Raw genomic sequence first — 258,437 nt, 5'->3', positions numbered from 1 at the left:
GGTAGCAAATAAATACATCAAAAGATACTCAACAATACTGGTTATTAGGGAAATGTAAGTTAAGATCTCAAAGAGTTAGCACCACACATTTGCTAAATGATCAGTGGCCAGAGCATCAGAGTAGAACTGTGACCATTGAGCACAATTTCAAATAGCTGGGTTTTTTTTGGAGACAGATAACCAGGCCTTTGTTCTGAGGTGCCTCCGTAGGGACTCAAACGTTCAAACTTTGGGTTGGCTGCCAAGTCTGTTAACCATTTTTATCACCCAAGGACCCCAAGCATTTGTTCTAAAACTCATATTCACTGCCATCAAGTCAACTCTGATTCATGTGTGTTTCTGAGTCTATACATATTTAGAGGAATGGAAAGCCTCATCTTTCTCCCAAAGAGTGGTTGATGGTTTTGAATAGCTGAACTTGCCGTTAGCAGCCACATGCATAACAAATGCAGAACTTCCATGCATTTGTTCGGACAGCAAAAACAAAACAAAAAAATAGTGACTGCCTCAGTACTGGTAAGGATGCAGAGAAATTGGATTGCTCATCCGTTGCTGGTGGGAACCAGCACAGCAGTTTCTTAAACAGCCAAGTGCACTTACCTTATGACAGAGCCGTGGCACACCTGGCATTTATCCCAGGGAAACGAAAACATACGTCTGCACAAAAGCCTATACATGATTGTTGGTCACACTTTCATATGTAGTAGTTTAAAACGGTGTGGCAGTTACATCATTTCAGGTCAACTTGATAAATAAGTCTAGGGATGGAGTCAATCAGCTTGTCAGTCAGGTCACAGTCTGATGATGCCCTTGTGGGTGTGGCCTTCTCAGGAGCATCCTAGGAACTTCCTCTTCTTCACGTCCCTGTTGACAAGCCACGTGGAGCCTTGCTGATGGCAGCCAGAGCCCTGAAGATGGTCCATCACCACTGGATCCACAGGACTTTCCACCCACAGGCCTGTGATCTTCCTACATTGGGCATCATTGCATGTGCTGTGTGAGTCCAAAGAGGAATTTATGGACTGATATTGGAGTTAGGGTTAATATTGGATTTACGCACTTGATCTGGACCAGGCTGGGATGTTTTCTCAATGTACAATTGCTCTTTGATATAAAGCTTTTTCACATATATCTGGATTTGTTTCTCTAGTCAACCTGGTTAATGCAAACCAGAAGTAATCAAGGTGTCCCACAATAAGTGAGTGATTAAACAGACTGTGGGGCATCCCCACCATGGAGAGCAAAAGCACAATGCTGAGTGAAAAAAAATCCGATATGAAAAGGCCACAGGCTATATAATTCAATTTACAGGACGTTCTCCGAATGACACAGGCAGCGATAGGACAGATTTCAGTTGCCGGGGCCAGGACGGTGGGGGTAACTGCACAGAGGGAGCAGGAAGAGCTGTGTGGGGAGGCAGTGGGTCTGTATCTTCACTGCACCGGTGTGGTGCTTCCACACATTTGCACAGATGATTGCATGGCCCAAATTCCCTGCACAAATCTTACCAAGGTCAAGTTGCTGGCTTGGATGGTGTACTATAGTTATGTCATTGTTAACGATGGAGGAAAAGTGGGCGAATGGTACATAAGACCTCTTCTTGTTATCTTGGAAGCTTTCTTTGAATCTAGAGTTCTTTCGAAAGTTAAATCTAAAAGGAGAAAGAACCCAGGTTCTTCCATGAAACCCAAAGCAGAGTGAACCCCGCCTCCTAGGAAACGAGAATCAGGAAAGCAAGCAGGAGACAGATCGAGTCCATGGATATAGGTAGCTACTGAGCACAGAGAGACCAAGCTGCCCCCTTCTTTTCCCTGGAAAGCACCTTCCTCTGCTGCCCTAAGCACCTGCACAGACCACATGGCGAAGAGAAAGATGCCAAGCTCCCCGCCGTCCAGTGGATTTGGCTCATAGATGCCCTTGGTTTTGCAAAGCTTTAAGTCTTTCCCCTGGAGACTGAGCAGCTGGTGGATTTGAACTACTGACCTACATAACCCACTGCTCCACCACAGCTCGGCCACCTTGTCTCCAGTGTGCTGGAAGCCTTCGCAGTTGGACCACAGAGAGAACTTCCTTTTCTCTTAGATTCAGTTCAAAATGCCCAGGAAAGGAGGAAAAGAAAAGCTCTACCTGAGCTGGGAATTCCTGACTTGACCAGGACAGTGGAAGTGGAGTGACACAGAATCTTCCAGAAAGAAAGAGGCACCGCCCACCTACTCCCACTGCACTCAGAGGGGACCCACGGCTCCCGGACTCAGAAGTTGTGATCTCAGGCAATGCTCACTTCTTCCCCGGGTCATCCTGAAGCTGGTCCAGTCTATGGAGAAAATGGTTTAAAGAGGAAAAAGTAACACATCTTCCTTGATGTAGAATATTAAGCAACGGTCCTACAGATCCCACTTACAAAAGTGAAGCAGGGTTGAACACCACAGCGAACAGCCCCACGGATTACACACGTGTAGGATGCTGAAATGAAGAGCGCTTGCTCCACACACCGTTACCGCAGTGAAAGGTTCCTTTACTATAACCGCACTGGTTTTTCAAAAGCACCGAGGAAGGAAGAGGCCTTGTTGGTCCCTTGCTGTGATACACACTGCCCCCGCTGGACAAGGTGACCAAGTAAGAGGCCATTCGACCTTTGACTCCTCCAGGACACCTGAAGCCATGCCTGAGTTTACCAGGAGTCACCCCACGTTCCCTGGGGTCGGGACCCATGCCCAGGGTGCTCCGGGCGTCCCAGAGAAGAGGTTGGGGAGGAGGTGGCTGGGCGGAGTGGGGGGAGTGGCATGTGCTGCCTGGCATTGTGCATGCCAGTGGCACCCGCCGCATCCCTGGAGGCGATGTCCACCCTGTGGGCTGCCTGAGGGGGTAAGACGCCCCACAGTGTTGATTTGGGTCCATCTAAAGACCCGTTTGTCTGGGCTTGAGGCTGCTCCGGCAGTACAGCACACCCTAATTGGCAGCCTGTCCGTTTGGTTTAGGAAGGATTCATTGCCGAAAGTCTTTCCCAGGCAGCTCGCTTTGGAGCAGCCGGACGAGGCCGTGGCCATGGGGCTCCAGTTTCTTGGAAGGAGCCCTGAGGGCCATGTTCATGTCCTCCGCTTAATGGGTTTCACCTTTGGGTGTAGAGGGCAAGGAGAAAGTCTGCCTGTGGCTGTTAGTGGCAGGGAGCCTTCCCGACCTCGTCCCACAGTGGGAGACTGCAATACCCTTGACCAGCAAGCGAGCACAGCCGGAGCGTCCGAGGATCGGGGTGCGCAGGCTCCCCGGACTCTCCCCAGACGTCCTTGCTCCAGTTGCCAGCACCTCACTGTTTCATAATCAGTGCACCCAATTTAGTTCTAGATGTAGGTTGTGTAAGGACAGCTTTACACAAAGTCATATGATTAATTTCCAGAACGGACTCTCAGTGGTCTCAGATTCTATACCAGGAGCACAGAGGACTTTGGGAGCAGAGTTATATAACTGACCAGTTTATTTGGTTTTGTGTTTCCCTAGCCACGTTAAGCAAGGCAGCCCCACACTGTTTTGTCTCTCTCTCACCCCAGGCCCAGGGAGTGAACAGCACCGTCTGCCGTCCTTCCCTGCGCCCTTGCAATATACCCTGTGGGGCCAGTCTGCTGCTTAGTTTGTGGTTGTTGTTGTTTTTTAAAGGTCACCTGCTTTATCCGCAAGTCACCAAGTGTTCTAGCAGCACTAAGTAACTAAGGCAGAAGTTGGTGGCAGAAAATTGAAAATTGGTGCTGCTCCACCAGATACCTCTGTTGTGGGAGCAATTTTGGTATTGGCTCATAATAGGTATAAGCTAGAAGAGTTCTCTGTGAGTAACGGGGAAAAAGTTGATGAATTTGAGCTGTGGAGCTGGAGAAGGATACTGCAAGTTCTGTGGACTCCTAAACGATACACTGGCCGTCTGTCCTGGGAGCGGGACAGCCAGCGTGCTCCTCAGAGGCAAGGATGGTACGACTTGGTCTTACATACTTTGGACATGTTGTTGGGAGAGACTGGTCTCTAGAGAAGGAGGTCATGCTTGTTAAAGTGGAAGGGCAATGAAAGACTACGGTCCTCCAAGAGATGGATTGACACCGTGGCTGCAGCAATTGCGAGAAGGGGGCAGCGCTTTGTTCTGTTGTGCACAGGGTCGCTGCGAGTCAGAACTCACTTGATGGCACCTAACAACAACAAAAATAGTCAAAAGAACAAACAAACCTGCCTTGAAGGAAGTACAGCCAGGATGCACCGTAGAGGGCAGGATGGCGAGACTTTAGAGAGACTGCCAGGAGAGAGCAGTCTTGGAGGAAGACATTGTGCTTGGTAAAGTAGCAGGGCCAGGACAAGAGGAAGGCCTTTAACAAGACAGATTGCCGCAGTGGCTGCGTTCATGAGCTCAAACATAAGAGCAATTGTGACGGTGGCTCAGGACCAGGCGATGTTTCTGTTGTCCGCAGGGTCGCTGTGAGTTGGAATGGCCTCTACGGCCCCTCACGACAGACAGTACAAGAGGAGCCCTGGTGGGGCATTGGGCTATGTATTGGGTTGCCAGCCACAAGGTCAGTGCTTAAAAGCCACCAACCAATCAGTGGAGAGAGATGAGATGTTTCTACTTCTAGAAAGATTCACAATGTCAGAAAGCCACAGGGACCGTTCTAGGTTGGAATCCATTCTATGGCAGAAGAATAGTAAAAGCTGAAATTGCCTTGAGGAGACTATCAGTGGGATTGTGGAGGTCAGAGGCCATTCTGGCAAGAACTTGGGAGAAGAAGAAAAGGGGTGTTTTTTCTGTCTTATGAATGCCACTGATTTTGTTTCTCTCGACAACCCAGCCTAACACACATATATGCATGCAACTTTTTGCTGAAGATCATTCAAAAAGCATTGCAGCAGCACATTGGCAGGAAATTGCCAGAAATACAAGCCACATTCAAAAGAGGACATGGCACTGGTGGCAGATGGATCTTGACTGAAAGCAGAGAATACCAGAGAAACGTTTACTTGTGTTGTATTGCCTATATAAAGTCATTTGACTTTGTAAATCATACCTATGTATCACAATGCAAAGAATGAGAAATCCAAGAACCCTTTGTTGTACTCATGTGGAACCTGTACACAGACTAACACATGGTTGTTTGAACGGAACGTTCCTTAAAAATCAAGAATGGTGTGCCTCAGGGTTGTATCTTTCCCTGTACTTATTCAATCTGTGTGCTGTGCAAATAATCAGAGAAGCAGCACTGTATGCAGAATGCTGCATCAGGATTGGCGGGTCATAAACAAATGTGATATGCAGATATGGCTCAGCTTGCTTGCTGAAAGGCGAAAGGATATGAGGTACTTACTAAAGAAGATCAAAGACTTCGCCTTTAACATGGATTACAGTTCAATGTAAAGAAAACCAAAATCCTCACAAATGAACCAAGACAATATCATTGTAAACAGAGAAGAGATTGGCATTGTCGAGGATTTCATTTTACTTGGATGGGTTGCAGAGACAACTATGGATGGGATGGGCTAGCATTTTCAGAGATGGGGGAATAATGGCGAACAGACAGCCCACATGATTACTACATCGTGGTGGTTCATGATTAGTAGTAAAACAGCAATCGTGCTCACAGTCAGAAAATAAACCAACAAGTAATTGAATGAATTGAATGAACAAGCCTTGGATGAAAGGCAATTGCCAAGAGCGACATATCTGAATGCAGCGGCGAAACCAGAAAAATGCTAGCTGCTACTAAGAGAGCGGCCTCCCTCATCCTCCATGAAGCACCAGGTGCTGAGGCTTCCAGCCTGGTCAGCTGCATTCTTTCCCATCGGCACAAGATGCTGGACCAGCAATTGAAATCACAAGTCGGCATGATTCCTTCTTTATCCCACTCAGGAAACCAGAAAGGTAAGGAAGGACCTGCCCCACCTACCACTTACCCACAGCACTTGGAGTTAAGAAAAAGGAGGGCTTGCAGGGGCTCCTGGGTGATACAAATGGTTAATATACTCAGTCGCTAACCAGAAAGTTCGGGGTTCAAAACCACCTAGAGACTCCCTTGGGTCTTCTAGTTGGATACTCGGAAGGCGATGAAGGCAGATTAGAAGAGGCAAGGTAGGATTCAAAGAATCCCTGCGATCCCTGTCATGATGGTTACCCAAAAGCTACAGACTTTCTTTCCCCTTCCTTTGTATTTTAAGATTTGCTTGACTCTACTTGATGTTTTCAAAACTAATTCAGATCAATGACTAGGTTAAATTCAAGCAAAGTAAACTTGAAAACCATCGCTCATGTGTCAGGGCGCCACGTTGTGGTGGCTCCTGTGTTGCTGCGATATAAACTGGAAGCTCCATCATGGTTTTTCAAATAGCAGCAGGGTCATCCGAGGTGGACCATTTCGGTGGAGCTTGGAGACCAAGAACAGCAAAGAAGGGATAGATTGTCCAGTTCTGAGGGACTAGGCACTAGATACCTCATAAATAGCGGTGGGTCATTTTCCAGAGATAGTGTTGGAAGATAAGCACCTCGCATTGAAAGGCACTCAAAACACGACTGAGGCCTAGCTGCCTTCTCCAATTAGAGTCTGTCATAATGAGGGGGATGGAGCAAAGCTTTCGGAATCTAAATTTGCTTCTGGGGCATGACTCGAGATGAGAAGACATGGCTTCAAACATTCTTCGATAACTGGAATGTAGGGTGTCCAAAGTACATATCCAGAAAACTAGAATAAAACAGATATCAAAAATAAAACATACTGCATAGAGTTTTACATCCTAAGCACTGGCAAGCTGAAATGGACTAGTATTGGTCATTTTGAATCAGGCAAGCATATGGTTTACTTTGCCAAGAATGACAAATTCAAGAGGAATGATGTTGGATTCATCATCAAATTTATCTTGAAGTGCAATGCTGTCTGTGATAGGATAATATCTATAAAGTATACAAAGAAATCTAGTCAGTACAGCTATGATTCAAATTGATGCACCAACCACTTAAGCTAGTGATGAAGAAATTAGAGAATTCTACCAACCTCTTCAGTCTGAAACAAATCTATCAAGCAATTGAGTTGCATTGATAATTATTGAAAATGGGAATGTGAAATTTGGAAACAAAATATCAGTTGGGAAATTTGGCCTTGTTGACAAAAATGAAGATAGAGATTGCATGATAAAATTTTGTGAGACCAATGACATCTTCATTACAGATGAACATAAATGGTGACTATACGCATGGACCTCTCTATATGAAATACCCAGGAATTAAATTGACTACATCTGGGAAGAAACTATGGAGAAGCTCAATATTAGTAGCCAAAACAAGGCCAGATCAAACAGACCATCAATTTCTCATATGTAGTTCAGCCTGGAGTTAAATAAAATAAAAACAAATCCATGGGAACCAAACTACAACTTCAAGTTTATACCAACTGAGTTTTGAGGCCAGCTCAAGAATAGATTTGAATCATTGATCACTGATGACAGAAGACCTGGAAAGCTGTGGAATGACATCAGGAACATCGTATATGAAAAAAAAAACGAAAAGGTCATTAAAAAGACAGGAAAGAAAAAAGAAATATTAAGGCGGATGTCAGAAAAGACTCTAAGATTGCTCGGGAACACTGAGTAGCTAAAACAAATGGAAGACGTGATAAAGTCAAAGAACTGAGCAGAAAATTCCAAAGGGTAGCTCAAGCAGATAAAGCAATGTCAAAAACTGTGAAAAGACCTGGAGTTAGGAAGGAAGAACACACTCAGCATATCTCAAGCTGAACAAAACGAAGGGAAATGCAAGCCTGGAGGTGCAGTATGAGAGCAATCCACAGACAAAACACTGAAAGATGCAGAAAGCATCAAAAGAAGATGACAGGATGCACAGAGCCACTAAAGTACCAAGTACTCGGCAGAGTCGGCTGGTAGACAACCATCTCAAGCACAGTGTGCCTTATGAAAGTGTACACCTGGAGTCAGCTCCTTCTCTATCTCTCTGCCTTGGCTTCTACACCACTTGCCCCATCTGCACATCCCACCCTTCCGTGGTCTCAAGCCTGATGATGACAGTAAACTTCCACGGCACATTTTACTTATATCTCCCTCCCACTAGATTCTTAAGGGAAGGAGTTCTGTTTCATTTGCCTGGAATAATCTGCATGTATCAGATTCTGCTTTATTTGCCTGTTATAATCTGTACATAGCAGAGTCTCAAAGACTATGATCAAGAAAGACATTTGTTTTAAAAGTGGTCATAGGTGTCTTGGCTCTCTAGTGCTGAGTTGCTACTATTCTACTGGTGTCTCAGAAGGGGATGCAGAGAAATACATGGTCAGTCTACCTTTTTGAACTACTGTATATAATCAAATATAAGCCAACCCAAGTATAAGCCGAGGTACCTAATTATTACATGGGAAGCCAGAAAAACTGATTGACTCGAGTATAAGCCTGGGTGGAAAAGGCAGAAGTTACTGGTGAGTTTCAATAATCAAAACAAATGAAAATAAAATTACTAAAAATTGAGACATCGGTGGGGTACTGTATTTAAATATTTATTTTAAATAAAAGAACATAAATAAAAGGACAACAAGTCACATAACATTAGTAAACCAGCACAGTAAGTGGAAAATAGCTTCAACAAAAACAATAAGGTGTCAACAATGATACCTTAAGAATACAATTCCCTGAGCTCAATCAGCAACCAAGCTAAAATGTAGAGTTAAAATCCTTCAAAACTGGATTCCTCATCATCATCCATATCCCAACGCAGAGCTTCAGCTGGTGTGAGGTCATCATAGACGCTGTCCTCACTGGGGTACCACTGACCCGTGTATAAGCCAAACCCCAGTTTTTCAGCACATTTTTTGTTTTGTGTTGAAAAACTTGGCTTATACATGAATATATATGGTACTTGTTTCCTATGGGTGGATTCTGACTCATGGCAGCCCTGTAGGACAGAAAGGAACTGCCCCTCGGGTCTACAAGGCTATAGTCCTCAGGGAAGCGGAAGGCCACCTCTTTCTTCCAGGGAACAGCTGGTGGGTTAAAACCACACGGAGAGTTCCGTTAACAGCTGAGCTGCTTAACCACTATGCCGTTTCATTGCCCGGATAGAGCCGAATTAGGTGCAGAAGTGAATGCAAACCATTGGCAACTTCGTGTTTAATGTTCAGGGGGGAAAATAACAAAAACACAAACTATCTCTGGGCATTGTAACCAGCTTCACATCTCAGTTAGCCATGCGTGGTTTTCTCAGCCCATAAGCATGCTCTTTTCCTGGGCCAACCAAGGCACATTGCCATTAAGTCTAATTCGACCAAATAACCATGTAAGACAACGTAGAACTGTCCCATAGAGTTTCCAAGACTGTACTCTTTACAGAAACTGATTGCCACCTCTTTCTGCCACAGAACGGGTAGGTTCAAACAGCCAACCTTTTGGTTAGCAGCTGAGCCCTTTGCCGCTATTTGACCAACGTGCCTCTTTGCCTGGAAAAAAAAAAAAAAAGCTTACTAATACCCATCACAGTGAGTGTTGTTCCGGGAGAAGGAAGACTTAGGTCACTTGGAGTGTGAGATCATCCTGCTCCACGGAGGCTCTGAGACTTCCATGGTGCCCTCAGCTCCCCAAGGGCTCTGCTTGGAAGGTACTCAAGGGCCCACAGGTAGTTGCTGTTCTGAAGTTAATGAGTTTCATGACCGGGAAAGTCAGGTCATCACCATCCTCACCTCATTATGATGCACAGCAGTTCTGTATCCGAGTGTCCTTGTGTGGGTCCACTCGAGATCTCCTCGCTGACATCACCTGTGAATTTCGTTCCTTCCTCGGACACACTACCAGAGTGGTGGCAGCTCTCACAAGCAGAAGGACACAGCCTGTCAGACTGGCCCACAAAGCCCGTCGCAACCTCGAATAAGCTCAGGGGTCACCAAGCCCCCTTCACCTCTGATCTTCTGGCCTCAAATGTGGAGGTTCCTATCCCCACCCTTAGCTTTGACCATCTGCTGGGAGGACGCGGCTAACTCAGAAAGTGGCATGATTAGGATTATAGCTCGCCCGTGTCTCTTTCGTGTTCTTCAGATTGCTGGCAGTCTTCAGGTGGTGTACATCTTCCATCCATCTGCGCTTGCTTGCTTCTCGCAGAAAACCTACTCACAGAAGGCACTGCAGCCGTAGGCTAGGATGTGTCAGATATAGTTGGGAGGACCAAATTCAACTCATGATAGTAGATATAATCTGGAGCCTCTCCGTGGATCATAAAGACTTCAATCACTGAGGAAATTCAAAGCACTTAGAAACCAGGCACCAGGAACAAAGACAAAATTCTCAAAGTCAGGTTAATTGCATTTCCCACACTCATACAGAGAGTGAGCTCACAGGGCCAGGCAAAGAAGCAGAGGGTGTGGGGGTCTGCTTCTGATCAAACCTTCTGATCAGACCCTCCTTTAAGTCCTTTGACAATTCTCTAGCACCTGCAGGCCCTCCATGGTCACCGCTCACCCCACCTGCCCTCTACCCCTGCCCCACACACACATCTACACTCACCCTACACTCAGGACTCCTGGTTCAAGCTGCAAGGGAATACTGTTTGTGCCTCAAATGTGCCCTGCTCCTGCCAGCTTGCCTTTGACTAGACTGTGCTTGCTCACACCGGGGCGGGCACGCACCTTCTAAGTTCCCCCTGCAGAGAGCATCTCCTCTGGGAAGGCTGCCCCTGACTCGCCCTTGTGGTTCCCAAAGCGCAAGATGAATAACAGCTACCATGAGAGCTGAGTGTGTCTCTCGCATTTTAAAAGTGGAACCCACTCAAATTGTAAGAAGTCTAACGTTAAATGCCCCGATGCTGAAGAATGGAAGTGGAGCGGAAATTGCAAGGAAGGATGGGGATTTAACAGGAGCCGGCACTTCACACCAGTGAATGGTTACGCAGCTGCTTCAAATGTTTTCATTAGAATGCTTAGTCTTGCTTTCTAAATTGAAACAGAATACATGTCCACTATTGTCATTCATGACCATAGGAATTTTTTAAATTACAAGATTAAAGTTGTTCTTAGAGTCAGATTTCACATACATTTACCGAAACAGAGAGCAGGGCATCAACATAGAGAACGTTGGCATGAACACCAGGCCCAGGGCAAGCCCTGCCATGGGTTTCTGGTGTGGACAGCCATGCAGAACACAGAGAAGCAGCAGAACTCTGAGACCAAACTCCCAGCTGTGGTGAACTATAACCTTAGCTGTCTTCTCAGTCTGGCCACCTTACTCTCCAAGCTCTCAGAATCAGGAAATTTCACCTGTATACATACAATTGGGAGTTTTTCTGAGGGAGTGCCCCCCCAAAACCCAGAATTTTATTTCAAAGCTATGCAGTTATTTTTTTTAAAACAAAACAACGTTATCACCGTCAAAAAGTATTCTCCGTTACACTGTCAAATCTGCAATTCCATTCTTGGAAACATTTTTCAAACTCACCTATTTGGATGGCTGACAGCACCTCCCTCATATTTTCCCTCACCTCTTCTACATCATCAAATCGCTGTCCTTTCATGTCCCTCTCCATTCGCAGAAACAAAAAGAAGTTGCAGGGAGTTAGGTCAGGTGAGTCACCTGCATGGGAGAAGAGAGGCATGCTGTTTTTTGTCAAAAAGTGCCACACAGAGATACCTGCATGAGCAGGTGCATTGTTGTGGCAAAAACCCTTCTGTCAAATCAAGCCTTTCTGGTTACACAATGTTACAAACCTCTAAATAGAAAGCATGATTAACAGTCTGACCAGGTGGAATGAACTACAAATGCACTATGAGTCAGCATTTTTGTGCACTGGGGAAGTTGAGGGATGTCCAGAATGAGGTTTACCATCAATTGATATTTCACCTTTTTTGAAACAAGAAAACCGTACTTTAAACTTGAGTTGTTCCCATAGCGCTGCTCCTGTTCTTGTAAGCTGTGTTTAACATCATAACAGTTTCTGTGGCATGTGACCTAGCAGGAAGCAAAATTTCAGAGCCACACGCTGTTCGCTGAAATCAGCCATCACAAAAAAATGGGGTTTGAGCAGAAACTGCTTTTATGAAAAAAATTCACTGTGATCAGAGAGAACCTTCCCAGGGGATGCCACTGGGTACACTAAGAGCAAGTTGCTGGATGCTCGCCTAGTGGGAAAGAAGAGTATTAAGAAAGTTCTGCCAACTGAAGCTTTTCCATCATTTTTGGGGAACCCCCTCATATGTATATTAAATGGGAGTTGTTTTTTTTCATTTGGGGCTTGGGATTAGGTAGAGCACTCTACCAGAACCCATCTTCTCTTCTTCAGACTGTCTGAATTTATGCCCTCTGTCAGATAAGAGTTATAAATGTCTCCTCCTAGTCTGTGCCTGGTATCATTACTTTCTTTATGGCTTCTTTTGATAAAGTTTTAAATCTTGATGTAGTCCAGTTTATCAGATTTCTCATTATTATAAGTGTTTTGTGCCTAGTTCATATCCCTAAAATAAGGTTGTAAATATATTTGTATATTCACATAAGTAAATATATTTACTTATGTCATCTCCTATCACCTTTATTACCTTATCTTGCCTATTTGGTTCTACATCCCACCTAGTACATTGGTAAATCAGGTGGGTTTTTAACTGGCTTGTGTTGCATCTAAGACCAATTACGAGAAAACTAACATCAAAGCATTATAGTTCATGAATGTAATTCACAGATCTCTCATTTTTTATTTTTTTGTCTATTTTTTAAGTTTTATAATTTTCCCTGAAGAATCCTTACATATATTTATTATACTTTATTTTCCATATTATGTTTTGAACTCTTCCATTGAATATGTTTTGTTAGATTTCATATTCTTTTTTACTGCTAGTATATTTTGATAAAATTGAGGGGCCAACCACATTACCAACTAAGTGTACAGCACCACCCTCCCCCCAAGAAGAATTCCCTTCAGAGGACAGCACTGACGCTCCAGCTCAAGAAGAGGGGAAGGGAGCTGGTCTGGTCAGAGCACACAGGAGCCAGCGAGGAGGGATAGGGGAAAAAAGAAAAGAGTGATGCACATCCTGGCTCACCAAGCCCTGAGGACAATGTTCCTGCTCAGAACAGCAATGCACAGAGATGACCACAGGGCCGGCCCAACCATGGGACACAGCGTTCCTCATTGACCTATAGAACCATTGGGACAACACTAGAGACACACAGTGGGAATTGTACCTGCCATGAGCTCACCACACCAAAGCCAGCCCCTGGGGGCATGCAACAGAGCGGCAGGGGAAGCAGAGCAATGAAGTCCCCAGGGATAGAGGAGGTACCAGAGCATGGCACCCCATCAGACTTGACTGGAAAGCACCTGTGAAGAAAAACAGACCCTGAACTATTCATACGTTTATGTGTGTATGTGTGTGTGTGTTGTTATAGCTATTGTTTTGCTTTCTGTTGGTGCTTCATGGTACTTGATCTTGTGTTGGTACATAGCATGTCTACCTGAAAGGGCTAGGTCGAGTAAGCAGGCCAGAAGAGAGAACAGCAGGATAACAGTTCCAAGGGGGACATAAGGATATGGGTGGTGGGGGAAAAGAAGAGGATGTTAACAGGCCCAGGGACAAGGGGATAACAAGAGATCCAAAATCAGTCTCAAGGAGGGTATGGGAGGTCTGGCAGGGCTGGATCAAGGGCAATGTAACCGACAGGAATTCCTAAAACCCTAATGAAGACAGAATATGGTAGTGGGACAAAAGGAAAGTACAAAGAAACAGAGGAAAGAACTAGGAGGCAAAGGGTAGTCATAGAGATTTAAATACAGACATACAAACATGTAAATGTATTTATATTCAACGACAGAATAGATCTATGTCATATATTTATAGGTTAAGTATTAAGGAAACAGATGGACAGTGGGCCCCTACTCAAGTATTCCCTCAACACAAGAACACTTTGTTCTAACAATTCAGCAGTCTGAGATGCTCGCCTGCCTGGCAAGATTGCTGATGACAATGGGTGCACAGGCAAATGTGGTGAAGAAAGCTGATGGTGCCCAGCTACCAAAAGATATTGCACTTGAAGTCGCTGAAGTGTCCCGTCCCGCAGGACATTCAACGTGGATCCTGGAGGAGAGAGTGGGAACTGGGGGGACAAGAGGCACGGAGAATGAAGACAAGGCAGTATCCTGATCAAGTCTTGTTTTAAAGAACAAAGAGTTACAGCTTATATCGGCCAGCAAGGGGGGAAGCATCTGCCACACATGCAAAGTAGGCTACTTTGGCAACAGGCCAATCATGGAATTCAGGGGAGAGCGCCCTGCCCATGAATCAGTAAGGGCTTACAGTCTTCAATTAGGTACGCTGCGGAGTGGCATGTTTATGCAAATCAAGCACAGGCGAGGACAATCTTTTACCCAATCACGGGGATGCAGGACACAGGTGCTTATCTAAAGAGCATCACACCTTGTTTGCTCAAGCTTTACAGCTGCAGTGCTGTAGGCTGGGGTGGAAGAATACCCAGAGCTCAGGCTAATGAATTCCAAGTAATGGCCCCGCCTCATGGCTCCGGACACTGATGACATTGGATGCACAAGCAAATGTGGTGAAGAAAGCTGATAGTGCCCAGCTACCAAAAGACATAGCACCTGAAGTCTTAAAGACCTGAAGATAAACAAGCAGCCATCTAGCTGAGAGACAACAAAACCCACATGAAAGAAACACACCGGCCTGTCCCGACTAGATCACAGGACAGTGTGGATACATAAGCAAAGGTTGCGAACAAAGATGATGGTGCCCGGCTATCAAATGATATAGCATCCGGGGTCTTAAAGGCTTGAAGACAATCAGGCAGCCGTCTAGCTAAGAAACAACAAAGCCCACAAAGAAGAAGCACACCAGCCTACCCCGACGCAAATGCTGAAGACAAAGCAGATGCATGGGAAAGTGCGGTGAAGAAAGCTGATGGTACCCAGTTGTCAAAATATATAGAATTTGGGGTCCCATAGGCTGGAAGATAAACAAGGGGCCATCTAACTGAGAAACAACAAAGCCCACATGGAAAATGCACACCAGCCTGTGACGTGACAAGGCATTGAAGGGATCAGGTATCATGCATCAAAGACAAAAAATAAAAATCATAACATTGTGAATGAGAGGGGGGTTGCAGAGTGGGGACCCAGGGCCCATCTAGGGGAAATTGGACATCCTCTTTCAGAAGGGCTGTGGGGAGGTGATGGACCAGTCAGAGTGCAGTGTAGCAATGATGAAACATACAATTTTCCTCTAGTTCTTGAATGATTCTTCTCCGTGCCCCCCCCCCCACTATAACGATCCCAATTCCACCTCACATAACCCTCTGGACTGGGAAATATACCCTGGCACAGAGAGGAACTGGAAATATGGTGAATGCAGGACAGATGAGCCCCTTGGGAACAGTGGGTGAGAGTGGCGACATCAGGAAGGTGGAGGGAGGGTGAGGGAGAAACGGGAAACAGATGACAAGGTCTACATGTAACCTCCTCCCTGGAGGATGGACAGCGGAGAACTGGGTGAGGAAGACGTCCAATGGTGTAAGATACGATAAAATACTTATTTATAAATTATCAAGGCTTCGGGGGAGGGAGGAGGGAGGAGAAAATGAGGAGCTGATGCCAGGGGCTCAGGTGGAGAGTGGGTGTTTTGAGAATGATGATGGCAGCATATGTTCAAATGTGCTGGACACAATGATGTATGTACGGATTGTAAAAAGAGTTGTATGAGCCCTTAATAAAGTGATTTTTAAATTGAATTTGTATACTGAACTTGTAACAGCCTGTTAAGATTCATTTATTAATAGTAATTTATCTTTATATTGTTTCCATTTATCTACATAAACATATCATTTGAAAATAATGATGATTTTGTGTTTTCAATCTTATACCCCCTCATTTATTCATCTTGTCCTTTTCACTAGTGAGAACCTTTAAAAAAGTGATCAATCTTACATTCTTGTCTTCTTCTAAAGTTCAAAGGAAAGCTTTCAAAATTTCAATATTTTCTGTAACTTTTGTAAGTACCTTGCCAATTGAGAAAATTTTCTTCTCTTCCTAGTTTTCAAAGAAATTTAATGAATAGCTAATGAAATATCGCAGATGATTTTTCTTCAGATTAAATTGATCAAATACTTTTTATTTTAGTACTGTGGTGAAAAAATTGAATTTTGAATTTTAAACACAAATTTCTGAAATAAGCTCAACTTAGTTGTGCTATCTTATTATTTTTAAATTTTTCATGATTTGGTTCATTATTTGATTAGGATTTCTGCATTTTTGCTTATGTATATGATTGCACTATAATGATTTGTTCTTAAGTCTGGCTCTCAAGTTTGAGTTGTAACCTTAATTTCATAAAATGAATTGGGGAGTGTTAAGTTATGTTTCCCAGTAAGGATAAGATAGAAACTGCTAGAACCACAAAGAGTACACTTTTAAATTGCCAGAGAGAAAAATGCAAAGAAAATACACTCTATAGAGGAAAAGCCAGAAAGAAAGAAAAAGTAACTCAGGGTTATAAAGAGTTAATTAACTCCTCATTTTAACTTCTCAGCCTGGGAGGAGCAACTGAATTCAGATTGGATGACGGTGACATCATGCCCAGTATAAGGAGCCAATAGTAGCATCTTTGCTTTTTAAGTTTCCTAAGACCCGGATGCCTTGCTGGGCAGTTTGAAGAACTATAGACGTTTCCAGTCTAGAAGTGACAAGCTGGGCGTGTTGGACACGCCCTGATCCCTCTGAGCCCAGCCTGCAAACTGGGTTCATCTAGGCTGAGCCAGGGGTGCACTGCAGACAGACACTCACGCTTCCCATTGGTGGCGTGCTCCCTGCTTGGAGGGTGTCTGTCCAAATCCAGTAATTGGGGCGCCTGTTAGCTTGTTAGCTTCCTCTCCAGGTCCCTCTCTTCCAGCCCGTCAGCACCTTCTTTCAGGACACCTCTGAAGTGTGTTTCCATCCCGCATCCTGCTGAAAGGAAATACATAATCAGGTTTTAGAGAGTCCATCTGTACTGAGCCAGGCAATTGTTTACCCTGGTGGCGTTGTTTTCCTGGGTCCTCCTCTTGATCCCGCCCAGCAGTTATGCCCCAGGTCACTGGTCGCTGGGGGTTTGCCTCACAGCTTCTCAGTTCTGGTAAGGTAGCAGCAACCACAACCCCCCAAACCGGATGGACTCTGGTTTTCCTAATCGTACTCTTTCCCAGTGCAAATGAGAGGCTGGCTCAGAATAGAAAACACAGAAAGGTGAGAGGGAATGGGACGAATGCTACAGGTGAACACAGCCAAATATACCTGCGGTAGACTGATGAGGCTTTCTACGCCTGTAAAGAGTTGAAAAACCCAACCAAACTTAGTACCATCGAGTCAGTGCAGGCTCATAGTGACCCTATAGGACAGGATCAAAACTGCCCTTTGTCTTTCTCAAGTAAAGAGTGTCAGTCTCCCACGCCCACAGGACCAGTTCTACAATGTCCTGCAGGGTCAAGCCAACATCGACTGACATCCATGACAGGGCATATGACAAAGTAATAGTCATTTATAAATTATCAAGGGTTCACGAGAGATGGGAGAGGGGAGTGGGGAGGGAGGGGGGAAATGAGGAGCTGATACCAAGGGCTCAAGTAGAAAGAAAGTGTTTTGAGAATGATGAGGGCAACAAATGCATAAATGTGAATGGATGTATGGATTGTGATAAGAGTTGTATGAGCCCCCAATAAAAATGATTTTTTAAAAAGAAAAAAAAAACACTGACATAGTTGCTGTGTAGTTGATTTTGTCAAGTATTTCAAATCTTTAAATATTCTTACACTATTTTAGTGTACTCACAATATTGCAACATATGAGATAAATTATTTAACCATTTTCATAGTTCTTGGCTATTTAGATGATCTCCAACTAATTCTTATTTTTAGGCGCCCTGGTGGCACAGTCAGTTAGATACTGGCCTGCTAACTGAAAGGTCAGCAGTTCAAGTCCCAGGAACTCCAAGGATAAAGATGAGACTGACTTCTCCTGAAGCCCTCTTGCAAACCCTTCATACGCCCAACGAATTGGGGTGCCTTGTTGGCAGTGGGGTTTGGGTTTGGAGGGAACAGTGGTTAAGGGCTTCGATGCTAACCCAAAGGTTAGCAATTCAAACCCACCAGCCTCTCAGTCTACTTCCAACCCTGGAGTGAGTCCAACCCTGGAGACCCTTTGGGTGTTTCTGCTCGCTCCCTCGGGTTACCGTGAGGCAGCATTAACAGGACAGCAGGCGATTTGAGCTCCTTAAGGGATATGTGTGTGTGTGTGTGTGTGTGTGTACATATAGATCCTAATATCTGAATACTTCCATGAGATACAGTCTTTGTGGCAACATTTAAAATATTTTTTCCAAAAATACACTGATTAACCTCCCTTTCTTATTATTCCAAATAAGATTTAGAATCTTTTTGTCTAATTTCTAAGTCAAACTTTTAAGTGTTTTGATCTATAACTTCCTTTTAAGCTCAATAAAACATCATAATTTTCTTTTAAATTTTAATTGAACATATTTTTGTTTCAGTTGCCAGCATGAATGGAATATTTGTTCCATTATATTTTCAAACTAGATATTTAAACTAGGTATAAACTAGGTATAAAAAGTTAGAGTTTTGAGATTAATGTTATATCGATTTACCAATTTTCATAATAATTTTTCAGTTCATCCTCTTGGGTTCCTATGAAATTTTGATATTTTCATATAAAACATCCTTTTATATCCCGCCTTGTGGTTTTCCTCTTTGTGACTTCCTTCCTGTCTGGACTTTCCATAGCCTGTGCGGGGTGCTTTCTCTGTCGGTTTACCTTGTTAGGAACATGACTCTTTATGACCACTGTGGTTCATTGTGCCCATTTGGTTAGGATGTGTTTTGTGTAAGCAGCTGAGTGTAGTTTCTAAAGCTGACTTGAAAATCTTAGTTTTCATAGGAACAATTTGACTTGACTTAGCACCAAGTTCATATTATTGTACATTCTTTTTTGTTTTCTAATTTGCTATGCAGAACACCTTTTTCTTTCCTGAATATGTTTTCATGCCTTGGTAGGTATAGGCGGTGATTTAGAAGTCTAGTTTCTACTACATAGGACCTATTTAAATTTTTAAAGAGCAAACATGTCACGTTGAAGACTCGGGTGTGCCTGACCCACGTCACGCTATCTCCATTCACTTCACATGCACGGGAAAGCCGCACGGTGAATAAGGAAGGCGGGAACGTTGGTTCACTGGAACCACGGTGCTGGAACACTGGATTGAAAGCACGATGGCCTTCCAGAGAACAAACAAACTGTGGTAGAAGAAGTACATCCAGAATGCTCCCGCGGAGCTAGGATGGTGAGACTCTGTCTCACGTACTTTGGACGTGCTGCCAGGAAAGACCAGGCGCTGGAGAAGGACATCGTGCTTGGCCGGGTAGAGGGTCAGTGATTGACAGCGGCTGCAGCAATGAGCTCAAGCATATGAGCAACTCTGAGGTGACTTGAGACTGGTGTTTCTTTCTGTTGTATGGGGTGGGGGGGTGGCTGAGTCAGAACTGACTTCACAACACCTAACAGCAGTGCTGAAGTGTTCTCTTGAAACAAACTTTGAATATGTACTTGTCTAAGGTACGGAATGAAACATATATGCGGGGGACCCTTAAAAAGTTCATGGAAATTTTTCATTATGTTTTAATTCCACTTTTCCTTGAATTTTTTAAAGTCCTCTCGTATGTTCTTAATTCTGTCCCTTTTCCTCTCTCCAGGGCAGTGGTTCTCAACCTTCCTCATGCCGTGACCCTTTCATACAGTTCCTCATGTGGTGGTGACCCCCCCAACCATAAAATTACTTTCGTTGCTACTTCATCACTGTCATTTTGCTACTGTGATGAATCGGGTGACCCCTGTGAAAGGGTTGTTCGATCCCCAAAGGGGTCGTGACCCACAGGTTGAGAATCGATGGTCTCGGGGCTTTAATATACTTTACTACCCTTGCTTCCATAGTCTCTGAATTTAGTTAATATGACCTGAAATTACATAATTAGATTACTATTAAATTATTTTTATTTTCTAACAGCTGCCATGAGTTCCAAATATATATAAATCATTTTTCAGTTTGGCTTGTCATAAAGCTTTTATTTAAAAGAGTTCATGGGTGGTGTGTCAAATGCTTGTCTTTTTTAAATTCTTTTTCCTTTTTTTAAAGGAGTACCCTCCTCCAAAAAAAAAAAAAAAAAAGCCAGATAAAAGCTCCCCTGGGCAGAGCTTTCATAGTAAGCATTTTTCCTGCTAGCTGAGCTTCTTTTTGAAATTCTTAACAATTTGTTTAGACATAAAATTTTCAGATAACACACAATCTTGGCTCAAGTTATTGTTGTGAAGCGTAGTTGTCGATTGCAAATCATAACAACTCTGTACAACGGAGTGAGACACTGCCCGGTCCTCTCCATCCTCACACTTGTTGTTGTTTGAACCATTGTTGCAGCCACGGAGTCCGTCTATTTCCAGGGACTTCCTCTTCCGCACTGACCCTGTGTTTTACCCAGCACGATGTCCTTCTCTAGGAATTGATGCCTCCCACTGGCATGTCCTAATATAGGAGGTCAAGTCTCCCCCTCCTCACTGTAAGGAGCATTTTAGCCATACTTCTTCCAAGATGGATTTGTTTCTTCTTCTGGCCGTTCCTGGTATTTTCAATATTCTTTGCTAACCCATGATGTAAAGGCGTTAATTCTCTTCAAACATATGAGGCAACTGAAGATCCCATACGATGGGTCAGCGAGCTTTAGTGGTCCCCGATGTGACACCTTTACCTTGGGACACCTGAAAGAGGCCTTTTGCAACAGATTTGTCCGGTTGTCATACACTGTTGGATTTCTTGATGGTTGTGTTCGTGGGCATTGTTTGCTGATCCAAGTGAAATAAAGTCCCTGGTAACTGTAATATTGTCCCTGTTTATCATGATGTTACTTATTGGTCCAGTTGTGATGGTTTCTGCTTTCCGTTTGTGGAAGCTAATCCAAACTGAAGGTTGTAGTCTTTGATCTTCATTATCAGTAAGTGCTTCAAGTCCTTCTCGTGTGCATATTCGAGGTTGCTAAGGAACTTTCTTCCAGTGTTGACTCTATGTTCTCCTTCAAACAGTCCAGCTTCGTGGAGTATTTGCTCAGCATGCAAATTCAATATGTAAGGTTTAAGAAAACAGGCCTGATACACACCTTTCCTGATTTTAAACCATGTAGTATGTCCTTGTTCCATTCGTATGATTACCTGTTAGCTTGGGTACAGGTTCTGCATGAGCACAATGAAGTGTTCTGGAATTCCCTTTCTTCCCAATATCCATAATTTGCTCTGATCAAAGTGAATGCCTTTTAAAAAACAAAGAAACACAAACAAACAAAAAACTCACTGCCATTGAGATTCCAGGACAAAACTGCCCCTGTGAGTTTCTGAGTCTGTAAATATTAATGGGAGTAGAAATCCCTGTCTTTTCACCTCGAAGTGTCTGGTGGTTTTGAACAGCTCCCAGCCCAATGCATCACCATCACACCCCCAGGGCTCCTCTAAGGCTTTGCAGAGCCAATCAAGCACAAGTAAACCACTTCCCTGTTACTCCGCTTTCAGCCGGAACCCATCGGACCTCTGCAAGGGTATCTCGATTCCATGCCTCTTCTGAATGCAGCTTGAATGTTTGGTCAAAGTACTGATACACTCGCTGTTAAATTCTCTTTAGCAAAATTGCGTGTGATATCAATGCCGTTGTTACTCTCCACATTCTGTTGGAATAAACACAGATACCATCTCTTCAGGTCAGTTGGCCTAGTAGACGCCTTCTTGATAGCTTGACCTGGACACTTGAGCGCTTCCAGTGTTGCATCTTTTTGTTGAACCATCTCAGTTGGTTTTCTGTCGATTGGAGGTGCGTCATTTTTCACTGGTGTCGCCAGGCCTACTTGTTCTTGACCATGTGCCACCTGGTGGAATAATTGAACGTTGACCAATAGTCACGTCGGCACAGTGACACTGCGTGTTCTTCCCGTCTTCTCTTGACGCTTCTGATATTGTTTGATATTTTGCCCATTAATCCCTCAATACAATATTGCAACTCCCAGCATGAATTTTTCTTCAGTTCTAGCTTGAGAAATGCCACGTGCATTTTCTCTCTGTACATCTTTGCACATTTCATTGCAGCACTGTGGCTTCTCAAGCTGTGCTTTCCAATCTTCTGTTCGGTGCTTTTACTTCGTTTGAGTGGCTCTATAAGACCAAGCTTCAGAGTCTCTTCTGACATCCCTTTGGCCTTTTCTTTCTTCCTTGTCTGGTAAATGACCTTCGGCTTTCTTTAGGTATCATGACCTTGGCATCAATTGGTCTTCCTGGTCCGCCGGTCATTAGTTTTCAATGTGTTAAACATATCTTTGACGTGATCTCAGCTTCATCTTGAACTTGTAAATGAGCAATTGATTATCTGTTCAGCAATTGGCGCCTGGCCTTGTTCTGACAGATACTGTCTTCATCATTTCTTTCCACAAATGCAGTCAATTTGATTCCTGTGTGTCCAATCTGATGAGGGCAATATGCATGCTTGCCGTTTATATTGTTGGAAAATGGTATTCCTAATGAGGAAGTCATCTGTCTTGCAAAATTCTATCATTGGTCTCTGGCATCATTTCTATCAGCAAGGATATATTTTCAACTACTGAACTTCATGGTTTCCAACTTTCAGATTCTAAGTGATGGTAATTATTGTCGCCACTTGATAACTTTTCCTAAGATCATCCATATATGAGTACACTTCAAAAGATTTATGGAAGTTTTCCAATATCTTTTAATTCCATTTTTCTATAAACTTTTTGGAACCCCCTAATAATGTATTTCCTCATTATCTACCTGTTGGAAACATGAATGATTTTTATTCCTTTGTTTATAACTAAGTTTTTGTTTTGCTACATTACTTTGTAGTCCTGCATGTAAGCAGAACTTACTTTATATCCTATAATTCATGGTACTTGCCATGAAACTATAAAAATGTTTTTCGTACTTTCAATTTTCCATATACTCATTTTCCATTTTCATTTACTTTGGGTATTCTCTCACTCAGACAACCAGAAGCTTGGGGAGTTTAAGAGCAGAGCTAGAGCACTAGGTAATCACAGTTGTGCTTCTGAGCTGTTTCTGCGTTTTGTGTGGCCGCCTGTATCAGGTACAACTCCTGACAGTTTGCTCCACGTGGCTGCTCATGGTAGATGCACTGCTCTCTGCGTTGGTGAAAGTAGCTGGCAGCTGGAGTTATGAACCGTTTTAATCTTTCAACTTTTTAGAATTACTACAATGAACATCCACCACTCGTCTGTCAGTTTGTCATACTGTGGTGGCTTGTGTGTTGCTGTGATGCTGGGAGCTACTCATCGGGGCCAGCAGAGTCCACGCATCAAAATGAACAGGTTTCAACCGAGCTTCCAGGCGCAGGACAGACAACAGAGGGCCGGGCTGTTCACTTCAGAGGAATGAGCTACTGAAGAGCCTGAGGATAGCATGAAAACATTGCCGGATCCTACCAACCTCGCGAATAGCAGCAGACATTGTCAGAGGAAATGCCTGAAGATGAGCCCTCGGCTCAGAGGGCCCTCGAAATACAACTGGGGAGGCTGCCTTCAAAGTAGAGTTGACTTAATTACATGGACGAAGCAAAGTCTGTGAGCGTAAAACCCTCAGGACCTTCATTTGCTGATGGGGCACAATTCAAAATGAGAAGAAAGAGATTCAACATTAATAATCAGAACTTAGAATGTATGAAGTGTGAATCTTGAAAGAATGCAAGGTGTGAAAAATGAAATGGAATACATAAAGGGACATTCTAGGCATTAGTGATCTGAATGGGACTGGTATTGGCCATTTTGAGTCAGCAGTCACATGGCTTACTATAGCAGGAATGACCGTTCAAGAGGAATGGCACTGTATTGATCATCAAAAAGAATATTTCAAGATCCATCTAGAAGTACAATGCTGTCGGTGGTAGGATAAGATCTATTCGCATACAAGGAAATCCAGACAATGAAACTCTTATCCAAATGTATGCGCCAGCCATGAAAGCTAGACTTCTGCCAACATCTTTAGTCTGAAATTGATCAAACATGCCATCAAAAGGCATGGATAAGTATTGGTGATTGGAATGCAAACATTGCCAAGAAGGCACAATAATTGGAAAAGACGATCTTAGCGATAGAAGCAAAGCTGGAGGCTGCATGATAGAATTTTGCAAGGCCAATGACTTGTTCATAGCAAAGACCACTTTTTCAACAACTATACACATGGACTCCTCAAGATGGAATGCACAGAAATCAAATTGACTAATCTGTGGGAAGAGATGATGGAGAAGCTCAATATCAGCAGCTTAAACCAGGCCAGGGATGACTGTGGAACAGACCATGAATTGTTCATATGGAAATTCAGGTAAGAGCTGACGAAAAACTTGTAAAAGCCCACAAAAGCCAAAATAGGACCTTGAGTTTGTCCCACCCTAATATCGAGGACATCTCAAGAACAGATGTGACACATGGAACATGAAGGGCTGATGACTTGATGAGCTGTGGGAGGGCACCCGGCCATCATGCATGAAGAAACAAGATGGTCATTAGAAAGAAAAGGTCTCAGTGTATGTCCGAAGAGCCTCTGAAACTTAATTATAGAATAGTTAAGGTAAATGAAAGAAGTGAAGTCAAAGAACTAAGCAGAACTAAAATGTCTAATTTCGAAGACTTGAGTAAAATATTCTAATGAAACATGCACAAACCTTGAGTTAGAAAACCTAAAAGGCATATCTTCAGCTAAAAGAACTAAAAAGAAAAAATCCTGGCTTTGAGTTGCAATAGTGAAAAATTCTATGAGCAGAATACCGCACGATGCGGGAAGTATCCGAAGAAGATGGAAAGTAAAGTGATGGTCAGCCCCTGAAGGAATCCACAGGGGCGTGTCACAAAGGGCCCTGTGAGCGGGTGTGGGAACCGGCAGTGTACTGTCTTGTACGGAGGGTCGCCGTGAAATGCACTGACTCCACAGCACCGACACCAACACAATGAACGTGTGTTTCTTATAAAAAGACAAAAACCAAATTTAAAACAAAATTCTAAGCATTATAAGAAATATTGAAAAAACCGGATGACTTTAGAATGGGGAAGGCACAGTCAAGCTCTCACTCGTACTCAAATGTCTACCCCCAGATCCTTGGCCCACCTCTCACATGAGTGGGTGCTCCCCTGGATTTGTCCCTGCCCTTTCCCTCGATCCAGGACACGCTTCTTCATTAATAAAGACAGTGGCCTCTTCGAACCATTTGTCCATGATTCCTGAATCCCTATTTCCATCAGATCCTGGTGTGAGCTACAGGGCTCTGTGTCTCATGGCCTTTCCTATGCTTCCACATGATGTCACATTTACACAACACTGAGCTTACTTTCTTTCCTTACCTTCCTACCTCTTCTCCATCCCATGTCTCAGTGTCGGCTGTAAACACCCACTCAGTCATCGGAAACTGGGAGTAATCAGACCCTTAGCTCTTCTCCTCTGGTACATTCTGTCGACAATTCCCTAGCAATCCTCTCCATTCGTCTTTCTAACCATGGTTTCTTCCTTTTATGGCCTTTACAACTGGACTGTGTCCATGTCTCAATTCTTACCACACTGACAGCTGAAATGTTTTGAGATTCAGGAACAGCTACTTCAGGAGACTCAAGGTGGGGTCCACCTCTGCTCTGGAGTAGCCGGGCAACCTTGGACTGTCCTCTAACCCAGGGGCCCTCAAACTACGGCCCGTGGGCCACAGCCCACCGAGGACATTTATCCAGCCCGCCCGGTGTTTTTGCCCCATTTGATTTTTTACTTCAAAATAAAATATGTGCAGTGTGCATAGGAATCTGTTCATAGTTTTTTTTACATCATTTTATTAGGGCTCATACAACTCTTATCGCAATCCATACACACATCAATTGTGTAAAGCACATTTGTACATTCATTGCCCTCATCATTCTCAAAACATTTGCTTTCCCCTTTTTTCCCCTCCCTCCCTACTCCCCACTCCCTCATGAACCCTTGATAATTTATAAATTATTATTTTGTCATATATACAGATATGACATAGTTTTGTTTAAAAACTGTAGTCTGGCCCTCTGACAGTCTGAGAGACAGTTGAACTGGCCCCCTGTTTAAAAAGTTTGAGGACCCCTGCTCTAACCTCTTGACCCTATCTCCAACACGGGTCAAGTGATCGTTACTGTTTGGAGCCGTCCAGTTGATGCTGACTCTGAACGACCCCATGTGCCATGAAATGAGAGGTCACCAGGTCCTGCACCAGCTTCACAATTGTTGTGGTGTTTGAGCCCATTGTTTCGGTCATGGTGTCCACCCACCTGATTGCTGATCTTCCTCTTTCCTCACCACCCTCTACTTCACTAACCATGATGCCCTTCTCCAGTGACCGGCCTCTCCTAATGATGTGTGTTGTCCTGGCTCCTAAGAAGCATCTGGCTGTTCATATGGCATGACAGATTTGTCTGCTCTTCTAGCAATCATACTGTTTGACATTCTTCACCAACACCATATCTCGAAGGCATGCACACATCCCTAGTCACTGTCCATCTTTCGCATGCATACGAGGCCATTGAAAACACCGAGTCTGGGTGGGATGCAGCAATGATGAAAAATACAATTTTCCTCTATTTCCTAAATGCTTCCCCGTCCCCACTATCATGATCCCAACTCTATCTCGCAAGTCTGACTATACCAGAGGATGTACACTGATACTGATAGGAACTGGAAACAGGGAATCCAGGGTGGATGATCCCTTCAGGACCAGTGGTGAGGGTGGTGATAATGGGAGGGTGGAAGGAGGGTTTGCTAGAAAGGGGGAACCGATTACAAGGATCTACATGTGACCTCCTCCCTGGGGGACGGACAACAGAAAAGTGGGTGAAGGGAGACATGGGACAGGGCAAGATATGACAAAATAATAATTTATAAATTATCAAGGGCTAATGCGGGAGGGGAGCGGGGAGGGAGGGGAAAAACGAGGAGCTAATGCCAGGGACTTAGGTGGAGAGCAAATGTTTTGAGAATGATGAGGGCAAGGAATGTACAAATGTGCTTTACATAATTGATGTATGTATGGATTGCGATGAGTTATAAAGAATAATAAAAAAAGAAAAGACACCTCCATCCACAAGGTGACAGCTTTGCTTTTTAATACTTTAAAGAGGGCTTGTTCAGATTTGCCCAATACATTGTGTCCTTTGATTTCCCGACTAATGCTTCCATGAAGATTGGTTGTGGATCCAACTTCACTGCTCTCTACATTTATCGTGACGTTGCTTATTGGTCTGCATGAGGAGGTTTGCTTGCTTTATGCTCAGGGGGAATCGACCCCAAGGCTGTATGTAGCCTTCGGGCTCCATCAGTTAAGTGCTTCACTCGAAGTTGTGTTGTCTGCATATTGCAGGTTGTTAGTGATTCAGACCAGGATCAAAATGAGTGGACAGACAGGACACGGAAGTGCTTTACTCATAAATCAGGGAGGTTTCACATGTTCGATATTGTTATGGTTGGAGCACTTTAGCCAATACTGCGATGGGGGAGGGGAACTATGGGAGGCACTCTGCATGCACCACCTCCCTGCCTCCTCCAGCTTCCATCTTGCTGCTTATCCAGATAGTGGGAGCAGATCCCACGCTCTCTCTTTAGAGGAAGGTGGAAATGGAGCCTGGTTACCCGGACCCTGCCGCTTGTTTTATGCGATTTTATGTTCCTCCCTGGTCCACATTGTTCCCAGACTGTCTGTTCTCTTAAATACATTATGCAAATCCCAGCTAGTCCAGTATCCATAGAAACCAAAACCTCCCATCTTCCTCAGCCTGTTCCCTAGCAGAAAAAAACCCACCCAAGTGACACCCATCGACCGGGACCAACAGCTTCCAGAGCAGGAAAGCTTCCCTCTGTTCCGGAGCATCAACCTTTAACGGTTATTGAAGCCATCTTGCTGGTCCTCTGGTCACAGCTGGGCAAGGCCTGCGTGGGGTGGGCCAGTGTACAAGGGCATATCCTTGGCGGTTGCCGTAAGGGAGCTGATAGAATCTCCCAGTGCAGCATCTCCCACCACTAGCAGCTTTATTTCGCCTAATCCAAATAGCTTCACTGCTGTTGAAGTCCTCATTATGGGGACATGACTCAATGGCTGACATCATCTTTAATCTCACACATAGAAAGGCACGCGTCATCTCTGGAGCATCAAGCATCACTTTATTGCCCTTGATTGATTACTAACTTTATGGCCAATGTTTCAAGACCTACTCATCTCTAGATTAACCTTGTCTATGCCCAAGACACAGCTGTTTGGTCCACATAAAGCATGAGGAAATGACCTTGAACGACCTATGAAAGCATCCAAGTTCCTCCTGTTGACAGGAGGAAAGAGGAATGCCTTTATTTAAAGTTTGCCAACTGTTTAGAAGCAACCAGGTCAAATAATAGTATACTCTGAACTGCGAAGCATGGGCCAGAGGCTAGTCCGTGTGTTCTACACATTTGCTCATTTAACTTCACAACCACCCTTCAAGGCAGGATCTCTTATTGTCTTCAGTTTTCACATGAAACTAAGGCCCAGAGAGGCTAAGCATCTCTCCCAGTATCACAAAGTGGTTGAGTCAGAGTTTGAAACTAGGTGGCTTAATCCCCTAGCTCCATCTGTGAGCCACTAGACATCTAATGTGGTCACTAGACATACTTGTGAAGAGTGAACATTCTTAATTGTTGTGGCTCCAGGGTTACAACTTATCCTCTAGTGTTGGTAGCAATAAAATTTCAGTTTTTGTTTTATCCTTTAAAATTCTATGACAAGAATGTTTATGTGAGAACAAGAGAAATCTAACACTTGAACCGGCCACGGGAAGATAGATAACCGGGACGAAGCTTTTGCCCTGAGGAAAAATTTTGGTAACATGTTTTGTTTGTTTTTACTTTGTCTTGTGGTTGGGTGGCTTAGGGATAGAGAGGCGGAGGATGTGCTTTTCCAGTATATTTTGGGAACCAGGCTATATTCCTAAGCAGAGTATGGGTTGTGCATAAAATTTTCCTGGAAGGATTAAAAACACACAAACTTTGGCAATATGGATTATCTACCAGCTGAGGAAGAGGGCTTGGGCAGCTTTCATATTGTTGGGCTCAACTGTGTGCCTGGGTTACGTAATCAAACAGCACCCATCATAACAAATAAAACAGAAGGAGATCCTGCGTGTTTTTATGTATCACATGGCTGTGTGTCCGTCCGCCTTGGAATTCTTTCTCTCTTGTTAAGTATTCCCCCATGTTATTGAAATTCTCCATCGATATGTTTACATGTCATTGTTAAAACTCCAGGGAATCTGAGCTCTTTCAGGCGAGATAACTTGGATTTCTCACTTTTCTTTGGGATTCATTGTTTTGATCCTTATTTCAATATTCAGAAACCCCTGCTTGGGGAAGAAATGAGCAACCCATGCTTTCTCAATTCAGGGTATTGACCAAAGATGACTTCCTTGCATTGCTGTAAACTGTGTTCAGGTGGGTCGCTCCTGCATCTCTCAGGTCCACCAGGGAGCAGAGGCGCACAGATGGGAGGGCAGCTCACCCATGCTACAATTGGTGTTGGAAGCCAAGCTTGGTTTCAGGTGTCATGCAACTTTTCTCTGCACACTCAGGGTGTTGCCAACTGTTTAGGGTCAGTTTTCAGGCAGGAGTGACAGCTTTCTCCATAGCACACACCAATGGTGTGTCTTTCTGAAATCATTAAACACGAGCAACACACCCAGAGGCAGGAATGCAGGAATAAAGCCATGAAAGGATGTGGCTCCGACATTCAAATTCTCTCTGCAGAGAAGCCGGCAGAGACAGCTTTTCCTGCAGGACAAAGCACAGTGGCAGAGGGGCCAGGAAGCTTTCGAAGACACCACCTATCTGAGAAGGGCAGCTAAGACCAGGAGGTGACCCGCACTCCAAGCAGGAGACCCAGCAGGAGCCACCTCCCAGAGGTCTGTAAATGGTGGAGGAATTGGGGAAGGCTGTGCAGACCCCATGGTAGTGAATCTGGCCTAAGTGAGTGGGGACCAGCCTGTGAAAGCTCTCAAATGGGATGCAAGGAGCTGGTGAAATTCCAGGATGGCACAGCTTCTCTGTCCCAAGGTTCCTTTTAGTCACTTCCCATCGCTAACCACCCCAAACCCAAACCCATTGCTATGGAGTCCATTCAAAGCATCCTGACAGGCCATAGGCTTCTGAGACTGTACCTCTCCGTGGGCAGAGCCAGCCTCATCTTTCACCCAGGGAGTGGCTGGCTGGATTGAATGGTGCCGACTTGGTGGTTAGTAGCCCCTGCTTACCCAACAGTACCACCCAGGCCTCCCCACACTCACTGCAGGGGGCATGAGTGCTTCTGTTCTGATATTTAACCAAGGGCCAAATCCTGCTGACAGAATTGTCATCCTCCACCACAGAAGTGGGGAAACAGGCCAGTGACCATTCGGCACTTGATCCCAACCATTAATGAATTGTTGGCCAGCGTACAAGTGACAGGAAGCCCAAGAGACCGATGAAGTCTTACATATTCTCCCCTTCAGTGCTCACAAGGGCACCGTGTCTGGCTCCATGGATGACGCATCCACCATGGGACAGGCGTTGTGTTAATAAGCATATTACATAATGCCTGCAGGATGTGGCGATGGTCCATTTGGACAGCGAGGAGTAAGCTCAGGAAGGTTATGTCCCAGGAGACACATGTGAGTGACAGAGCTAATACAACCAGAGAAAGACATCGGGACATTCCGGCTCAAGGAAGCAGCAGTCTGTGGGTAGCCACGTAGTGCTGTGTGAGGGGTCATGAGGACTCTGGTCAGGTAGGAGCTTTTGTGAGGGAAGACAGGAAATTCTAGCTACAAAGACAGAGCTGGGTAATATTGAGGCTTGGCATTTGCACGAGAGATTAACCTGAGTACAGGCAGTGGGGTCACTTTGGGTGTGATTAAGAGGGATTTGAGGATGGAGTCTCTGGCACCAGCCCATTCGACAGATTGAAAGGTGGGAGAAACTAGTGCAAGTAACTGGCTGTTTACTGAGCTGCTGCCTGAAGCCTGTGAACAGGATGAGGAGGGGATTAAAGTGGAACTAGAGTGTAAGGCAAGGTAGAAGAGGGTTTCATGGAAGAATTTGTTCGTGGAATCTTGGACTAGGGCTTCCTTTTGGCAAAACAACTGCATTCTTAAACCCAAATCCAGTTATATGGACGAAAGGCGAGTACAGCCATCAGTATGGTTTACAGCTCAATGTAAAGGTGGCCAAATCCTCACCACTGGACCGGTAGGTTTTAACACTATGATGAAAGAAGCAAAGATTGAAGTTGTCAAGTGCTTTGCCTTGCTTGGATCCACAATCAATGCTCATAGAAGCAGCAATCGAGATCGGAGGATGGTCCAGCAGTTCGGATCCCTTGCCTTGGCTAGAGGGGATCTGCCAGAGGTTTAGACAGAGATTGCTGTAAACTTGATTACGGTGGGTCGAACCATGGTCTAATACTTGGTCAATTGATGCCCCTCTCGACCCAACCGGAATTCGTTCTAGGCTCTAGTATTTCTTGCTTGTTCCATGACAGAAACTTCTTCTTTGAAATTTTACACATTGAGGGTGGACATTTCTTTCTTACTCTTTATTTTTATCTTTATATTATCATTTTCTTCTTTTGTGAAGCACAAGAGTGGATGCTTAGAGACAATAACATGCAGTGGTTTATTGGGATGTAGGGGCATGGTGAATGGCACAGAGGGTTAGGGGATTGGGGAGCAAACAACGAATGTAGGAGGGGGAGGGAGCATTAGAACTCATTGTGATGATGTATATACAACTCTTTATAAAAGCAATTTCACAATTCATGGAAGTATATGCCATGTGAATTTGGAAAAGGGTATCGTTAATGATTGTACAACATGGAGTATACTCAGTGGCACTGACTTCTGCATGTAGATGTTGTGGAACTGGAGAATGTTTTGCTGTGTATATTTTTGTGCAATTAAAAATTAACTACATGAATAACACTGAGAACAAGGAACATGTTCTAGAGTTGATAGTGGTGATAATTGTACAACTCTTCCTGATATGATTGAATTATTGAATTGTATGACATGTGGATGAAGTGTCAATAAAACTGTAAAAAAAAAACCCAAGAGTGATCAGAGGATTCCCTGCATTCAGTCGCTCTGCTGCACAAGACCTCTAGAGAGTGCCGAAAAGCAAACAGGTGACTTTAACGACTAAGGCACACCGGATCCAAGCCATGCTATTTTCAATCATCTCACGCATGTTAAAGTGGAACACTAAAGGAGGACCGAAGAATAACCAATGCATCTGCGTTGTGGTGCTAGAAAACATTGGGAGTACCGTGGACCGCCAAAGAACAAACAATTCTGTCTTGGAGGAAGTACGGCCTGAATGCTCCTTACAGGCAAGGATGGTGAGACTTTGTCTCATCTATTTGGGACATACTGTCAAGAGAGACCAGTCCCTGGAGAAGGACATCATGCTTGGTCGAGGGGCAGTGACCATGAGGAAGGCCCTCAACAAGATGGACGGAGACCGTGGCTGCAATGACGGGCTCAAACATGGGACTAATTTTGAAGATGGCGCCGGGTGAGGACGTGCTTTGTTCTGTTGTCTGGGGTCGCTATGGGGCAGAATCGACTCAATGGCACCTAACAACAAAGACAATGGCGAAAGTGAGCGCAAGATTAGTAGGATAAAGAAACAATAAAACTAGACTTCATCAAATCAAAAACGTTTGCTCTTCCAAGGACACCATCTAGGAAGTAAGCGATCCACAGAATGGGGGAAGTGTTTGGACAACCATGTATCTGACTAGGGATTTGCAGCTAGAACATACACTCACTGCCATCAAGGCGATTCCAATGCCCAGCAGCCCTTTGGAACAGCGTAGAACTGCCCGAGGGTTTTCTGAGGCTGCGACCTTTCACGGTGCTTTCTCACAGCGGACCTTGTGCTTAGCAGTCCAAAGCATTACCACTTCGCCACCGCGGACTGAAGACCCCTTCTAATTCAGGAATGCAAAGACAACCCCTTCAAAAATGAATAAAGGACCTGAATGGACATTTTTCCAAAGTTAAACTAATGGCCAATAAATACATGACAAGTTCATCAATATCATTAGCTACCAGGGCAATGCAAAAGGTGGGCAGGGGTATGAGAATGAGGACAGCCCCACACTGAGATGGCTACAATGGAAAATAAAGTGGGGGGGGGTGGAGGCGGGGTTAGGCACAAGTGTTGGTGAGTTTGTAAAGAAATGGAAACTCTCACACAGTTGGTGGGAATGGAAAATGTGTACACAGTTGGGAAAGCATCTGGCTATGGTTCTGTTACCTTTTTTACAATGTTAGTGTTCAGGTGATTCTAGCGCCTGGGGGCCTGTGGCAGAGCAGAACCAGGCTCATATGACTGTCCTCTCTCAGAAAGAGATGGCCAGGACTGTCTTCTGAGGCGTCTCTAAGTGGACTTAAACTGCCAACTTTTGGGGGGTAGCTGCGCACTTTACCATCTGTGCCACCCATGGACTTCAAGGAGTCGCATGACCCTGTCTTCACCTGGAGAACGAAAGCACACCTCCTCCAGAAGTTAGCACACAACGCTCATGGCAGACAAACAGTACAAATAACTCCAAGGTCTATTACCGAGGAATGAAATATGGTATCCTCAGTCAAGGAAGATGGGGCCTTCCACTCCTGTCAGTTACAGCCTGAGGGACCCACAGGAGCGGGAGCACCATGAGGTGAACTTGACTTGCTGGGAGTGACTTTCGTCTTACCTTCCCTGTGGACCATTACTTAGCAATAGGAGAAATGCAGTGCTGAGACGCGCGACAACACGGGTTTGTCTTGAAAACACCAAGCCTGGTAAGAGGACTGCCTCTCCTATGAGCCCATTTATCTCTGACGATGTAAATCGGTGGTTCCCTAGAACCAGGTGACCAAGGATGTGAGGCTCCTTGTCCGGGGTGATGAAAATGTTCTATCTACAGTAGATTGAGGTAACGGTGGCCCAACGCTGTGGATACACAGGCGCTGAATTGAGCACGTCTAATAGCCGATTGGTATGTGAGCGTTCTCCCACTGAAGCTGCTACCAAGGGCCCATGCTGACCAGTGCCTCAAGAAGGCCACGCGGGGCTGAAAGCATCGTATCCTGGGAGGTGTGTGATGCACACAGCAGCCCCTTCACCGAAAAACAAGTGCTTGGAAATCATCTTTTAACCTTGAACTTAAAAAGTAACTCTTTAAAAAGCCTTCTTTAAACCGAGCGCACAGTGGCTGTCAGCTCTGACCCAGTGACCCTAGGACAGAAGGGCCCTGTGAGATTTCCAGAGCTGTCAGTTTCAAAGGTAGACTGTCACCCTGCCTCCCCTGGAGTGGCTAGTGGGTTCCAATCACCACACATAAGGTTAGCAGTCTAGTGCTTAGCCACGGTGCCACGGTAAGCCAAAATGATTCCAACTCATAGCAAATGTGAAGGCTGGCTTTTAGGTCCACTTGGTGGCGCCTCTGTAGGGCAGAGCCCAAGCATCCATCAGACAGCACAGCCTGCCGGTGTCTTCCTTGGGGATGAGAAACAGAGCTTCTCCTGCTGCCCTTCGCCCTCCGGTGTCAACTTGTGTCCCTGGGAGCTGTGGCGCCCTGCCACGCTGCTGCTGACCTAGGAGCCACGGGCTTCTGGGATCCCTGCTTCTCCCGTCACCTGCGTGACTCTGGGGAGGGCTCTGGCTAGCATCCGGCCAATGAACTTCCTTGACCCCAAGTCCTTGTACACTCCATGAGTACACCGGTTTGTCTGTCTAGAAACAGTCGAATGTAGTGACCCGAAATGCAGCTTACATCTTTAGGGGAGCAGACAGGCTTCTCTCTCTCCGGCAACCCCAGGCCTAACCCACAGCACCACTAGGGCGCCGCTATAAACTAAATTGTTGAGCTTGAATACTAAAGAATAAGTTTGGTTCACACATCCTGCTCCTTGGTCGAACTATTGACAAGATGACGGAACTGGTATTGAACTATTATCAAATTGACAAGAGCCATGTGGAAAGTTAGGTAAGAGGCTTAGGGGCCAAGATTTGTTTCCATCGGTGGGGGAAGGTGACGATGGCTGCCCCGTTGGAAGAATATAATCAAGGCGCATGTAGCAACTGCGGAACTGGTTCTGCTGTGTTTCACCACCACCACCACCAAGAGAGTCCCACGATGGGTGCTGACCGTGACCTTGCTGCCCGGCCAGTGACCTACATGGAAAACCAAAAACTTGTCTTCTTGGTCATGCAGAGGAGAGAGAGATGAACAGGAGCAAGTGAACAAGCAAATACAAACCCAACAGCCTTTTCCCAGGACTTTACCCACACGGCTCCTGGTGCGGCTGCACGTCTCTCAGGTGTTGTCAGTCATTGAAAAATGGTATTTTAAAAATGCAACTTCAAGTGCAACTCGGGAGGGGGGCTCTGAGATGATCTTCAGCAGCCGGCCTCACCTGAACACGGGATGGGAAATGCCCAAAGGAAAACAGGGAGTTAGCTCAAGTTTCATTTTTATTATTTTTTTAGAGGCATAGACTATCCAGATTTCAAAATCTTTTAACATCAAAAATAAAAGCAACATTTTTTTGTAAGTAGCTAACAAAATAAGTTCAGGTCAAGTTTATTATACAGAAATAGTTCATGGGCTAGATGAATACTTTATACACCGACCTCAGATGGGTCAGGTGTTTTGTTGGAGGGCGTGCAGATGGAACACGCCCCTGTCGGCACCGCCCACTACCTCCCTGTTCGCACCTGGTCTTCCTTCCACTGCAGTCTCTGCGAACTGTGCCCCCTACGTGTTCAGTGTGACAGGCATACAGCACATAGATGACCAGTGTGCCAGCCTTGCATTCACCTACTTCTATTTGCCTTACCATTGGGTGTGAACTGTGGGCCACAGGCAGACAAATAAACTTGACATAGGCCCGTGTGGCAAAAGCCAGCAGAAGTACAAGTGTGTAGGTCCGGGAAGGGAAACTTGATGCAGACAGCAAATGGCCAAGCAAGAGACTCGGGGTGAGGTAGGCCAGAGGGAACCGAGGCGAGGGCCAGCAAGGGAGTCTCGTGGGGTGCCCTCGCTTACCTGCACCACCTCAGGCCCTGCCGTCTTCTTGCTTCCTAACTAGGCAGCCCTCCTTGACGTCTGCAGAAATTACCAGAAGAGTTTCCTCCACAGCTGCGGCAGGCTGACACCGGCTGCTAGACCAAAGCCTTCTGCATAGGTGAGAACACAGGCCAGGTAGGGTAGGGGCTGAAACCAGGGTCTTTAACGTTTTGTTTTGTGTTTTTAAGTGCCTGGGAAGTCACACAAGAAGTGTGAACTAGAGAGATCGGTGCTGATCTCACGGATAGCCCAGGGAGGCTCCTAAGAGCGCTGATAAAGAGCAATAGGAAAGTCAAGCCTTGGGGCTGCCCAAAGCCATGGCAGGGTCCCAGTGAGAAGCAAAACTGCCCCCAGGCTGCAGGAATGAAGCCCCCATCACTGGACATGCGGCTGACTGTGGCAGGCTGGCTCCTGATGACAGGAGCCCCCATGTGCTGGACGAGAAGGGCTTCAGAAGCCTTCTTGGCCTGTACTCTTTAGGAGGGCTGCAGATCACCAGGCCTCTTGTGGGGCACTGCTGGGCGGCCCGACCTGCAGCTTCCAGTACATAGCCGGCCCAAGCCATCCAGGGACTCAAAGACGTGTGGGTAGAGGAGGAATACAAAGTGAGGTCAGCTTGGAGTCTGGAGTTAGAAAGGGCCTAAGATACACAGTGGGAGATCCCGGGCTAGCAGGTCTGGGGAGAGCAGCTCGGGGACGAATTAAGGCATGAGGAGAAAAAAGGCCAACAGGTCACCCAGGGTGCACCTGGACCCGCCTCCGCCTCAGCTGTCCAGCTCCTCCCTGATGGTGACGCGCAGCGGACAGATGCGCAGGGGCTCTGGCGGCCCGTCCACCTGCATGCCCCCGAGGTAAAAGTAGGGCCGCACCTCCCCGAAGCGGGCGTGGAAGGTGTAGAGGTGGCAGCGGCGCTCGGCGTCATAGAAGGACAGCTCGCCCTCCTCGCACTCCAGCTCCACGCGCAGGCGGCGTGGGGCACCGAGGACCAGGGGAGGCGTGGACGGGTCTGACGTCATGCAGTGGTCCCCATCCGCGCCCTGCGTGCGGCACATGTACCAGAAGCCGGAGCGCGTGTCATGGTAACAGCTGTGTGCATGTCCTTCTGTGCTGGTGTCCTGGCGGACCCGTACGACGCCCACCCGCCAGCTCGGCAGCCCCCCCAGGTCCACCTCCCAGGCGTGGGACCCCTGGGAAAAGGCACAGGAGCCCAGCAGGCAGGGCGCTGAGGAGAAGCGCTCTGGGTTCTCCACCTGCACCCGGTAGCCGTGGTTGGTGACGCTGTTGAGGTCATCGGAGACCGAGAGCCAGCCAGCCGCAGTGTTGGGATCGAAGCTGAAGGGCACTGAGAATACAAGGGAAAGGGTGGGGGTGGGGATGAGGGTCAGCAAATCTCACATCGCTCCCTTCTCAGGCCAGTGATGTCTCCACCCTCCACACCCCAAGACTGACCAACGATGACCTGGGGGGCCCAGTCCAGAGAGGGTGCAGTTCTGGAGAGGAGGGGTACCCTTGATTGCTACACCACCCTGTGATGTCTTGGAGCACCCGGTGCTCCTCTGGGTCCTAACACTTCTGCCTGTGAAGCCAGGGCCCTGAGGCACATGTGGCAGGGGTTCATGTCCAGAGAAGTGGGTGATCCCAGACACGGGGGCTGCAGAGGAGTGAGGAGGTCTCCCGTTGTGTAACAAGGGGAATCTGGATGGAGAGGGAGTCGGTCTCTCAGTGCAGAGAAAGAGGCACAGTAGCTCTGCCAGGAGGGGTGGGCAGTGAGCGTGAGGGCAAGGCTGGGGTAACAGCAGCAGCAGAAGCAGTGGGGCCCTGGGCTGCTGAGAAGATGGACTGAGAGGAGGTGTGATTGGGGAGGGGTAGGGTGGGAGACCTCTTGGCCCTGCAGGCAGTGCTACTGCCCCTGGTTGTCCCTCTCCCTACACTCCACTCACCAGATTCAACAGACAAGACCATCTTCTTCCACACGCGGTACTGCAGCGAGTCCAGGTACTTGCAGATGTCAATGAGCAAGCCGGGCTGGACGGGCTCCGGCTCCATGCTGCAGAAGAGTCTGGGGCGCGAGAGATGGGCATGGTGGGCCAGGCTCACCTGGATCCTGGGCCTAACTGGGGTCCAGTGGAAACAGGGATCATTCCTAAAATTCCCTTTCCCAAGACAAACCTGGATTGGGCTCTGCTGGGAGATGAACCAGGAGGAAAACAGACTGTTACACCCACTAGGGATTCAGGTTGAGAACTTGCCCTGTCTCAGGTGGGGTAAAGGTTAGAGTGAAGTTCTCAGATAGAACCTTAAAGGGTGTCTGGTCCCATGGTCCCAGTTGTTGCCTGAACCCTAGCGGGCTATCACCAAGGCTTTGCATGAACACCCCCAAGTACTCATCCTGTCCAGAGGATGCCTGTCTATGGCTGGGCAGTTCTGACGGGTCATTCATCCCTGCGACCCCAGCAACGGTCCACACAGGCCAGTGTGTGTGCGCCAAGGCCCTCAACAGGGAGGCTGGCACACAATGAGTCTAAACAGGAAGCCTGAGTCCATCGGTGCAGAGCACTCTCTTACCTGTGGTGGAAGGAGACCCTCCACCCTCAGGAGAACCACTGACTCCTCCCGCCACAATAGGAATGCCTTGAAAGAAGAGCTCTCGCTAATCGCCTGTCCCCACCATTCCTCAGCTCACTTCAGAGCTGCCTGACCCTCGGAGCCACTAGAGACCGATCCCTGACAATTCTGCCTGCTCTTCACAAGTCCCTCCAGCAGCCTTGGTGACTTACCGTCGTTTCCGGCTCTTGTGCTTCTGAAAGAGAGAAAAAACAGCAGAGGTACAGACAGACAACACACAGAAAAAGACAATTACACTTCTGAATAGAAAAGAAGTCTCAGTTCAGGGACTGCAAGGTTTAATATGGTTTCTTTTTTATTATTTAATATGGTTCGATGGTAATACTCTCCAAGTTCATCTGTAGATGCCTTGCAACCCCTGTAACAATCCTCGCGGGGTTCCTCCCAGAAATGGACACAACTCTCGAATTTACCCAGATAGCTAAGGCTCCAAAAGAGCCCAGACACTCTTGGCAAAGAACACACTTAGAGGACTCACACTTTTCATTTTCAAAACTTACCAAAGCAACAGTTACCAAGTTAGTGTGCTGCTGACTTACGTTCAGAAACATAGTTTAGTGGTACAGGATAGAAGGGCTAGAAATAAACCTTCAGTTTTACTGTCAACTGGCTTTTCACAAGGTACCCACATGCCAAGACACTGGGTACCCACATGCAAAAGTTTGCAGTTGGATCCTTTTGCCCCGGGTGAAAATAAGCAAGGGATTCGAAGAGTTCTCCAAAGAAAAGCACGTGGCCAAAAGGTCCCGACGGGGAAGATGACTGGCATCAACAGCCAGCAAGGAAATGCAAATGAGCAGCTCAACGAGAGGTCACTAACCCCACTACTCAGGAGCAGCCAGCTTCATTTTGTCCTGAGGAGCAAGGGGCGGATTCAAACCGCTGACATTCTGGTTAGCAGCCTAGCGCACAGCCCACTCTGCAACCAGGGCCCCTCGAGAGGTCGTTAACGCCACTGTTATCAAGTGCCTTCTGCAGCTGTAAATCTCTTAAGGGAGCAAGCAGGTAGCTCCCAGGCAGAAGCTGTGGTTTGGAATCGCTGGCTTGTGCTCAGCAACCCAGTGCTTACCCAACAGCTCCTGCGATGCTACCGCTGATTATTCTTTAAGGACAGAGCACAGCAAGTGTTGATGCGAATGTAGAGAAACCAGAACCCCATCCATGACTGGTGGGAATAAAAACAAGAACAGCCACTTGGGAAAGTAGGCTTTTCCTCAAAAGGTTGACCATGCGGTTGTCATATGACCCGTTGCGAGGTATCTGCCTAAGAGAAATTCAAACGTGTGCTTACATATTCATAGAGGCTTTATCCACAGTAGCCAAGCAATGGAAACAACCGTCAACCCACTATCCATCAACTGATAAATGGATGAATAGAAGAGAGTATCCATTCAGTGGAATATTACCGAGCATAAAACCAAGTCCTGGTGGTGATGCACGCTACAGACGGCATGGGTCTGGGAAAGCGTCCGCCACACAAGTGCTGCACTGCACGCTTCGTTTCTAAGAAGGATCCAAAACAGGCAGATATCATAAAGGCAGGACAGACATTGGTGGCTGCCGAGGGAGGGGCGGGGGTGGGAATGAATGGTGCAGGGCTTCTCTTTGGGGTGATGACATGTCCTGAACTTGTATGTGGTGGCGGCTGTCCAGCTCTGTGAATGTAAGAAAGCCACTCATCCTTCCAATGTGATACATGGAGAGTCCCCAGTAAAAGGTCAAATGTCACGTCTTACCATTTGATCTCTCACTTCACCCATTTTACAATGGCTTCAGTTCAGAGAGGAAGAAACCACAATGGGAAGGGAAAACACACAGGGCGTAAGCCTTCGGTGAGCTCCTGACCATAGACCAGGGGAGAAGAGTTGCAACCACGCAGAGTACATTGGAAAGGTCAACTGAAATGTAACCCCTTTTCATTGGATCGCCCCTTTGACTTATTTTAAATTTGTTGTGGTTTTCAATATTTTCTATTGAGATTTTTGTTTCATTTTGTTATTATTGGATTTTTTTCTCGGCTTTTGTTTTTGTTTGGTATGATTTTCTATATATGAAAGCCAGGATAAGTAAATCTATATAGAGAGTAATTGGTTTAATGGTTTCTTGGAGCTATGGCAGGAGAGGCTCAGTGGAAATGGGGAGCCACAAGAAGGAAGAGATGTCCTGAAATGGATTGTGGTGATGGTTGTACAACTCTCCTTGATGTGACCAAACTAATGAATTGTACGGTATGTGACTTATAAGCCAACAAAACTGTTAAAAAATATCACCCTTAAGTCATACTTAAAATTAACGGAGTGGTTTTACAACTCCAATAAGGAGTGACAAGAGAAGACAAAAAGGAAGAAAGAGCAGGCGGTGAGGGGTGAACAGAGAGATGAAGAGACCCCCCAAGGAACATGGCCTGATTGCAATCTCATTGCCTCATTATAAAGCACAGCTCCTCACGTGCGAGCCAACCAGCGTCCAGTGAGAGACCAGAAGACTGGACTGGTTGGCTCTGGCATACCAGCCCAGAGCCCTGGCGCCAGGACGACGACTCCTTACCATGAGGAAAGAAACATCATCTTCGTTTATCTCCATCTGCAGCCGCTCCAGCTCACTCGCCAGGGCCTCGGTCTCTTCGGAGAGCTGCTTTATCTTTTCCTCTGCCAGCAGCTGCTTCTGCCTCGCCTCCTCGGCCATGGCGTCCAGGATGGCTTGCTCTTCCACCCTCAGGAACTCGCGAAGCTTATCGAACTCCTGTCGGATTCGACCTTCCAGCCAGACCGCCTCCACCTATGGCAGAGAGCCGGAGAGATGGGAGGGACCTCGAATCACAGGCCAGATCCGAGGCTCGGCAATCACCTGGCATAGATTCTTGGCACAGGAACTCTGTGTTCAAAGGAAATCAAGGTGGATCTCCCGTCGTGCGGTTGTGGTTGTTGCTAGATGCTGTCTAGCCCCTTCTGACTCACAGCAACCCCGACACGGTCCAGTCCTGCACTATCCGTCATCATTGTTTGACTCTGTAGCCCAGTAGCCGTAGATGACAGATAGGGTACTACTGTGTGAGCACAGACGCGTATGTCCAAATTAAAGTGGGGAATTCCAACGGGATGATGAAATTTTGATAAATTAAGAAGATAAAAACCACTGCCCACAGATAACAACTGCAGTTCTGTAACTGCTCAAAGTACAGTGTTCTGCATGCAAAACAGTCCAAAGGAAAATGATGAATGAAAGAAATGGTTACAAATAGTAATGCTTTTTTCCAAAGTATTTGTCTTCCAATCTCAGGTATTCGAATGTGTCAGATCTAGAGGCTTATGCTAAGAGTAGGAAGTATTTATTTTTTTAAAAAAATCAATCGTAGTATCCATACTCCTAATCCCAAGAACAGAAAGGAGAGATCCAGCTCAACAATGCCATGAATGTACTCAGAGAAAGCAGATGGATATTTATCTCGCGGTCAGAAAGACTTTTCTTAGTAGAATATGAAGCTGGCGGAGAAGCGCCAAAGAAAGAATGAGAAACATGAACCGTCCACAGCGTTAGATATGGATACAGATTGGAAAGTTCTGTATGACAGGTTTTTCATTCTCTTTCACAAAATCTGAAACACAGATGAAATCATGACCTCTATTGGAAAAACCACCCGAGACACACATGTCCTAGCAATGGCGTCTCCGTGATCACAGCCCAGGACTGAGAATCCTGTATCTGGGTTTGTGACTCTCACAGTATGATGACAGACAATCCCTTGAACACATGAGAAGGGCTCCGCTACCCCTAAGAAAGGTAAACTGAAAAAAATAATTGACAAACTGGGGAAAATACGTAGAACACATAACAAACTGTTTTGTGAATACACAAAGCACACAACTCCACCGTGTGAGCTGTGAGCAAAACTGGGGAGCACACAGCCATGGTTATTTGCACCAGCCACGTTCACGGGTAGCCGGTGTGCTTGCAGTGGGTTCTACAGTCATCATTTATGCTGTCATTGTTTCCCAAGGACTCAAACGAGAATGTGGGATCTTACTTACTGTGACCCCGCCAGCTTTCTTGGCCGTTGGAATAGCAAACTCTAAGATTCTGTTTATGCACTCATTGGGCGCTATGGCTTTTGTGGCTTGTCACGTATGTAGTTCCATAACAATTGTAATCTGCGATTGACATTGTTAGCGAAATTAGTGAAATGCTACATTGATTGAGCACCTGCTAAACAGCTTGGTTCGCTGGATGCTCCCTTAGCTAGCTTCCTAGAACAGACAGCTTATTCACCTGGACTGGTTCTTAATTAGGCTGGATTGCTAATATTTGAGAGATCATCAAGAGGAAAGAAAAAAAAAAAACCAATCCAAGAGAAAAGGAGAACAAGGCTTGCTGTGCCTGTAAAGACTTACAGCCTCAGAACCCCACAAGGGTAGTTCTCGCCTGTCCCCGAGGGTCACGATGAGGCAGAGTCAACTGAATGGCAGTGAGGTGTTTTAAAAGAGCTTGCTCTCTGAATTTAGACATCTGGCCTCCTAAACTGTGAGAAAATAAATTTGTTTGTTAAAGTCATAGATTAAAAAACAAACAAACCCAAAACACCTCAAATTCACTGCCATCAAGTGGATTCCGACTCGTGGCAGCCCAACAGCACAGGGTAGGGCTGCCCACGTGGGTTACCGAGGCTGTAACCACTCACCTTGAGGACCCAGCCCAACTCGTAACCACCAGGCCACTGGGGCTGCAGTGGATCTACCGGACTAAGTAATTAAGACAGGTTATACGGCATCAGAAATGAGCTGGCCAACATTTGAGGAATATACCTCCGTTGTGCACGGCATACACATGACCTCATTTGAATGCTTAGAAGACCCTGCTGCTGTCCCAGGGTCTGTCCACGGAGGCGCCAAGTGACCCCACAAAGAGGGGACTGCCCTCTCTTAGGGATGAGATTAGCCTGGAAGAGGGGGCCTAAGGGATTTGCCAGGTGAACCAGGTTTGGGCTTGAAAACCAGTGAGCTTTGAAGCTTCAGCCTGGTCTCCCGACATTTTGCAATCCCTCTCTTGCTCTGTCCCACCAGCTCTGGGGCCACTGATTCCCTAACCAGCTGTTAATGAGGCTCTTTCTTAAGCCTCATCCTCTTCCGTGGACACATGGGGACTGCGGGGCCCTGTGGGCCCTCCCAGCAACCCCAGCCAGATGTGCCGATCTATGGGTGCGACAGCCAGTTGAGCAACAGTCCCTGGAAGCCGCAGCCTCAGGGAGGAATAGATCAGAGCCAGACAAACAGCCAGAAACCCGGGAGCCAACCCAAGCAGGGCCCAGATGAAGAGGGTGCCAAGGTACAACAATGGGAGAGGGGACAGAGGGGACTCAACTCAGTCACTCAAGTACCAGACATCTAGCGATCCACCTATCCGGTGCCAAGAGCTCTTTGAGAGTGTGGGAATCATGAGCACTGTACTGAGTACATCCTTATACAGAGATATAGTTTTACTAAATAAATGCAGAAACTGCAACGAGGAGGGATGATAATGAGTGAAAGGGATGGGTAACTTGGGCTGGGGGACCGAGGAAACCTCAGGGAGACACGAGAGCTGAGACTTTATGGACCCCAACTGTTTGAAGATCTGGGGAGAAGTCTTGAAGGGGCTGTTTAAGCAGACAGTCAAAGGGGCAGGCAGAGAAAGTTGGAGAGGAAGGCAGGGCCCCGGGGGACGGCCCTGTGCCACAGAGTCTGGAAGCCACGGGCAGTTTTCAGCAGAGGCATAATCAATCCGCAGGGAGAGGACTGCAGAACACCAGGGGACGCCGGGAGTCAGGGTAGGGGGCTACGCAGGCCTAAAGGTGGGAGGCCACTGCGACCTGGACAGGTACGACTGCCGTCAAGATGGGCAGCGACAGACAGACAGGAGTTTAAAGACAGAGGGGCAGGTGGCAGACAGCCTGAAGGTAGGGAATCAGAGAAAATGAGGACTCGCAGGCCTTGAGTGTAGCTTGAACAAATAGGCAGGTGGGGAAGTATGACTGGTACTTGCTGAAAGCTACTCTTCACCCATGATGCAGAGGGTTCTGGGGCTTTGTATGCTGTTCCTCTGGCTACGGGGACGGGCATGTCCAGGTCTCCCAGAGGGACCAAGGCCTGGCAGGCACAGGCAGCTTCCAGGGCAGACTCTGCATCAGTGGTCACCTGTGAGGAGGCGGGGTGTGACTCAGCCACACCTCACCTCTCCCCACTTCCCCTGCACCCCACTCACCTGATTGTGCTTGGTGATGGCCTCGTAGGAGCGCCGCATGGCCCAGAACGCCTTGGCTTTCTCCCGCAGCATGTGCTCCATGTTCCTGCACTTGGCCTACAGGAAGGAACCGGACAGAAGCAGGACAGGGAGTTAGGGCAGGAGACCAGGCCCAGGAGGACAGACACTGGAATGCCATTGCCTCCTCAGTATAAACCAGCCACACGGACTGAGCCTGGAACTGCAGGGCACAGCTGTAGAGCAAGTGCACCATCTCACTTAAAATCCAAAGCTTAGAGCAAAGGTCCTGTCAGCCAGCCCACCCCTGGTTTCCCACCTGTCCTGGTGGGGGGACAGGCCCGCGGAGGTAAAGGGAGCTGTTCTCCTTCAAGGTGGTCACAGAGAGCACAGAAGGGTATCCTGCGAGGGCACAGGATGGACTGTGGACCCCAGAGCGTAGTGGGACTACAGAGCCAATGTGGCCACACACTCCTGGCTCTACTTTCTGCAGGACACTAGTCTGCAGTCACTAAGGGCCGGGTCTGATGGAAGGTGTTTCAGTTATTTCTCACCAAACCCACTGCTGTCTAGTCACTGCTGACTCATGGCAGTGCTACTGGACAGAGGACAACGGCCTCATCCCGTTTCCCAGGTGCCACATTCCTCTTCCCCACAGAGTGGCGAGTGCTGAGATTGAACTGCTGACCTTTTGTTAGCAGCCGAGTGCTTTAACCACTGCTGCACCGGGACTCCTTCTCTGGGCACAGCAGCCAGGAACACAAACAAAGCATGATCCTGAGCAAACCTTCTGCAACAGGCCTCATTAAAGCATCCCAGAGCAAAGAGACTACAGTCTGTCTGACCCATGCCATGGTCTTTCAGTCATCTCAAAAGCATGCCAAACCCGGGCAAAGCCACCAGTGGCAGACAGGAGACGCGATGCCCTCAAACCGTGGTGTCGGTCCCAAATACTGACGATCCTGCAGACTGCCAGCAGGACTATGGCCCAGAGCGAGGATGGTAAGGCTTGGGACATGCGAGAAAAACCTCATCACTAGGAAAGCTCACTCATGTTTGATAAAGCAGAGAGCCATCAGAGAGGGGAAATGCCAACATGCTAGCCTCAACAGTGCACTTACACATACCAATGATTGTAAGTGGGCACAGGCCCGGCAATGCTTCATTCCATTGTACACAAGGGGGCCAGGAGTCAGTGCCAACTTGATGGTGACTGACACCATGGTCCCCCACGAATCCTCCCTAAACCGCATGCCTGCACGTACCTCTGCCTTGTCCCACTATTCCAACACCACTGAGATGGCGTGAAAAGGGTTCATCAGCAAATGAAAAAAACAAAATTTTTTTAGTAAAATTGGCTTGCTTCATTTTAATTATTGATCTCCTTGCTCAACTTGAAAAGCACATGCTATTTGGGGGTTTTATTTTTTGTGTCTAAGATCTGTCATTCTCTTTCCATCTTTATCCTTTCCTCTCTACTTTCTCAGAGAAGGCTTCAAACTTTTCTTTGGAGACACGGTGCAACTCATTCTAATAATATTAATGATGTGGTACAAATAGTTAGGAGGTCAGTTTCCAGGAGAAAGGTTGGCAGTTAAAACCCGCCCAGCGCTGCCTCAGAACCTAGGCCTCCACCACCACTTGGTTCTGATTCATAGCCACGCTGGAAGGCAGGGGAGACCTCCCCCGTTAACTCTTTACAGGAGACAAAAAGCCTCATCGTGCCCAGAGATCTGCTTTCAAAAGGTCACAGCCTTGAACCCTGTGGAGAAGTTCAACTCTGCAATGCACGGGGCACCAGCAGGCCCAACTGACAACAGCGTCATGGCACCCTGTGCCGGGCCGCGTACATCAGGAGCCTCTGTCGAGAGTGCTGCTTGCTGCGGTGACCTGTCTACCCACGCAGGTGATCAAAGTCTTTGTTGCACCCGTGACTGAGTAGGGCCTGGTCCGTGAGCCAGGGCCTGGGAGCGGGTGAGTGGATAGAGAAATACCTCACTGCCATCGAGTCGATCCCAACGCATAGGGACCCGAGAGAAAGAGCAGACCTTGCCCCTGTGGGTTTCTCAGAACAGCTGGAGGGTGGCTTTGAACTGCTGACCTGTGGTTAGCCATCCATTACACTACCAGGGCTCCTTTGTTAGGAAAAGGGGGAAGGAATCTGTGCTGTGGCTTAAGAACAGCCTGCAACCACCTGGCAAGATTTTGCCAGCCTGATCCTAAGAAAGTCATCCTAGAAGGAGGAGGCACTGGGCCTGGGGGAAGGAAGCCACAGGAGGGCAGAGCGGTGCCACCGGATCATCACTGTGGAATGGGATCAGGAAGGGATCTGGCCATTAGTCAACTGAGAGAAGTAATCAGAACCACACTGACGAGTCGTCTCACTGCAGCATTCGTAGCAGAGTTAACAACCCCAAACCACAGCCTCGGAAATAACAAATGCTGGGGAGGGTGCAGAGAGGCGGGGACCCTCAGCCTCTGCTGGTGGCCCATGCAGGAGTGCGGCCACGCGGGCACCAGTACAGCATTTCTTCAAAGTCGGAACTAGAGCCACTGATGGCCCAGGATTCCTTCTACTGGGGGCAAAAATGGACAGACACGCCCATTCAGCTTCGTCGCATCAAAAAGATGGAAATCCAAATTTCACTTAGTCCCAGAAGAACAGATATACTATGATACATACACATGATGGAGTATATGCAACAGAATAATGGACATGTGGAATACCTCATACCAGCGATGAGCCCAGAGGACTTCATGTAGAGGAAAATTCAGTCCATCACCACAGGACAAATCCTGTACTAGGTGACCACTGTGAAAAGTCAGCAAATAATAGCCACGCTAAAAGTGACCATGCTGGTTACCAGAGGGGAAAGCGGGGCGGGGGGGGGGCAATCACTGGCTAGAGGGGAGTCAAGAGTCCAGAAAGAGGAAATGAGCCAAACTGACGGAGGCAGAGGGAGACACTGGGAGGCGTGCAAGAGTTAAGGCCGCAGACGTCAATGGTTGCACACACAGAGTGAACTACAAGCAGACACGGGGGTGGAGACGTGGCCAAGTGGGCGTGACAGGGTGAGCGGGAGTCTAGCCACGGGAATATGTCGGTTTGACAGAGAACATCTGTATGTATTTGCCTCTGCTGCAGTACAGCCATGAGGTGGGAGAACACACAAGGGGTAGTTATGAAAACTCCCGAGACATAACCAAACACCTGGAGGAATGGGTGACTAGGCCTGGGGGAGACCATTGGCATGCTAGGGTGCAGAAAGACAATGTTCTGCATTGTGCTTTGCTGAGTAGTGACCGGGGCCTGAAATGCTCATGAGAGGCTGGCTAAGTACAGCCAAGTGCAACACCTAAGTGCCACTATTGGCCGCTCACTGGCTGTCCAGACGAAGGAAGAGGAATGAAAATCAAAGACACATGAGACAATGAGTCCAATGGCCATGCAAACATCAGTCTCCAAACCCTGAGATCAGAAGAACTAGGTGGTGCCCAACAACTACTCCCAACTGCTCTGAAAAGGATCACGTTAGAAGGCCTGGAGAGAGTAGAAGAAAAATATAGAGAACTCAAAATCATGAAAGAGACCAGTCTTACTGGTCAGAAAAGACTCTGTTCCCCTGAGATGATGGCCCTAAATACCCAAGTCTAGAAATGAATTCACCCCCGGCCGACTTTTCAGTCAAGCACTGTTGTTGCTGTAGGTGCTGTCGAGCCGGTCTAGACCCAGAGGGACCCCGGGTACAGAACGACACGCTGCTCGGTCCTGCACCCTCCTCACAAGTGTGCCCATGTTTGAGCCCACTGGTGCAGCCACTGTGATTCCATCGTGTCTCCCCTTTTTTGCTGCCCAAGCATGATGTCCTTTTCTAGGGACTGGTCTGTCCTCATAGCACGTCCAAAGTAAGGTGAACAATAACACGAGTGAGGTATGTATGTACACACTCCTTCAACAACCCCATGAGATCAAGAGAGTAGCATTTACCCAGGGACTTGGGAAAGGGGGAGGAGTGGAAACAGGAAGCACAGGGAGGAGGTAGGAAATGGGATGTTTCATTGTGGGATCGCAATCAGTGACATGAAACAAAATGTGTATGAACTGTTGAATGGAAAACTGATCTACTCTGTAAGGCTTCACCCTATTAACAGCAAATCATTAACAAAGGGCGGGAGGGGGGAGTGTGAGAATTGGGGCAAGACAATGGGCAGCTGCATCTGAGCAGGGGCTCAAGGTAGGTCTGATCTCAGCCAGCATCAGAACAGAGAGAGAACACGGGGACCTGGGAGGCAGGAGTCTGGGTTCTAATCCTGGTGTACCGCTCGTCTGCCCTGGGCCTAGAGGGGGTCGTTGTACTTCTCCAAGTCTCAGTTTTCTCATCAGTAAAATGGAATCACCTCCTTAGTCGCTGTAGGTCTGGGGCTGTATATTTGATCATCTACAATAAACCTCCATGGAGTCACCTGAGAAGCAGAGAGTCGACATGCTGCCATTTGCTATAACTTCAGGGCCAGCATCTGTACCTTGTTAACAACGAACTTGATACCTTGATACCAGGCTCTACTCTTTTCATTGGATCGGCCTAATAAGAAAGGAACAGAAATACCCCTAACGGGTAATTGATGTGCTAGAACCAAGTGAGAGCCCATTACATCACATGATCAGTTCACAGTTCTTCAAATGGAGAAATTTTGCCTGGCGAATGAGGCAAGTAATCATTTGACGCAGCGGAAAAAAGAAAATCAGAAGTCCCTTGGCCAGAGAAGCTTCATAGCCGCCCAGGAATGGCAACTTAGCTCCAGCCAAGTGAAGCTTTGCCCTTGACATTTTAACTACAAGTGGATTGATTTTACTTTTGTGTGTACTTAATCTGTACCCGCCTTTGGCTTTTATTGCTCATATCTGGTATAAGCAAGAGGAAGTTATACTAGTGTTGTATTTGTATATAATAAAATAACCCAAGTCACTGGGTTGGAATGCTACTTCCTTCAACAATGTCTTCCCTTAAAAAATGAATGTCTATCCTGATCAAGCTTGAGGAACACTGCATTAGAGGGTCTCCTAGGCGCCTTCAAGAGTGCTGGTTTAAACCCTTAGCCCACATTCTGAGAGCTCATCCGTCCTTCGCCTGCAGCCCCACTGCACTGCAGCTAAAATCTCAGACCCTGAACATGTCCATCAGTGCCCACAGCATCAGGGACCACCTTACTCCACTGGCCACCAGCTCCCTGGGCTGTCACACCGCCTGGTGGTGCGGCCTGCCCATGTCCCCTGCCCCGCCGTGGCTGTGGCTGCTGTTCCCTCCCTTAGCTAACCTCTGAGCCTTCATGTCTCAGTGAAGTCACTTCCTCGGCGGCTTTTGCCGTGCCCACCAGAACAGATCTGGTGATCCTGTGACAATTACCCATCGTATCCGGGACTTTCCTCCACATAAATGTCACAGTCTAAAACTAGTTATTAGTGTGCTTTTGTGATCCATTTCTATCTCATCCCAAGAACACAGGATAATCCCTGCTGGATCCCTGAGCACCTGGCACTGGGTCTGGGACAACGCAGATACTCAATACACACAAGCTGCCAGTAGTCCCACCCCAACACACAGCCCCAGCTGAATTCTAGACGGCTACCTACTTTGAGGCTTCTGGTGAGCTCCATAACCCCTCGGAGACTGAATCTCCGTCTGTAAAATCAGGGTGGCAGTCTGCATAATGTGACATGCTGCCTAATGCAGCTCCTACCCCCAAGGCGTCCACACTGGATACCATGGACTTGGAATATGCCACTTTAAATGGCAAAAGGGACTTTGCAGATGTGATTAAGGCAAGGATCGTGAGATGGGAGATGATGCTGGGTTATCCAATCAGGCTGTGTTGTAAGAGCGAGGGAGCAGAGTTGAGTCACTGATGGAAGTGTGATGAGAGAAAGTAGAAGATGGAGTGATGAAGATAAAGGAAAGAGCCTCTGAAACCAAACCCAGCCCCCACTGATGAGTCCATTTCAACTCATAAGCACCCTCTAGGCCAGAGTTCTGCTGGTGTAGTGGGTTATGCACTGAGCTGCTAACTTCAAGGCCAGAAGATCAGGCTCAATTGCCCTACAGGAGAAAGGTGAGGCTGTCTACTCCTGTAGAGATGTGAAGTCTCAGCACTCTCCTGCAGGTTCACTGATTTGGAATCAACTTGGCGGCACTGAGTTGTTGTTTTTCTGGAGCTCTGAGGAGAACTGTCCCGTAGGGTTTCCAAGGTTATAAATCTTTATGGAAACAAGTTGCCACATCTTTCTCCCTCAGAAAGGCTAGTGTGTTCAACCCTCAGACCTTATGGTGAGAAGCTGGGCGCTTTAACCACAGCATCACCAAGAATCCTTAGGAGCTTCTGGAAGCTAGAGAGAACAAGGCAATGAATGACCCCCTTCCCTTCAACACCTTGATGCTAGGAATTCTGACCCCCCAAACTCTAAGACAGGGGTTCTCAACCTGTGGGTCTCGACCCCTTTGGGGGGTCAAATGACCCTTTCACAGGGGTTGCCTAAGACCATCGGAAAACACAAGTAATTCACAATATATAATTACATAGTTTTGTGATTCATCACTATGCTTTATTATGTTCAATTTGTAACAATGAAAATATATCTTGCATATTAGATATTTACATTACGATTCATAACAGTAGCAAAATTACAGCTATGAAGTAGCAACGAAAAGAATTTTTTGGTTAGGGGACACTACAACATGAGGAACGGTATTACACTTGATCTTAGGCAAAAGGCTGAGAAGCAATGGGGAACTGTATTAAAGGGGTGGAACATTAGGAAGGTTGAGAACCACTGCTCTAAGATAATAAATCTGTATTGCTTTAAACCAGGATGTTTGTGGGGAATTTGCTACAGCAGCCACAGAAACGATTTTTGAGGATTCAGATTTGTTGACACATGCAAACACTTTAAAAGGACCTAGCATTTTTGTACATGTTTTAAAAGCCTTGGCTGGTGTATGTATTTTTCCTGAGTTCCTCATGTTGGCCCAACTGGATCTTCCTAAAGCACATCTCTCCTCACAAAATCCCCCTTTTATTTAGAATCTGTTTGGACATCCCCAAACACACAACAGGAAGCTCCCTCAGCAAGGCAATGCTTTCTGAGTCAGCCCTTCCCATCTCTTGAGCAGTCCCACAGGCTTGCTCCCCAAACCTGCTCGCCATCCTGCAGACTCCAATTTGTAAACCACAGACAGAGACTCGGTCTTATTTTTGAGGCTTTGTCCTCTATTCATCTCTCCTCTGTGCTTTCTTCATGGAAATTACTACTTGAAATTACATTCTGACTTTTCCCTAAAAAATGGGAGCTCCACAAAGCTAGGGGTATGAGTTGTGAGCAAAATTGTAGCCATTCTGATTTGAATAAGCCATTTTAAGTAGAATGAACTTTGTTATACATGTATCACTGTACATTTTGACTGTTCCCAAGAGTAATTTAATATTTGAATCCTGCTTGGAGTCAAATTGACAAAGTGAAGTCACTGGAAAGCGAATGTCAAGATACTGAATTACAGAATTCTTCTTTTATGTGCTATTTCCCCCCCACACCTATTGTGTTTATGGGCTGTCATGTATCTTAAGGGTTATAGCCCACCTGCATGTAGCACGCTATGAAAATTGTTCAACTCTCTGATGAGGACCCACGGCATGGTATGTATCAGAATGTATGTGCAATAAATGAGTGAGTTCCACTCGGCTGGTCTTGGTGGATCTCTTGGACCTACACTTCCTGCCCCTCTGTTAACACTCTTCCACAGCTCCCTCGAGTCTTTGGGATAAGCTGAGCATGCAGGCTCCCTCACCACCCCTACTCTTATTTGGCCAGGCACAGCAGAGGCAATTCAGACAGCATGACGACCCCACGTGTGCCAAAGCAGAACTGGGTTCCACAGGGTCCGGTCAGCTCGGTAAGTGGCGCTCTCGGAGGTTGGGTGCTAACAGCATAGTCAGCAGTTTGAACGCACTAGCTGTGCGCTGTGGTTGAAAGACAGGGCTTTCTACTCTGTAAAGAGTTCCAGTCTGTCCTTTAGGGTCATTATGAGTCGGAAACGACTCCGGCTGGCAGTGAGGTGATTCTTTTGTTTTGTTTTTAAGGTACTAGAATCCTGGCCAGATCTCTGGCTCCGCCTCCACCTCTCAAGGGCGTGTGCCAAAGCTGCAGACTTCCAGGCCATCACCACCAGGGCTGTGCTTCCCAAAGGGACGGGTCACCACTCGCCTGCAGGAAGAGGTGTGAGGCCTAAACCTTTCCGAAGGAGGGCTGTTTTGGAAACATCATGTACAGCCTGGTGACATGCTCTTTCCCGCTAGCCCCCCTGGGCCAGACATTAGGAAGATGAATGCCATGCGGAGGCGCCAAGCTGGCAGCAGCAGAAGGGGTGGGGCTGGGTACCCTCTTCTTGGGCAAACTGCGTGGCGGGCCGTGGCATCAGCACGCTGGGTTCTGGTCCTAGCTCAGCCACCTCGTGTGTGCTCCTCCGATCGCCAGCTCGGTCTGGGCGGAGCCTGGGCGTCCACCGCGGTGGGCCAGACCTCGGCCGAACGCCCAGCCGCGGTCAGCAGCTCTGGACTGTGGGCGGGGATCCACCTCCCGCACACTGCCGCTCTTACCCGAAAGTCGTGGGCAGTGTCCTTGACTGGCTGCACGCGGTGGCCCTGGTGCCGGGGGTCGGCCTGGCATGAGCAGCACAGCAGCTCCTTGTCCTCGAAGCAGAAGAGACTGAACTGGGCGCGGTGCAGGCGACAGAGGCGCGGGGAGCGGAGCCCCGTGCAGCGCGCGTCCTCGGCCTCCTGGTGCAGCAGTTTCTCCACCAGGTTGTTGAGGGTGTGGTTGGTGCGCAGGTCGGCGAGGGAGGTGCGCTCCTTGCACACCGGGCAGCTGGGCGCCACCGCCACCTGCACCTCCCAGCTGCGCGTCACGCACACGCGGCAGAAGTTGTGGCCGCAGCGCAGGGTGACAGCGTCGCGGAAGGGGTCGTAGCAGACTGCGCACAGCAGCTCCTCTTTGAACGAGCGGGAAGGCCCCGGGGACGCCGCGGGGCCCGGCTCCATGGCCGAAGCCCGGGGTTCAAGTGCTCGCGGCTTCCGCGCGCGCCCCGCCCACCTAGCTCGCGGCCCCCGCCGTTCTCGCGATAGGCGGTGCGGGCTCCTGGAAAAGGAGTGACCGCGATAATGGCCAATCACGCGCGCCGCCGTTGGGAGGCTCCGCCCCAGTTCCGGTCGACCCGGGCAGTCCCGGAAGTCTGACTCGCCCATCCCGGCGGGCAGGCCTGCAGGGCGCGGCAGGGAGCGGCAGGGCGGGGCGGGCTCCAAGTGGGGCTAACGGAGTCCCTTAACTGTCTGAGTGTGTGCTTCCGTGCCTTTGGGAGCCTACTTCCGATTCCAAGGAGGAATAAAGCTTAGGGACCCCTTCCTTCCGTAAACTGTCCTCAGGAAGTTTGGACCCGAATTCCTAATTCAGAAGTAGAGGCTTGTTTTTTTATGTTTCTTTCAAAGACCTATCTCGTCTCTTGAAGTATTTGTTTACTTATTTGTGGCCTTTCGTGCCCTGAGTCCATCTACGAAGACCCTGCGCTTGTCTGTGGTTGAATTAGGGAACAAGGCAGAATCTTTCAAAATGTGTTCTCTTTTTGGTAACATGACAGCACTATCTCCAGGAGAGATGCAGGTAAAGGTAAGGAAACATGGAAAGTGCTTGTGACATTCGGCAGGCTCCCCTGAAAATAAAGACCAGGATTTCTGCAAAGAAAGCGGTGGCATCCAGAATCTAAGCAGAATTCTCGCCTGCTATCGGGCCCTCACTCCCTCCAACTCCCAATTCCTAACTTAGTTTGTTGTTGTTGTTGTTTTCTTTTTTTCATTTTACAGTCATCACACGGAGGACTCCCCTCGTGTGCTTTGATTCCTGGTCCCGTATCCAGTAGAGACAATTCTCCGTGGATCTCTTATATACATAAAAAATTTTTTTTAAAAGAGTTTGTAGATGATCCCGGAATGTTTCCGTGGAGTTTGCCCTGTGAACAGTTTGCTCTCGCTGCCTTTCCCAAGGATGTTCCTTTGTGAATATCCTTGGGAGACAGAAATCGTTTCCTTCCAGGCAAAATCCAGACAAGTTTACACCCCCTCTCCCAAAATTATAATGGGTTCCCTGGTGGCATTGTAGGGTGTGCACTGGGTTGCTAACTACAAGGTCAGCATTTCGAATCCACATGGCATTCCATGGGAGAAAGATGTGTCTCTACTCCCGGAAACAGTTCACAGCCTCAGAAAGCCACAGGGGCAGTTCCAGCCTGTCCTTGTCGGTCGCTATGAGTAGGAATTGGCTGGATGGCAGTGAGAATAAAGGGCTCAGGTTCTCTCTCCTCAGGGTTCCTCCCAGGGTGTATGAATTCCCCTGGCCCTCCAGGTATAGACTTGGAAATCAGGACGCTGGAAACTGACTCAAATGGCGGGGTGAGACTGTGATGTGGCTGTTGCCATGACTCATACACTGTCTTCTGCAGCTGCATCGGAAGACGTCTACCAGCATCCTTAAAACTGTGGCAGGCTAATGTGCAAGTAAAGTAAAAATCTCACATGCTTCAGGGGATTTAAGAATTTCTTATAAATTTCTCCTCAAAGTGGCCCTTTTCCCATAATGTAAAGGGGATAAATACCATTAATTCTTAGTGCCTTTTGTAGTGTTTTTTATATGTGGTTCATATCCCTCACAGGGAGCTTTCTGAAAACATAAATTCCTGAGCTCACTGCAGATTCAATGACAACTCTGATGGGTAAAGCCAAGTAGTTCTTGGGCATCCTAAACTTTGGATGCCTTTGTGGTAGATCCAGTCCTGGTCTCCAGTTATTTATGGCTGTGGTTTGATTAACCCTATGCCCTTCAGGTCTGGAACAGAACTCTCCTCTGTGGCTCAATTTTCAGCCCCAAAGTAGTTGGGCCTAGAAGGTGACAATAGTCCTAATGAGGTATGCATACCTTAGAATGGTCAACCATTTGAGACCAAAAGGGTAGCCCACAGACAAAGTTCAGAAGGTTAGAAAAGAAAGAGGAATGGAGGCAGGAACCCCAAAGAGGTAGGATAAGTGATGTGACATCGTGAAGGTTGTAATCAATGGGAGACAAAATGTACATGAATCGCTGAATAGTAAACAAATGATGTATTCTGCTAACTTAAAGCCAATTCACAATAAGAAGTTTTAAACAACAACCAAACTGTTGAGGCAATTTCCACCAAAGGCCAGACGACGAGGCTAATGATCTTACACGACAGGTGTCTCCTGGGAACTTTGTCTTTTCTGGCCTCGTCTTTCACTGCATTCTCTTCACTGTGTGTCCTAGTTTCAGAACTGGTCTGTGTTGCTATCTGGATGCTTCATTCTGTCCTTAAGTGATGTTTCTTATCTGTGTCACACTCCTAAGTGGGGCCACACATCAAATCAAGGGTGAAGGGTGGAATGTTTGCTTTGTTTTGAGTCTAAAGCAGAAAGTATGAAAACTAGAACACAGTTAAAACAGTTCAAAAGGGAGATGAAATGATAAGGTGTCTGGGTTTGACCTAGCTGCATCTGCCATAGTCCACGTTCCGATGTGCTCTGCATGACAGCCAGGCTATTCACATCCCTGGTCAATGGTCAGAGGGGGTTCACCAGAGGCCTAATCCATGGTATTTCACTTTCTTTTTAAACTGAAACAACTTTAAAATGGGTCAAAGGGTAGATCAAAAACTAAGATCTTACATTTTAACCAATTTCAGGTTAAACATAACATAATCAACTTCATGATGCTCTCTGCAAAGCAAGACTATTCACATCTCTCCACTATGATCAGAGGGGGTTCCTCAGAGACTTAATCCATGTGTAGACTCTGTCCATGCATTTTTGGGATTCCACTGTCACCCACAGCCTTCTGCAAACCAACTATTCACAATTTAAGCCATTCCCTCCTTCACATTTGGATTGGATTAGTTGCAGCCGCTGTTTAAAGGCTGCGTGTTTGAAGACAAGCCTTTAAAACCCCAGACACTATTCCTTCTGAAAGCCGGGCACCATCTAGTTTCTTCACCACATGTTTCCATAGCACCCATGTCTTCAGGGATCTCTTCACGAGGGTGAACATCAAGCAGGGCCAGGTCATAAAAACACATTGCTCTCAGACTGGGGCTAGAATTAAGTGCAATACCAAAATCCATTCCTGCATCTGTGGTTTATGTAGATCCCTGGTTTACCTTGGAGACATCATTGTCATTTTGTTTTGTTAGAGAACTTTGCGGCATCACTTCCAGTGCCGCCATCAAGGCCTGTTCATAGCAACCCTATAGGAAACAGTGTAATTGCCCCTACATAAATTAATCTTGAACCAATAGTGTCCTCAAGTAGTTCTGGGATTCAGAAAAGATCTTGGTTCTATTCTCAGCTCCACCATTCACCCAGCGCATGACCCAAACACATTGTTTCATTTTCTGACGTCCATTTCCTTACCTTTAAAACAGAGATTGCACTGATCGTTCAATGTTCTTTCCAGTGCAGACATACTGGAATAATTTTGTCTTCTGCATAATCTCAGTAAAGAAGAAGATTAAGATTTGACCAGACTCAAGAGGAGAGAGATGATCTTGGTGACTATACCCAAACTGTTAGCAACTTTTGTTTCTTCCTTCAGTGAGAGAACTCTGAAGTCAGAGCTGGTGATGTTAAGGCTGGTGTCACCTGGGCTGAGCCATATTCTCAATGCCCTTGCAGTTTTTATGTAGTCAGTCTTCAGGGCAAGATCTGATCTAATGCCATCACCTCATCATCCGATCGCCAGTCCTTTGGAATTAAGCCAGTGGCCTGCTGATCCTGAGAAGAATCATCCACAGGCTGCCATTTCAACTGCTGACTTTAAATTACTTGTCTCTGTAGCCAGCAGTCTGGCATCTGACCTGCCAATCTTGGGTTCATCAGCCCTGTAGCTACTTGACTCAGAAGAAGCTTCCAGCCTCGCATCTGAACTTGCCCACTTATATAACTGCATGCATAGACTATTTCCTTAGCTAAATCTCTCTGTGTACATTAACTTCATTGCTTTTTTTTCTTTAGAGAACCCAGCCTAAGACAGGGCCACTGTATACTAAAATATTATATAGGCTCTCACTGCCTCTAACCTCCTTCCAAAATTCCTGATTTGTTTTTTGATATTTGTTTCTTCAAACTGGGGTTTATCTCTGTTGTATTTTCTTATCATTGGTAGCCTTCTTGACTCTCTGTTATATCTTTTCTGTGTTGTTTCTGTATATAAAACCCAGGATGGGTGAATCTATACAGACAACACGTAGACTGAGGGTTCCTGGGGCGGAGTGGGGTGGGGTATGGCAGAGGAGGTGTGGGGTGGGGTATGGCAGAGGAGGTGTGGGGTGGGGTATGGCAGAGGAGGTGTGGGGTGGGCTATGGCAGAGGAGGTGTGGGGTGGGGTATGGCAGAGGAGGTGTGGGGTGGGGTATGGCAGAGGAGGTGTGGGGTGGGGTATGGCAGAGGAGGTGTGGGGTGGGGTGTGGCAGAGGAGGTGTGGGGTGGGGTATGGCAGAGGAGGTGTGGGGTGGGGTGTGGCAGAGGAGGTGTGGGGTGGTAATAGAGGACTAATATCGAGGAACACAGAAGGAAGCGATGTCTTGAAACTGGTAGTGATTGGATAACACTTCTTGAAATGACTCAACTATTGAATGTTATGATGTCTGCATTCTGCCCCAATAAAGTGATTTGGGGTGGGGGAGACAAAGGGATTTCACCACAAACTTTTGAAGCCCTCTGCTGAAGCCTTAACCATCACAGCCACTGTTACTCGTACTGACGAATGTATGCCATTGTTGAAAAAAAAATCGATGTTTTACGGTGCTGTTGAAAATGAGACATATCAGCTAAGGAGAGAGCAGAGTAGGGAGGAGTTGTATGATTTGATGCATACAGCTAGGAAATACTCAGAGGGAGTGGACTTCCTGGATATAGTGGTTACATAATTTCATGTCAACTTGATATATAGAATGTAGGAGTGGAGTCTAGCCTTTCACTCAGATCACAGCCTGATGGTGACTCCTTGTGGGAGTGGCCTTCTCATAAGGAGGGACCCCTCTCCCTCTGCTTCACCTTCCCGTTGATAAACCACCTCGGGCCACACTGATGACAGCCAGACCCCTGGAAATGTGTCCACTGCCATTGGGTCGACAAGACTTTGCACTCACCACCCTGTGATCTTCCTGCACTCTGCATCATTGCATGTGGCTGCATTGAGTCCGAAGAAGAATTTATAGACTAGTATCAGACTTATGGACTGGACTAGGATGTTTGCCTGATGTCTTTTATTTAATCTCCCCTTAGAGGGCCGTGGCTTTAGGAAGGTTGAGAACCACTGTGTTAGAGGATGACTGTAGTACCTCCAAGCATCGTACCTTTATCTAGAAATAGAATAGGGTCATCTCTCCCTTGTGTATCTCATTTTCAAAGCTCTGAAACCTTTTCATAAACCTTCTCGTAGACTTCCCCTCATACCTCCTTGGCCAGAACTGGGTAACATGTCCATCTCCAAATTAATAACTGCCAAGGAGCATTTGGGGGGGGGGAGACAATGCTCTCTGCTTCCAAAAACAGTTAAGGTCTCAGAAACCCACAGGGACAGTTGTACCCTGTCCTATAGGGTTGCTTGGAGTTAAAATTACTAGGTGACAGTGAGTTTGGTGAGGAGAATTACTGGCGGGGTTGTGGGGGGCAGGGCGTGTGGAGAGGAGGATGGACGCGGCAATAGGACTAGACAGAAAAAGGAGGACTGGGATTTATTATTCCTGGAAGGATCCTTAGGACTCAGAGATCGAATGACTTTGAGGTAATGAGGGACTCAGGGGAGCCAGCCGGGTAGCTTTGAGCCTTTAGGACTGGGGAGAATGCTCTTTCCATGGGGAAGATGGGAAGATGTCTGTCTGTTTTAGGAGCGATATGAGTGAGACATGGTTGTCGACAGGAATTTGGGGTGAGGGGGAAAACCTAGATGTCAAGGAATCAAGACATTTGATCAAAAGTCTTTTTTTCTCCTTATTCTTCTTCTCTTGTCCTGGCCACCCACTTCTGCTCTGCTCTGTCCCCAGCCAGGTGCTTCCACCAGCGCTCCCTCAGCAGGAGACAGACAGGTGTACACAGGAGAGAAACACGCTTCTCTCTCTCGTAGGCACAGCACACTAACCACCCACAATGACCCAAGGAGTGGGGAGAGTTATAAGGGTGCTGACGGCATTTATGACAGGTTGTTTTAAAGGCAGGGAGCAGGTAGAAAGGTGTGGCCCTGTCCCTGGAGTCCCTCCCAGACTGCCCTGCACAGCATCTGAGTAGACAGATGAAGAAGGTCAAGTTAGCCACCCCAGAGAGTTTCACAAGGGCTCTTTCACAAATGAGGCCTCTGATCCTGTGCCTCTCTCCCACAAGGAAACCTGCGCTTATGCAAGTCCATCACTGGAGCTTTCAAAACAATTGCTCACACAACCTGCATGTCCGAGTTTAGATGCATACAATGCCCTGATTATAACCAAGTCCTTTTCCCAAGTCTGCCTTTGGGTTGAAATTGTAAGTACGTTGGAACGTTTAGGTGTGGTTCGTGTCTACCGTTAGTCAAGTGTTTGTCTCAGTACACAGTGGATATGCATCTTTGGATGTACCCAAACTTTGTAGAAATACTTTCAGATGTGCTAAAGCACGAACCGCTAGATGGACCTCAGGACAGTCGGCTGCTGGTGGCTATGGCTGGCTTCTGTCACAGCGAGCCGGACAGTATGTGAGACGTGTGCCAGCAGAATGTGGCTCCTGACCTGCTGCTGTGTGTGCTGTGGGGACTTACGGGGATACACAGCTGTGCAGTCCGAGTACCCCCACACGATGACTTTTCACAGGTGGGGGGCACGAAGGGGCCTCAGACCCCATGGAGTGCCCAGCAAGCAGTGGGGCAAGAACCCATGTGTTCAAATTCCCTTCTGCCTCTGGCTGACTAGTGGCCTCCCTGAGCCCTTGGCTTTGTTCTGCACGGTGTCTGCCAGGCCTGGCCAGGCTCAGGAAGTCAGTTTCACAAGGAATTTCTGCCATGACCCCGTGCCCACCAGGGCCAAACCCACCCAGTCCTTTGCCGTCCTCATAGTTAGGATCACGCTGCAGCACATTGTTGCGGCTCCTTTGTCAGTCCATCGCCTGGATCGTTGTCCCCTCGTTTTTGCTGAGCCTTCACTTTATCTCACACGTTGTCCTTTCCGCCAGACTGGCCTCTCTCCATAATATGGTCAAAGTGCACGAGACAAAGTCCCTGCCACCCTCGCTTCAGGAGAGAATTCTGGCTGCGTTCCTTCCCAGACAGCTCCGTGCCTCCTTCTTGCAGCCCACGATCTACCCAAGGTACTTGCCAGCCCCATAATTCAAACGCATCCATTGAAGCCTGAGGGGAGTGAATTAGAATTCAGAGAAACTGACAGATTGAGATAGCTACTTTGCGTTTAATGGAACTCTGATGCTAGTTAATTTAACGATCCAGGAACTTTTATTGGGCGCCTTATGGGGGCTGGTTTGAAACTCCGGGGTAGGAGGGGGTCGGGGAGGCTGGGTAGATAAATCAGATATTCGTACCACCTGCCACCCTCCATTGCCTGTATCTAAAAATGTACCTTCCCCAGAATTACGGGCTAGCGAGATTGCACTTCGCTTATTTCACCACAGAGGGGCGGCATACACAAACTCCCCCTTAAAAGCAAGGCTGATTTAGCTTTGCCATTTTAATCCCCACCGGCACCATTGGAGTACAGGTCCTCAGCAACCCACGCAGGGAGCTGAATCTCCACGCCACTCGACCTTCATACCTCGTCCCCTGTGCAAGAAGGCCCAGGGGCCTCTCACAGTCTGAAATGGAGGAAACAGTGAAGTGGTCAGGGGTTTCCTTCTGACTCGGATTAGCCATCAACAGTCACAGATGCAGGGGTCAGGAGATAAAACATGGTTTTACACTTGGGCAAGAGGCTGCAAAAACCTGCTTCCAAAGCGTCCTTATAAAAAGCAGAGATGATACTTCGATGCCTAAGTTGCTCCGGGCCTTTGGAATCGCCTCTGTCCAATGTGTGGCGGGCTCAGCTGGGCGATGAAAAGGTGCCGGCCCAAGAAGGACGGATGCAGCCAAACTGCTGCATTGGTGAGGAGCCTTGACTCTTCCACGGACCGCCCGGAGAATGGGACAGACCAGTCTTAGGAGAGGGACACCTCGGACGCTCCTTCGATGCAAGGATGGTGAGAGTCTCTCTGTCTTCCTTACTTTTGACACCTCGCCAGGAGGTGTCAACAAATTGCAAGGGAAACCCTTAATAATACAGAAGGACAAATGCAGCCCAGCAATGGGTCCCTCTGAACTGATGGTCAGGAGAGGGTGCAGGTTCTCTTGTGGGTGAGGTTGCTATGAGTCGGCTTAGGCGGAGTGAGACCACTGCCCGAACTGCTCTGAGGCGCCCCTGCCTCTGCGGTCAGAGTTGGAAGGCACAGCCACCCCTCAAGTGCAGCGTAGACCTGCCCTGTGGCAAAGTCAAGGCTGTGATCTTTCAGAAGTAGATCCCCAGCTCTGTCTACCCATGTGCCTCCAGCACTCACCATGCAGCTCTTGCTCTGGGCACTTAACCATCCGACCACCCAGAGATTTCATAAGACCCCAACCTTTGACTGTTGAGTTGATTCCGACCAGAATGGCCCTACAGGACAGGGTTTCATGGCTACATTATCAGGATATGTGATCAGGAGGGAGTAGGCCCCGGAGAAGGACACCATGCTTGGTGGCAAAGCAGAGGGTCAGCACAAAAGAGCAAGCCCCTTACCAAGGGGCCGCTGCACCTCTGAGCTCAAGTGCAGCAAAGCTTGTGAGGGTGGCCCAGGAACAAGCAGCATTTTGTTCTATTGCACATTCGGTCACTACAAGTAGGAACCACTTGTCGGCACCTAAAAACAATGAACCATCTTTCTGCAAGCAGTCTGCCACCACCCAGCCCACGGGTCAGAACTGCACCACCAAACCATCCCCAAGCACGCCATCTCCCTTTCTCATTCCAGTTTGCCCTACCTGGCCTACCTTGTCCTCTCAGGCCAGTCTCCCTCCAACATGGCCTGCAGAGAGCAGCTGTGCAGCCACCAGCATGTGCTGCAAGTCTCCATGTGCACGCTGATGGGTCCGCGAAGAGGCTGAACACAAGCTCGCGCAGTGACGGCTGTGAATGGCAATCCGATGGGCTGTGAGTTGCCATGTTTTGGAGGCGGAGCCCCAGGTTCAGAGAATCTGGTTTTCAATAGACATGGAGTAGTGTCTTCATGCTTTCGGAAACATTGACTTCAGTTCTGTGGCCTTGGACTTGTTCATGAATCTCACTATGTCTCCGATTTATTTTCAGAGGCTGAGGATAATTCAAGGAAATATGGCAAATTAAGTGCTTCCTTAGCAGGAATATGGGCACTTAGGGGTGTTTGTTAACGACTGGTCCCTGGAGTCCGGGGCGGGAGGGAGTGAGGGCGTGTCTTCAGAACTGCGTGGCAGCAGGGCTGTCACATATGGGCAAAGAGCTCGCACACTGCACAACTCCAGGGGGTGCCATTCTCTGGAATCACGTGGGGTGTGGCATCCTCCAGAATTGTTTGTGTAGCAGCACAGCTCCAGGAAAGCGACCCCAGGTCTTCACAAAACAGCACAGAAAGAAGTCTGTGGCAGGGCCTCTGGGGAGGCCCCCTGGGGATGGCGGGGACAATGAGTGCACTCCACAGCTTTTTTTATCCTAGGCAATCCCCCCCCCTCCTCCTGCTCAGGAGTGAGAACAGGATGTCAGGGTCATGCCCTCTGGAAGCAGATGGCCAGGCCTTTCTTCTGAGGCTTCTCTGGATGGGTTCAAGTCCATTCGGGGATTCCCGGAATCTCGAATGAGAGAGGAAAAAGTGTTCCTTTATGCCCTTGGGAGCCTAAGTGGACTAGTGGATTGCACATTGGGCTGCTAACTGCAAGGTCAGCAGTTCAAACCACCAGCTGCTCTTAACCCTGGCACAGATTTCCAGTCTCAGAAACCTCACAGGGTCGTTCTGCTTTGACCTTTGGGGTCACTCTGAGTCAGAACTGTGGCCATGGCATGAGTTTTGGTTTCTCTGAAGGTCACTCCCTTTGGGGTCTGGGGAAAGGGTGGAGCAGATAGACTGGGAAGCCAAGGGTCTGAGACAAAAAGAGGCAGTCAGGCTTTCCTGGTCAGGGGCCTAGTCCTTGATGGCCAAGGGGCTTGGCGCTGCTCTCCTGCAGCCCGAGATGACTCACCTGACTTCTCTCTCACACCTCCACAAAGGACCGGGACCACTCTGAAACACAGGAGGGGGAAGCGTGTAGTGTGCCTGGCAGGTAACTGTCCCCCCACCCCACCCCATCTGGAACACATCTGCTGCCTAGGGGGGCGGGGGACATGAGGAACAAACGCGGCTGCCTCCCGGGCCGCAAGTCTGGGTCCCTCCTCACAGGGGGCGCATTCCATCAGAAGACCCCAGATTCCGTCCCAGGCCAGCGCGGGCGGCTCACGGAATTGGCGGCGGCGTCTATTTCAGAGTTTATGGTAGGAGGCTGGAGCCGGCACACACGCACCAACACAGACAACACACCCCACCCTTTAAGGAAGTGGGTGAAGAGCGGCAGGGGTGTGGTTAACAACTAGAAGGAGGCCTGGGGGGAAACACTAACCTGTCAGCGCTGTGACTCCGCGCAGACTGGCAGCCGGAGCCCGCCGGCCGCCCGCTCCGCAGCCCCGCAGCCCCGCGCCCCCGCACCTGCGTCGGCCGGCCACTCACCTGCGTCCGCCCCGCCGAGCCCGAGCGAAGGTCCCGTCCGAGTGCGCACTTCCCTCCGAGTGAGTCCGCGCCGCGATCGACCCGGGACTGGGCGTCCAGCCGAGAAGTTGGCGACCAGACCCGGTGGCAGGGGCCGGGGGTGGGTCGGGCTTCTGGCGCCTGGGACCCGTCCGGAGTTCCCGGGACGCGCGATGGGTGCTCACTAGCCGGCCGCGGGGCTGGAGGGGTGCTATTTTGGGAATTCATTTGCGGCTGAAGGGTGTTTTCCCCTCGTTTTCCTCTTTACCTATTCCGACGAGGTGCGCCGGCGGGGGGTAGCTGGGGGGGGGGGGTGGAGAGGGGGTGGAGAGCGCGGCGGTGGGAAGGCACTGGAGGCCAGTCCGCGGGCCTCGAAAGATCAGCTAGCAGAGCAACCCGCCGGGTTTTCTGAATCCAACTTCAGCTCCGCGTAGACTGTCTCCCCCTGGTCCCCGTGTCCCGCGGGCCTTTCTCCCCATGCCCTCCAGCCCCCCCCCACAGGGGCCACAGCCCCACTGCCAGAGCCTCCACCCGCCCCTGAGAGGACTCCTTCGCAATCAACCCCTGTAAGGAAGTCAGGAACGTGTGTGAGCGTGTGTGTGCGTGTGTGCGTGTGTGTGTGTGTGTGCGTGTGTGTGTGTGTGTGTGTGTGTGTGTGTGTGTAGGACTTGCCACACTGGTTCTTTTTGAAAGTGCCACCTCGATGGCACCGCGGAAGGGTTAAGCTCAGCTGCCGCCTGCTCTGCTGGCTGGCTGGCTGGCTGGCTGGCTGTCAGGCTGTGCGTGGGCAAACCCTCGGGTGGGTGAACGTGCAGTACATGTGTGATGTTCTGGGCCCACCATGCCCCACCACCTGCCCTCACCCTCAGCCATATGACACTGGCATCTCCCACCCCCGAATCGAGTCTTGGCGCTAACCCCCACCAGGCTCTTGTAAGGGGGTGCCAGGAAGAGCAAACAGAAGCCCACCCCATGGAGCCTTGTGAGCTGGAGATGGGCTAGCTGTCAGTGGACCTGTAGCTAGACCAAGGCCAGCTGCACAGGGCACCCCGCGTGTGTACTGCAGGCGAGGCCCCTGCACTCCGTAGCTCTTCCCTCCTCCCCTGACCAAGAAATGCCCTGGCTGACCTGACCTCACAGGGTGCCTTTCCCAGCTCCAGTGTGGGAGGGGAGAGGAGGAAAGAGCAATGAAAAGGTGCCTACAGATATTTATGTAGAAAGGAAGCAGGCTCAGCAGCACTGCTCTCCCAAGGGAACCAGGCGCTGGTCCTAGTAGGAGGTAGAACAGGGAGTGGGACAGCGCTCACAGCCGCGGCGCTGGTCCTGGTACAGCGAGTGGCCGGTGCTGCCACGTGAAGGTGCTGGGTGCAAAGGAATCCAGTCCTAGGGGCTTGTGGGTGGAGGCGTCAGGGGTACAGGAAGGCTTCCTGTCTGAAGAGATTCTCAGCTAAGAGTCCAGAGAGCCGTACACATGAACCAGGCAAGAGAAGGCAGGAAAAGAGGTCTCTTGTCTTCATGGAGAACAGCACGTTCAAAGACCAGAGGGTAGAATCAGCAGGACCTGATGCACACAGGAAACTGAAAGCAGCTCCGCCTGCTCAGGGCAGAGCCAGTGCAGGAGCACAAGGAGGCTGCAGAGGTAAGTGGAGACAGCACCAGAAAAGCCTGGGAAGGGTTGTGCAGGCTGCCATGGCAACTCCTGTTGGAGCAACACTTGGGACCTAGAGCCAGGCAGGCAATTTCCCAGCATGCCTCCAGCTCAAGGAGAGGGCTTGCCAGGTTCTCCAAATGAAAACACAGGATACCGGAGTTATGCGTGAGTTTTAGAGATGTGCTGAATAAGTTGTGTTTGGTTTGTTTGGCTTTAGTGTAAGTATGGCTGTTTGGTGTAGCGTTGGGGACACACTTAAGCTCCGAGACTTTTCCTTACTTAACTAATGGAGATTCAACTTTAAGTGGGTATCCCTTGTTTTATCTGGAAACCTTACACCAGGAGAAAACCGAGGTTGCTGTTGGCTGGGGACTGAAGGATGGGAAGCGTCCAGGAGCCAGGAGAACAGTCTCAGGACAGATTTGCTTTGTAACCAATCCTCTTGGATTCCATAAAAAAATAAAAAAATCCTGTCGCTGACTTTTGGATGTCCCTGGTGGCACAGTTAATATGTTGGGTTGCTAACCAAAAGATTAACTGTTTGAATGCACCCAGAGGTGCCTCTGAAGAAAGGCCTGGAAATCTAGCTGCGCCCCCCCCCCCAAACAAAATAAACCATTGAAAATTCTGGGACACAGCTCTACTATGATACACATGGAGTCACCAGGAGTTAGAGTTGACTAACCATGTTAGTTTGAAAAAGAATATGAATTCCTTGGCCAGCTTGTGCATCTGCCCAGATGAGAAAAGCAACACACCAACAAACAAAGCTTGGCCTGGCAGAAAGAAATTGAGCTTTGCATCACAGGGAAACCGAATTTGGATATCTGGATCCTTATTTAAATATAGATCCAGATTCAGTACACCTGGGGTAGAAATGCCAATTCTCTGCAGGAGGTTCAACTACAATGAAGTGAGTTCTGTGGCTTAAAACCCAGTTGCCGTCAGGTTGACTCTAACTTATAGCAACCCTACAACCCAAACCACCAAGCTGATCCTGACTTGTGGTGCCGCTATATGACAGTGTAGAACTGTCCTTGTGGGTTTCTGAGAATGTAAATCTTTATACGAACAGCCTCATCGTTCTCTTAGGAGCAACTGGTGGGTTTGAACTACTTACCTTGAGGTTAGCAGCCCAATGCTTAAAACTACCTCATAGATTTATAAGACTGATCTGTGAAGCGACTGGTGGGTTTGAACCACTGACCTTCTGGTTAGCAGCTGAGGCACCACTGTGCCACCATGACACCTTCAAATGAGAATAACTGAAGGTAAATATGAATGGATTAAGAGAGAAACCATGTAAAACATCTGGCTCAGTGCCTGACACATAAAATACACCTTAAATTTGACTACTTTTACATGTAGTTTTAGAATCTATATGTTATTAGAAAGATAGTGCTTGTGGGTAGTTGAAGGAAGAGTGTCTTGTGGATTTTCTTTTACTTTAATGGGAATATTTCTAGAAACCCCTTAAAAGGGAGCCTGGGGGGAAGTGAGGGTTTATTAAAAGGGGAAATGGAAAGTGTGTTTCTCTTGCTGTGGGAATGGCTGGGTTTAAAAATGACTCCTCTTTCCAGTGGCTAAATCTCTCCATCCCTCGCACTTCAAGAGCTGTATTTCCCAAATGCTGCTCAGAGGCACTCCATACTCTGAGATACTTACAGGGGTTCCATTGATGAACGGTTTTGGTGCATTTGCTCTGGGAACTGTAGAATGCATGATTGCGCGGTCAGGGTATGAGTCAGTCTTGCAGTAAAGACACATGCATCCTGGGTGTAGAGCCCTGGGTGGTGCAAATGGTGAATGGCTACCAGCCTCCAAAGGTTGGGGCTTCAAGTTCACCCAGAATCACTGTGGAAGAAAGACCTGGCAACCTTTTTTCTGAAAACTCAGCCCCGGCAACCCTGCTAGAGCACAGCTCCACTCTTAACACACGGGGGTGGCTCTGAGTCAATGGACTCAAGAACAAGCGGTGGGAATCTCTGAGTGTAACCTAGCTGTCCCACAATTTGATGGTTTAACCCTTGTAGGGGATGGGAGTCCACTGATGAAAGGGCTTCATGAAGTTCATGGAAAAATAACATTATAGCTCCGTTTTATATTATTTTTGCACACTTTTTGAAGCTCACTCATCCTTTCATCTTTAGGGAATAGCACTCCACTTTTAGTACATGGTAATGAAAGACACGGAGTTTGGGGGCGCTGCTCTTCCATTTAGTCCTATGCAGAATGGCCCTAACTTATCCTAGATTCAACAGTGCTCAACTGACTGAAAATCCGTGCAACTCCCCTGCCATGCCGCATCCCTCGCAGACCCAAAGTCTGCCTAAGTCCATCGGTTCCATTGTTCAGAAGAGCCTGGGAGAAGTCTGTGTCTCCTGAGACTTAGCTCTCCACAGCCATGACAGTAATCTCATCTACTCTGAATACTGCTAAGGCAAAAACAGTGGTGAGAATAGAGACCTCGTGCTGAGATGGACTACACCCCGCCCCCCGCCCCACGCCTTCCTCCCACCCAAGAGGCATGTGTCTCCGGACCATGGGGTCTTAACCTCCCAGGTGAATGTGATTCTGAGGCAGTTACTTGGGAGCGTCTGTAATGGAGACAGCCAATGGCTAGTGTGCTTGGGGCTGAGAGAGTGGCAGTAAAGAGACCTTTGGGGTCTGGTTGAGTTATTGAGAGTCTCAGTTCATCTCTGGGTCATTTCTAGGGCCAAAGAGGAGTAGCAAAGTAATAGTCATTTTCTCTGACCAATGGTGGGCTTTCCATCCAAGCAGTAGGATGTTGTTCAGAGCCCAGCCTTGGAGTCAGACTGCCTAGGTCCCAGTAACAGCGCACTGTGTAACCCGCAAAGACCAAACCTGTTGCCATCGAGTCGATTCGGATTCACTGTGACCCCATGGTACAGAGTGGACTTGCCTCGGGGACTTTTCAAGGCTGTAATCTTTACCGGAGCAGAGTGCCACATCTTTCTGCCACAGAGCCGCCACTGAATTCGAACCACAGTTGTCAAGTAGCAACCGAGCACTTGACCACTGTGCCACCAGGGCTCCTTTGGCGTGATCTTGGCAAGTACCTTAGCTTCCATATCTGGAAGACAGAGCTCCTCCCAGGGCCTTTTTGTGAAGAACCATGAAATATTATCACCTACAGGCGTGAGAGTTTAAGCCAGCCAGTCTAAGACAGCCCAATGAATATGCCTGGATGACTAGTTGGAGGATGCCCCCCCACCCCCAAGAATGTGCAATGTAAATCCTAACCTCTATGTCCCTGGTTATGATGCATTTGGGCATGGGCTTCCCTTGTCACATTAATGAGATAGGGTAGTGTAGGGTGTATCTTGTGTCCGTCTCTTTTGAGATATAAAAGCGATTAAACAAGCCAACCCCAGAGGAGAGATGGGCAAGGTAGATGCCAGGATACACTCTGTGTCTCCAAGGGACAAGGTCGCCCCTCGAGAGCCGACAGAGACAGAGAACAATTTCCCCTGGAGCTGGCCTCCTGAACTTGGACTTCTAGCCTTCTAGACTATGAAAAAAATCAAGGTACTTACTAAATTCTTCCTCTTGTGATACTTATAGGTGATTTAGAGAGTGGCATAAACGCTTAGGTGTTTGACTATTAGCTGAAGGGTTGATGATTCAAAATTACCCAGAGGCACCTCTGAGGACAAGCCTAGGAATCTGCTTCCCAAATCACAGCATGAAAACCCGAAAGAATAGTTGTGCTCTGCACATGGGGGTTGCCATGAATCTGAGTCCGTGAGAAGGCAGCCCTCCATGCTGAGGTGTAAGCAGGGGCAGGGGTAGTGCCCTGGTTGAATGCTTGCCTTTCATGCAGTGATCCTGGGATGGATCCCAGCCACTAGACTTTCTGCGCAGCCACCACGCATGTCAGTGGAGGGTACCTACTGGGGCTGCGCAGGGCTCAAGGGGGCTTCCAGAGGGAGGCGCACTAGGAAGAAAGGTCTGGTGATCTGCTGCCCAAAGACAGTCAACGACAACCCAGTGGTCCAATCCCCAACTGATTATGGGGATATTGCAGGGCTATTTCAGTCCCCTGTATCTAGGGTCGCCATGAGTCGGGTTTATTCGAAAGCATGGATCAGACAGAAAGGACACTGGCGCTTACGCCAGGCTTCGCCTCTTCAGTGCTGGACCATAGGGCACCTGATCAGGGGACACGCGGCACAGCTCTGCCCTGGAGGTTCTGGGGGAGTGGGTACTTACCAACTGCTGTGTCACTATTTTAATAGCCCAGGCAGCCTTCCACACCCGCTTAATGTCCGCCTGAACGGTAGGTGGAGCGTGCAGTCTGATCACAGGCATATCGCAGACACTCGCTACCTGCAAACATGGGAGTTCTCATCTTCAGATGCATATGCTTGTGCCAATAGGAGCACTATTTTGTTTGCCTCAAAGAAAATCCCACCTTCTGAGGCCCCCCGGCTTTCCCACCTCAACATACCCACCTGCGTTTTGTGAGCCCTCAGCCCAAGGAGCTAGCGCTTTAGCCCACGAGGGAGCCCTTATGCTGAGGCTCATTCATTTAAAGCACTCCCAGAGCTGGAAGGCAGGAGAAAATGGTGGCGGCACCTTGCTGGGGCAGAGCAGCCGCATGAGGGGGCGGGGGGGGGGGGGGGGCGGGGGCGGGGGGGGGACACCGTTTTTGAGTCACTCTGCTGTTTTGCAAGGTATAATTATTACTCTTGATGGCAATGTGATTAAGCGCACTGACTGAAGCCCGCCTAACCTGCCTGCACTTGGGGCAGACAGACAAAGGTGCAGGGTTTTCTTTCCCAGAGACCCTCTGGGTGGGTTCTGGGTGGGCTGCTGAGCTAACACTGCTCAGGTCTCCGGGGACCGGCGTGCCCACCACTTGCCTTGCGCCAGCTCTGGGGGGGTGTTTAAGGCCAAGGTCGTCCTCGCCTGTCAAGAGCGGGAAAGGATGAGCCTTCCTCTTTAGCATCTTGGCTGCACTTGGCTTACATTTCCCTCCTCTCCAGTTCCCTCTCCTCTGTTTTCTGTTCTGAAATCCGCCCACACAGAATCTGGCAGCATCACTCACTGAGCGAGGGCCTCGCACAGGAATCAGAACCGTGCTCAGTGCTCACAACTTGGTACCGGGTTGAATTCCTTTCACCCACACTCACCAACACCAAACCAAATTCACGGCTGGCAAGTTGACTCCAACTCACAGGGACCCTCTGGGACAGGTAGAACTGCCCCTGTGGGTTTCTGAGATTGTAACACTTTACAGGAGAAGAAAGCCTCATCTTTCTCTCTTGAAGTCGCTGGTGGTTTTGAACTGCTAAACTTGCAGTCAGCAAGCCAAGGCACTAGCCAGTTTATACTGGCCCATTCCTCCCAATGATTCTGAGGACACAAGGAAAGCAGTCTCCCCTCTCCCCTTCCCTTTCTTTCTCTGGAGTTCTTCCTGGATCTCTAAGATTCCCATGGTTCTTTTAATGCCCACAGGGACTCAGAGGCTCCCCATGGGCTGCTGCGAGTTTGTTCTGTGTTTGGACCTCGCTTTTCCTGGGGGTTGCCTTTCCTTCTGTGAGAAAATGACTCTGCTCAGCCTTGACCACTTGGAGTACCACACTGTGTTTCTGGTCTCCAAACCAATGTGGCTGTCCCTCTCTGCCTTCTCCCTACCCATAAGTGCTTCCTTTTGTTTTCCTGGATGTTTTTGCTCATTTCCCAGGCCCAGAGGGAATTAGGTCCCAGCCCCTTCCATCCCAGGTCAGGTTTTGCACTCTGCCCACACCCAGTGTCTGCTATACTGCAGGTCTCTTCAGGGATGCTCTGAGCTGCATTTGGCCACATTCCCTATGCTGGTTACACAAATCCTAAAATATAGCAGTGTTCATCAAGGCAATTGTAAGTGGTTCACTACAAACTTAAATTCCAGACTCCAGGAGCTCAGTGTGATTGGGTAAATGTTTCCACAGGCAGGAGACCCGAGTCTGGTTTAGACGGTTCCACTAGTAACTGTGTGACTGCAGGTATGTCTCTCACCTGTCCCACACCTCATTTTTCACATTTGGAAATGAGGAATCCATACTGCCTCTCTGTGAGGATTCTGGAGAGGAGAGTGTCTCATAATCCATTAAAAGCATCACTGGGCATAGTCTCAGTAAAGATGAAGAAATTGGACCAGAACGGTGTACATGTGAGGCCTGACGTTCTGCCTCCCATTTGTAACACATTCTGGGCTTTGTTTAATCTGCCTCCCAAGTTTACAGCCTGGCTAGAGGGTAGACAGGGGCAGATAAAATAACTGTAAGACAAGACGGGGACTAGTCACAGTCTATAGGAAAACCCCATAAGGTGCTGCAAGGTTGGAGGAGTCTGGGGAAGCTTCCTGGAGGAGGTGGCATGGCAGGCTCAGAAAGGATGGGTAGGGTCCACTGGTGGCAGTGGTAGTGAGAAGAGGGTGCTTAAAGCACTAACCGGCCAACAGAAGGGTTGGAAGCCCGGGAATCACCTCCTGAAAAGCTGGCCCCTGAAACCTGTGGAGGACAGTTGTGTGGTGACCGACGTGTGGTGGTCAGGAGTCAGAGCTCTCTGGGAGGCCATTGGATTTTGATGGTGACATGAAATTCAAACTCACTGCCATTGAGTGGTTCCAATTTAGGGCAACCCTATAAGACAGAGAATCTGCCCCTGTGGGTTTCCGAGACTGCAACTCTTTATGGGAGTAGAGAGCCTCCTCGTTCTCCCTGGGTGGTGACAGAATGTCAATATAATCGGAGAGCTCTGCTTGAATGACTCAATTGGGGTGGAGCAAGGATTGTGAATGGTAAGGGAAGGCATCTGAGGAAAGTCAGATAAGGTTTGCTCATGGGGGGCGGGGCGGCTAGGAGGGGAGTTGGGACCTTGTTTCTAAAGGCTGCAGGGAGCTGCCTTCGTATTGAACAAGGAGGGAGGGAGCTGCTGGAGATGTTGGCCTGCGTGAAGATTCCATGATCAGATTCACCCAGCAGTTCGAAAAAGCGGATCAGAGAGGCGGGAGCTTGACATTGAGAAAAGGGCAGGTAGGCGGCTGTGAGAATTCAGGCCTTAGGAGTCTTGGAATAAATGTGTAATTCAGGATGCTTTGGGATTGTGGGACATGTCTACATGGCACTGGAGGCCTTTTCTTCATTGAAATTGGTTCTTAGATGGATTTAAAAGACATCGGCTATTTACATGGTGTCCATTACAGAAGTAATTTGCTATTATCCCTCTCAACAATCCATCGCCATTGAGAGATTCCAGCCCATAGCCACCTGGGTTTCCAAGGCTCTAGGGCTTTGCAGCCTCACCTTCCTCACAGAAGGGCGGGTGGACTTTAACTGTGATGCTATTGCCATGCTTAACCTGCTGCACCACCAGAGTGCCTTTCTCTTGCCTCTAAGTTTCTCCTTTTGCCATGTTCTGGATTCACAGATAAGCCCTTTCCCGTGGGCCTTAGCCTCACTTGACAGGTACTAGGTGTCCTCCTGTGGATAGCAGTGAAGGGCAGGCAGTGGTAGGATCACCAGCAAGCAACCCAGCTTCCCTCCAGGCCACACACAGCATCTCACCGCAGCCTTCTGCCGTGATGCTAAACCAGTTTCAGTGAAGCTTCAGACTTAGACAATCTAAGACAGCGGTTCTCAACCTATGGGGCACAGCCCCTTTGGGGGTCGAGTGACCCTTTCACAGGGGCCACCTGATTCATAACTGTAACAAAATGACAGTTGTGAAGTGGCAATGAAAATAATTTTATGGTTGGGGGATCACCACCACACGAGGAATTGTATTAAAGGGTTGCAGCATTAGGAAGGTTGAGAACCACTGGTCTAGGCAGAAAGGCCTGGAGATCCATTCCTGAAAACCAGGCACTTAGCACTCTGTGGATGTCAAGGGTCCGTTGTGCAGGAGCCTGTGTGACTTGATGGCAGCCAACAGCAACAACAGCGTGAAATCAGGATATGCACTTTGACCTTTGCCGCCTCCTGACACTCCTTCCATCTACCTTAGCAATTCAGGATCTCTCTCATCAGGTGACCCCCAATACACACACGTACTACACATAATCAGCCCTCCTTCCCTCCCTTGCTTCAGCCCCTAGTACCAACTCTTTAGGGCATTTCTTCGTCTTAAGTAACACATATCTGAAACGGAGCTCATCAAGATTTCGTACCAACTCCTTGCAGCTGTCATTCACCCGTCAAAAATCTTGCGATCATCTTCCACTCTGCTCTCACCTCCTTGGCTCTTCTCCCTTCTTAGCATGTCCATCTCTAACTGTGCATGTAAGAACGCTTCTTTCTCCATGTCTCTCACGCCCTCCTGCACTTACCCAGGACACTTGCTCTACTCCAAATCCTAACACCTCACGGGCAGCCTCTCAGGAGAGCCTTTCCTAATTCCAGTCCCCCAGACTCACCTCTGTGCCTCTGTTCTTGTTGGTCATCTTCAGATCTACTCAACCAACAGCAAACCAATAGGACAGAGGAGAGGTGGTTATGAGTTCAGTTGCGATTCGCATGGTTGGCAGTTCAAAACCACCAGCAGTTTCGAGCGGGGAAAACTAGGCTCTCTACTCCCATAAACCATAAATAGTTACAGTCTCAGAAAGCCATAGACAGGCCACTGTCTGAGACTCAGCCTTGACTCAATGGTTTTGTCTCCCACAGAGTTCCTGCATGGGTCAAGCTGACCATGTTTTCATTAGCACCACCAGGGCTTTACAGAATAAGCTTCCAACCTCCTGGTGAATTTGAACTGCCGACCTTTTGGTTAGTAAGCCAGTGATTAACCTCTAAGCTACCAGGGCTCCTCCCTGCTCTTCCAGGCAAATCCTAGTGCTTTAGTTTCTTTTTCGGTGCATTAACCCTTCAATTCCTCCACACGTTCCCGTTCAAAGCTTTCACCTTAGCCTGGTCCACACCACACCTTTGCTTATGTGTAAGGTCTCGCTTGGAACACCTGCTCTTTGCACCTGCTCCAGATTCCCCCTGTCCTGAGGCAGTTCTTGTCCCATTCGTTGTTGTTGTTGTTGTTGTTTGGTGCTCTTGAGTCTATTCTGGCACATTGTGGCTCCGGGTATAACCGAACACCGTTAACACCGCCTGGTTCTGCGCCATCCACACGATTGTTCATACGTTGGAGGTCATCGTTGCAGCTACTGTGTCAATCCCATCTTGTCCCTTTCATTCACGTCTTGCCTCCTCTAATCCCCCTGAGAATGTGTCAACTCAGCCTGATGCTGAATTCCTCTAAAACAGGGGTTGGCAGACTTTGGGGATGGAAGAGCCAATCCTGTCTTTCACAACAGTTTAAAAAATGATCTGAGAGCCATAAATATACTTTTACAAACAAATGAAGTCACTGTTGTCTGAATAACATCCCTTACATGAAACCACACTAGTTTACTTTCATTTTCAATGTTACTTCAGAGTCACGTGCACGTACCAAAATTGCTACATACGGCTGGAGAGCAGCAGATGGATGAAACGCTGTCAGTAAGAAAACACTGTTCATTTTGATCTTTTGAGAGCTGGCTCTCAAGTTCCAGGAAGAGCAGCTTCCATTTCCCTGGGCAAGGGCAGGAGATCCCCTGCTCTCCACCCTCCTGCTCGGCTCACCCCTCTTCCGCAAACCTTACACTGAGTGACACCACAGTCACGTGAAACCCACGCAAACCACAACAAAAATCACTTGCAAACAAAACCCCCGCAAAACGACTCAGAATCGATTCCAACTCTATAAGACAGAGCAGGCCTACCCCAGCGGGTTTCTGAGGTGGTAAATCATTAATTTCAACAGTTTATGGACATCCAATTCACACATCACACAGTTCAATAGTCTAAACGTATGGAAAAGACTTGTGTGTAATCATCACCCCAACCGATTTTAGAGCATTTTCTCTTTCACACTCGTTATTAGCTATTTCCCAATAACTTCCCTGCTATAACGTTAAGAAAGTGTTAATCCAGTTACTGTCTCTATAGATTTACATATCCTGGATGTCATATACAGAAAAATATACAAAACAAAAGGGACAAAAATCAAACAAAGCAAAAAAAAAAGAACCCAACAGCAATAACAAAATAAGATATTGAAAAACCTCATTTGAAAAGACACAGAAAATAATTTTTAAAAAAAACAGAACAAATTTTAAATGAGTCAAGTGGGAGAACAAATGATAAGACAGTAAATTTTAACATAACTACATCTACTTTAGTCCTCATTCCAATGTGCTTTGTCTGAGGAGATTCACCAGAGACTTATTTCAAGTGAGGGTCCTGCAAATGGGCTTTCACTGTCAGCTGTAGCATTCTGCAAACTGGGTGCTCAGAATTTATGCTCTAATACCCGTCCCTCCTCTAGGCTGGAATTTCATTGTGTTTACAATCCTTGGACCAAACAGGCTGGTGTTCTTCCATGTGGACTTAGCTGTCACTTCACTTAGATAGTTGTTTGTTTGTTTAATCGTTTTATTAGGGGCTCATACAACTCTTATCACAATCCATACATACATCAATTGTGTAAAGCACATTTGTACATTCATTGTCCTCATCATTCTCAAAATATTTGCTCTCCACTTAAGTCCCTGGCATCAGCTCCTCATTTTTCCCCCTCCCTTCCCCTTCCCCCTCCCTCATGAAGCCTTGATAATTTATCAATTATTATTTTGTCATATCTTGTCCTGTCTGACGTCTCCCTTCATCTACTTTTCTGCTGTCCATCCTCCAGGGAGGAGGTCACATGGAGATCCTTGTGGTTGGTTCCCCCTTTCCAACCCACTCTCCCTCTACCCTCCCAGTATTGCCACTCACACCCCTGGTCCTGAAGGGATCATCCGCCCTGGATTCCCTGTGTTTCCAGTTCCTATCTGCACCAGTGTACATCCTCTGCTCTATCGAGACTTGCAAGGGAGAACTTGGAACATGATAGTGGGGGCAGTGCAGGAAGCATTTAGGAACTAGAGAAAAGTTGTATTCTTCATCGGTGCTACATCCCACCCTGACTGCCTCATCTCCTCCCTGAAACCCCTCTGCCAGGGAATCTCTAGTGGCCGACAAATGTGCTTTGGGTCTCCACTCTGTTTTAAGATATACCGAGGCTGTAAATCTTTTTTTTTCTTTTTTACATTTTATTAGGGGCTCATACAACTCTTATCACAATCCATATATATACATACATCAATTGTATAAAGCACATCTGTACATTCTTTGCCCTAATCATTTTCAAAGCATTTGCTCTCCACTTAAGCCCTTTGCATCAGGTCCTCTTTTTTTCCCCCTCCCTCCCCGCTCCCCTCTCCCCCATGAGCCCTTGATAATTTATAGATTGTTATTTTGTCATATCTTTCCCCATCCGGAGTCTCCCTTCCCCCGCTTCTCTGCCGTCCGTCTCCCAGGCAGGAGGTCACATGTGGATCCTTGTAATCAGTTCCCCCTTTCCAACCCACTCACCCTCTACTCTCCCAGTATTGCCCCTCACACCCCTGGTCCTGAAGGTATCATCCACCCTGGATTCCCTGTGCCTCCAGCTCCCATATGCACCAATGTACAACCTCTGCCCTATCCAGTCCTGCAAGGTAGAATTAGGACCATGGTAGTTGGGGGGAGGAAACATCCAGGATCTGGGGGAAAGCTGTGTTCTCCATCGGTGCTACATCACACCCTGACTGACCCATCTCCTCCCCTAAACCCCTCTGCGAGGGGATCTCCAGTGGCCGACAAATGGGCTTTGGGTCTCCACTCTGCACTTACCTCTTCATTCACTATGGTATATATATATATATTTTTTGTTTTTGTTTTTTTATAGACTAGACTGCCTCATCCTTTTCCTGCAGAGGAGCTGGTAGATTTGAACTTCCAACCTTGTGGCTAAGCAGCCCATCATGTAATCCACCATGCCCCTAGGGCTCCTTCCCTCAGGTTAGAAGGCAAAATACTCATCCATCTGGAAAAGAGCTGCCTTCTCAAAGCAGAGAAGGCACGGACATAGGAATGATCGCAAAGGTGGTGCAGGTCTGGCATGGCTTCTTTCTAAGGCATAGAGAGTTGCTATGCCTTGTAACTCAATGACACCTAGTAACAGCAACTTGCTATTGAGTGTCAGTAGGCCAGGAGAAGAAACAGTCTGTGTGGGAGAAAGCTAGGAAGCTTCTGTAAAGGGCAAGCTCCTGTTAGGGCTGTGGGAGAGAGAGGGCCAAGTCAGACAGTGAGAGTTTGTACCCCACTAACCCAGCAGTGAACATACCAGCATGATTGCCGGGCTGGCTGTACTCAGAGCTTCGTGCCCTCCCAAGAGCTGAGCCTACCTGGTCAGCCTTAAAGCCTTGACCTCCAGAACATGGCCCTCAGGTCTCGCCAGTGTGGCTCCTCGGCCCTTTCGGTCTGTACTGGACTCTGTGTAGAGAGAGGTGTTCCCTGCTAACACTTCCTGAGGACTCAACCTCCGACGCCGGTTTACTTCATGGGGTGGTGTGGAGAAGGGGAGCCTGGGCATCCCACCATCCCGCCACGCCATTTTCTCCTTGTTCTGTAAGAAAGAGGAGCCCAAGTTTGAGGTTGTTGATGGGGAAAGCCCCAGCATCACAGATGATCAATTCTTGTGAGTGGTACTTGGTATTTTGGAGTCATAGTTTCCTCAGAGTCTGATGAAAGCTGCAGACTTTCTTCCTATAAATACGTGCACAGCCTCAGATTTGAATATTACACCTTTTAGTTCAGGGGTGCATGTATCTATTTCCCCTATGCACACCTCATAGCCCAAGTTGGATTCCTTATCCCCAGCACGCATTAATATCGAACACTTCAAGAACTGGAGACCCAGAAAGGACTCAAGATGACCCGGGCCCCAGCGCATTCCTGGAGAGACCTAGGGGCTACTTGAACAAGGCAGGTGCCGAGGGCCCAGCAGGAAGCTGCTCTTCCCGTCTCAGTGTCCGGAGCAGCGCCCGTTTCACCTCCTCTGTAGGTTGGTCTGTTGAGGGCAGAACCCCATGTAAACAGACAGACAGTGAGCTGTCCCCAGACATGCCCTAGTGCCTGATGCAAACCCGCCCGCAGTCCGTATACTGTGTGTCTGGGTGTAAGGCATCCACTTTTATTTTTTTCCAACCCATTTGATTAGGAGCGAATCCAGACATCATAGGATTCCATGGATCAATCTTATCAACCAGTGTAGTTCAGCCACAAACAGTTCCAACACAGGCACACCCTATTTCTTAAGAAGACATGTATTTGAATGTGTAAACGTTTAGGATACTATTGTCTGTATTTTATTGTCATATATTTTAAATTGCATACTTATCCCCAGCTCTCTCTATATATAAAATATTCAAACACTTCATTCGCATCTTTGCCACCTGTTGCCTTGTCATGAATGGAATCCCTTTTGGGGTCAGCTGACAGCTGTGTGGCATATATGATCAGCCCTATCGTCTAAGGCCAATTGAATATTTTTTATTAGTCCAACCCCCAAACACTGTAGGACCGAGTAGGGCGGCCCCATAGGGCTGGATCTTTACAGAAGCAGACTGCCTCCTCTTTCTTCCAGGAGGGACTGGGAAGGCTCAAGTCCCCCAACTTTTGGTTAGTAGCTGAAATGAAGATATTTAAACAGCAACAGAAACAGCTTTATTGATATTTATTTCTCAAACAGTAACTTTACCATTTTAAAAGATATAATTTGGAAATTTGTAGGATATTCATGATGTGTACCATCATCACCATTATCTAATTACATAACATTTTCCTCATCTCCCAAGAAACCCAGTACACGTTAGCAACCACTCTCTTCTCTCTCCAACACCGCCTAGCCCTCTAACACAAGCAAACACCCAAACAAACAAACACCTTGCCATGGAGTCGCTGCGGATTCCTAGTGACTCTACAGGGCAGTAGAACTGCCCCGGTGAGTTTTGAGACTGCAACTCTTTATGGGAGTAGAAAGCTCCATCTCTCTCCCAAAAAGCAGCTGGTGGTTTTGAACTGTTGACTTTGCAGTTAGCAGCCCAAATCGTATCTTCTAAGCTATCAAGACCCCAAGCCCCAGCCCTAAGCAACCACTAATTTACTTTCTGTTTTTGTGGTTTTGCCAGTTTGAGTATTTGGTTTAAATGTAATCAGATGTGACTTCTTGTGTCTGACCTCTTTCACCCTGTGTGGCTTCGAGATTTCCCCATATCACAGCATGTATCACGTGTATCAGCACTGAATTCCTGTTATTGCCGGGTCATATTCCATTGTGTGCATGTGCCACATCCTATTGATTGATTGGTTGACAGGGAAAATGGATGGATGGAAACATGGAGTAGTGATGACAAGAATGAATCAATAAACAAAAGAAGAAGTGCAATCTGGTGAGCTAGTCAACCGAGCAGCCACCCTGGTCTGCCCTCTTTATTCAGGGGTTTCCAACGCTCACCCAGAAAACTGTAGTTAGTCTTTAATTCATGTCACATAGAACCAACCAGTACAAAACTATTTTACAAGTAGGTTCGAATTCAGAGATGGACACTCACACGTAAAAGAGATGTCTTATATTTCATTATCTCAAACGTCCTCATCTCCCTCTGGAATGGATGAATCTGTGGCTGCCCAGTTTCCTGGAGATGCTTGAAAGAGTCAGAGATTGAGTCACATGATGTAAGATTTGCGTCAGGGTTGTAAGTGGCTGGAGCAGTTTCTTCACAGATGCAATAAGGAACAAGAGGATTTTCTTGGGTTCTGCCCTGCCCAGGCTTCCAATCCATCATCACCCTTCCCACCAGCCTGAGGACCTAAGGGCCTGGCTCTGGGGTCATTTCTCCTCTGTTTTCTGTGGGCAGTGTGGTCCATCTCAAAGACTGTACTCATCAGGGGGGTTACCACCAACTTCCACAAAGATGAGAACATTTCCCATTCTTCCTTCCCCCTTTCACTCTTGAGAAAATGTGTGTGAGCTGGTGGGCGGTACTCTGATGTTGGCCTAGCGGGTTGCAAATTGTGCTGCTCACCACAAGGGCAGCAGTTCGAAATGAGCAACCCCCATACGAATGTATAGCCTTGGAAACCGTAAGGGGCAGTTCTACTCTGTCCTTTCGGGTCTACCACGAGTCAGAATTGACTCAGCAGCAGTGAGAATTGAGGGTTTTAAAATGTTGGTTTTGGTGTAAGGAAAGAAGAGGACTGGTGAGAGACAAGCGAGGAAACTGGGGTCAGATAAAGGAAGAGGTGACAGCGACATGGGCGAAAGCCGGGGAGAGAGAATGCACGATAGCGCTTGTCATGTCGGCAGCATGAAGGGCAGGTTCCTCCGATATTTGCTTTGGCCGGTCTGTGGTGGAAGCTGACGGGAGGGGAGCAAGGGATAGTGAAAGGCAGTATTGGCATGACCTGGGTGCCTTCTTTTACTGATGGGCATCGGTGGGTTTGAGTGAGGGGTGCTTGTTGTTAGTTGTCATCGAGTTGGTTCTGCAACACGATGACCCTGTGCCAAACAGAACGAAACCCTGCAGCGTCCTCTCAATCGCTGTTGGGTTGTGCCCAGTGCTGCAGCCACTGTGTCAGTCCATCTTGCTAGGGGTTTAGGTCTGTGTACCTCGGGGAAGAATCCAGAGTCCCTTCTGGTCCATTTGTAGACGCTCTCCATGATAGCTAGCTATCATCGTCGGCGAACTTCTCCCTTGACAGTGAGAGCTGGGCCTTCCTTCTATGAGATAATGGAAGTGACTCAGAGCCCATCCAGCCATGTGGTTTTTCTCTTGGCTTTTAAAGGTCTTCGAGGAAGGAGAGTCCACTTTCTTCCTTGAAGTTGTGTTCTTATTTTTTAATTAATAAATCTTTTTATTGGGGCTCATGCAACTTATCACAATCCATACATACATCAGTTGAGCAAAGCACCCTTATACATTTGTTGCCCTCGTCATTCTCAAAATTTGCCTTCTACTTGGGTTCCTGGAATCAGCTCGGTTTCCTTTTATTTCCCCTCCCCCTCCCTCCCCGCTCCCCTCTTCCCCCTGCTCCCTTAATAGTTTATAAATAATTATTTTATCTTATCTTACACTGCCCGGCATCTCCGCTCACCCGCCTCCCCATTGCCCATCTCCCAGAGAGGAGGTTACACATAGATCTCCAAGATCGGTTCTCCCTTTCTACACCCCCTTCCCTCCTGGTGTCGCCACTACCACCGCTGGTGTTGAGGGGTTCATCCGTCCTAGATTCCCTGTGTTTCCAGATCCCTACTGCACTGCTGTACATCCTCTGGTCTAACCAGGTCCGCAAGGTAGAATTCGGGTCACGATAATTGGGAGGGGAGGAAGCGTTCAAGAACTAGAGGAAGGTTTTGAGTTATTTTATAGGTGGGAAATCAGTGGTTTTGACATGATACATATGAAGCACAACTTACATTCATAAAGCATCTGCTATAGGCCAGGCCAGAGGAGCCATGGTGGTATCATCATTACGTGTTGGGCTGTTAACCTCAAAGTCAGCAGTTTGAAACTACCAGCAGATCTTCAGGAGAAAGCAAGGCTTTCTACTCTCTCAAAGATTTACAGTCACTGAAACTCACAGCTTCTACCCTGCCCTATGGAGCCGCTATGAGTTGGAATCTACTCAAAGGCAGTAAGTTTGGTTGTAGACCAGGTCATCTAGGGGCACAGCAGAAGAAAGGCCTGGCAATCGACTTCTGTAAAGATTTCAGCCAAGAGAACCTATGGAGGAGTTCCACGCTGTCACACATGGACTCTCCAGGAATTGATGGCATCTAGGAAGCAATGGGTGTGGTGCTATGGGCCAGGTTCTGCTCTTGGCACCGGAGCTATGGGGGTGATCGAGACTATTTCAAGAAGTTGATCATTTCAATAAGCACGTGAAAAGATGGTCAAGACCACCAGTCATTAGAGAAATGAAAATAGGAAGACATACACACTATCATTAAAAAACAATACAAAACATGAGCTAGGCATTGGATGTTGTTCGCTTGTAATAGGAAACTCTGTGCAGAAAAAAAGAGTGAGATTGTTGTTTTGAAAAAGAGCACGGGTCCTGCTAAACACAGAGCACAGGACCGCACCTGGGAGTATTGCAGATGGCCCTTTCCAGGAGTGGCTAATGTATAGCTAGTGGGTGGTGCAAGCCCGCTCAGGGGCATGGTTCTGGCATCCTTACCGCCTAATCTAATGTTGTAACTATGTACACTGTTGACTGGCTACAGGGAGAGCTGGTGAGGGCTGCCCCCAGGGCCTCCCGTGAAGAACCAACTTCCTGCTTCCTCTGTCTGTGCCTGTGCTCTGGGGCAGAGAGAAGGGAGGGGGGCTGGCCAGATGAGTAAGAGCACCCTATCTCTCATCAGGAAGTGCAGAGGGCAGGTCAAGTTTCCTTCGGCAGGAACAGGATGCCCGTGTATGCCTACCTGAAAAGCCAGGTGCTGGAGTGGAGGTGGTCAGGCATATATTTTTGCCCCCACATTGGATCAGGGTCTAACATGGAATCTGAGCTATCCAGGTCTTCAGGAGGCGACAGCTCCATGGCCAGAAGAGGACGATTGGGTCAATAACAACCGTCCGCATTCTGCCCTCCCTCCTTCAGAGTGCTGGCCCGCACCACCCATTCATGCTTGGCACGTGCTTTCTTGAGATAAAATGATGTTTCACACGCACATGCTTTGCTAAATGAAATTGTGGAAGGAAGGTTGGGACCTCGTGTGTGCCCCCCTTTCCTCCCTATCGCAAACAGGAAAATGCCAGAGCCTGACACCTGTCCCCCGTGAGCCATTTGTCCGGTTGCAAAGATGTATTAGGGAAAAGACCTGAAGAACCAGAGGGAGATTAGTGACGGTCTCCGACACCCACAGGCACTAGAAGCCTGAGAGAGGGTGATGTTTAAACCAGAGTCACAAAATTTCATCAGAAGTGAAAGGAGCCGGCTTAGCAGAAGACTTCCTGGTTCTTGATCTTTGAGGTGTGGCGTGGGAGCAAGTAGAATGGCCAGGTGGGAAGAGAAGCAACAGCACCTTACAGTAACCACCAGGGAACTTGACCCGCCGCTGCACACAGAGCTGTGGTTCTCCATCCTCAGAGGCTCCTAGTGCCCCAACTGTACTGCCAAAGGCTGATTCTCGTTAAGAAGGACACCTACTCCCCTTACATGTTTTTTTACATGACTCAAGTATTTTTTTTAAATAGACAATTTGGGGGAGAGGGGGCAGTGTTTAGGTTTCCTGAAAAAAAAAATTTATAGAAAGGAGAGAGCGTTCCTTATGCAGTTTTTCTTGTTATTAAGATCTTGCATTTGAGTGGAGCATTGGTTACAACAGATGCACCCATACCCATCCATGACGACGAATCATGAAAGTCCATAGTTCTCTGCATTGTATGCTTCTTTGCGTTTTGACAGAGGTGTGATGTCAGGACCCATTGTCATGGACAATATTCTCACTCCCCTACTCTGCCGCACCTATTCATTCTGGTCCCTCCCTCCCCACTAAGCCTCTGAAGAAAGGTCTGGCAATTTGCTTCTAAAAATTCTGCTCAGTCCTCCTCTGATACACTGGGCTCTCATGAGTTCGAGCCTACCTGACAGTAACTGATTTTTATAGTTTTGTCCCAAAGGGCTTCTTTAAACCTAGATGACTGACTATCTTCGGTTCCTAGGGCTGCTAAATACCACAAGTGGGTGAGTTTCAAGGACAGACATGTATTTTCTCAAAGTTTAGAGTGCACTGGTTCTAGAGGCAAGCCCTCTGTCTCCTGTGGGGAACCCATGTCTCAGCTTCTCCAGGGTTCTCAGGGTTTCTTGGAGAACTCCACGTGGCATCCATCTTCCCCCTGGTTTGTATTTGCTCTCGACCTGATCATTTTATTACTCAAGATCTAGTAGGTTTTAGATGCACCCTACTGTGATATGGCTTCATTAACATAATAAGAGTTCCCCGTTCCCAAATGTGACAAATCCCAGTAGAAGGAGTCCTGTTGGTAGTACTGACCCCTAGCCACATTCTTGTAAAAAGTTTAGCCACGGAAACCCTGAAGAGGGTCTGCATGACTCCTTGGCAGTGGAGATTCTGGTGTTGTCAGGGTTGGCAGCATCCGTCGTGGAACTCAACGTCCAACTCGCCCTCTCTGTTGCCGCCGATGGATTTCTACCCAAACCAGACTCTACAGAACCCTCAATGAGTGATACAGAGCAGGCTCTTACTCAGCATCTGTTCAGATGCTGTGAGAGTCAGAAAAATAAGCCCTGCCCAATTGGCTTTGCCCTTTACTGACTCCTAATTCTGGAAATGTATCCATCTTTCCAGTGGTGACAGGAAGAGGAGGCATTTATTGAAGCTCCTTCTCGAGATGGTGTTGGAGTCATTATAATTGTCAATTGGTTCATCAGTCTTGAAAATAGCTTAATTCAAAAGGAAATAGAAGAAAGAACTAGGAGGCAAAGGACATTTATAGAGGTCTAAATACAGGCATGTACATATGTAAATATATTTATATACAATGATAGGGAAATAGACCTATGTATTTATATTTATATGTTAAGTATTAAGGTAGCAGATTGACATTGGGCCTCTATTCAAGTACTCCCTCAATGCAAGAACACTTTGTTCTAATAATCTGACGTTCTGTGATGCTCACCTTCCCAACATAATCACTGAAGACAAAATGGTTGCATAAGCAGATGTGGTGAAGAAAGCTGATGGTGTCCAGCCATCAAAAGACATAGTGTCTGGGGTCTTAAAGGCTTGAAGATAAACAAATGGCCATCTAGCTGAGAAGCAACAAAGCCCACATGGAAGAAGCACAACAGCCTGTGTGATCATGAAGTGTCTATGGGATTAGATACCAGGCATCTAAGACGCAGAAAAAAAATCATACCAATGTGAATGGGGGTGGGGGTGCAGAGTGGAGACCCAAAGTCCATCAACAGACAATTGGACATCGCCTTACAGAAGGGTCACAAGGAAGAGATGAGCCAGTTGGGGTGCAGTATAGCACCGATGAAATTTTCCTCTAGTTTTTTAATGCTCCTCCCTGCCACTATCATGACCCCAATTCTACCTTACAAATCTGACTAGACCAGAACATGTATACTACTACAGATAAGAGTCCGCAACACAGGAAATACAGGACAGATAAACCCTTCAGGACCAATACTGAGAGTAACCATAACAGGAGGTTAAGGGGAGATGGGAAGAGAAACGGGAACATCACAAGGATCTATATATAACCCCTTCCCAGGGGACTGAACAACAGAAAAGTGTGTGAAGGGAGACAGAGGACAATGTAAGATATGAAAATAATAATCTATAATTTATCAAGAGTTCATGAGGGAAGGAGGGTGGGGGAGGGAGGGAAAAATGAGGAGCTGATATCAAAGGCTCAAGTAGAAAGAAAATGCTTTGAAAATGATGATAGCAGCATCTATTGTGTATGCTTGACACAATAGCTGAATGTGTGGATCGTGATAAGAGCTTTTAGAGTCCCCAATAAAAGTATTTAATAATAAAAAATAAAATAGCGTAATTACTAATCTGTAGCACTCTGAGAACTAGCCCCCCCCCAGACTTGTATTAAGAACTCCCCCTCCCCCAGGCAAAAATGTTGGTGCCTTTGGCATCCCAGGCAACTCCAAACCTTCATATCATGACCCATGCTTTTCTTCTGTTCCTTCTTCAACCTTCACCATCGGGAACCTTCAAATAGCTTCTAAGCACCGCTCCTTTCCCCATGATAGCCTTTTAGTTCCTGCTCTTTGACTTCGCTACTTTCAAACCAAGTCATGATGCCAGTTGGGCTGGTGGTATTCCCACAGCTGGAGAACCTCACGAGTCACAAAACCCCAGCACGTCCCAGACAGTCTGGGAGATACAGCCTTTTACTGTTTATTCACAACTTCACCCTAGAAGAGACCCACAGTTTGTAGAGCAGGCCATGGTTCATCTTCTCTGCAGAGCTGCTCTTGATAACCTCTCCCCAGTCATTAGCATCTCCAACCCAGGACCATGGCCACGGCCTTCCCTTCCTGAGCTTTCTCCTTTAGTTCTCTGAGTGTGAAGACAACAAGAAAATCAGCCGAGAAAGGGATCCCAGATTTACTTCTTGACCCTTTCTTGCATTTTTAAAGACAATGATGAGCACACCATCTTTCTTCTTTGTGTGCTGTCTTTCCCACTCCCCACATCTTTCCCACTTCCCATGTCTTCCCCACTCTTTACACCCCTACCCAGGATAAACTTGGGCTTGAATTTATTGTTGCTCATTTATATGTGGAGGCATTGAGTTTCCTGGCAGAGGCCACATGGAGCATCCCTTACAATGATATTCTTTCAGTCTGTCAGCATGTCCGTGTTCACATTGGTTAGCATTGTATGTGCAGGCTCCAAATGTTCCTCTTCTCCCCACCTGTGTGACTTTCAGCATATTCTGAGCCCCCTAACCCTAAATTTTTTTTGCAACATGATGATAATCATAGTCCTTTCCTTAATGGATATAAATGAGATACGCTAGAGTATTAATATACCATGGATTGCCAGAAGAATGAGTGAATCTGTCTTGGAGGAAGGCCGCCCGAAATGCTTTTAGAAATGATGATGGTGAGACTTTATCTCACGTAGTTCAGATGTGTTGTCCGGAGGAACCAGCCCCCGGAGAAGGACATCTTGCTTGGTCAAATAGAGGAACAGTGGGCAAGAGGAAGGTCCTCAGTGAGTTGGGTTAACACAGTGGCTGCAACAATTGTGGCAAACATACAATGATAGTGAGGACGGGGCAGGACTTGTCAGTACATCATTCTGTTGTACGTAGAATCGCTACCAGTCAAAAATGGGTTGACTGCATCCAACATGAGCAATGCAGCTGCTAACCCAATACATCAGTGACTCATGTCTAACAGTGACTCAGTGGAAGACAAGGGCTGGTAACCCGTTCTCATAGGTTACCTAGTAACTGGTGGCAGTTCTACTTATATGTCCTAGAGGGTCATATAAGTCACAATTGACTTGATGGCCCACAGCTATGATGGTTCCACAGCTTCTGGCAGCTGGAAGTGCTGCCCACAATTTCCACCACTTCTGGGCTTCTTTTCTCTGGCTTCTTTCCACTTCTGAGCTGCCAGGTCTGGAACAGCCACACATCCCAAACCACACACTCCACTCTGTCACCCATGCGGCACAGGACATGTATAGACTTTCCTGAAGAATTCGAGGGAGAGAGAAGAGAACTCCGGAGAAGGTCGGATCATGTAGCCTTCTGACGTTTCTCTGGCCTTCTGCTTCATTTCATCCTGCTGCACCTTTTCCACCGCAAGGAACACAGCAAACCCATACCAACCTCCTCCAGCCTCCTCTTCCAATTGTAATGATTTAGCGGGGCTTTTTTTTTTTTTTTTTTAGAAAACATGGCTTTATTCCTTGGGGGGATTCTGTTACCATAGAAATCTTTTTGTCTAGGTTTAGGGTCATGGCCTGATATAGGACTATCAAATCAATTAGCCTAATAACATCCCCAATTTGTTAAGTAGGTCCTAGGGTCTCATGAGCAGTCATCCGAGACACAACAGCTGGTCTCCATTGGCCTGGAGCACCAGCACCAGAAGACTCGGGAATTTAGAAAGAGCTGGATTGCAGGTCTAACTGCTTCCAAAACTTCTGCCTCCTTTGTCATGAGACCAGAGGATCTGGATGGTGTCCAGCAACCATTATTGGATGTTTTGATTACGGACTGAAGAAGGAAATCCTGATTAAAAGGTGGGAAAAGGTAGAACAGAACTTCAAGTGGCATGGACTCTAGATACATTTGATCCACTGAGACTGGAGGAACCCGTGAATATATTGACTTGAGGAAATATTTAACCCTTGAACCAGGAAACTACCCCCTGGGATCACATTTAAACTAGACAACCGTTTCACCGAGTTCGTAAAGAGTGCTTCTCCTTAAGCACGGCACACTCTTGAAGAATGGGCTATTATAAAATCCTACTGGCAACAGTAACTGAAGCACAGAGACAGTAAGTCTAGGTCAACGGCGGGGAACAGTGTGAGTAAGGATAGTCTAGTGACACAATGTAGAGAATGGGACCGATGCCGTTGGAGGTAGGCATAACTGGATGGGTGTATGCTCTGTTACCTATGTTTTCATCAAGAACAAGAAAGAATAAAACCTATTATTTTACACAACTTAAACAAAGGTGTCACGTCCCCCAGGGCAGGCCTGCCTGTGTTGTCCTCTCGGAAAGCCTGAGAGGCAGGTGGGGTAAAGGCATAAGCTGTCCCCCACTGGAGAGCAGAATGGTGTCTGGAGAGAGGATCTGAGTGGCCTGGGGGACGGGATGTTGGAACAGATGTCCACCAATGAAATGGCAGACTGGGCCAGGGAGGGGATTTGGATGCGTTTTCACTGCTCTGGCAGTGAAGCGGCGGCTTTCCCCACTCTGCAGACTTGCTGTTTTTATGTAGTGGAACTTGGGAACCAATTGGTATAGAACCATTCCATTGACTTTGTGATCAATAAAGGAGAAGAGAGGTAGACAAAATTACAGGCATTAAAACTAACTACAAAATGCATGGCATGATTATGTGAAGGTGGTTGAGCAAGAGACGTATATATTTCTAGCAGATACTATAACTGCCTAGAAGGGAGCAGAAGCTCATGATGCAGGAGGCACAGAGAAGGCCCTGGCTAGGGAATGCTCACACCAGAGACAGGGAATGTCACCCCACGCACCGCAAAGAGACAGAGCCTGTGGGAGATGTACCCCCAATGTACCCCAACTCTTCATTCCCCAGAGCGGCACTTTCTCCGTATACATTCAGAAGCTTTTGTACCTACAACGCCCCTCGTTCTCTTGTGCGTCCTCTCTTCTGGTTCACCCTTTGAAGCCCTCCAGAGCCTTCACCCGAACGCCCTCTGTGAAGGCTGCTTGGATCTCCTCTTGCCGACAAGCAGAAGGAATGGCCCTGTGCTGCCAGCAGGCCCAGTGTGCTCTGTCTCCCTTCAGCCTGGGGAGAACCCTGTGCTAATGTCTTACCTGCTCTGAATCCACTCTCAGCCCTGACTAGTAACTGAGATAGTGTCTGACAGCACGTTCTCCAGAGAGCTTTAGAATATTCCTTTTACTTATAATTAGGGGCACTTGCTGGGATTCTAAAGTTAACGAGAACTTGATTCAGCCACAAGTTTGGCTGCTCTGGATACTGGAATGCATTATAGGCAATGCGCTGGCCCTGGAGCTTGAGTTTCCTGTTTGTGGATAGGGAAGATCAAGAACGAGGATCAAGGGATTCTCTTTTTAGAAAGAAAAAGGGACATTTATTCTGATGAATGGCTGCTGTGAGTGGTGGAGAAAGGGACTTAGACTCTCCCTTTAGAAATCGACAACTGGAGCATCAAAGGACCGTGTCGCCCCCAGGAAGCAGCGTGAGATGGGGAGGAAAGGCAGCACCGGTGTCTACAAGTCATTCAATCCGAATGCCTTCTCTTGACAAACCAGTCTCTGACTTGGGCCGTCTGTGGAAAACATCTCCTCCGGGAAACGCATCCCATTGCTGGAGAATTTGTACCGGCCCCTCTATCGGCGACCCAGCCACTGGTGCTGCAGATGTGTTTTGCTGCATCCTCAACTCATGACGATTTTGTAATAAGACCTCCCTCAAAGGTAGAGACCCCAGCCTTCTCTGACCTCCATGAAACCCACAGAGCCGCTCGCCTATTTCCCTGCATGAGATGGTCTCTCAAATGCTCTTCCTCTCTGGCTTTCCACTTCCAGATGAATTCATTTGTTGCCATTTTAAAATGCCGGGGCCCCAAATAAAGAAAATTAGCACGTGGCCAGAAGTAGACATCACATTCCAGAAGAAAGAAGATGTCCTAGCTGGTGGCCCCGGCATTTCAACACTGTGGACCACGGTCTTCTTCCTCTCTTCATGGGCCTGTCCCTGGAAATGTTTTTGCTAATTAGGTGTATGTAAAATCCATCGGGGAAGTTTTCCATCCGGGTTGTTCCACCTGCCTTTCCAGACCTCCAACCTCCTCTGCAAGAGCCTCCAGCTTCTTCCCATCATGCTCTGTACCTCACCTCCATGCTAGCCCTTCCTCCTGACAATGCGCCATTTCCTTTCACCTCTTGTGCCTTCGCCCTTCTTTCAGATTCCCCCGCTTCCCCCACTTCTCTTGTAAGGCTGTTTCTTCCAGAAAGCTTCTCATGCCAAGTGGCGCCCAGTCTGATTCAACAGGGGTGGAGAGCGCCACCCCTCCCGAAGCAGCCCCTCTCTGCTTGCTTCAAGGACATTATACCATGGCAACACGAGCCAACAATGGCCCCAAGTCTGACCAGCTGAGTGCGATTTTTCTTCTAATTCAGAGCATCCTGGCCAAATCATAATGGAGTACCATGTAGAGATAAGACAGGAATACCACAGAAGCCAGAAGCGATATGGAAACCTTACAATTTGGTGAGGAGTGGTATTTGGTCGGGAATGGTATTTGGTCAGGAGTGTTCAGTGGGTGTAGCCCTCCCCCTTCAGTGTGAATACTCAAGTATGCCATAGCTTGCTCCGACAATTCAGGTGGGCTGCGATCTCCGTGATCCTCGCTCTGCAAGGCTAAACTGTCAGCCTTACTTTCCACGATCCCTCGGTCCCCACAAAGCCAGACTCTACTTCTCTGCCCCTCTACCTCTTAAGCCCTCTCCAACACACACCCGCATGTGCCTGCACGCGCACACTCAAACACACGTCCCTCCTAGAACTTTCGTCTTGTACAGCATCTTAATGCTGTTGCTTAGGAACTATATGCTTAGCAACCAGTAAAAGAAGTGTGATCACACCTCCCAGCGCTGTACATGAGGTGCTGCAGACAATACAGACCGTTCCCTGCTTTCTTTCTGCAACCAGGAAAAGTAGCTGTCAGAGATGGCCGGCATTATGCTCTAGAGATATTGGCTCATCATCCGGGGGCCCAAGCTGGTTGCTGCTTTGCTTTCCCTTGGCATTGGGTAATGTCTTTGTGGGGGCGGCTGGGTAGGTGGTTCTTGAAGGGCCGGATCTCTCTGCTTGCACTCGTTCTCAGATGCCTGTGATGCAGGCAGGGCGGCTTGCAGAATCCTCTTTGCTCCCACGCAGCTCTGCCCTGCACCAAGTCCTAGTCCCCCGCCCCCTTCCCTGCAGCCTCTTCCCGACTCTGGCACTGCTCTGGTCTCCACCTTGCAGCCCCCCACCCCACCACCATTCTTCCAGTTTAAAGGATCTCTGCTTGGAAGGTTCAGGTTGCTACACAGCCCCAGGTGCGTAAGTTCTGTGCATGCCCCTACCCCATCCCTGCCTCTTACGTTTATGTCTGCCCCAGCCAAAGACCACCACCACTGGACGGGCACCAAACCAAGCTGGGCTGAGGACCCCCTCCTACATTCCACTAGGGACCTGATCAGATCATTGCAATTTAAGGTTCCAGCTCTTGCCTGCTGACCAAAAGGTTGGAGGTTGGAGTCTGCCCAGAGGAGTCTTGGTCCTCTCGCGCCTTCTGGAAAGCCGGCCATGGGAAATCCCGTGGAGCCCAGTTCTCCTCTGACATACAGGGTGGTCATGAGGTGAAGCCAACTGAGTGGCCACTGCCCCTTCACTCAGAAATACTGTGTTTCTTATCCTAGGAAGTTGGGAAGAGGGGCCAGTGAGGAGCTTGGGAGCCTGAAGATCCATATTTCAATCTTAGATCTTTTTTGCTCTTGACTTTGCGATAGCCTTTCAGTTGAAGGTGACAATGTGAGTTAGGGCAAGTTTCTCTTAGCTCTCTAACCCTCTGCTTTCAAAGAAGATTAGACTAGCTACCTCATCCGGGCGATTATGACAATTGTATGAAGTACCACAGAGGAAGAAGCTAGCAAAATGCATGGTGTGCCCCTAGAGAGCTGTTTAGCTATTGTCTCCCTCTCCTTCCGCCTCTACAGCCTTAGTCTTGCTTTCAAGCCTGTGCTAGTTTCTGCTTGGAAAGCACAAGAAACAGTGGAAAATGACAGCTGTTAGTAGCTAGGAGGCCAGGACTCTCAGCTCCAGCTCTGCCACTTCATGCCTCTGACTTCTGGCCCAACCCCCAACAGGTTCGTTTGGTTCATCTGTGAAATGGGACTAAGACCCCCTGCCTCATCTACCGCACAGCCTCATTTCTGTAAAGCTTAGATGAGGTAAAATATCACAGTTCTTTTTACATTACTAATTTTAAACAAAAGCATTCTCTCGGACAAACTTGGTCCCAATCCCCACTTGTCTAATGAAGGAGTTACATTTCAAAATGTCTAAAGCCACATTTGTGGCCTGCAATTACAGCAAACTGAGGTGACTGTCACTTGTCCTCCAAGACCCACAGTGAAGAGGACTGATTCTCCCATACAGATTACTGGTCTTGTGGTTGTAAAAATAGATGACATACTTCAACTCCCTGTTCCCTGGGGCCTTGTGAACAAGACTGCCGGTTATTACCTATTCAAAAACTCAGCTTAAGAATATTGCAGAGGCTGCTTCTAGTTTGGGCTTGGGAAGGTGTGTAGTCATGCTCCTTCAATTAAAAAACAACAACAGCAACAAAAAATAAACAAATGAGTCAGAACAAGCCTGAGGCCTGATAGAGGTGCTAGGGAAGCAATAGGTGGGTAGGTGCTGAAGTTTATGTCATGGGTACTTCCAGGGTGGATGCGTCTTTAGTCATGGCCTGAGAAAGCACTGAGCTTCCCACCCAAAGAGACCTGAAACAAGAGATGCCAGAGTGTGTCCACCAAGTGTGTGCCGCAATTCACAATAAGGTAAATGAAAGTGTGACAAAATAAATAGGAGGGGAGTGTTCTTAAAATCTTGAAGGTTGGGAGCCTGACCAACGATGAGGAAAACAGTACGGAGACACTGGTGTTTTCTTCCTGAGAATGCCCCAGGCAATGGTGAGCATTTCCTTACAAGCAAACCAGGAGAACCCAGCCCACTGCCATCGAGTGGGCTCCAGCTCATGGAATCCCAAGTGGTAAGACGGGATGTGCTGGCAGCTCTCAAAACCTGTTGAGAAGAGGAAGAGGGCTTCGCTTGGCCTTCGGTGTTACTTACCCCACGTCCGACAGCTTCAGGGAAAAGATAGCCCGAGGCGCCCTGTGACAGGTTGAGCACCCCTGCTCACATGACCTTGTCGGAGTCCGAGGTAACACACACAGGGGCTCAACATTGTAGGGATGACACAGGGCTGGACAGTTGTTCCTTCTGTACGTAGGGTCACTGTGAGGTGGAACGGGCTTGACAGGACCTAACAACAACAACAGCATTACAACAGACTTTTAAAGTGTATAGATAGTTGAGTGGAGGAACTGGGGAGACAGATCTTAGTTGCTTTGGCTGGACTCACAGTTAACCTCCCTGGCAGTAATCCCGAGTGTGGCTCAGGGTAAATGTTAACTGTGTATTAAAGTTTATCATGCCTGGAATGTCTACTCGAGAGATTAAAATGAGTAATTTCTTAAGAATGACAGGCCTACAATAGAAAACAACAAATTTTATGCAAAACAATGTACCGCTTTGGGTACAAAATTACTGACATAATTAGACTGCCAGGGAGGTTAAGTGATAAAACCACACAAACAAAAAACCATGAAGGGTGGAGGAGACCTTGTCAATTATTCAATCCAACCCCTTTATTAACAAATGAGAACATATACGATGTTAGCCAGTTCTCCAGTTGTGATCGAGTCCATTCCAAGCAAGGAGACCCCATGTGTGTTTGTAGAACTCTGCTCCATTGGATTTTCAGTGGCTGATTTACTGGAAGTAGATCACCAGGGCTTTCTGCTAAGAGAGCTAGTGGCTGAGTGCCTTCACCAGTTGACCATTACAGCGATCAATTTTGGATGGTGGGAATTGTGACAGGGATTATTTTCTGCATTTAAACATTTTTCAAACATGAACATGAAAGTAAAGAACACGAGTTACTTAATGGTCTATAGTAGTTGGAAGGCAGAACTTGTCTCGCTTCCAGATCTGTTGACATCCATCCTTCTGTTTGGCCAAATGTGATTCTAACTTGAACTGGAATTGGGTTTCCAAAAAATATTCTACAATAAAAATGCAATCATACTGCTAATTAGTCTGTACAGCTTAAAACTTTTTTTAAAAACAAACATGTATTGTGCTTTAGGTGAAGGGTTACAAAACAAATTAGGTTCCCATTCAGCAATTTATATAGAGACTGTTCTGAGACTTTGGCCAAAATCCCTTCAATGTGTCAGCACTCTCCCAATTTCCTCCTGGGTTCCCCATTCTACAAGCCCAGCTTTCTTGGCTTCCGAATTTTGCTTTTGGGCACATGTGCCTCTTGGGTTTCATAGAATGATGCATTCTGAGGAGCACGTGCCTTAACCATGTTATTTTTTTACTTTATAGGTGGGCTCTAAGGTGGTATCAGGAGAGGGCTTAGCTCTGAGGTCATAGTCTTAGGGATTCTACTAGTCGCTATCGGACCAATAAGTCTGGTCTTTTTTATGATTTTGAATTTTGTTCTACATTTTTTCCTGCTCTATCACAGGCCTTCTGTTGTGCTTCTTAACAGACCTGACTCTCGAAGTAGTTGAGCACCATCTAGTTCTTCTGGTCTCAAGCTGTGGAGACTGATGGTTGATGGCCCATTTGTCTTTGGACTAAGTATTAACGCGAGCCTTTGGTTTTCCTCACCCTGGTTTGCTCTGGAGAGCAAGAGACCAATAGTTGGATACATTTTTCAGACCCCAGTTGTTACTCATCAAAGTGGGATGGAAAACATTGTCTTCAGGACTATGTTAGGCCAACTGACCTTGGGTGTCCCCCTAGACTATGGGCCCTGTCCTTCAAGTCCAGTAGCTTTGTCTGACGAAAAATAAAAAAGAAGCAGTCCCACTGCCACTGAGTCATAGCCAAGGACGAGTGTGGGTGAGTTGTGCTGGTGATGAGACAAGGTGTTTGGTTATTGCTAGGATGTGGTCCTGAGTGTGCCTCTTACGTGTTGTGTCATACACGTGGCGAGATGTGTAGCACATACAAATGCGTATGCAGAAGCATGACTGCCAAACCTGTCTATACACTCTCCAACATCTGTTCAGCTTACATATCGATGCCGGCATCCACTCATAAATGACCATTTTTATTATTGCCACTACAGGGTTGTCGGTGTAATTGTGTTTATCATTGCTTCACGGATTTTATGTTTGTGCACATCTCAATAGCTCCCTTTGCCTTGGACCTGTTGTTCCCAGGCGCTCCTTTAACTTTGAATTATAAGGACCTCACAGTTTCCAAGACAGTTTCATCAACATTCTCTTTTGAGAAAGAAAACAAAACGACTTACTCAATGGGGACCATTTAAAAGCAAATGTCAATGGTAAGAAAATCCCTCAAAACCTTCGTGGCTCAATAGGGTTAAATCTGTGTGCTGGAGGATCCTCTGCAGATGGAACCTGTGTTTTGTTTTCCTGGCCCCCCACCTACGTAGCCCATCCACTTGAGGGGGAAAGAAACGCTGCTAATGGGCTGGTAAAAGCAGTTTGAATGCCCTCCCCCGCACAGGCTCCTGTCTACAGCTTTTGTTCCCATGGTCTCTTCAATAAATATGACTCAGTCGGCTGTTTGGGCTCCACTTCCCTGTGGCAGAGAGCTGGCGGCTGCGGCAGCTCATGACTCAGGGGTGCATTTAGGGCCCTCTCTCCACCACTGAATGAGTTCCCCGTCAGCTACCCCAAGTTCGGATCACCTCCACCCTTTCCAGCTGGCCAAGGTCTCACCAATCAGCAAAGGTGGTGTCTCCCACCACCAGTCACAATAAAAAGAAATGAAAATGCGGTGCATGCATTTATGAAGATAAACTGCCAAAATGCTTTTGTCACCCACCCACCTACCCATCTATGGAATCTGGTCTCCAGCATGCGCATGATGCACAGAGGCCAAGCAAAGGTCAACATACATTCCTCTGCAGAACAACAACAAAAGGCAGGGAAAGCCTCCCAACCCTCTCACCTCTGCAAAATGCTTGCTAGAGCATGAGCCCTACAGTACCCCGAGTTTTTAAGGCTGGGGTCATCCAGGCCAGTCCACACTTGTGAACTGGTTTTTGCCATGAGAGTCAAGATGACAAATTTTTTTTTAAAAATCCCACTGCCATTGAGTCATCGCCACCCTTCAGGACAGGGCAGAATTGCCGCCATGAAAACTTCCAGGCTATAATCGTCACAGAAAAGACTGTCAGAGCTCTTTCTCCTGCAGAGTCATTAGTGGGTTTGAACCTCTGGCCCTTTGGTTAGTGATCAAGCTCTTTCACCATTGTGCCACCAAGGCGCCTATTAATTTATTGGGATGGATGTTATTCTCAGCCTAAGTGGATGACCAAGTGTCCCAGCATTTTTAAGAACCACAAAAAGTGTCGAATAGATTTCAGTTCTATATTTGAATGCATGAGCTGCAATTAACACAAGGACAATGAGTTATATCAGGTTATGAAAAGGGGCCCAGATAATCTGTAGCACAGGCTACATGTTCATGTTGGAGGCAATATTCTATCAGATGGCCCAGACACAAGCTGTGGAACTGATAGGGAGCCATCACACCAGGCCAGTGAGTCGTCCTCTTCACTGGGGATGGCACACATGGACACAAGAGTCAGCTTGCAAATGCACGCAGGTCCAGTGCCTGTTGGCTGTCAGTTGGCTGTAGGACTTGCTCCTCCTCCTCCTTTCTTCTCAAGGGATGGGAGAGGCCCTGCTGGACCTAACAACTCTACCCTTGCCCGTTGACTTCTCAGTATGACGAAGCAGAACTCCAATTTCTTGTCTCTGCCTCCTCTGTCTGTCTGTCTGTCTGTCTTTCTCTCTGTATATTTGTCCCTCTGCTGTATACACATCTCACCCACACTCTTACTTTGGTCAGCACAACATGCCCTCATCTCAGTTCTGCACTGGTGGACCAAGACCAGTGCTTGAACAAAGGAGATACTTTAGTGACAGGACTGTTCTAAGCAAAGGGGAGGCCAATTATGGGGATCCATATCCCATCGCTCGACTGCTGGAAGACAAATGCCCTGAGAGTTTCAACTCATTAAGTCTCTTAGAATAGACTGTGGTTGGCTTTGTAAGACCCTTCCCAAGAGCAAGAAAAACATAGGGGAAGAAGAAGAATGAAAAAGGAAACTAGCTCTTGCCGCATTGATCCCAGCTCATAGTGACCCACGTGTGTCAGAGCACAGCTGTGCTCTATCGGGTCTTCACTGGATGAAGACCTTTCTCCAGGCCTTTCTTCCTAGGCACCTCTGTGTGGATTCGAACCTCCCAACTTTGGGTTAGCAGCACAGTACATTAAACATTTCTACTCTGCAGGGACACCCACAAGAAGAAAGGGGTTAATTGATGAGGCACGAAAAGAACGTTACCGTATAACCTGTTTTTCACAATAGTCCAACTTAAACTCACTGCCATTGAGTCGATGCGAACACATAGCAACCCATAAAGGACAGGATAGAACTGCCTCTGTGGGTTTCCAAGACTGTAACTGCTGATGGGAGTCCAAAGCCCCATCTTTCTCCCGAGGAGAAGCTGGTGGTTTCCAACTGCCGACCTTGCAGATCGCAGCCCAACTCTTAAACATTACTCCACCAGGGCTCCTCTATCAATACTTTTTAAACTCAAGATGACAGGCACCCCAAAGAGAGAGTTCTTTGGCCAGCATATCTAAACTAGGGGAAGATCCAGGAAGTTCGGAACTCTAGAACTAGGAACTCGGACATTACTAAATATCTCCGGACCTGCCGCGCTACCTCTCGATTTCTCCCTCTACAATCTCTGGCTCTCATTGCATGTTGGCTTCATTTTTCAGAACAAATTCTGTGAAATGCAGGCAATGTGATTGTTCATTTTGCCCAAACACAAGTTTATCTACGTAAGGTGCATAAGCTTGTTACCTTAAAGCTAAAGTTTTCAACCTTTCCAGGAAGAACTCTGCTTGGCTTGGCTAAGATCATGTGTTCGCCTGTCGATTTAATCCTCACAGCCAGGAGAATGGGTACTAGTCTGGATTCAACTGGGGTCATTTGGCCTGTGGTTCAGACTTGGATGAGGATGTAGGCCGACAGAGTTGACATGGGAGGAGGGAAAGCTCCCTGAGGATAAACAGGAAGTGCAGTCCTCTGAGGAAGGGGAGGAAATGTTGGAGGCAGATGCAACACCTCAGATGCTGCCCTCTGCTATGGCTTTGAAAGCTCTGGGAAGGAGCAGTTTATACATTGTGGCCGCCTAGCATGTGCAGAGCGTGACGGTTGAGAGGGCCGTTAAAATGGAGAAGTGGCGGAAGCTGTGACATCGTTCGTGGTTGGAAGCCGGCAATGTATAATTATGTCATTGCTGAGAACCAAATAGCATCAAGGTCATGAATTACAGATCAAAAGAGGGTTTCCGATCTGCTTCTTGGTTTGACAATACTTATTATAGCAAAGAGATAACTGAGCTCCACTTCCCGGTCACGTTGACTTGTATGTAGACTCCGGGAAGCCACTTCCCTTGGTGGTTGGCTCTCTCGTGCCTGGGTTCGGGCTCAATGTCCTTCTCGTTGACAATCTTCCCACAGAATCATCCCTGATTTTCAAAGACGGAAAGAAGGTGTTTTCATGATACTATTTAGGCTGTAATTGAAAACGACCCTGTCCTTCATTCTCCAGCCTTTAAAATGCTGCTGTCAGAATAACCGGCTGCTTTTCATTCCACCTCTTACTGAACATTCCTAATACTCTGCTTGCTGGTGGGCATATAAATAAGTATACATGGCTATGACAGGTTGAATAATAGTAGCCCAAGATGTCTCTGCTCTAAACCCAGAACCGGTGAGAATGTTGCCATACATGGCAAAGGAGGTTCTGCAGATGTGGTTAAGTGAAAAATCTTGACTTGAGGAGATGACCCTGGATGATCTGAGCAGGTCAGTGTCATAAGTTGCCTTATAAGAAGGAGGCAGGAGGCTCCGCATCACAGGAGGTTAGGTGAGGATGAGCGGAAATGAGACAAAGGGAGCGGAGATCAGAGAGGAATTTGAAGATGATACCCTGCTACGTTGCAGATGGAGGCAGGGACTCGGGCAGTGTTGACTCCTCCAGAAAGGACACAGTCCTGCTGCCTCCTTCATGTTAAGACTCCTGTGATCGCCAACTCACACGTTTGTGGGGCCTTACTACAGCAATAGTAGGAAATAATACAACTATATTTTGAAAAGTGACTTGGCAGCACATGTCAAGAGAGTGAATGTGTCTGCTGACCCACCATTTTACTTCGAGAACTCTACTAAGGAAATAACCCAATATCCAGGAGCACATTAATGAGCCAATGTGTTCACGGCAGAATTTTTCATAATGGTGGCGCAGTGGCTGCAAATTGGGCTTCTAACTGCAATTTGAAACCACCAGAAATCTTAGAACCACTGTATGTCTCTACTGCTAGTTTTATCTTTAACACATTACAGTTATAGCATTTTTTAAGGGCCAGCTGATAATGATTATTCAGTTTTATGGGTTAGGCTTTTAACTGCAAGGTTGGAGGTTCAAAACACACCAGGTACAGCATGGGAGAAAGGCGAGACTGTCTATTCATGTGCTGATTTATAGTCTTGGAAATCACATAGAGGGTTGTTGTGAGTCAGAATACACCTGATGGAAGCGGGTACCCACCTTCATAGAAACCCTGGTGACCCACCAAGCCCTGAGGACAGTATTCCTGCTCAGAGCAACCAATGCACAGAGAGGATCATGGGGCCGGCCCCACCATGAGACACGATGTCCCTCACTGACCCATAGTGCTATGGGGGACAACACTGGAGACACAGTGCGGGAATTGTGCCCCATCTGATCCCACCACACCCAAGGCGGAACACTAAGGGCGTGCAATGGAACAGCAAGGGGAGCAGAGCAATGAAGAATACCAAAAGTAGACTGTGGGGCCAGGGCAGGGAACCCCCATCAGACTTGCCTGGAAAACATTCCTAAAGGTCAACAAACAGACCTGGAACTATTTATAGGATTTTCTTTTTATGTCATTGGTTGTTTTTTTTTTTGGTGTTATTTTGTTTTCGTTTGTTGCTTTGTTTTGCTCTGTCTTGTTTTTGTGCTTATTATTGTCTCTGCATGTCTACCTAGATAAGATAGGAGGGATAAAAAAATCCGGAGGAGAAAACAACAGGACTGATGGTTTTGGGGGAGACACAGGAGAGGGGTGGGTGGGGGAAAGGAAGTGGGTTTTAACAACCCCAGGCACAAGGGAACAATAAGTGATCTAAAGTTGATGGTGAGGGTGTAGGAGGCCTTGTAGGGCTTGATCAAGGACCATGTAACCAAGAGGAATTACTGAACCCAAATGAAGGCTGAATATGATAGTAGGACAATAGGAAAGTAAAAGGAAATAGAGAAAAGAACTAGGAGGCAAAGAGCATTTATAGAGGTCTAAATACAGGTATGTACATATGTAAATAGATTTATATATGACTATGGGGAAATTATATATATATATATTTAGTATTAAAGTAGCAGATAACATTGGGCCTCAACTCAAGTACTCCTTCAACACAAGAACACTTTGTTCTATTAAACTGGCATTCCATGATGCTCACCTTCCCGTCATGATTGCTGAAGACAAAATGGGTCATAAGCAAATGTGGTGAAGAAAGCTGATGGTGCCCAGCTATCAAAAGATAGCTTGGGGTCTTAAAGGCTTGAAGATAAACAAGTGGCCATCTGGCTGAGAAGCAAAAAAGCCCACATGGAAGAAGCACACTAGCCTGTGTGATCACGAGGTGGCAATAGGATCAGGTATCAGGCATCAAAGACCCAGAACAAAAAATCATATCAATATGAATGAGGGGGAGTGCAGAGAGGAAACTCAAAGCCCATCTGTAGGCAACTGGACATCCCCTTACAGAAGGGTCGCAGGGAGGAGATGAGCCAGTCAGGGTTCAGTGTAGCACCAATGAAACATACAACTTTCCTCTAGTTCTTTGTGTGTGTGTGTGTGTTATTGTTTGAAGTGAGCTTGTTTGTCGCAAGACTCCAAGTCCATTTCAGTTTCACTTTCCTCATTTTCTCTTTAAGCCACTCAGACCACTGTTTAGCTTTGAGGACTAAGGAATATGGAGAGTTTTCTCTACTTCTTTAATGCTTCCTCCCTCCCACTATCATGACCCGTTTTACCTTACAAATCTGGCTAGACCAGAGCTCGTACACGGGTACATATAAGAGCTAGAAACACGGGGAATCCAGGACAGCTAAACCCCTCAGGACCAATATTGAGAGTAGCCATACCAGGAGGGGAAGGAGAAGGTGGAGAGAAGAAGGGGGAACCAATCACAATGACCTACATATAACCCCCTTCTAGGGTGATGGACAACAGAGAAGTGGGTGAAGGGAAACATAAGTCAGTGTAAGACATGTGAAACTAATAATAATTTATAAATAATCAAAGGTTCATGAGGGAGGGAGGGAGGGGGAAAAATGAGAAGCTGATACCAAGGATTCAAGTAGAAAGAAAATGTTTTGAAAATGATGATGCCAACAAATATACAGATGTGCTTGACACAATGGATGGATGGATGGATGGATGGATGGATTGTGATAAGAGTTGTATGAACCCCCAATAAAATCATTTTTTTAAAAAGAAAGGTACCCTGGAGAAACTGTGGGTTAAGCATTAGACCAATAAGCTCAAGTTCAATGGCCCAAACCCACCCACCAGTCACTCCTTGGGAAAAGATGTGGTTGGCAGTGGCTGTAACTATTTTAGTTTCAGAAATACTGAGGAGCAAGCCTACTCTGTCCCATGTGCTGGAATAGCCTCGATGAGTCAGAATGGACTTGATGACGCTGGGCTGTCCCCTGTGTGATGTTGCTTCCAGGAATGCAGTGTGGTCTCAAGTAGACGGAGCCACTGATTGGAAATGACTGTACTGACAGCATTACTGTCGATCTGCTGACCCAACACATGTTCACTAAGCATGCTGGGTACCAGGTACTGAAAATAGGGTTATTTTAGAGAAAGAGGACATATAGGGGGTTATAGAAAACTAATGAATGTGGTTGAGAAGATCATTATCAACACAAAAGACTTCTTGGAAAAAGTGATATTCCAAGTAAAACCTAATTAATAGAAATGAATCGGCTGAAAAGTCCATTGACGGTAGTCAGGGTAGCTGGGAGAGGCAGGGGGGGGGCCCAACTCACTGTCATGGAGTCATTCTTGACTCTTAGCAACCCTACAGCACAGAGTATAACTGGCCCTGTGGGTTTGGGGGCTGTCAATCTTTATGGGAACAGAAAGCCCTTTCTCTCCCAGAGTAGCTGATGGACTCAAACTGCTGAACTTGTAGTTAGCAGACCAACTTGTAATCCACGGGGCCACCGAGGGCTCTGGTAGCTGGAGATGAGTATGAAAATAGAGCCTGTGTACCAGAACTTCTGAGGGCTCTGCCGCCGGAGGCAGGACTGGCCGCCCTGTTCAACGCTACAGGCAATCGTGTGACACTGCAGAAAGCGCAGGGTCTCTTCAGTGGTTGGCTGATATGTCCATACCATGAACACTGCTCAGAAAGGAATAAGCTATGGCTAGCTGGTGGCTCGTCAGCATTCTGCATAGTCAGTCTCAAAAGGTTACACACAGTACGGTTCCATTTACTGAATGTTTTTAAAAAGGCCAAATGAGCGATGGAGACAGTACTGGTTGATGCTTTTCCTTCCTTCCTTCCTTCCTTCCTTCCTTCCTTCCTTCCTTCCTTCCTTCCTTCCTTCCTTCCTTCCTTCCTCTCTCTCTCTCTCTCTCTCTCTCTCTCTCTCTCTCTCTCTCTCTCTCTCTCTCTCTCTCTCTCTCTCTTTCTTTCTATCTTTGCAAGGTAGGTCAGTGAGACTTTAAGTAGTGCAGGGATTTCTTTTATGATGATGGAACAATTGGTATCTTGATTGTGGTAGTGATTATCTAGAGCTATCAACTCCAAAAAATCAAACTCACTACCATCGAGGTGAAACTGTCTCATAATGACCCTGTAGCACAGGATAGAACTGCCCCTGTGAGTTTCTGAGACTGTAACTCTTTACCAGAGTAGAAAGCTCTGCTTTTCTCCCAAGGAGTGGCTGATGGTTTCAAACTGCTGAATTTGCAGTTAACAGCCCGACTCGCAGCCACTACTACCAGGGCTTCTAGTGAACAACCACTATGGCTGCCACCACCAAACTGGCTGGTGGCTTTGAATCACTAACTTTTCAGTTAACAGCCAGAACTCTAACCACGAAACCACAGGACTTCTTGTGTTATAACTGTTGTTAGGTGCCATCAAGTTGGCTCCAACCTGCAGCAAACTTATGCACAAAAGAATAAAATATTGCATGATCCTGTGCCATGCTCATTGTTGCTATGCCCGAGCCCATTGATGCAGCCACTGTGTCTGTCAGTCCATCTCATTGAGGACCTGCCTCTTTGTCGCTGCCCCTCTATCAAGCATGATGTCCATCTCCAGGGACTGGTCTCTCAACAATATGTCCAAAATATGTGAGAGAAAGTCACATCATCCTTACTTCCAAGGATCATTCTGGCCTTACTTTTTCTAAGAGAGATTTATTTGTTCTTTGGGGAGTCCATGATACTTCAATATTCTTCTTCAGTTCCTCACTTCAAATATGTTGAGTCTTTTATGGTCTTCCTTAGTCAGTGTTCAACTTTCACATGCATATGATGCAGTGGAGAACACTATGGCTTGGGTTACGCTCACCTTGTTCCTCAGAGTAACATCGTTGCTCTTCAATGCTCTAAAAAGTTCTTGTGCAGTCAATCTACCTAATAAAATATGCCTTTTTATCTCTTGACTGCTGCTTCCATGAGCATTGATTGTGGATCCAAGTAAGACAAAATTCTTGTCACCTTCAGCCTTTTCTCCATTTATCGTGTTGCTACCTACTGGTACAGCTCAGAGGATTTTGGCCTTCTTCACAGTGAGCTGTAATCCATACTTGTGGTAGTTATGTAATCTCATGTCAACTTGGGGATGTTAAGAGTGAATGGGGTGGAGCCTAGCCTGTCCTGGGATGACCTTCTCATGAGGATTCTGGAAACTTCCTTCCTCTTGATTCTGCCCTCAGAAGAGGTTTCTCTCTCTCTCTCTCTCGCTCTTGCTCTGTCTTTCTCTCTGCTGTTGAGACATTCAGAGAGCTGGAGGAGCCACATGGAGACCCATGCCAGTGCTAAGATGGTTTCACCGCCACTGGATCCACAAGATTGTTCACCCACTGGCCTGTGATCTTCTTACATTTGGCATCATTGCATGATGCATGAGTCTGAAGAGGAATTTATGGACTAGAATGGGACTTAGGATATTAATTAGACTTATGGCCTTGATCTGGACTGGGCTACAATGTTTCTTAATATGCAATCACTCTTTGATATAAAGCTATTTTTATATATATGTGAGTATCTCTGGATTTAGTTCTCTAGTCAACCCAAACTAACACAATACTGAAGGCTACAATCCTTGACCTTCATTAGCAAAGGCATCAGTTCCTCTTCCCTTTCAGCTAGCAAGATTGTGTCATATGTATACTGCAGCCTGTTAATGTTTTCCTCCGATCCTGCTGCTACATTCTTCTTCATATAATTCAGCTTCTCTGATGATTTGTTCAGCATGCAGACTGAACAAGTATGGTGAGATGTCACAGTCCTGACACACACCTTTGCTGGTTTTAGACCACGCAGGATTCCCTTGTTATATACAGATCTTGTATAAGGAAAATAAAGTGTTCTGGAGTTCACTTTATTCTCAAGGTTATTCACCATTTATTAGCTCAGAGGGTCTCAGTCTGTGGGTTGCCACCCCTTTGAGGGTCAAATGATGCTTTCACGGGGGTCACCTGATTCATAACTGTAGTAAAATGACAGTCATGAAGTAGCAATGGAAATAATTTTATGGTTGGGGTCACCACCACATGAGCCACTGTATGAAAGGGCCACGGCGTTAGGGAAGTTGAGAGCCAAGAATGCCTGTGCATAGTCAATAAAACCCAAGTAAACACCTTTCTCATGTTCTCTGCTGTGAGCCAAGCTCTATCTGACATCAGCAATGATGCCCCTTATTCCACATCCTCTTCTGAACCTGGCCTGAACTTCTGGAAGATCCCTGTCAATGTACTGCTGCAACCACTATTGGGTGATCTTAAGCAATCTTTTACTTGTGTGCGATATCAATGATATAGGTAGAGTTGAGCATTCAGTTGGGTCACCTTTCTTTGGAATGGGCACAAATAGGGATCCCTTCCAGTCAATTGACCAAGTAGCTGTCTTCCCAATTTCCTGGCATAGACAAGTGAGTGTTTCCAGTGCTTCTTCAGCTTTCAAAACCATTTCATTGCGTATCTGTCAATTCCCAGAGCCTTGTGTTTGGCTAATGAAACCAGTGAAGCTTGAACTTCTTCCTTCACTGCCATTGGTTCTTGCTCATATGTTTCCTCCTAAAATGGTGGGGTGTCGACTAGCTATTTTTGGTGCAGTGACTGTGTAGTCTTCCCATCTTCTCTTGATGCTTCCACTGTATAATGCAGTTGTCTAAATACAAGGAGCCCTGGTGTGCAGCAAGGAGCTCCGGCAGCTCAGTGAGTAAATCACTTGTCTGCTAATTGAGAATTTAGTAGTTCAAACCTGCCAACCACTCCTCAAGAGAAAGACAGTGCAGTTTTTTAAATTTCCCTTAAAGATCTGTTGTTGTTGTTGTTGTTGTAGCCATTGCTGCTTTTGCTAGGTGCTTTGAAGTTGGGTCCAACTCATTAGTGACACTCTCTGTACACCAGGAGGAAATCTTGCCCAGTGCAGCATCATCCTCGCAAATGTTATGTTTGCAGCCACTATGTCAGTCAATTTTCTAAAAGATCTATTCTGCTGAGCCTCTGCCTTACCAATCATGACACCCTTTCCAAGGGATCGGTTTCTCCTACTAACATGTCCAAAGTACACGAGACCAAGTCTCACTCTCCTTTCTAGGGAGTATTCCATCTGTACTTTCTCTAAGACAACCTTGTTTGCTCTTCTGGCGGTCTCTGGTACTTTCCGCATCCTTCACCAACACCATAATTCAAATGCATCAACTCTCCTGTAGCCTTCCTTATTCATGGTTGTTTTCACGTGCATGTGAGGCAGTTGAAGACACCATGGCTTGGGTCAGCCACATCTTGGTCCTCACAATGACATCTTTGCTGTTTAACACTTTTAATAGGTCTTGTGCAGCACATTTGCCCAATGTGATTCATCATTTGATTTCTTGACTGCTGCTTCCATGGATGTTGGTTGTCGATCCAAACAAAATTCAGTCCTTGACAACTTTGGTCTTTCCCTATTTATCATGATGTCTGCTGGTGTGGTTGTGAGGATTTGAGGCTTCTTTATCGTGAGGTGAATTCTACACTGAAGGCTGTAGTCTTCATCAGTAAATGCTTTAAGTTATTTTCATTTTCAGTCAGCAAGATTGTGTCACCTGAATATTGGAAGTTGTTAATTGGCCTCTATCCAATCCTGATGCTGTGTGTTTCTTCAGATAGCCCAAATTATTGGATTATTTGTTTAACAGCTTGAATAAGTATAGTGAAAAGATACAACCTGACACACCCATTTCTCGATTTTAAATCATGCAGTCAACCTCTCGGTCTATGTACAGGTTCTGTATGAGCACAATGAGGTATTCTCGAATTCCCATTCTTTGCAATGTTATCAATAGTTTGTCAGGATTGACACATTCAGATGCCTATGTATCATCAATGAAATATAGGAGAGCATCTTCTTTGTCCATCTGTCAGTTTGTAGTGTTCTGGTGGGTTGCGTATTTCTGGGGTGCCAGAAGCAATGCCCCAGGGATTTCAGATATCTACAGGGCGATCCAGGGAAATGGTGGTCAGCAGAGCTCTCAGATTAAGATAAACTCTGAAGAAGGACTAGGTGCTCCGCTTCTGAAGGATTCACCGCTGGAAAAATCCTCTGGCTAGCAGTGCTACCTTGCCAATGGAAATGTAGACTTGGAAACCTACCTAGCTGTCTGCTCCATTCGACAGGGTCACTGTGAATCAGAATCAGTATCGAGGCCAGGCAGTATCTACATATGGCCCTACTGCGAAGGCTAGATCACAGGTACATAGGAGTCTATGTGCTGTTTCTTATAGCTTCCTATGAATCTACCATTAAACATTTTCTTTATTTTTTTTTATTTTTGGTTCAGAATGAACTTGTATGTCACAAATGAATCTTGTCTGTTTCAGTTTCACTTTTCCTCCATTTATAGTCACTCAGGCCAATGTTTAGATCAGAGATGTAAGGACTCTGGAGGGTTTTTTTTAAGTCTGTGACCCTCCTCTCTCTTTTTAAAACATTTGAATTTTAATTATATTTATTTTTGCTTACATATATATTTTTTCCTTTTTGTAGAATATCATACTTACAAAGTAAAACAGCTGTCGTCACATAATTCATCTCACCAAATCAAATCAATGACAGCCTTCCATTAAAACACACCTGCCCGCCCCTTCCCCTCCACCCCATATATATGGTTCTTTTTGGGGGTCTCATTTCATTCCGTTGTAAGTGAAGATCCAATTTTTCCAGCACCATTTATTGAAAAGGTTATCTCTTCTCCACTTAATGTGCCTTAGTCAAACAGGTGTCTGTAAGTGCCTGGTTGTGTGTCTGGGTTCTCTTTTCTAATCCATTGGTGTTCGTGTCCATCATTGCACCAATACAAAGCTGTTTTGCTTCCTGTGGTGTGTTAGTCTGGGTCCTTTAGAGGAACAAATCCACAGAAACTCATGTATAAGAGAGGGTTTCATATAAAGGGTAAGTGCACATCAAGAAAACATCCCTACCCAGTGCTGCCCAAGCCCACAAGTCCAACATTAGTCCATATGTCCAACACCAATCCACAAAGTCCTCCATCTCACAAAACACACACTATGATGCTGACTGCAGGAGGAAAGCCGAGTCAGTGAACATATAAGCATCTCAGCACTGGCAGAGGTCACAGCCACACGGCTGCTCCAGCTCCCAGGGCTGCATCATGGTAGGTCCATGTGGCTTCTCCTCAGGGATGTCTTACAGGAAGTGAACCTTGTCTGCTTCAACTGGCTAAGGTCCAACCATCAGAAAGCAAGAGACTCAAGAACTAAAAAGGCGAGACTCACCGAGCCATTTATCCCTCTGCCCTTCAATTAACCTCACATGTATTTATTGGCCAGGTTGGCACAATAAACTTTTACTCATGTGGCTATATGGAAGGCTTTCAAGTCTGGGAGTGAAAGGTCTCCTACTTTATTTTTGTTTTTTAATAGTTTTATTTCTTCCGGCTTTCTTTCCTCTCCATATAATGTTGGTGACTAACTTTTCCATTTCTTTGAGAACTGTGCTGGTTTGGATTGGAATTGCATCCAATTTATAAAGTATTTTTAGTAATACTGAAATGTTCGCTATATCTAGTCTTTCTATGCAAGAGCATGGAACATTCTTGCATTTGTGTAAGTCTCTTCATTTCTTGTATCAGTGTCTTATAATATTCTTTGTATGAGTCTTTGTTTCTCTGTAAAACTTATTCCTAGATAAAGTATCTTTTGAGTAGTTATTATAAATGGTATTGTTATTTTAATCTCCCTTTTAGTGCCATCTTCTTGAATATACAAGAAAACAACTGATTCCCATGTATTGATCTCATAGTCTGTCATGTTGTCAAACTTTTCAATCAGTCCAGAAATTTTTTATTAACTCTTAGGGGTTTTTCACATATAGGATTTTATTTGAAGATGACATCTTCAGATAAAGAGATTTTTTTTTTTTGCTTCTGTACCAATGTGGGTGCTTATAGTTTCTTTGTGATGTCTTATACCTCTGGCTAAAACTTCCGTGATTATATTAAATAAGAGTGGTGATGAAGGGCAGCCCTGTCTGATTCCTGTTCAAGGGTGAATGGTTTTCAATTTCTCTCCAAGTGAGTGCTGGCTATTGGTTTTGAATTTATGATGTTGAGGAATTTCCCTTATATTCCTATTTTATTTTTTTTAACATTTTATTAGGGGCTCATACAAATCTTATCACAATCCATGCATATACATACATCAATTGTATAAAGCACATCCGTACATTCTTTGCCCTAATCATTTTCTTCTTTTTTCTTTTTTTACATTTTATTAGGGGCTCCTATTTTAGTGAATTTTTAAATCAAGAATGGATGATTAATTTTTTAATGTCTTTCATGAATTGACGTGATTTTATCTAGTATTTCATTTATGTGGTAGACTATATTGATTATTTATCTAATATTAAACAACCCTTTCATACCTGGTATGAACCCCACCTGGTCATGATCATGTATTCTCTATGCCAACTTTTTTATACTTAGTTCAACTCTGCTGGCTAGAATTTTGTTGAAAATTTTAGCATCTATATTCATCATGGATATTGGTTTATAATATTTAATTCTGGTGATGTCTTTGTCTTGCTTAGCTATCAGGGTTAGGCTTGTTTCATTTGGTATTGCATTGTCCATTTCTACATTATGAAACAGTTTATGTAACATTGGTGCTAACTCTTCTCTAAATGCTTGGTAGAATTCCCCAGTAAAACCATTTGGTCCAGGACTTTTGATGTTGGGAGTTTTATTATGACCAGATCTATTTCTTCTTGTGTTATCGACTTGTTAAGACTTTCTGGATCCGTCTGTGTTAATTAAAATAAATAATGAATTTTTAGAAATCTATCCATTTCTTCTCGATTCTCAAATTGTTAGAAAACAATTTTTCATTATACTCTCTGACTACTTTTTAATCTCAAGTGGTTCTGTCATAATGCCACGCAGGTTATTTCTTACTCATCATTTTTTTCTCATTATTTCCTCTCTTATTTTTACCTGAGGTTTATCAGTTTTGCTAATATTTTTGATAAACTAACTTCTCGTCTAGTTGATTTTTTTCTATAGTTTTTTTCTGATTTGTTTATTTTGATCTAATCTTTATTATTTCTTCTCTAAAAGAATCTAAAGGTTTGTTTTGCTGGTCTTGCTCCAATTGTTGTAGTTGATGTGTTAGATTGGTTATTTTAATTATTTCATCCTTTTTGATATGTGCAATTATTGCTATAAAATCTCTTCTGAGTAATACTTTTGCTGTACCCCAGAGATTTTAAGATGTTCTATTTTCATCTTCATTTGTTTCAAGGCATTTTAAAAAATGTTAGTCATTTCTTCAAATTCCCAGTGTTTTTTAATTAAAGTGCCATTCAATTTCCATGTCTTTGGCTTTTGGGGGTTGATTGTTTTCTGGTGGATTTCTACTTTTCTAACACTGTGATCTGGAGAAGTTCTTTATAGTATCTTGATGTTTTTGAATATATTGATGCTTGCTTTATGGCCTAAAATGTCATCTATTCTGGAGTGGGTCCCAAGTACACTAGAAAAAAATGTGCTTGTTAGGGGTGAAGTATTCTGTATATCTCTCAGAGATCAAGCTGATTACTTGTGTTGTTTAGTTCTTTTGTAACTTTGTTGATTTGTTTCAAGTTGATCAATCTTTGCTCAAAAGTGATGTGTTGAAATCTTATAGTATTATTCTGTTATGGTCTTTTTGTATGTTCATTTCTATCATTAAACAATTTGAAATAAAACTTAGAGGGGGAAAGGCCAGAGACTATGCTATAGAATTCCCGAGGAAAGTTCTATTCCCAAGAATTTCTCATCCTCCCACATGATTAGAGGGTACCGGATATAGAAATACCGCACCGTCCCATGACTTCTCATAGGCCTGCGATAGCCACGCAGGGAAAAGAGGCAATGCTAGTGAGAACAAGAGAGTGGAATTTCACTTCCTGCCACAAGGTCTCCGTGCACGAAGACACCCTGTGCCTGACTTTTTCTCACACCTACCCGGGGCATCATTTCTCAACCAAGCTCTTTTCACCGGTTGCATAACCTCTGAAAAGATAGTTAATATCCTTAGCTTATTTTTATTTGAACACTTCATTGTGGTCTGGGTGCTAGTTTATACACATTTTGTTTTGTGACCATCGCTGTAAATCCCCTCAACGTAACAACACTCTTCCCGCTGTCTCCCTGGGTTCCCCAGTTCTATTCTCTCATCTTTACTGCCCATCCTGCTTTCTGAATTTTGTTTGGGGGGCTATGCCGCCCCTCTGGTCTCATACGGCTGATTCTTCTGTGTGTACTTTCCTCGTGAGTGCTACTGTTCATTTTATAGGTCTGGCTATTGTTTGTCTGAAAGGTGATTTCCAGAAGTGGATTCAGTTCCAGGTTTGAAGAGGGCCAATGAGCCATACTCGGGGAATTCACCAGTCTGTATCAGATTAGTATTTTGTATTTTGGAATTTTTTATGAGTTTGAATTTTGTCTTGTACTTTTCTCCCACTCTGTTCAGGATCTTCAATTGTGATCCTAATCAGCATAGTCTGTAGTGTTAGCCAGGAACCATCTAGTTCATCTCCTCCCAGGCTAATGGGGGCTGTGGTTCATATGGTCCATTAGTCCTTTGGATTAATTCTCTCCTAAAGTCTTTCATTTTCTTCGCTCTTCTTTGTTCTGGATGGGAAGAGATCAATTGTGTCCTAGATGCCCATCACGAGCTGTTTAGAGTCCAGTTGCTGCTCACTAAAGTCAATGTAAAACACGTTCTTTAAGGACTGTCTTATGCCGATTGACCTAGGTGTCAAGCCCAATGACTCGGTGCTTCAAAGTGTCGTGTTTACATAACTTTGCCTCTTGCACGTTCTATTTTGTCTCTTGTATGTTCTTGCTGTATTTCTAGTACATACAAATATACATGTAGAAATATCCTCAGCCGAATCTGTACTTAGATGTGGTTGTACTACATCCCACATCTACTCAGCTTACACATCTACTATGTATCCACTGGTGAATTATTTTGTTACTGTTGTTGAAGGATTGTGTGCCCTTGGTTGTTGCCTTTTACTTTTGTGTGCCTCTTAGTGAGCTCTTTAGCCTGGGTCATGTGGTGTTGACTGCCCCTTTATTGTCTGTTGCCTTTCCCGTCACCCAAGTTAGCACATGTTTGTCTAATTAATGATTTCCCCTACCTTTCCCTTTTATTCCAATTAACACAGAATGGTTTCCCTTGACTTTTTGTAATAGTGGTTTCACACAATATCTGTCTTTTTGTGATTGAATTTTCTCACTCAGCATAATGTCTTCAAGGTGTATCCGTGTTATGAGCTATTTCAGGAATATGTGGTTATTCTTAAACATTGCCTAATATTCCTCTGTGTATCACAGTTTGTGCATACATTCATCTACTGAAGGGCACTTAAGTTGCTTCTATATTTTTTCTTATGTGATTAATACTGCAGTGATCATGGATGAGCATATAGCTCTTCATGTCACAGCTCTTATTTCTTTAGGATATAGATGGGATTTATGAGGGAACTTTTAAAAGTTTGTGGAAAAATGGAATTTTGCCACGAGCTTTTTGCCCCCTTGTCTGCACAGCAGAGGGACTTCTGGACCACACAGCATCTTCAGTTCTATGTTTTCAGGAAGCTTCATGCCACCTCCCACAGAGTTTACACCATTTTGCAATCCCACCAACAATGTTGGACAGCCTCAGTGGATTTTTGTGAGAGATTTTTTTCAGTTTAGTTTTCCTGTTCTCACTCTTGCTTCCTGCCAATACAGCATCATTACGACTTTCTGAATGCCACCAAGGCAGCACGGCCATGCCCAAAGCTGGAGCTCAGTATGGAAAGTTTAACTGAATCGACCCAAGGGCTGTGGGCACAGTCTGGGTTCTACATCTCTGTCTTCCTTTTTTCTGGCTTTCCTTAACGTTTTGGGCATGTTATTATGAGCTACTTGTGGCTTAGTTTAAAAAGGAAGCAGCAGCAGCAGAAGAAACCCCAAAGTTGTTGTCTTTCTAGTCAATTAAGGTTTTTTTATTTATTAAAAGTCTTAATAATCAGTATATTTTCACAATATAGTTTATGCTTTACGTTTGGCATGCTTGAGCTTTGCCTCTCTCCTACTGACTTGCCTTTCATTGAGGTGATTGTGTCTTTTGCCTTTTTCACATCCCCCCTTTTCTTTCTACTGGTTGGTGGGGTCTCTACTGCATTTCCAGGAGCCCTGTGGCATCGGAGGTCAGGTGTTGGGCTGGTTGTGGTAAGGTTAGCAGCTTGAGACCCCAACCGCTCCTCAGGAGACAGACGAGACTTTCTACTCAAGACGATTTATAGTTTCAAAAACCCACAGGGACACTTCTGGTCTGCCTTAGAGGGTCAGCACGTGTCAGAATTGATTCAGTGGCTGTGAATTTGGTGTTTATTACACATCCCTTCTTACATCTCTATTACCTGTTAATTTTTAGCACCGTTTTCTGAATTCTAAATCTAGCAGAAGCCAATGTCTTCTTTTTCCAAAGGGAAGGATCATCTCACATTTTTATTCTATTCGAATGAAAATATCTAGTCTCATCACAAACTAGTGTTTTCATTTTAAATCTTTTTCAGAACTCCCTTTCCCAATCTTGCTATTACTTCTCTATTTCAGCAGTTCTCAACCTTTTCACAGGAGTCACCTAGGATTATTGGAAACACATTTCTGAAGTCTCAGGAACCGAGACACCGCTCCTCTATCCGTCTCCAGGCGGGTCCACTCACATGCAGATGCGCCCATGTACGACTACCCGGCGTGAAGACTGTTACCTGTGTTACACCATGCTTCAAGACAAAATTTCATTTATCTGTCATTAGAAATCAATATTTCACAATATATAATTATATATTGTTTCGTGATGAATCACTATGCTTTCATTATGTTCGATTTGTTACAATGAAAATATGCCTTGCCTATCAGATATTTACATGATGATTCATAACAGTAGCAAAATGACCGTGATGAAGTAGCAACGAACATAATGTTATGGTTGGGGGTCAGCATCACATGAGGACCTGTGTGAAAGGGTCGTGGCCTGAGGAGCATTGAGGACCACTGACGGCTCTACTTAAATATTACAAACACAGAAAGTTGGGAGAGCCCACACCTGGCCGGACTGGCATGTCTTCTGTAGGCCTTGCATGTGTCCACCTTGATGGAGTGCAATCTCACAGTCTTCTGTTTGAATGAAACTTGCCTATGCTTGCCTTCCTGGACAGGTCTGCCTGACAGATTCCGGCTCTCCGGCTTTGACTGTCCTCGTATTGCTTTCTTAAGGTACCCCCTTCATTCCAGTGCTTGGCTTTTCCCTCATCTATACATCTAATTCGCATCCCGTGGCCCTTCCTCATTTCTTATTTGTTTGTCCGTGTGGTTGGTAGCTGTGTCATTGTTTGTGTGTATATGTGGACGAGAGAGTGAGACAGACAGAGCGAAAGTGCGCGTGTTTTCAGTTGTGGGAATGGCTATGGAATGGAATCTGTCCTACCGAGTCCTGTTTATTTCTCTGCTTGACTCATTTGTCACGGGTTCTGCATGTGTTGTGCTCTTAATGGCTTGATTTAGAATTACCCCTGCACATAAGTGAAATGGCATATCTCTCTCTCTCTCTCTCTCTCTCTTCTCTCTCTCTCTCTCTCTCTCTCTCTCTCTCTCTCTCTCTCTCTCTCTCTCTCTCTCTCTCTCTCTCTCTCTCTCTTAAACTGAGTGCAAGCCGCCTTCCCTGCGCTGACTGGTGGGCAGAGCAGTGCCTCTTGTGTCCATCTCCTAGGGAGGCAACTGCTGATGCTTGGTCCTCAGTCCCCGCGTCACAAAGATCTGAAGCCTGAGTATGTCACTCTATGAATACTAAGTTCCCAGGCCCAGCTCTTCGGGCCCACACCCTACCCTCGCCCACCCCACTTGGGTGAATTTATGACCTCTCTGTTTCTGGCACCTGGGCATTTCCTCTTTCAAGTTTGAATTTGGGGAAGGATTTTTTTTTTGGCTGTTGTTGGATTTTATGCAGCAATTTATAGGCTTCAGGGGTGCCAGGGACCCAGTCCACATTAGGTCAATCTATCATATTGACTGAATAGCATACCTTCCTACCTTCTTCCACAGCTAAAAGCTCCCTTTCATTTCTTCAATCAGCAAAGAAGACAGAGTCAAGTAGGTCCTGGAGAAACAGCAATGAATCAACAGATACAGGTCTCCTGTCCTCCCAGCACCCAACACCCAGGCGAGGAGACAAAATTGAATCAAATATTCAAAGGGATAAATATGGAATTGCAACCCGGGCAAATAACGCTAAGTCGGTGCCCATTGTTCCAAGACAGCGAGCTCTCTAAGGAAGAGTGGACCCAGGGAGCTGCTAGGGAGGCAGGGTGCGACACAAAGGCCGAAGGCCAGACTGCTGGAGTTGTGCACCGTGTAGTCAAGTCCATCTCATAACATCCCACGGGACAGAGTCCCTCTGCCCGGGAGGCTTCCTCGGCTGTCATCTTCAGAGAAGCACACCGCAAAATCTTTTCTCCTGCAGAGTAGCTGGTGGGTTTGAACCACCAACCTTTTGTTTAGCAGCCGGGCATTTAACTGTGCACCATCAGGGCTCCTGAGGACAACCTCAATGAGGGGTGTTTAATTCCAAGGGATGAGGAATCCCCCAACCCCAGGGTCAGCTTTCCTCCCTCTGTGCAGGGCTGTGCGCTAACTTTCTTCATGAGCGCTTTGTGGCTGCAGCCGGGGTGGGGGAAGGGGGGAGGCATGCAGCCCCAAGCCCAACCCAGCCCTCTGCTATCTAGTAGATTCCAACGCATGGTGACCTTGTGTGGGACACAGTAGGCCCACGCTGTAGGTTCTACTCCAGTGTTAGAGAAGCAGATCTTAGGCCTTTCCCAAGGCTGGGTTGGAAGCACCAACCCTTCAGGAATTAGTGGAGCACAGTTTTGCCACTCAGGGACTTTCCATGGGGCCGGGGGTAGTGAAATCATAAAGGTGTGTGAGGAGACGTGGAGAAGCATAAAGGGCGTAGGTTTTTCCCTGGCATGGTATCTTCTGTGATCTCATATGTGCTATGAAACACACACACACACACACACACACACAGAGTGTAAAGGGGGTATCTAAGGAACATCGTGTCTGGGTATGTTTTGACTGGAGCTCGGACGATGGAGGAAAGTCAAAGGGCGTTTCTGTGGTCCTCTGGCTCTAGCACTGGGAGTGTCTTCTTCCAGATGGCAATCAGGAAATGGACCGTCCATTAATAATAATAGTAATAATCATCTTGTACCAATGTTCATGAAGATGCCACCAGACCAGGCTTCAAAACATCCATGGAGAGATGTAATTAAAAGACAGTGGGATGTCTTCCTGAAACGTCCATAGAGAGATGTAATTAAATGATAATGGGATGTCTTCATGAACTTTTTGAAACCCCTTCACAAGACCGTCACTCAACAATACTAACACAACAACACCTCACAACAAAATTATGTTTTAAGAGTCCCTGGGTGGTGTGAATGGCGAATGTGATTGTCTGATAACTAAAAGGCCTAGCTGAGGAAGAAAGGTCTGGCTATGACTTTTAACAACTCAGCCATTGAATGCCCTGTGCATGGAACATAGGCCTACTCTGACACAAAACGGGCCGCCTGGAGCTGGAATTGCCTCGAAGGCAACTTGTTTATTCGTCTCTAAGTGAAACGGTTCCATCTTTCAAAGAGCCAGTGGGGGTGGTGAAGGAAAAGATAGGTAAGATTTAGTTTTTTGACCATGTGAATGCCCTTAGTTGTAAAATAAGACACCCTGATGGCACTATGGGTTAAGCATTGGGCTGCTAATAGCCGAGTTAGGGGTTCAAATCCACGAGAGACTACTGGGGAAAAAGATGAGGCTGGCTGCTTCTGTAAAGTTTCAGTCTTCAAAGCTATAAATAGAGTGACTATGGGCCAGAATAGACTTGGTGGCAATGGATTTAGGTTTGGGCCCTGGGGCCTGGTGGTGCAGTGATTATGTGCCCAGCTGCTAGCTGCAAAGTCAGTGGTTTAAATCTACCTACAGGATAAAGAGGGCCATCCTGCCTTGGTAACCTTATGGGGCCAGTCTACTCTGCCCTATAGGGTGACGACGAGTAGCAATGGACTTGATCAGCCACAGATTTGGGCTTGTATTTTGTTTTGTCTTGTTTGCATTAAGGACCCTGGAAGAGACCTTCTAGCTTTGGCAATTCAAGCTGGTCTCCCTGGAGGATATGGGTATTGTTGCAATCCCAGCTACCCTGCACTTCCAGAGTGCAATCAGCCACAGTCTCTTGGGTCTCTATACCCAGATTTACAGGGCTGGGGAACTGAGCAGCCTCTGTGCCCACAGCTCCCCCTTCCTCTTTACTGATAACTCTTGGATCCACACACCCTCCCTCCGGAATTTTTCTCATTCTCAAATGCATCCCTTGTGCCAAGAGAATGCGAACTCCGTGTTATGAAACGGAGCTGAGTGTGCGCCCATTGATGATTACTGATCTGGCGGGGTCTGGGCAGTGGGAGGTGGAGGCCCTGGGCTCATTGTGGGACTTCCTTTTATGGACACAAACGGCTGACCAATCACACGCAGACCATTTCTAATCCAGGTCTGGTGCTGAGCCTCCTATCATTTTGCTGGCCCCGGTGGTGAGTCACTCCAGAGGCAGGGCCAGGAGTTGAAAATTTTGGGCCTCTGGCAGTGCCAGCCTGTGCTTCCCAGGGCCTCCCAGCCCTCCCCTCCCTTCCCCTCCCCTTCCCACCCATCCTCCCCTGAGCCAGCCTTTTCTCTCCTTTCCACTTCCTGGGTGTGATTTACCCAGCAGCTCCCTCTTGACATGCAGGTATGTGTCATTTCCTTACTCAGGTGAAACCCAGACTTTTGGTGGCCCAGGTGACGTGAAGGGCCCAGGTTGGACCCTCCACACGTGAGCAGCACTTAGGGAGTGCATGGTGCGCCTTTCATGATTGTTTTGGGGAAGCAAGGACTTGGAACCGTGTGTTATCCTGTTCTCTGCCGCCATTCTGCCACTGTGCCCCCTCCTGACCCGACACAGTTGACAAACCAGCTCCAACTGCTTCCCTCAACCCCTCCCCTGCCTTTCTTTCTCCCTCATCTGCGGGGACCCTTTGGCCTTGTCTGCAGCCTGATACTGGTATGGTTTGCCAATGAACATCAGCATGCACCTGACAAGCTCCTGGGGCAGCAGCCCCTCCCTGAAGGGACTAGCAGGTGGTGCTGAGCCCCAATTGGACAGGCGGGGCTCATCTGGAAAGTGAACCGCCAGCGCTGCCTGGTTCAGACTTCTCAGACAATCTCTTATCAGGCCAGAATGAGGAAAGCTGGCCTGCAGGCATGGAGCCATTTCTCTATGGAATCTAGAACCCTTGATGGAAGGAGGTCCGATGCGTGTCTGGAGAAGACTCGGGGTGGTGCAGACAGTTAATGTGCTGCAACACAAACCCAAAGGTTGGAAGTCTGAGTCTACCCAGAGGCGTTTTGGTAGAAAAAGCCTGGCGATTTACTTCCCTGTGAAAACCCGATGGGCACAATTCTACTCCATGGACGCTCACAAATTAGAATTTGGAATTGATGGGATAGCAGCTGCTTTCAGCATGGTTGTGCTTCTTTGTAACAGGGGATGCTCATAATGCCTACATGGCCAGCTAGCTGGTCCGGGACTCTCATGACCCCAATAAAGGAGGGTCTTCTAAGGATAGCCACCACCTCTGCTCACTGCATGATGGGAAATGCGTAGAAATGCAAGGTGTCAGGGCGCCTGCAGGCCCTGAGAACAATCCCCTTCCTGGGATAGAGGTAGAAAAAGGGGTCAACTCGTTCCAGCATTCTATGCTGTTTCTGTGGTCCTGAGCCCAGTTCTGAGGGGCCCCCCTTTAGGCAGCTGGGAACACTAGCTGGAAACACGTAGGAAGACAGAGGGTCTGAAGACCGTGTCTCCTGAGAACTGTTTTGAGGAATGGAAGCAGCTTCTACTGGAGGAAACCCAGGAGAACCAGCTGAGCAGTTTGCTGACCTGAAGGGGCATTAGGTGGAAGTGAGATGTGTCCTGTTCTGTGTGTCTTCAGAAGACAGTGAGGCGGCAGCCCCATGGCTGAGCAGAGGGTTTCTCATCGCTAGAGCGCTAAGCAACAGCATGGGATGTTGAAGTTCCAGGTGGCGATTCACTGGCACTCGCAGAATCCAAGCAGAGGACACACCAGAGGGAGTCCATGTCCGGACCGGCCTGGACTCTAGCCTCAGATTCTCTGATGGGGGGCTCACCCAGCCATTTCTTCCATGGCACCCCTGCCCCCTGGAGCACATTCCCACCTTTCTCGTCACAGACTGCTTGTGCCTACCTCTGAGGGAGGCTATGCATTGATGGCTGGCAAGAGCCCCAGAAGTGCCTGCCATGCGCTGAGTTGGCACAGTCTATTAGCGCCTCTGGTATATGTTTGTGAATCCGACTGGTCACTCGCACACCCCCAGGCCTGTGGGTCGAGATTATTCTCCCTTGTGCTGCAGAGGAGGAGGTGAGGAGATGCCCAGGCTACTGCAGGGCTTAGATTACACCCAAAGCCCTGACCTTCTGTTCCCTTGGCTTGTGTGTGCCAAAGGCACGTGTGCCTGCAGCGTGCCTCGCAGCTAAATGCCTGTGTGTCGTTTTGGGGCAGGAGTTTCATGCAGGTTCTACGCACATCCAGGGGCTGACTCCTTACAGTGACTCCCAAACACCAGGGTTCTCTGACAGGTGAGGGAGGAGACTGAAACTCAGGATAGTAACTAGTCACATCCGGCCTGTCTGGCTCCTCCCCCAGGAGCTGAGTGTCAAGGTGTATTTCAGAGGCATCCAATGAGAGGGTCCCCATGTGGCTGCAGGTCATGTGCTTCCGGGACTCAGGCCAGCACCATGTAACCTCATACTCCTGGGTGAAGGTTGGCCTTTTCTGAATCTTCTAGCTCTTGTGCCAAATGCACCTGGAAAGAAAAGTGAGTCAGGTACTACGCCTGCCTTCAGCCCAAAGTCCATAGCAAAGGTCTGCTGCCCTGTGCCAAGGCTTAAGTGTGTCTGTAGCCACTTTGTCCCTCTCCTCCCAGGGAAGTCCTTCAACTATATTCCAGGGACGTTGTTGTTGTTGTTGTTGTTAGGTACCACCGAGTCAGCGTCAACTCATAGTGAGCCCATGTGCAACCGAACAAAACATCCTCCCAAGTATTGTGATGTTGAGCTGTTTCCCAGTCCTTGAGTTGACCCATCACACTGAGAGTCTTCTTGTTCCCTGGTGACCCTCTGCCTCCTTAAATATGAAGTCCTTCTCCGGGGACTGGCCTCTCCTGGTAATGTGTCCAAAGCCTATGGGACACAGTCCCACCAACCTGGCTTCTCGTGTGCAGTGTTCTGTTGGTACTTCCTCCAAGACAGATTTGTTAGCGCTCCGGGCGGTCCGTGGTGCATTCAGCATCCTCACGGACAGCGTCATTCAAAAGCATCCATTTTTCTCTGGTCTTCCTTCCAGGGACTGTGATAATCATCGGTTCCACAAACAGGAGGCACTTGAGAACGTCCATGGAAAGTTTTCAGGATCGTTTCATTCCATTCTCGCACAAACTTTCCATGTTCCCTCATAAGAAGCCAAGCAAGGAAGGATCGAGGAACTTATACCCAAGAGGAGGAGCGCAAACGCGTGGCTATAACATGTTCACAAAAAGCAAGCTGTTTCACCAAAAGGTGCAGATGAGTTCATCTTGTTGAGGGATGAGAAGAAAAGCTTCATGATCGAGAGGGGGCTTGACATCGGCCCTACAAAAAGGGTGCGTACGTAGGCGGGGACAGGGGCATTCCATTCACTGCTCTGTGGACCAAGCAGAACTACATCTCTGGGCCCTGGAGCCATCACTAAGAAAGCATCGTGGGCCCTGCCATTTTTCTCTACCTACCCGTGGGTGTCCCAGGACTTTTCAGCTGAGTTATCCATTGTCTTCTCCTTTGCCGTGATGAAGGGGCTCACCCTCCTCCCGTGTACTCAAGAAGGTTGCAGGAAAGACCAACTCCCCCTCCAGTTCCTGCAGATTCCACCTCTGAGATTTCCTTTCATCTATCTCCTCCATGTCTGTGTATTTGCCCCATCCTGGGTGTGACCCCAATTATTCTTGCCTAAATTTGTGCATCAGCACCAAATTGCTCCGCCTGCCCCAAGGTCTTTGCCTGTAGCTCTGTCCTCTGCACACCTGTCGGGCAGAGTCATCTTGATAAGCGTCTGCTCTCTGGTCAGCTCCCTCACTGATAGGAGACTCCATAAGTCCCGGACGACAGAAGCCCCCAACTCCTCAGTATGGCCTTCAAAGCCCCAAGCTCTCTTGCTAGGGTTTTGCCCAAATCTTTCGCAAGCCTACCCCTTCTGTTCACATCATCCTCAGTTTTGCTGACAGCCTTCCCTACCCACCTCTTCCTGTTTGCTTATCCATCCAGCCCTGGAGGTCAGGCTCCGAGACTGCCATTCCCAATGTGCTGACACTGAGCGGTCAATGAACTTCTTTCCCCTTTGTGGCTGCCTTGAACCCCTCGGGAGCGCTCACCACGTTCTGCCTTGTGCTGTTCTTCTGCATGTACATCTGTCTTCCCCTCTTGGGTGCCTGGTCCTTGCTCACACTTGCTTGGTTTCATGGTCTCTCCCTTACATGGGGAGCTGCTCTGTGCTTGACGAACTCATGACAATCATAGCCTTTGAGTCACACTGAGTGGCTATCGCAGGCGAAGGGTGGGCAGGAGACCCTGGGAACGTGACTACACCCTTAGCTTAGTCCTGGATCGGTGCTGCATGTCTTTTTCATGGGAAAAGAAACCAGTTAGCAAGATCAGGGACCCACCAAAGTCTTCACACAGCGTTTCTCTATAACGTGAGAAAGCTCAGCACGTGTTCTCGAGTTGACAGTGCGCTGTGCTGTTGCTGAGAGCCACCATTGAGTCAGCCTCAACCCACAGCGACCCTGGGCCCAGCAGACGAAACATGTCCCAGCCCTGAGCCATCCTCAGGATGGTACCTTGCTTAAGCCCATTGTTACAGCCCAGGTGTCAATCCATCTTGTTGAGGGCCTTCCTCTTTTCTGCCGCCCCTCTACTTTATCAAGCATGATGTCCTTCTCTTGTTGAACCACTGCAGTACACACACACGCACACACACACGAGCCAGATCTGTCACTTCCCAGCTCCGCGACACTGAGCAAGTTGCTTCATTTCTCTATGCTTCAGTTTCCCCCCCCCCCCTGTAACAGGCCAGGATAAGATGAGCATCCACGACCTTGTTTTGGTTTCAGGACGAAATGGGTTAAGATTTATAACTGGCACACTGAACATAGGCTGTATTTCTTATTCTGAAGTTATTACTAATAAGTTGTGCTTTCGCCAAGAGTTCCGGTGGTGCAGTGGTTAAGTATTTGGCTACCACCCAATGCTGTCTGTGGTTTGTGCTTACTGGATGCGCTGAGGGAGAAAGGTGTGACAATCTGCTTCTGTCAGCACCGCAGTGGTGGAAGTCCTTGGGGTCTGTGATTCCTTTTCCTATTGGGCTGACTTTGAACCTGTGTAGCAGCTGTGGGCTTGCCTGGCATGTACTGTCCTGGGGTCACCGGTGGGTCTGTGTGGAATTCTGATCTTTGGGATGCGAGACCCAGGTTCCTGACCAGTGCACAGACACACCCCTCCACCCCTGTGCAGTCACTACACCGCTCAGGGGAAGCTTGCATGTTTTTCCAGGGCAGACCCGTTTTCAGCGGTGTCCATAGAAGAGAGTAGAGTGGAGGAAAGGCCTGGTGATCGACTTCTGAGCCTCAGCGAAAACCCCACGAGTTCCAACAATCTGTCCACAGGAGGAGGCAGTCTTGTGCCCTGCAGGCAAGGGCTCACAGTGAGTCGAGGCCTGGCATGACGGCAGCTTACAGCAGCGCAGTCCACTAGAAGATGGACGGCGTGTATTTGAACACTGGGAAGCGCCGGGATGATCCAGTCATGGGAACGGCAGAGTTGTACCTTGTACCTTCCACTCCGAAGCCCCAAGACTGGCCCTGAGAGGATATAGAGGAGGGGTAAGGAGGACTCACAGACCTCGAGTCATGAGGAGAAAGAATCCACAGAAGAGCAACAGTCATGCCACACCTTTGTTTGTGGTGACGCTGCCCCAATGCATGATGAGCCCTCTGACGCTCAGTCCGGAGGCGCCCCCGCACCCCCTTCAGCTGGCCTTTCCTGGTCTTTATCCAAGGAAGCTTCTCAACTTCTTTTTACCAAATAGGATGATGACCCACCTGAGAGTCCACGCCAGGGAAGCAACAGGAAGCCCGAACCCCAATAAGTCAAGTCATGGCTAGAAAAGTGGGTCACAGCCCTGGAAACCCAAGGGGCTCCATCCCGTCCTGTCCTGGGGATGAGTCCACCCTCACATCCGCCCACTCTCAGCACCTCCGGCCTCCTTAATCTCTCAGCCCCGTCTTCTCCAGAGAGGCCCGGTGTGGTTTACATGATTCATGCTTAATGTGCCAGGCTGCTAGCTGAAAGGCTGGCCCTTCCAGCCAGGGGAGCCTCAGCTGGAAGGGAACCGAAGACTTGGCACGCAGAGCGCCCAGAGCACATTCTGCGCTGACACGAGGAGGGCGGCCGTGAGTCAGAGTCAGCCCCACAGCAGTGCCTTTGCTTGCGCTGCCAGTCAGAACACGTCACCGTCCCCCAGGGGAGGTCGTCGACTTCATTGAGGGTAGGGCCTTTGACGAATCCATCTTTGTTTACCCGCCCTTACTGCACACCTCCTGTTCCCAGCTTGCTTTCACACGTGGACGACCTCCGCGGGGTCAGCAGCGCGTTTCTCAATTGGAGTGCCCAGGGTCCGGCAGTGGGGGGCGCAGCTCTGGGTAACCCGGATTCACCACACATCGCAGAGCTTTAGTTGGGACCAGGATCCGAGCAGGCACCTGACAGTGGCAGTACACGTCTCGCTGCCCGCGTTTCCCCTACCACCGACCCTCCGACTTGGAGGAAGGTATTTCCTGAGTGAAGTTCCGGTTCAGTTCAGTTCAATTCAGTCTTTACAATATGCAAATATCTGTGACTTAGCCTACATGTCTGAGCAGGGCAGGAAGTGTCACTGGAGGCCTCTGAGCACATAGAATGGAGGCTGGGGGAGAAGTCTGCCAGGTCTGAAGCTCAGCTCCAGGTATGTGGGAGAAGGCTCATGGCTGTGGGCAGGTGTGGCAAGGAGGGGATTCTGAGAGGAGTTGGGAGGGGCAGGGAGAAGTGTGTGCAGGGTAGTGGTGGGCAGCAACCTCAGAAAAAGACAGACTGAGTGAAGAGGAGGGAGGTGGGGAGGCAGGGTGACAGTCCCCAGCATGTGAAGCCTTCGTTTGAGGAGAGCCGAGACCAGGGATGCGGGTTTCCAAAGCCCTGCCGAAGTGTGTGCCTCTGCCATTGACTGGAGGCTCCTTCGATTGATAAAAGAGGAGAAACGCCAACACAGAGCAGCACATGGTGCGGCCTATTTTAAATGTTTACTTATAAACGTTTAACTGCATCGCCGTGAGCACCCACACGAATACGCGCGCATCCACGGCCTGTGTACATGGACGCATTTGAAGATAAGGTCAAATATTCACTCTGAGGTCCTCCACCGAACCGTAGAGATGAAGTCACACGGCCCTCCTGGCTTTGTGTGTAGCGTGGCATGGGGCCTGCGTGATCTCTCTGGGGGTGGGGTGGGGCATGAGGGCGGGTAGGAAGCTAGGGGTGGCGGTGGGGGAACTGGCATTCTGAGCAGCTAAGCAAAAACTCTGTAAAGCTCAGCAAAATGTCTGAGACCATGTGGCCCTACTGAGGGTGAAGCAAAACTGGTTCCGCTAGGCAGTGAGGCCGGCTGAACTCCCCACCCGCACCCTACCCTCACACCACCCCAGATCCACACCTGACAGGAGTCCTTGATGTAGAAGCAAAGAGGACCCAGGCATATAGGACCTGAAGGAGTCAGCCCCAGCCTGGGCCAACTTTGTGATAGGATTGATCTGTTTTGAAAACCCAACCCTACCCCCACCCCCATATTTCCGGTCCTCAAGTAGCCTTATTGTTGCTTGCGGCTGAGCCAGACTCAACCCATATACAATAGAACGGCCCCTGGCTCGGTCCTCTGCCATCTCTGCCCATTGTTTGGGCTCTTTAGTGTCTAGAGGGCCCATCTCCCAGCACTAGATAGGGCAGCGCTCTGTTGTGATCCAAAATTGGGGTCTTCGGTACCTGATTTGGGACTAGTCCATGTCCTAGAGTGTCTTAGTCTGCACACTCCACTGAAAGCTGTCCGCCCTCCCTGCTGGTGTTTGAAATACTGGTGGCATGTGGTGGTTGTTGTTCGGGGCCGTCGAATCAGTTCCAGCTCCTAGCAAACCTGTGTAGAATCCAAGAAAACACCCCCTGGACCTGAGCCACCCTCACAGGTGTTCCTCTGCTTGAGCCCATTGTGACAACCGCCATGCCCATCAATCTCATTGATGGTCTTCCTCTTCCCCACTGCCCCTCGCCTTTGCCAAGCACGATGTCCTTCTCCAGGGACTGGTCTCTCAGGCTTCCTGCATCAGGTGAACCTGCAAGTCAGGACAGTATGGCGACAGAGAGGGGGTGGCCAGGTGTCCTAGGGCCCTCCCTCTCTCTGCTGAGGGCTGGTGATATCAGACCTGATGCTCACGTTGGGTAGTCAGCTTCTTTAGAAGAAGGCAAGGGACTCCATCTTGCCCCAAGCATTCTGCCCACTTGATATATGCCTCTCTCCTTCCCCTCCCCACCCAGACCCCTGCTCATCCCCTGCCCATCTCATTGTGTCTGCTGCTCCCACAAAAGTGGTTGGAGAGGGTCTTCGGGCCCAGGGAGAGGACAGACACTCTGGACACGGTGGCAGAGCCCTTGCAGGGAAGAGTGAACACTGTCAGGCACAGCGCGTGTGCACGGGGACACAGGGGCTGCTCTGGACTCGGTCTGCCTCCCACCCCAGGAGGGAGGGCCGGGAGAGGACCTTGGAGGGGCCCCCTTCTCCAGCCTCTTCTCGGTTCGCTCAGAAACATTTTCTGTCGTTAGAGGCGTTTCTCAGCACATCTATTTTGGAGCTGCAGCTGGTTGTTGCTCAGAATAAACAGAGCTGTGATACTGGGATAAAAGGAGAAAGCAATATCATCTTCTCTTGTTGGCCCCTCTCCCCAGTGCTTTCCAACCTCCACGTCCCTCCGTTTGAAGGCTGTGTTCTCACGCCCCTGCCCTGGCTCCCCACCGTTGCCCCCCTCTAGCTCTCCTTCTATCCTTATGCCCGCAGGACCCATTACAGGCATGGACTGGGTCCTGCTATGGCCAGGCCCTGGCCTAGGCTGGGGCGGGGTGCCTGGGTGGGGGGATCTCTGGGAGTGTCTGGAAAGAACTCAACTGCACGGGCACACAGGGAGGAGAGCTGATCTGAGCCAGCCCCTCGGTGCTGACAGAGGGCAACAGAGGCTCCAGCAATGACGCCCTGGCTCAGCGTCTGGGGGTCCCCGGAGAGCAGCGGGATTGCAGCACCCTGCCTGTGCAGTTGGGCGGGCACCTTTCCCCGTCCTTCTGTGATGTCTCCATTGGAAGGAAATGCTTGAAGGGGTAGCTTGATGCTGCCAGGAACAGAAAGAGGTGTCAGACTATTGTTTGTGTGGGACAACGCAGATGTGCAGGACCCGGCGTTCCTTTGGATAGATATGACTTCCAGGAGGGGGCTGGGAAACCAGGGAGACTTTGGGGATACTTGGGGGCATGAAGGTCTCTCATTATTAAGGAGGAACCGTAAAGCCTTCTGTGTGCCTTCCTGTGGAGTAGACCACTGATCACACCCTCTGTGATCCCTGCTCAACTGTTAACCGGAGGTTGGTTGTTCAAATCCATCCAAAAGCACCTTGGGAGAAGGGCCTGGCAATCGACTTCTGGAAAACCACCATTGAAAACCTTCTGGAGCACTGCCCTCCATTGGCCACACTCGGGGCTGCCCCCCGGAGCTGCAGGGAACACAGGGGCAGCTGTCTTATTGTAGTGCCAGAGGGTCTGGCAATGTGCCAGCAAGCAGTCAAGCCTTCTCATCTCAGTTGGGGTCCAGCCGAAGTCTGGTCCTTACCACCTCTGCCCCCGTTCTTTCTGCACCCCCGCTCCTGTGCTCGGCACATCATCTTTTCCTCCCTCTCTCTGTGGTCAATTGTGTGTCATTTCCTTTTTCTGCCTGCATGCTGTGTAGCTTGGCCCCTGAAGGTTAAAGAGAACAAACGGACTGTCGGGGGTGGTAGTTTCTAGAAATGGACAGTGTTGCCCAGAAATCTCCCCGTTCAGGCTCTGGCGTGGTCAGCCCCACTGCTGTCTGTGGTCTGCTTCTCCGTCTGGGCCCTGCACCTATAGGTGTCCCACAGCCCGTGTGGTGGACTTCCTCTTTTGGGTCTTATTCTATTTTACTTTTAAGACAAAACCCTGGTGGGACTCCCAAATTACTCTTAGAAACCTCTGTGGGCGACTCAGTCACACCATGGGTCTCAGGGTGGCTGAGGCTTGCTGCCCTGTGAGTGAACGGCTCTCCACCATTTCCACGGGCTGGGGATGGGATAAGGTTTGACTGTTGAAACATGGGGGTTGGCTCTTCTGCACAGGCTCGCAGGTGGTGGAGGGTTTTGTGACTTGGGGAGTTCCCCATTTCAAAGGCCTGTGACCTTGGGGTGGCTGGTTTCTGTGTCTGAGAGCCCATCTCTTCCTCTGTACTAGGAAGGTGTTGACGTGGTCCACTTTAAGGAATGGTTCCTTCCTTCATTCAGCACGAGCTGGCATGTGAGGTGGGAAGGGCTGGCCCGGCTCCTCCTCTTGTGGTACTTGGGTGTGTTCATGCAAGGGACAGGCTGGACTGTGGACCAAATCAGAAGACTGTACATTACTCCAGATCATGCCTGGCGCCTTGAAAAACACTTGGCAAATGGTAGTTATGATTAGTCTCATCATCAACATCATAACTGTGATAGTAATGGGTAGGCAGAGAGCCAGAAAAGGTGTTTCCATTGATACAATCTCCAGGTGCTTCCTAAGAGCTAGAGCTTGCTTTGGGTTGAGAGGAACAAAAGGGTTGAAGATATAGCTGAGAATTTCCTGGAGAAGGGCTGAGAGCATCTGGAGCCTACTGGTCAACCACCCTGTCCTGAAGAGATAGATGAGTAACCCTGGTCATGTTTGAGACTCAGTAGGCAGATTAGTGGTCTTGGGACCTTATCTAATTTCCAAATGTGTTCTTGTTACTTTGCAATCTGTTGTGTAAACTTGAGTCAGCATTTTAAAAGTTGGATTTCAGATCTTCTCATGGAAAACCTGCTACCCCTGCCTCAGAAGAAAGGCACCCCCACCTACAACTGGGAAGGGGGTCCTCTCCCTTCCCTTCATGGAGATTCAAGTTCTTGGTGAGATCAGAGGGAAGGCAGGGTTGGGCTGCATTCCGGGCATAAAGGAGGGAGTCATCCCTTTTTTTCATAGTTCTTTGTCTTAGAAGGGTCCTTGGGAGGTAGTGGGAATATTAATCAACCAAAAGCAACAGTTGTCATTAAAGACAACAAAAATCCTCATGACTGGACCAAGAGACCACATCACGATAAACAGAGGAAAGATGGACATTGTCAAGGATTTCCTTTTGCTCGGATCCACTCGGTGCTCATGGACGCAGGAGTCCAGAGATGAGACAATGGATGGCATTGGGAAGACCTGCCGTACAGAACACTTTGAAGTGTTGCACAGCGAGGATGTCAACCGGAGGGCTAAGTGCACCTGACCCTGACCCAAGCCATGGTATACTCACTTGCCTCATCTCCATGTGGAAGACAGACCCTGGATAAGGGAGATGGGAGGAGAATCGGTGCGTTTGAATTATGGTGCCGCAGAAGAGTATCGAAATTCCAATAGGCTGCGAGAAAAATAACTAAATCTGCCTTGAGGAAAATACAGCCCGAATGCTCCTTAGAAGTGAGGATGGCAAGACCTTCTCTCACAAACACTGGACATGTTATTAAGAGAGACCAGTCCCTGGAAAAGGATATTTTCTTGGTAAAGTATGGTTGTTTCACAGTGCCGTTGAGTTGGTTCCAACTCATGGGGGCCTGGTGTACCACAGAACAAAACCATGCCCAGCCCGGCGCCAGCCTCACGCCTGTGGGGATGCTCGAGCCCGTTGCTGCAGCCACTGTGTCCATCCACCGCGTTGAAGGTCTGCCTCTCTTCTCAGTGACGCTCTACGTCTTCCAAGCAGGGCATCCTTTTCCAGGGGCTTCCCTCTCCGGATAGCAGGTCGAGAGTATTATTTGGTAAAGTAGGTCAGTGCCATGAGCGCACCCTCAACTAGATGGATTGACATGCAAATGCAACAGCGGGCCCCAACATTCCAGTTGTGAGGATGGTGCAGGACCACAAAGATATTGTATTGTCCTCTTGTACCCGGGGTCAACCTAAGCACAACGGTGGGCATCCCACACATTCCCAATCCTAGCAGTCGCATAGGACAGAGTAGACCTGCCCCATGGGGTTTCCCAGGCTGTAATCTTTACAGAAGCAGATGACCAGCTCTTTCTCCAACAGAGCTGCGGACGGGTTTGAATCAGCAATCTTTTCACTGACCTTGCTATCACCAGGACTCCTTCCCCTCTGCCCCTAGCCCCAACCAGGGAGTGTCCAGACCTCTGAAGGGAAATGGCCTTGGGAAAGTGATGGGACAGTATTGTCACTACAGCAGAGGCAGTGGGGGTCTAGGGAAATGACTTTCATGGCACAAGCTACTAGGTGGTGAAGACCCAGGACCCAGAATCGGGATTGCTGCCTCCTGGTGCTGTGTCCCTTCCTCTGCCCCGCAGGCCTGTCCCTTGGTACCCTCGTTCTGCCTCCCCCGCTGTGCACTTGGCCTTGTTCCCCACCCTTTAACTGCACATAGCAGGTGTGCTGAGGCCGTTTGCAGCTCGTTGTTGAGTTCTGCTTATGTGACCTGTTTGTTCCCAAAAGGGCCGTGGGCTGCAGCAGTGAGCAGGGCAGCCTGTACTCTGAGTCTTCATTCCTGTCACCTGGCACAAAGCCATGTGCAGTTCGGCATTTGACAAGTGATGGCGATGTTGACAGCCGAGAATAGAACCCGGGAGTGGGAGGTTGGTCTGCTCAGTAGGTACAGCAGGAGCCAAGGAGGGCTGTGGGTGGTCCTTCAACTCAGAGAGACGCTGAGACCAGAGTTCAGAGTGGACGGAGCATTGGACAGGAGCACCCTGCTGGGACAGGAGCCCAGAGGGAGTGACCCTCAGAGACGTGCCAACATTAAGGTCCCAAGAGCCCACACCCTAGCACCAGAGGGCAGGGGCCTGTGGGTGGACTCCAGCAGTCCCCAGCACTTTCCTGCACCCCACCCTCTAGGATGATTACCCTTCGGAGGGGCTGAGTGACCTGTGAAAACTTCTAGGGACTCTCTCTGCTGTTGGCATGTCTCTTCCACACGAATTCCCGTGGGCTTCTAGGCCAGGATTAAAGTATGCATGAGGAGCAGGTGATCCTGCTCTGGGAGGCTTTGGGCTCTCCCGGCACCTCCTGCCTTTAGCTCAGGGGACTGACTGCACAGAGCAGGCTGGGGAGGAGAGGCCCGTGCTTGGTAGCCTCAGAAGCAAACCGCCACGTGGATACCGAAGTTGTGGAGAAACTCTTTGGCACATTATGGGGAAGACTTCTCCAGTATAAGCATGTCCCCAAAATGGAACGAAGAGATTGCTTTTGGCAAGAGTGTGTTCCTGTCATTGAATTGGCAGACCTCCATGTATCCGCTTTTAATACCACCGAGTACATGGGCGTGGGCTTTCCTCCCCCGGAATCCACCTTTGGAAGAGCCATTAAGTGACTGTGGGGTCAGGAAGCCTCTGCCAGGCCTGCTTCCACCGCCTGCTGTGTGCGTCTGAGCCAGCCTCTCAGACTTGCTGATCCCTGCCCACCCCCCATCTCCTGCTGCAGAATGATGCAGCGTCTGCCCCCGAGGGAGAGTGGGTGGGAAAGGGCACGTGCTTTGTGTTAATCATGAAGGAGGGAACAGGTTGTTGGGGTTCTGTTTTATTTTTTATTTTTATGTTGCTCTGGTGGAGTTTGATGTGTGTCCGAGAACTATGCTCTGACACTTTCAGTGGTTATTTTGTCAGAAGCCAGACCTTTCTTCTGAGGCACTGCTGGGCAGACTCGAACCGCCCCAACTTTTCAGGTAGCAACTAAGTATGGTGCCCATTTGCCCCTTTTAAGACAAGCCATCATTTAAATGTAGACGCTGCTTCTGGGCAGGGGAACCTTGGCTCAGGCTGACCGTCCCTGTCCCAGCAGTCAGGGCAGGCAGGGGCTCAGTGGGAGGAAGAGCTGGGTGTGAGGGAGGAAGGGTGACATGAATAGCTTCCTTCTATCTGTAACCTGCATCTGTCTGGCATCCTACATGGAGTGGCTACCTGACCCAGGGGGACTCTGGCACCCAGCATGCTTATTTACCAGAGTCAGATGAGCCTTCTGATAAACCCCCAGTCTCCACAGTTCTACCTCATAAACGGGGCCCTTCGCTGTTTCCTGTGATCAAGACTCATTTAGTGTCTTTGGGGAAGTCATTGAAGGCCTCTGGAGGCCTGACTGTAGTTCAAACCAAACCCCACTGCCATGGAGTCGATTCTGACCCACAGTTACGCTATGGGATGGAGGATTTCCAAGGCTGTAAATCTTGGCAGAAGTAGACTCTCTGGTGGTTCTCCTGAAGGGTGGCTGGGGGAGGGGTGTGTCAAATTGCCAACCTTTTGATTCGCAGCCAGAGACTTAACCATGGCACCACCGGGTCCTGCTGGGAAACAAAGGAGATAAGAGCGAAGATCCTGTTTTAGCCTCCTAGAGCTCTGTCCCCACAATGAATGAGAACAGCCCTACTTGCTATTTCCTCTCCTCATTAATATCCCTTGGTGGTGGGTAAGTATTGAGTGCTAACCACCAAGTCGAAGGTTCAAACCCACCAGCTGGCCTGTGGGTGAAAATTGAGGCTTTCTGCCCCTGTGCAGATCTACATCTTCAGAAGGCCCGTCGGGGGTGGCTCTGAGTCAGACTCGACTCAGTGGCCGTGAGTCTGGTTTTGGATTTGCATCACGAACCTCCAAAGCTTCCTTTACTTTCTTTCTAACTATGTTCTTGTCACTCATAGTTTGCACTCAGCTCACTCTCTGTCCCTCAACAAGCCAGGGCCCTTCGTCCTGGCTAATGAGTTTAGAGTCAAGAACTTTAGATGCAAGAGAGCATTTTGGAAATCATGTCATCTAGTCCTGCGGCTTCCTTCTAAGTTGGGGGAGTCTGCAAACACTGAAGCATTAAAAAATATATATTTAGCCAAACAAAGAAGAATTAAACCTCCTCAGAAATCAGCACACGACTTTCAAAAGTCTCAGATATTGGAAAAATGTTTCTCTCATCTAATCCTCTCACTTATTAAGTGGGAAAACTAAGGTTCAGAGAAATGAGGGGACTCACCCAAGGTCAACAGCTTTCTGGGGTTTAACTCGGATTCAATTCAGAAGAATTTAAAATCATAGCACTTTTGTGGCACCCTGAAAATCCTTAGTCAGTACGACAACAGCACCGGACCGCGGTTCTCCAGGGAGCGCTTGAAAAGCTGAATATGGACAAAGCCCGCACTTCCCGCCACACCTTCCTGCACGCTCACACCTCCACCGCTGCGAGTCACTCTGAGGAGGCTGACCGCCAGCACTGAGCCAGCTCCATGTCAGCCTGTCTGTCTGCCCATCTGTGGTTGGACGCTCTGGGCTTGGCCCTGCTCTCTCCCTCCCGCCTCCTGTCTGCTGTGGACAGCAGGCCGCTGACTTCCTGTGTGCCTCAGAAACCTCATTGAAGAGCAGCTGAGAAGGACGTGGTTCATGATTCTCACAAGAAGTAAAGCCGACTTCGGTGGGGTTCATGGATGCGGGAGAGTCCGTCAGGTGGGTTACTTGCTTTTTGCCAACCTTCCTGTTAGCAGCTTCAGGCTTGGATCACCCAGAGTGAGTGGGTGACACTGAAGTCGCTGAAGTTGTAGGGGATTGAGCATTTTTGATGTGGGAGTTTTCCTGTTCTGATTGGAGGAAGGAGGGAGAAATTGGAGAAGTTGCTCCTCCCAGGAAGGGCCCCTGGCACGAACAGCTGCGCCCACCCCTGGGGCTCTCTGACCTGAGGTTTGGATACAGGCCTTCAGGTTGCAAGAAAAAGTCAACCTCCCAAATTCAATGTGAATTTTGGAGAATGTTTGCACAGTAATAAGCTCTGGGTTACTCTTTGGGCTTATCAAAAGGGAAACATTCACCTTGAGGAGAGTAAACTCTTCAGTATTTCAGCCGTGTTGCTGATGGAGTTGGATAGGGGTGTCTCAAAAAGTACCGTATATACTTGAATATAAGCCGACCCAAGTATAAGCCGAGGTACCTAATTATTACCTGGGAAACCAGAAAAACTGATTGACTTGAGTATAAGCCTAGGGTGGAAAATGCAGAAGCTACTGGTGAGTTTCAATAATCAGAACAAATGAAAATAAAATTACTAAAAATTGAGACATCAGTGGGGTCATGTATTTAAATATTTATTTTAAATAAAAAACATAAATAAAAGGACGAGTCATTTAACATTAGTAAACCAGCACAGTAAGTGGAAAATAGGTTCAACAAAAACAATAAGGTATCAAGAATGATACCTGAAGAGTACTATTCCCTGAGCTCAATCAGCAACCAAGCTAAAATGTAAAGAGTTAAAATCCTTCAAAACTGGATTCCTCATCATCACCCGTATGCCAATGCAGAGCTTCAGCTGGTGTGAGGTCATCATAGATGCTGTCCTCACTGAGATCACCATCATCACCATCACTGCTGTCATTCTCATACAAAGCGCAGTCTTCACTGCCATCCACAGCATTACTAATACTACATTTCTGGAAGGCACATTGCACCATGTCTTCCGAAATGTCTTCCCATGCATCTCGAACCCACTTTGCTATTAACTCTATATCAGGCTTCATGAGATTTCCTCCTTTTGTTAGTTGGGCTTGACCAGATGACATCCATTCATGCCACATCCTTTGCACACGGTCTTTAAAAGGCTTATTCAAAGATACACATCACAGGACGGCTCTGATTGGTTAGATGTGAGTAACCAAACATTCAAAGTCCTGCAGTGTCAGCGGGGGTTTGAATGAACAGCGGAGAAATGGTAATCACCCGCAAGATAACAGGCGCTGGTCCCGTTACCTCGGGGGGCCCAGCGAGATGTTACACCTCGCTGGCTACCACTGACCTGTGTACAAGCTGAACCCCAGTTTTTCAGCACATTTTTTGTGCTTAAAAACTCGGCTTATCCTGTGAAAAGAATTGTATGAGCCCCAATAAATTGTTAAAAAAAAAACACTTGGCTTATACACGCGTATATACGGTAGGTGAGAAATGACTTCTTTGGTGTCCCAGGTTGGCAAACAAGGGACAGGAGAGCTCACTACCCTAGTTTTTCAGAGCTTTAATATTTGTAATTTAAATTTTAAAACACTATCACAACTTCAGTAAAACTGAATTGTGTGACTGAAACTTTTGGCTTATTATAGTTTTTGTTATACTACTTAGTTCAGAAAATATATAAAAGTAACCTTCAATTAATTTTTAAATTATTTACATGTTTTTACCTGCAGTTGTTTATGTGAATTTGTCTTGGTAACAGCTGTAATTCTAAGGCCCAATAAAGCAGTAAGTAAACACACACATGCACACACACACACACACACACACACAAACCAGAAGTAGAACCACGAGATGTCACCCAATGCAGCGAGATATCGCAAGTATTCAGGGTTGGGACTGGGAGCAGGTAGCCGGATTCTTGTTGTTTTCAGGCTTGACTCAAATGTTTCTAAAGAAGTAGCCAAAATGACTCTTTAGAAGTCTTTATCATTAAAACAGAACCAACATGAAAAGGGAAAACTGAATTAGTGGCTGCGAGTTGGCCTGTTAACCACACAGTCTCCAGTCCAAAACCCACTGCTGCTCTCAGGGAGAAAGAAGAGGCTTTCTTCTCCCATGAGGCTGATGGTCTTGGAAACCCATAAGTGGTTCCACCTCAGCCTATCGGGTCAAGTGAGTCAGAAATGCCTCGATGGTAGTGATGAATCGAAGCCGTCTCCATATCAAGGGCTTCTTACGACAGACAAGCTGCCGTGGGTGAGGCTCTATACCAGGTTGAACTGACACTGATGGGGAGTGGTTTTCTTGTAGGTGGCATTTTGCTGTGCCCATAACTCTCCTTGTTAAGGTTATTCTACTCAAATGATGAGCTTCCCCAGGCCCTTGGCTCTTTCCCCGCCCAGGACTGGCTACCTGCTTCTAAATGTGCCTGCCTGCTTTGGGGGTCCATTCAGGGTCTTCCATGGACAGCCCTTTTAAAAAGCTAGCAGTAATATTGCTACTTCTCATGCTCAATACATATAATTTTTTGGTGGGTTTTCCCTTCATTAAAAAAATACCCCTGGGAAATCTCCCACTACACTTTTTGTGGTGGTTAGGAAGGTGGTTAGGAACGCCAGGGGGTTTCTGAACAGCGGGTGCAGGGTTTCCCTGCCTTGAAATCACCGTGGCTGGAGTTTTCCAACAGCCAGTTCCACAACGCCCGCCCATCATTTTCTGAGCTTTGAATTTTTGAAACCACTGGGAATTTTTTTTGTTGTTTTAATTTTTTCTTTTCCTGCCCAATTCCCAATCAAAGAGTTGGGTAACAAGAAACCAAACAGAAACCACTCCTGTGCCCGAAGGAGGAGGTCCAGAGGAGAGGATCCTGCCTTTAAGAAGGGTAGCTTCCTGGGACCCGCCCTCACTCCAGCTCTCATGAGAAGATGCTGCCCTGGAGTCAGGAGATTGTGCCCAGGCCAAGCTAGCTCTGGGGATCTGTCTCGGGTTCCATTCTCCCCCTCTGTTTCTCAGTGTCCAACCAGCAGTTCTCCAGACACTCCCCGCCCCCAGGTGTGCACCACACTCACCTGGGATGCTGGTAAAAAATACAGCAGGTGAATCGCCACCCTGAGAGTACAGGGTTAAAACTTAGGCTTAGATCTTTATAAATATGATTTCCCATATGGTTACAGGAGCCTTGGTGGCGTAGTGGATTACAGGTTGGGCTGCTAACCACAAGATCGGCAGATCAAAACTGCCAGCCACTCTACTGGAGAAAGATGAGGCTTTCTACTCCCACAGGCTCGAAACCCACAGGGACAGTGCGGGCTATAGAGAACTATAGGCTTGCTCTGAATCAGAATCAGAGCGCAATAAGGTAGCATGCCTGCAGCCAAGGTGATGCTCTCTCAAGGCCAGCTGCCTTTTGAGGCTAGGTTTCAGATCTAATGGTCCATTTTGCTCCCCCTTAAAATCTGGAGCCCCAACAGACATTTCTCTGAGAGGTGTATATGGGAGGAAGCCTCCTCCCATGGCATCCTGGGCTCCTGACTGCTGCTGCAGGGAGGGGGTCGGAGTGGGAGATCTGGCAAAGGACCCAATACCTGGGGCCACTGTAGTCATCAGTCCACCAAAATCTACTCTGACTGTCTATGTGACTTTGAGAAGCTGCTTTCTATAACTCGGGCTCAGTTGCCTTATCTGTGAGATGGCATAACTCTTAATGCCTTCGAATGGATTCTGACTCACAGAGATCCTGTAGGGCTGGGTGGATCTGCCCCTGGGGGTTCTGAGACTGTAACTCTTTACAGGAGTAGAAGCCTCCTCTTTCTCCCTTGGAGTGACTTGTGGTTTTGAACTGCTGACCCCTCAGTTAGCAGCCCAATGTGTAACACATGACTACGCTACCACAGGTGATAACAAGTACCTACCTTTAAGTTGGTTATTAGGACTAAATGAGATCACAGTCAGCCCAGGGCCTAGCTGGTAAGTGCTCTGTGAGTGGTAAAGCTTCTTATTAAAATAAATAAATAACGCCCCTGTGGCAGGTGTGGAGAATGAGGAGGGGGGGCATGCCTCAGGCCCTCAGAGCAAATCAGCTGCAGGCTGATGAGGGAAGTGAGGTCACAGGGTGGCCAAGCAACCTGAGCCATGTCAGGCACTCTGTCTCCTGCAAGACCATTTGGGCTCACAGTGATGTTCTATAGTAGCATGATTCTCTTGTCCAACCTCATTGAGATGCCCAGGATTCAGGGGTCTCCGGTTCAGGGGCCTGCCTGCTCTCTTGAGAGCCTGGTAGCCCTAGGTTTAAGTGCTGGAACGTTAACCTAAAGGCAGGCCATTCGAACCCACCAGCTGCTCCACGGGAGAAAGCAAAGGAAACAAGACAAAGCAAACCCACTCCTGTCGAGTCATAGCAACCCTGTAGGTCATGTAGGACCTGGGAGAGCTGCCTCTGGTTTTCTGAGCCTGTAGCTCTGCACGGGAGTAGACAGGCCCGTCTTTCCCCTTCAGTAGTTTCAAACCAAGCCGAAGATCAGATCATACTAAGGGAGGCGCTAGCCTCGTGCCCTCTCTTCAGATAAAAGCAATTACTCAGTGCCTTCTGGCAATGATATCATTTAGTATCATTGCCCATAGTCAAAGATAAACTGTGGGTGCACCCCTCTGGGTTGTGCCAGCTCCCCCGGGGGACGGCATTACCCACCTTGGGAAACATTGAGCTGGAGGGACGAGGGCCAGGTTTGAGCCTTGTGGAACCCCCATGACATGTGTTATTATACATTTAGCCAATGTGATAGGAAAATAACTTATGGTTGTTTTTAATTTTATGTAATTAATTCTAAGGCTTCCTGAATTCAGTGGGGGTACTCACCGGGCTGTGAAGCCCTAAGGTCAGCAGTTCAAACCCAGCAGTTGCTGCCTACTTCCGTAAAGGCTTAAGGTCTCTGAAATCCAAAGTCACAGTTCTTCCCTGTCCCGCAGGGTTGTTAAGAGTCAGAATCAACTCCATGGCAGTGAGTTTTAGTTTTAGGTATTCTTTATGGAGTCCCAAATGTATAAATATTTTTATGTATCACCATAATAAATGTTTTCATCCCGGAGTTTGTTAATCTGGTGTTGTTTATGTACTCTCCTGGGAATTTCATACTGATTTTCACTATTCTACACGGTATAGCTGTGAAAATTTTTTTTAGTATGAATGCTCTGCAAATCCCACTCCCTTAGATATCTGGGAAATAGCTCCCCACATTAGGTGACCAGATCAAGGCACTTGAGAGATTTTCTATGCAGCAAGCTAGCTCTTTGGAAAGTTAGTTCTAGGTCAGCTGGTAGTTACATCTATTTCACTTGAGGCCCACAAACAGCAGCGTTTGTTTTTTTCGAGATATTTTGGCTTGTGTAACAGGCATGCAGTGCTACCTTCAAATTGTTTTCATTAGCATTTTTTTAACAATTTATTAGGGGCTCATACAACTCTTATCACAGTCCATACATACACATACATCAATTGTATAAAGCACATCTGTACATTCTTTGCCCTAATCATTTTTTTCTCCTCTTTTCTTTTTTTACATTTTATTAGGAACTCATACAACTCTTATTACAATCCATACATATACATACACCAATTGTATAAAGCACATCCATACATTCCCTGCCCCAATCATTTTCAAAGCATTTGCTCTCCACTTAAGCCCTTTGCATCAGGTCCTCTTTTTTTTCCCCTCCCTCCCCTCTCCCCCCTCCCTCATGTGCCCTTGGTAATTTATACATCGTTATTTTGTCATATCTTGCCCTATCCGGAGTCTCCCCTCCCCCCTTCTCTGCTGTCCCTCTCCCAGGGAAGAGCATTTTTAACTACGGAGACTTTCCCCCTCTAATTTTAATTTTCCCAAGTCTCCTCACACAGGGGTGACACCTTGCCTGCTCTGACAGGGCACTGACATTGCCGTGCCATGCAGTTCACTTGCTGATGAAAGCTGAGTGCTGCCGTGTCCAGATGGGGTGCCTGGTCATGTGTGACGGTTTGTTGGGTGTTTACGTCAAGCACTGTTTTGGTGTGTACTGGATCTACAAGACGTAGCAGATTGGGGGGTTGGCAGGTGGAGAAACTCATTCCAGAAGATGCTGTGTTGTTTTCAACATTAGGACAGACAAGGAGGTACACCACCTGTGTGGGTACTTTCTGGTTTAGAAAAGAAAAAGCATTTGTGTTTTCTTTTTATCCCTTTTTTTCCTGTTTATAAAATATATCATAAAAGGCTCCTTAATAGACTTCTACATCTCCAGCATTAAAACCTGTTGGAAATGAGTTGATCACAATCATGGTGGCCCCATGTGTGTCAGTCAGACGGTGCCCCATGGGGCCTTCAATGGCTGGACTTCCTTCTGAGGCGCTTCTGGGTGGACTCGAACTGCCACCCTCCTAGTGCACAGCTGAATGCACGAGCCACTTGTACCAGAGACTCCCCTGGCTGCCACTATGATACATATGAATAGATCAAACGTTGCCATCACTCTTAGTGCCACATGCCAGAGACAGATACATTTATGTGTAAGGAGTTCTTGTTTCCAGCAGAATCGCAGGGGTCGTCTGGCTCATCACTTCCAGCAGTCTTGACCTACTTCACAGGAATCCTGGGAGTACAGTGGCTCAGTGCTTGACTGCAGTTGGCCATGCAAGCCCACCCAGAGGCTGTAGGTGTGCTAGTGTCATGCAGGGCCCAGGGCGTGTGTGTGGATGGGGGCGGTGGGGGGGAGAGGGGGGGTGGTGACGGTGAAGCACTGTCCTTATTTTAAGGATTTTCTAATAACTTTAACATTGCATTAACTTTTTATTAATAACATCAACAAGGAGCTTACAGCTAACTGAAGTTCCTATTTTTTTTTAAAGCCATGCTGCTGGTAAACCACATCTTCTTCATCCAGAGCAGGGTAGATCTGCTGTTGCGTTGTTACTTTGTCACACTTTACAAGCTTAATTTTGTTAAACTTGGCATTTTTCGCTAGTCTGTTTAGGGGACATGAAAACAAACTCCCTGACATTGAGTTGAAGCCCCCTCAGAGTGAGTTCCCGAGACTGTAACTCTTTACAGGAGTAGAAAGACCGTCGTTCTCCTGTGCAATCGCAGGTGGTTTCGAACTGCTGACCCTGCAGATCGTAGCTCAACTGGTAACCACTATGCCGCCTATGTTTACAGAGCACAGGGCAGCCGCACTGTCATACTCTCTCCCAAACCTGTGCGCAACTTGGTGCTTCTTATCTGATCTGCACAAGTTGTCTCCTTTGTCTCGCCTGCACTGGGGTGAGTCAAACAACAGCCTCGCTCCAGGTCCACATGGATGGTTACCATGCGCTCAGGAAGAACCCTTCTGACCAGTGAGGAAACCACCTGCTGATCACCAGGCCTTCTCATAGAGCTGCTCCGGAAGATGGGGAGGAGCTCAGTCCAACGCTGGACGGAAGCGTGGATTCATCCGACTATCACATTCCCCTCCCTGCCCAATGAACTGCGTGACCCGCTCAGAGAAGACACGTGCTGGCCTCATGACTCAAAGTGAAGGAGCCGGGACAGAATTTAGTTTGCAGTTAAAGATGACATAGAATCCTCGAGCGCTGTGTGCCTTTCAGGAGGTGAGACTGCCGCCGACCTGTTTGCTACACAGTGGTGACTTGCGAGTTGCGAGGCTGCGGGAAGCTATTCCACGGGTATTTCAAATGCCAGCAGATTCACCCTTGGTGAACTCGTTTCCAGGGAGCTCCCGGCTAAGACCGACTAGGAAGAATGACCTGCTGATCTATGGCATTTGTAAAACTCACCCAGTGAGACCGCTCTGGGTCTAGACAGAACATTGCCTGAAACAGTCCTGGATGATCAGCGCCCCCGGTTGGGTTGGGAAATCCACAAGACCCACAGTGGCTGCGACCAGGGCCCGAGCACATCACCATTCCTGAAGATGGCTCGGGACCAGGCGACGTTGTGTATTAATCTTCGTGGCTTCTGGCTGCCTCTGACTCCTGTGCCTCCATGTGCCAGAGTTGAGCTGTGTTCCATTACTTTTCCAATGGTTGAGATTTTTTAAAATATGGCCATTGAAAAATTCAACTTTTAATCATTTTCATACACATTAGTTATATCTTCTTATACAAAATAACTTGTTTCTGGTTATAAATTATTTTCAAAGTATGGATTTTGAGATACAAATGTACTAGGACAAAGTGAAAATGCCATTAGGAATTTGGTGTAAGATCACTGTCAATTGCTACTTGCTAGGAACAGAAATAGGTTTTTAGGAGCAGATTGCCAGGTCTTTGTTCCGTGGAATGGACTGGAACCTCTAACCTTTCCATTGGAAATGAGCACACTAACTTTTCCCCAACACCTAGGGACTTCATTTACACCACGGAGATTGGCAAATTACAAATCAAAGGTTCCCTCCTGGAGAACCAGTTGCTATCAAGTACAGACACTGGTTCAGACCCTTCCCCAAACTTCGGTCGGCTCCTCGCTCCCGCCTTGGCCTCACCTTCCACAGCACAGCCTGAGTCATATTTCTCTAATGAAAATCGGGTTTTGATGAAGTTCAGACTCCTTAGCTGAAGCTCAGAAACCTTCCTTGTCTCAGGTTCCAACAACCCCTCACTCGATTTTGTTGACCAGCCTCATATCACATGTGGTTTCCTGACCTACCTTTGTCAAGTTTTCCTGCTGCCCCAAAGCCCAGTGGGCAAGCTCTCTTCTCGTCTCCCATAGCACCAGGCTTCTGTCCTTAGTAGATCATGCTGTGGTTGTCTTACAAAACAGGGAAATGCCCTTTCTGTTTCTTTCCCTTTCACTGAATTGTGGGTCTCTGCTGGACAAGGATCTCCTCTTTGCATCTCCATTGTCTCCAGGGTCTGGCAGGCCTCCAGGAGCACTGGAAGGCATCAGTAAGGGATACTTGGCTTTGATTTCTAACCCGTACACTGCATGTGCAGCGGCCCCCTCGTCCACCCGGGCAGCCTGGCAGGTCGCTGTGATATCGAACAGGCGTTAGCAGCACTTCCAGACTCAGACAGACTGGAAAGAGAGGCCTCACCAGCTGCTTCCAAGAATCAGCCAATGAAACCCCTCTGGGTCACAATCCGTCATGGGGCAAGAGCAGGAGGTGCTTCATTGTGCCTGGAGTCACCGTGAATTGGGAGCTGACCTCAGAGCAGCTAGCAGCAACAAGCGATTGTGAGCGACAGAGATTGATGAGAGAGAGAGAGAGAGAGAGAGAGAGAATAGGGAGGGGGGAAATAAGGGAGGGAGGGGATGGAAGGAAGGAAAAAGGGAGGAGGGAAGGAAGAGAGGGAGGGAGGAAAACAGGCTGGCTCAAAATCACTTGAATGGGCTTTTTTCAAGAAGCAAGTGTTTTAGCTCTAGAACCCAGAGCTCCAGCAGGAAGTGAGAACCACACAGCTCTCTGCAGGGACCAAAGACCTTGAACTTGTGCAGCGAGTTGAGGCACCCTGAGCAGGAGGTCCTGGGTAATGTGTGTCCTTGTCACGCGGTCCTGCTGCTCCCCTGAGAGCCGGCCCCAAGTCAGCTGGCCTCTCAGTCGGTAGGTGCTGGCAACAGAAAGATCCCGAGTGGAAAATGAGTGCGAGGTGGGAGCTGAAGCCCATGGGAGCACTTCACTAAACACTTTGTGACTTACGCTGAGCTCTAGCTGGCGATCATCACAAGCTTTTGTGGTTCCTTCTCAAGGTAATGGGGAGGGACGCGTGGAAAGGAGGGCTTCACCGAAGGATGGAGAGGAGAGGGCAGCTTGGGAAGAGGACAGAATGCCCCCCACCCGGGGAAGTGGGAGCTGAAAGGGCTGACGAAGGGGTAGCGGTGGGGAGCCTGTGAGACCCCGTCTTGTCCAGAAACAAGGCACAGTTTGCTGTGCCCACAAGGTCATTTCTGATTCGTTAAGTGCCTGCACTCAGCAGGCCTTTGCAATAGGAAAGGCGTCCGTTCCCCATTTTGTGGATGTGGAAACAGTCAGGGGAAGTGACTCAGACCGAGTGGAAATAAAATGTGCGTCTCATGACATTGCCGTTGTGGCTGGATCCAAAGAGCTGGGGTCCGGACTGTCTCGGGCGAGGCTTCTTTCCATGCCGCATGCGCTCTTGGCGGAGGGAGGAGGACTGTGTGATCCGAGAGGGACGGCCAGGGGCATGAAGGAAAGTGGGTCTTGGGAGTCTAGCTGAAATGGGGAACAGCCCGAGGGCCACGTAAGGCCCGGTGAAATCATCACTACCAGCTAACACCACAGTCCTCCCCAAAGTGAAGCACTTCCCAGCCATCGCCTTAGGGATGCGCTCATTAAATTTCTGACCAGAGTGGCCTGCAAATGATATTATAAATATCCAGATAGCCTGTGGCAGGGAAAAATAGGTTCCCCACTCCTGGTATACCTCAGAAGAATCAATGCATTTGAAGGACAGTGCTGGCTAATAAGAGTTTTGAAGTCCCGCGGGCTGCAGAAAGAACAAGCAAGCCTCTCTGGCAAGTAGTGCACTCCGAAATAGTCCTTAGAGGCAAGGATGGCAAGACTTCATGTTAGTACCAGCCCCTGGAGAAGGGCAGCATGCTTGGTAAAGGAGAGGGCCAGCGAAAAAGAGGAAGCTCCGCAGCAAGACGGACTGCCGCAATAGCTGGAACGATGGGCTCAAACCTAAGAACAATCATGGTGCAGGACCGGACAGGGTCTCGTTCTGCTGCACACAGGGTCGCTGTGGGATGGAGCCCACAACCACGTCGCAGGTAAAGGCAGCCTCAGAACACTGGAGGTGAAGGAGCAGCCAAACCATCTGATCCTGGAATGACTTGGCCAGTTCAGCTCTTACAAAATGAGGACTGAGATGGGGTAAAACACAAACGCAGAAACAAGCACTTGCCATCCAGGTGGCTCCAACCAGTCACGGGCCCCTGTGCATTTGCTTGTTTTGAAGTGATTAGTTTTTTGTTGTGGTCATCAAGGTTATTGTTGAGACCATACAAGTCAAAGCAGACTCCAATTCAACCGCTTCTGCGTATACAGTGCAGTGACATTGATTGTATTCTGTGAGATGTACAGCTCTCCTCCTCCTTCCTGAGTAATTCTGCGCCCCCCCCCCCCCCGAAAATATAGCCTGCTAGGCTTCCCATCAAATCTCTCTAGTTGCTGTTGGTAATTTGATCTTCTATACGTAGTTCTTAGCAGAGCATGATGCTCAAGACAGACCTTGTTTTGGGATTTTTTTAATCAGTTAAGCTCTTGTGTGGTCTTTAAAGGACTTCAGGAGATAAGTTTGGGTTTCAGGTTTAAAGATATCTCATGGAAAAAAAATGTTTCAAGGATTCATCCATGGTTGCTGGAAGTCCAGAATTGATGAGAACTTTTAAATCACCTCCTATGACCAGGATTCTTGTGTGGAATCTTTGATCAAAATGTACAGTACAGGTAACTAACTGGAAACACTGCTATAGACAAGTTCCAAGTCTGCAGGTCAGATGTCAGTCTGGCAGCTTCTCCTGACTCAGGTATTGCAGGGGCACCTGAAAACAAGAGGCAAATGAATCCAAGCTGGGCTGGTAAAATGCACACTCACACACTACCTGCCAAACGACTAAAAACCATGGCCCTGGCAGATGGCTATTTAGATTATTTCCACCTTTTGGCTCCTGTGCATAGTGCTTTAAGGAACGCTGATGTCCAAGTCTCTGCTTTCAACTCTTAAGTATATATCTAGACGTGGAATCCTCGGAGGGGCCATATGGTAGTTTTACTTTTTATTTTTAATTTAAATAATTGCCACAATGTTTTCTACAATGGCTATACCATTTTGTAATTCCACCTGAAATGGATAAGGGTTCTGGTTTCCCCACATCTTCACTCCTCACTAACCCTTGTTATATTCTGTGTTTTTGTTTGTTTGCTTGTTGTTTATTAGCTTTCCAAGTGGGAGTAAAATAGCATTCCCTTATGGTTTTACATTGCATCACTCTGAGGGCTAATGACACTAAGCATCGTTCCATGTCGCCATTTGACTGTCCTCTTCAAGTCATTTGCAGTTTATAATTGAGTTATTTATCTTTCTGTCAAGTTGTTGAAGTTATATATATATATATGTATGTATATATATATATATATATATATATATATATATATATATATATATGATTCTTGTTGTATATGCTTTTCAAAGATATTCTCCCAATCAGTAGCTTGTTTTATTTTTCACTTTGTTTTGGCAAATTCTTTTTGATGAACAAAAGTTTTGAATTTTGTAGGTGGTCCTGTTGATTTGTTTTATCTTTTACTGTTTGTGGTTTTGTTATTGCATTCAAAACTCTACTGTTAGAAGCTAGGCTAGACAACATCAACCTTGATTTTCCTTCTAAGCATCATTTTGTAATCATTTTATTAGGGGCTCATACAACTCTTATCACAATTCATACATACACCAATTGTGTAAAGCACATTTGTATATTTATTGCCCTCATCATTCTCAAAACATTTGCTCTCCACTTAAGCCCCTGGCATCAGCTTCTCATTTTTCCCTTGTCCTCCTTCCTCCCTCATGAACCCTTGATAATTTATAAATTATTATTTTGTCATATCTTGCCCTATCCAACATCTCCCTTCACCCACTTTTCTGTTGTCTGTCCCCCAGGGAGGAGGTCACATGCAGGTCCTTGAAATAGGTTCCCCCTTTCCAACCCACCCTCCCTATGCCCTCCCAATACAGCCACTCACTCCACTGGTCCTGAGAGGATCATCTGTCCTGGATTCCCTGTGTTTCTGGTTCCTGTCTGTACCAGTGTCCATCCTCTGGTCTAGCCAGACTTGAAAGGTAGAATTGGGATCATGATAGTGGGGGTGGGGGGAAGGCATTTAGGAACTAGAGGAAAGTTGTATTTTTCATCATTGCTACATCACACCCTGACTGGCTCGTCTCCTCCTGAAGACCCTTCTGTCAGGGGATGCCCAATGGCCTACAAATGGGCTTTGGTTCTCCACTCTGCACTCCCCTGCTCATTCACTATGGTAAGATTTTTTGTTCTGATGATGCCTGATTCCTGATCCCTTCGACACCTCATGATCACACAACTGGTGTGCTTCTTCCCTGTGGGCTTTGTTGCTTCTGAGCTAGATGGCCACTTGTTTACCTTCAAGCCTTTAAGACCCCAGATGCTATATCTTTTGATAGCCGGGCACCATTAGCTTTCTTCACCACATTTGCTTATGCACCCATTTGTCTTCAGCGATCGTATCCTGGAGGTGAGCACACAATGATATGATTTTTTGTTCTGGCTCTTTGATGCCTGATAACTGATCCCTTCGGCACCTCATGCTCACACTGGCTGGTGTGCTTGTTTTAGTTTGCTCATGTAGGTCCTTACTCCATTTTGAATGTGCTTTGTGTATGTTGTGAGCACGGATCCTGTTTCATTTTTCTACTTGTGGAAACATAATGTTCTAGCACTATTTAAAAAACTCTTTATTATGATGTAGGTGCTATTATACAAAGGAGATCGTCAGTTTTATATTCGACATTTTGCTTGAACTCACCCATTGTAATCCCCTCAATGCACCCTCACTTAGCATAGTTCCTTCAAGCATTTCCAGTTCCATCCCTCCTTCCTTCCGAACCCTGCACTGTCTTCTTGGGTAAATTCTGCCCATTGTGCTTAAGCAGTGGGTCGTTCTAACACGGGAGTGAGTTTAGTTCCAGGACTGAAGGATAACTAAGAGTCACAGTCTCTTTCCCCCAGCAGTCCTAATCTCGTTTATGGTTCGGGGTTTGCTTCCTTGTATTCTATTCAGGGTTCGCATCATTTTTGGAAGAGATTTTTCTTGCTTCTTCAAATGGACTTAGCATCCTTGTAAAAAATCAGTTGACCATAGAGGTGTGGATGTACTTCTGGTCTGTCAATTCTGTTCTATTCATGTATGTGCTTACTGTTTTACCAGAACCAGGCTGCTTCGTTAATTATAATCAGGAAATATAAGTCCTCCTGTGTGTTCTTCTCTTCCAACCTTAGTTTATCTGTTCAAGGCCTCTTGCCATTTCATATGAAGTTGAGATTTTTGTTTATTTTTCTCTATAAAGAAGGCTGGTGGAATTGAAATCTTATCCAGGATTGTATAGAATCTATAAACTACTTGGGGGCAGTATTGACCTCTTAACATTACGAAGTCTTCCAATCCATGAACATGGAGTATATGTACATGTATGTAAATATTCTTTGATGTCTTTCAGCATAGTTTCGTAGATTTATTGTTTATGCCCTTCACAAACTTGGTTGTATTTATTCCTAGAACTCCTATCTGCTATTGTAAATGGAATTGCTTCCCAGTGTTGCCATTTATCAATGAATGAGCACTGTAAAACCAAAAGCAAGGATGAAGCATGAACAAAAGAGAGCCCTTCGAGTTGAGTTTTATGAGCCTTAGGATAAATTCTCCACATTGACCTATGTTTGCCACTGTGCCACTGACACGTAAAGACAACAACAAAAGTCACCATCAACTTACCACCTAGTGTCTCAGACATGAGAGCTAGTCAGCTACGGAGCCCACTCGTTAACTCCTGAGCCTTGTGGCAAGATGTAGCGCCAGCCCTCCATTTTTTGCTACTGGCATTGAAGCTAGAACTCTTGCAGAGGCAGAAACGAGTTGAGACACTGAGGGGACTGAGGGGAAATGTACAACTGTCCTGGGGATGGAAAGTTCTGCTGTCGATTTGAGGAAGCACTGGAAGGGGCCCATTAGTCTGAAAGGCAGTATGAAGTAAAGGAAGAGGGCAGATGTCTTTGAGTCATTCGAACCTGGATTCCCAACAAATGTCCCGGGTCTGTTGTGTTACAAAACTCTGGGGGCATTCATTACTCACCGTGTTCTAGAGGCACGGCACGGTGGCCCCACGGCGCTGATGCTCACTGCTGGTGTGATCTTGACAATTTCCTCTCTTAGTTTCCTTTCTTGTGGTATGAGGCTAACAAGAGCTGTCCCGAATAATTTTTCTGGGTAATCAGCGGTAGTTTATGCACATTTCTGACCCATGCTACTATGGGTTCGATAAGAAGTAACGTTACACGAAAACATACTCGAGTAAAACCTGAGTGTGTGTGAGACAGAGAGACAGAGAGACAGCGAGAGAGAGAAGATATTTATCACAGCCCTGTCATCTTCCCCATGCAGGGAACACAGCACTGAGCCTGGTGACAGCCTGGAGGGCGTGGCAGGGCCTACACAGCCTCCCTCAAGACCCTTCCTAGGTTGGAGCCAAAAAGTTCTTAGAGCCAATCAAAATCCTTCCTGTTTTAATTTGAGCCCATTTCCTTGTGTTTGTTATTCTTTAATGTTGGCTTCGGCAGATCTGGGTGGCAGGCTGGAGCCTGAGATGGATCAGAGCCAGGGTTCTTGCTCGTGCTATGGGAGCTTTCTGCCCTCTGACATTGCTCAGGGGCAGGCCAGGTCCAAGGAGGAGGGATTGCCAGGGCTGGGTGTGGCAGGAAGGTCGATGAAGAAAGACATAGGGCTTTTGGCTCACAAGTAAAGGGTCAGAGGACTTTTAGAAACCCGAGACTAGCTATTGGTAAGCCATTCAAGTCTTCAGGTGAAATTCAGAGGAACCGTCAAGCTCTGTTCAGACTGGGAGCAGATGGGGCTCTCTTCCCAGCTCAGTTCAGTGATGTACACTGGTAGCTTGAAATCATCAGTCGTGGTGGGACTACCTTCGCCATGGACATTGGCAAATGGTGCCAATCAGGATTGGTCTCTCCCTTTTTCTGGCGTGTCATTTGCCAGAACAGTAAGAGATCAGAGATGTCAGATCATCAGTCAAGGTGTGGAAAAGTAGGCCAGGTCTAGCAATGAGATCATGAAAAGCCTCCTCCCACTTTTCTTCTAATGGGTAGAGTAAGATGCGGGTGGATGGACGTTTCTCACCTCATCCTCACTACACTTCTCTGTGGCGGCAGAGCTGGAACCAGAAGGCGCGGAGGGTTACTACGGGAACAGAGAGGAGGGGATTGCGGGAACTGATCTCCCAAGCCTTTGGAGACAGGTGGCTGAGATATTTTTTCTAGCACACCTTTCAGTTACTTTGCTTGGGGAATCCCTTGGCAGTTCATTGCAAATCTCTAGAGCAGACTGGCCTTTTGAATGCCTTCGAGGAAGGCTCCATGATATCAGTAGAGATGTGGGCACCACCGTCTCTGGGTTTGGGGACATTTTAGTAAAACATGGTTTCTAGTCCTGAGTCCTGGAAAGATGTCTCAAGATAACGTCAAAGTCTTAACTTAAGAAGTTGATCTGGGTTCTTCTTGGACTGGGGATACTCAGCTCTGGACTGGAACCAATACGCATGCAGACTCTGTACTGCCCCCCAGGAGATACCACCTTCTTTAAAGGAAGCTGGTGGAAACAAACACAAACAAAACCGAGAAATCCGTGCATGAGGATTCAAATCAAGTTTGGGATACAATGTACTCCTTCACAGGCACGAGTCCTTGGCGAGTGGCTTCACAGGTAAAGGGGATGCTGAGTATGTTTCCCCATCTGTAAGAGGGACACAGTCCTGCCTGCCCACCGCCCCCCTTGCAGGGCTGTCGGTAAACCGGTAAACCGTGTGGGTTTGGTTTGGTTTTGCATTACAGTCCCTTTTTGAATAAGCAAAGTGATTAGGGATTATTACTCTAGCAGCAAAGGAAGGACTCAAGGACTTGCATCAGGTTGAAAAGAAAGGTAGGATCCAGGGGACAGATGGTTTTGCTAAACGATTTCTAGCTGAGTCATGAGGACCCCGTGGTTATTGACTGCTCCATCAAGGACTAGGAAAAACAGAGGAGAAACCAGTAGCCTCCGAGCATGTTGGGGACATTTGCATCTGGCAGTCGGGGCGGCTGAACTTGGTCAAATGCAGTCTGAAGATTTCCCTTCGGTCAGGGCCAGAATGGGGGCTTGACGCTCCCTAGTCAGGCTGGGTGATAGGGGGCACTATCAGGTTCTAGGTTCTCCCCACCATGTTCTTACATATACACAAGGGGGTACCCTCCCACCCCACCCCCCCTAAAATGGAAAAAGCTCTAACTTTCATAGTCTGCATTTTCTCCCTACTAGGCATATATCAAACAACTTGCTCTGAGTTAGTGCACCCAGTGGTGTCTCCTGGGAAGGTTCTCTCTGGTCACAGTGAATTTTTTTCATAAAAGCAGTTTCTCTCGAGCCTCATTTTTATGATGGCCCATTTAAATTAACAGCATGTGGCTGTAAAATTTTGATTCCTCCTTGGGAAGAATGCCACAGAAAATGTTGTGATGTTGAACACAGCTTATAAGGACTGGGCTATAGCAAAAACCCAAGTGTACAAGTGGTTTTCTGATTTCCACAAAGATGAAATGTCAGTTGATCTCAAGGACTTGTATCAGGTGGAAGCAACTTCCAGAACAGATGAAAATGTCCACGCATAGTGCGTTTGGAGTTAATTTCACCAGGTCAGACTGTTAATCAAGGTTTTTATTTTTATTTAGAGATTCGGAAAAGATTGCAAAACAGTGTGTTGCAAAATAGGCGTGACTTGTGGTGGACAGGAGACTGGTTTTGCCACCACAACATTGCACCTGCTCATCCAGCCATCTCAGTGAGCTAATTTGGGGTCAAAACACCATACCTGTCTTGCCCCACACACCCGACTCACCTGACCTAGATCTGTGCAGCGACTTCCTTTTGTTTCTGAGAACGAAGAGAGACATGAAGGGATAGCCATTTGATGGCACAGAAGAGGTGAAGAAAAAAACCAAACAAAGCCAGGCAGGTGCTGTCAGCCATCAAATAGATGAGTTTGAGAAAACGTTTCCAAGAATGGAACCGCAGATTTGACAAATGTATTAAATGTAAAGGAGAGTACTTTGAAGGTGATAAGTTAGTTTTGTAAAAAAAGATAAAGTACATAGCTTTGGGGGGGGGATTCCATGGGGGGTGCCCTCTCATATGTTGTAGTTGTTAGGTGCCATAGAGTCGGTTCTGACCCGTAGTGACCCTGTCCTGTGCAAAACAGAACAAAACACTGCCCAGCCCTGGGCCATCCCCAGAATTGCTCCTCGTATGTATATGAATACCATATTTCACTCTTCCATCAACTGCAGCAGCACAGTAGTAAATGCATGATGATGAGCCCATTCCCTTGCTCCTGCCCAACTTTACCCTTGGCTCTGTGTAGAACTCAGGCATCTAACTCATCTACTCTGTCTCTGCCCCTCCGGTCTGTATCTCAGAGAGACCTGATCTTCTCTCGCCCTTCTTTTTAGTCAACGACTAGCCTAGTATGGGAAAGCAGAGTATCCCATATGACTTGATTTTAAAGATATGGTGTTCTTAGTTAGTGATCCTCTTTTAACTCTCTTCAGGGCTGTTTCAGAGAACCCCTGAGAAATCACATTTGTGTTCAGGGGTGCCTGGTGTCTTTGGGGGACGCTCCAAAGCTGCAGGCGGTAGCTCATGGCTTTTGTCACAGAACTGCAGGCACCCTGCGGTGCTAGCTATGGACAGAAGTCTAATGCCCTTGTGTCAGCTCGGAGCCCACTTCCCCACCAGCTGCTATGGCCACACAGCTGCTGCCATGGTTTCCAAAATAGACTTGACTTTGTGAAGGTAGGCCCTTGGTTGTCCATGAGCTAGATCTCACTCACTCACTCATTGATTGCCATCAAGTCAGCGCTGACTTATAGCAACGCTAGAGGACCGAAGAGAAGGGCCTCTTTGGGTTTGCAGCACAAGTCTTTACAGGAGCAGACAGCCTCATGCTTAGCAGTGCAAGGCGTAGCCCACTATGCCACCCTCACCGGAGTCCATTGTCTCCCTATCAAGAAGACCCAGTCACAGAACGTCCTCTTGAAGGGTCTGGTCTACAAACTAGATGCCTGGGGGCCATTGGTTCAACAGGGGCAGCCGGATCCTGGGTCTCAGGTCAGACACCACTGGGACCAACGACGCCGTGTGAGTGTTTGGTATTATTTGCTTGGGGGTCTCTCCCATAGAGGATGATGCGTTCTTCAGGGACAAGGCACCCCCCTCTCCCTGTCCTGTGGCAGGAGCTGATGATGTCCCCATTGGCCTTGCCACTTCAGTGTCCTCCTGCCTCCTTCCAAATGCCAGCATCTGCCTGTCTGTGCCGGAGGGCTTTCTGTGGCACCTAGTCTGCCCCGCTGAGCGAGGGCAAAATGCTGGGAAGTGCACACCGGCCATCACCCCAGCAGCCCTCACCAATGACGTAAGGAAGCTGGTGTGTAAATATCCCCATCCCCAATAACGCTGAGAAATTCATTCTCCCCCAGCTCCTAGGTGCCCCCAGCAGGATTTCACTGCAAGTAACCACTTAGATATAGTCCTTCCTCCCCCTTTTGGGGTCGGTCGGAGGTTCTTGACCCCGCCCCTGGGCATGCATCTCTCACTTTCCTAGTAGGCTTTCCTCATCAATAAACACTTTTCTTCTAATTCCTTGTTGAAGGAAACATCCTTGGTACGTAGCAGCCTGGAGGCATAAAGGACGTGGTCAGTAGATGTTTGCTGAAAGAGAGGCATAGCTGCTTCTAGGATAAAGAGACAGATTTTTGTAGATCGACTGGTTTTCTATAGAAATGCCAAACCAAGCCTATTCCTGCAGATTCCCTTCTGACTCCTGCTTACCCCATATCTGTCTGGCCAGCGCATAAAGCAGATGGGAGAGCCTGTCCTCCATCTTCCTTGCCCCAAGTTCAGGCTGCCCATTAAGCCTGCTGTTGTGCCCTTGTCTGCCTGCCTCTAACCTAAAGGAGCATGCTCTACTCCGTCCCCCCATCCTCAGAACACTGTCTCCACGTCTTCATAAGGTCTATCTGTACATACCTAGCCCAGCCCGGCCACCTCCCCTGCAGAATGGCTTCTCCATGTCGGCTGCAGGGAGCAGGGCGCTGTTCCTCATACACTGGGGTGGGGGGGGTGGGGGGGGTCAACGAATGACCCTCCATCCATGCACTCCTGTGGAGGGAGCTCTCCTACCAGTACACTTTGTTCAGGGCCAGCGGGAGGCTGAGGGTGTGGGCCAGACAACAATACCAGCCAAGCTTGGCCTCCTGCGGGGGTCTTTTCCTGCCTTCCTTTGCCAGTTCCCTCAGGGCAAACCATTCTCAAATTCTGTTTCTTCTCAGCTTTCCCCCCACCCCCCTCCGAGTCCCCTGTTTCTCTCCTGCTATTTCCTACGGTCTCTCTCTCCATGTTTTCCTGCCCAGCTGGGCCCTGGTGCCATGATGCAGCCGCCTCCTCTCACAGCTGCCTTGGCTCAATGTGGGATCCTTGCCCAGAGCGAGCGTGGGAGGAAACGGTGATGGGGAGAGGTGGCTTCTCCGAGGGATGCGAGCCTGGCATGGCGAAGGCCTGAGCCCATACCTGCACGCTTGCTTCATGCCTCGACTTCCTTGGCCCACAAAGCAGGCTGGCTCGGAGGGGCATTTGAGGGAACATGCAAACGTGTTGATTGTGTGGGTCTCAGAGCTTTTGGGGTGCTGCCGTGGGGAGGAGGCGTGTGAGCCTGCGGGAAGACTCACCCCAGGCTGTGCCTCTGTGTCTCCACAGGACTCTACGGCGATGTGTTCGTCCTAGCTGCAGTCTGAAAGGATGTCTGGGGTGTCCGAGCCCCTGAGCCGAGTGAAGGTGGGCACGCTGCGCAGGCCCGAAGGCCCCCCAGAGCCCATGGTGGTGGTGCCCGTCGATGTGGAAAAGGAGGACGTTCGGATCCTCAAGGTCTGCTTCTATAGTAACAGCTTCAATCCCGGGAAGAACTTCAAACTGGTCAAATGCACGGTGCGGACCGAGATCCAGGTCAGTGTGGAAACGCCCTCCATCCATTTGTCTGTCAGTCCCCCGTCCCCCACCTCCCCACTAGGGCAGCCCTCCTACAGCCTGGCTCGTTTGGGGAACCGGGACGGTGTGGTGACCTATGTGCCTAGCTCATACCTCATCTCCAGGGGTCTGCATATGCCACTCTCTAGCAACCAGTACAGGCAGGTTTCATCACTTCCGTGTGGTCTGTGATCCAATTCCTCGCAGCTCATTAAAAATACACGGCCTCTGATGCTCAGTGAGTGAGTTCCATACAAGCCCAAAGCCTGCAGGAGTCTGGATTATGAGGAAATTGGCATCAGAGAGAGCACCAGTGAATACATCGAAAACACAACAAAAATGGAGCAAACTGTGTGCTGGGCGTCTAGCAGCGGTTCTCAGCCTGGGGGTAGTGACCCCTTTGGCGGTCGAATGACACTTTCACAGGAGTCGCCCGATTCATAACAATAGGAAAATGACAGTTATGAAGTAGCAACAAAGATAATTTTATGGTTTGGGGGTCACCACCACATGAGGAACTGTATTAAAGGGTCACGACATTAGGAAGATTGAGAACCACTGGTCTAGAGAATGGAACAAATGGGGCTTTCAGAGAGGAAGAGGAGGCTGAAATGCTCCAGGGCAGGCAGGTGGTGGCCAGCCCCGTTCTGAGTCAGAAACTGAGTTGGGTTCCCAGGAGCCTGTTTTTCAGGACCCGGTCCGCACCTTTAACAGCATCTGTAGATACCAGGAAACTACCAAACCAAAAGGATAAAACATTGACATCGAAAGCAGAGTTTCAATGTGCTATTTGATTTCCCTCAATGATCTGCATACATCATCTCTCTGAATCCTCCCAGCAGCCTCTTGGGTAGATAAAATGGGGTGGATGTCCACTCTTCCCTGCCCAGGGCATTCCTCGCTGCTGATCTCAGAGAAAGCCAGAGGGGTTCCCTGCAGGCTGCTTTGGTGGGTTTGGCATTTAAGCAAAGGAAGCAAGGGATGTTAGGGAAAACTAACTAGGTCTGAGGAAGCTGGGTAAAAATCTCGATCTCATAGCCAACACTTCCTGTGTCAGTATCCTCCCAACTCAGTGACTGTCAGCTCCAGGCGATATTGGCGAGAGGCGAAGCCACATCAGCTCAGTTGCCTCCTATCGCCTCCAGCTCTGCTGTGATTCCGTATGCAGAGCAGAGTGTAGTTGGTTAAGTTGCCGGCAGGGCCAGTGCTTGCAGTGGGTTGAGCTTCGGTTAACTGCCTCTATGGTTTCCATGATGTACCCACAATTGCCTCCTGAGAGTAAGCCCTGGTCACCTTGTTCAAGAAAGGTGTTTTCTTCTCTCTTGCCTGGCCAACTGTCCCCTGTTTGACTCTTCTCCTTTCGGCGTGTCTCTTTTAAAAAGATCACTGATGTCATTCATCAGAAGTTTTGCTGGTTTCATTTTCAGAAAGTAATTAACAAGCTTGAGGGGGACACCTCACCTAACTGTCCTTTGTGTAGAAAAAAACAGAGTTGGTTCCATTTCAGACGTGCTCTGCGGAGATGGCAGTGAAGGGGGGCTCTGAGAATAGGAAGGGTTTAAAGAAGTAGCACCGGGGAGAGGAGTGGGCTTTCCAGAGGACACACCATGAACAAAGGCAGGAAGGCTGGTGAGGACTGAGTAGTTTGGTTTGGCTGGAGCGTGAGTTAGATTTAGAAAAGTAACTCCAGTCAAGCCTGGAAAGGAAAGTTTCTGGCAGATAATTCTAGACTATCACACAGTGAGATCTGCACTTGAGTAGGCACTGGGGACAAATATACATTCTTTAAGCAGGGCAGAAGCTTTCCTAGAGCTGTATGATGTCCTGCTAGCTGGCATAATGGGGGCAAGTTCAAATGAGCCCACAGAAAAACTACCAGAACAAGAGAGCGTCCCTGGAGAAGGGTGAAATGCTTGGTAAAGTTGAGGGTCAGCGACAAAGTGGCGGATCCTGGACAAGATGGATGGACACAGTGGCTGCAACAATGGGCTCAAGAGGAACAGCAATCGCAAGAATGGTGCCGCACCAGGTGGTGCTTTGCTCTGTTGTACGTAGGGTCGCTATGACTTGGAACCGACGTGGCAGCCCCTGACAACACCACCACCAGGACTGAGGCATTATCTAGAGCAGCGGTTCTCAACCTGTGGGTCACGACCCCTTTGGGGCGTCAACTGGCCCTTTCATAGGGGTCGCCCAATTCATAACAGTAGAAAAATTACAGTGATGACGTAGCAACAAAAATAATATTGTGGTGGTGGGGGGGTCACCACAACATGAGGAACAGTATAAAAGGGTCGCGGCATGAGGAAGGTTGAGAGCCACTGCTCTATAGAGATAGTAACTATACCTGGGTGTGGCAGGGGAGGACGGGAAGACATGTAGAGCTAACAATGAGTATGAGAAGAAGATTAGGAAAGTTGAGAACCTCTGATCTAGAGGGTGATGCGGGTTACCAGGTGGAGACAATCAAAGAAGAAAGAGGTGCTTGTCTTCTCAGACTTCATGTCCAAGTTTTTCCTGTCTCCGGCCTCTCCTGAGAGCAAAATGTCACTTGATTATTGGGGAAGCACACACACCAACAACCACTAAACAAAACTGTGTTTTTAAAAGTGGTTGAGGAGGCCTGGTCAGCGAGCTGAATCTACTAGCCACTCTATGAGAGAGAGATGTGGCAATCAGCTTCCACAAGGTCTGCAGGTGTGGAAACCTTATGGAGCAGTCCTACCCTGTCCGATGGGATTGGTGAGAATCAGAATTCAATGGTGGCAGTGGGTTTGAGTGTCCTCTAGACTTCAAAGTCAAATGCTGCTCCCTACTACTGGTAGAATGGCCTTGAGCCCAAGGCTTAAGCACCCCGATGACTGTCTTCCCATTTGGAGGCTGTGTTCACCTGTCATGGCAAGCATTAGCAGGTATCATGCGATGCACCTGGCACATGGTCAGGACTCAAAACCTGATGGATAGGAGAGGATGTGGAGAGTTTGGAATACTTGTTGCTGGTGCAGAATTGCAGATGGCAGAATTTTACATTCACTATGGAAAACAGTATGGCGCTTCCTTAACTGCCAGGGGAAATAGCACACAGGCCTGCAATTTCTCCCCTCCTGTATACCCCAGATAACAAAATCCAACCAGTATGTTCAGTCTATGTTCACTGAAGCACTTTCTGTGATAGCAAAAAAAAAAGGGGGGGGGTGGAATAACCAAGACATCCATCTGTGGAGGAATGGATAAATAAATTCTGGTACAAATATATATGGAATATTATGCATCTCTGATAAACAATGAAACTGCCCAAACACCTCATCACATGGGCAAATTTAGAAGATATCATGCTTAATAACGTTAATCACATAAAATTACTACATGAAGCCACTATTATAAAAGAATAAACTAAGAAAGATATTATTTACCCCTACAAAGAAGCAGACTCGAAGGCTATAGAACGTCTGGAGGTGTGGCAGGGAGGGAGGAGGAGAGAGAGATAGGAAGGGAGGCAGGAAAGGGAGAGGGAGGGAGAAAGAAGCTAAGGGATATGTACACGGGAAATTTACTGGAATCCTGTCACTTCTGATGGGTCCGGCTGTACAACAAAATTTTAAAAAACAGATTAGGTTTAAGATATACCCTACAACAATATGACTTCATTAATAGATCAAGGAAAAAAGTATGTATTGAATGCATTAATCACTAATGACTGAAGGTCAGAAGAATTGTAGGGTGGCATTGAGAACATCATTATGAAATATTTCGTTGGGCAGCTATGAATTATTTAGATATTAGGTTACTTCCCTGCTCAAGAACCTCCAACAGTCTCGACTTGCCCACAGAGTAACTTTTTGTTGTGAATTGAGTGAAAATTTATAGAGATCAGTTTTCCATTCAACAATCCATACACTCTTTGTTTCATGTCCTTGTTTTCACTTTCTCACAGTGTAACATCACTTATTCCACTTCATCCCCCATGTTTCTATTTCTCTCCCTCCTTCTTTCCCAACCCTTTTGAACTTTGTCCTTGGGGAAATGCTGCCCCTTTTATTTCAAATGGTTAATCATTCTGTGTGCAGACCTCCCTCGTGTTACTGTTCCCCGTATAGGCCTTTCAGTTGTCTGCCTGAAAACTGAGCCGTGGGGTGAGTTCATTGCCTGACCTACAGGGTGTCAAAGGTCATAGTCTCAGAGATTTCACCAATCTCTATCCAATTAGTAAATCTGCTTTCTTATGATTTTAAGGATTTTCCCCCTACTTTCTCCCACTTCATTTGGGCCCTTGTATATTATTAAAGAATACATGAAACACATTAGCGCTTATTATTTTGTCTAGCAAATAAGAAAATTTCACTTTAAATCTAAACTTAACATTACATATTTAACCAATTTTCAAAACCTGCTAAGTTGCCAAAAGTCATGCATAACTAGAAAATGTCCTTAATTTACATTAAACCAGAAACATATTGCCATTAAAGTATTACTGTCTCCCACTACTCAAAACTGAAGAAGAAAATCAAATTATTTTTGCCAGAGATTCATGCTAGTAATTTTTAAATTATTATTAAAAATCATTCTATTGGAGGCTCTTACAGCTCTTATAACAAGCCATACATCAATTGTATCAAGCACATTGGTACATATGTTGCCATCATCATTTTCAAAACATTTTCTTTTTACTTGAGCCCTTGGTATCAGCTTCTAATTTTGCCTCCCTTCTCCACCCTCCCACCTTCATGAACCCTTGATAAATTATAAATTATTATTTTCAAATCTTACACTGTCTGCGGTCTCCCTTCACCCATTTTTCTGTTGTTCATCCTCCTCAGGGGAGGAGGGTATTATACATCAATCGGTGTGATTGGTTCCCCCTTTCTCTCATCATCCCCCTACCCTCATGGTATCACTACTCACATTATTGTTCCTGAGGGGTTTATCTGTCCTGGATTCCCTGTGTAGAGCTTTTATCTGTACCCATGTACATGCTCTGGTCTACCCAAATTTGTGAGGTAGAACTGGTATCAGGATAGTGGGGGGGAGGAAGCCCTGAAGAACTAGAGGGAAGCTGTAGGTTTCATCGGTGCTATACTGCACCCTGACTGGCTCGTCCCTTCCTTGTGACCTTTCTGTGACAGGAGGTCCAATTGTCCACAGATGGGCTTTGGGTCTCCATTCCGACTGCCCTCATTTGCATCGGTAGGATCCTTTGTTTGGGGTCTGCATCCTGGCAGTGCTAACGCCACAGAGACTGAAACTACTTGGCTGACATTTCACACCAAATGGGAAAAAGCAAGGTCCATGCTGGCACTTGTATACAATTTTCTCCTCGCGCCACTAAGAACCACAGTTCACCTTGGATTAAGTTTAAGAAAAAGCAAAGCAAAGTGCATGCATCAATTTACAACCATTTTTTAGGCAAAAATGTGGTCCTATTACTTTTGTCCCAGCAATAAACGGAAAAGTCTATGACATGTAGGAACTCTGATGAGTTGTTTATAAACGTTATAGGTTAGGTACAGTTATACTGAAAGAGTCCATCTGGAATCTTTAAAAAAAGAGCTCCCGTTAATCCTCAAGTGGTGTTTTAAGAGTTTATAATTTCTGTTAGATCCACGCATTGAATTACTTGTTATCGAAGACATCATCTGGATTATGAACTGTGAAGCCAAACTCAAATGGACTTTCGAAATAACTTCCACCTCCACCGATTAATCCATCTACCTGCCATAAATGTCCTCATAGGCCTTCTCTACATGTTTGAATTTCCTCTTTGCTTCCTCCTTATTCTCAGGACTTTTATCAGGATGTCAATTCAGTGCCAACATATAATATGCCTTTTTAATATCCTCGGGCGAGGCGTGCCTCCGCATACCTAGCACTTCATAGTGATCCACCATGTCTTAACAGATTGTTGAACAAGTTCTCTGTGTTGCTGTGATTGTAGTACTCAGGCAGCAAGATAAAGGAAGGTGATTTAGCAGAGAGGTTAAGAACAGGGCCTTGGGCTCAGGTCAGCCTTGCTGGGCGGTCACTCCATCAGGCCAAGGAGGCTGGCAGCCAGCTGCAGGGAGGAGGACACACTGGGAAGTGGGTCCTGGGGTCTCCTCTCAGGTCCGGCATGGCTGGTGCTGGTGGAGGTGGTGGTAGTGATTCTCTACCCAGGAACTTTCTGTGTGATCCTTTCAGAACCCTCCGACCCGCACTGTTGGTAGTGGCAGCTGGACTTTGCCAGGATCATGGAGACTGGTGCCCATGTGGCCCGTTGGTTTTCTTCATTCTTATTTTCTTTGGATACTGAGAAACCAACCATTGCACTTTTGATGGAATTTAGACCCCATCACTACTTCCCAAAGCCGATGTGAAACATTGCCTTTGTGGACTCAGGTGCCCCTCCAGACTCATTACCTCGCGGAATGCACACATGCCTCTGCAGGGTTTGCTCAAGTTTAACATGTTTGCTTACGGCTGAGAAGCTTTCATAAATCTGCTCCCTGTGTGCTCCACCACATTCATGAAATGTGTTTGTAGCAAAAGTAAATGCGCATGTACAAATCAAACCGTCTTTTTGAAAGCCACTTACCCGTGCTAGATTTAAATGGAGATGTAAGGCGGCCCTCCGCTGTGTTTGAAAACAGCATGGCAGGGTCTGTAAGATATTAGGAAGGATGTCATGGATATGGGGTCTTACCGTAAACTGAAATGCTTGTGGAAATGCTGGGCTGCACGACTGTGCACGTTCTCCCGCGGCAGGACCTCTCGGGGCCCTGCACATGGTGCTTTGTCTGAGGAATCACTCAGAGAGGGTCACAGAAGTGACACGGTCTTGACACATTTCTTTCCTGCCTTCGAAACCCTTCTCTTAAAAGTTTGAACGTCGCTTCTCTCCAAAGTCACCTGGGGAGCTAGTTCCCTACTTTCTGACAACAGTGCCAAGGATTCCAGGAAGGAAGTCTTGGTCAGCGGGCGCAGGGTTAGGGGGAGCTGGCAGGAACGGAGGCGGGTGTTATCAGGAGCTGTCTGGTCGCCCCTGACTCATGGTGACCCTCGGTTCAGCAGAACCAAACACTGCAGTCCTGTACCATCCTCACAATCGCTGTGTTTGACCCCACTGTCATAGCCACGGGGTCAGTGTGTCTCATTAAGGGCTTTCTTCTGTTTTATTGGCCCTCTCTTTCACCAAGCATGATGTCCTTCCCCAGGGACTGGTCTTTCCTGATGACATGTGCAGAGTATGTGAGATAAGGACGACTTGGGTTTTTGCTTGAGGAGCTGAATGGCCGCTGGATAGAAAGAGAGATAGGAAAAGTAAATGTGAGATTGTGTTAGTCTGGGTAGACTAGAGAAACAAAATTCATAAAAACTCATATATTATAAGAGTTTCATAGAAAAGGTAAATGTACATTAAGATTGAATCCCAAACCAGTCCAGTCCAAGCCCATAAGTCTGATATTAACCCAGGTGTCTGATGCCGATCTACAAAGTCCTCTTCAGTCTTACAAAACACATGCTATAATGCTAAGTGCAGGAGGAAATCCGAATCAGTGAACGTGTTAGCATCTCAGCACTGGCAGGGGTCTCCACTCGGCTTCTCTAGCACCCAGGGCTGCATCGGGGTAGGTCCATGTGGCTTCTCCTCAGGGATGTCTCGCAGGACGTGAACCTTGCCAGCTGAGGCAGAGAACTAGCTAAGGCACACTTGTCTGACCTTCAGAGAGCAAGAGACCAGATAGGTGAGGCTTGATGAGCCATTTATCTCTCTGCCCTTCAATGAATCCCACATGTGTTCATCGGCCAGGTTGGCACAATAAGCCTTAACTATCACAGAGATTTCTATGCTTATCCTAAAAGTATTGATGAAGCTTTTCCATGGAAGAATGTAAAGCTCATGGAGCTCAGGAGTAACAAAAGACCAGGAGATTTTATCTGATGGATGCTATGCAAATCATTAGGGCTATCCAATGGGGTGGAGTCGGGAAGAGAAAGGGAGTTTCAGTTAAGAAGTTGGGAGAACCAACTGACTTTGTGTAGATAGAGAGGGACAGGTGAAGCCAAAACAAGAGCCAAGGTGGAGAAAGCCTTGTAGAAAGTTGTGAGCGGGTTATCTGGCAGAAGGGCCAGGTCAGATAAGGAGGGAAACAGATTCCTTGACTTCGGCAACAGACCGCGTGCGCACGCACGTGCTTGAGTCGTTTCATTGGTGAGATGGAGGCAGAGGCACAAGCCTCTGCGCTGTGGGCTGGGGAGTCAACAGGGAGAGGAACCAGTGAAGTACTCAGACAGAGGACACTCGACAGAGCCAGTGCAGGAAGGAGCACCGGCAAAAGGGACAGCATTGTCTAGAAGAAAGTTCTAGAGTGGTGAGACACACGCGGATATGGGGCTAGTTGGCAGCCGGTGTGGGGAGTGGCCCGAGATTGACTGTTTAAGCCACATGAAAGACTTTGGCCTTTACCCCACCTCATGTGAGAAGCTGCAGATCTAGTCTAAGCATGGCAGAGGTAGGAAATGGTGTTGGTAAAGAAATCGCTTGGTTTACATAGTGAAAACTCCACTGGAAGAAAGCAAGCATGGATGCAGAGAGCTATTAGATGGGTATTGCAGGGGTCTTGATGACGGACCGTGGTACCTTGGGCTAGGATGTTGTCATGGAGATTGTGATGACACCAGCTAGCGCTTACGGAAGTACATTCTATGCACCGTTTTATTTAATGCTCCTACGAAGCAGTGAAATAGGCACTGTTATCATCTCCACTTTATGTGAGGATCTGAGAAGTCAGACAAATTGCTAGTACGCGCTGGAACCGCTTTTCAAATGCAGGCAGAGCCCGCCTCCAGACCCTGCAGTCTTCACCAGCGCTCTACGGTTATTATCATTGTCTTACAAATCTGATCTTTACTTGTCTTTGGTGTCCAGAAAATTACATACCTATAAACTCACGGATATATTTTTAATACATACATATCTTGTTCAAAATACACAAATCATAAGAATTTATTCTAAGGATGAAGAAGAGTTGAGCATTTTGTCCATTGTGGTTTGAACTCTGCCTGTAGACGGTTCTGGGTCACCTGGTTTATCCCAGCATTTGGGAAGGGCTCTGCAAGTCAGAAAATTGCCGGGCTTTGTCTGTGTGGTCCTTTTCTTCTTATCTTTTTGCAGTAATTCCTCACGGCTTCCCTTTTTTTTTCCTGTCAACTTTAGCAAAGCAATCAGCATTTGGCCTCATCGTTTCAGGCAACTGAACTCACTGATTTAGTTTTAAAACTCACTCTCACTTCCATCAAATCAGTGACAACTCACAGTGACCCTCAGGACCAGGTAGATGAGTGTCCAACACTGTACTTCTTCACAGCTGTAGACAGCATCTCCTGAGGAGCAGTTGATGGTTTTGAACTGCTGACTTTGCGACTAGCAACCACCAGGGCTCCTACTGATTTAGTCAAAGAAGCCCAGTTGGTCAGTGTGGTTCAGCGTAACTCAAATACATCCTAAGCCTCAGTGGGAGACCATGAATTTGCTGGGGGACCCATCATTCCAATAGCAGTAGTGGTGGTCTCTGGCCTACTGGACTGGATATTTGCCTGACTTTTTATTTCTGTGACTCTCCTTCTGGGTCTCGCCTATGACACCCCCACTTGGGCCCCAGGCTTCCTCATCCTGAAACTGCTCTTCTGGCCACCCGGCCATGCACGTGCAGCCCAGCTTCTTGGCCTTAGGTTCTCCAGAGAGAGCTTCTTCCTTTCTCTGTTTCCCAACTTCATGCCTTCTCCTTGCCTAGCACGACCTTGCCCTTCAACTGGCTTGTTCTTCAACTTCCAGTTCTGTGACTACTTTCATCACCCTCGCAGAACTCAAAACATTCTCAGCGCTTTCCATGAGAACACTCCTGACATTGGACAGCCTTCCACCCCACCCCAGGTCTGGTCAAGCAGAAGTGATCTAGAACCACTCTAGTGTGTACGTGTGTGTGTGTGTGTGTGTGTGCATGCGCACACAGCAGCCACTTTCCAAAGCCAACGCGCAAGGTCAACTTGCCGATTTTCCGTGATTTTGCTTGTGTTCTCAATTTCTTTCTATGCAGATGCAATCACCTCCTGTGACGTTTTCTTGGTGTTGTTAAAAGCCACACAAGTAAGCCTTGGCCCCTGTGCCCAGGATCTGAGGGAAATTAGACAGAAGTTCTAAGATGGTAATGTGCCTAACTGGGAGATGTATTTGGCTTTTTATTTTCCGTTTCTCTTTTGTTTGATATTCACAGGAAACTGTCTGGGAGCTCTGAATCTCTATGCCAAGTGGAGGCTTATACCCTCCTCCCCCCCCCACCCCCACCTCCAACATGCTAATGTAGTTGTGTGGGAAAGGGATTAAGATGACACGTTGAACACAGTGGGCAGAGCACCATCCCAGGGTGCCCTCACAGCCTGTCAGTGTGTCTCTGACTTCTGCTGCCTCTCTTTCCCTCTTTCTGTCTTTATTTCCTCCCTCCCTCCCCCTTCTCTCCCTTCCTCTCTTCCTTCCTTCCCTCCTCCTTCCTCTATCTTCTGACAAGGGGAATATCTGTCCTCACTGGCCTGAGGCAGTAGACCCGTGTGCGTGCATTGTCCCGAAGGAGAGGTTCTGGGTGGTGCTAATGGTTAGGTGTTCAGCTCCCACCAGACAGGTTAGAGGCACAAGTTGACCCAGAGGCACCTCAGAAGCACCAGAGTTCTGCTTTGACACACATGAGGTCACCGTGCATCAGAGCAAATGCAACAGCTGTGGGTGTGAATCGCTGGGCTTCACCTTGTGTTCCCTAAACTGGTCTATGGAATGCTTGCAGGGGTATGGAGGGTGCTTCTTACAGTCTCCACGTTTGGTTGTTGCTGTTCTGGGAATAGTAACATGACTCGTTAATGTCAAAGCTCTCGTGGTTGGAAGGATAACGGATGTGGCCTCCAACTTCTCTGCCCATTGCTCTCTGCTCTGTGGCTGATTCTGACTGGCCTGCCCTCCCTGCATGTGTCTATCTCCACCCACACAAGAGGTTTTCTGAGAGGTGGTGTGGCTCAGAGGTAAATGACGAGGCCCCATGGCCCACACTGTCTGTCAGCCAGCCTCTGCCCTGCTGCAAAGCCGCATCGAGAGTCATCATTGTTTCCCCCTCCCCAGTGTGCATTTACATCCTGGATGCTCTGGGACCAAAGCCATCCTTTGCCTTCCCAGCAAGCAGGTCCAGCCCCACAGCTAGACTTCCGGGCTACTTACCTGGGCCAGTGGAGGGCAAAATCTCATTCAGAAAGAAAGCCTTTTCCGTACACCCGCATCTTCACTCCACCCCACAAATTCAGCAGTCACCTGGCCCAGAATCCTCGGTGAGGCAAATTTAGATGTGGTGACTTGCCTTGCGGCCTGAGCTCACTGGGCTTTTGATCCCAGTTAGTTTGAAGTTTAAGGCAAGGTGACCAGATTTTAACATTGGTAAAGCGGGGCACCATTGACGAGGGTGTCGTGGTGTGTGGGGGGGTGTTCTTGATGAAAAATTTGGTCTATATGGAGCAACAAAAATTTTCATAGAACACAAAAATAGTATTGTAATATACATTTTTAATTTCAACATAAGTATAACTTAAAAATATAATACATTTAAAAATTATGTATAGTGTTATTTTATTCTTTGGCATATTTCTCATTTGAGTGAATTTTTTTAGTAGATTGCTGTTGTTTAAAAGGTCATGAAAATTTTCACAAGAATTTGTTAAATTATATTTCACCCATAAAATGGTTTTCAAAGTCTCAACACTTAATTGTGATTTTTCTGATGTCCACACTTTATTTACCGTAGAAAAAATGCATTCAGTCACAGCATTAGTTCCTGGTAAGGACAGCGCATATTCCACAATTTTTAGTGCATTATTGTATGGAAATGGTTTGTTTCAAAATGATGAGATATTTCTAACCATTTGTTCTTTATTGTGATTTTTGCGGATGCCCAAAGTTTAACCTTTTCCTTATCAATATATATTTTTAATAATGATATCTCATTAAAAAGATCATTTTAGAAGTATTACTATATGGGAAAATTGGAGTAATATGATCAAATTATTTTTGCACATCATTCCAATTAAGTTCTTGTTTTAATGTAACCCAATGAAAATGTTCAATATCATTGTAATGTACCATCCACTCTTCTAAATAATCTATGCAGTTACTATAGAACTTTTTAACATGATTCATGATATCTGCACGATTTATTGCACCTTGTTCTTCTAGCTGGCTTATACTATTATGGATAGTTAATGGAAGAAAATTATTTTCTAACCGCTCTTGACACTGAAATTTTAAATTATTAACTTCATTTGCTACTTCGATTACCAAAATTTTGTCACCTTCAATAAGTTTTATAGCATTTTGAAAAAGAGCTGCTTGATTGTGTACAAACTCTAGCCAAATATTTGAAGATTCTTTTTCAAAAAACTCTTCTAAAATTCTAGAACATTTATCCTGTGACAGAAAGTAGAATTTCAAAGGATCGTATATTTTCACAATTCTTTCAACAGCTGGCAAAAGAGTTAGCCAGCGTGTTTTACTGTATCCAGGTTTTTTCTGATATTCAACTTCTGCAGTTTCACAAAATTCTTTAAGCATTTCAATGTGCACAATGTATATATAGAAATAAGAATATATTTTAATAACAATATTTTCCACATCTACGGGCAACAAATCAGCAGCTGCTTGAATGGTTTTATGTATTAGGTGCGCTGCACAACCAACACTACTAATGTTTTCATTAAGGTTTTTGTTTAATTTATAAAAAATATTATTTGTACCTCTTCGCACTTTTCCTCCAAAATTTGCGTTCATATTTTCTGCACAATATGCAATCATTTTATGTTTTAAATGTTTTTTTCCAAAATATTAATAATGGAACTGAAAATTATTTCAGAAGTTTCGCCGGGCACAGAAACAAAATCTAAAATTCTAATTTTTATTCCAGTTTACAAATTAAAAAATCTAATAATGCTTGGAAATAACTTTATATCCTTATGATTAGATGAGTCAGAATATACTGATATAAAATTAATTTTTTCTAGATTTTTGTTTAATTCTGAAAATGCATATGGAGAAAGCACATTACACACAATTGCCTCGGATTTTGTTCTAGTACAGGAAAATTTTTTGTTGATTAACTTTTTGACAACTTGTGATGTACAGTCCATAGATCTGAAGGAATGAGTGTGATTAATAGTATGAAAAGATGTAAGTCCTTCTGCTAATGCTAATTTCTTCGTCTCCATAAGTTGTTTCTGAAAAAATTCCTGTATTTTGGAGGAAGATGCAGCAGTATTTAAATATATTTTATGTTTCTGTGTCTCCAAGTGCTTTGAAATATCATTCTTCCCGCCATGTGAAATAGAAAATTCACCACTATATTTCTCACATTTTACCATATAATCGCTTTTGTTTTTTTTAATAAAAGGAAATTCACTTCTTAGATCATCGTTGAATTTGCATCCTCTTTTCTTACTCATTCTGTTAAAAATCTAAAAATTTTAAAAATTATATTATAAATTATTATATACATATTGCTTAAAAATGCAGCAAGTAGATACATAATTACATGACATATTTTATTGTTAGTTTATAAATTAAATTAATTTGATTGTCATAAAGTAACTATATTTTTAAAATTATTTTAATTTTAATCCTATATTTCTTTCTAAATAATAACAATACTAACTTGTATTATTTTTTTCTCTGAATTTGCTATAACATAAGTCCTAAGTGTCACTTTCAAGGTCCACACTAGACTTTGTGCCACCACTATAAATTATAAATAATACGAGTACTGCCTGCTAAATTCAAGAAAATTTATGTAGTTATGAAAAAAATAAATAAATTACCTAAGTTATCTGAATAGCTGATTTGTTGACATCACTTGTTTAACCAGCACTAGCACGCAGTACGACGTGTATCGTCTGAGACAGTTACAAAATGTTTTCATGGTTGCCAGTGCCAAAAGATGCCATTGTTCATTAAGTCCAAACAATGGTGGTTGAATTCTAACAACTGATCAACAATGCGAACTTTGATAAGAAGTTCTCAATAATCAGTTTTCAACAATTATTTGTTATTATTAAAGTTTAACATTATAAAATTAACAAAAATAATATAAAACTCATATCCTGGTGAAATAGCCACATGGCAGCCGAAAACCGTACATTCCCTTCCCGTTCTCCCGCCGTTCCCGAGCTTGTCGTGCATTCTTTCTGAAAATCGGGACTTTTTAAAACGTCGTGGGATGCGGGACAAATTGTTCAAAATCAGGACGTCCGGTCACCTTAGTGTAAGCCTACCCCTTAACCAGACACAAGGCCAGCTCTCTTGACTCTGCAGCGGGCTCCTGGCTGCCCCTCTTGTTTCCAGACTAGTGGCTGTTGCCCTCCTTCCCATGTTGCTATGGTAGAGGCCTCCAGACGGAGCACCAGAAGAAGGGAGGGGGCTATGCCTGGGAAGCTATTATTTCCGAGCGAGAGGTTACCCCGAAGGGAATAAATGTAATCCCACAAAGCCAGCTCCCCGCATTTGAGATCAGCCCCTGAAAACACATGGGAGGCCAGAGCGCAGGCATGAACCCACCACTAACCACCAAAGAACACAGATGAACGTGTGCTCACACTCAGGCCACACAGAAACATGTCTGGACAGCCCAGAGCGGACTGTAGCGCCTCTGTTCTTTGCTACCTGGGATTCACTGTGGCTGGGCAGCCTGTGCCCTGCACGGATGGTACCTCTGATGCTATCAGGCTACAGAAAGCCGCAGGCTGGTTTCTTGTCACTCCTTGGCTGATGTCATCCAGACATGCGGTTGGAGTTCTAACTAAACAATGGTGCCCAACTTTACAATGATACCTCTGATCTCTTCCCACAGCTCCAGCTCATCTAGTGCTACCTCTGCCTGGATATCAAACTCAGAGTCCTCTTCTGAAAATCTGCTTCTCCTGAACTCTTTGCCACCTTGCTTAATTACAGCCCAATTCCTGGTGGCGCAGTGGTTACTCTTTGGGCTGCTAACCACAAGGTTAGCTGTTCAAAACTAACAACAACTCTGTGGGAGAAAGATGAGGCTTTCTATTCCTATAAAGACTTACAGTCTCAAAAAATAAAATAAAAGACTTACAGTCTCAGAAACCCACAGGGCCAATTCTATGCTTTCCTGTAGGGTCATTATGAGTCAGAACCAACTTGTTGACCTGGAGAGTTTCTTTCAGTTAGTTGTATCTCTGGGGATAAATGTTGGAGCTGTCAAAAAGCTTTCTTTATTTCATACTGCACCAGGAATTCCCATCAGCTATCCCCTGAAAAAAAATATCCAAAACCTAATTGCTTGTCCCTCTTCCACCACCTCTGTCCTGGCCTAAGCTGTCACTATCTCTTGCCAGAATTAGTTATGACCTAGCTTCTGAATCACTTCTGAGCTTAACCCAGAATGCTCCATTCCACACGTAGCAGTCATGATGAATCTTTAAAGCATAGGTTTGCTAGGGGGATATTAAAAAGGGCTTCAAAAGTTCCTGGAATTCAAAGATAATGGGATTTTCCCACGAACATGTTAAGCCCCCTTGTATACACAGCATCGCGTATACACAGCATCGCATGCACACAGCATCGCGTGTACACAGCATCGCATGTACACAGCATCGTGTGTACACCGCATCGCGTATACACAGCATCGTGTAGATCATATCACTGCTCTCATTTAAACTCTTTAAGGGTTGGCTATCATAATCCAAAATGCTTAGCTCAGGTTGCAACAGTAGCCAGCAAACGATGGTCTGCAGGCCAAATCAGCCTGCCATCTATTTTGTAAATAAAGATTTATTAGCATACAGTCACATTTATTTCCATAGCTACTTTTAAAATCAGAGCTGTGTAGTTGCACAATTGTACATATGTTGCTATCATTCTTTTCAAAACATTTTCTTTCTACTTGAGCCCTTGGTATCAGCTCCCCATTTTTTTCTCCCTCCCCCACCTTCCTCCCCTCCCTCATGAACCCTTGATAATTTATAAATTATTATTGTTTTCATATCTTACACCATCCGGTGCCTCCCTTCATCCATGTTTCTCTTGTTTGTCACCCTGGGTGGGGGAGGTTATACCTCAATCATTGCGATCAGTTTCCCCTTTCTTCCCCTTCTCCCTCCAACTTCCCCCTACACTTGTGGTATTGCTACTTCCATTACTGTTCCTGAGGGGTTTATCTGTCTTGAATTCTGTGTGTCCAGAGATCTTATCTGTACCGGTGTACAGGTTCTGGTCTAGCCAGATTTGTACGGTAGAACTGGGGTCCTGATGGTGTGGAGAAGGATTTGAGAATTAGAGGAATGTTGTCTGTTTCATCGGTACTATATTGCATCCTGGCTGGTTCATCCCTTCCTTGTGACCTTTCTGTGAGGGCGTGTCCACTTGCCTAAAGATGGACTTTGGCCTTCTATTCGAAGGAAGGACTTTCCTTTTCTTCTACCTACCTACCTACCTACCTACCTACCTACCTACCTACCTACCTACCTATCTACCTACCTATCTACCTACCTACCTACCTACCTACCTACCTACCTACCTACCTACCTATCTACCTACCTACCTACCTACCTACCTACCTACCTACCTACCTACCTACCTACCTACCTATCTACCTACCTACCTACCTACCTACCTACCTACCTATCTACCTACCTACCTACCTACCTACCTACCTACCTACCTACCTACCTATCTACCTACCTACCTACCTACCTACCTACCTACCTACCTACCTACCTACCTATCTACCTACCTACCTACCTACCTACCTACCTATCTACCTACCTACCTACCTACCTACCTACCTACCTACCTACCTATCTACCTACCTACCTACCTACCTACCTACCTACCTATCTACCTACCTACCTACCTACCTACCTACCTATCTACCTACCTATCTACCTACCTACCTACCTATCTACCTACCTACCTACCTACCTGCCTGCCTGCCTACCTACCTACCTACCTACCTACCTACCTACCTACCTATCTACCTACCTACCTACCTACCTACCTACCTACCTATCTACCTACCTACCTATCTACCTACTAGTCATGGGTTCTGTTTTATTCAATGGACTGCAATTCATGCCTGATATCACATAGTTTGATATCACATAGGTTGTCCCAGATTTGGTCAGCAGGAACCCCTTCAAACTTTCCCAGGTCATTGCAACACATTCCCATCATTTTTAAAGCATGTCTTTCTTTTCTGACACAAAAGCATGTTCCAGGTTCCTCTTGTGCTTTTCTTGCCTCAGTCTGGGAATCAGCCAGCTCCCTGGATGTGTTTAATAGAGAATGTTATTTCCAAATCAAGACCTGGCACTTGACGCTCAAAGAGCTTCTGGGTTTTATTGCTCCAAGACCATAACTATCATCCAGCTTCCGCAAGTGGTGGGTGTGCATCAGTCCTTTGAATCTCTCACTTCAGGGTTTTCGTTAGTCTTTCCTCTCTCCATAGTTTGTGGACTTTACCCAACAATATGTTTTATTTCTTTGCTTCATCCCCTTCTATCTAATCAATTCCTAAACGACTCTTCTATGGTTTTCCCTAGCCCTACCACCTTTGTGCTCCCCACCCCGACTCTGCCCCAGGCCCCGCTGCCATCACCAACTCCTTAGACCAGTGGTTCTCAACCTTCCTAATGCCGTGACCCTTTAATACAATGCCTCATGTTGTGGTGACCCCCCCCCAACCATAAAATTATTTTCATTGCTACTTCATCACTGTAATTTGGCTACTGTTATGAATGGGTGACCCCTATAAGAGGGTTATTCCACCCCAAAAGGGTAATGACCTACAGGCTGAGAACCACTGCCTTAGACTCACTACCTCATGTGTCCTTGGCCACACCATGCCCTCAAAAAGAGAAGATACAAAGGCATAAGAAACTAGAGCCCCCCTCAAATCTAATTGACAAAACACAGACTCTGTAAGAGATTACAATATTGAAATAATATTTGCATATTCTGAGTATTAACCTTGTGCCTGGCTCTGTTCTAAGGAGTTTTCGCTAATGCACTCCTCACGAAGCCATCAACAATAACACTCTTGTTTTCCCTGTGTTATACGAGATGCAGAGTTTAAATATATTGCTCAAGGGCAACATACTAGAGGATGGGGCACAACTGCAGGTTAGTGCAGAGCTTGTAGACTGGGCAACTTCCCTGCTCTCCTGTGGGTGGCTGTCTGTAACTTCCAGGGCGCTCTTTGCTTGCCAGCCCATTTCCGTTTCCAGGGAGCACAGACAGGTTCATAAGAAATAGCACAGACATTTCAATCATGGACCAGTTTGTTTTGATTGGTTCTTTTGCAGATAACAGTGATGACATCTGGACAAATTGTCAAAGCTTAATACTATTAAAAGGTGCTTTAGAGTGACTTCAGGAAGCGGAAATGGAGTATAACTGCAATGAATGAGATCTACAGGTCTGTGGCTTCTCACCTGAGAGTGCGCTCCCTTCTGGCAAGGACACCAGGGGCAGGCTGATTTGGGTGGGCAGAGCAGCCCGAAAATCAGGGGAAAGTCTTAGAAAGGAGGAAGTGTCAGAGACAATAAGCTGAAAAATAGAAGAGTATTTTATAATTTACAGTTATTAAAAAACATATTACAGCATTAAAAATATATTCCCCAAAAGGAATAAATTTATCAAAAGCTACGTGTGATAGGTAGGTTTGTTGTGCCAATCTGGCCAATAGGAACATGTGGGATTAATCAGGTCGCAGTTTGATTGGAGGGCAAAGAGATAAATGGCTTGCCCGTTGCTCTCTTGCTCTTTGGTGGTCTGACCAGCATACAGCTGCTTTAGCTAATTCTCTGCCCCAACTTGTGAACGACACTACCTGTGGGACAGTCAACCGTGGATCCTGTCACTAGAGCTTGAGGCTCCTTTGAGGCCTGCTTCACCACACTGCTGTTCTATACTCGCTTGAGCTTGAGGCTGGTGGATCCTCTCATCTTGCATTGCCTGAGTTCGATATCCCATGCTGGCCTGCTTCACTAAGTTTCTGAGCTGCTGACTGTTGGTGAATCACCCTGTTGTTTGTTGCCTGTGGGGAGACTGCCTGCATTCCTGAGGGAAGACTCAGCTGCTGCTTCCTTGACTTTGGACCTCGCAGCCCAAGTTGAGTTGAACGACTTCCAGTATATTGTCTGTTCCATGGAGGCGAACCCTCTGTACTGCTGTGTGGACGAATTAGCTGTTATATTCCTTCATGCTGTATAAACCTCTCCATATACACATATATATAATCATAATTGCCCTGGTTTTGTTTCTCTAGAGAACCCTGCCTAACACACTATGTAAATCCTAAACACTGAAAACTACAAAACAATAGTGAGGGAGAGGCTCCAAAATGGCTGCTTAGTCACAGATGCACCAGGCAGTCCCCCTAAAGCAAAGAGTCAAGAAGCCAGATAAAACAGATACAAGACCCAACCTGGAACAAGGGTAAAGAATTAGATTGGATACAATAAGGGGAGGAAAACTGTATGGAAACAGTGATCGAGGAGACTTAAAGACTGAACCCCTCATGTCAGCCAACCTGGTGCAGAGGGACCATTAAGTACAAATGACAAAAGGAGACAGCCCTGATGTACTCTTTCTGAGTTCAAACCACACACTATCTATCCATTGTTCAGTTCAAATGACTGCCTCTTGGTTTATGTACATATTCTGCAATGTGTTTGGAATCCCTATTCTTCACAATATTATCCTATTTCCTTCTGATCCACACATTCCAATGTCTTTCCATAAGATAATAAAACACAAGCAAACATCTTTCTGTTATCCTCTGTTTGCAGTCAAGACCCATATGGCATCAGTAAGGGTATCCTTCATTCCATGCCCACTCCTAAATCTGGTTTAAATTTCTAGGCGCTCTCTGTCAATGTACTGATGCAGCCATTTCTCAATTATCTTGTATATGATTATCTTGTACGTGCATGTAATATCAATGATATTATTTGATAACTTTTGCATTCTGTTGGCACTTGTCTTTGGAAGTGGCATAAATATGAGTCTCTTCCAGTTTGTTGACCAAGCAACTGTCTCCCAAATTTCTTGGGACAGATGACTGAGTGATTCCAGCATTGCATCCATTAGTCTTTGGAAGTGGCATAAATATGAGTCTCTTCCAGTTTGTTGACCAAGCAACTGTCTCCCAAATTTCTTGGGACAGATGACTGAGTGATTCCAGCATTGCATCCATTAGTTGAAATATCTCAATTGATATTCCATTGATTCCTAGAATACCTGGTGGGGTTTTTTTGGGGTGTGTTTTTTTTTTTTGCCAATGCCTTCAATGAAGTGTGGACTTCTTCTTTCAATATGATCAGTTTTGGGTCATATACTACCTTCTGCAATAGTTGGATGCTGACTAGTTCTTTTTGAAACAGCGATTCTGTGAATGCCTTCCATCTATGGATGCTTCCTGCCTGGATCAATATGTTGCCCTGAGAATCCTTCAGTATTACAGCTTCAGATTTAGTTTTTGCTTCAGTTCTCTCAGCTTGAGCAAAGCTGAGCATATTCTTCCCATGTGGTTTCCCAACTCTAGGTTGTCCTTGTACATTTACTTATACTATATTGTCTTCCAAGCTTCCCTGGAACGCTCCTGCTCATCTCTTTCATTCCATCCTTTCTTCTATTGTTTTTAGTTATTCTAAATTTGAGAGCAGGTTCCAGAATATCTTCTTATATATATTTTGGCCTTCTCGTTTTCTCTTTTTAACGACCTTTTTCATTCTTCGCGTAAGATGACCTGGTGTCTTCTCAGAATTCAATTGGTGTTCAGTTATTAATGGGCATCAAACTGGCATCTTGTAAAAACTAACACTTATGCTTATCAAAATACTTTACCATGACTATAAAAAGAGAAGCAATGGGAACTTGAGATGCTATATGACCCAGCAGTTCCTCTACTTGTTCTCTACTTGTTATAATTTCGAGAAATACAAGCTTGACAGGAATAGATTTATGCACACCAATGTTCACCACGGCACTCATCACAATACCCGAAAGAGGAAACAACCTAAATGCCCATCCATCCATGGAAGAGTGGATAAACCAAGTATGGTACATTTCCTCAATGTAATGATATTAACACTAAAGAATGATTAATCTGCGAAAAATCTTATAGATGAACCTGGGGGACACTGCGGTGAGAGAAATTAATCACAAAAGGACATATATGATATGAGATCACAATCATAAAAAGTTAAGAAAAGGGTTCACACTATGAGACACACCCTTTGATAGTTATTGGGTGTGGGAGGGGAGACCCCTGGCTGGAGGGTAGACCCCTATTTACTTGAGTGAAGGCGAAGGCAGTGTGCAGTAAGAGGGAGGTCAGAGGCAAATGAGAGCAGCAGTAGAAGATTCTGGAGGAGATCAAGAGGTAACGGCAACAAAGGTGAGGGCTGTTATACAGGCAATCCTGCAATGACGGTGATCTCTGAGTAGATGCAGGGAGAGACAGAGAGGCTGAATGGGCGTGGGGGGAGAGTGGGAATATACTCACAGATAGACATAGGTTGGTAGAGGGTACGTGCACATGCATGTTTACCTTTAGGGAGCCCTGCTGGGCTACATGTTAGGCTGCTGATCACAAGATCAGTGGTTTGAACCCACTTAGGGGCTCCATGGGAAAAAGATGGGACTTACTGCTCCCTTGACGATGTATAGCCTCGGAAACACAAAAGGGCAGTTCTGTTCTGTCTTATAAGGTCACTATGAGTTAGCGTGGACTCAATGGCAGTGGGTTATTAACCTTTACTGAAAATATCTCTATGAAGGTAGTGGAGCATACAAGGAAGGAAAGTCATGATGACTTCTTAGATGAAACCAAACACCCCGAGGGAATGAGTCTCTTGGCCTGGGAGCTCAGGAGCATGGTCTGCGGGGGCTAGGTCAACTGGCATGCCATAGCCCACACAGACAGTGATCTACATCCTCCTTTGATGAGTCGTGACTTGGGTCTTCAAAGCTCATGAGCAACCATCCACGCAACTAATGGTTTCTCTGTGTTTAGAGGAAATAACAGTAAGGGAAATAAAAATCGCAGAAAATCAATTAGTCAAGTGACCAATGGACCACGTAGTCTCCTCAACCCTGAGACCAGACTAACTAGATGATGATGCCTGGATATCACTGCCAACTGCTCTGAAAGAGAGCACATCAGAAAGTCCTGCATAGAGCGGAAGAAAAATGGAGAACAAAACTCAAAATCATAAAAAAGAAAGAAAGCAAACCAGATTATCTAGTCAGATAGAGACTGGTGGAACCCTTGACAGTATGGCCCTTAGTCACCCTTCAGGTCTGAAATGAACTCACCCCTATGGCTCAATTTTCAAACAAATGGCAGGTCTATAAGAGGAGCACCAGGTCAGAATGCACAGCTTAGAATAACCAACCATTTGAAATCCAAAGGCGGCATTTACCCCATGACAAAGATCAGGCAGCTTAGGGAAGAAGGAGGGATGGAAATGAGAAACCCGGGAGGAGAGTAATATTATATCCTGGGAATGATAACCCGTGACATGAAATAAGTGTGCAGAGTTATTGAATGAGAAACTGGTCTGCTCTGGAAACCTTCACCCAATCCACAGTAAGAAGAAAAGGAAAAATAAAATGAGAAAGAGAGCGAGAGTGTGAACAACAAGCTGGGGGCTGAAATCTTTGGCAACTACATGTCTGATCGGAGTCGACGCTCTGAAATATAGAAAACCCAATATCTCAACAACAAAACAGAAATCAACCTGTTTTCTAAAATGGGCCAAGGACATAAACAATATTTTTCAAAGAGGACTTTCAGACAGCCAACAAATACATGAAAATAAGTTCACAATCATGATTGGAGAGATGCAGATCATAACTACAATCAGATACTATCATACCCTTGTAAAATGGCAGTGATTTTTTAAATGAAGAAGAGAAAACATACATTGAAGAGACTGTGGGAAAATTGGAGCACATACATTGCCTGGGGGATTATAAATAGTACGACCTCTATGGAAACCAGGAGGACACTTTCTCCAAAATCTAGAGATAGAAATGCCTGTATTCTCATCCTAGAGATATGAGTAATGATGTGAATAGACATGTGCACGCCTATGCTCATTGCAACATTATTCACAATAGCAAAAGAAAAAAGGGAAATAAAAAGTGCCTACTCACAGATGAATGATTAACAAATTGTAGCACAAACATATAATGGAATACCAAGAAACATAAAGAATGAGGAGTCTGAAAAACATTGGATAGTGTGGATAAATCTGGAGTTCATCATGCTGAGTAAAATAGTCAATCACAAAGAAGAGAAATATCGTATAGTTCCTCTATTATGAAAAGTCAAGAAGAGCTAGACACTCAGAAAGCAAACTTATCAATGATGGAAGTAAAGGCCAGGGAAACACTCTCTCGATGGTGGACACTTGTTAGTTTTGATGATGAGAAAGGCAATCCCAACTATGGATGAGGTCAGCACAATGCAGCCAAGGTAAATAAACATTCTAAGAAGTACACGAGAAAAGGGACAACTTTCATAAATAACATATACAATTTTACAATGGTGAGAACAACCAAAAATGTCTTTGGATGTATGTAGGTAGGGATGCATCTATGTGCATAGGAAGGCATTGTGAGTAAAAGCATGTGCAGGTATAGCTGTATATGGAGGCATATAATATATACATAGAATGTATATTATATTATAATGCGGGCGGTCCATATATATCCACATGTATAACAAACCACACAATGAGTATGTTACAGAGGCTTCCTAGATGTCTTCAAACAATGTAAGGAATCGGTTTACTAGATAAAAAGCCTTAGCACCATAATCTCAGGGGAAAACCTGGTGAATGGATGTGACATCATTCACAGAAAGAATGTTCTGCAGCTTTGTTGGCAAGTAGCGTCTAGGTTCTTAAAAGCTTTCCAGTGACTAAGATACAATGATTGCTTCCTACTCATGTGGAGCAAAATAGAATGAAGGAAATCCAAGACTCAAAAAAGAAACTAGTTCACGGGACTAATAGCCGACACAAACCACAATCCCTTTGGGCCTGAGACCAGCAAGAACTAAATAGTGTCTGGTTATTCTTACCAGGGACACAGCTGTCTGTTCTTACCAGGGACACAATCAGAAGGAATGGGAGAAAAATTCAGACCACAGTTCAACTTCTTACAAGAGGCCAGAACTACTGGACTATTAAAGACTAGAGGAAACCTTAAGACTTTTGCCCTTTGAACTTGGAATTGGAGCTCTTTCTACAGGTCACCTTTCAGCCAAATAATAGATTGGCTTATAAAATAAACCAATCACTCATGAGTAATGTGCTTCCGTAACCAATTAATTATATGAGACAAAACAATCAACATTTTCTCAAAAGCATAGATAAGAAACAAGATAGATGGGAAAGGAAGCTAAAGCAATGGAAATAAACAAACAGTGGATATAATAAGTATGCTGATGTATTATAAAAATTATAACCAATGTTAGAGGAACATTTTTACAAAACAATTTATTTGCTATGTAAACATTCATGTGAAAAGTAATAGAATATTAGTTTGTAACTCATAAATGATTTCTAATTAGTACATTAGATTCCTAATTATTACAGGGAAAGTATTTACAATGAATATGTTATAAAGCGAACCACCCAAATTTGTTTGAAATTAGGCGTAGACAACATAGTCCTCGTGTTGAAATTGTCAAGGAGCCCTTGTTTTCCTTTCCTATAGAGGGGAATAATATCTGACCTGTGCTGATTTAGAAATTCGGTCATGGCTTTAAACTGAATTATTTCTTTGCCATCATTATAAGAACACAGGGCTGACAGAAATTTAAGATTGAATGAATAGAGAGCTATATCTCGTTTAAGGAATGGGAGACAATGTTATGTCGGCTCTCCCCCAGTAAACCGTAGATGTGACATAATCCAGAAGATTCTGTAAATGGAATGTGACAAACTGACTCTATGGAACTGCAAAGAGCTAAAATAGCCTCAGAATCTTAAAGGAAAAAATAATGGAAAATTTACCCTATTTGACTTTAAGATTTCCTCTAAATCTGCAGTAACGATGATCTATCGGCATAAATACAGATAAAGAGCTGTAGAACAGAAGTGATAGAAATTCGCCCAAACTTAGACAGCCGCTTTGACTTTGACAAAGATCACAAAAACAATTCAATTGGGAGAGAAAGTCGACAAGTGCAGGAAAACAAATAAATAAAAAACTGTAGGAATGTTGCTCCCGACCTCACACCACACATAAAAACTAGTTCAAGATGAATCATAAATTTAAAAGTAAAAGTATACAAAGGGATGCATTGTAAACTATCTTCGTGAGCTAGAGACAAGCAAAGACTTACTTTTCAAAAGGACACATAGGGCACTAATCTTTAAGCAACATGTATGTAACTTGTTGGGCGTCCTCAAGTCAGCCGGCTCATAGTGATCGGGTGTACAACAGAAGGAAACACCACTCAGAACGGTGCCAGGCTCACAAAGGTTCTGATGTTGGAGCCTCCCTGTCAGTCTCTCTGGTCCAAGGTCTTCCTCTTCTTCACTGCCCCTCTGTTTCACCAAGAATGACTGACATACCAAGACACTGATAAGAAAATGAATAGCCAAACCACAGCCTTGAGTAAATATTTATAAGGCTTATGTCATGCAGAGTTCCTTTATTCAAAATGAATGAAGAGCTTTTACTTCTCAAGTGAAAACACACACACACACACACACACACCAAAGGAAGCTATATGAATGGCCAATAAGTACATGAAAATGGCTAGACATTAATTACTCAACAAATCAGATGCTCTACAAATCAGATGCCCATTAATTATGCTACAAATCAGATGCTCAATCAGACACTATACACACCCACTGAAATGACTTATATTAAAAAATATGTACAAAATCAAATATTGATGGGGAGATGGTCAGCAGACCTCTCGGATGATAAAGTGCAAGCATGAAATGGAAACTACTGCAGTTTCTTGTAAAGTAAACAGACCTCCACATTCCACCTATCACTGCCGTTCCTAAATATTTACCCAAAAGAAATGAAAACATACCCACAAACAGACTTGTACATGGTGTTCATAGTAACTTTCTTCACAATAGCAAAAGCTTAAAAATAGCCCAGGTGTCTAATGAGAAAATAGACCTTTGTGATTTGTTTATAAAGTAGAATACAACTCATCATTAAAATAAACTCCTGATGCACATGACGAGATCTCACACTTGATGCTGAGAGAAAGAAATTCAACCCCAAAGAGTGTGTGCCAAGCGATTTCATTTATATTAATTTCCAGACAAACAAAAGCGAGTGGACAGAGTAGTGCAGGAGGCACAGTGACAGGAGACAGGAGGGAAGATAGCGAGAGAACATGTTCTTTCACGGCCTTGAGCTCGTCCTCCGTGCAGGCCCCGTGCTATACAGGTGCCACGGGCCAGAGCAGGCTTCCTCTTCTCAGGGCTGTTTCTGCTTCCTGCACTGGATTGTCTCAGCGGATCGCACGTGCATTCTGTGCCTGTGTTTCCCCAGCACCTGTCCCCCAGAGGAACAGATGGTTCGTCTGATGGATCGATAGTTTCTGTCCTAGTGGGGTGGGGATGTTTTTGTTCCGGCTAAGACCTTCCTGGCTTCGCAGCTGCATGAGGCTGAGGTGGACTGTCTGGAGGCAGAGCACTCTGAGACTTGTCGCTTCCCAAGCCAATGAACAATGTGGTGTTCGTTCAAAGCCAGTATTATTTAAATCGTAGCTTGGCCTTTACCGATTTTCTGCTAATAAAAATAGCACATCTTTTTCTTTTCATTCCAATTAAGAAATTGATTGCAGTTGATTTACTAAATTAGACACTTTCTTGGGAGCCATGTAAACAAAGCAGCGTAAAATCTAACGTGCCATACCTCTTCCCAGACTGACAGCAGCCTGACATTCAGTCTGTAGACTGTTAGTAGTCTTGGTTGAGTGCATGTTGAAAAGCTATTTAACAGATAAATCTGTGTCTGAGAGTTTTTACGTTTGCATATAAATGCATTCTCTGCGTCATCAGGAATGGGCTCCATGTCTCAAATATGTATGAAGTCACATGGGAAATCTGAAAGTTCCACTTGGACTTTAGACATGACTTCAGAGCTGGCTGGAGCCTTGTCGATGGGCTTCCTGTCAGCCCTCCTCATCACCCAGCGCCGGCGCTAGGTCTAGTTCTTGTTTCAGGCTGGGGAGCAGGCAGCCCGTTTAGTCTCTGGTCGGCAAGAAAGCCAGAACAAGAGAGCATCCGATTTCTTGCCAGCACGATGACTATCCTTCTGTGTGAGAACGGGGACGCATAGCCCCTTCGTGTGAGTCCTGTCTCCCAGCCTCACAATCTTCAGAAGCAGTTTTAGCTAAGAGTCCAGAGGTCCAATGTTCAAAGTCCAAGCTTAATGCCACAAGCGCTGTGACCCACAGCAGTTTCCTCGCCAGCCAAATGGGGCCGAGCCCACCCCCTTCCGCGTGTAGCACAGATTCAAGGGAGTAGTGAGTGTATGAGACCTGCCTAGGACGCCTGGTGCAGACATTCTGCAGTGGTGGCGACATCGAAAACATGGAGAAGATGCTTTGCAGAGGGGTGACAGTCATTTCATTGGCTTGATTGGCATGAAATTCAGGCGCCTCCCAGGAAATCTGGTGGTGCTCTGGAGTGAACGTTGAACCAGCCATTCCATGGGAAAAACAGGAACCAGTCTGCTTCCATAAAGAGTCGCAGCCTTGTGGAGCAGTTCCACCCCATCCCACCCTAAGTTGGCGGGTGGGAGGTGTCTAAGTTTGGGCTTGTTTACCAGGGAATAGGTGCTCTTTTCCTTCCATGTTTCCCCTCTTCTCATCCACTACTTCTGTTTTTCCTTCTCAGCCCCTCCCTCTCTGTCTCATTTCACCCATTTGTTCATTCAAAAGAACCAAGAGAGCCCACTATGTACCAGGTCCTGCACCAAGTACTAGAGAATCAATAAGACAGAAGCCCCTGCACCCACAAGAACCACAGCCCTAGGGGCTGCGGGAAGATGGTGGCCGCCTGGAACGGCTGGAAGCCCCTACACTGTCTTCCTCTTCGCCTCCGCAGGAGATCATCACCTCCATCCTGCTGAGCGGGCGGATCGGGCCCAGCATCCAGCTGGCTGAGTGCTATGGGCTCAGGCTGAAGCACATGAAGTCAGATGAGATCCACTGGCTGCACCCCCAGATGACAGTGGGTGCGGTGCAGGACAAGTATGAGTGTCTCCACATGGAGGCCGAGTGGAGGTAGGAGGGGCGTCCTTGGCTCCGGAATCGGGATGGATGAGGGTGAAGGAGAACGGCCCTTGGGGACCCTTTCTTAGAGCATTTCCCAACTTCTGAGGCTCGACCAGGAACTCTGAGTGGCATCTCGGCTCAGTTCTCCTGAAGTGTCCACTATAACTGTCAAACTAGGCCCATATCCAGACAGGATGTGGTGAATGAATACTTGTTGGAGGGGCAGCAGTAGGGCGGGCAGAGTGAAGAGGTCGGGTCAAGGGTTGGTTCCGGAACCTAAGGGAAACAGTCACCTTGAGATAGACGAGACAGCCAGTGAGGAGTAGGGCTAGCCTGTGCTTGTTTCTTACACTTCCGTCTTCCACCTAACCATAGAGAGGGGAAGAAGTAAGTCCTGAAGGAGTGGTCAGGGGGCTCCTGGGAAATCCTTTGCATGCCGGGGACTCTTGGCTTCTGTTCTGGGCCAGCCCTCATCCTTCCTTCAGGTATCAACTTCCCTCTATCAATCAGAGAGTCTGCATTTCCTGTTCCAGGTATGACCTGCAAATCCGATACTTGCCAGAAGACTTCATGGAGAGTCTGAAAGAAGACAGGACCACACTTCTTTATTTTTACCAACAGGTAAAAATGCATTGTCTTCATGCCCGTATGGGTCCCAGTGAACCCTAAGTCCCAAGGATTATTCAGCCTTTCCTGGGAAGATGGGAAGACAGAGCCTGGATTGTGAAAGAACCCCCCCCCCCATGCCCCCAGGCAGTTTCTGGGGAAGCCATTCCCACATCCCCAGTCAACTTCTCCAATCCTGCTTCTTGCAAAGTGATGGCCTAGCCAAGTGATGACCGACCTCGCCTTGTCCCCTATGCCCAGAGCTCCTCCTCAACTTTCCTGGTGGCCATTTACTGAGCAGAAGGCCTAGTTTGTGAAGGAAGAAGAACAGGACCCAGGAGAAGGCCATGGGGCTCATTGCACACGGTCTTCTACAGGCAGAGGCACTGGGCCTTAACTCAGCTCTGCCATTACTAACTGAGTGGTCTCAGGAACTGATTCGAGCTGCTCTTCTATAGACTAAGGACCATAAAAGTTCCCATGAGTAACAGATGTTACCCACAGTGGGATGATGGTACCCAGCTCGCTGAAGATAAAATATCCCCAATTTGTAGCACTGGCAAATTTTTATGATATCAATACTCCCACTATGGCCTATTTCAAGCTACCGATGTGGCACCAACTGGCTCACAATATTTCTGAAAATTCAATAGCCGGCTCTCCTGAGCTGTTTGGGGCTACTCCAGCACACTACTGGATATAGTGCAGGTACCACACCAGGCCTGCACAGAGGGATGTGAGCTGCCATCATGGTTTTCAGTCTGGTCCTACCTTCTTGCTTGATCTTCCAGCTGTTTTACCGGAGGCCAAGCCGGACTTTTCTTAACCAGCGGTGATAGCTTTTTACCAGCAAGATTCTGGATCCATTGCTGACTTTGCCCAAACTTTGTTTCCAAATATGCAGAATGGCAGTGTCGGGGTGGAGGGCAGAGCAAGCACGTCCACAGCAGCCGTGGACTGCGGAGGCTTGCCTGCACTGCCCAGCGTTACAGAGGCAGGCTGGCCATGAGCTGCCTCTTTCTGCACTTCACCCCCACTGCACGTTCCTCCATGGGGGGCGAGGTGGTGCGAGAGACCTCAGTGTGGCAGGATTGTGTTCCAGGTAGCCTGCATCTCCTGGGCCCTCTGCTTAGGGGAGCCAGGAATGAGAAGGTTGAGTCTGAACCTTGGTCTTCTTCCCCAACGCAGCTCCGGAACGACTACATGCAACGCTATGCAAGCAAGGTCAGCGAGGGCATGGCCCTGCAGCTGGGCTGTCTGGAGCTCAGGTACGTGGCTGCAGGGTCTTTCCAGGGAGGTGCTGGGCTCTAGCCCACTGGGACTTTGCTAACATGAAGGTGAGCCTCAAGAATGCATATGAGAAAGTCAGGGAGGGAGGAAGTAAGGGGTGGGTGGCTGTCTGGTGTCTTTTGGATCAACCTCTCCTAGTTTTCTTTGGCAGCTATTGTTCCTCCCTCTAGCCTGCCTGCCTGTTCTGTTTATCAGTCGTCTGTCAAGCAAGTCAGCAAATGCTTCTTCAAGCACCATGCTAGCTTCTAGCGTGCTAGATTGGAGGGCTTTTAGGCTGTGTTGTTCACTGCTCTGTCCTGAGTGCCGGTAAGTAAGTAAATATCTATGGGATTCCGAAAGCAGCCAGGATGCCTTCACACTGCCCGCATTTGGGAAAGCGACAGATAGGCATACATTGCATCGCCACGCAGGCAGGATAAAATAATGTGCTACGTTGCACGTTGGAGTCATCGGTTCTGATTGAGGGCATCCGTGAAAGTGGAGGGGGGGGTGTTGAGCTGCTTGATGCAGAAGGAGAAAGATTCTGCGAGTGGAACTGACTGAAGAATGCAGGGAGATGGCTTTGGAGAGGGAAATTGGGCTGACTGGGGAAGGCTTTGAATGCAAAAAATCAAGACCTACTCTGGACTGTTTGGGAGCCACTGCCATTTGGGACAGAGGGGGTGGTATACGTTAATGTGTCCTTTAGCACTCTGTTGACCAAGGTGGCCACATCAACATATGTCCTGGGAGAGCATCAGTGTCTGGGACATGTGTCCCTACCGGTCTTCCCAAGACCCACACAACTCCTATAGCCTGCATCACATCATATTCTGCCTCGTTTTCGCCCCTGTAAGAGCACATCTTGAAAAAAAAAAAAAAACACTTCACCTTTGCCTGTTTATTCATGAATCTCTTACCAGTATCCCTTTGTGAGTCGCCTGTCAAACAACCATCACTTTGTAAAATAGCACCACAGAGGAGAAGACTCATTAGCATAGTCTTTCCCCTGTTTCTTCCAATCACTCACCAACTGTTAGTGGCCAACCACTCACTTAACTGTCAGGCTCTTCTTTATAGACTAATCAGGGTGTTATAGCCGGTAATGTTTGCTGCTATCAATGCCAAATGTTTCAAAAATCGGCACATATTGGTTGACGGGGCACACTGTTGCACATTCCCGGAATCCAAGGAACAGAATCTGATCGACAGCGGTGGATTGTCCAATGAGCTGGGGCATCCACAAAACAGGGGCCGGTCGTCCAGAGAAAAGACCAGTAGATGCGAAACTCACAAGGCACAAGGGAAAACCGGCACCACAGAGGACGGGACGGTGGGACACTAAACCAAACACCAGCTCCCGCGTGCAGCCAGGAGTAATGTTCCTGCAGGGGCATGAGGGCACTCGTGAGCAAGCTGGTTAAGCCAGTGCTTCTTAAACTGTAGGTCAGACCCCTCCCCTGGGCCTGTAAGGGCACGACAAGGGTGGCAGCAGTAGGAGGTTTCTGAACCCACAACAACCAAAAATTCATTCAGATTCAAGTTTGTAATGGGTCTGAGGGGTTTCTGGCCACGTTGCCAAATTCTGGGATGAAAGGGGTCTCAAGTGGAACTGGTTTAAGAGGCCCTCGTTTAAGTGACAAGGTTCTACCCCTTCAACACGTTCGCTATAATTGAAACTCGTTATCTCAGTGAGTCTCTGGGACTCACACTACTTCTTATTAATATGCCAAAGGGGGGTGGCAAGACTCTCCTTTTCCCTTAAACCCAGGCCATTGCCAACAAGTTGATTCTGATTCATAGTCATTCTATCTATAGGGTTTCCTAGACTGTAAATGTGGGTTTTTCCTTTCTTTTGTATTTTATTGTGAATCAGGTGGAGGTTTGCAGAGGAGACCGTCAGTTTACACTCAGTAACTCATAGACATTCTGATTCAACTCAGCCGCTGCGATCCTTTCAATGGACCATCACGTACCTTACCCTCCTTGTGTTTCCTTTCCCCTTTCCCAATCCTCAGACCTTTGTTCATGGGCCAAAGGCTGCCCCATTGGTCTTAAATGATTCCTTATTCTAACAAAGCATTGAGTGCCGTTCCAGACCCGAGGGGTGATAAGGACCATAGCCTTGGGAGTCCCCTCCGTCTCTATCCAACCAGTAGCTGTAGTCTCTTTTATGATTGTGAGTTCTGTTTCCCACCAAATCTAGCTCTTACAACATTGACCCATGTGCATCTGGTGGACCCAATATGAGTGGTTATTGATTTTGGACATGGATAGATTATATCGATCCATTATATTGATATATCTGATCCAATATGAGAGACTCATCAGCTGATGGAGAAACTCCAGCCAGGATCCCAGCAATGCTGTTTGTCATGATACAAACACAAGGGTGCGCTCTCGCACACATTCTGGTAAACCACCAATGGAAACACCAGTCCCAGAGGACATGAAATGCAAGGGAATTCAAATAAATTGACTATCGCAATGACTTTGACTAAGTTAACTGTTTTAACTGTTTTACACTTACATGATAAGTTCTATCCCCAGCTTTGTAAACAGTACTATTTATAACTTTGACGTGTTTGGCATATACATGAATGCAATCTAGCATGTAGTTAACATAATCCTAACACAGTAGCCCAGCAGGATGTAGGAAGTCAGGAGCAACATCATTAATGCCCCAGGCAAGTAAGGTTTTGCTGAAGATCAGGCTTGCTGCAATACATCTACAAGGAGCAGCTGGAAATTCAGGATGGCTTCAGAAGAGGACTTGCCCCAAGGGCCATCTTTGCTGATCTCATATGGATCTTGGTGGAAAACAGAGAATACCAGCACGATGTTTATTTGTGGTTTATTGACTATGCATTGTACTGTGTGGCTCATAACAAACTGTGGAAAGCATTAAGGAAAACGGTAATTCCAGAACACTTCATTGTGTTCCTCCAGGTCCTGAGAGTGCATCCAGAGCAGTCATTTGAACATTTAAAATCAGGAAAGATGTGCATTAAGGTTGTATCCTCTCAGCATATTTATTCAATCTGTATGCTGAGCAAATCATCAGAGAAGCTGGGTCATATGCAGAACACTGGAAACAACCTGCGATATGCAGATGACACAATCTCGCTGGCTGAAAGTAGGGAGGATTCATAGCATTTTCGGATGAAGATCAGGGAATGCAGCCTGAAGTATGGATTACAACTCAATGTCAAGAAAACCCAAATCCTCCCAACTGGCCCAAGAGGTAACATCATGATAAATGGAGAGAAGGTTGATATTGCCAAGGATTTCATCTTGCTTGGACTCACAACCAATATCATGGAAACAGCAGTGAAAGGATCTAAGGATGCACGGCATTGGGAAAGTCTACTGCACAAGATCTACTTCAAATAATGAAGAACAAGGACATTCAAATACTGAAAAGCAAGCATGGACTAAGGTGCGCCTAACTCAAACCAAGGTATTTTCAATGGCCTCATTTGCATGTTGGACACTGAATAAGGGAGACCAGAAAAGAAGAAATGTTTTTAAGTTATGGTGCTGGCAAAGAATGCTGAAGATCATGGGCTGCCAAAGGACCAAACCACCGATGAGTTGGAAGAAGTACAGCCAGAATACTCATTTGAAGTGAGGATGGCAAGACACATGCTTTGGACATGTTATTAGGACCCTTCACCCTCACCTTAAGGCTGGCTACCACCATGCTGGTAAAGTAAAAGGACAAGAAAGAGGATGGCCCTGGCAGAAATGGGTTGACGCAGTGGCTGCAACAATGGGCTCAAACATCACAATTGTCAGACGGGCACAGTGCCAACTAGACAGCCCCTAACAGCGACAACAGCACAGAGAGCTTGAAACTACTTGTGGTAGTAGGCACATTAAGAGGAGGCAAAATTCAGTATTTATTTATCGTGCATAATATCCTTCTGGTTCTAACTTTATCTTCCAAGAAAACAACAACGGTCATTTATCAGAACACCATGTTTATATTTTATCAGAACATTTATGGATCTCTGTAAGGCAATGGAGAAATTCCTCAGGGAAATAAAATAAATTTATATTTTGAGAATAAAAGCTACATTTATTTTTATTTTTTATTTCTCCTCAGACTGACTTCCTCTTAAGTCAATTATTCATTGTAGGAGATCAGTAGGATTTTACATGGAATCATTTTCTGTGCTGTGGAATATGGGGAATATTCTTGTTATAGAAAATGTCGCATATAGTAAAAATTTTGGAAACCCAGATGCACCAAGAATTAGTAACCCAGATCCATGAAAAATTTATGATTTAATGAATCTAATTCCACTAAAATTACATTCACTACTTGTACATTCAATCATCAATATATTGTAGTCACATTTTAAAAGTTACATCTGCAATGGACAGAAAACATACAGCTTCACAACTGAACCAATGAACAACAATACGAAATGTGGAGGAACAAGTTAACTCATGAATATACAAGACCCACATGCACACATATGTCTGTAGGCATGCAGCACTCATTTGAACATGTGAGAAAGCAGAGGAGAGAGCACCATAGGTCGTCAATGCTCAGGGCCCTCACATGCCTTCACCCAGCCTGCAGGTAAATATTCCTAGTCATGGCATCTCTCGGTGCCTCAGTTCCTTCATCTGTAACATGGGAATGATAATGACAGCCCCACACCCTACCGTATTGTTATAAGGAAGAAATAAGCGTGTAAAGCACTTAAAACAAAGACAGAATCAGATATTTCAATATTTTTATTCATAATACATTTTCATTAATTTACTGGGGATATGTTGTAAATAGAAAATTTATTATTTTATCCAAATGTCCTCCTATAAGTCAAAATCTGAAATGCATATACCATGGTAGAAATTAGTACCTATTCAGTTTGAGGAAGCAAATGGTCTCTCCTTTGACCTGAGACACCAAGGACCACTGCCCTCCCTAAACAGAGCCCCAGCACTCTCTGAGGCTGAGTGACTGGGTAACTGAAGAGTAGGCACGCAATGACTCATAAACAAAGATGGAAGCAAAGACACTTTCCTCCACCTGCTTCAACCCGTATTTTTTTGTCCCATCTTTTACTTACAAGCGCTGGCAGTGAGTTATTATCTCTCTTAACCTTTAGAAGAAAAAGACCATCAACGGGTGATTTTTTACATAAGTGGATTTGTGCTTCCCACTGCCCTTACCCAAGGAGCCTTGGTGGTGCTGTGGGTGACACATAGGGTGGCTAACCGAAAGGTTAGTGGTTCAAAACCCGTCAGCTGTGCCCTGGAAGAACCGTGAGTCCCTCCATTCCTGTAACAAATATACAACCGTGGGTCACGATGAGTCAGAAGAAACTTGAATGCAGTGGGTTGGGCCTTTCGGTGGGCCCGTCCCTGAGTGTCAGTTACGGCTTATCACTCATGTATCTCTAGATTCAGCAGCTCCTTGCTTGTGAGCGACTCAGAATTGCCAGGTGCCCCTAGCAGGTGCAGCCTCATTCCCACAGGAAAAGCAGCTGAGCTCCATCAGCACAGGGCAAAGCTTGTCGCTAGCATTGCTGATTAGTGGTGGAGATGGGTTTTCATGGACATCCCCATGAAGATCGTTGGCAGAGAACAGAGCTCAGAGATCATCGCTCTTCTGAGTGATTGGTACCTTTGTGTAAAGTCACACTTGGCATTGGACTTGAGCACATGGGAGAAGGGTGCTCAGTGACAGGTCAGCTGAGAGCCGGGAAAGGGGAATTGGAAGAGAATGTCATGACCCAAGTGTGTTAGCTGAGCTTTTCTTTCCCTAATAGGACATGTTTCCCAGCCCCGACCCTCTTAATGATTCTGAAATTGCTCTTAAGCTGCATGCATTTGATGATGCTCTTTCAAAATTTGTCTTCCCTCCCGGATCAGTGTCCAAGGGCTGTCAGAGCACAACACTGCAAAGGAGGTGGTTGGAAGAACAGAAATCTGTTTCTCACAGCTCTTGAGGCAGAGAGGCTGGGATCCGGGGTCGGCCAAGTTGATTCCTTCTGAGAGTTTAAAAAAGAATCGTTCCCTTGGTCCCTCCTAATTTTGGCCCACTGCAGGCACCCCCTCGCTTAGAACTGCAGTGCACGTGGTGTCCTTCCTCTGCCTGTCTTTCTGTGACAACACTCAGTGGGATTAGGACACACCCTCCTGGGATATGTGTCAGCATAACTAAAAAGCCCCCGGGTGGCACAAACACTTGGCTCTGGGCTATTGAACCTATAAGTTGGTAGTTCAAAGCTATCCAGTGGTGTCGTGGAGGCGAGGCTTCTGTAAAGATTATGGCCAAGAAAGCGCCATGGAACAGACCTCTGATGTTATGTGAGCACAGGAGGTCTTCGTCACCTCTGTGATTGTGGTTTTGGCTTTGGTTTGGTTTCATCAGCAAAGGCCCTGTTTCCAAATAAGGTCAAGTTCATTGCCATCAGGGGTTAAGACTTCAAATCATTTCACTTCATTTTGTTTGGATTGGGGTGGGGGTGGAGACACAATTCTATCCATTCACACTCTTCTAACTAGCCAACTCATTTTTAAAAACTAATATGTATCTAAATATTCTAACCATCAGAAGGAGACCTGGGGGCATTCGTGGCTACACGTTGGGCTGCGGTCCAAAAGGTTAGCAGTTCAAAGCTACCAGCCACTCCTCGAGAGAAAGTTGTGGTTTTCTATTCCCATTAGCAATTCCAGTCTCGGAAGTTCACAGGGCTGGTTCTTCCCTGCCCTACAGGGTGGCTATGAGTCAGCATTGACTCAGTGGGCACATCATCCGACAAGGAGACCTGGTAGCATAATGGTGATGCATTGGGCTGCTAGCCACAAGGTCAGCAGTTCAAACTCACCAGCCACTCTGAGGGAGAAAGACAAGGTTTTCTACTCCCATAGTTACGGTCTGAAAAACCCACAGGGGCCATTCTATGCTGTCCTATAGGCTGGCTATGTGTCAGAAGGGGCCTGATGACAGTGAGTGTGGGCTTGGGAGTCATCAGAGCTCTGTCATCCCAGGACTCAACATGCATCCATCCACTCAGCAATCACCAGAAACCTGCAGTGATTTTAAGAGACCACCATGGCCTCAGGCTGGGAAGCAGGCCCCTGCTCCTGGGTGGATAATACAGCCTGTCTCACATATGCTAGTCTGGCAAACTCATCTTTATTCTGGCAGCTCCAGAAAGTTGCCCAAGCCACCATTGCCTGCTTTTCCTCAGAAGACCTCCAAGAGACCTCTAAGCAGCCCTCCGACCACCCACCCTGCCCCTGAACCAGTTCAAGGGTCTTTTCTTCTAGACCCCTCCCTGTCCCCCCCCCCACCCCTCCACCCTCCCTCCTGGACCATGGCCTGTCGACAGATCTCTGCTTGTTGTCCTGGTGCTGTGCTCCAGGTGAAGTCTTGTCAACATCTTGGAAGTTAGACCAGTGCTGGAGATCCGACCTGGTACATGACAAGAGCTCACTAAACATGCGAATGGGTGGATGTCCCTGAAAGAACTGGGAACCTCTTCTCTGGTGGGCATTTGCCAGCACTGATTCTGCTGTGATGAGATAATGTCACACCTAAAGCCCATTTGTACGAGGCCCCCAGAGTGCACTTGAGAGTCACTCTTCTCCTCTTGGATGGAGTTGTCAGGGTTCCTCAGCATGACAGGCTTTAAGCACTCTGGACAGATGGGGCTGCACAGTTCTTGGTCGGGAGGAGGCGCTGTTCTGGGCAGTGTAGCATGTTTAGCAGAATCCCTGGTCTCTGCCTGACTGGCTCCTACCCCCAAGGACAGATGACCAGAATGTTTCTGGGCATGGCCAAGGATTCTCAGGGCAATCAAATCCCTCCCCCTTTGAGAGCTACTGAAATGGTCAGATACTCAGACTGTATTGAGTTAAACCCCAACTAATTGTGTTTTCTGATTTAATGTATGCCCTCGATTTACCACAAATTACAACAGAGGCAAAAAATAAAGAACGCTTAAAAATTAGTAACATGAAAATGGAGAACATTCGTTTTCTCTTAATCAGAGCTTTTACAAACTGAATTAAGTAATGAAATCTGACTTTAATGCATAACGCCCCCTCAAATTATGCACGGGATGAACTCTTGTATGCATTGCATTGACTGCCGGGACTACCATACCCTAAACCTACATTAAATGATAGTATCTATGACATTACCCTCCTTTTATCATATCCTTACTTATTTCCTGCTTCTTCCTAGCCCTAGAAAGAAAATATTAAAGCATATTGGAAAGGAGAGAGGATAGAAATATTTTTCAATATTGCCAACATGAATTTCAATATTTATTGAGCATCATTAAAACTTTTCATACTCAGAGGGCAGAGTAGAACTGCCCCATAGAGTCTCCAAGACTGTAAAGGTCTATGGAAGCAGACTGCCACCTCTTTCTCTGGAGAAGTGGCTGGTGGGTTTGAACCACTGACCTTTGGGCTAGCAGCCCAGTCCTTAACCACTACATCACCAAGGCTCCATCATGTTAATGTACTCCTTAGTGCTATATGGGAAACAATATCTCCTGCTTTCCTTCTATTTCAACCCATGGCATTTTAAGCAGGAGTGGCCTTCACACATGTCTCCCTTCTTCGCCTCCCCATTCTGAATGTCCATCGCCTTTGTCATCCATGTGAAACGGTTGAAGTCTTGGAGCATGATGACCTGATGGGGATGTGCTGCGGCTCAGGGGAGGTGGAGAAATTCTGGTCAAATGTTATCTTCCAATGTGTGACCTCTAAGAAAGGAATTCACGTTAGTCCTCCCGAGCTCCAGGGACCAGTGAGAGGCAGGCGCGGGAAAGAACGTTGTACCTACTAGAACTTGTGAGAACGGTACAGACTGCCTCGTCTGGCACTGAGGCCTGAGAGGGTGTGGCGTTGGTGTTGCTTTGGGGGTTTCGCTGCTATGGCTGGGTGCCATCAAGTCACGTCTGACCCATGGGGACACTTTGTACCAGACAACAAAACACTGCCTGCTCCTGCACCATCCCCACTGGCTCAATCCATCTATTGACGGTCTCCTTTTCTTAATGATCCTATACGTGTTGACTTGATGTTTTTTTCAAGTGAAGGGGTAATGTTTGCTCAATGTGGGAGAGTTGGGCTATATTGAAAGGAAAAAAAATAACAAAGCAGCACTTTAAAATCACCTAGAACCTTAGAATCCAGAGATATTCCTATTAACATGGTAGCTTTGTTTCCCAATACATTCACACATCTCTTTTCTAATATTGTCATCATATTGGTTAAATGATAACAACTTATTTTGCTCGGTAATATAGATCAAATGCTGTTTATTAAAAGTTGAGATGGTTAGATGAGCATTTCCTGTTGGAAATTTCTCCAAGAGATTCCTTTGATGGTATCAGGCTGTCAATGTTCTTCTCAGTCTCATGATTTGGAAATATTCCTCTGGATTTTCCTCTAGTTGTAAGATGGCTTCCTTGGGTACATGTGTTCCTTGAATACATCCACAGTGGACATGCTAGCATAAAGTGTGAGCTAAGGACCTGGCTGACTAGTCTCCATTGTCCAAGTGTTTTGCTTTTGAGCTCTCGTGCCTTGCCTCTCGCTGCTTATACTATTGGCAGCCTCTCTGCTCTGTCGAGTGTTGTAGACTCTTTCAGGGGTGCAAAGGGGCACCTGGATCCCAGGAGCCCTGGATCACTCTGTCTGATCAGGAAGCAACACTGTCCACAACAGTCAAGATGGGCGAGGCCCAGGACTGTGACTCAGGCAGGGAAGCGAGGCTGGAGCCTACAGGGCATTATTCCCTCTCAATACCACGCCCAACTGCCCTGGGTAACTGAGCAAAAAACAGTTCGCGCAAGACCCCCATGGAACTGGGGCTTGAGAAGTCATCTCTGGTGGTAGGGCTTGTGGATCATGTTTATATCCTTCTTCGGTCGGTCCTTTAATTTCTAAAACACTCGCGGGTACTACATTTAATAATGTTATTAAACACTCACACTGAATATTTCAAGGACAACACAAAAGGGTCAAAGAAATCACAAAGGGATCCAGGATTTGAAGGTAGACGTGGGGGCATATGAAGGCAGAGAGCTGACGTAGGTCTTTCGCCTTTGGGGCCACCTTCATCTAGAGCCCTTCCTAGGCTGGGTCTCTCCAAGCACAGGGATGGAGTCTCTTCTAGGAAGGGAGCATGTGAACTTCCGTCTTCTCGTGGTTTTCTGAAAATCCAATTAGATACTTTTCCTGTCTCCTTCCCAGTGACTGCCCACATCTGTGGGGCCGGGGCTTCTAGACCAACAAGTGGGCACTCTGCTGAGGCCGCTATGCTGGCTTTACCCCCAGCCCATCAGCTCATCTCTCCCTGGTTTCTCTCTCTGCCTCCTCAGGCGGTTCTTCAAGGATATGCCTCACAATGCACTTGACAAGAAGTCCAACTTCGAGCTCTTGGAGTAAGTACGACGTGGTTCCTGCCTCTCCTCCCTCTCCCGCTTCTCGGTGCTCCTTTTGCCATTCACCCTCCTCCCCTCGGGCCCGGACCAGAGTCAGGAAGCCCTGCCTCTCCAGTCTCTGTACCCCTCTGCCCTGACCGGTCAGAAGTGTGCGGAGGAGCTCAGCTCTACTTTTTGTGCTCCCTCTGGTAGGAAAGAAGTAGGACTGGACCTGTTCTTCCCCAAGCAGATGCAGGAGAATCTGAAGGTGAGCAATTGGAAGGGAGAGCCACGCGGGGAGAAAGACCTCCAGTGCTGTGGTCGCCAGGCCCCAGGGCACGCTGTGCCACCCTGGCTGGAGGGAGAGGAGGGCTCAGAAGCATTGAGTGGGCCCTCTGCGAACCAGCAAACCCGGGCTCCAGTTCCGTATCAGAGGCTGGTTAGCTTGGGGCCTGAGCACTGCCAACAATGCTCCTCACGCCACCTGCACGGAATCCCTGCTGGTCCTACTGGCTATGACGTCCTGCCCACTTGGTTAACCAACTGCCAACCCATCGCTAACCAACAGGGTGGTGGAACTTGTCTGTAGGCCAACAATCCACTTATGAAAAATGCAGTTATTGAAAACCCTACAAAGTTGGCTTCCGCTGTGATACACAAGAGATCATGCCCACACCTGCGGGCAGGTGGGTATAGGGTGAACTTCCCTGCAGACAATGGCAGTGCAGCTTAGGGACTCACTCTGGCCCTGGAGGTTGTCCTGAAGCCATGGCCAGGCTTGAAGCATTAAGCCCAGGGAGCTCGTCAGGAAAGGAATCCTGACTCCAAGGAGGAGCTGGTCCTGGCTCATCAGTGGCCGTGCGCCCCCTCCCTGTCCTTCCCAACAGCCTAAGCAGTTCCGGAAGATGATCCAGCAGACCTTTCAGCAGTACGCCTCGCTGAGGGAGGAAGAGTGTGTCATGAAGTTCTTCAACACCCTGGCAGGCTTTGCCCACATTGACCAGGAGACCTACCGCTGTGAGCTCATTGTACGGCATGCCCTCTTTATCCTCCCTCTGGGTTTGGGTGGGTTTCGGTTGGAACTGAGGTTCAGGCTTCACGCAACAGGGCCCAGAAGGCCAATGTGGGGAGAGGGAGAAGTACCCTTGTTTGTGGGTTCTCAGCCTCACTGGCCTGCTCTACGCAACAACTACACAATCCACCCATGGCGGTTCACCCAGTCCTCGTTCAGCTCTTAGGCAAAACCAGTGTTCTGAGAGAATGAGAGCTGTACCCAGTATTTGAGATGAGTTCCCGCCTCCCCGTGGGCCTGCCCAGTGTAGTGCTGCAGCCCCTTATCTCCATCATGGAGGCTGAGGATGTTGGACAAGTGGGGGGGTGACTGTTAGGTGTCACCTTCCTACACTGCCCATTCTGCTCGTCCCCCATCCTGTCTACTCTAGCTCCAAAGTCCACTTTTCCTCCCCGACCACACTGACCTCCTTGGCACCTCTGGGCCTGTGACCAGCTTTCCCCCCACCTGTCGGCACCCTCATGCCATCCTGCTATCACTACCACCTTCCATGGCTGCAGGGAGATATCGCAGACCCATGGGAGAAGGCATCCCACCATCGGCTGAGCACGATCCCTCCCGTGGTGCCGTTGTCATGAGGGTCTCTGGTCTATTCGTCAAGGTGGCCTAGAGAGGGCAGCACCTCAGAACCAAGCCACAACCCTGCAGAGGCCTAGGCCATCAGAGGGGCGACTTGGGAATTGTTTTCAAAGTCGTTGATGAGTGTGACCTCAGGTAACAAGTTGGTGGGTAAGGCAGGAGTCGGGGCGCTGCTTCATGTACTGCTTGCTGTACTGCTTGGCTGGTAACATCGAGGTTGGAGTCTCCCCAGAGGCACCTCAGAGGAAAGTTCTTGTGATCTGCTCCCAAGAAATAGTCCCTGAACACCCAGTGGAGCACAGTTCTACTCTGACTCAGATGCGACAGCAGCTGGAACTTGCCTGAAGCCAGGGACTCAATTAGTGACCTCTCCACTCTGAGGCATGGGATTCGGAGGGTGGGTTGATTTGGGGGGCGGGGGGGTTAGAGCAGAAGGAACTGCAGGGTCCAAACGACAGTGGTCCGTGCCTAGTGTGGGGCACTTTCTCTGTTTTCCCTCATATGTCTAAAACACGGGCGGGCGCCCCTGGGGCAACAGTCTCCTCTCTCCTTGTATCCCAGCAAGGTTGGAACATCACTGTGGACCTGGTCATCGGACCAAAAGGCATCCGCCAGCTGACAAGTCAAGATGCAAAGGTAGACAGGGCTAGAGGGCCAGAACCACCCAGCCAGGGGGGCCCTCATGGACCTGGTTGGGAGGGCTTCCCACTTCTACTGCCTCCCCACCCCACCCCCCAGGGAGGAGGGGTTCTCCCGCCCTTTATGGCTGAGAGCAGCGAGGCCACTCCCTTGGTAGGAGGTAGCTGTACAAACAGCATGGGACAGATAGCCCTTGACTTCGCTGAGACAAGCCCCTAGCCTCGCATTGCTCTTTCTCTCTCCACGGCAAGGCGCTGGGCTGGGAGTCAGGGGACCCAGGCCCAGTCCTGGCTTCACCACCAACTTGGTGAGTAGCCTTGGGCAAGTCCTGGCTTTCTCCAGACCTTATTTGGTCCACTGCCGAGTGAGGGGCTCGGGCGAGAAGCCCCTTTCCAGCTTTAACGTTCCTTTGATTCTCACTCTGCCTCTCTGCGAGGCGCTCAGCTCTCCCCTGGGGTCCCCCTCCCGGCGCTGGGGGATACGCCTGGCCTAGGCCCTGGGGAAAGTGGTCTGAAGGACTCCGTGGAGGGGCTAAGGGGTGACTTCCCACAGCCCACCTGCCTGGCGGAGTTCAAGCAGATTCGGTCCATCCGGTGCCTCGCGCTGGAGGAGGAGCAGGCCGTGCTGCAACTGGGCATCGAAGGCGCCCCCCAGGTGAGCGTCTCTGGGCATCTGAACACAAGTACGTACCATGGCAGGGGTGCTGGCTGGGGTGCCAGCTCAGATCACCTTGACCAGGGTGGGCAGGCAGCCAGGCGTTCTTATTAATGAGATGTCAGATTGATGATAAATTACGAGGAGACTATGTCAGGAAGGAATGCGATCTCTTTAGTAAGAGCTCAGGGAACTGGATCTTTTGTGGTAGAAGAACCTGCAAGACCCCAGACCACCAAAAGATCATCTATCCCTCATCCCCTCCTCCACGTCTGCTTTTAAACGAGCACCTACTAGTACAGGCATTATGGTAAGCGTTGAAATTGGCCTTGGTGGAGCTTAGGGCCTTCTGGCGGGGTCTCTGTAGGGATTGTAGACCCAGTGCCAGCAGAGGCGTGTGGAGTGGGGCAGGGGTGTGGCAGAGGGGGGCCTGCACCTCTGTGCCTGCTGTCTCTTCTCCAGCCCTGTGAGGAGACTCTCACCAAGGCTGTAGGGGGTCTCACCCTTGGCCGGTCTCTTCTCCGCAGTCCTTGTCCATCAAAACCTCCTCTCTGGCAGAAGCCGAGAACATGGCTGACCTCATCGATGGCTACTGCCGGCTGCAGGGCGAGCACAAAGGCTCTCTCATTGTTCATCCCAAGAAAGGTGGGTTTCCACTCAGAGGAAAATGGACCGGACCAATATATATATATATATTAGGACAGCTAAGCCAAGGAAGGCCCTGAAGCAGAAAAGGAGCGGCTAAGACACTGACAGACACCAGAGAAGGGGCTGTCCTTAGAGACAGGGCCCCATGGACCAGCAGGGTCACCAGCTACAGTAAGCAGTCAGTCCATCTGTCTTCCTCTGGCCTTGCTGGTCAGAGGTGATGTCGGCACTGTGGGAGAGGTGTCTATAGCCCCAGGAAGGTCAAAGCCATAGCCCGACCATGGCTGTTCGCCCCTGTGTGTATCCCTGCCTCAAAGTTGTAATCAGGAAGCAGCTGTCTGGGCTGGAGCAGGTGCATGGTGACGGGATTACCCCAAGATGCTTTTCTACCAGAGGGATCCAAAGAGCTGCCCTCTGGCTCTAGGCAGGAAGAGCGTAGCTGGGAGGGAGGATCCCCTTGTGTTGGCTGCTAGGAGCACAGTAGAGGTCCGATGGTCATCCAGGACGGGGGTCTCCCCTGGCACCAACTTCTCCATCGTTCTCCTCTCTCCACAGACGGTGAGAAGAGGAACAGCCTGCCCCAGATCCCCATGCTGTAAGTAGAATGGGAAGCAGGAATAGTTCTGGGATCAGCCTGGGCTTGCCAGCAGAAGGAAGTAAAAGTTGCTTTAGTTTCTGGCTCCCAGGGCCTCGTGGGACAACATTGGCATCCCAGCACTTTCCCACATGGAAATTCTTCCTTCCCAATCAATGCGTGCAGGGGTATGCTTACGTTCCAATGCTGCCTGGTGTCATCTTAGATCTTCCTCTGTCCTCTCGCCCACTGGCAGCCCAGACCCAATCTCCCAGGGTGGTCACCCAAGTACCAGCTGGCAGGCTCTGAGCTCACCACTGCCCTCTGGTCTCACCCTACAGAAACCTGGAGGAGCGACGCTCCCACTTTTCGGAAAGCTGCAGTATCGGTAAGCCAAGCCGCGTGCAGGGCTCGCTCTCGCCTGCAACCTCTTGGCTGCTCGGCTGCCTCTGCCTGCTCTTGTGACATCTCCAAGCGTCCCCTCCTGTTACAGAAAAACAAACTCCCCCAGAACTTCTCAGTGAGGGCTTCAAAATGCCATTCACACAACAGCTAGTGTGTGCCAAACTGTCAAAGGTTCTGGGTGGCGCCAACAGTTGTCACTTGTCTACCAACATAAAGGTTGGTGGTTTGAACCCGCCGGGGGAAGTGGTGAGGGAGTGGCATTCTATGGAAGGAAGAGTTCTATCCTGACCCCACGTAGAGTCACTGGGAGCTAGAACCCACTCGTGACAAGGAATCTGTGTTTTTTGCTTTTCTGGGTTTTTTGGCTGAGCAGTAGCTATGTGGCAGATGCCCTGTAAAAGTCTTTATACGTATTTTGCTCAGTGATGATATCAAACGCCCTCTCAAAATAGCCATTTCACAGAAAAGGAAATGGTGGGTCAGAAGGGTCAACCAACTTAAGTGAGCCAGATGGAAAGCTAGGGACCCCGGCTGCAGGGAGTCAAAGCTGGGTCCTGGTGTATTCTGCGCTTATCACCACTCTGCAGCCTGGACCGGGGACTCCATAGCAGGACTGGCTCCGCCCCTCCTGGTGGTGTCAGCCTGGGCTCCACTGGCTCTGAGATGGGAGCCCCACTCTTGAGTCTCTAGGGATAGGCTAGTGGGGTGCTTCTCCATCATGGGCAGGACCTCTGGTGGGGATTCTCAATCACGGGCAGGGCCTCTCCTCTCCTTCCAGAGTCAGACATCTACTCTGAGATCCCGGATGAGACCCTGCGGAGGCCTGGAGGTAGGTCCCTGACCCCACCATGCTGGCCCCAGCCCTATGGAGTGACATTTCATGATGCAGGTGGCAGCAGAGGGTCCTTCCTTTGCCCTCCTCCACATGTGGCTCAGAAAGAGGAAGCCCGGGGTCACTTTGAGTGGCAGAATAGGACAGTGATCTTTTCCCTGTACGGCTTGCCCTTCGGCATGCCCACAGTGCTGGCTGGGAGCTCTCACGGAGTGGACAGAGGTCTCGGCTTTCTGAGGGGCGGTGAGGGCCCCTCTCTGTGTCTGAGGAAGTAGAGCATTCTCGAGCCCCTTTCTCAGCCCTGCCCCTGGGTCCCACTGGAGGTGCTCAGCTGAGGGTCTGGCAGGCCTGGTGTTGGAACCTGTGAGCTCCTGGGCTCCCTGAGGGGTGCCAGCTGGCTCCTGCGCTCCTGAGGCTTCCCATCCCCCCATTTGTGCAGGTCCTCAGTACGGCATCTCCCGGGAACATGTGATTCTAGGTCGTATCCTTGGCGAGGGCTTTTTCGGGGAGGTGTACGAAGGCGTCTACCAGAACCATGTGAGTTTCAGCCTCTCCCCCACCCTCCCCTCGGGCTGTGCACCAGGTGAGATGGGAGCTTGGGTCACATGCACGGCAGCTCTAAGTGGCCCGCTTGGTGCTTAGAGTAGTCCTGAACTATGAAAAGAAACAATGGAACTGACAGAAAATTCCAAGAAGGAGAGAAATACCATGAAAAACTGCAAAACAGAAGCAGAATGGAGAGGGGCAGGGGTGTCTTTGAGGAAGAATGAAAGGGGGAGAGAAATAGAAAGGCCGTTTTGAGAAAAGAAAGATTGAGAGCTGAGGCAGGAGTTGGGGGGTGGAGTATACCCAGGGACCCAGCGGTGTTTCTCACTGTGGCCGTGTTTCCAGCTGCCCCAGTGGGGACGGGAAGGTCAGGGAAAGGGTGATGGAAATTAAAAAAAAAAAAAAAACTGAGAAAGTGCCCTTGACCTTGCATCTGGTGGTCTGGACTGGGGCGCAGCCTCGAGCTTTAGGTGAGATCATGGAACCCTTCTGAGGCTCAGGGTCGGCGTCCATACAACCAGGGGCTTGGCAGACTGAATCTCTGAGGTCCTCTCTAGTTGGAGCAGGTCCTGGTTTAGAGGGAAAGCAGCAGCAGGGAGGGAGAGGAGGGCGGCCAGGAAGAAGGCAGGGGCAGAGAGGCCGGGGGCTGCAGGCTTTGGTTGTTCACAATCCATGGGCCCAGAGGACCATGTGCACACTCTCATTGCAGAAAGGGGAGCAGATCAACGTCGCAGTCAAGACCTGTAAGAAAGACTGCACTCTGGACAACAAGGAGAAGTTCATGAGTGAGGCAGGTAGGTCTCCCGAGCGGCGGCACAGCCTGCTGAGCCAGCACAGACCTCTGAGAGAGAAGGGTGACTTCAGATCTGGGAAGGCTGTGTGAGCAAGCCTGGGCCTTCTGTCAAGAGGAGTGTGGCACCGCCGGCTGGCACCGCTCAGCCAGCGTTCTCCTTTCTGCGCCTCATGGGCCTTTGAGTCGATCCAGTGCGTCCCTCTTCTCCCCAACTCCAGTTATCATGAAGAACCTCGACCACCCCCACATCGTGAAGCTGGTGGGCATCATTGAGGAGGAGCCCACCTGGATCATCATGGAACTGTATCCCTACGGAGAGGTGAGCTGGAAAATTGGGCCTCTTCCATGTGAGGTCACGAAAGCACCCAGTCCCCAGGCTTGCTTTCTGCCTTCCCTGTGCAATGGGGACAGCCAAGCGACTGTTCATGGGGGAAATTGACAGAGCATCCTACTGGTACTGGTGGGCTTGGCCCTCCCCGGGAGGGTGGATGACTGCCTCTGGCCCCATGCAGGGGCTCTTACTGGAGCCTTCCCTCCTTCCCACAGCTGGGCCACTACCTGGAGCGAAACAAGAACTCGCTGAAGGTGCTCACCCTTGTCCTGTACTCGCTGCAGATAGGCAAGGCCATGGCCTACCTGGAGAGCATCAACTGTGTCCACAGGTAGGGTTCGGGACAGGGCGGGCTGCGTGGAAGCCTGGGCCCCTAGATATGGTCCCTGAGAACATTGGGGTGAAGCAGGTCCCTGGAGTCACTGAGACCTGTACGGCACCCTGGCTCTGACCCCGCTTCTCTTGGTAACTTGTAGCCACTCTGAGCAACTGCACTGAATCTGCTGCCTTGCCTTAAACATGAAAATGACAGCAGATACCTCACAGGACTGCCATCGGGAAGAAATTGGAAGCCCTAAGTTTGGTTGCCGCCCCCCACCCCCTGAAAAAAAAACATTCTAGCCCCCTTCCCTTGGAGTTCTAGGAACGACCACTTCAGAGCTTGTTCTGCTCCTGGATCCACCAGGTGCCGCATCACTACATGGGAGTGCCATGGCCCAGGAGGAAGGAGTTAGGCTGAAAACTCAGGAGGACAGGCCTAGGGTTTGGGCACTTTCCAGCCTGAACCAATGGCTCTGTCCTAGCTCCTCACTGCGCCAGTTCCTACTGCATCCGGTGGCTTGTTGAGGGTCCCTTCTCCACCTTGCTTTGTGCCCCATTCCCTAACGAGCGAGTGGCATCCTGCTGGAGACAGGCAGGTGCTCCAAGAGCACTGGGTGGATTGCTTTCGATGAAGCAGCACTGACATGAGTTCCTGGCCTGCGCACTAAGCCTTGTTGGAGGATGGGAAAATCCATGTACCCATTCGACAAAGATGCCTGTACATCTACGGTGTGCCAGATAGCATCCCAGGGATAAAGCTATGATTGAAAGCAGACAAAATATCCTTTCCTTGTGGAGCCAGATTCTTGCCTGAGAAGAAACTGCATAGCATGAATATTGACGGGGTCAAGGTGATGGGATCTCAGGTCTGCTTCCCGTCTGGGTGCCTTTGTTTCAAGGCAGCATGTTTCTAAGCCACCGTTTTAGATACTGAACATAAATATTCGGGAATGGACTGGGTGAATGGGCAAGTACAGGCGGGAGGAACAACAGCGGAAGCGGCTACTCCTGGGTGGGCTCTGAGAGCACAGACTCTGGAGTTAGGGTCCCTGGGCCAATCATCAGGAACCTGCTGGGTAAACTGCGTCAGCTCTCTGGGACCCAGTCTCGCCACCTGTTCCAGGGAATTCTGAAGGCCTATGTCATGATCCAGGGTAGGTCAAGCACTTACATGATCTTGCCTATTCGGCCTAATTGGAGACCCTGGGTGTGTGAAGAGCTAACTAACCCAAGGGTTGGATGGTCAAGTCCACCCAGACAGGCCATAGAAGAAAGGTCTTGGTGACCCACTGGAAACCAGCAATTAACCCCCCTTGGGGCGCACAGCCCTACGCTGACACGCACACGGTCTCCAGGAGTCAGAACAGACTGCATAGCAACTGGCTGTTGGTGTGGCTTTGTTTCTCTCTGCCCATGGTAACGCCACACATAGCTCCAAGGCAAATGGGTTTTTCATCATCCCAGTTCGCTCTGCAGCCGCACTTGCGGTTACTGCTCACAGCAATTAGGAAAGAAAACATGATGACGACCAGAGGAGCCCTGGTGGTATTGTGGCTACCTGTTGGGCTGCTAACCACAAGGGCAGCAGTTCAAAACCACAAGCTGATCCTCAGGAGAAAGACGAGGATTTCCACTCCTGTAAAGAGTGACAGTCTTAGAAACTCGCAGGAGCAGGTCTTCCCTGTCTTGTAGGGTTGCTCTGAGTCGGCATCGATTGATAGCAGTGAGTTTGGGTTTTGCTTTTTGAACGATGGAAAGGCAGAGTGGGGAGAGGATGATGTGGCCAGGAAAGTGGGCAGCAACTGTAGAGGTTCATCTTTAAGGACTCCCCAAGGAGACAGCCTTCCTGGCAGAGGGAACACTATGAGCAACAGCGGAGAGTGGACAGAACCTGTCCTGGGAGCAGCAAGCGGGCTTCGAGTTAGAGATGTGGAGGAGAGACCATGAGAGGCAAAGCCCAAATAGTAAGATGGGAAAGGATGGCCGAGGGCCTAGACAGAGATGCCAGGATGTAGGGAAGGAGGCGTCCTAGGCCCAGTGTGGTTGAATCGAAAGGACTCCATCCACTGACCCCAGTGTTCTGAGAGTGTCCCCTCAGGGTGTCATCTTCCTTCTTTTCTGGGCTTGGGGAACAAAACAAGGTGGAGAGAGGATGGGCTCCACTGCCACTGGATGGGCCTGAGCTGTGCCTTAGCAAGATGGGCCTGGTGAGAGGTGGGGAGGAAAGCCAACGGCTTCTGCTCTGAAGTCCCAGACCCAGGCCACTGTTGTTTGTCAGTCTCTCTGTGTGAAGTCCTCCTCCTCCCAGGGGGTGGTGGCACCTCACCATTGTCACCTCATCCTTCCTCCAGGGACATTGCCGTCCGAAACATCCTGGTGGCCTCCCCTGAGTGTGTCAAGCTGGGGGATTTTGGCCTTTCCCGGTACATTGAGGATGAGGAGTATTACAAAGGTAAGGTGGGGGGGCGGGGGGGGGCTCTGATGGCTAGAGAATAGGCCGTATTTCCATACATGCCCCTGGTCTTTGCTCCTCTGAATAATCCCTGTGTGCTTCCCAAAGCCTCTGTGACTCGTCTCCCCATCAAGTGGATGTCCCCCGAGTCTATTAACTTCCGACGATTCACCACAGCCAGTGACGTCTGGATGTTTGGTGAGTGGAGTTTCTGGGGAGTGGGGGTTCTGGAAAGGGGTCCAGTTCTGACCTCCATGGCCAGCAGGTGCCTGACTAGGCACTGGAAAAAGGTTGGAGGAGTCCTGTTTTGCCCTGAGGAATCCCAGAAGTAGAGAGAGCAGTGGTGGGCTGGGTGGGGGTGACATGGCTGAGGGTTACTTTGAATGGACCAGCCCCAAGAATGGAGCTGGGGCACCCTGCAGGGCAGCCTCAAGAATCAAATGTTGAGCTTTGCTTTGAGACGGAGGTGCAGAACGTGGTGACAGAGCAGATGAGCTACGGTCATCTCTTTCCAAAACGTGCCATCCTGTGCATGAGCCCAGACTCAATAAAGGCCATCACTCTCTGTCCACTGCACATCAAGAAAACCCAGGCTCACACAGTGGGGTCTTCTCCATGACAACATAGACAGGAAGTGTCAGGGTGAGATTATGAACCTCGGCTTTCTGAGTGAGGCGTCACTGTCCCCTGGTTGTCAAACATGCGGCACCAATGGCCCCAAAGATGTGCCTTTGACTGCCACTCCCGGAACCCACAGAGCCCTTTTAGCTGCTCTCTGTGGGATTTCCCAATGCTGTACCAACAGAAATACCAGCATGCAATGGCTGGAAGCATTAGAAATCTGGAAGCTAGGAGTCTAAATTCATCATGGTGTAGTCTACAGGGAGATGCCTAGGGAGAGGTCGATTTCAGTTTCTCAAGGCCTGCAAGCTTTGTGGTTCCTGGGCTTTGAGATTCATTTCCCTCTGTAGTGAGATCGCATTTCCTTCTGTAATGAGATAGCACTTCCCTCCCTGTCCCTCCCATGGCTGAGCATCTGTGTCTAATCTGCTCTTGTTATAACTCAGTGTAGGACACATCTCACTAGCAATTCATTAGCATGACAAAAGACCTTATTCCCCAAAGGGATTACATCAACAGGTATGAAAAAGACAAAACCAAACTCAATTGCCATCGAGGCTTGATGGTGTAGTGGTTAGGCATTGGGCTGGTAACCACAAGGTCAACAGTTCTAAACCACCAGCCAGCCCCTTCTCGGGTGAAAGATGAGGCTTTCTGGTGCTGTAAAGAGTTACCGTCCCAGAAATCCATGGGGCAGTTCTACCCTGCCCTATGGATCCACATTGAGTTCCTAGCAGTGATCCACAGGTATAGGGGATACCGAATGCCAACACGCATTTTGAGGGTCACCATCAACCCCTAACAGGGGTGTAGCGAGAGAGGCCTTAGTTCCCTCTATAAGGATCATTGTATTGGTGGACATGTTGGTCTTTGGCAAGAAATCGGGTGGTCCTTCCTGGCAGGGATGGAGCCCTGATGGGCACACTAGATTCTGGGGAAGATGGCCTTGTATTGGCCGGTGCCAGTCCCCTCCCGTGCCCCCTGCCCTGAGCCCTCGCCTCCTTCCCTCAGCCGTGTGCATGTGGGAGATCCTGAGCTTTGGGAAGCAGCCTTTCTTCTGGTTGGAGAACAAGGACGTCATCGGGGTACTGGAGAAAGGGGACCGGCTGCCCAAACCCGACCTCTGCCCACCTGTCCTCTACACGCTCATGACCCGCTGCTGGGACTATGACCCCAGTGACCGGCCCCGCTTCACGGAGCTTGTGTGCAGCCTCAGGTGAGTGGAGAAGGAGGGGCTGCAGGGAGAGGGCATTCAAGGTGGGACTGTCTCCTCAGCTAGCAGACAGCGAGGCTCATCAGAGGTCTCTCAAAGACTCCCCTAAATAAGAGGCAACCAGGGTCCCACCAGAGCTCAAAAGGTTGGCTGTGATGTTCCACCCAGGGCAGGGAAAGATGGGCTCCCGTTTGAACCCAGACCGTCCTTCGGATCAACATGCAATCATGCACTCCAATGGAACTGGCCAGACAAGCACAGCGTCGGATGCATAGACAGAGGGGTGCCCCGTAGCTCTCTCTGTTGGGGACAAAAAGTTGAAGCCAAGCTTCCGGTCAGCTGTGACCTCAGAGAAAAAGTGAGCCCGGACCAACCTTGCCTATTGCCCACATCAGAACACAGTGCCACGCTCACGGCACATACTCAGGACATACTTTGTAGGTTTGACTCAAGAGGCTGAACCAGATTTTCATGGAAGTGATTATGTTTGTCGTAGAGGTTGGAAACATACCTGCCAGATGTGGGACCAGGGTGGGGAGCCTGCCTTCTCGGAAGCACTCACTCTTCTCTCTCTCTGGTTATTTCCTTCCAGTCAGCAGGGGAAGGTGTGATTGTTGTGATGTTGTGGTTGGGCGTTTTCACAGCAGCGCACACATCAGTTTCTACACGTGGCACTGATGGCATGCGCCAAGGTGTGCCACCGTCCTCACCACCTTGTGCATGGTTCCTGCACTGCCAACAGGAGCTCGGTGCCCACAAAGCTGCTCTCGCACCTCTCCAGTTGCTCTTGTCTGTTTGATCCCATGTGGGCAGCTCTTCATAAGAGCTCGGTGCTTAGAGCAGATGGGCTTTATTCACTAAGCTGAACAACTGTTTAGTTTTAAGAAGACTTCATAAGACATTTTTAATGTAGACATTTTTAAAGAGTTCAAGGGTTCATACATCCTCTGTAGCTTTAGAACGTCTAGATTCCATGAGAATATGCGATGCTTTTTCCTCACTTCCCTCCCTTTTGATCAAGATCCTTCTGTAGAATCTTCTGTCAAAATAGCCCATATTGGTAAGGACTTAGTCTGGGTAGACTAGAGAACAAATCCACAGAAACTCATCTACGTATAAGAGAGTTTCATATAAAGGGTAAGTGTACATTAAGAAAGCATCCCAACCCAGTCTAGTCCAAGCCCATAAGTCCGATATTAGCCCATATGTCCGACACCAATCTACAAAGTCCTCCTCAAACTCACAAAACACACGCAGTGATGCTGACTGCAGGAGGAAAGCCGAATCTGTGAATGTGTAAGCATCTCAGTGCTGGCAGGGGTCTCCACGCGGCTTCTCCAGCACCCTGGGCTGCATCAGGGTAGGTCCATGTGGCTTCTCCTCAGGGATATCTCACAGGAAGTGAGCCTTTCTAGCTGAGGCAGAGAACTAGCTCAGGCAGCCGCACACTGTTCCGACCATCAGAAAGAAAGAGACCAAAGAGGCGAGGCTCAGTGAGCCATTTCTCACTCCGCTCTTCAATTAAACTGCCCTTCAGTGAATCCCACGTGTGTTCATCATCCAGGTTGGCACAATAAACCTTCCCTCTCACAGGTAACCAGCCACCAACCAGTTCTTCTCCTCGCATGGTGAAGGCAGTGATTGTTCATGGAGGCAATGGGCCATGCATTCCATGTCTTCCTCCCGTTTCTGACTCTGCAGGGCACAATTTTTAACACGTTACTAAGGAAGTGACCTGGGAGTAACCGCTCCTTTCTGAATGGAAGGTGGGAGGAGCAGAAGGTGTGCTGCTTGTCATGTGCTCCAAGTGTCCCCTGAGTATCATGAAATCAGTGAGGAACTAGTCAGAGGATAGCATTTCAGGGTTGAGAGTCCTCTAGTTTTCTCGGTGCATGATGCATGTCAACTCTCCCTTGGGCCTGGCTTCCATTAGGGTGGGACTCAGTGAATCAAACCTTTCCCAGAAAGGCCCAGCACGTGGTCATTTGGAGCGCTGCCCTGTCTGCTGCAATGGTGCACCTCTACCACTGTAGCATGTCAGTAGCCATAGACAATGTGTAAATGAATGCACAAGGCTATCTGCTGATCACACTTTTATTTATGGGCACTGAAATGGAACTTTAATATAATTTTCACATATCACGAAATCTTCGCCTGCCCCAAACCATGTAAAGCTGTAGAGAAAGAAGACAATGTCTTTAGCCTGGAGGTCATACAAAAATAGGTAGAGGCTGAAGTTGGGACCTGGGCTTAGTATCAACTCACACTGTTAGTTCTAAAATAGTCCATATTTTGTCTTTTTTGTTTTCCCTGAGATAAAGAAAATATCCCCTGGAAAATGCCTTTGAGAGGGATTGGGACCCACAAGAAGATAGTGGGGGAGGGTGCGGCTCTTGGCTGGGCGCATGGGGTGACACTTGACCCTACATTACTTTGGATGAAGAGGGTTTCCAACACAATCTGCAATCTCCTTCTTAGGAGCCCTCTCTGACATTCCTGTCTCTAGAGTTAAGACAGGATGAATTCAGGGTTCCTTGGCTTTGGGGGGATGGGGTAGGAGGGAATTTTTAGATACCCCACCATGTAAAAATTACCATGGTCATGCTCATGGATTGTTGAAATGTTGTCAATTTCATGGTGGACTTTCTTAAAACTTAATGCATGTGTTTTGAAACACTGGCATCAAATGTTGTGTATCAACAGCATACAGTGCTTGGTCTACATATTTATGTGTGAACACATATGTTTTAAAGGGCCCATTGAGAGCCCCAGGAGTCTTGATCCCCAAGTCGAGAGCCACGTGGTTGGGCAATTAGAGCAAGAAAACCTCGGTTAGCTTGTACAACCCTTCCCCTTTAATACACATTAGGGAGGTGTTGCTGGGAGGAGCTTTTAACTCCTTGTTGACAATTAATGAACCAAGAGATGTAGAGTATAGGCCTCCTTCATGCAGTTGGCTGGGAGCATCAAGAAACCCACCTGGAGAAAGAGTGACAATAGCAGGTACAAGAGGGCCAAAGGCATGGGCAGAGGGGCAGCTTACTTTGACCATGTTTCTCTTTCCTTACCTGATTTGACTTCTTGGCAGTGATATTTACCAGATGGAGAAGGATATTGCTCTAGAGCAGGAAAGGAACACTCGTTACCGAACCCCCAAAATCTTGGAACCTGCAGCCTTCCAGGAGCCCCCACCCAAGGTAAGGCAAGACCCAGCCTCAGCAGTCCTCTGAGTCCCAGCAGAACTGGGACCCTCTGTGGCCCATTCCCACCAGCCTTATCATCTAGCAGGCCCCTCATTGCACAGGCCAGATGCTTCTCTGTCCATCAGTCCTGGACTCGGCCCCTGTCACGGCACTGCTCTGAAATTTGGGTGGAATCTGAGACAGCAGAGCCTTGTGGGCAAGCTGGATCCCGGAATCACCCTGGAAAAGTTTTCCCTGAGTAGCTAGCTGGAACACTCTTCTGGGAGTGTTTTCAGGACACATTAGATTCACCAGGGACATAGGAAGGGAGAGTGTCCTTGGGACACCTAGGTTGAGTCTGTGCCTGTGTCCTCCCTGACTCCCCTGTGCTCAGGGGCCAGTGCCTGACTGGAACACCACTAGATGGCTAGATTTGAGGCCATGTTCAGTTCAGTCCAAGGCTTTTTCTTACTGTCCCCTTGACCCAGCATGCCCTTCTCTCAGAACTCAGCTCAAGTTCTATGGCCTTCATGAAGCTTTCCTGAGCCCTTGCTGACCTCCAACCTCTGAACTGGTAGCTCTTGATTGCTTATTTTCCAGGTACATCGTATGCAGTTTGGTTACACAAATGCACGCATGCCCTCACAATGAATGCCCTCATTCCAAGAAGACAGACACACTAACCTCTTTGTATCTTCCCATCAGCCAGCATGCACTGGGCGCCCACTAAGTGCATATAGCGTGATTGAAATAACAACTTTTTCCCTCGTCTCTTCTTCATCCTGAACACCCCTGACCTGTCTCCATCCCGGGCATCCCCTTGATGAGTCCTTGATGCGAAGGAGGGAAAAGCCTCAGGTGGAGGACATATCTGCTTTCTCTCTGCAGCCCAGCTGGCCGAAGTACAGACCCCCACCACAGACCAACCTTCTGCCTCCCAAACTGCAGTTCCAGGTAGATATACGACCGGAGGGCTGGGGAAGCTCGGGTCTGTTCCACATCTAGGTCACTCCTGAAAGGCCATACTTGTGCCTCTGAAGAGCAGCCCTCTCCCACTGGGGAATTTGACCTCAGAGTGCCCAGGATCAAGTATAAAAATGGAATGCTGCCCTTGTCTGAGAATATTTGCCTTACTTAAGCCCAGCCCATCAGCTCCTCAGAGGATGTCCGCAGTGTTTGCTGCTTCATGTGCCTGTGTGCTGCTTAGTGCTCCTTGTCCACGGCCCCCCTGGGTCCTGAGCAGGAACCCCAAGGACCTGGGGACAACTGATGTTCTTTGGAACAAGGCGCTGCTCCCCGGACTCCCGTGTAGCACCTTAGGCCCAGCGCCTGGTTGGCCAGTAAAGAGGGGCTCCAACTGAGCCCTCTTCCCACCTCAACCCCCTTTGCGGAGTGTCTTTGTCCTGTGTCTCTCCTGCGTCCAGATCCGAGGGGGCCCAAGCTCCTCTCGTTTCTTCTGCCATGTTTCTCAGCTCAGTCTCTGCTTGAAATGTACCTTCCCAACCAACAGGACCATGACAGTCCGGGGCTCCTTGCAGAAGGCCAGCCCCTCTTGGGTTGCTGTTGTTGTTGTTATTGTTGTTGTTGTTCTAGCCACCCTGGGTGCAACAGAAGGAACCACCCCCGGCCCGTGCTAGCCCCACAGGGGTTGGTCTGAGCCCACAGTTTCAGGCACGGAGTCAATCCATCCTGTTGAAAATCTTCCTCTTTTTCACTGCCCCACTACTTGACCAAGCAGGATGCCCTTCCAGAGAGACTGGTCCCTCCTGACGATATGCCCAAAGCATGTGAAACAAGGTCTCTCCATCTTTGCCTCACATATGCATCCTCTGTGAGATGCCATTGTGCAACAGTGCCCAGCTGAGACCTGGCAGAGAGAGCCTCTTTACAGAAAGGAGAAGCTTACAGTCTGAAGATAGGAGCAGGGGCCTTAAGAAGGAACATAACCTCCCTTAGTGCTTATAAGTGATTATATATAATTCATATGTATTTATGCATGTGTATATAATAAGTATGCACATCTACATATAGGCACACACAATTACACATATGAGGGGCCTACAAAAAGTTCATGGGAAAATTCTAGTAACTTTAAATTTAATTTTTCCACACATATATGGATATGGATCTATGAAAGGGCTTCAAAAATTCATGGAAAAATGAAATATTGAAAGAGAATGGGATTTTCCCGTGAACTTTTTAGACCCCATCATGGAGATGCAACACAGAGACACCCACGCCGACAGGCTGATCAGATGTGTCAACTTGGCACGTGACTATGGAGTCTGAGTCATTTCTGAACCGTCCTAAGGGAGCAGACGGAGCTCAGTCTGTCAGGAGCACACAAAGAGCCCTCAGTGTGTGCGGACTGTATTAGAAGGAAAGTTAGAGGGATGAGGGGGGCCAGCGGCTGTGCCGGCGCTTGCCCAGAGCCGAGCACGTTTCTCCACCATGCCCCAAGCCGGCCAGTGCGTGCCCACCCTGGGCTTCTGGAGAACCAGCCCTCCTCCAGGGCAGCTCTGTGCCCCATGGTGCTTACATGTCGTTCCTTTGTCCATATGTCTGTAACAGCTAGTTGTCCACCTTCTTGCCATGTGGTCCTGTGCCTCTTGCTTCTCTGCTTCTCCTGAATAGGTGCCCGAGGGTCTGTGTGCCAGCTCCCCTACGCTCACCAGCCCTATGGAGTACCCATCTCCCGTAAACTCCCTGCGCACGCCACCTCTCCAGAGGCACAATGTCTTCAAGCGCCACAGCATGAGGGTAAGAGGGCTCTGCATGCTGGGTCCCAGTCCGTGCTGCTGGAGGGGAGGTGGCCTGGAACACCCGGGACCCCTTGTTCTCACACTGACATGGAGTGCCCTCCCTGCTGCCAGGTGCTGGGCAAGCTCCCGAGGGGCTATGGGATGCACTTTCCTTTATCAGGGGATCTGGGGCTGGAATCATGCCACCCTCTCTTCTGGGGAAAGTGGTAGAATCTGGGTCTGACCTTGTCTGCACTGGTGTAACGTGTGTCCCTTGCCTGACCTCCTGGGGGTGGGTCAGCACACTGTAGTGAGGAGACTCCAAGGTAGAGGACAACCAACCCTGCTGGTGCTGGAGAGAAAAGGTCTAGGAGGCTGTGCCCTGTTTTGCCTCATTTTGCTTGTTTGCTTTGCTTCTTAAATCTCTCCTTGGTGGAATGAAGGCACATGCGTGCGTGCGCCAATCCTACTGCTTTTGTAAAACCTTGCTGCTATGCCGGAATGAGCTGAAGGGCTAGTGTGGACGGAAGCTAATTGACTAGCACAGTGGCTAAGTCACCCCTGGGGAAGCAGAGCCCTCCTCAGGCACCTCTTCATCATCGTCTGCCAGTGAGACTCCAAGTGCTGGATGGATTCACCTCTGATTGGCAGGTCTTGGGAAAAGAGCCACCTTTGCCTGTCCCAGAAGCCCCCTTCCACCACCCATTTTCTACCATGTCGCTCCTGTGGTGACCAGTTGTCACAAGCACTCCCAGCTTGCTCTGGTTTACTAAGCTGAATCTTGACTCGTGACAAAACAGGCCCAAGCCCGTATGGTGTGAGCGCTCAACTCTGTAGACATGTCTGTTGAGTTAGGGCAGTGCATGTTCCTTCATGCATGGGGTTTCCGTGGCATGGGATCTGACTCCACAGCTGCTCACAACAGTCCACGCCCTGATGGTTAAAATAATGATAATAATAATATGCTTAAGATTGCAGACTTGGAAATGTAGGACAACACTGATAGACTTCTGCCCGAGTTCCAAATGCGTCAAACCACACACTTTGCTAGGCATGGAGATCTAGTGTGACATAAATTTTCCCTGGCCTGCCTCATGTTTCTCTCTTACACGGGTTTAAACAGTTTACATCTTAGCATATATTTAACAGTAACGCAACTGGGTTTTTTTTCCCTGCATACACTATAATGTAGGCAGCAGTGGTTCCTCCACCCACCCACCCCTGACTCTTTATTCATAATTAATTAAGTTTTAGTGAGTTTTTGCTTTAAGATGTGGGGTGTATTTTTCCCCAGAAGGCAGCCAATGTGCGCATTTGAGGGGTGGCCTTTCCTTTGTCTAAGGTTTCTCTCACCAGGGGGACTTTGTTCCATCTCATAAAGACAGACTGTGCAGCAGGGAGAAAAGGCCTTTTGTGCCATGGGTTTAAATGTTCTTGGCATTAAAGGAGTCTGCCTAAAAGAACAAGATGGGTGTTTCTTTAAATAAGCAAGACAAAGAAGTTAAAAATATGAACTCCATTTGTTGGACATACATCACAAACAGTGAGAAAGCCGCTTCCAGGTAGAATGCTGAAAAGGTATAATTGGCCCCCTGCAAAGTATCAGAAAGCATTTGGCATAAAAAGTGAGAGGTGGTTTTCCCCACAGAAACAGTGTTTCTACTGGCTGACTCATCTGGGGATCTGTAGAGTGTGGGATGCCATGGCAGAACCAGGAAGGCAGCAATCTGTCTCTTCAAGATCTCACAATAGAGCAGATTTTTAAAAGAGAAAGAAAGAAGAATGCAATTCAGCTAAAGACGCGGGTGCGCTGTCCTAGGTGCTGAAGTTGGTTAGGAACAAAGTCAGCTCTGGCTTCTCTTAGCTTAGTCTGCGAGAAGGAGCAGGTGGGGGCACACTTACCTGCAGCACAAGCCAAAAACTGAAGGCACCGCATGGAGACGCAATGGGAGTTCAGAGAGGAGACCAAGTCCCTCCAGATTCGTTTTTCTGCCTCGAAGCTTGGGAAAGATTTGGACAAGAAGAAATTGGGATGCGGGGGTGGGGTGGGGGGCGGGAGGTTGGAAGAGGCAGAGGCACTAGTATAGCCAAGTTAAAGCGATGGGAAATCAGGGCAAGTGTGAGCCCCGTTTGTAACGAGGATGCGTGCATGTGGAGGTGGAAGCAGGGCTTGCAGGGTAGGTTGGGGCCAAATCGTGGTAGATGTCGCAGCTTGTGCAAGTACTCTTTAAACGCCACGGTATTCAGTGTCACTGTAGAGTGGCCCACCGTGGAAGTGTCACTGCCTGATAAGAATACCCATGGAACTGCTCAGCAAAATAAGTCTTAACGAGATTCAATTCTGGATTCTTAAATCTCATTGGCTTACCAAGTTCCAGTATCAACTTGGAAGACATAGATATGAATTTTCCAACAAGAGCTCACATGTTGGTGAAGAGGTGGCCAAGTCAGGGGCATTACACCCCCACTATACCCATGAGCTCTTCGTGAAGACCATTCGGAGCAGAGCATAGATCAATAGCACTGTCAGTGAGGTTAATGACTCACAGGACAAACAGGATGGAGCTGAGTAGGGCAGCACGTTGCCGCCATCGTCAGCCTGGGTTGCCTGAAGTTAGATCATATCCAGACATGTTCTAGTTCAAGTCTTGGGAGGTAAGCTCCTAGCTCCTCTCTCCCGGTGTAAAGTACTAACCAGATTTCCATGACTACATGCCAAGTAGCATGAATGGACAACAGGTAGGGGGAGCAGTCATAAAAAGTCAGCCAATGGTCAAGGGAGTTAATAACAGTGAAAGGCCCCATGCAGGTAATGGGTATCATGTATTGCCACAATTAGAGTGGGCTCAACTTCCTGTCACTGAGAATGGCCCTTCCTCCATTATCCCCACTAGGATCATTTAGCAGAGTTCTGGGTTTCTTCAGTGTGGTATGACTTGGGGGGAGCCAGCCCCCCTACCACTAATCATGGGTTCAGTAAGCACAATCGTACAGTTGAGATATATAAACATTATATTAAAGTCATCTAGAGCATGAGATAGAAGAGATATTGCAATAATGGGGTCAGACACGTTTCATGGTAGCATTGCTCACCTCAGCCCCGCTTGGTGGTCCATGTGGAGAGAGGGGGAAGGGAAGGAGGACAAGGGGAAAGGGAAACAGGGGAAAGGGAGCCAGGGGGGGGGGCGGAGAGGCCAGTGAGAGAGGTCTCTCTTGCTAACCCAGGCCTATAGACCTTTGGGGCGTGCAAGCCCACTAATTACAGGTAAAGACATATGTCACAGGAAGAGGTTGCACTATAGGTTTTACAGCAATGATAAGGGGTGGTCTAGAGACATACATGCAATAGGAAGAGGAGGGAATGGGGGTGTACATGTGACAAGATCGGCGGATCCTAGATTTAGGATGGCGGCCTAACTTTGGATGTCACAGAGCCAGTTTGACCTGTTCCCTGCCTCAACTGATAGAGACCATTATCGGTAGGATGTGTACTCACTCCACCTACAGGAACCAAGCTAATGGTTGCAAGCTTCAGGGAGAAATAGTCTATTGTCCCCAGCAGCAGGGAGCAGGCCCACCCTTGAGGTGGAGGGAGACAGCAGTGTGGCAGCAATTTTAGGGATGTCTGTAAGCATCTGAGCTCCCCCGACACTTCAGAATTGCAATCATCTGCCTTCCCATCACCCCCAAGGTCCATATTTTATGTCCACCAGTCATTGTCAAGAGTAACTCATCCAAAGCAATCGTAAGTGTTGGACTGCAAGTCGGAGGTCCAAACCCAACTGGTCTGCAGGATGAAGGCAAGGTTTTTTGCTCCATTCAGGTATACAACGCCCCAGAAAACCCACTTAGGATGGCTATGAGTCAGAATCAACTCAATACAGCAGTGGGCTTCCCAGAGAGTAACTCTTCCTACCGGCATGTACCCTTCTCTTAGTCTGTATGTTTTCCTTACACCCAAATGTTCCTAACTTAGAACTTTTGAAACTCAGTTCCTACTTGTCAAGAGCCTGGGAAAACTATTTCATGGTATGGACATTCCGCTGGTAATATGCCTAGCCTCCGGATTTCATTTTGGAACACCAGCCTTTGTGAAATAAATATTATTTATTTTTATCAAATCCATAATTGTGACATTTGTTTGTTTAAAATAGCATCAAGCTAACTGGTTCGCAATTGAAATGATGTTGTCACCCAGGAACATTCGGCAATGTCTGGAGGCAATTTTGTTACAGATGGGTCTGAGGGACAGGTTGTTCCGGCGGAGCGGGGGGGCTGCTATCATGAGTGGAGGCCAGGCTGCTGCCAAGCACCCTAGAATACACAGGATGGGCCACAACAAAATAATCATCCATGTATATGGCACTCACGCTGAGAAACCCTGGCCCTAGCTAACGTCTGCTTGGCTCAAGGAGCTGGAGGCGCTGTATAATTTGACCTTTGTCCTCCCGGCACCCAGTCCCCAGCCTGCCACATCTAAAAGCCAAGCTCACTGGCATTGAGTTGATGCTGACCCATAGTGATCTTATAGATCAGGGGAGGAACCTTTGAGTTTCTGAAGCTGTAAATCTTCATGCAAACAGAAAGCCTCGTCTTTCTCCCACAGAGGAGCTGCTGGTTTGGGACCGCTGGCCTTGTAGTCATCAATCCAGCGCTTAACCCACCACCCTGCCAGGGCTCCTTGTGGTCGCTGAGTAAATGGCCACTGAGTAAATTAGTGATCAAAGACCATTTCAGCTAGAAACCCAACTTGTGGGGAGAAGTATTGTTAGAACCTGAGGTGAGTGAGTTAAGGTCAACAAGTGGACAGAGGGTCCGGTTGTTGGTGTTTGGGTTTGTGCCGTGACGGATCGGCAAACTGGGAGGTGAGGGGACGACTGGCCTGGTTGTTGCAGAAGGACTCTGCCCTGGGATGGGCCACCTCAGAGTTCCATGCAGTTATGAGGAGGCCGATCACGTGCTTCCTCCATGAGACCAGGCAGCATAGGTGATACTGTGAGGCAGGAAAAGCAGAGCTGTGTGGAAGGAGTCCCAATGGCAGAGTGTTTATGCATTGACCTCTGATCTGCAAGGCCTGTAGTTTGAAACCACCAGCCACTCTTTGGGAGAAAGATGGGGGTTTCTACTCCCGTACACGGCTGTAGTCTCGGACACTCACAGGGGAAGCTCCCCCTTGTCCTAGAGGGTTGCAATGAGTCAGTATCGACTCGTTGGCAGTGAGTTTGGCTTGGTTTGAGTAGAGGGACTGAACAGATGATGGGCCAGTCAGCCCTGAGAACACAGAGGAGAAAGAAATCCTTAAACGCACACACAGGCCTGCTGCATAGGACATGGCAGACAAAGCTGTGAATGGGGCCAGTTCCCCACAGATGAGGTAAATCAAGGGCTAGATGAACAAGGTGAAGAAGAAGAAACACTTATCATAGAAGTATAGCTCTTAAATTCTTCATTTTTATCTCTTAGCATCCTATCTAACCTTTGGAATAGCCCGAGCTGTATCCTAATAAACATTAGCTGGTTCACACAATTAGCATGCTCAGCTGGTAACCCACAGGTTGACAGTTCAAGTCTAAGTAAGGCATCTCAGAAGAAAGGCCTGGTAACCTACTTCCGAAAAGATTCGGCTTTGAAAACTCCTATGGATCCCATTTGACTCTGACCTCCCTGGGGCCAGCAGGAGTCAGAACCTGCTGAGTGGCATTAGTTTGATGAAGGCTGCTACTGTTGCAGGTCTCTCACTAGGAGCACATGTTACCAGACAGGTGGCGTCAGAAGCGCGCCTGCCATTGCACCTTTTATCAGACTCTGCTCTGCCGTGGACCATCCGGTGGGATGGGACTGCTTGCTGTGGGGCTAGAGGCTTTGCCATTTCTAGAACTGCTGCCATGGTACAGAGTTGGGGACAAGAACCATCGGTGTCCGGAAGGCTGCCCATACATTCCTAAGTGTATTCTGTGAGTGAAGGCAGTACAAGTACTCCCTGGAATAGTATTGGGTCAGTCACTTGGCAATGAGATTTCATTAACAGACCAGGGTATCATTTGCCTACAGCGCATGGTAAGCAATGTGTCCTCAAGCTTCGCACCAGTTTACACCAGAGGCATTGGTGGGCATGAGCTTGGCTGTCTCCCAGCATGGCTGTGAATCGTACAGCAACCTTACAAGAGAAGCGCAGCTTGCCAGCCCAAGGCCTGGGGCTCCAGTGAGCCTCTTCCGAGGCCTGTCCCTGTCCCAGTCTAAGGACTGGTCTCATGGTGCCCTCTCCAATCTCCACCCCCCTCTCAGGAGGAGGACTTCATCCGGCCCAGCAGCCGAGAAGAGGCCCAGCAGCTCTGGGAGGCCGAGAGGGCCAAGATGCGGCAGGTGCTGGACAAGCAGCAGAAGCAGATGGTGGAAGATTACCAGTGGCTGAGGCAGGAGGAGAAATCCCTGGTGAGCTGCCGTGGCAGTGGGGGTGGGGGTGAGGGTGGGGGGACTGCAGTGTGGGTACTGTGTTCTGCTCTGCGGAACCCAGTTTGATCAACATATTTACAAGGGAGAGTTCCCGTACTAGCATCTCAGTTCCCCTCCCAAGCTGAACTGAGCGATCATGCTGGGTGCAAAGCAAAGCATTCACCCAGAGAACCGCTTCTAACGCGACAAGTCAGCGGCACTGATGACGTTTTCTTGTGGGACCACCATGCGCCCCCTGCCTTTTCAAAAGTATTCCGTCCCTGTGAACATAAACTTAGTAACCCCTCCCAAACAAAGACGCCCTTTTTCCTTCCTTTCCACTCCTAGTTAACCATTATTAATTGCTGTTTTCTGTATATTTGCTTACTCCACATAAGTGAGATCACTTATCCTTGGTCCGTTTGGGACTGATTTCACTCAGCATGATGTTTTCATCCAGGTGATGGTGTGTGTGTGTGTGTGTGTGTGTGTGTGTGTGTGTGTGTGTGTGTGTGGCGGGGTGCCATTAGGACTTCACTAAGCATGATGTTTTCATCCAGGTGATGGTGTGTGTGTGTCTGTGTGTGTGTGTATTGGGGTAAGTCAGGACTTCCATTCTCTTCCCGACTGGCCAATGTCCTCTCTGTGTGTTTTTAGTCAGTTTGGGTCTCAAATCCTCAGCCCTTTGCTGTGGTTTTCTTTGGCAGGACCCCATGGTGTACATGAACAATAAGTCTCCATTGGTAAGTCACCCACCTGAGTAGAGGTTCCCAGACCGCCCAAAGTGGACAGCAACGCCCCCTGGTGGTAGCTGGAATTCTCCAGGATCATGAGTCCTAGTCTAAATGTTTTTTCAATGCCACAGGGGAGAGGCCAAATAAATTTGAGAACCCATGGTAAACGATGGCACCCCTTGAGCACCACCACCCATACACACACCTTTTTTAATCATCCCTTTGTTTTGACATTGGGAGCATGTCTTTGGTCTGACCTCCAAGTGGCTGGCTTCCTGGGTCCCCATCAGCGACACCTCTACCACTGCTGTGGCATGCGAAAGGGCCCCCAGCCTCTCAGCACGATGGGCCCAGCCCCGGGTCAGTTTGGTTCAGGAGCTCCCCTCTGTGGCTATGATGTGTGAATACACAATTGGGCAGTCGGGGGTCACGGCACAAGTACACAGGGGAAGTCCGTTGTCCCCCGGAGCAGCGTAGTGACATGTTATTTCGTTCCTTCTTTGCAGACCCCCGAGAAGGAGACCGGCTACAGTAAGTGCTCACACCCTTCCCTTTGGCGGGACTCTCCGCTTAACATCGCTGCTTAGCCGCCCTCCTTGCACAGAGGGGCGCCTGGCTTAGCCACCTGGCTGTAATTCGGGGAGTGGCGAGGGCCCATCTTTGACTCGCTGACCATCGCTAGCCATATTGCTCTCTCCCTGCCTGGCCGGTGATGCTCCTCTTTCCTCAGACCCTTCCTAGATTCCCTTTCTGGAGTGTACTTTGGGGACTTGGCGCTTCTTCCTTCTGGCCTCTCCCAGTTTCTCTTGCCCGAAGGGATGGGAGCGAGCAAGTAGGAGGGGACAGCTGGGCCTGTGGGGTCTCTCCAAAAGCCTGCACGCAAGGCAGGGGCAGGAGGCAGGAGGCAACCATCAACAGAGCCCGGATCTGAGCCCGGGCAGGCGGGCTCCAGGCAACATGGGCAGCAGTGCTGTGGGCTCGCAGAGAACCAGGGCGGCCAGCGGGTGTTGTGCGGTCCTTTGGGTTGGCTGCAGGGTCATGTTCCCGCTGGGGTTCAGGCGTACTTTCCCAGGGGCTCTGTGGTCGCCGGGCTTCCCTGGCGATCAGCACCAGGAAGGACAGGGCCCGGCATGCGGCAGCCTCGCTCACCCTCCTTCCTCCTTGCAGCGGAGTTCACCGGGCCTCCCCAGAAGCCACCGCGGCTGGGCGCACAGGTGCGTGGAGGGTTGGGCGGGAGCGGGAACGGGAACCACTGGCGCGCTGTCTGCAGGCTCCACCAGGTGGAAGGCAAGGGATGCTCAGCTGTGCCCCCGGCATGAGGCCCAAGGAGGGGAAATGCCCGGCCTGGGGCCACACCACCCATTCAAGAACAAGCCAGACTCGGTCTGCTGTCTCCCATGCTTGAAGAGCTCAAGGTCCAGCCCTTGGGCTCTGTGCTGGGGACCCCTTTCTCTCGGAAGCCTTTCCGATGGGCGCCCAGCTCCCCAGGTGCCCTTATAGTAGCCTGCAGTGCTGGTTTTCGCATCTGGACAGTGGTTCTCAACCTCGGCGGCCTATGAGAATCACTGGGGCCCTTAAACAGCGGCCCGCGCCCCCTGCCCAGGGGATGGCTCGGGTGGTCTGGCGTGATGCTGCTGGCCTCAGCACTCAGGGCTGAGACCACTGCCCGGGAGCAGATGGGCGGGATGCACCCTGGGACAAAGCAGCGCTTTTTCAAAGTCAGCATCCCCTGACTTCCTCCCCACCACTCCCTTCTGCCCATGCAGTCCATCCAGCCCACGGCCAACCTGGACAGGACCGATGACCTGGTGTACCTGAACGTCATGGAGCTGGTGCGGGCTGTGCTGGAACTCAAGAACGAGCTCTGCCAGCTGCCTCCGGAGGGCTACGTGGTCGTGGTGAAGGCAAGGGCCGCTGGGACCTGAGCCCGGGCCGGGACCAGAGGGAGGCTGCCCGCCCAGCCCCAGAGGGAGGGTGGGAGTTCTGAGCTTCCTTATCTGCCACCTGGGCAGCTGCCTTTCCCACGAAGACCCTCATGAGAGAAAGGCTGTCAAAAGGAATTTAGTTTGTGGTCACCTCTAGGAGCTGGGACTGCGGCCAGGGAAGCATGGCTTTCCCAGAGCGCAGGTGACAGCCTCCATGCCCCTCTCGCTCCCCAGAACGTGGGGCTCACGCTGCGCAAGCTCATTGGGAGTGTGGACGATCTCCTGCCTTCCTTGCCATCCTCTTCCCGGACCGAGGTAAGTGCCCGCATCCCATAGCCCTCCCTACTCCCTGTGTCTTCTTGGCCAAGGCTCAGGGGCCCTACCAGGTGGCTTCTGGGTACCGTTGGTGGCACTGCGCTGCATGTTTTAGCTCCAGGTGACCCCAGGGAGCTAAGAGGGCACCTAAGGACCCGGCCCGCTTATGGGGCAGAATTGCCCTTTCAAGGAAATTCAGATACCCGCAGTGAGTTTCAGTGTTATTGTTGGGTTTGGGAGTGAACATTTTCACAGAAAGTTAGTTCCCATCAAACAAGTTCTGTACAGACAAGGGGTTTCCAAAAGTGCTCAGGGGGGAAAGGCCATTATCCATCCATTCCACTTTGCCACGGATCTTTTGCAGCCTCCTCAGACTGCTCAAAGCGGTGGCCCTACCCTGTTTATAGGCGTCGCCATGGACTCGAGGGCAGTGTTTGCCTTGGTTCCACAGTCAGCGACATTGGTTATGTTTTCCAAACGGTGTCTCCGTTCTCCATGGCCCCTGTTCCGCTCCCAGCTTTCTCCCCCCGCCTCCCTGTCCCCCAATCTGTGCCGCAGGGTGAGTGTCAACAGTGTTGACTTGATTGCTTGATCTCATACAGGTGATGCTGTTAGTCAGTCAGTTTAAATACAGAGCCCCATGCTCACATGGGGATATTGTTTATGAGTCAATCGGTTATGTGGCTGAAAGGTGGCCTTGGGAATGGTTTCAGCTTCCAATTTAAAGGGAAGTGGGTATCACAGGGTGGTAGTCTCAGGGGCTCTTCTAATCTCTGCCAGTCAAGTAAGTCCAGCCTTTAAAAAAATTTTATTATAAAGAATTAGAGTTTTGTTTACAATGGTCTCCCATTCTTTCCGGGGCCATCTATTGTGTCTGATCAGGATGGTCCATGGTGGTGGGCAGGGCTCACCTAGTTCTCCTGGTGTCGTGCAGATGAGGCCATGGCTCCTGGTGGCAAGTTCTTATTGCTAGAGGGTCATGCAAAGGTGGGCCCCCCTTCCTGTTTGTCCCTCTTTTATCCTTGTCCCTAGATGCCTTTGTTGAGTCCAGTCAGACTCATGGCGACTCTGTATAGGGTTTCCAAGATGTCAGTCTTTTGGGGAACACACAGCCTCATCGTCCTCCTGCTGTGCAGCTGGGGTGTTTGAACCACTCACCTTGTGGCTCACGGTCCCACACTCACCCAACAGCATCACCAGGGCAAGTGTGTCATTGACATCGACCTTATGGCTCTCCATCATTGATCGTTTCATCTAATTCTCTTTATTGACAAGAGAACTAACAAAACCTATCCGTGAGAAGCCCCAGTGAGAGGCCTCCCCAAGGTGCTTGTGCTCCCTGTGAAGCCTGAGCCTGAGCAGGAGAAGGATGGCCCCCACAGCAGCCAGCCCCAGGCCCCCAGAACAGCGAATGTGTTACCTTTGTGGCTACGGCTTCTCTGCATCTGGAGGTGGGAGACTATCCCGACTACCTGGGTGGGCCCAGTGCCCGCATAAGAGGGTTTCAGGAGGGCCAGAGACCGAGAAGGTGATACAGGGACAGAAGCAGAGGTCAAAGTGATGTGATTGCTGGAAGGGAGCCAGGAGCTAAGGAATCCAAACTGTCTCCAGACACTAGGCAAGGCCAGGAGCAGATGGTCCCCTTGAGGCCCGGGAGAAAGGCAGTCTGCTGACACCCTGACTTTAGCAACCCCCCATTCCACCCACCCCAAACTCGTGATTTTGACTCATGACAACCCTATGGAGCAGATTGGGACTGCCCGTGCGAGCTGCCAAGACGGTACTAACTCTTCACGGGAAGGGGAAGCCTCAACTTTTTCCCCGTAGAGTTTGGTGGTTTCAAACTGCTGACCTTCCAGTCAGCAGCTGGCGAGTAGCCACTGGCACCACCAGGACCCCTTTGGACGTCAGGTCTAATGAGACATATGTCCAACTGCTGACCCCCAGACCTGTGCAAGGTAATGAACCTGGGTCATTTAAGCCACCAAGTCTGGGCTAATGTGTGACGGGCCATGGGAAAGTGATGGGACGACTGTCCACGTTGTCATGTCGAAGCCTCTGGAAACCAGGAGTAGATTCTCAGACTAACCCTTGTCCTCCCACCAGGCTCCACTTTCAGCCAGTCACTCCCCCACAGTCAGTGACGGGGTGGCCCAGGCTGCCGGGTCCCATGTGAGACCTCAGCACTCTTGGGGCGATGGCCTGTGTGCTGACAAATGAGCTCTCCAGTCACCGCTCTGGATAATTGTCTCCTTGTATGTCTCAGCAGAAGGCAGCTCAATACAGACTTGGACTTGATCACACACAAAGAAACCCATGAGCCCACGTAATGGACCCCTGACCTTTCACACAAACATTTGAACCAGTGAGAGGGGGTGGGGCTCAGAGAAAGGAGGCCCTACCAACTACACCCGCCTTGGGTGACAGCAGATGGGCCGAAGATGTCCAGGCCAGTCTTTGCTGTCAGTCCTTGCTGTCCTGGGCTCCCTGCTGCATGGGACTTTGGATTCAGTCCAGGGAACTTCTGACCACCTGGGGGAACCTGCTGCGCCCAGCAGACCAACACCTGTGCGCTCACCATCCTCTGGTCACGAGACTTTGTCTCTCCCTCGACTGCTAGCCTCCCTTCTGTGTGCCTCTTGCAGATTGAAGGCACCCAGAAACTGCTGAACAAAGACTTGGCGGATCTCATCAACAAGATGCGGCTGGCGCAGCAGAATGCCGCCACCTCCCTGAGCGAGGAGTGCAAGCGACAGATGCTCACAGCCTCGCACACCCTGGCCGTGGATGCCAAGAACCTGCTCGATGCCGTGGACCAGGCCAAGGTCCTGGGCAACCTGGCCCACCCGCCTGCAGAGTGAAGGAGGGCACCACCCTGCCTGTGTCATCTGCCCCCCCACCTGGTGTCGTGTACCTCCCTGCGCCACACCCCGGCCCCTGCCTTGCTTTCGGTCACGTGGGTCTTCTCAGGGGGAAGGCCTAGGGGAGTCCTGCCCTTTGCCACTTTGCACGACCCCCTTCTCCCCACCCCACCCCCACTCAGGCTGCAGCTGGACACAAGGGCCCCTGTGGATGCTGGGGATGGCAGAGAGGGTGCAGAGGAAGACTGTGGCTACCCAGCTGTGCTCTCCTCACACGGGCCTGGCCCAGAGCAAGGGCAGCTTGTCACAGTGGTGCCAGGAGCCATCCCCGTGGCTTTATGTACGGGCATGGGGCTCAAGCTGTTCTTTCCCCTTCCTCTTTGGTCCTCGGAGGTCCCGGGCCGCACAGAGGAGCTGGAGAGGGGCTTTCGTGGGAGGCAATAGTGGGTGAGGCAAGGGATGGCCCTGGTTTTTGTGTACAGTGTACATTGGAATTTATTTAATAAGAGCCTGGTCTGGACTGACAGCTGTGTGCCCCACCCCCCACCCCGTGGGAGGACCCGGAAGATGATCCAGGAACGCGCTTATTGGGAGTCTGGGCACAGGACGCCCGGTTGTACCAACAGACCAAGCATTGGGAAGACTAGGGAGAGACGGGGTAAAACAGAACTTTGGGCAAGCGTCTGCCTCTCTTCTGACCTCTTTCCTCTCTCTTCCTTTCCTCTCTTCCTCTGCCCTTCCTGCCCCGCTCTTCCCCTCTTTTCTTTCTCACCCCCTTCCTTCACCCCCGTTCTCACCTGTTCCCTTCCTTTCTCTTGTGTTTGCGTACAACACTCTTTTACCCCCTTTCTATTTGACTTGTGGTTGAATTAAAATTGTATAATTTGCTTTGGGGTTTGCTTGGTTTTTGTTTGTTTGAGCCACACTTTGGGGACGTTCGTTGCATCTCGTGGGTGGACACTGGGGCTTGCCCAAGGGAAGTGTGTGTGACACTCGGTTGGAAGTCAGGGCCGGTTCGCCCGGGGCCTTTGGTCTCTGCATGGGGAGCGAGGCACTGACCAAAGGGTGACTTCTAGGTGGACCATGGCAGTTCCCACCACGGCCACACGAGGGAAGCCAGTGACATCCTCCCGGAAGATACCAGAGTCATCAGATTTGGGCCAGGCTTGATGCTGAGGGAGTGGCTAGAGAAGAGACCTCAGGTAGTAAAAGGTGCAGATTAAGTTTTATTTCATCCCTTGATTTACATGCAAGATGGACGTGGAGCCTGAAAAGCGCTCAGATGTTAGAATGGGTTCTCTAGTGAAGGAAAGGCCAGTGATGCTGAAGGGCTGGATAGAAAGAGATTCACATCCAGAACTGGCTCACACAGTTGTGGAAGTGGCTCAGTCCGTCCATTTCAAGTCTGCGGGTCAGATAATTAGCTGGAGATGTCTCCCAACTCCTGTCACCGCAGGGGCTGAGGAACTAGGAAGCAGGAAGATCACAGCGTGTAGAGGCCAAGTCCAAGCTCAGGTCAGCAAGGTTGTTGATGGCTCCTGGGATGGGCAGGCAACATGGCAGGAAGTTAATGAACCAGATAAATGTAGGATCCAGCTCCAGCAGATGTGAAACTCTTCCATGGAGTCTGCTTTTAAAAGGAGCAGGCCACACCCCCGCACAGTTTTTCTTCCAATTACACCAGAACCTGACCTAATCAAGAGGGCTACACTCCACCACAGCTGCGGCTGCTTACTGAGCTGACCATGTTATGTTGGATCCCATCACAGCGTTGATTACATTGTGTTAGATCGGCTAAACAGGATTGCTACCAAACTACTGAGAACCGTGGATCAGCCAAGTTGGGACAAAGCCCTAACTATCACTGTTAGTGAACATGCCCACACCAGTGACCTCTAGGAGCCAAGACAGGGAGAGGTCAAAGTGGCTTAGAAAGGGGACCCAAGAGTCCTGGAGGAGGCTGAAAGCATGGCTCTGGTTTCCTGTTGGCTTCCCCATGCTGTCCTGGGGTAGGACCCTAGGGCCTGGTGCCTTGTGGAGAAGCAGCATCCGTCAGCTACTGAGCCCTGACCTGGCTCCCACAGGTGACCAAGGGCCTTGACAGTTCCCACTTCAAAGTGAGCAGCAGGCTCCACTGAGAAGGTCAGAGTTGGCCGGAATACACGGAGGACTTTAGGAAGGACAGGGAAGGAAGTCTGTGGAGACAAACAGTCCTGCAGTGATAGCATTCTCAGGGCCATCTCGGGGTGCAAAGCAGTCTAGCTCATCTTCCATGGCTCAGAACAAGTGCCCTGAGTTCTGATTGCTCACTCACCCAGCATAGAGATGGCTTCTATTGGAGAGAAGGGCATCTATTGGAGAGAAACCTGTAACACCAAGTACCAAGGGTCTAGGGCCCTGCAGAGGGTGGTTCCTAACAAGCTCCAAGTTTAAGCTGGGCCTTTAAAGACAGTCAATGTTGCAGCCAAGAAGGGAAGGGTAGAAGGAAGGGGAAGCCAGGGGAGGAACTCCAGGCTAGACAGCACGATCCACCTACCTACATCCACCATCCATCCCTCCATCTGGAGGGACCAGCTTGGCCTCTCCAGGTGCACCACTGGTCCACCTCCTCCCCACCAGTGCCCCGCATTTACCTACTTCCCCTCCCCAATGTCCCTCTAGCACTATGCTGTTAAGCCCTATAGCCCAAAGCCCCCAGACTTCCTTCTTAGCTTGGTTTACAGCCACTCCAACCGACATCTCCCACTGCTCCCCACACTGCAGCCCCACCTCAATCTGACTGTTCTCCTCGACCACTGAGGCTGTGCTAAGTCCCTGCTGTTGCTCATCTCAGGCCCACCCCACCCCTACTTCCTGACCAACTTCTCCCATCTTCCCAAGGCACCCTTTTTTGGGGGGTTCACACCTTGCTTCTCTCTTCCAGTCCCACATCCACCTGCTGCTTCTCCCTGCTTGGCTGTGCCCTCACTCGGCAGTATCTGCACCTGCTCCTCCAGGAGCTTCTCACACGGATGCCCATGCTCACCACCATCACCCGGCATCCGGAGAGCCAGTGCCGTCCCTTATGTTAGGTCCTCTGCGTTCAGAACAAAAGGTGCTCGGCCAGTTCTTAGCTCTGAGAGCTGTCGTCGAGGTGACTGGTTCCATGTCTTCTAGGAGTGGGCTAGTTCAGGTTCTTTAGGGAGAAACACCTGCAGTTGGATGGGGGCAACCCCACAGGTTTATTCTAGAGGCAGAAGCAGTTCAGGATGGTCAGTAGCACCCCGTCTGGGAGCTAACACAGGGCTGTGAAATCAGATCATTCCAGCCAGGAGCGGAGGCAGGAAGAGTCCAATGGTCCCCAGGAAACAGACGATGATAAACAACCACAGGAATATCCTGTCGATTACCATGGCAACATACTTCCAGTCTTCTTTTACCTGAAGTAGAAATGGGCTCACAGTGATAGAGGCCAGGCCCTCTGAAGATCACCACTGGGAGGCAGCTACACACCCTGAGACCTTGGGAAGCTCAAAGCCAATGCCGGGAGAGGGGTGGGTGGGGAAGAGAAATATGGTTGTCTCAGAGTTCAAAGCATCCTTGCCTAATAACTCCTGGTATATGCCATCCCCTCTACGAGGCCCAGAGTTTTCCCATAGGCTTCTCACTTTCCTGGCAATGGATGCTTCGACATTCAACTCAAGGATAGGGAGACATGGAAGAGATACAATCCCTCTCCAAGGGACTTTTAGTGATTTCAATGTGATGTCCAGCAGCTATAGGATGGTTAAATCTTTGCTGGCCCATGTTGTCTCCTCCCCCTGCTCCACCCCTATACACACCCACCACCACTCGCCTGCAGGGAACAGAGAAAGGGATGCCGGTAAAGATACCACGTTTTCCCAAAAGTAAGACATCCCCTGAAAATAAGACCTACTTACAGTTTTGCCTCTCGCTGAAATATAAGGCACCCCTCCGAAAATAAGACCTCCCTGAACATAAGGCCTCCCCAATAATAAGGCCCCTGAAACTACAAGGACTCTGGACTCTGGACCCTAGCAGCGGGCACTGCCGCGCAGCTCACTGTTGGCCACAGCGTAGCCGGAGCAGACAGAAAGTGTGAGTAAATGTACCACAGATTGTTGTACATGGAAATAATGGTAGTAACAAGAAATTCTACATACTGTAGGATTCACAGTTTGTCTGGTTATGCTGGTTTGTGATGACAACGACTACCATACTGTATACAGGTAATAAATTTACTTTTTGTTGTTCAACAATAAATGTGTACCATAATCTTCTTCAGGGAAAAATAAGATATCCCCTGAAAATAAGACCTAACGCATCTTTGGTAACAAAATTAATATAAGCAACTGTCTTATTTTTGGGAAAACAGGGTAAGTGCAACTCCAGGGAGGCTGGAGGCCCTTTATGGAACTAGGGGAGAATCTGAGGGTCACAACACAGGCAAGGAGGTCTGGATTCCTAGCCATTCCAAGATTAGATAATGATTAATTTCTCTTATCTACTGAGAAAGCCATCCCGTAATGACCTCCCGGCCTTTCGTCCTCCCTGAAGTTAATAAGTTGCCAGGTCGCTAAGAAGAGTTCTGTGATCCTGGGCAATGCACTGCTCGCCTAGTCATGCAAGTCACGGCGGGAGGGGGTGGGGGCGAGGAGACCATCTGCTATCACCAAGATTGGCCGGCGTCTGGGTGAATACTGAAGTTCACAAAAATGTCCAGATCCTATGAACAAGGAGAATGGCTGAAGACCAAACCCTGGAGCTCATGGATCTGATCTTGGAAATATTCCCTGGGCCTTCCCCTGCCTCTCCACCTCCCACCATGCAGGATGATGGCTGGCCTGGTGTAGCACTGGGAGGTTTAGCTCTTGGGACCTCTCCCCTCCCACTCACTGTCTGTGAGTTTGGCTTTCTTAGCTTCCATGGGATCCTGACACCAGCCAATCAAGTGCCCTAAAAGGGAAGTGCTTGACCGACTACCAGCTAAAGGGCTAGACATTGGACAGCGTCCCCTCCCCTTCCATAGGCACCTCAGTCAACACCCCAGAAGCCAACTGTATCGGCAAGGTTGTCCAGGCTTGAAGCCTCGATGGAGCCGTGCTTCTGTGCCCACAATGGGGTCACCAGGGGTGGGAACCGATTTGATGGGCACTAACACCAACAACTTACTGCTCTTACCCCTCGCGGTGCGTTCCAACCAGGGACTCTCCATGGTGGTGTATTCCAGGAAGGGGGGGCCCTGTCTAAGGGGGCCGGGCTCTCCAGAGAGCAGCTGGGTGGACCGAGACCAACACCTGTTAGTTCCTACTAAGCTCATGGGCGAGGGGTCCCTCACCCAGTTCCAACTCACCGAAGAGTCAGCGTCCTCAGACCTCAGGTGATCAGCAATGTAGCGCACGCCGTCCAGTGCCTTCTGCATGCTAGGCGACAACAGGAGCCCTCTCTCCTGCCCCGGGGCCTCGGCCTGGGCAGCTGAGGCCACTGGACGCAGGCCCTCGGGGTTGTAGAGAGCACCCACTGAGGGGGTAGAATGACAGGCACACGCCCAGCCATCTTCATCCTCCTCTTCTCCCTCTCTCTCCTCTGGATCCATATTGGTGTCCAGCCAGCGATAGGAGGGGCTGAGCTTCAGGCCTGGGGGCTCACAGAGCTTCAAGGGCGGCAGTGGCCGGTTCATCAGAAGCCAGCGGGGCACACAGGCCAGGAAGGCCACCCGCACCCAGTGAGGCATGTTGTGGGTGCCGGGAGAGTGGTGGTGGACGTTGAGCACAAAGACGGTGATGACGATGGACAGGGTGACGAAGACCATGGTGAAGAGCAGGTACTCGCCGATGAGCGGGATGACGAGCGAGGTGGACGGGATGATCTCGGTGATGAGCAGCAGGAAGACTGTGAGCGAGAGCAGCACGGAGATGCAGAGCGTGACCTTCTCGCCGCAGTCGGAGGGCAGGTAGAAGACCAGCACGGTGAGGCAGGAGATGAGCAGGCAGGGGATGATAAGGTTAATGGTGTAGAAGAGGGGCAGCCGGCGGATGAGGAAGTAGAAGGTGACGTCGGGGTAGATCTCGGCGCAGCAGTCGTACTTCTTGGAGTTGTAGGTCCCCGTGGCGTTGATGATGGCCCACTCGCCGCTCTCCCAGTAGTCCTTCAGGTCCACCGCCTGACCCATCGGCTCCAGGTCGATCTTGGCCTTGTCGTAGGTCCAGGAGCCGAACTTCATCTTGCAGTTCTGCTGGTCGAAGGGGAAGAAGGTGACATCGATGCTGCAGGAACTCTTGTAGATAGCGGGGGGCACCCAGTGCACCGTGCCCGAGAAGAAGAGGTGGGCCTTGGTCATGTGGGTCACCGCAAACTCCCCGTCTGCACTGGGGACAGGAAAGGAGATGAGAGGCTTGGCGCCAAGCTCAGCTACCCATGCCACGTGACGCCAAGCAACTGACCGAGCGGAACCCCAACCCTCAAGTTCAACCCGGTCAAGTTGTTGGGGTCTCACGTGAAGTGCGTTAAGACTTGCCCAACACACGCATGTCTGGCTCCACTCCACGAGCCATCTTGTTAATGCTGTCTTAGAAGTCATCTTCTAACGCACAGGAGACCTTTCACAGAATGTCACGGAGTACCGACAGGTTTGCAAGGAACCCCTATGGACATGTAGCTGTCTTTCCTTTGTCAGAGGTAACACTGGGAGGTATTTGTGGCATATAAGTGGTTCTTTGCCTGGTTTTACTGAACAGCTTACAGCGATGACTTAGGAGTATATTCTCTCCCTTCTTGGGAGCCTCAGTTCCAGGCACAGAAAAGATATAAAATCTTTCTTGAGCACACCCACTTACCCTGTGGTTGGGAGGCTGTCTCCTCCACCACAGACTCTCGCAGAGCGACAGAGACAGAGAAAACTACGAGCCATCCGCTGCCCTTTGAGGAACCATGAGAAGATGGACACAGACACGCACAACTACACACAAGGCAGGTGGTTTGGCAAAAACACCGAGAGAGTGGGTCAACTGCCTCGAAAGACGCAAGGGGAAACTCCCATCCAGTGGGAGCCAGTAGGGTCCTTAAGAAAGCTCTGAAGGAGCCATGGGGGCACTGCGGAATAAGTGTTGGGCTGCTAACTACAACATCAGCAGTTCGAAGCCACAAGCTGCTCCTGGAGAGAAAGACGAGGCTGTGTGCTCCCGTCAATTGTCCAGTTGAATATTCTCAGAAATGCCTTAAAGGGTCTCTATGAAATGGAATCAGCTAGAGGGCAGTGGGTTTGGTTTGGGCTGGGGGTTCATGATTGGTAGGTTTGGTGTACACAAGGGGTAGAGAGTGCACGAGTTCTCAGAGGACCCCAAGGAACAAGAAGCAAAAACGGGAAAGGGCAGGTCCTGCCTCCTGGGCTCAGGCAGGGTGTGAGTGGGTGTGCTGGGACATGAAGTCAGAAGGGCCCCAGGGACAAGAGGTCACAGGTGTTTGATTGGGAGGGCACTGAAGGGTTTCCGCTGGGGAGGGGTAGCACTGTGACTTCTGGGGGGCTGCTTGAAAGCAGAATTAGAGCCTTTTAGTCAGGAAGTGCTGGTGTGCTGCGGATCAGGGGTTGGCCTGCTAGCAATGAGGTTGGTGGTTCAAACCCACCAGTTATTCTGTGGGAGTGAGCTGAGGCTCTCTCTTCCTATAAGGATGTGCAGTCTCAGAAACCTGCTGTAAGGTCACTATATGTCGGAACCAACTGGGTGGCAGTGGGTTCTTATTCAGGAGTCCCTGGGTTGTAGAAAGAGTTAACAGTCTCAGCTGCTCACCCGAAGCTGGGCAGGTCAAGGCATGAATGTTAGGAAGCAGAAGGTGCAGGAATGGTTGAATGTAAAAAGGGTCCTGCAATCCTCCACCCCATTCACATTAGAAAGTTTTTTAAAGGCAGCTTGAGTTCACCCAGAAACTCCCCAGAAAAAACATTCTGGCAAAGACTTCCAGGGGAGGGGAACTGTTGAGGACCCTGAGGGCCAGAGCCCACTCAGATGCACCCAGAAGGTCACCTTGAGCTGAGTCAAGCTGTGGACAGGGGGTTGGTGTTTGACATTCCGATAGAAGGATATGAATTTGTGGACATCACACGAGGCGATCCCGTAGTTAAAAACCTCACGAGGGTAGCCCTCGGGCAGTGGCTATGCTCTGGGCTCCTAACCACAGATCAGCAGTTGGAAACCACCTGAGGAAGAAAGATGAGGCTTTCTACTCCCTGAAAGATCTGCGGTGCAGGAAGCCCAGGGCGGCAGTTCTACCCTGCCTGGAGGGCCCCTATGAGTCCCAAGGGACTGGTTGGCTTTTTAAAAGGGTCCATAGAAATGGAAAGGAAGAGAAATTAACACATCAGGGAGTCTAAGGACCCACCATGGGACTCTTGGCCAGGTGGAGGGCAAGAGAGGAGGAAGAGGCAGTCTGTTCTGTGGTGAGTCATCCAGTGGTGCCTCCTCAGGGCCTGGGTTCCCCTGAGAGGTGCTGCTGCTAAACTCCGGGAATTAGTCTTTTATACAGTCTCTCCCCACTTGAATTCACATAGTCAGACCTAAGACCCAGAGGTCCAGAAGAACACACAGGAAGAGACAGATTCCTCTGCTATGGAGTAGTTCCAAACAGGATTTATGGGTAGTCTGAAAACAAAATTTAGAAAGTAGTAAACTGATCCCCAAAAAAATTTAAAGGAGGGAAGGGGCATTTCTGTCATCACACACAATCACCACTAGATGGCAACATGTGCCCCATTTTGAGGAAGCCTGCAGCAGTCTGGGGAGACTCGTGTTTCTGGTTAACCTGCAGTGTAGTATCCACCTGGCAGGAGACCTTCCTTTAAATGTCTGCAAGATTTTCTGTTAGACTTTTTTCCTAGCAAGTCTTCTTGTTAAAATCAAATACCACTGGGTTTGGCTTTATTTGGTATTCCTAAAACACAAGAACCCATTAGATACTATGACTTGGCTCCCCATCCCTGGGGGCCTCAGGGAAACCAGGATCCTGGGTGCTGCCCAGGACACAGAGGCATGGGGTGTGGGCGGGGGAGGGGGAAGCATCTGTCAGTCCCGTGGCAGCTGCAACATCAGGCCTCCCAGGCAATACAGTGATTGACAAACACACCAACGAGCTGGCAGGACTTTGGGTCTGACTCCCAACTGGAGGACATAAGCGAAACATCGTGGGCCAGTATGGTCCCCCTGGAGACTCCAAATCCAGAAGGTCATTTCGCCCTCTGTTTTATTACTTAAAATTAGCCCATTACCATTGAGTCTGTTCTGACTCAGAGACCATAGGGCAGAATAGAACTGCTCTGCGTTTCTAAGACAGCTGAATCTTTACAGAAGTAGACAACCTCGTCTATCTCTCCAGGGGTGGCTGGTGGGTTTGAACCACTGACCTTGAGAAGAACTCCTCAGTGAGTAGGCCACTATGCCATCAGGGCTCCTTAGAACTACTACATAAGGTTTCCTATACTGTAAATCTTTACAAGCCAGCCTCGTCTTTCTCCTGTGGAGTAGTTGGTGGTTTTGTACTGCTGACCTTGCCTTTAGCAGTCCAATATTTGACTCACTACACCAAGACTCCCTCATGTTTCCAAAGTAGGTCAAAGAAATTAGAAAACACTGAGTAAATGGGTTTCTTTGTTGCAGAACTTGTAACAACATTTAGAATGCTATTGCATCTTGGTATTTTTCAAGGATGTGGGGGAGTGACATACCATGTTGGAACAAATTATTTGACCCTGAAATCACATTCTTCATACCTATTTACATCCTTACTAAACGCTATTGCTCCTAAGATGAATTCAACTCCTGGAGACGCCTGCATGTCAGAACAGGACTGTGCTCCCTACAGTTCTCCACCGCTCTGATCTCCAGGACTCAGATCGCCAGGCCGTTCTTCTGAGGTGACTCTGGTTAGAGCCGAATCACCAATCTTCTGGTGAGTATCCAAGCATTTAGCCGTTTATGGCACCAAGGGACAGCAGTGATCCTTAGGAACATTTTTTTTATACAAACATAACACCACGCATCATTTCCTTTTAACTTGCTGGTTTCTAAATGATGACTTGTCTGGTAGCAAACAAACTTGCGTGGGAATATCAAACCAAAGCAAAGCCACTGCCATTGAGTTAATACTGGCTCATAGGAACCTAAGTCAGCGCAGAACTGCCCCTGTATGTCTCTGAGACTGCAATTCTTTATGAGAGAGAGCCCCATTTTTCTCCCCCAGAGCAGCTGGTGCTTTTGAACTGCTGACCTTGCTGTCGTCAGCTCAAGGCATAGCCATTACATCACGAGATCTCTCGATAGATCGATAGATGCATAGATAGATATAGTCACTTTGTCCGCAAGACTTGGCTTTTTATGAGGAACTAATCATTCTGGCCACAGATAGACCTTTTGTGGTCTGGGATGCAAGGCCAATAGAAAAGGGCATGAGTTCTTGAGAGACAGACCAGGCGTGCTTTGCCCATTAGAAGGGGTGACTCCTGCGTATGGCCTGTTCCTGCAGTGTCAATCCTTAAGCACAAGCTCTCAGGCCTTCCTTACAGACACTGCACCACATTCTCCAGACCCCACCCCGATATTGACCAGTCTTTGTCTGATTCACAAAGAGCTGGGCACTGGCCCGCAGTGGATGCTCGGTCCGTTTCAGTTGTGTGTGTGGATGAGCGATCCAAAATAAAAGGAATAAAGAAAAGACACAAAATGAGAGATTCTTAGCAACTTCGGGAGGTGATGAAGCTGAGACACAGGGGGAGTTCCTTCCAAAGCCACCCCAGCAGACCCTCCAGGAGGACCCCTCCCAGCTCTCCAGACTCCTCCCAGGACTGCAAAGGCTCCTTACTTGTTGTAGAGGACAAGGTCGGGGATCCAGATCATCTCGGAAGGGACCCGCAGGGATGTGATGTTGCCAAAGTCGGCCGGGTTCCAGCGCAGCTTGTGGTCGCTCCACTCCTGTGCAGGGAGAAAGGCACGTCCCCCCGGGGCTTGACCTCAGTGCTGACCCGGGGCAAGACCACATGCAGATCCTCCCCAACCCTCACCACCAGGAAAGAGCTCTGCTCCAGGAACCAGGTGGGCCTGGGATTGCGAGTCTCTCCTTTGACTTGCGTTCTGATGGACTGACATCCTGAGAAGCCCTCCGTGCCTCAGCCCCGACCAGGTAAGCTGGTCACCCGGGAGAGCCTCTGGCACACATTAGACACCGCCCAACAACCCTGTTGAGCTGCATCATTCTTCTGGTAATGGCCCCGCTCCTCTCCGCACTGAGCCCTTCCACCCTCCATAGAGGAAGAGCCCCAGGGTAGACATCCGCCCCACTCTATGCACACCCCCGCCCCTTCAGGTAAGGCCAAACAGGTACCCAAGATGCTCCATGTAACCCAAGAGGAACTGAAGACCCACTGCCAACTCAAAGCAACCCCATAAGTCAGGGTAGGACTGCTCTTGTGGGTTTCTGAGACTGTAACTCTTTACAGGCCTGGAAAACCTTCTAGCATAGTGATTATGCATTGGGGCTGTTAACCCCAAGGTCATTAGTTCGAAACCACTAGTAGTGGGCTGCTAACCTCAGGGTCAGCCATTCAAAACCACACGTCCCTCCTGTCCAAAGCTGCAATCTCAGGAACCCACAGGGGCAGTTCTCCCCTGTTCTATAGGGTCGTTGTGAGCCGGAATTCACTCCACGACTGTGAGTTTACCGAGGAGGAAAGGAGACTCCAAGAGGCTAAGGAACTGTCCAGCCCTACAGAACTCTCCTTCTCCTCCCTCCCCATCCATCGCCAATCCACGGTCTAACGGGGGCAACCCAAGTCAGCGGGCTCGGCCCCCTGGGGGCCCCACTGAGGGGAAGGCCCCCCCCACCTGTTTCAGCCAGACGTTGGTGGTCATCATTTGGTTCTTCTCGTCCTGGCAGCGAGAGGGAAGAGAACAAAAGTGGGTGCAGCAGTGGCCAGGCCCAGAAAACAGGGTGCAATGGGACGGGCTGTTTCACTCCAAGGCTAGCCCGCCTCCCACACACCCACTGCTACCCTGACTCTGATTCTGCAGGACCGACCCACGGGCCACTCGGGCCCTCGCGGCTGTGTCAAGTGCAGCAAGCAGAGCCTATGGAAGCTCACTGTAGTCCGAGACTGCAGGGTTGCCTGATAAGAAGGGAGTGGAGAAAACCTGGAGAGGGCCCTGGTGCACTATGGGTTAAGCTGGGCTGCTAACCACAAGGTCAGTGGTTCAAACTCAGCAGCCCCTCCCAGGAGCAAGGTACCATCGTCTGCTCCTATAAAGGTGGGCACTCCGGGAGACAGTTCAGTGGGAGTAAGTGTGGTTTTTTGGTGGCAGTGTGCCCAGTCCAGAAGGAGGGCTTTTGACTGACCATGTCACGGCTGAAGGGGACTGAGCGGGAGGCTGGAGCTGAAGCTGGTAGGAGGGCCAGGGAAAGGGGCCAGGCAGGTGTGAGGGGCTGACTCTGAGGGAGGAGGGGGATAGGGAAAACACACCACGTCGATGAGCTGGGCGATAGACAGGCCGAATCGCACGATCACCACGTCTGAGGTGTTGGGCACAGGCCGCGCCCAGCGGTTGTAGCCCCCAAAGAGGTGTTTGAAGAGGCGGTCCTCGGCTTGCGTATGGGACCCCCGCTGCGCCAGCGCTGCGAGAGGAGAGAAGGGGGGCGTCTCCAGGAGTCCTCTCACAGTGGCTGGACACTCGGGTTCCACTCCCTGTCCTCTTAGGTCAGAGCTGCTCAACCTCCTGAACCTCAGTTGCTTCTGTGAAATGGGGCTACTGATCTAGGAGCTATCTCAAACCCTGCCCAATATGTGGGCTGGCAGAGCTAGCAGGGAGCCTAACGTGTGGTCCTTTGGCTCAGGACACGTCAGCGACATAGGAAGAAGTAGACGCAGGGCTGAAGAGGACAGAGGCAGAATTCAGACAAGAGACAAGCTTCAACCCTGAACTGAGGAGTCCTGTGGGGACTGTGGGGACACCCAGGGTGTGGGGGTGAGCTGGCTGGAGAGGCTTCCTGCCTGGTTACTGTGAGCCCGGGCAGCCTTTAGATCAGTGGTTCTCAACCTGTGGGTCGCGACCCCCTTGGGAGTCAAACGACCCTTTCACAAGGGTCGCCCAATTCACCACAGTAGCAAAATGACAGTGATGAAGTAGCAACAAAAACAATTTGATGGTTGGGGGTCACCACAATATGAGGAACTGTATGAAAGGGTCGCAGCGTGAGGAAGGTGGAGAAGCACTGCTTTAGATGACTCACTAATGCTCGCATGTCTGGTTGGGAGCCCGGGGATCCTCTGCTGCACTAGGCATCCCCTCTGCTCTTCCTTAAAGTGTCTGGCTTCCTCTGCTGGAAGTGGTTACTGTGACCAGCTGGTAACCCGAAGTTAGCAAGTCCCAGTCCACATAGAGTTAGTTACCTCCGAGAAAGGCCTGCAGAGCTCTTTGGGGAAAATCAGCCGTGGAAAGCCGTGAGCACATTCTGCTCTGACGCAGGCAGGCTGGTCATGAGTTGGCCTGGACCGCACAGCGGCTGGCCGTCAGCCGGACACTGAGTGCACCACAGGAGACTGAGGGGACCGCACCTGTGTGGCCCGGGGTTCTGCTGATAGCGTTGCTGCTTCAGGGGCCCTGCTGCCTGAGCAAGTCGTGAGCTTGCCCAGTCAACACCAGAGAAACACGCCATTGCCACGTGGCGACCGGACGCTGGTCAGTAGCAACAGCGACTGCGCACTGATGGCCGCCCACATCCCAAGATTTCACTGCTGCCATGGACGGACGGCACTTTCTTTGACGCCTCACCTTCGATCCCGGAGGTGCGCAGTAGCGTCTGCATTTCGCTGAGCTACGCTCTAGCTTGGGAGGGTCACCTGGCATGATGGTGACTGTCAGAACGGTGACAGCGCCCCCATCTTCTCACTGAGGTCATTTCCAAAGTCCTCTGCTAGCGGCAAGCAAGGTCGGTAGTTCAACGCCCCCCCCCCCCTCCCCCCCCGGCTGCTCCCGAGGAGAACGAGGAAGCTATTCGATTTTTCAGCCTCAGAAACCCTATGTAGGGTCGTGATGAGTCAGACGGGCTGCATGGTGGGGGACGTGGAGGCTTGTTTGTTTGTTTGTGTGTTTGTTTTCTGGGGCTCTGGCTATTGTGGCAATGCAATCCAAGGGCATCTCCTTGACATGGCATGTGCGCCTACGGGGCATGAGATGAGATTGTATCTCACTGATTCCCCCACTCACCTGCGGGGATGAGGAGCCACCAGAGGCAGCGGCGGGCCGTGGGTGGGGGTGCATGTCGACAGGGGCCCATGGCTTCGCAGGAGGGGCGGGCTTCTTCAGGACAGCAAAGGGTCGGTTGGACGCTACTGTGACTGGACCTCAAGCTCCTGGCATGGCAGCGCTGCTCTCGGCTGGACCTGGGCAGACCCAGAAGTGGCTCTTAGGATTGAGCATCCTTAACCAGGGTCTCTGCGTCTCCCCCTGCACACAGGTGGGAATGCTGAAGAAACAGCACCCAGCAGACCTTCCAGGAGATTAGGGCCATTGGACCTTCCCTGGCTTGATTCTGGAACCAGGTCCAGCAGCCCCTCGGCCCAGAAGGCAAGCGCTGGCCTGTGGCAGCAGTTCCTCATCTATGGCACAGAGACCATCGTAGGTGGCACAGCACCATTCACCACAGCCAACCCAACACCAATCCACAGCCAGTCTGCAGTCGATGGCCTTCCTGCTTCCGTGTTCTTGGGTGAAATGCTTATCAGAAATTGATGAGCACATTGACCGAGGAGAACACGTCTCCTCCCCACCAGCCACCCTGGGCACCACACTCCAATGCCCTCCTGCTCCCGGCCCCCGTGTCTAGTCATCCTCCTGGGCCCAGCCCTGCCGGGCCACTGGGTGCTGAGTGGGGAGAAGCCAGCGGTTGCCAGAGAATGACTGCTCAAAGGCACATGCTGGCCCCACAGAGAGAAGCCCACAGCTCTCCCCGAGAGGGGTCCCCAAAGGAACTATGAGGATGGAGCAGGGGTCCTGGAAGTGGGGCGCTTCCTCCATCCAGAGCTGCTTCTGTTCACACACCCTGATTTGCTGGAGCACACTCCCAGGCTTGCTCCTCCAGGCAGGGAGGTCCAGCTTTGCAGGCATGCAAATTAGCATCTCCCTGAAAACCCTCCCGGCCCCTCAATGCTGTGACCCAGGTGCAGGTGAGCTACAGATCCATGACTGTAGGGTTTCAGGGTCTCTGTCTCCCCAGAGGGGCAGGAACGTCGCTCCTGGGGGCGGTGGACGATCCCTTACAGAAGGAATGAGCACAGATAACTTCTGTGCAAAGGAAGCTACCTGTCGTGACCATTTTGTGTTCTGCAATCTTTCTCTCTGTACCTATTGGCCAGCTGTGTTATCTGCAGGGATTAGAGGGAGTATACTTTCCTTTGTTTCCCAAATCTCCTGCCATCGCATGTATATTCATATACATAGATGATATATAGGCTATTTAACAGAGATGAGCAGATTAAAGCACACCTGCTGTGCATCTGACACGTGTTGTTCATCACAAGATGCGTGTTGGTTTGAGACGCCGTCTGTAACTGATCACCAGCCCACCCTGCCTGCACATTGGAATCATCGTAGCGCTGATACAGGAGTGATACCGCGGGTAGAACTGAGGTCCTTGGGGGGGCGGGAGGCTGAAGAGGGAAACGTGGCCCACCCAGGGCCAGGTGTGCCCCCTCTAAGGTTTTAGGTGATCCCTCCTATCAGCAAATCCATTCACTCTTCCTTCCCAGCAAAGATCAAGGCTACAAAGGCTATCAATCATCTCACCTCCTAAGCCAGTGCGTCCAAGACGAGAAAGAGCTTTGTACCCGTTAGTGAGAATTAAGCAGGAATAAGGGGCATTCGGTCAGGCTGAGCTCGCATCCTAGAAAAATCCAATGAGGGGCTTCTGGACGCTTGCTGGAAATTCCTCTTTTTAAAAAAAAGTGCAAATGAGGATCACTTGACTCTAGAGGACATTCCTGCAAGAGGCCTCAAATTTGCATCCCTTGTAATTAGCCCGAGATGATCATTTCATTAGTTTGTCACCGGAAACCAAAGGAGAAATTGTTCCAGATAATTGACATTAATTAAAGTAACCTTCCACATCTGGTGAGAAAGGTATTCAAAGAGAAAAAGGAAAAAGGCCTGGTCTGGACTCGGAGCCTGTACCTGGCTGGGTGGGGGTGGCAGTGTCTATGAAGGTGTCCGGGTGGGCAGGATACACAGATAGCCGTCGACATGGACACTTCATTTGCAGAGTGCTCCAAGACCAGAGGCTAATATCCCCAGGGACCATCACTCCTTGCTGAAGTCAACAGTACCCACACCCCACTTCCACCTCCCCAGGCTCAGTGCAGCCTCACCTACCTCTGCAGTCCTGGGTCCATTGATGCCCACGTAGCCTGGGCTTGCTTCTCTGTCCATCTTCCTCCTCCCTCTGGTTTCCACCAGCTCGCTCACCATCAGACCATCTTCTATCTTCTTTAAGCGCAGCCTTCTCCAGGAAGCTGGCTTAGACCCCACCCAGCCCCTCTCAGAACCTGGCTCCACCTCCCCAAGTGTGGGAATCCCAACTCCCCTTGCTAATAAGCTAAAGGAAGCCCCTTGATTAGAGGAAATGCTTCCAAATAACTTCATTAGAGATGCTAAAGGGAGAGGGAGACTGCATCTGTGACTTTTAACTCTGTCCTGCTCAATGTGTCGATCAATTAACACTTTAGGTGGAGTGAGAGCTGCAAGCCCATCTGGCCCACCACACCTGCTAATGCAGAAGTTCCTCTGCATGAATTCTAGCCTCGGAAAAGCCAGCAATGAAGACCTGGCCACCACCCAAGACAGTACATGCTAACAGTGTCTGCTGTTTGTGTTAAGTCATATAGACGCTTACTAGTCCCAAACCTAAGCCAACCATGGAATAAATAACACTGATAAAGGCAGAGAAGCAGGTTCCCTACCATAGAGCCACTGTCCCTGAGACTAGGTTGCCCGAACCAACAGGAAGAGTTGACTTCCACTGGGTGCTGAGCAACCTCAGCAAGGGCCAGCCGGAGGCTGTATTTCTTCTAGTAGCCCACGGCTTCTGAAATGCCCTCCTGAGTCCCCAGAAGCTGCTAGTTAGTGTTCCTTTGACCCCAACACCCACCATGTCCCCAACACCAGCCTTGGGTGCACCTTTCTTACCTGTGGTCACAGAAGAAAGCAGGCCATTCAAAAGATGCAGAGAACCAACCTGGCTCGGAGATCCTGGGCAGCCGACAGAAGTTCTCCCAGCATGAGAGAGGGAGGGGGTGAAGGGGGAACTCAGCCCCTTCGTTTCATGCTGGGTCTTCAGTGATGAGGAGACAACCTTCGGAGACCAAGGAGATCCTACTGGTAGGCAGTGTGGCTGCCGGGAGGTTGGCTGAGCAAGTTCTGCAGAGGGGTCAGCCTGGCTGGGGCTGCCCAGCTCTGGCAGCTGGGGAGCGCCTCATGCAGGTGTTACTGCGGTTAACAGCTTGAGGGGCAGCTGGGCACCCAGGCTTGTGCAGGTCAAACTAGCAGGGGTCCAGAGGAGAGACTGCTGGCTAGCGAGCACGCAGGCTCGCTCTCGTTCTCTCTCTCTCTCTCTCTCTCTCTCTCTCTCTCTCTCTCTCTCTCTCTCTCTCTCTCTCTCTTTCTCTCTGTCACACACACACACACACACACACACACACACACGAGTGGAGGAGGAGGAGGAGCCTGTGACTGTTCAGTCTGTGTCCAGTGGGGACAGACAGCCCTGCGTTCGCTGCGTCCAATCCCTACACTGCTTAGCCCTTTGTGCTCCAGACTGACTGTCCTGTGCTCCCTGTTCTCACACACATGTGGGGACCTCAAGGGGGACTGAAATGTCTCTGGATCAGATCGCAGGTAAGCATGAGCTTACTTATGAAGGATCTGTCGTGAGCAAGTGTACTTACCTTGCCTGCTGGATTGTCCTCCCTTGAGGCCATTGAAAGAGCAGCACAGAACCCCTGGCCCTCCAGCCTGCAGCCTCCTCTTCCCCTTGACCCCTGGAAGAACACCCTCAGCCCCACCTGGCCTCTGGCAGGACCCTGGGGTTCACCTGCACTGCCCCCTGGATCAGCTGTGCTTTGTCACTTCCTCAGTCTCCTGGCAGGCGACCTTGCCCTCCTGTTTACATGAGAAGTGAGGTCTCACTGCTTCAGCCCCTGAAAGCTCTCGTCTCAAACCAGAAGGGTCTCTTTCTCCTCCTGTGCCTGGTACACCTTGTTCCTTATGATTTTAATCATAAGATCTATTAGCTAGCCCAGTCTTTCCTGTGTCTTTACCTCTCTGCTCCACTCACTCCTTGTCCTCGGTCCACAAATACCTGCGTCTTGTTTTTTAGCCTTGGCCTCCACCTTTTAACTTGCTCCTTTCATTTGCCCAGAAACTGGACCAGCAGCCTTGGTTCCTGGCTCTGCTCATTACAAGCTGAGTGACTTTGCGTTGGGGCCCCTCAGCTTTCTACGTCTGTTTCCTCAGGAGGAAAATAAGAATAGTGATACTAATTCCTGGGGGTGTGGGGGGAAATGGGGGGGGCAAATAATTAGAGTCTAAGGAAGAAGAAAATGTCTCACATGGATTGTGTACTGACTGCGCGGCTCTGTGTAATGGGTGTGCTGTGTGACGTGTAGATTACATGACAGTAAAGCATAGGGGGCAGGGAAAGTACCAATTCTACTTCCCCGGGTTATTATGAGACATGGTTACTGTAATGAAACCAATGGCACTTCTATGTACACATATATGTACCCGTGTGATTGGCTGCTTGTATGAGAATTTGAGAACATATATGATCAAAAAGTCCCGTAATTAGAAGTTTCAATATTTGGTCACGTTCACACACACACACAGCTATGCATGTTTTTAAAAGTTTGCAGGTACTTTTCGCACACATTCTCCCGAGAGAGAGAGGAAAGGGGAAGGAAAGACAGAGGGATGGGGGGTGGGAGGAGACAAACAGAGAGAAAACGTGTGCCGAGTGTATCCACCAGGATTGCTGGTTGCAAGCCATATAGAGCTATTATTTGACTGGAGCAGAAAGAGGTTTCCTGTGTCCAGCATAGGTGGTGCATAGGAGGACTCGGGGCGCTGCAGCATCTTAGGGACAGGTGAGCGCAAGGGAAACATCAGTCAGGACTGCAGACTAAGATCACAGCCATCATCCTGCGGCTGTGCTGCTGGGCACAGGATGCAAAACTTTCCATCATCACAGTACCACTGTCACTGCCGTCTCTGCCAGCAGTTGTCCCCGCTGCTGCGGCCACTCGCGCCCAAACTAATTCTCTGTCCTGCTTCTTTGTGTCCCTAACGAATGCCCGATGCAAAGGTCAAAACAGAGGCAGCGATCTCAGATGCTCCCATGGCTTAGACACCAGGAAGACTGAAGAATCAGTGGTCTGGTGTTTTCAGCTTCTATGGGGACTCTGAGACTAATTTCTTACAGGAATAGAGTGTTATCTTTCTCCAAAAAAGCAGCTGCTCTCTCCCATAGACCACTGTCCACCATGTGGTTCCAGCAGCCCGGTGCCTAAGGATGTGTGTGTGTGTGTGTGTGTGTGTAGTTATTTAACTATCCAACAACCTTATGACTCCCCTAGTATCATAATCCCTATTTGCAATAAGGAAACTGAAGGAGAGCTAGATTAAATAATTTCCCAAGGACGGAAAGCTAATAAATAGTAGAGATGGGAATAAAACCCAGCTTGACTTCCAAATCTGTCCCCTAACGCCACCACTATTTAATTCTGCCACTCAATGGCAGTTTTGTCCCTGGGGAAAGCATTTCTCCCTTTGGTACAAAAGCCTATCTATCAGCCACAGTGGTTTATATCAGGAGCAGAAAACAAAAAGTTTGCAAGTGGTTCCTTAAGTCAAAAAGTGAGAGGTCCTAATTGTGTTTTCACTCTTCGTGTTTTGAACTCATACATAGATTCTGGCCATGGGAAAGCAGTTCAGGTGGCTGGTTGAGAGCATAGATTGCTAAGGACAGCAAGCCAACTTGGCAGGCCAGACATAAAGACTCTGTCCCAATGCCCCTGTATAACGGACTCCTGCTAATGTAGTTGTTCAGGGTTGGGCAGGGATCTGCATGGCAGCAGTTCAAAACAACTAGCAGCTCTGTGGAAGAAACACCAGGCTTCTACTCCTGTGAAGTCACAGTCTCGGAAACCCATAGGCATATCTCTCTGACTCAGCGTTGACTCGATGGCCGAGAGTTCTATTGTACTAATTTCTGGTATGTCATCTTGACTGTGCACGGCCTCTCACTGGAGCAAATTGCTAGTACTACCCTCAGCTGTGTCCAAACTAGCGGATCAAGCCCCAAACTCTAGAAAGTACACTCCCATCAACCCACTGCCATTGTTGATCTTGATCTAGTGCCTTGAGAATCTATTTTCATACATACAATTATTGATATAAACTAGCAAAATCGTTTTTGTTGTGTGTGTGTGTGTTATGTGTGTGTGTGTGTGTTTCTCCTCCCAGTTTTTTCTTGTCATCAGTTTGCTGGGACTGTGAAAAGCTGACTCTACTTCCAAACCTAGAGACAATGAGGGGTAGGGTCTCAGAAGAATCTGCTCATTCCTGCATGGTAAATCCTCGAGAAAATGCCTTGGTAGGAGTATAAGCTTAGGCAGGAGCAACTTGGTTTCACATAAAAGGAGAGGCACATCTTCCTTTGGCAAGGAAAACTCCAAGCATTTTTTATTTTACCCTTCCCAGTTCTTATTTTTAGCTTCTCCACGTCAGCTATGAAGTAAGTGTACGTAATAATTCAGCATTGGACTCATCTGTCAGCATACTGTACCATGGTAGCTTGCATGTTGCTGTGATGCTGAAAGATGTGTTTCAGTATTTCAACTACCAGAAAGGTGACCCATGGGGCAAAGGTGTCAGCAGAACTTTCAGCCCAATAACAGACTATGACTAGGCTATCCACTTCTGAGTGACTGGTCACTGGAAACACTACGATTAACAGGGGTGTGTGGTCTGATAGAGTGCTAAAACATGAGCCCCTCAGTGTGGTAGGCACTCCAGTGTGACTGGGGAAATGCTGTCTTCTCTGAATCAAGTTGACCTGAAAGGGGTGGGGTAAACCCGTGGGCACCTTTGTTTGCTGATGGGTCATGACTGGAGATGGAGGAGAAAAGAGTGAAGGGTTGAGGAGAGAAGGGGAGTTGTCCCAGATTGTTATGGAGATTGAGAGAATGGGGAGATGAGAAAAGAACCCTGAAACTGCTGCGTGGGGAGGGATAAGATCTGGGGAGGGAAGATTAAGAGTTGGTGGAGGGGAGCTTTCAGGAGAATCTGGGTGCAGCACGCAGGAACCAGGAGGACTGGTTCCCTGTCCCCAGGCCCAGTAACAGCAGGACAGTTAGAAAGAAACGCCCAGGTACTTAGGTGTGACTGACATGTAGAGTCAGTAGATTCATCAACAGAAAGCCAGATTTTCAGAAGAACAAAAAGGAAGAAAGAAGAGGAAAGAGGTAGAAGAAATGCTAGATTTTACTGCTAACTGATCCTAAGTCGCAGAAAATCCTAGTGCGTTCCAGAGGCAGAGTGGGTGAGTTTTAGGAGCCAGGGAGGGGAGAGAGGTGCCTGCTGTGGGACTTAGGCAGTGAACATATTTAGTGAGAGGAAGTGGGGTGAGGACATTGGGTGAGATGTCCTAGGAGGTGAAGAAGTAAGCTTGAAAAACAAGCAGTAATGAGAACCACAGCCAACATCTCACCTCAGAACCAGACTTGTGAGGACGATGGAGCCCCTGCATCTGAACACTACTGTGTGTGTTAGTCTGGGTAGACTAGAGAAACAAATCCAGAGACACTCATATGTGTATAAGAAAGAGCTTTATATACAAGAATAGTTGAATATTGAAAAAACATCCCAGCCTAGTCCACATCAAGTTCATAAGTCAGATATTAGCCCATATGTCTGATACAAATATATAAAGTCCTCTTCAGACTCATGGAATACATGCAAGGACACCCAATGCAGGAAGATCACAGGTCAATGGATGGGAAGTCTTGTGGATCCAGTGATGTTGTGTGCATCTCAGCACAGGCAGGGGTCTCCATGTGGCTTCTCCAGCTCCCCAGGCTGCAGAGTGTAGGTATGTGTGGCTTCTCCTCAGGGATGTCTTGTAAGGAGTGAACCCAGAGAAAGAGTGTCTTCTGCCTCCAAGGAAGAACTACAGGAGTTCCCAGAATCCTCAGGAGAAGGCTATGCCCACACAGAGATCTCATTGGCTATATCCTGATTGACAGTCTAGACTCTACCCCTACACTCTTAATCCTCAAACTGACACCAGGTTATGTAACTATCACAACTGCGGTCCATCCACAGCTTGTACACTCTCTTTGTCTGCCCTGGACCCTGGATGCTGATGTTGCTGTGAGACTGTCAAGCAAATCCATCTCCTCTGTTCCAGTTCCCTCCTCGACTCCCCCTGTGAAGTCTGGCCTGCCTACTCCTGAGTTACTGAGACCAGCTCCACGGCAGGCTGAACAGTGAGCACAAGAACTTCTCCGATTCTGTGGTTTAAATGACTCTTCCAGATTCACTAGGCGAGTGTGCCTTACATAGAAAGGTTTTTGTTTGCAAATGCAGATCAATCTGTATACAACAGAATTTGGAATGGGGGGCAGGTCAGATATTAGATAGTTCACAGAATACCAGAGAAGACAATAAGGGGTCCTAACTTGGAAATCGCATAGTGAAAAACAACACAGTGGTAGCAAACCACACCGTGGTATAGTTCTAGCTAAGCCACCCTGGCTGCAGCCCAGTTTCTTGGGCCGTCCCTACACCCAGGACCAGACTGAAGACGCTCCACCCAGTGCAGGGTTGCAAGGGAGTCCTAATGTGCATAACTGGTGTTTCTGGCTTCTCATGTCCAAACCAAAATCTCAGGCCAAGTACATCCAAGTGGCAGAGCCTGGGTAACATGATGCAGAATTCAATGAGGTTAGGGAAGATGGTGTTTGTGGATTCTGCCTTGAGCAGGTATCAAATTGTAGAGAAGATGTTCAAAGGATGGTGTGAATCTATGAACGACAGATGTTCACTACAGGGCAGAATTTTCCAAATATGGGAAGTGGGTATGGATATGGGATCTACCTACAAAATATGGCCATCACCACAAATATATGCGGTCTGAGTCCTCTGCTCGACCCAGGAGCTAGCAGCTACGACTTGAATTTATCATTTCACTGGAACAGAATCTCCATGCTGGCCCTTGTTCTTTGTCCATTTGATTTATTGATGAGTTCTCAGACAACAGCTGCAACACCAAACTAAAACACGCACACACAAAAAACAAGCAAGCAAAATCACTGCCATGGAATTAATTGCTTCTGACCTGACACACATAGGTATGGAATGCGTGTTTGTGGTATGAATGAAAGAAATCAGTTGGCTGCTCCAAAGAAAGATACAGCTTTCCATGGAATATGCGTGCAAGAACCTGCCAGAAATACAGTTGGTGAAAATAGAACACCTTATCATTTGATGTCCCTTTTGACGCACGTTAAAGTTTTTCTAGTTTTTGATATTGTCTCCTTTCTTTTCCATTTGAGATTTTTTCCCTCTATTTTGTATTGTTGTTAGATTTTTTGTTTCTTTGTATTTGTATGTTTTTCAGCATATGAGATCCAGGATGTGTGAATCTATAGAGACAGTCACTAGACTAATGGTTTCCTGGGGGGGGGGGTGGCAGGGGAGGATGGGGGGAAATGAGAAGCTAATAAGAAGTAGTGTAAGAAAGTAGAAAATGTTGTAAAATTGATTGTAGTGATGAATGATTGAACTAGTGAATTACATGGTATGTGGACTATGTCCCAATAAAACTGTTTAAAAATAAAACCTTGACACATATTTAAACTTGATCCAAAAGCCTATAGCAGAGACAAGCGGCAATGTAAAACCTCCTCTCTCCATCATGAGTAGTTTAACAGTTTTTAAGAATAAGTTTGAGAAACCAAGGTTTATTAAAAGAGCAGCAGTGGCAGAAAAGCCCAAACAGAAACTAATGAGTTCACTGCGTATTCATCCCACAGTAAGTGACTGGCATCAGGTATAATTGGTAGGTTTCTATTACTACATGAACTATGTTTTATGATTTCATGCTATCACCTAAAGCATCTTTCATTAGCATTAAAATGAGCAGGCAGAAAGGACCAGAATGAACATTCCAAAGACATCCAATCTCCATAAGCCACAGCCAAGTGAGCCCTTATCTTCCTGTACCACGCGAGACAGAAAATATAAGGAAAGGGTCACCCAAGAGAATGAGATCATTACATAACATAATTCTTATATATATTTTGATATCAAATCTTTGCCCAAGCAGTTCAGTCAAGATGTCTTATAATCTATAGAGACAGTCACTAGACTAATGGTTTCCTGCGGGGATGGCAGGGGAGGCTGGGGGGAAATGAGGAGCTAATAACATGGAGTATAAAATACTCCAGATTCGGGCAATATCCAAGTTAATTGTGCGTGAACAAACAAAAAGTTTGTTTGGTAGCTTTATCACTCACCCACTCACTCACTCGTTCACCGACCTCAAGTTGATTCCAAATCTTGTCAACACTATAGGACAGAGTAGAACTGCCCCTGAGATTTCTGAGACTGTGAATCTTTAGGGAGAAGAACACCTCATTTTTTCCTGAGAAGTGGTTGGTGTATTTGAACAGCTGGCCCTCTACCTAGCAGCCCAATATGAAATGCACCGCACCATCAGCGATCCTTTGATAGCTTTAGAGCCCAAACCGAATTCACTGCCATCGAGTTGATTCCAATTCAGCATCCCTATAGGACAGGGCACAACTGCCTGTGTGGGTTTCTGAGGCTGTAAATCTCTGTAGGACCAGAAAGCCTTCGCTTTCTCCCGAGGAACACCTGATCAATCACTTCAAACTGCTGACCTTAGTAAACAAAAATGTCATCTACTACCACTTCATCCAAGGTGATTGCCACCGTAAAGTGGTGTCTCGCATTTCTAAATTTCTAATTTTCCTTCTGCAAAGGAGAATTTATAAAATCCTTCCTGTTGGGATGTATGCTGTACTCTTCATTTGCTATGTTGCAAACATGTGTGAGCATACATAGACCACACACCACATTGGTCAGGTTTCACCCACCCACCCACTGCTGTTGCATCAACTCTGTAGGGCTTCTGATAACATAAATCAGTATGGTATCAGACTGCCTCTTTCATCATTCTCCCATGGAACGAACCATGGACCTGGAGGTGAACAGCCTAACCTTTAATAGATAGCACACCAAGACTAGGATTCATCTACTAAAACCAGACCAAACTCACTGCCATCAATGCTGACTCATAGTGACCCTATAGGACAGGGGATTGGTGCCCTTGTGAGTTTTAGAGACTATAACTGTCCTATTTTTCTCCCAAGGAATAGCTGGTGGGTTCAAACTACTGACTTTGTGGATCGTAGTTCAACACATCCTATACCACCAGGGCTCCTCCAGGATTCACCTAAAGGCAGTACAAATCACTCTCACTGGTTTAAAGAGAGAGCTTTAAGAGGAAATTTCAAAAAATCAAACTCACTTCCACAGTCAATTCTGACTAATGGTGGCCCTAGAGGACAGATTAAAATCATCCATGTGGCTTTCTGAAATTACCGTATATACTTGTGTATAAGCCAAGTTTTTCAGCACAAAAAATGTGCTGAAAAACTGGGGTTTGGCTTATACACGGGTCAGTGGTACCCCAGCGAGGTGTGACATCTCGCTGTCCCCCCTCCCCCAAGGTAACTGGACGAGCACCCATTATTTCACGGGTGGTTGCCGTCTGCTGTTCATTCAAAGCCCCGCTGACACTGCAGGGCTTTGAATGTTTGTTTACTCACATCTAACCAATCAGAGCCGTCCTATGACATGTATCTTTGAATAAGCCTTTTAAAGACCGTGTGTGAAGGATGTGCCATGAATGGATATCATCTGGTCAAGCCCGACTAACAAAAGGAGGAAATCTCATGAAGCCTGACATAGAGTTAATAGCAAAGTGGGTTCGAGATGCATGGGAAGACATTCCAGAAGACATGGTGCGACGTGCCTTCCAGAAATGTAGTATTAGTAATGCTATGAATGGCAGTGAAGACTGCGCTTTGTATGAAAATGACAGCAGTGATGGTGATGACGGCGATCTCAGTGAGGACAGCGTCTATGATGACCTCACACCAGCTGAAGCTCTGCATTGGGATACGGATGATGATGAGGAATCCAGTTTTGAAGGATTTTAACTCTACATTTTAGCTTGGTTGCTGATTGAGCTCAGGGAATAGTACTCTTAAGGTATCATTTTGATACCTTATTGTTTTTGTTGAACCAATTTTCCACATACTGTGCTGGTTTACTAATGTTAAATGACTTGTTGTCCTTTTATTTATGTTTTTATTTAAAATAAATATTTAAATACATTACCCCACTGATGTCTCAATTTTTAGTAACTTTATTTTCATTTGTTTTGATTATTGAAACTCACCAATAGCTTCTTCATTTTCCACCCTAGGCTTATACTCGAGTCAATCAGTTTTTCTGGTTTCCCAGGTAATAATTAGGTACCTCAGCTTATACTCGGGTCGGCTTATATTCGAGTATATACGGCATATTTCTTTATGGGAATAGAAAGCCTCCTCTTTCTCATCCAGAATGCCTGGTGGTTTCAAACTGCTGACTTTGAGGTTAATAGCTTAACGTGTTACACTTATGGGTTTCTCTACTAAGGAATTAGGAGCCCACAAAATCTTTGAAAAGAATGGAGAGGGTCCTATGCCAGCCCATTTAGAAAGATTCCGAAAACAGTAGCATTGAACCAGAAGCTGTGATCTCTGCTCCATTTAATAGACCACCACTGGAATTGAATGTAGCAACACACCTTCGGTGGGAACCAGGGATCGGAAAATCCGTCCAAGCTCTTTGTGTTGAGCAAGTGTGTGGATGGGGTGCCATTTAGTAACAGGAGGAAAGCACTGGGAGGAACAGAGTTGGAAAAGGAGGAGAAAAATAAGACCTCTGATTTTGTTTTTTGGGGGTGAAAAATCAATTTAAGGCTTCTTATTTTGAAGAACAGAAAGGTAAAGGTTATATAAGTTAGACAAAACCATTTAGATTACTATAATAGGAATGAATGCAAATCATCCCATGGTTACAAGTAAGAGAATGTTCCCAATGCGTGCTGTCAATGGAGACCAATGTGCAGCTTCTCCAATGCATGCTGTGAATAGAAACCAACGTGCAGTTTCTTTAACATTGGTCTTGAAGCACATGAATTTGACTTCTGAGAAACGTTAGATTCCAAACATGAAATTCTTATGAATATATTCTGCTTGAGACTACAGTGAGCTGTAAGGAAATGTCAGAATGGATTTTTGTTTACTGGAATGTGAATATTCATTATAAACATTGTAAATGAGAAAGCAAAGGGCAGCTTCATCCATCATGATTTTACTTCTCAAAAAACATGTTAGACTCCACACGTCCTATGATTTTTGATTCATTTTGTGAATGGGAAAACAATCATATCAAAGGAATTTCCAATTTGGGCATTGCATTACAAAGCTAAAAGTTTCCCAAAACATTTGGGGGCTGGGAACACAACTTAGTATTCATCATTAGATTATTAAAATTTTAAAAATAGTTTTATTAGCATATAATTCCGATATCACACACTTTAATAGTTTGGTAATATCAAAAAGTTGTAAACCTATCCCAACGATTAGTTCCAGAACATTCCGTTCTTTCTCTTACTCATTGCGACTACCTCCCATGTTCCTCCGACCCCCCTGTCCCCCCTATCCACAATAAACCATTAATCCAGTGACTGTTCCTATAGGTTTATTTCTCCTGGATTTCAGATACTGGAAAACATGCCCGCTCCCCAACCCAAGACACACAAGCAAACAAAAACCCAGCAACATTAACAAAATAAACTAAAGAAAACCCTCAATTGGAAAGAAAGTAGGAAATATTAAAAACCAGAACAAATTGCTAGTGGGTCCAAAGGAACATCCAATGATACAGTATCAAATTGTCAGCATCGACTCAATAGGAGAGAGTTTGGTCTTGGTTTGTGCTCTGCGCCCATGCACTCTCCTTTGCCCTCTGCAGGAAAGCTAAATTATAAACATCCCTGGGACACAACCAGAGGGAACTCATCGTAGGCTCGATCCACATGTGTCTTCCCTTCACGTTTTCTTTTTTTATAATGAGACAGCTTTTAAAAGGATCAGAAGCAGTGGTAGGATTCAGCCAGTCCACACAGGTTCAGCTGACTTGATAATTACTTTTTTGTTGAGTTTGGTGAACCAGTTGTTAAAATGTCATTTGTAATCCATAATCAGAGTTCTCTCTAAGGTAGGCGGCTGTGCAGCCACCCAATGTGGAAATCATTAATTTACATCCTTATTCGTTTGTATTGATCATTAGCTGATTTTAAGTATTATTTCATAAAATTTGTTATACTTTTGATGAAATACTGTAATTTTATTCCCTTGCATTTGTTACTTCAATACACAACCGCATAACATAAAGAGAAAAAAGGTGACAAACAACCAGAGGTGACTGAATACAGTCGTTCCTTTCTGCTTTGTGTTATGCCCCAGACACTGAGGAGCTATTAGGAGTCAATTATGCAATTCATGAAAGTTTTCAAAGAGCTGAAAGTTCTGTCAGAACAATGCTGTAGAAGTTGAGCAGCGGTGGAAAGGGGGTTTTCAAAGATGAACATAATATGTTCAGAGAAGAGAAGTCACCTATTTCTTTTTGGGTTTGTTTTAATCATTTCATTGAGGGCTTTTACAGCTCTTATAACACTCCACACATCAATTGTATCAAGCATATTTGTACATATGCATATGCTGCCATCATCATTTCCAAAACATTTTCTACTTGAGCCCTTGTTATAAGTTCCTCTTTTTCCCCTCCCTCCACCCCCTTCATCAATTATATATTGTTATTTCATATCTTACACTGTCCATTACCTCCCTTCACTCACATTTCTGTTATTCGTCCCTTTGGTGGTGGTGGTGGTGGTGTGTGTGCGCGCGCGTGCTATATATTCAATCTCATGATGGGTTCCCCCTTTCTCACTCTCCCCCCTCCCTGGCCATTCCCATACCCTCATGAAATCACTACTCCCGCTATTGTTCATGAGGAGTTTGAATTTCCCGGATTCCATGTGTCGAAAGCTCTTCTCTGTACCAATGTGTGTTCTCCAGTCTAGCCAGATTTGTAAGTTAGAGCGGGGTCATGGTAGTGGGGAGGAGGAAGTAGTCAGTAACTACAGGAATGATGTGAGATTTGTCAGTGCTATACTATGCCTTGGTTGAATCATCCCTTCCTTATACTACTACTGGGGAGGATGTCCAATTATCTACAGATGGGCTTTGGGCCTCCACTCCAACCACCCTCTTAACATTAATATAGTTGTTTGTTTTGGATCTTTTGATACGATACCAGATCCCGTGAACACCCCATGATCACACATGCTGGTGTGCTTCTTCCTTGTGGGCTTATTTGCTTCCCTGCTAGATGGCTGCTTATTTGACTTCAAGCCTTTAAGACCCCAGATGCTATATCTTTTGATAGGTGGGCACCATCTGCTCTCTTCACCACATTGCTATGCACCCGTTTTGTCTTCAGCGATCATGTTGGAAGGTGAGTCTTAAAGAGTGCCAGGTTATTAGAGCAAAGCATTCTTGTGTTAAAGGAGGCCTTGAGTAGAGTCCCAACGGCCATCTACTCTCTTAATACTTATTACATAAATATATGTACATTGGCTTCTATCCCTTTCATTATAAATTAATATATTTGTATTTATTTATATATATATACATTCCTATACCTCTATAAATAGCTTTTGCCTCCTATTTCTTTCCTCTATTTCCATTTACCTACCTGTTTCTAATACATCAGACATTATCACTGTTGCATAATTGGCCTACCTCTAAAGGAATGGGATCCTATTCCTACAGTGAAAAGATTATTGTCGTAGTTACATAATCTGGTATCAATTTGAGGATTAACAATGAAGGAGTAGAGTCTAGCCTGTCAATCAGGTCCCAGCTTGATGACCTCATTTGGAGACACTGAGGAAATAAATAACTCTTGGAGTCAGGACACAGGCTAAATCCCTGCAAGGCATCCCTGTGGAGAAGAAACATGGAGAGAGGCTGATGGAGCCAGATCTCTGGAGCCAGAGAAGGCCCCTGCCAGTGCTGAGATACTTACAACAGTGCTGGATCCACAAGACTTCCCACCCACTGGCCTGTGATCTTCCTGCATTCAGCGTCATTGCATGTGTCTCATGAGTCTGTAGAGGACTTTATAGATTCGTACTGGACATATGGGCTAATATCAGACTTATGGACTTGATCTGGACTGGGCTGGAATGTCTTCTCAATATTCAACTGCTCTTGTATATAAAGCTCTTTCATATATCAGTATACATGAATTTGTTTCTCTAGTCTACCTGGACTAACACAATGATTAAGGATAAATCATAGAACTGATGATGCTGAGATAAAACCAAAGAATATTTCAAGGGAGGAGACCAATCAAGATGCAATATGGAACTATCTTAAATGACAGTTTTATTGTTTTAGTCATATATTATTTAATATTTTATCACTATTTTAAAACTTTCTTATAGTCTAGTTTTGTGTACTTCTTTTATTGTTTTTATGTAACTATATGAGATAATAAACTACCTTGCTGCACCATTTTGATACTTAAAAAACAGCCCTGAAGGCAGCGAACTGGTTGTTAAATCATTGAATCCCGCCACTGGTCAGAAGGAAGATTAAATGATAAAGTTATTCTATTGAAACCTAACTGCATCTGCCATAATGGACTTGACAATAAAGAGTTCTGTTTGACTGTCATAAATGTGATATGCCTACTAAGGATTTAAGGAGCCTGGGTCATGCAGTGGATTATGAGTTGGATTGTTAACCACAAGGTTGGGAGTTTGAATTCACCAGCTGCTCCGTGGATTTACAGTCTCTGAAACTCACAGAAGCAATTGTACCATGCCCTATAAGGTGGCTTAGCGTCAGAATTGACTCCGTGGGTGTGAGTTGTTGTTGTTTTTTAACGTAGGCATTCTGAGTCTTTGAGTGGCACAGTACTTGGCAGAAAGGTTGGTAGTTCACATTCACCCCGTGGTGCCTTGGAATAAAGGCCTGCCCATCTTCCTTTGAAAAGTCGCAGCCATGAAAAGCCTATGGCGTGCAGTTCTTCTCTGAAATGAATGTGGTCACCATGAGTCATCATTTACTTGATTGAAACTGGCCTTCTTCAAGAAGAGCTATTGATTAAGTCATTAGATAAGCAATTCCAGAGATTAAGAGAAAGTCCAACTTGGAGATTTAAGACTATTGGTCCAGTTGTGAAGATTTTGGCCTTCCTTACATTGGGTCATAATTCAAACTGAAGTCTGCAATCCTTGATCTTTATCAACAAGGCTTCCTTGATTTCAGCAAGGAAGGTTATGTCCACTGCTTATCTCGGGTTGTTAATAAGTCTTCCTTCAATCCTGATGCCACAATTTCTTCATATAGCCTATCTTTTCCTATTATTTGTTCAGCATACAGATGGACTAAGTATAGTAAGCAGATACAATCTTGACAGACACCATTGCTGACTTTGAAACCATGCCATATTCCTTTGGTCTATTAGCAAAAGTGTCCCTTGAACCATGTACAAGTTCCACAGCACAATTACGTGTTCTGAAATTCTCATTATTCACAGGTTTATCCATAGTTTGTTATTATCCTGAGTGCCAAATGCCTTGGCATGGTCAATAAAACACAAGTAAACATCTTTCTAGTATTCTCTGCTTTCAGCCAAATCCATCTGACATCAGAAATGATGTCCCTTGTCCCAAATCCTCATCAGAGTCCAGCATGAAACTCTGGCAGCTCCTTGTCAATGTACTGTTGGGTGATCTGCAAATTTTACTTTCTTGTGATATCAGTGATATTGTTCTATAATTTGAGCTTTCTGTGAGGTCATCTTTCTTTGGAATAGGTACAAATATATGTCTCTTGCAGTCAGTTGGCTGAGTAGCTGTCTTCCAAATTTCCTGACATAGGCAAGTATGTTTTTTCAATGCATATTAACTAGTTGAAACATTTCAATGGCATTTCACCAAATGCTGGAGCCTTGTTTTTGGCAATGCTTCCAGTGCAGGTTGAACTTTTTCCTTCAATGCTTTCATTTCTGTTCATATGCTACCTCCTGAAAGGGTGGGATGTCCATCTTTTTTGATGCTTCCTGCATCATTGAATATTTTCCCATAGAACTTTTCAAGATTGCAACGCAAAGATTGACTTATTTTGAGTTCTTTCAGTTTCAGATTACTGAACATGTTTTTTTCTCTTTTGGTTTTCTAAATTCTAGGTCTTTTCACAT

The 258,437-nt window shown here is 47.9% G+C and overlaps 3 protein-coding genes across 4 annotated transcripts; 1 reads left to right on the top strand and 2 right to left on the bottom strand.

Annotated features, from left to right (window-relative positions):
* Positions 1 to 34,687: 34,687 nt before the first annotated feature.
* TRIM35 (tripartite motif containing 35) lies at positions 34,688 to 54,202 on the bottom strand. Its single transcript, XM_075556482.1, has 6 exons — positions 53,715 to 54,202; positions 45,072 to 45,167; positions 41,385 to 41,615; positions 38,990 to 39,012; positions 38,153 to 38,271; positions 34,688 to 37,554 (listed from the first exon to the last, which is right to left on the bottom strand). The coding sequence occupies exons 1-6, from the start codon at positions 54,153 to 54,155 to the stop codon at positions 36,977 to 36,979; spliced, it is 1,488 nt and encodes a 495-aa protein (XP_075412597.1). The 5' UTR covers positions 54,156 to 54,202; the 3' UTR covers positions 34,688 to 36,976.
* A 10,636-nt stretch (positions 54,203 to 64,838) lies between these two features.
* Positions 64,839 to 226,788, top strand: PTK2B (protein tyrosine kinase 2 beta). The gene is made up of 31 exons (XM_075556481.1): positions 64,839 to 65,005; positions 155,164 to 155,409; positions 183,610 to 183,788; positions 184,313 to 184,400; positions 185,574 to 185,653; positions 196,019 to 196,081; positions 196,274 to 196,328; positions 196,948 to 197,088; positions 198,273 to 198,347; positions 198,903 to 199,004; positions 199,532 to 199,649; positions 200,208 to 200,247; positions 200,568 to 200,614; positions 201,410 to 201,460; positions 201,903 to 202,000; positions 202,719 to 202,803; positions 203,021 to 203,121; positions 203,349 to 203,464; positions 205,806 to 205,906; positions 206,015 to 206,104; positions 207,539 to 207,743; positions 210,829 to 210,937; positions 211,811 to 211,876; positions 213,557 to 213,682; positions 219,949 to 220,095; positions 220,803 to 220,838; positions 221,336 to 221,360; positions 221,997 to 222,043; positions 222,596 to 222,733; positions 222,989 to 223,069; positions 225,715 to 226,788. Exons 2-31 carry the CDS (start codon positions 155,206 to 155,208, stop codon positions 225,928 to 225,930), a joined length of 3,030 nt encoding a protein of 1,009 aa, XP_075412596.1. The 5' UTR covers positions 64,839 to 65,005; positions 155,164 to 155,205; the 3' UTR covers positions 225,931 to 226,788.
* A 2,435-nt stretch (positions 226,789 to 229,223) lies between these two features.
* CHRNA2 (cholinergic receptor nicotinic alpha 2 subunit) lies at positions 229,224 to 238,543 on the bottom strand. 2 transcript variants are annotated; one of them, XM_075555705.1, is made up of 4 exons: positions 238,430 to 238,543; positions 236,779 to 236,888; positions 231,284 to 232,298; positions 229,224 to 229,349 (listed from the first exon to the last, which is right to left on the bottom strand). In XM_075555705.1, exons 2-4 carry the CDS (start codon positions 236,811 to 236,813, stop codon positions 229,224 to 229,226), a joined length of 1,176 nt encoding a protein of 391 aa, XP_075411820.1. In that variant the 5' UTR covers positions 236,814 to 236,888; positions 238,430 to 238,543. The 2 variants fall into 2 exon arrangements, with proteins under 2 accessions (XP_075411820.1, XP_075411819.1); XM_075555704.1 differs by lacking the exon at positions 238,430 to 238,543 and adding an exon at positions 237,798 to 237,824.
* Positions 238,544 to 258,437: the final 19,894 nt, after the last annotated feature.

The sequence above is a fragment of the Tenrec ecaudatus genome, chromosome 8 (genome assembly GCF_050624435.1).
Source record: "Tenrec ecaudatus isolate mTenEca1 chromosome 8, mTenEca1.hap1, whole genome shotgun sequence".
In the NCBI taxonomy this organism is placed as follows: Eukaryota; Metazoa; Chordata; class Mammalia; order Afrosoricida; family Tenrecidae; genus Tenrec; species Tenrec ecaudatus.
Note: the sequence above shows the minus strand (reverse complement) of the source record. Positions and strands in the feature narration are given on the sequence as shown.

What these genes read in the sequence shown, in the direction of transcription:
- TRIM35 (XM_075556482.1), bottom strand. Translation starts at nt 54,155, where the DNA reads ATGGAGCCGGGCCCCGCGGCGTCCCCGGGGCCTTCCCGCTCGTTCAAA. An exon ending in ACACTGCCCACGACTTTCGG is followed by an intron (nt 45,168 to 53,714) that starts GTAAGAGCGGCA and finishes TCCTTCCTGTAG; the next exon opens with GCCAAGTGCAGGAACATGGA. An exon ending in ATGATGTTTCTTTCCTCATG is followed by an intron (nt 39,013 to 41,384) that starts GTAAGGAGTCGT and finishes TCTCTCTTTCAG; the next exon opens with AAGCACAAGAGCCGGAAACG.
- PTK2B (XM_075556481.1), top strand. Translation starts at nt 155,206, where the DNA reads ATGTCTGGGGTGTCCGAGCCCCTGAGCCGAGTGAAGGTGGGCACGCTG. An exon ending in GACCCTGCGGAGGCCTGGAG is followed by an intron (nt 201,461 to 201,902) that starts GTAGGTCCCTGA and finishes CCATTTGTGCAG; the next exon opens with GTCCTCAGTACGGCATCTCC. An exon ending in AACTGTATCCCTACGGAGAG is followed by an intron (nt 203,122 to 203,348) that starts GTGAGCTGGAAA and finishes TCCTTCCCACAG; the next exon opens with CTGGGCCACTACCTGGAGCG.
- CHRNA2 (XM_075555704.1), bottom strand. Translation starts at nt 237,824, where the DNA reads ATGACCACCAACGTCTGGCTGAAACAG. An exon ending in GACCTTGTCCTCTACAACAA is followed by an intron (nt 232,299 to 236,778) that starts GTAAGGAGCCTT and finishes TCCTGTCCCCAG; the next exon opens with TGCAGACGGGGAGTTTGCGG. An exon ending in CTGAGGACGCTGACTCTTCG is followed by an intron (nt 229,350 to 231,283) that starts GTGAGTTGGAAC and finishes TTTCTACTTCAG; the next exon opens with GTAAAAGAAGACTGGAAGTA.